Raw genomic sequence first — 285,457 nt, 5'->3', positions numbered from 1 at the left:
GTACATGCATGCCGCTTCCCTTCCCCCCATACCGCTGTAATGTTCCCGGTGCGAGCAGCAACCCCCAACCTGCTGTCATGCTAGCGTTGGCTCTTCCTCTGATGTCACTTCCTGGACCCGCACTTAGGAAGTGACATCAGAGCTGATGCTGGTGTGACAGCAGGTTGGAGGTTGCTTGTGTCATGAATGTTACAGAGGTACAGGGAAAGGAAGTAGCATGCGTGTAGCAGGAGGGGGTGGAGAAGGAGGAGGTGGGGGTGGGGGTGTAGCACCTCTCACCCTCGCTACGCCACTGGCTGTGGGTGAATTTAGGGTGGCACTTGGACAGGCTTAAAATATGTACAGTTCATTCCCTATTGCAGAAAGGGAAGGAGCATTCACTTCACATGTCTGTCTGGAGTTAGACTTGCTACCTGAAATGTCTAGGGGGCACTTTTTGGCAAGAATAGTAAATGTTTGCATGTACCCTTTATTACCAATAAAAGATAACACAGAGTACATGCAAAGTCACACCCACACCTCAGCCAGAGTCCCCAGGCTGGTGCAAGGATCCAAGATGGGCACCTCTGTGTTCTAGTACTCCCAGAAGGCAAAGGTACCATCATGGATCCTGGCATCATGCTCAGCGGTAGCAGCAATATGAATGTCTATGTTAATATTGTACTGCATAGATCTGTAATTCATCAAGTCGCTAGGACTCGAACATGAGTCAATGTCACCTAACACATATGTTCATGTGCTGTGAAATGGATGTCTGTGCCTGCTACTTTATTAGCCATATTTTGGACAGGTATGTTTCTGAACTAGCTGTTCCTGCTGTACATAGTGGAACATAGATATGCATTTCACCATGTAGTGTCGATCAACCTCTATGTTGGCAGATCCTGTTCTAAAATAACAAAGGAACTTCAAACTAAAGAATGACATGGGGACAAAGTTTGTCCCTAACCCCACCCTGTCTCCATAAGCTTTGACCCCCATCTCCATCCCCACAAACTCAAACTCCAATGAAAAAGTTCTATCATTTACGATGAAAGACTATTGTTCACTTTATTGTACAAATGAGATTCTGTACTATTGTGGAAATGGGATTGGGATGGAGTTTGAGTTTGCAGGGAATTATTAGGAAAGGGATAGCAAATAAGACATGGAGGGGCATTTTCGATAGAACATCTAAGCCAGAGTATGGATGTTTTGAGAAAGATGTCCAGAAATTCAGTGGTAAAAATATCCATTCTCAAAACTGCCTCACATCTAACTTTTTTTTTTAACAAACTATCTAGACATTTAACCCTTAGTATATCTTATCTTTTTTTTTTTTTACATTCCCAAATATAAATACATTCACATGAAAAATGCATAAAAGCAACTTGTTTGAATGTGGTACCCAATTGTACTACCCCATCCGAACAGCTTGCCATCAGCTGATTGTGGCAGAGGAATCCCCATCAGCTGAGCCAGTTTTGGGGATTCCTGATGGCTCAGCTGATGGGGATTCCCCCTTCCAGGATCAGCTGAACTGGCATGGAGATTCCGCTCTCCCTTCCTCATAGGCAGTAATCCCCTCCAGTACACCTCCAAAAAGAGCAGCTGAGACCTACACCCCTACCCCTGACATCCCTGGACCCCTTGACATCCCCCAACATTCCAGACCTCCCCCCCATATCCTTTGATACATCCCCCAATATTCATGGACCCCTTCTCCAACATCCCCGACACCCCCGTATCTACTAAGTATCTTGAATGTTTCTATCACGTCCCCTCTCAGTTTTATCTTTTCAAGGGAGAAGAGGCCCAGTTTCTCTAATCTCTCGCTGTATGGCAGCTCCTCCAGCCCCCTAACCATTTTAGTCACTCTTCTCTGGACCCTTTCAAGTAGTACTGTGTCCTTCATGTACAGCGACCAGTACTGGATGCAGTATTCCAGGTGAGGGCATACATTTCCTAGTTAGTTACTGTTTAACAATAAAATATCCATTTCAAAATCTCTGCTGCTTGGAGCTGAGGGGTACTCGGTTGAAGAAGCTGGGAAACACTGATGTAGAACAGGTAAGCATGAATCAATTTTTTATGCTTTTTTAAAAATACCAAGATTAGGGGTCACTCAGTGAAGTTATATAATACAGTACTAATTTTAAAATGAATAGGAGTAATTTTTTTTTCATGCAACAAAATCATTAAGCTTTGGAACTTGTTACTAGAGGATGTGGTAACAAGTTAGTATATCTAGGTTTTAAAAAGTTTTGGATATGTTTCTGGAGGAAAAAAGTCATTGTCTACTATTAAGATAGCCACTGCTAACCCTGAAATTGCAACATGGAATGTTACTACTATTTGGGATTCTGCCAGGTACTTGTGACCTGAATTGATCACTGCTGGAAGAAGGATTTAGTTCCTATGAGTGGGGATGGGAAAGGAAGGGAGATGGGGACAAACTTTATCCCTTATTCACTCAAAACCAAGCCCCACACGGACAAACGATACACACACCCAGCAACACTACAAGGCCTTACTTACAACCCACAACAGTCACACTCCCCAAAGAGAAAGGGAAAAAGGAAAAAGAAAAGAAGTGGAGAAAAAGGCCTCAGTTCAGCTTCATCTGGCCAAAAAAACTCCACTCCTACAAAAGCTGTTTATGTGTAAATGCTGAAAAATAGTCCAAGAAAACAAGGCAACTAAAGTAGCCTGCCAGGTGGTATCAAACGGCACACCTAATACAGATGAAAGTCAGTGGGTGAATGTAACAAAAGGCAGTATAATCCAGCTCATAACATCCTTAGCAAAAGCAAGAAAAAAATAACTTAGCTGCTAATGGCCTCCAAATCCAGGCCAGGCAGTCCTTACACCCAACGGGGAACCCTCCGTTTCGCATCAAATCGCTGCGTCAGGGATGTTCATATCATTGCTTCAGATCCAGATATTCCAGATCCACCATACTCCTCAAACATCCTCACCACTTCATCGATCAAAACTGGCGCTAAAGTTAAGAGTGCCCTCTCGTTCTCTCTACCTTGGAGAGGGTGAACAACCTGTTTTTATCTACTAAGTCCCCTTCATTATCTTGAATGTTTCGATCATGTCCCCTCTCAGTCTCCTCTTTTCAACGGAGAAGAGGCCCAGTTTCTCTAATCTCTCACTGTACGGCAACTCCTCCAGCCCCTTAACTATTTTATTTGCTCTTCTCTGGACCCTTTCGAGTAGTACTATGTCCTTCTTCATGTACAGCGGCCAGTGCTGGACGCAGTATTCCAGGTGGGGGCGTACCATGGCCTGGTACAGCAGCATGATAACCTTCTCCGATCTGTTTGAGATCCCCTTCTTAATCATTCCAAGCATTCTGTTTGCCCTTTTTGCCGCTGCTGTGCATTACGCGGATAGCTTCTTTGACTTGTCTACCAGTACTCCCAATCTCTTTCCTGGGGGTCTCTCCGAGTACTGCACCGGACATCCTGTTTTTACGTTGTCTAACTCACAACGTTTAAGTTTCATCCAGGATGTCTAGCAAAACATTCGATTATCCCTGCAGAATGACCACGTCTAGGTTGGACCCCATCCCACCCACACCACTCCTTCAGATACGCCCATTTTAGCTCTAGACACACAGTGGCATTCAGATGCCTAAAAAGTCCCGTGACATGTCCAGAAAATCAGTTTGATTATCGGCACTTGGACGACCTGTCTTTTAGGTCATCCAAATGCCGACTTGGGCGGGTTTTCAGATGTGCTTAAGTTTTGATTATAAGCCACTTAGTGTGTGGTGATCAGTGGGACTTTGTGGTTGTGAAAGCACTTTTAGTACCACGGTAAGGTAAAATTGCTCCATTTTCCATTATTCCCATTAATGTCCACACACTTGTGTGGCAATTAGCATGTGTGTACTTATTGACACTTATTTTTTAGGCGGTAAAGGTTTGCATGATGATGTAGATGTGCTATCCAAGTAGCATAGGACATTAGTCTCAAACTCGCGGCCCGGGGGCCACCTGCGGCCTGCCAGGTACTATTTTGAGGCCCTCAGTATGTTTATCATAATCACAAAAGTAAAATAAAACATTTTCTTGATCATTTTATTATTAAGACTTAGCCAAAAGGAAAGAATTATAAACTATAAAGAGTTTTACCACATGCAAAATTGACATTTCTTTAATAAGACATTAACTATTTTTTCTGAGACCCTCCAAGTACCTACAAATCCAAAATGTAGCCTTGCAAAGGGTTTATGTTTCATGCCTACACTCCAACCCCTGACGTGCCCCCAGAAATCTATTTTTTTAGTGCATAGGAAGTCCTAGAACTAATGTGGGATGCCTGAGTGTGCCCTGCAGTAGCGTTTTATAACCTGCAGTAAAAGCATACATTATTGGTTTAAAAGGAAATGTATACTGTACTGCCTTTTTGTGGTTACACATTCAAAGTGGTTTACACATATACAGATACTTATTTTGTACCTGGGGCAACGGAGGATTAAGTGACTTGCCCAGGGTCACAAGGAGCAGTGCTGGGATTTGATCTCACACAGGCAGCAGCTCTTCCACTAGGCCACTCCTCACTTCCACAGCTGCCAGCACTGATACAGTTTAACATCATGAAAAGACTGTTTTTCTGAAGCAGCCGCCAATAAGATTTTTAAGCAGTGCAGTTTTACTCTACTATGAAATGGATGTAGTTAGAAAATAGTTGTTTAAACTTCCTTTAACTTCACAACTAATTCCTTTCTTTAAAAAAAACAAAAAAAAAAACATCATCCCGGCATATGAGAAAAGCATAACAAAAATCTGTGAAAATAAATTGGCCAACATGATGCAGATTCCCCCTCAAAACTGAGCATCTACATGAAATATCCTCATCAGATTAGAACCCATTCAGACTGGAGCTAGATTTATATTTTATCAATATTCTGGCCCAACTGTATTATTTATTTAGTTTTCTATACCATTCTCCCAGGGGAGCTCAGAACGGTTTACATGAAGGGGATTAAGTGACTTTCCCAGGGTCACAAGGAGCAGTGTGGGTTTGAACCCACAATCCCAGGGTGCTGAGGCTGTAGCTTTAACCACTGTGCCACACTCTCCCAATGTAAAATTTTTAAAATCTTTTCTTAATCCCCATCCTCTGTCAGCAGGCATTGTGGGGAGAAACAAGAGGGGAATGGTTAGAGCTGACACAGGACTAAGCTGCAGGTAACGTGGAAAGAGAAGGTTATGTCGCCTTGCAGCCTATGGGTTATATTTAATGATCCCAAAATTTAAAATTACTGAAACAACTGTACTTCGATATCTCCTATGCTGAAAATTTTAGGGGTTATTTTAGATCGGTCCTTATCTTTTAAGGTCCATACAGATTCTCTAGTTAAGAGATGTTTTATTGTCCTCTGGAAACTGCGTACTATTAGGAAATATTTTGATTCTATATCATTTAAAATCCTGGTTCAGTCTTCAGTCCTTTCAATATTGGATTATTGTAATGTTATTTATCTAGGATCATATAAAATAACTACTAGTCAACTAAAAATCATACAAAATACAGCTATTCATTTGATTTTTAATCTGAAAAAACACGATCATATCAGTATACAGTATTAAAAGCTTTACTGGCTACCATTTGAGGCTAGAGTGTTATTTCAATTTGGATGCATTTGTTTTAAAGTTTTATTTGGCTTAGCACCAGCTTATCTTGTTTCTCATTTTAGTTTTAGTTTTTTTATTTCTAAGAAAAATAGTCGTAGATCTGGTTGGTTTTATTTTCCTTCAGCAAATGCATGTCGTTACAAAAATTTTATGGATAGGATCTTAGCATTCCAAGCAAGATTAATGAATTCATGTTTGAATCTTCTTGTTTCTCCATTTCTTACTTATTATCAATTAATAAAAGATCTTAAAACCCACTTATTTAAACAATATAATATACATTATTGATTTTTATATTATCATCTAATATAATAAAATGTTAGCCGCGCATGCGCACTCCATCTGCGTGTTCTGTTTTCCATGAGCTGTAGGGCCCTGCAGGTAGGAGTGCGCATGCGCGCGGTGGCATGGAGGCTGTCGGCCGCGGCGGCTCTTGCCGTCTGAACGATAAAGCCAAGAAGCAAAAAAATGCTCCCTCCCTCCCTCACTTCCTGTAAGTTTGCCGCCGCCGCTCCTTGATTTTTTCACACTCGCGCACCAGTGCTCCCTTAAAGTCTTTGCTTTCCGATTGTATTTCCCTCCCTCCCTCCCTTCCTGTAAGCTTGCACCCGCCACCACCGCCACCGCCGTTCCTTCAAGTTTTCACACTCACACACCTCTCTCTCTCTCTGGCCAGCAGAGAATCAGCATCATCTTCGCCCCTCTCCCGGCACACCCATCCCATCCGACTCTCCCTTCGGCTCCCTTAGTCCCTTGTCGCCGCTCCTCTTCTCTTCCTGCGGTCCAGACAAATGTCCTGATTCCAGCAGCGGCTGCAGCACTGTAAACACGCTGCTTCGTGGCCTGCTACTGCCCTGATTTGCTCTGCTTCACAGGGACCTGGAGGGGAAGGGAAAAAGCACTGCTGCTTCTGCAAAGGAAAGTGGGGGGGGGAAGAAGGGAATGGGGAATGGGGGGAAAATGCTGCTACTGCTTCACAGGGACCTGGAGGGGAAGGGAAATAACACTGCTGCTTCTGCAAAGGAAAGTGGCGGGGGGAGAGAAGGGAATGGGGGGTGGTGGGGGAAAATGCTGCTACTGCTTGGGGGGGGGAAGACAGAAGGGGGGCCACGGAGAGACAGTCAGGGAGGAACTGGAGGGGGAGAAAGGGGGCTGCTTTGGGGGAGGGGTGTACTGGGAGGCAGACAGCTTTGCTTGGTGGGGGAAGACAGAAGGGGGGCCACGGAGAGACAGTCAGGGAGGAACTGGAGAGGGAGGGAAAGGAGGCTGCTTTGGGGGGAGGGGTGTGTTGGGAGGCAGACAGCTTTGCTTGGGGGAGGGGAGACAGAAGGGGGCCACAGAGAGACAGTCAGGGAGGAACTGGAGGGGGAGAGGGAAAGGGGGCTGCTTTCTAGCACCCGTTAATGTAACGGGCTTTAACACTAGTATAGTTATAATGTACTTCTAATCTTTATATCTATACTTATTTTAGCTTATATTACATTACATTACATTAGGGATTTCTATTCCGCCATTACCTTGCGGTTCAAGGCGGATTACAAAAGGTTAATTAAAAAAGTAGAGTTACAATGATTAGCTAGAGAGGTAAGTTGTAGATCTTATAAACATTTAACGTGTTGTTGTGGGTGAGGTGGTTTGTAAAAGAATTAATAGGTGGTCACAGTGGAGGTTCTTTTGTTATTATTAGTGCGGTAATGGGTAGATCTAATGTCAGTTTTAGAGTTACTAGGAGGTCGTGATGTTATTGTGTTTTTTTTATTCATTAGTTTTAATGCTTGTATTAGTTACTTAGAATTTTATTATGTATGATGTTATTATTATATTGTATGCTGAGTACCTATTATGTAAACTGCTATGAACTTCTGGTTAGGCACAGTTTATAAAAATAAATTTATTATTGTTATGAAAAGGCAGCCAATTTAGGCCAGTAGGCAGATGATGCTATATTCACAGCAATCTCTTTGGCCAAATGGAGCAAGATGCTAAACTTGCACCAGCAGGAAGAGAAGTTTGTGTTGACTGCTGGGGGTCTTGAAACTTGTCAGCATTGAAAGTAAAACCTTATTTTCATCAGCCTGTCCAGAGGAAGAAAGGAGCAGTGGAACATTGACAGCTGACCACCAGAGTTTCATGTTGCTAGGGTCCAACCAGCTGGAAGGAAAGAAAAGGGAGAACATTAAAGTGGTGGGGGTAGAGGAAGTGAGAGGACATTGGGTTTTTGAGAGGAGAGAAGAGGAGAATACTGGAGTCTAACCTGAAAAGAGGAAGAAAGAGTAATTGTGTGAGGGTAGGGGGAGAAGATGTGGCAATCCACCCCATCCCAATGAATCTCTACCATTGGGAATAGTTGGGTGCATGGTTTGAATCCTTACTACTAATCTGACCTCGGTATCCCTTCCCCCCATAACCATCATCACCACACACACACACACAAGAGTCTTGCTGTTCACAGGTATCACAGTGGAGGGGACAATTGCCTCTCCTCCCAAAAACTAGTTCTCTTCCTTAGAGAATGCACAAGCTTCAAACACTTTTAAATTTAAATGTTTATATTAAAGTATAAAAAGGGAGACAATTCAGAATAACTGTTGCTTATAAATCACAAATTCTGTTTAGATCTGGTTTTGGTAGAACCTTCCCAAAAATTCAGTTGCCTGTGTTTTTACATCATCTGGGTAGATTGGAGGGTGACCAATGTTATGTCCATTTTTTTTTAAAGGGTTCCAGGGGAGATCTGGAAAATTTCAGACTGTTAAGACTGACTTCAGGCCAGGCAAAATAGTGGAAACAATTATAAAAAAAATAAAAGTGTGAAACACATAAACAAGCATAATTTAATGAGACAGAGTCGGAATGAGTTCAGTCAAGGAAGGTCTTGCTCACAAATTTGCTTATCTTCGTTAAAGTTGATCTACTGTATCTAGATTTTCAGACAGCTTTTGACAAAGTTCATCATGAAAGAATCCTGAGAAAATTAAAGATTCATGGAATAGGAGGCAATGGATTGTGGATTAGGAGTTGTGGATTAGGAATTGATTATTGGACAGAAAACAGGATAAGGTTAAATGACCATTTTTCTCAATGAAGACGGGTAAATAATGGAGTGCTGCAGGGATCTGTACTGGGACCAGTGCTATTTAACTTATTTATAAATGATCTGGAAATTGGAACGATGAGTGAGGTGATTAAATCTGCAGATGACACTAAACTGTTCAATGCTGTTAAAACACAAGCGGACTGTGAAAATTTGCAGGCAGATCTTAGGAAATTGGAAGACTGGGCATCCAAATGTCAGATGAAATTTAATGTGGACAAATGCAAAGTGATGCACATTGGGAAGAATAATCCAAATCATAGTTACCCAATGCTAGGGTCCACCTTGAGAGTCAGAGTCAGCGCCCCCCCCAAAAAAAATATCTGGGTGTCATTGTAGACAATATGCTGAAACCTTCCACCCAATGTGCAGTGGCAGCCCAAAAAAGCAAACAGAATTATTAGAAAAGGGATAGTAAACAAGACTAAGGGCTCTTTTTACTAAGGTGCGCAAGCGTTTTTAGCGTGTGCTAGTTTAGCATGTGCAAACCATGCACTAAACGAAAAAATACTAACGCAAGCTCTATGGAGGCGTTAGCGTGTAGTGCACCTTAGTAAAAGAAGCCCTAAGAATGTTATAAAGTCTCTGTATCATTTCATGGTACAACCTCACCTTGAGTATTGCATTCAATTCTGGTCGCCTTATCTCAAAAAAGAAACAGCGGAACTAGAAAAGGTTCATATAAGTGCAACCAAGATGGTAAAAGGAATGGAACTCCTCTCGTATGAGGAAAGACTAAAGAGGTTAGGGCTCTTCAACTTAGAGAGGAGACAGCTGAGGGGGAGATATGATTGAAGTCTATAAAATTCTACGTGGCATAGAATGGTCACAAGTAAATTATTTTTTTTACTCCAAAAATTACAAAGACTAGGGGACACTTGATGAAGTTATAGAGAAATACTTCTAAAACCAATAGAAGGAAATATTTTTTCATTCAGAATAATTAAGCTCTGGAACACATTGCCAGAGGATGTAGTAAGAGCAGTTAACATAGCAGTTTAAAAAAAAAAAAAAAAAAGGTTTAGATGAGTTCCTGGAGGAAAAGTCCTTGGTTTGCTATTGAGACAGACATGGGGGAGGCCATTGTGCTCTGAATCGGTAATATGGAATGTTGCTACTATATGGGTTTTGGCCAGGTACTTGTGACCTGGATTGGCCACCATGAAGACAGGATGCTGGGCGAGATGGACAATTGTTCTGATTCAGTATGGCTATTCTTATGTTCTTATGATTGTTTTTCAGACATGGAGGTAGAAGAGAGCCAACACTGTGTAGTGGATGATCAGGAAAATGTCTATTAAATGTTGAAAATGCTCCTTGATGCCAGCAACAATGGAAGAATCTGTTGCAGGAACATTAAGATTTGAGTAACTGGGCATGTGATGGAAGGACAGGTGGAAGGAGCTTGATCAGTGGACAAGAGTCTTGTTGCCACGTCAAAGGCAGAAAAGACACAAATGGTGTCATTTAACAGTAGTTCATTTAAATCCAAAAGCTGCTTTTGTAGGTCTTTTAAATCACTGAGGCCCAGATTCACTAAAGTTAGCGATTCAATCACCGTTGGCCGATTCCTGGCCAATTTTAAAACAGCGATTGATTCACAATGTTTTTTGCATGCAAATGATTTGCACAGAGGTGCAAATCATTTTCATGCAAACTCCCAACTCAATCACTCAGTGAGCGATTGAGTCAGGAAGAGCCCTGACAGTAGTGACAGGAGAAGCAGCCTCCTGTCACTGCTGTCAGGGCTACTGTCGGGGGGGGGGGGTGTTATTTTTTTAATGGCACAGATATTTTGCGTGTATAACACACACAAAATAGCTGGCCAATAAAAAAAATGAAAAAAAAAGCCTCCCCCCCACGACAAAGCGCTCCCTTCCCAAACCCCAAAAAATGGCAGGAGGGATGCCGACTCCCTCCTTCCCTTCCCTCCCCCCAATAAAAACTAACACAGATGCCCCAGTCCTGGCTCCAGTCCCCTCCTTCTCCCTGTACCTCTAAATGTTGGGAGCAGGAGGGGTGCTCAGTCCCTCCTGCTCCGTAGGCCTCCTTCGATGCCCTGGTGCATCATGTGATGCATGGGGAGTAGCCTAAGGCCCTGATTGGCTGAGGCACCTCAGGATCTTCCCTTGGGAGGGGTCTGAGATGCCTGAGTCAATCAGGGACTTCCTTGGAGAATAGCCTAAGGAAGTCCCTGATTGGCCATTGCTTTGGCACTTTTGACGTGAAGAACTGTAAAAAAAACTGTGACAAGTAAAAGAGCAATCATTACACTGCAACACTGCACTGAGCCGATAGTAAGCCTCTTAACAACTTTAAACAATTCACGCGATGACCCAACGGCCATTCCAATCTTTTGATCAAAATATGCTTTTATAGCATTTGGAATCACACCCTTATATACCTTAAAAGAGTCCTGATATGCCAAAAATGACACACATTGTTAGGAGTCTTCCACCATCTATGCTCCAATCCACGTAGCTTCCGCTTCAAAGTCCTGATTTCCTCTGAAAACCACGGTTCAGACTGTTTATGATGAGAACTGTGCTCCTTCAACAGTGTAATGTCATCCAACGTTGACGACAGAGAATCAAACCAGCAATCAACTGCTTTATCAAACTTGAGTTGTGCAATTGTATCCATATTGGGAAGCCATTTAGACTTTAATTGCATCAAATTAACCTCTTCTCTAACCAGAAAGGAGGAAACAATCCCCCTTCTCAACACTTCTTTCACGACAGGAATACAAAGAGAAAGAACATAATGATCAGACCACGGAACAGCATACTGAATTTCCACAACATCAATTCGCTGACTTACCATCACCAGGAGTGCTCATTTTAATATTAATGACCTCGTACTATATATTCATAGTATTATCAGAGGATGCTACGAAGAATGGTAAAGACCATGCAGAGCCATTAAGTGCATCAGTAGCTAAAATACTTTGACACTAAACTGGTTAGAACTGGTTTAGCGCCAATCGTTAAAGACACGGTAAGTTTAGAACATCGGGATTGTCAGCCAAGGAACTAGGGAAGCCTCCTTCTGTTTATAGATGATGTGGCATTTAAGGAAGGTGTAACGTCATGCGTCCACTTTCTCTTTGAAAATTTTTGAAGAAGTATTAGAGAGCTATTACTTCAAGTAATAATCTCTCGCAATCCCAGGATATCCCTATGAGCAACGCAGATCCATCTGGGGTTGTTTTTGTTTTTTTTGATTCACTGCAATCTAGAAATCATCACTTGCTCCTATCTGCAGTTCATCTCCCCTCTTCCCTCCACTCAACTGGGCCTGTCACTGCAAGCACTGCTGTACTATCATGCTTCCCCGAAAATAAGACAGTGTCATATTAATTTTGGGTCCAAAAAACACATTAGGGCTTAATTTCGGGGGATGTCTTATTTTTTTCATGTACAACAATCATCTCCTTTCCTCTCCCCAACCCCATTTCTTCCTCTTTCCTTTCTCCCCCACCTCCCATGTGCAGCATCTTTCCTCCCCTCTCTCTCACCCATTCCCTTGTACAGCATCTTTCTATCCCTTCCTCCCATCCCCCTGTGCAGCAGAACCTCACTGACCCTCCCACAATGAGACTGACATACCTCCGCTCTGAGGCCTCCTAAAGCAGCAGGAGTGTGGATTGCTGAATCGATGAGTCCAATTTTTTCAGCAAATCAGGCAGCACTAGTGTCATGGATGGAGTCGGGGACTTTCAGGGGGGCTTCGGGGATCGATCTTAACTACAGCTTATTTTTGGGGTAGGGCATATATTAGGAGCATTTTAAAAATTATGCTAGGGCTTATTTTCGGGGAAACAGGGTACTTCTGCAGGAAGGGGGGAGGAGTGAGGGAGCGGACTGCCCTGGGTGCCATGTTGGTGGGGGCTTTGGCACCCTTCCTCCTCTCCACCCCCTCCGTTTATTCCCACTCCTCCCCTCGCCACACATGTGCCCCCTTCCCTTCCCCTGCACCTCTAGTTCACTGCTACGAGCGACAGCGTCATGTTCCTCATGACGCCATCAGCTCTCCTGCTGATGTCACTTCTGGGTGCTGGGCATGGAAGTGACATCAGACGGAGAGCCACCGGTGTCGCAAGGAGCATGTTGAAGTTGTTACTTGCAGCGGAAAACAACTAGAGGTATGGGAAGGGAAGGGGGAATCAAGGAAGAAGTAGGGAATGAGCGGGGGAGGGGCGCCTCTGCCCTCCCTCCACCACTGAGCGGAGTTCCTTCCTATACTGTGTGACTTAAAGCTAACAAGAGCTGAGCTACAAGTAGTACAGTGATGCTCTCTGCATTACTTGCTATGTTGCATCAGCCCTGGTTTGCCTAGTGGTAGGGCAAACTCTGATAAGAATATGACTGAAAAGTATTTGTAATGCCTCTGCTAAACAGACCTGTTCTCATGAGGTACTTCAGTGGGGGAAAGCAAACATATTTTTAAAAAAGAGAAAATAAACCTCAAGACAACAAACTATTACTATGGCCGCACAGCAGATTTGATTTTTCCATACCATACTTGAAGGACAAAGGAATTCTGAATAAGGAGAACTGAACCTGTGCTGAGGGTTCTCAAACCCTGAGAAGAAAGGAGATCTTGGCCTACATGCCTTTGGCATAGCCTAGATTTTCTCTGTGTTCCATTGTTAATCCAAAACTACAGTATCCTCTATAATAAAACCCTAAGCGCGCATACGCACTGCCTGCCTTCTGCCCTGCTATCCGATGCCAGCTGACTTCCTGCGCTGCCGCTGCCGGGACGCCTCTTCGCACCCTCGGACCAGCAAATGCAGCAGCCACGATTTCATCTTACAGCCATGGGGCATTTGCTAGGCCGGCCCACTTTGATAATGCGAGGTGGGCCGGCCTAGCAAAAGCCCCGAGGCTGCCCAAGCTAGCGGATGCTGGACAGGGGGAGCAGGGAAAGGAGAAGGGGTACTACTGGACAGGGGGAGCAGGGAGGGGTGCTGCTGGACAGGGGGGGGAGGTAAAAGGGAGGGAGAAGGCCTACTGCTGGACAGGGTGGAGGTAAAATGAAGGGAGAAAGGCTGCTGTTGGACAGGAGTAGCAGTGAAAGGGGTGCTGCTGGACAGGTATTGATGGACAGGGGGAGCAGGGAAGAAGTGCTGCTGGACAGGGGGGAGGTAAAACAAAGGGAGAAGGGCTGCTGCTGGACAGGGGGAGCAATGAAGGGGTGCTGCTGGACAGGAGGGAGTTAAAAGGAAGGTAGAAGGGCTACTGCTGGACAGGGGGAGCAGGGATGGGTTGCTGCTGTAAACGGCCTATACCTTGAACTGCAAGGTATAGGCGGAATAGAAATCCCTAATGTAATGTAAAAGGCAGGGAGAAGGGCTACTGGTGGACAGGGGGAGCAGGCAAGGGGTGGTGGTGGACAGCCGAGGAAAGAGAGAGACAGAAAGAAAGAAAGACAGACAGACAGCGGCCAAGGAGAGAGAAAGATAGACACACACATCTATTCTAGCACCCGTTAATGTAATGGGCTTAAAGACTAGTGTGGCTATATTTTTGTTTTCCATCCTAATTTTAAAATATTTTCTATAGTTGTATAGATGGTGAACTCATAAGGATGAGTGGTTTCATATATAAAGACATAGCAAAAAGAATCAAATATTTGAAATATTTGTTGTCATGAAGTGGATATGCTGTACCACTCATGTAAATCTGAGGTTTTGTTTCAAGTATGCTTAGTTGGAGACATTTACAAACATAACTGGCCTTTGAGATCTATAAATTTAGGAAAATATACAAGCAATGCTCTCTCTCCTCTGCTATGGAGCAGATTGTTTATATATGCTATTTAGTTATTTGGCATATGTAAATTACCCTGCTGCTGAATCTGGTTGTCTGAGAAAAAAATAATATAATAAAAAATATTTATTTACAAAAGAGGACTTATTTGATTTGCACATGAGGAAAAAAAAAAAGGCAAATTCGGTCTGTCAATGTATTTTCTGTCATTCTCATGACTTGGTTATTTACCAAGGTCTCAAAGTCTAAGATTTAAAAGCAATTTGTAATTCCTATTCCTAGAAACAGCAAAATACCTTTTTTGTTGAAGGAGTCAAATAAACCAATTTCCACCCCACCCAAGCTCTCTAATTACTGATGCTGTGTTGGACAAAATATTAGTTGGACTGTGGCCCATCCCATTCTGCTACCTATGCTTTCTGTTCTTCTTTGAGACATGTCGATACACTTGGGAACTGTGGAATCATCAGACATCCCACCAGGACTATGCTCTTCAAAGGGGAAGACTTGCTTAAAAGTATCCTGGCTGTGTACTCTCAGTACCTTCTGTCCACATTACACATTCACAGATATTTAAGGTTTTTCCAAAACTATTGGGACAGTGTTCAGTCAGTGCAGTTGTTAGGATTAAAATTTTATGTGAATTTTTGGGATAACAGGGAAACAGAAAGACAGATGTTAATACAAGTAAAATAGAGAACAGGAAAAAGTTTATTTTTCTATGACTGACAGGCCTATGTGGCAAGCCTGGTTGCTTTTCAGAATAACAGATTCACCTTTGACTGTTATTTCAATATTTTTGTTTGAATTGGAAAGCAGAAACTAGAGACAGCAAAGAAAGAAAAAAGACATTTTTTGTTTGTTTGTTTCTTTAGCATAAGGTAGTATTGTAGCTGTGTTGATGAACATTTATAAATAGAAAATGGAAATAAGGTGATCTTTATATTAGACTAATTTTAATATATTTTTGATTAACTTTTGGAGACCAAAACCCCCTTTCTCAGGTCAGGGCAGGATATCATAATTGTAGTATACTGTACTGATCTGAAGAAGGTGATTTTGGCATCTGAAAGCTAATTGGAAAATGTACTAGTCTAATAAAATGATATTATCTTATTTCCCATCTTTTGTTTTATTTCTGTTTGTTAATTTGTAAACTGGTGATTACATCTGCTATCTCCCCTCCCCCCTTTTTACAAAACCACAAGAGCAGTTTTTAGCACAGGCTGGCGCGTTAAATGCTCTGCACTGCTCCTGACACTCATACAGTTCCTATGAGCATCAGGAGCAATGCAGAGCATTCAACGCACTGGCCTGTGCTAAAAACCACTTCTGCAGTTTTGTAAAGAGGGGGGGTTATATTTTGCACAGTATTAGGGGGCATGCAGCATTATTTCTGTTTCTGTGGTGTTGCACTGTATGCAGAGTCTGGCTTCTTGGCGGTTCAGTTTAACTTTTGTCTACATATTTCTAATTTTAGTTTGTGATTACTGTATTTTCACTCATATACAGTGCACCTGTGTAAAACGCGCACACGGGTATAACGCGCGGGAAACTGTAATTTATGTAAATAAATTTTTATATACCGCACACACCCGTATACCGCGCATGCCGCCCCGACTCTCCCGTCGCTGCCCGACTCTCCTTTCGGCCGCCCCGACTCTCCTCTCCCCCTTGAAGTCCTGTCCCCACCCTAAAAGCCTGATGCCCCCCCCCGACGTCCGATTTACCCCACCCGCAGGACCGCTCGCACCCCCACCCCGAAGGACCGCTCGCACCCCCACAGCCTCCCGACCCCCCCCCATCATGTAGAAGCTCCTACCGTTGTCCTGCTGCTTCCTCTTCCGGCGGTCCCAGCCCTTCTGTGAGCCCTGCGTCTGCGCTGCTTCCTCTTCCGGCGGTCCCGCCCTTTCTCTGACGTCAGATTGATATGTACTAATCTGGCTTGTTTAGGTTTACAATGGGTGTATTGATGTTCTAGTGCTCATTGCATTGTGTTTAAGATGCTGCCTTTTCCTGGTTACATCCTTGTTGTGTGACTCATGGATTATTACTAAAAATATTTTTTTCATATAAATGAGGGGGTGTTAAAAAATTATTAGCCCCTGGGTGTCAAATGTACTAGGTATGCCACTAATAGTCTTATTGAATTTGAAAAAAATATATACCGTATATACTCAAATATAAACCAAGATTGTAGGGCAAAAAATGGGGGGTCTCAATTTATAAAAAATGTTCATCAACAAGAAAGAATGTCCAAATATATAATATCCCAAGCAACATTCAATATAATTCAGCATTACCTATGGTACCCAATCAAAAAGGAGAAAAGACCTCAATGTCTTAGGGGTTCTAAACAAATTGCCCACATAGACTAGCCAATCTCAAAAACTCAAGTCTGAGACCAGCAGACACATCCTCGGTCAAAAACTCCAAGATAAGTGGTATTATAGTATAAACAAAAAACAGTTTTTATCCAAAATCATCACTTATCTGAAAATATGATATTCCAAAGGTTCCTTGACATAGTACTGAAAGTGGAAGCAGGAAAAAACCAGCACAGTGTAGCATAAAGCAATAGCACAGCAGCTACACAATCATCACCGCTGGCATAAAGAATTCCACAACATCCAACAGGGCCCCCTGTTTCGCAATCAAGCTTCTTCAGGGATTTGCTACAAAAAAGAAAAGAAAAAAGAACAACCGGTTTGTATAAATAATCAAAAAATCAAAAGCAATCAAAATCACAAACCGCAGCACAGCTCACAGCGTCAGTTAACCCGTTTCACATCCTGTTATAAAATGGCCCCCCAGCATTCTATCTGACTTAAGGCTTTCAGCGTCATAACGTGCACATGATGATGTCATCTGTATTCAAATTGAGACCAAACAACATTCAATATAATTCAGCACTACCTATGGTACCCAATCAAAAAGGAGAAAAGACCTCAGTGTCTAATAGGGGTTCTAAACAAACTGCCCACATAGACTAGCCAATCTCAAAAACTCAAGTTTGAGACCAGCAGACACATCCTCGGTCAAAAACTCCAAGATAAGTGGTATTATAGTATAAACAAAAAACAGTTTTTATCCAAAATCATCACTTATTTGAAAATATGATATTCCAAAGGTTCCTTGACATAGTACTGAATGGAGAGCTTGTTTTTGATTTTTGATTTTGTGTTTGGATTTTGATTTTTTGCTTGTCCTTTTAAATAATTTGAATACAGATGACATCATCATGTGCACGTTATGACGCTGAAAGCCAACATGGTTTCTGTAAAGGAAGATCATGCCAAATGAACCTACTGTATTTCTTTGAGGGGATAAGCAAACAATTGGACAAAGGTGACCCTATAGACATTGTATATCTTGATTTCCAAAAAGCTTTTGACAAGGTACCCCACGAGCGCCTACTAAAGAAGCTGTGGAGCCACGGGGTGGAAGGGGATGTGCACAGATGGGTCAAAAATTGGCTGGCGGACAGGAAGCAGAGGGTAGGAATAAAGGGACACTACTCTGACTGGAAAGGGGTCAGGAGTGGTGACCCACAGGGGTCAGTGCTGGGACCGTTGCTGTTCAATATATTCATTAATGACCTGGAAAAAGGGATAAAGTGTGAAGTTATAAAATTCACGGACAACACAAAACTCTCCAGTAGGGTCAGAACTGTTGAGGAATGCAAAGATCTACAAAGTGACCTGAACAAGCTGGGTGAGTGGGCAAAAAGATGGCAGATGAGCTTCAATGTAGAGAAATGTAAAGTCTTGCACATAGGGAAAGGGAACCCGATGCACAGCTATACGATGGGAGGGAGGGTATTGGGGAAAGGCAAACTTGAAAAAGACTTGGGGGTATTGGTAGATACAATGATGAAGCCAGCGGCACAATATGCAGCGGCCTCAAAAAAGGCGAACAGAATGTTGGGCATTATCAAAAAAGGTATCACTATCAGAACAAAGGAAGTTATCCTGCCGCTATATAGAGCAATGGTGCGCCTGCATCTGGAGTACTGCATCCAATACTGGTCGCCGCACCTTAAGAAGGATATGGTGATGCTCGAGAGGGTCCAGAGAAGAGCAACAAAAATGATTAAGGGCATAGAAAACCTTGCATATACCGAAAGGCTAGAGAAGCTGGGGCTCTTTACCCTGGAAAAGCAGAGACTTAGAGGGGACATGATAGAGACCTATAAAATCATGAAAGGTATAGAGAAGGTGGAGAGGGACAGATTCTTCAGGCTAGCGGGGACATCAAAAACAAGAGGGCATTCAGAAAAACTGAAAGGAGACAGATTCAAGACGAATGCTAGGAAGTACTTCTTCACTCAGAGGGTGGTGGACACCTGGAATGCACTTCCAGGAGAGGTGATAGGACAGAGTACAATAATGGGTTTCAAAAAGGGCTTGGATGACTTCTTGAAGGAGAAAGGGATTACAGGGTATAGATAGAGGGTTACTATACAGGGAACTTCAGGATTAGGGCATAAACAATTCAGGTGGTGGGGACTTACAAGTCTAGGACCTGGAGGGCCGCTGCAGGAGCGGGCTGCTGGGTACGATGGACCCCTGGTCTGACCCGGCAGAGGCAATACTTATGTTCTTATGACTTCCCAAGTCTGTTCTCTCCACAGACAGGACACTAAACAATAATCACTTTGAGCTTTACTACAGTTTCTTTCGATCTCTGTCCCTGACAGATTCTATGATTCAGTGCACACTACTTTTCCCTCTTATTTCAGAGTCCCTACAGCAAATCCCAGATGTAGCTTCTACCAGTTCAACACAGTCATTTCTTCTTAATTTTCAAGGTTTCTGTAGTCTCTCCCCAACACAGTTTTACAGGTTTGGTCTATGCTTTATTAACTTATGCTACCTTACTGAAGTCTCTGCATCTAGCAAATACAGGGTAGCAATCTGCAGAGGGCCATTCTTCTTCCTCAGGCTCTTCCTAGATACTGCAGTCAATGGGAGTACCCTGGGAAAATTCCTTCACTTGGGACCTCCCTGATCCACTCTGCTCCAGGGTATTTAACCATCTCCTGGACTGAGCCCAATCCCTCTGACTTAGGGGAAGATTCTCTAATGTTCATGGTAAAATCCAACAGGTCACTATCGAGGCTGCTATTGTAACGATTTAAAAAAGATGAGTCATTCTTTAAAAATGAGGTTCGCAGAGGGTCACTAAATTTTCATGGGATGAGTCGCTGGTGATGATCGGCATAGTCAAACAAACCCCCCCCACCCTCCTCCTCCCGGCAGCGGGAGGGATGCCCACTCCTTGCCACTACTTTTGTGATGCCCCTGACAAACCCCCACCTCACCCCTACCTTCTTCAGGAAGGCCAGCTGGAAGGATGCCTATTCCCTCCAGCCGGCAGGCTCACCTTTTCAAAATGGTGGGCCTTAACCTTCCCGTTTTATCCTGTGATGCACCAGGGAAGGACCTAAGGCTCTGATTGGCCCAGGCACTTAGAACCCCTCCTATGGGAGGTAGGGGTAGGGGTTCATTGGGGGCATGACGGCAGCAGCGGGAGGAAGTGGGCATCCCTCCTGCTGCTGGGGAGTGTGTGTCAGGAGGGTTGTTTGATGGTGGTGGTAGGAGGGAGTAGGCATCCTTCCCGTTTCCAGGGGGGTGTCAGGGGGTTGTTTTGCAGCAAAAGTGGGATGGAGTGTGCTTTCCTCCTGCCGACCTTCGATTTGGAGGTCTCTTTTTTTTGTTTTTTAATTTGCACGGGGGGGGGAGGGGGCGATGGTCTGAGCTGTCAAACCTTACTTTCCTGTCAGTGTCTGAGCCAATCAGCACTCAAGCACTAAGGCTATGACAGCTCAGACCCTGTCCAAAAAATTTGCCCGCAAATGTACTACAACTACTACATATCACTTATATAGTGCTGAAAGGCGTACACAGTGCTGTAGGTTAGGGAATCACCCGGCGATGACAGAGAATTGCCTGGAATGCTCATTTTAATATTAATGACCTTGTACTACATTTGCATGGCAGAGTCAGACTGCTAGAAAGCTCGGAAGAGACTGTGGTGAGTCATTTTGATAATTGGCCCCTAAAATACATGCAAGCTAAACTGGCTGAAATGGGTTTAGCGAACATTGTTAGGGGCACGGTAAGTTTTGAGACGTTTCCCCTCAGTTTCTGACATGGTAGGTTTAGCGCCACCTACCTTAAGGTGGCAAAAGTACAATCTCATTGAAGGAATGTTCATAACCCTTCCATGCATACTTTAAATTATCAACAACTTTACACACTTGGGGTCATTTTGGCCCCATCGCTTATAAGCAGTGAAAGTTGCTTCAGCTTAATAATTTAGCAAATTCTCACTGTCATGGCACTCAAGTCAAACGTTTATGTGTTTATTAACTCTATATTTAGGCCTACAGCACAACTGGTGATGTTCCGGTAATGTTTCTATAATGTTTCTTCTCTTACTCAGCTCACTCACTGCACACAAACTGATAATATTCAGGGTATGCAGCTCTGCCACAGTGTTGGCAGAATTTTGTTGTCTTTGTGCCAATTTATACAGACAAAGTTTATAAAATTGTCTTCTTGTAAACACAGTTTAAAAAGTAGAACATGAACTTACCTGAGCAAAAATGAAGAATTCTGACAATGTTGAATTCATAAACCTGTGGGGCCGATTTGACCCCAGGTGTATATAATTGGTATACTCATGTTAAACTGGTTAAAACAAAAAAAAATTCAAAAGCTGTATTTATAACAGATGACAGGAAATGCATTGTCTGTTAATGTCAAAAAGGTACCTGGAATTAGAAATCAAAATTACAATTTATAAGTAAGCAACTAAACTAAGAAGTCGGGCTAGGGTCAAAATGACCTCAGGTATGTACAGAAGGGTTAAGTACACCTGACTAAAAACACATTGAATAGATTTTGGGGTTAAAATGGATCTCAGAGGAACCCCACAGGTAACAGTATAAGAAGAGGAGAGATGGGAATCAACAATAATAATAATAATAATAATAACTTTATTCTTCTATAATGCCATAGTCGAAAAACTTCTAGGCGGTTCACATTCGAAGAAGGCTGGACAATCAGCGAATTACAGGAAGCAAGAAGTGAGGGTTGCATAAGAAATAGGTAGAGGACAGCAAATTATATTGAGGTAGAGAGAGGGGGAAAATATCCTTAAGAGTGGAGAGGCTTCTGTTTAGGAGATGAATTTGTCAAACAGAACGGTTTTGATTAATTTTTGGAATGCACCATAGGTCAGGATGGCTCTATTTATGTAGTTATCCATCCAGGACTGCTGTCTGCCTGCTTGGAACATGAAGGTCCTGTCCAAAATGGATTTGTATTTGCAGCCTGTGATCTTTGGGTACGTAAAGATGTTTCGGTTTCTGGTTGGTCGTGTGGGGTTGTGTAATATGAAGTGTGGTAGCAGGTAGGAATGCGCTAGACCCAGACCTGCTTGAAACAAATACAGGCAAATTTGAACAGAATACGTGCCTCCATTGGCAACTAATGCAACTTTTTGTAGTAAGGGCTGATGTGGTCTTCTTTCCTCAAACTGAAGATCAAATGAACTGCTGTGTTTTGCACTATTCTTAATTTTTATACTGTTTTTTGGGGGAAACCTACTAGTCCAGTGTTGATAGGATCAGAGACTGCACCAGTAGTCTAAAGGACGTAGCGTCAAAGTATTTTTTAATGGTCCTTAGCTTCCAGAGTGTACGAAAGCATTTCTTCATCACTAAAGTTTGTGTGATCTGCCATAGTTAGGTGTGTGTCCAGTGTTATACCCAGTATTTTTATGGTTTTGGAGATTTGGTAATCGTGGCTGTTTAATTGTAATGATATTCTGGTAATTTTGTCTTTGGGGCTTGCCAAGAAGACTTTTGTCTTTTTTGTGCTTAGTTTCAGTTTGAAGTCGGTTGTCCATTTTTCTATTTCAGTCATTATGTGAGTAAGGTTATCTATTGTTTCGTTTATGTCATTTAAGGGGATTAGGATGGATATATCATCTGCATATATATAATGGTTTAAACTTAACTTTTTTAATAGTTGGCCTAAGGATGAGATGTAGATGATGAATAATGTGGGTGATAGTGGGGAGCCTTGGGGAACCCCTGAGGGGTTTTTCCATGGTTTAGAGTAATTCCCTTCGCTTGCTACTCGGTATGATCTATTGGTTAGAAATTCCTGGAACCATTTCTTTACCTTTCCTGAGTGCCCCATTGCGTCTAGGCATAGTAGCATAATTTCATGGTCTACTAGATCGAACGCACTTCTAAGGTCAAGTTGCAAAATCAATGCACTTTTACCCTTGCTGAAAAGACTGTATAGGTGGTTTAGGATGTAAGCTATAACTGTTTCCGTGCTGTATCCTTTTCTGAATCCTGTTTGGTGTTCACTAAGGATGTTGAATTTGGCTAGGTAGTTCACTAGTTCCAAGTTGATCAATCCTTCCTGAAGCTTAGTGAATAGGGGGATGCTTGCTATAGGCCTTTAATTGGATGTCAAGGCTATTGAGTTTTTCTGATCTTTGGGGATAGGTGTGATCGATATGTGACCAATGTCCTCATTCAGTATTCCGTTAGTAAGAGAAGTTGTAAGCCAAGTGAATAGTTCCTTTTTAAAATCTGGTGGAGCAACTTCCATGATTTTAGATGTTCGTCCAGTAAGCAGTTTGACTCTGTGTATTTATTGAATAAAGTTAGGAATTGATGCTAGTTTGGAAGCTCGAAGTGGTCCCAGAGCATGTCTGCTCTGGATTCCTGATTGTGGGGTCCAAAGTAGAAATCTGTGTTGGTTTTGGGCATGGGCAGTAGCATACCAAGAGAGGTGTGGGGGGGAGGGGGGGAGGTCCGCACTGGGTGCAGCCTTAGGGGGGGGTGCATAGCCGGCCCGGTCCCTATCACGCTCCCACCGTCCCAGCGAGAGCAGCAAACCTCCCTACAGTAGCGTCGGCTGCTTTGCGGCTTTCTCCTTCCTCTGCTGCGTCACTGATGATGTCATCAGTGACGCTTCACCAGCAGGAGAAAGCCGCGAAGCAGCCAACGCTACTGGAGGGAGGTTTGCTGCTCTCGCTGGGAGGGTCGGAAAGGTTCACTTGGGGGGGAGAGATAGGAGGGTCAGCGGGGGTTCGGCTGGGAGGGGGAGAAGCAGTCTGCCTCGGTGCTCCAAGGCCTGGCGCCATTACCATCTTCGGGCAGCAGCAGCTTTTACAATTCACTGCTGTTGCCGGCTTCAGGCCTTCCTCTCTGCCGGGTCCTGCCTACTTCCTGTTTTCATGAAGACAGGACCCGACAGAGAGGAAGGCCTGAAGCCGGCAACAGCAGTGAATTATGAATGCTGCTGCTGCCCGATGAAGTTCAGGACACCAGGCCTTGGGTGACAGAAGGAGGAAAGGGAGCAGAGGGGGAGAGAATTGGGGAGAGTGCAGCTGTACCCAATTGGAGGGAATGAAAGGAGATGCCAGGGCTTGGAGGGAAGAAGAGACGCAAGGGCATGGAGGGAAGGAGGAAGGTATACCAGATCATGGGGAAAGGAAGGAGGAGATGTCAGAGCATGGAGGGGGAGGGAGAGATGGAAGAAAAGGAAAGGAGAGAGATGCCAGGAATCAGGGAAGGGATGATGCCAGACCGTGAGGTGGGAAGGAAAGAAAGGAGAAGAGGGAGATGCTAGAGCATAGGGGAGGGGGTGGTGACAGAGAGAGAAAAACAGAGATGTGACAGTTGAAATCAATCATGTACAAAGGAGAGAAGGGGCACGGAATAGATAGTTTATGGAAGGAGCATAGAAAGAGGGAAGATGCCATATGGAAGAGAGAGAGAAAGGGTGCACACTGGATAGAAAGAGCACAGAGGGCAGTGAATGGAAGGGACAAGATAGAGGGTGAAAAGTAGATGGAAGGGGTAGAGAGAGGGAAACAGACACTGAATGGAAGTGTGGGGGAGAGGAAGGACAGCTGCTGAATGGAAGTGTGAGGGAAAGGGGGAGCAGATGCTGTAAGGAAGTGGGGAGGAGAAAGAAAAAAAGGGCACATGCAGGACTGAGGGAAGAGGATAGAGTTAGTTACTGGAAGGGGTGAGGGAAAGAGGTGGCAAGCTATAGGTAGACACGGTGAAAGAGGGAAATTGAGGACTGAATAGTAAAAAAGAATTTAGACAGAGGCAGAAAATAAATTGAGAAGGAAGACCAGGGAAGAACAGGAGGAAGGGAGCGGAGAGAGAGATGCCAGAGCAGGAGGGAAGGAGAGGAGACAGATACCAGATCAATGGGGGTGAAAGGAGAGATGGAAGGGGGAGGCATACAGTTTCTGGAAGGGGCATAGAAGGAGAGAAGATGCCATATAGGGGAAGAGAGATGGCAGACAGTGGATGGAAGGAACAGAGTAACAAGAAGATGAGGAAAGCAGAAACCAGAGAAGACAAAGGTAGAACAAAAATTTTCTATTTATTTATTGCTTTAGGAGACATGTGTCACTGTTTCTGTGGTATTGCATTGTATGCAGAGTCCAGCTTCTTGCTGATTCAATTTAACCTTTGTCTATGTATTTCTATTTTATCCCCCCTTTTACAAAACTGTGGAGCGTTTTTTAGCACCAGCCGTGGTGGTAGCAGCTCTGATGCTCAGAATTCTATGAGCGTCAGAGCTATTACCACCGTGGTTAAAATCCACACTACAGTTTTGTAAAAGGGGGAGGGGTAAGTTTGTGATGACATTCCATACTAGGCGAAGGTGTTTTCTGTGTTCTGTGTGTTCGAAAGACATGGTTTTCTGTTAGGATTGACTGCAGGATTGATCTGTACTAGTCTGGCTTTAGTTTTACAATGAGTGTATTGCTGTTGTACTTCTCACTGCAGTATGTAAGATGCTGCCTTTTCCTAGGTACTCATGTGTGAAATGTGGCTTGTTACTAAAAATTATGTTTTTCATACAGATGGGGAGGTGCCAAAAAAACGATGGGCCCCGGGTGTCACACATGCTAGGTACGCCACTGGGCATGGGTATTGTTGCTCTTAGGTCAGTGATTTTATTTTTAAAGAAATTGCTAGGGTTTGAGCAGATGGAGAGCTTTCGTTGTCTTTTTTCAGGATTCGAGATGTGTCTGTTATCGTTTTTACTAGTTTGAACAGTTCTTTACTATTTATTTTTGATGTACCTATTTTCTGTGCATAGTGTTTTGTGCGTTTTTCTTTGATCAGAGTTTTGTATATTTTCATTTTTTTGTTTCCAGTTTGTCTTGTCTTTTTCTTTGTTTTTTTCCAGATTCTCTCCAATTTTCTTATTTCCAGTTTGCAGGTTAATAGTTCTGCATCAAACCTTTCATTTAATACTCTTTCTTTCTTTTTGTATGTTTGGTATGGTGCCAATTGGTCTAATAGTTCCTTACTGAACTTTCCCCATCTTGTTGGGAAATCCTGTATTTCCTCGGTTATGGGTAGTAGTTCGTAATGAGTCTAGAATTCTGTTGGGTTGATATTATCGCGACTGGTTATTGTTTTTGTGTTTTCTCTTATGTATTTAGGCTGGAAAGACTTCTTTTGCCAGTGCAGGTCGAATTTGCCATTTTTCCCAGGCCCCTGTATTGTATTTAATCTTTGGGTCAGGGGTTTCCTTTTGAGAAAAGATAACTATGTCTAGTTTATGCCCCTTCTCGTGTGTTATCTCTGTATCTGGCATTGAGAAATTGAGCGACGTTAAGAAGGTGTCGATTTCGGTCACTTCTGGGTTTTTCCTTTTGCTCTAGGTGTATGTTTATATCGCCCAGTAGTAGGTTGTATGATCCTTTTAGGGTGTTTAACGTAAGGAATTCGAAGAATTCTTCTCTAGCGTTAGACCATTTTTTTGGGAGGGATATAAAATAATGTCGTGATTAGTGACTCTTCTAATTGGGCATTTGTGATCTTGCAAGTTAGCATTTCTAGGTTATCTGAAGTTTTAGAGTCTATCTTGTTGTAAACAAAGGATTCTTTTAAGATAGTCACTAGACCACCCCCTTTTTTCCAGATTCTTGATAGTGGAAGTATTTTGTAGCCCTGTGGTAGAATTTCTTCCATGATAATGTCCGTGTCAGAGACTAACCATGTTTCTGTCAGAAACAGGAGGTCCGGATTTGTTTGCACTATCCAATCGTTTATTATATGTGCTTTGTTTCTCACAGACCGGGTATTTAGATAGAGTCCCTTAAAGTTTCCATAGTTGTTTGGGGTGGGAGTTTCAGTAGATATTAGCTTTTTTAGGTTTCTGTGTTTGGCCTTATTTCTGTATGGTTTGAAGGGTTTTCGGGTGTTGTTCATGATTGGGATTAGAAGTGGGCCTTGTTCTAGACAGTTTTGCAAGGATCAGCTCCGATGTTGAGCCGATCTTGCTGCTGCCGACGCTGGGGTTTGAGTGAAGCTCCTTCCCCGCCACTAGATTTAAACTGCTCCCGGCAGGTCTGGGATGGGCGGAGCAGGCTCTCACGCTCAGCGGGGCCGGGGCCAGAACGAGGCTTGGATGCAGAGCGCTGGTCGGTAGGTTTCCCCCCTACAGATCTGGTTCCGATTTTGAGCCGATCTTGCTGCTGCCGACGCTGGGGCTTGAGTGCGGCTCCTTCCCCGCCGCTAGATTTAAACAATATGTTTCTAGTATAAACAATAGGTTTCTAGTATAAACAATCTGATAAATATGATATGAACCAGCAAAGCACATTGCCTTGAATACCAAGGTCCTCAAGCCAGTCAATAAGATTAAAGGCAGATGACAAATGTAGTGAGACTAAGATAACTACTTGACAATGATGTAAAACTGTACATATCTCATTAAGCATTACAATAAAAAGTTTTGGTTCTATGCACTGGGTTATGACTGATCCAAAGCTAACTTCTCTAAGAGTTTGAAAAATAGAGGTAAATTGTGTATTGGTCAAACATTTGAGAGGTCAGTATTTGGTTTTTTGGAACACGAGTAACAATAGCTTGTTTCCACAGAAGAGAAACATGTCCTTGAGAAAGGCTACCCTGTAGAAGTGGGAGAAAGAGAGGATTAATAGGGAAAATAGCTTTAGATTCAAGGAGGCAGAAGAGTATAGAGTAGCAGAGAGCTTGGTAACAGAGAAGAATACCGAACTCTTCCCAACTAGTTACTGGGAGGAGGTCCTTTATTTAGAGAGTCTGGGTGGGTGTAGATGTTAAACTTGAGTTAATAGTATTGTGAAGAAAATCTATTTCACTTGCCAAGCATTAGCCAGGTCATCAGGAGGCAAGGAACACGATACATTGGCTAAGGGCTATAACTTTTTCTTTTTTATCTATTTGTTTAGTTTTCATTTAAATTTCCTCAGAATTCTATTGTTTAACGGTTTCTCTTCATTCTATTCATATTGCTTCCTTTACCTTTTTTTCCTCACTTCTAATGTTTATTTTTCTTTTTACATTTCTATATTTTATTTAATTCTTAAAATTATATTTTTATCTAATTTAGTTGGGGTTTTTTTTCCATTACATTATTATTTTGGATTGTACATTTTGCTTTAAAAGTATGGTATTGGGAGTTCAATGTATTCTTGTTAGGATGCTTCATATCTCATTTTTTTCCTCTATCTTTATTTACCTCTCTATTATTTACTAATTTGTTTGTTCTTAGGTACTTTAGTTAGATTGTGAGCCTTCGGGACAGTAAGGGAATTTCAAAGTACCTATCTTATCTTATTGCATCCTTAATGTATATTTTCTGTAAACCGCTTCGAACCTAACGAATTAGCGGTATATAAGAAATAAAATTACATTACATTACATCAGACATGGGCAACTCCGGTCCTTGAGGGCTGGAATCCAATCGGATTTTCAGGATTTCCCCAATGAATATGCATTGAAAGCAGTGCATGCAAATAAATCTCATGCATATTCATTGGGGAAATCCTGAAAACCCAATTGGATTCCAGCCCTCAAGGACCGGAGTTGCCCATGTCTGGGCTAGATTCACTACAGATAGTGACTCAATCGCTGGCGGATTGTCTGGCCAATTTTCCATCAGCGATTGATTCACTATCAAGTTTGCATGCAAATGATTTGCACAGAGGTGCAAATCATTTGCATGCAAACCCACCGACTCAATCGCTCAGTGAGCGATTGACACATGCGCAGAGCCCTAACATTAGTGACAGGGGAAGCAGTCTCCTGCCACTGCTGTCAGGGCTTCTGCTTTTTTTAAAAAAATGGAATAGATGTTCTGCGTGACTTAAACATGCACCATCTGTTCCATTAAAAAGCCCCCCCCCCCCTTTGCTAGCACCCTTGAACCCCAAAAGGATGGCAGGAGGGAAGCCCACTCCCTCTTGCAGGAAAAAATCCTAGCGTGGTTTTGTAAAAAAGGGGAGATTGAGAGGAGACATGATTGAAACACTGAAGGTACTGAAGGGAATAGACTTGGTAGATAAGGACAGGTTGTTCACCCTCTCCAAGGTAGGGAGAACGAGAGGGCACACTAAAATTAAAAGGGGATAGATTCCGTACGAACGTAAGGAAGTTCTTTTTCACCCAGAGAGTGGTAGGAAACTGGAACGTTCTTCCGGAGTCTGTCATAGGGGAGAACACCCTCCAGGATTCAAGACAAAGTTAGACAAGTTCATGCTGAATCAGAACGTACGCAGGTAGGGCTAGTTTCAGTTAGGGCGCTGGTCTTTGACCAGGGGGCCGCCGAGTGAGCAGACTGTTGGGCACGATGGACCACCAGTCTGACTCATCAGCGGCAATTCTTATGTTCTTACAACCGCTTTAGAGATGGACGCACATCAGCTAAGTAGAAATTTCCCCTTAGGCCACAATATCTAAATATTAATGAAAAAAAAAGTGTCATGACATCCTCCCATAGTCAAATGCCTGTTTGAACAAGTCTTTAACATCTTCTTAAAGGAATTGAAATTCTTTGTACATTTTTAATTAGCAAGCAGAGAATTCCCAAATTTTAGTTCAACAATGCAAAAAAAAAATGGAAGATAGATACTTATCCAATCTAATAGAATGAAAACATAGCACATCCAAAAGGCCATTCTTAGCAGATTGTAAATAAACATAACAAGCTAACTGGTTAACATGGGAATGTTTTATAAAAGGGGTAGAACTATGGGGGAGATATTATCTACTCATAAATTTGTCAATGATGCAATCAAACACTTATTGGATCCTCTTGGGTAGATCCTTGTACTGATAAGATCTATTACTCTTCATCTAATACCTCCTGTTCTAGTACTTTTGTTGTATATCTCATAAAATGTCCCTGTGAACTCATTTATGTAGGGAGGACGAGTAGGAAAATTAATGCACAGAACATAAATCCAGGATTAATACTGGTAATCTAGAAGCCCCGCTGGTACAACACTGGCGTGATAAAAGACATAAAATCTTTGATATTAAATGGAGGGTTATTGATCAGATTAATGCTGGGTGGGAGGGTGGTAATTATATAGAACGTTTGAACTTTAAAGAACAGAATTGGATATATATCCTCAATTCAATTAAACCAAGGGGGCTGAACGCCGAGATTGAGTAGATGACATTGATATAATGAGTCTGTAACTGTCAGCTGATAGGCCGCCCGAGTCTAGGAAACATTAATGATTACATCAGCATGTTTTTATACTATGTATATTAAGAAAAAAGCTGCTGCCGTGTTTTCTGGTCTAAACATAGTGACGTGGGGAACATGGGAATGTTGAACTAAGGTAATTTGTTATATTTTAGTAAAACTAAGGCCCTCTTCTATCAAAATGTGATAGCAGTTTTTAGCACGGGGAGCCGCACTGAATTGCCCGCGCTGCTCCCAACGCTCATAGGAACTCAGTGCTCCCCGCACTAAAAACTGCTATCATAGTTTGATAGAAGAGGGCCTAAGTATAAGACTCAACTATATTAATAGCAAGTGATAGTTGCTAATATTTGCAGGGGGAATTTCCTCAATACAGCCTTTTGGGTGAAACATAGCTCTATGTCAGAATACTACCCCCCTTCTGCGTAGACTAAGATGAGTATTTTTATATACTAAATCTATTTAAAGTATATTTAAAAGTACAGTGGTATCTCGGAATCCGAACGTCCCAGAACTCGAACAACTTGGAATCCAAACTTTTTTTTTTAGTAAATTTTGTCTTGGAATCCAAACGCTGCTTTGGAATCCAAACGTACGCCTCGGACAATGAGGAAAAAAAGATTGGAAAATTTAACGTGCCAAGCTCCCCTCTTCACATGCATTTGGGGGCCAATCCTGTTCCATCCCCTGTTATCCCTGCCATCTCTTCCGCCCTCTCTGGCCCGGTGTTATCTCCCCCCACTTCCGTGATACAGTACCGCTCACTCAAACTCCTTCTTCCGTCCTACCTTCATGCTCTTGTCTGAAGTCAGCCGCCACTGGCGCCCTGCCCCCCTCTGACACGACTTCTTCCTCAGCCGTGTTCACTTCAGGAAATGCGTCAGGTGTGTGCACAAGCAGAAGGAGGCGAGTTTATGAGTGAAAGATGCTGGATGGTGGCTGGAGCTTTGGACTCATTCATTATCAAGGTTCACTTTATCTTTCTTTTACTGTACTGTATTTGAGAGTGTTCTGAATTACAAAAAAAAAATCCAGTGTATTTAGTGTTATAATTATTTGAAAATTTGAGTTTGTGGGACCAAGGAATGGATTAATCCAGTTTCTATTATTTTCAATGGGAAAAATTGTCTTGGAATTTGAACGTTTTGGAACTCGAACGGGGTTCTGGAACGGATTAAGTTCGGATTCCAAGGTATCACTGTATATTTATACTCACAACATTTTGAGACCAGTGATGATTTTGGTGCTGATACTCTGCATGTGAAAGTTTAAATTCATGCAGTTGCACCGCCAAGGTCTGTGAGGTGTTACCTTAAGGTTTATACCAGGGGTAGGCAATTCCGGTCCTCGAGAGCCGGAGCCAGATCAGGTTTTCAGGATATCCACAATGAATATGTACGAGATGGATTTGTATGCACTGCCTTCTTGAGATGTAAATCTATCTCATGCATATTTATTGTGGATATCCTGAAAACCTGACCTGGCTCTGGCTCTCGAGGACCGGAATTGCCTACCCCTGATTTATACAATAACACATTCATGATATTTGCCTTATGTGAAGGTTTAAAGAAAGTTTAATGCCTGGAATATAATTGTATTGTAATTAAGCAGGCAACATTACATTTTTGCAAATCAGAAAAAGTCAGTCTGCCTTGGCCCATAGGCAAAAACAGTTGCTGTAATGTGAGTCATAGTTTCTTATTATTCAACAAAAATGTTCGCAATATTTTATGAAAGGAATTTAAGTCCTTATTTGTTAAATACATTTGAAAAGTTTGTATTATATATGACCATTTGGAGAATAATATCATTTTTAACAATGCTATATGCCCTGTAAATTTTTAAGATAACTAGCTGATGCCCCGGCGTTCCACGGGTATTTAATTATAGCAATAACACTGTAAATGGATTCAAATAAAGATACTTTATAGTGGTGAATGAAATTATTGTTTTACAGCTTAATAAAAAGTACAATATTCAAATTATAATGTGAAATATTTGACAAAATGAATACAATACAACTAATGCAAAACGTGATTATAAATAACATTTTTAGTGTCACCTCCAGGAGCAAGAACATATAAATTGTTGGGTGAACCCACCCTTGAGCAAGCAACATAGAGTTGTGGGCCGAGAGACCCCCAGAACATATCACCCCAGGTAGTGAGGGATCTGCATACCAAGTTTCGTTCAAATCGGTCAAGCAGTTTTTGATTTACTGTGAGAATGGCAGCTGTTTACATTTTTTCCATTGACATGAATGGGTGAAATCTGATTTTCTGTTTGTAGCTCCGCCCACGTGTGCAGGTGGGCCGCGAGACCCCCAGAACATATCACCCCAGGTAGTGAGGGATCTGCATACCGAGTTTCGTTCAAATCGGTCAAGCCGTTTTTGAATTACTGTGAGAATGGCAGCTTTTTACTTTTTTCCCATTGACATGAATGGGTGAAATCTGATGTTCTGTTTGTAGCTCCGCCCACATGTGCAGGTGGGCCGCGAGACCCCCAGAACATATCACCCCAGGTAGTTGGAATTACTGTGAGAATGGCAGCTTTTTACATTTTTTCCACTGACATGAATGGGTGAAATCTGATTTTATGTTTGTAGCTCCGCCCATGTGTGCAGGTGGGCCGCGAGACCCCCAGAACATATCACCCCAGGTAGTGAGGGATCTGCATACCAAGGTTCGTTCAAATCGGTCAAGCCGTTTTTGAATTACTGTGAGAATGGCAGCTTTTTACATTTTTTCTATTGACATGAATGGGTGAAATCTGATGTTCTGTTTGTAGCTCCGCCCACGTGTGCAGGTGGGCTGCGAGACCCCCAGAACATATCACCCCAGGTAGTGAGGGATCTGCATACCAAGTTTCGTTCAAATCGGTCAAGCCGTTTTTGAATTACTGTGAGAATGGCAGCATTTTACTTTTATTCCATTGACATGAATGGGTGAAATCTGATGTTCTGTTTGTAGCTCCGCCCACGTGTGCAGGTGGGCCGCGAGACCCCCAGAACATATCACCCCAGGTAGTTGGAATTACTGTGAGAATGGCAGCTTTATACATTTTTTTCATTGACATGAATGGGTGAAATCTGATTTTATGTTTGTAGCTCCGCCCACATGTGCAGGTGGGCCGCAAGACCCCCAGAACATATCACACCAGGTAGTGAGGGATCTGCATACCAAGGTTCGTTCAAATCGGTCAAGCCGTTTTTGAATTACTGTGAGAATGGCAGCATTTTACTTTTATTCCATTGACATGAATGGGTGAAATCTGATGTTCTGTTTGTAGCTCCGCCCACGTGTGCAGGTGGGCCGCGAGACCCCCAGAACATATCACCCCAGGTAGTTAGAATTACTGTGAGAATGGCAGCTTTATACATTTTTTTCATTGACATGAATGGGTGAAATCTGATTTTATGTTTGTAGCTCCGCCCACATGTGCAGGTGGGCCGCGAGACCCCCAGAACATATCACACCAGGTAGTGAGGGATCTGCATACCAAGGTTCATTCAAATCGGTCAAGCCGTTTTTGAATTACTGTGAGAATGGCAGCTTTTTACATTTTTTCCATTGACATGAATGGGTGAAATCTGATGTTCTGTTTGTAGCTCCGCCCACGTGTGCAGGTGGGCCGCGAGACCCCCAGAACATATCACCCCAGGTAGTGAGGGATCTGCATACCAAGTTTCGTTCAAATCGGTCAAGCCGTTTTTGCGTGATCGCGGCACATACACACACACACACATACATACACACATACATACCTCCGATTTTATATATATAGATTTAGTCCACAAAGTCAAGATATCTTGTGATTTTTTTAAAATAATGTAGTGAAGTTTTCAGTATATGCCAAGGTTACATTTGTTGTTAAATAAACCCCAAGATATTAAAGTTTATTATCGACCTTTTTTTTAGGGGGGAATGTTTCAGTCAAATCCTCATAAGAATAGTCACCCAATGGCATGATCTCCAACTTATCAAGATTCAATGCCTATCCTGACACCCCTTCCCTACTCACCTGCAAGCCTATAAGAACGCCTTCCCTCTCTCAATTGTATAAGTAAAAGATCTAAAAAGAGAACAAGCAATAAAGAAAATAAGGGACACCCCTGATAGGTTCCTCGGCCCAAAGGGAAAAAGTCAGAAACCATGCCATTAACCAACACACAGAACAAAAAGTTCCAATTTATGCAAAGATTTTTGAGCAGTGGTTTCAAACTCGCGGCCCAGGACCCCTATTTTGAGGCCATCGGTATGTTTATCATAATCACAAAAGTAAAATGAAACAGTTTCTTGATCATATGGCTCTTTAGCTATAAATTACAACATTATTATTAAGACTTAGCCAAAAGGAAAGATTTATAAACTATAAAGAGTTTTACCTCATGCAAAATTATCATTTCTTTAATAAGACATTAACTATTTTTTCTGAGGCCCTCCAAGTACCTACAAATCCAAAATGTGGCCCTGCAAAGGGTTTGAGTTTGAGACCACTGATCTAGATTAACCAATAGGGCTGGTATTTTCTGGGTAACACTGTCCCAAAGTTGCCATGACTCTACAAGCAATCCACAACCATTCTAGACACATGCAATCCTTTTTTAAACATAGGAGTTCTGCAGTAAACCAAGGACTGAGAGTCTTTTTAGAAACAGAGCGTTTGGTCAGGAGAGCAATTCCATTTAAATGTGTACCATTTTCCAAGATCAGGAAGAGAGATCAGTAAAATAGGGGCTCAGGTCAGACCAGAATAAGTCAAGAGAGATTTTACCTCTAGATAAGACCAAAGGTATTGGCTTCTTCCTTTTAATTTTTTCAACTGCCAATTAATGGTAAATTCAAGTAAAAATGATAAGTTTAGACCAAAGGGAATCAATGAACTCCTATCATGGAAAGATTTGAATAAGATGAAATAGTAGAAGCAAAGCTGTCAAGTTGATGGCCTATTACATGACTATTGGTAGCTGTGTAGTTAAAAATAAACAACCTCCCCCCCACCAAGTCCTGGCAGAAATAGTTAAAATCTTTTACAGCAGAGTTACCTAAATCATCTAGTAGAGGGAACTTGTGTGTTTATACTCTTACTGCTATATATACATTTATTTTTGACTATTAGTTAGTTGGTTAGGTGCCATCAACTCATGCTCAAGTCCTAGAGACTTAATGAACTACAGATTAGAGAATGACACGGGGGAAAAATCTGTTCATGTCACTGCCCCATCCCCGTACCACCGTCCCTTCACCGCACTGTCCTCGCCATCCCCTTCACCGTCCCCTCCCTGTCCCCACCGTTCTTTTCAACGCCCTGTCCCTGTCCCTGCAGCATCCACCCTTCCCTCTCGCCATCTCACCACCCTTAAGCGGCCCGAGAATCTCCCTCCCTCCCTCCCCCTTACCTTCGCGGCGCATTAGTAAAGAAACTTACTGAAGCCGGCGGAGACTGCCTGCCTGTGCCTGCAGTCGTGTATGTGTGGGCAGAAGCTTCTCCTCTGATGCAACCGGAAGTTGCCTCAGAGGAGAAGCTTCTGCCCACACACAAGCAGCTGCAGGCAGGTAGGCTGCAGTGAATTTCACAGAGTCCCAGGTACACATCTCACCATAACCCCATTACAGTGTATGAGAAGTCCTCCAAAACACATCCAAAATCTACCCCAACAGCCCTTATGCCTGCAGGTCTCAGTTATATATATATATATATTTATTTTTATTTACTCAATTATTTTGCCCGTCCTCCCAAAGGAGCCCAGAATGGGTTACAAAGTACATCTACAATATCGAGACAGGACAGAGATGACATACTTTACAATATAGTATGAATTGGTTTTGTTGAAAATAATATATTAAACTGGGAAAACAGGCAACAACAAGACCTTGAAAGGTTGGTCTATGTAAAGACCCCCTCGTGATATTCCCAATTAGTTTATCTTATTATATAAAGCTGTGCATAGCCGACCCTTAGAAATGCCACCAGCCACTCAAATACATTTCATAGTGGTTGGATTTAAACATTACATCCTAACCGGGTCAATTTAATTATGCTTTTCAGTGTTGTGAATGTAAAACTTTTTATAAATAACTTTTTATAAATATAAAGCTAATACTTAGCTTAGCTTAGGTGGTCCATTCTAAGGGATCCTGTCACCGACATGTTTCACCCACCACGGGTTTCATCAGGGTTGTAATCCCTCAGTTGGAATTGGTTTCCCACGAAGCGACCACACCAGAATTTTTAAAAATATTTGCAATCCTCTCCCAAACTGGACCCCAGAATTTTCTTAAATTCAGGCAAGCAAACAAGCTTGATCCTTTCTCAGATAATTTTGACACCTTAAAAAGGAATCCATAATGCCCTATGCAGCACATAAAATAAGAACTAAGTGATTGATGCTGACAGGTGAAGTTTATAGACTCTCACCCAAAATACCATACACTGCCTCCAGAAATCCTGCTCTCAAATCCTGCTCCCAAACTTTCTCCAAAGCAGTGCTCCTATATGTAGTTATTCCCCTGAGAATGGTCATAGAAGGTGTTGATGAGGTCAGAGGTTATAAACCTAAATGTTGAAGGAAGTTTTCATTGCTTCTTTTCTGGCATACTGACTAGAGAGAGAATATGGCTTCTGAGTCAGGATTCCACTGAATGCTGATCTAGGCCCTGAACACAGGTAAAGTGAGGAGATGGGGGAGGGTTAGATTTTGCCACCTTTTATCTATAATAAAGAACTGGAGGTGGCTGGAAGGTCTGTGATCAGTTTAGAATTTGTTCTGGGAAGAAAACTTACCGCCTACAGTTTGCTGACAGCTAATGACCAGTTGGAGTTTGCATTGGAGAAGAGGCTGTTCATCAGTGAGGCAGAACAAAGTATAGAAATGTAATACTGTAATTATAAATCATAAAAAAAATGACCACATAAATATAAAACAAGTTCTCTAGTAAAGACATCAAGACATAAAACATTAAAATAACCAATATAAAACAATCCTATCTTTATCAAATGTGAGATACATTTCTTTAGTCACCTTTAACACCCACAAAAGTATTTTATGAGATGACAATTTAATCAAAATGTTTAACTTTTTGAAAAATATTTTTACTAGCCCATTTATTAAGGAAGAAACTCACCCCTACCTGCCTGCTGCCTGTCCTCACTAATGAGAGCAATAAGTTATTTTATTAATTTAATTAATTAAAACTCTTATAGCCCGCTTAAACCTAAGTGGGTTCCAAGATACATATAAAGTTAAAATATATCATAAATACAACAAAACACATATAACTCTTCAATATCATTGTCATAGCAGAAAATAATACAAAATTCTCACACAAAATGAATTTGGCCTTAGAGGTGACAGCCACCCTTGGCAGCAAAAGGGTTAAGGTTATCACTCAGGTAGTTCCGATATATTTTCAGTTTGGAACATTTTTTCCAAAATGTTATACTATTAATTGCCAATTTGCATATGTATGCAGCTGCTGTTTTGGCTCTGATTCTGAATCCGATAAGCTTGCTGGAGGTATCACAGAGCACTTGGCAGCTTTCCTATTTGAAAAGAAAGCCTCCCTAACTACAGAACAGCTGATAGACCCTGATGGCGTGAATTACAATTACACTACTTTTCACACTAAATCTGGGTGATAGCTACTTGGAAAGAAGTTTCATCATTTTTTACCACAAACTGGAAAAAGAATTACATGGTCATGCTGTGCTTTTAAAGGCAGTTTGGTTCACTTTTGTCTATTTAACACCTAATTCCAAGAAGTCCATAGGCATCTGGAGATCTCAATGCCATGTAATGAATTCACTGTTTAGATAGAGGATTTTTTTAAATCTACCTCAAATTACATTTATTAACAAGGCGACAAAGAAGTGTTAAAGTTGTCAGACGCTTCATTTATTAAATAATTTGTGGGTATTTTCATTTTTCATATTAAGAGTCATGGGGTTTCCTTTTTTTTAATTAGCAATCCCAAACAATGATACTGCAACTTAACAATTCCTCATATAATTTAGCAGCTCTTTTATGGTGTGCCTTTAAAATAGCATTAAGATGTTTCAATTTATTACAATCTGCTTACCCACTGTTTGGGCTGTATATCTGCAGAGCATGTGGAATGTAATACCTGTTCCTTGAAAGTAATAGAAAAGATGTATTCACAGAATATACCTTTTAAAATGAAAGCAATAATTATTTCCTAGTATCACTATCAACCCTCTGGCCTGTTTAACAAAATTTACCATAAGGAAACAATTAGCCATTAATAAAAAGCAGAGATAATTTCAGAAAATTCACCCTAGTACTTCATGATAAAAAAGGATGCACACAAATAATAGTTATACCACACTTGAAAAGATTATTTTAATATAAAAAAAAATACCCTATCTGAGGATATTTTACTCTGATTTATATCAACGCACACCACAATAAAGAAAACATGATGCATTTTCATTGACCTAGTTCATGTGAGAGAGAATAGATTTTATTGTTATTTATTTTTTAGCTGCCTGTTTTATTAGATTTCTCACTCTCACACATTATCCAAAGACTACCCAGTGATTGATCACCCGCAGAGCTGCATTTGGTGGAGAAAAAAAAAATAAAACTTCTCTGCTTTATTGGATCCCAGGAGACAGAGTGAACAGAACAAGATATTTGGATTAAAGCAAACAATGCTATAAATGAGAAAATCATCACGTTTTAGTAGGATAATAAAAAGGAGGTGCAGACCACATCACAGTAGTGCTAATCACTCCTAGGCTCTGGTTGGTCACCAGATCATCTGCTTGTGCCATTTTATCAATCACTTTTAGCCTAGAGTTCTAATTATGTAATATTGTTTTTAAAAATTTGATATGTGATATCCAACAGATTTTCAAGCACCTACAAAATTAATCTTTAAAAGTGAAGTAAAGTCAATTTCAAAGGTAGAGCAGATGTAAAGGATTATATTTGGAAGCTAAAATTATACTTCCAAAATATAGCATGGGTCCAATAATTTGAATATCGCTGAAAACAAGCGTATGTTTTCAAACTTTAAACATCTGAATATCTATCAAGGCAGAACAAACTGATTGCAGTTTGCTATCCCTGCTCAAAACAGATCAATTTGTTTCTGTGAAGGTTTTTTTTTTCCTAAATAGGTAAATGGAAAGTGCCCAACTGAAATAAGAAATAGCATAATCAGCAGTACAGGGTTCCATAAATCTATGGAAGCTGATTAACACGCATGATCAGAGTTCTTGTTAAAACATACCACTGCTATTACAACTACTACTTATCATTTATAAAGTGCTGAAAGGCGTATGCAGCGTTGTACATTTTGACATTTATAGACAGTCCCTGCTCGGAAGAGCTTACAATCTAACTTGGACAGACAGACAGACATATAGAATTGGGGATGCAGAACCCAAGGGTAGAGGAATTAGCAGTCATAAGCACTCTCAAAAAGGTGGACTTTAAACTGGGCCTTGAATACTGCCAGAGACTGCATGCTCAACGTCCACTAGAGAGTGGGGCCCTGATCAGCCAATCGGGAATGGGTTCTATGGCATGAATGTCCAAGAGTCGTTGCATTGTCACTCGGATTCGGCCGCCTTCTCTAGCCATCAGACTGGAGAGTCAAGGAACAGATCTGGAGGGGGCTGAGAAAACTCAATCTTATACCTCTCCTGAATAATGTCCAGAACCCATCAGTTGAACAAAATATGTTCCCATTCTTTCCAGAAAGCTGACAGCTGCTGCTGATATGAGAAGGGGTGTCCATTGTCCTGATGTCATTGTTGCATCTTGGAGGCTGAGCCACCATGGGAACCCGTGGGCTGCTGGTGCCTGTAACTGACAAATCTCTGTCTGGACTCCTAAAAGGGCGTCTGAGAAGAGTAACCTGAGGGAAATTGGTGGAATCTCCTAGAGGCATGAAAACTGCCTCTGCCATCCCCGGCAGAATGACAGCTCCTGCTGTCTGGGAGAGATTTGGGACAGCAATCTGCCATACTGGCCATGAGGTCATTCAGCCCTTTGCCAAAAAGCATCTGCCCCTAGAAGGGTAATCTGCTGAGAGTGGTCTTGGAGGCTGAGTCGCCCGCCCATGGTTTGATCCAGAGTATTCGGTGGGCAGAAATGGAGTAAGCCGCAACCTTACTCAGGACTCTGATGATGTCATAAAGAGCATCAGCCACATAATTCACTCCTTCCTTAAACATATAAGGACAGGTGTCCCCAAGCTCCAAGGAAGTAGTCTGCAATCTGGTATGACAGGCTCGTGACACAATGGAGGCAGCTGCTGCAGCTTTGATACCCAAAGTCAGTGCTTCAGACTGTCTTTTAAAGATCACATAGATGATTGACATTTAGAAGGGCAGTTATACCGGGATATCAGTTGAGAGTGGCGTCAACAGGAAGTGAAGCAATCATGGGAGAAGAGTAAGGTATCCACCGTCAGTGTTGTGAGTTTGTTTGAAACACTGCGCTTTTTTACATTGTGAATGGTGTTTTCCATCTTTTCTTGTTGGGAAGAAGTTTTACTCATGACCAACATCCAGTGTGAGTGGGTTCTCTGAGGAAACCACTGGCGAAATGCGTCAGAACCTGCTGGAGTGAGACAACTTCTTAACCACCTTGCCTTCATTTCAAGCTAAGTCACTATATTGTTTTGCATCTTAAAAATTGAAGATAGCTCTTATAAAGAATGAACATAAAAATGTTTTTGACACAACTTAAACCTTTCTACCGATTGAAGATGGTACAATGATAGACTACTGAAAATGCTTATAGGGGCTTGTCCCCGATTTGTGATTTTCTTACCAACATACTGGTTCTGAACACCTTTGTCAGTTTAAAGGATTCACATTTATGAGTGTCCCTCTTCTTGGTTTGATGAGTTGATTATCCTTCGGGATATTTTGTGTTTAAAATACTCACCCAGTAGTGTGATTGTAAATCTGATTTTGGACATTTTCCAGTAGAGAAAATGATCATTTTCAAATTAGAAAAAGGTCTATCTTTTTTTTTTTTTTTTTAATGGCTTGTGGTTTCATCAATAAGAAAAAGTATTTCAATCTCAAACAAACCAAGGTGGTTGAGCAAAGTTCTCTTCAGTGAAAGAATCCACCTGATCAGAACTCTAGAAATTATATACAGTATCTCATAATAGAGAATAACTATTCCTCTTGTTGAACCCTACAGTTTGACTAGATGAGAGTCATCATGTGCATTCCAGTTACAGCATTATTCACATTCACATGCAAACAGCTGCTATGAAGCAGGAATGTTTACTTCTTACATGTGCACACATCAGGTTTCTTTGCAATTTTTACAGCTAAAGCTGTCACAAGGTACTTTCCTATAAAACACGAATTAAAGACATTCCAGGCTAGAGCGATGATTTTTTTTTATTTACTAAGATGTTTTGTTTGCAGTAATATTCTTAGCGAGTATACCTCAAATTTGCATCCTAAACCTGTTATTTCTGACTTCTTCTGTGCCACCTACACTTCCTCACTTATTAATCAACATTTTATTACTAATTAAGTATGTATTTAGCTGTAAAAAGGTTACTGTCTGTATACCTTGAGAACATGCAAGCTACAATTAAAAACTTTTTGCTTTGTGGTGTTAACATATACAGACAGGATACGCAGTGTATTTGTGTTCCCATCAGCAAATTTATTTAGCATGAGACTGCACTTCTGAGCAGAAAATGTACAAATTAGAGTAATGCTCTAGAAGGAGTTGGTGTGTTCACCTGTAATAAATATCTAACTATGTATTCTGCATCAACCCTATGAACAAAAATCCACAATTTAATGCTATTTGTATAGGAAGCTAGTTTAATTTGTAACCCTAGCCTGCTATTATAATAATTATCATTACAAATCTAGTTGAAAATGAAAAGCAGGTAAGAACTTATTTGTGTTGAGAATTTCTGTAATTAGTTCCATAGGCTTACATTCCAAGTTTCCCCTCATTTTTTTGCTTGGGAGGTTGGGGAGGGGGGAAGGTCGGGACAGCAGTTTCTATGGGGTTTATTTTTGAAGCATATGGATATCCCAAACTTCTGAAATAGATATCCATGTGCTCGACATGTCCAAATCTAAATTTTGCAAAGGCAGAAAAGGGAAGTCCAACACTGCAGTATATCCAAATAGTAAGGGGGCATGTTGTGGGAGGGATTAGGGAGGGTCTAAAATTAGAACATCCAACAGCGATTACCGAATGGTAAGAAATATTTCAGTATAAAAAGGAGGACATTTCTATTTAGACCTGTTTCAGGAATGTCCAGAGTACAAAAAGGTGCCGAGGGGTTGTCTATTGGAGGGATTAAGATATGATCCCTCCTTAATCCATGAGTGGTTGCTGTCTTCCTCTCCCCTAAAAGTGAAACTGAAAGGGGATACCAGGCTACATGACAGCTTCAGGCACTATGGATGTTCTAAACCAGAGTTTCTCAACACGTGTCGCTTGTTGGGGGTACATGGCACTGCGCTGGTCTCCTCCCCTTCCTTCTTAATGGCTGCCACTTCCAGCAGAGATCCCATGCCCTCCTTCCTGCCCGCCCCTCCGCCGAAGCCGACAATGCCAATGCCAGAGATCCCATGCCCTCCTTCCTGTATACCCCCCTCAGCCAAAGTTGAGGCTTCCCTCCGATGTCAGAGCTGATGTCAGAGGGGAGCCTTCTGGATCAGCAGGGGATCCCAGTTGCCTCATTCAGAGCCATCAAGCTGGAATGCTCCTTCCTGCCTTCAGTCACACTCGGACAGCGGCTCTTACACACTGCACTTGGCTGACCCGGAAGCCTTCTCTCTGATGTCAGAGCTAACATCAGAGGAAAGGCTTGTGGGTCAGCCACATGCCACATGTAATAGCCGCTGCCCACGCATCCCTGCAACAAGTGCCACTGAAGGCAGAAGGAGTAGCCCAGCTGGATGGTCCTAAAAAAAGTGAGTGCGGCCCTGGAGTGACCAAGTAAGGGAGAGAGGGGATATGATTTGGGACCAAGGGAGAAAGGAGTGTGGGAGGGAGCATGTTGGGACATGGGAGGGGCACGATTTTGGGATGAAGACTGGAAGGCAGGGAGGGGGGCAAGAACTCAGCACACAAGGAAGGAAGGAAAGGGGCACTAACTTGGGACTTAGGAGGGAGGGAATAGAAAGGGAGAATTGTTGGGCATGAGTGTGTGAGTGAGAGGGAAAGAGATGGTGCACATGGGGAAAGTAATAAAGGAAAATTGGGAATAGAGAGAGAGAGGAGTGAGGTAGAGATGCATGGGGAAAAGAAGGATGAGATGGAGAAATGTTGAATATGGTGGTGGAGAGGGAACAGAGAGACAGATTGAAGGAGATGCAAGAGGGAGGAATGTCGGATATTGTGATGGAGGGAGAGATGTGGCATAGTGCTGGAGAGGGGTGATAGAAGGAGAAAAGGGCATGGGGCTGGTGGGCAGTAGTGAAAAATGCTGCACATGATCCGGGGAATGAGAGAGGGAGAAATGTTGGATGTGGCAGTAGAGGGGGTGGGAGAGATGCACCCTGGATCTCTCTTTCGCTCTCTCTTTCCCTATTCCCTTTGCAGTAAGGGAGGGAATTAGAGCAAGACAAATGGATAGTGAAAGAGAGAGGGAGACATGTTGCCAATAGGTGTGGAGGAGAGAGGAAGATAAGTTAGACTCAAGGAGGGACAGAGAGAGAAATTGTTTGGGGAAGGGAATGAGTTCCAGAGGAGAGGAAGCGTGCAGAAGACAGAAAGAAAGAAATATTGGATGCACACTCAGAAGGAAGTGCAACTAGATACTCATGAAATCAGCTCACCTGGAAGGAGGTAACTGGGATCCTCCTGCTGACCCAGAAGGCTTCCCTCTTACGTCAGCTCTGACATCGGAGGGAAGCTTTCTGTGTCGGCTTCAGTGGAGGGGAGTTGGCAGGAAGGAGGGCATAGGATCCACATAGAAACATAGAAATAGACGGCAGATAAGGGCCAAGGCCCATCCAGTCTGCCCACCCTAATGTCCCTCCCCTACCATTGCCCTGTGAATAGATCCCTCCTCTTCCTTTGCCCTGTGAATAGATCCCACGTGACGATCCCATCTGGCCTTAAAATCAGGCACGCTGCTGGCCTCGATCACATGTAGTGGAAGACTATTCCAGCGATCAACCACCCTTTCTGTGAAAAAGAATTTCCTGGTGTCAGCTCGTAGTTTCCCTCCCCTAATTTTCCACGGATGCCCTCTTGTTGTCGTGGGACCCTTGAAGAGGAAGATATCTTCCTCCGTCTCTATGCGGCCCAAGAGATACTTGAACGTCTCGATCATGTCCCCCCTCTCTCTGCGCTCCTCGAGTGAGTATAGCTGCAATTTGTTTAACCGTTCCTCGTATGGGAGATCCTTGAGTCCTGAGACCATCCGAGTGGCCATTCTCTGAACCGACTCCAGTCTCAGCACATCCTTGCGATAATGCGGTCTCCAGAATTGCACACAGTATTCCAGGTGGGGCCTCACCATGGATCTATACAATGGCATAATGACTTCCGGCTTTCGGCTGACGAAGCCTCTGCGTATGCAACCCATGACTTGTCTTGCTTTGGATGAAGCTTGCTCCACTTGATTGGCAGCCTTCATGTCCTCACTGACGATCACCCCTAGGTCACGTTCTGCTTCAGTTCTTGTAAGGATCTCGCCATTTAGGGTATAAGTCTTGCATGGATTTTGGCTGCCCAGGTGCATAACTTTGCATTTTTTGGTATTGAAGCTGAGTTGCCAGGACCTAGACCAGCGCTCCAGTAGGAGTAGGTCGTGCATCATGTTGTCGGGCATTGAAACATCATCTATTGTGCATTTGCCCACTACATTACTTAGTTTGGCGTCATCGGCGAATAATGTTATTTTACCCCTAAGCCCTTCTGCCAAGTCCCTTATAAAGATGTTGAATAGGATTGGGCCCAAGACCGAGCCCTGTGGCACTCCACTGATCACCTCCGTCATTTCAGAGGGTGTGCCGTTCACCACCACCCTTTGAAGCCTACCTCCAAGCCAGTTCCCAACCCATTTCGTCAATGTGTCACCTAATCCTATAGAACTCATCTTGTTCAGCAACCTGCGGTGTGGTACGCTATCAAATGCTTTGCTAAAGTCCAGGTACACGATGTCCACGGTGGTGTTAGCGGGTTCAGTGGAGGGGGCGGGCGACCAGGCAGGCAATAAGGAGGGCATGGGATCCTCGGTGATGGCCTTTAAGGAAGAAAAGGGACAGGAGACCCACGCAGTGCTGTGTACCCCAACAAGCAGCTCATGTACCCCTAAGGGTACGCATACCGTGTGTTGAGAAACACTGGCCTAGGAAGTAAATGAATCCGCTGTAGTAAGGAGAAGCAGATGGATTTATCTAATAAGTTACAAGTGCATTGAGGACTTCCAAGAAGCCCAAGGTTGAATATGCGCATATACTGGGGGGGATGGTACTGGGGGAAGGCAACCTAGAAAAGGACTTGGGGGTTTTGGTAGATAGAACAATGAAGCCGGCGGCACAGTGCGCAGCGGCCTCAAAAAAGGCAAACAGAATGTTGGGCATTATCAAAAAAGGTATCACTACCAGAACCAAGGAAGTTATCCTCCCGCTGTATAGGGCGATGGTGCGACCGCATTTGGAGTACTGCGTTCAGTACTGGTCGCCGTACCTTAAGAAGGATATGGCGATTCTCGAGAGGGTCCAGAGGAGAGCGACAAAAATGATAAAGGGCATGGAAAACCTCTCATATGCTGAGAGGCTGGAGAAGCTGGGGCTCTTTTCTCTGGAAAAGCGGAGACTTAGAGGGGATATGATAGAAACTCATAAGATCATGAAGGGTATAGTGAAGGTAGAGAGGGACAGATTCTTCAGACTAGCAGGGGCAGCAAAAACTAGAGGGCACTCAAAAAAATTGAAGGGAGATAGGTTCAGAACAAATGCTAGGAAGTTCTTCTTCACACAGAGGGTGGTGAACACCTGGAATACGCTTCCAGAGGAGGTGGTAGAGCAGAGTATGACTTTAGGGTTCAAAAGGGGATTGGACGAGTTCATGAAGGAAAAGGGGATCCATGGGTATAATTAGAGGGTTACTATACAGTACAGAAGGCTGTAAAGTAATAGAGTAGTAGAGTAATAGATCACTACAGGTCATTGACCTGGGGGGCCACCGCGGGAGCGGACTGCAGGGCGTGATGGACCTATGGTCTGACTCAGCAGAGGCAATGCTTATGTGCTTATGACTCATATTTCTTTTTCACCATGCAATCATACAGATAGATGGTTGAAGAGGAATAAGTCAGTCTAGATACAAAGCTGTGGGCAACTAGATCTCTGCATCCCTATATTCATTACTAAAGAGAGAATAAGAGGGGCTACTTCACACTCCCAAGGTGGATGTTTTGATAACTGCAGACACCAAACTTACCCCAATTCCCTTGGAAAAATGTTCAGTCCTGAAGGAGCCCCTGGATACTAAGAAAAATAAGAAAAACCCCATACTAGTAAATATAGAATTTTCTAAAATATGCTACTAGGAAACCAAAGTTCAAAATGTTGTTTTCAGTTTTATATTTTGTCTTCATATTGTATTGATTCTTCATCATCTAGGCCCTGTTTTGTTTTTATTTAAGATGATATTTTTTATTTTTTTAAACAAAACACTAGTTTGGGCGGCAGACTTGCAAATTAGCTGTGAATGGCAAAATGTAATACAACTGCTTCATTTTTTTTTCTACTGTAGCAGGAAGGTAGTTCAAGTATTAGTCTCTATATAAATGTCAGGTCTTTTTATAGAGTTATGCACCCAAAGACCAGAAAGGGAAAAAAGGAGCAGTAAAAGAAGAAGAAAGTTGAGATAGAAAACAGAAGGAAAGGGGAGGCATACTGATCCACACCAAAGTCTGGAATCCTTTAATCTATGGACAGAGGCATAGCAAGGGTAGGAGGCGCCTCTCCACCCCCACCCCCACCCCCGCTCCTTCTCTGTCCCCTGCTGCACACGTGCCTTTCCTTCTCCCATGCCTCTTTAAATTTTTGCCGGCGCCAGCAGCATCTCCAATCTGCTGCCTGCGTCAACCTCGACCCGTGACCAGGAATTGACTTCAGAGGGACAAGGAGAGCCGAGGACGGCGTGAGCAGCAGGTTGGAGATGCCGCTTTCGCCAGCAAAGAGCTGAAGAGGTACAGAAGGGGGAAGCATAGAGGAGAAGAGGTGCTGGCCCCCTCACCGAGATGGCGCCCAGAGGGGTCTAATCCCCCCCTTACTATGCTATTGACTATGGAGCTTATTTTTGAAGACTACTGACGTCTCAAAATGCCCAAATAGACATCCATATGCTTGAAACGTCCAAATCCCAATTTTGCAAAGACAGAAAAAGGGGGCATCCGATACTGCAGTATCTCCAAACATGGGGGCTTATGGTGGGCATGTTTGGATAGGACCAGAGAGATCATTAAATCAGAAGTCCAACAGCGATAACAGAACAGGAAGAAATGTCTGACTCTAAAAAGGAGGACATCCTAAGTTAAACCTCAGATTGAGCAGATGACGGCTGGAGGCAATGGCATGGTAAGGGGGAGGGCAGAGGGCGGGCAGACTGCCCCAGGAGCCATCTTCGGGGGGAGGGGGGCACCTGCACCTCTTCTCCTCTCCATCCGTCCCCCCCATGTATTTATTTAAATGTCTGATGGCGTGAGCAGCATCTTCCACATGCTGCTTGCACCGCCTTGGCTCCCTTCTCACATCACTTCCTGGTCTCAGGACATGACATCAGAAGGCAGCTGAGGCCGGCGTGAGCAGTAGGTGGAAGGTGCTGCTTGCGCCGGCGAACATTTCAAGAGGCCTTTGGGGGATGAGGGATGCTCAAGCAGCAGGGAAGAATGGGGAGGCACTCAAGTGGTGGGAAAGAATGGGGGCACATGACCTGATGATGCCAGGCGCCACCTCCCCAGACAGCAACCTACCTCACTATGCCACTGGCTGGAGGCATTAATGCATGATACCTTCTTAATCTTCCAGTGGTTGTTCTTTTTCCCCTCTCCTCCCAAGAAATAAAACTGAAAAGGGACATCAGGCTTCAAGACAGGTTCAAGTATTATGAGCATGCTAAACAAAATGGGAACCAAGTCTGAGGAATCGCCTAGTGGTTTGTGCAGTGAACTTTAAACCAAGGGACACAGCTTCAAACTCCTAATCTAATCTAATCTAATCCTTAGGTTTGTATACCGCATCATCTCCACGTTCGTAGAGCTCGACGCGGTTTACAGTAGGAGAAATAGGAAGGAACTACAACAGAGGGTTAGAAGTAGAAGTGTGAAGAAAATTTAGAGGACTTGGGATGCCAAGATATAAGAGTTTCCTTGATTCCTAAGTTGGAGGGAGACTTACATTTTTTGAGAAAAGCCAGGTTTTCAGATGTTTGCGGAAAACTTGGAGAGAGCTCAAGTTCCGAAGAGGGGAGGTAAGGTTGTTCCAGAGCTCAGTGATTTTGAAGTGGAGGGAGGTCCCTAGCTTTCCTGTGTGGGAAATGCCTTTTAGTGAGGGGAAGGATAGTTTTAATTTGTGGGAGGATCTGGTGGTATTAGGGTTTGAGGAATTCCAAGAAAGAGGGATAAAGGGAGGGAGGATACCATATAGGATTTTGAAAGTTAAACAGGCGCATTTATAGTGGACCCTGGCAATTATCGGAAGCCAGTGGAGCTTGGCCAGGAGCGGGGAGACATGGTCAAATTTACTTTTAGCGAAGATGAGCTTGGCCGCGGCATTCTGAATCTGTTGGAGTCTGTGGAGGTTTTTCTTAGTTAGACTTAAGTAGATAGAGTTGCAATAGTCCAATCTGGAGAGGATGATGGATTGGACAAGGAGGGTAAAATGTTTTTGATGGAAGCAGGATCTAACTTTCCTCAGCATGTGAAGGCTGAAAAAACAATTTTTTACCAAGGATTGGAGGTGGTCATTGAAGGACAATGTGGAATCAATGATGATGCCCAAGATCTTGTTCGAGAACTCAAGCTGCAGAGAGGAGCCAGAGGGTAGTGGGATGGAGGTGGGTAGGTGATCTAGTTTTGGACCGAGCCAAAGAAGTCTTGTTTTGGACTCATTCAATTTCATTTACACAGTGTGGGCCCAGGATTGTAGGTTCATTATACAAGAGGATATGTTCTTAGACAGGTCGGCGAGGTTCGAATTGGTCTCGAGGAGGACGAGGATGTCGTCTGCATAAGTGTAAATTGTTTCAAGGAGGGATAGGTGGAGGAGTTTTAGGGAGGACATATAGATGTTGAAAAGGATAGGGGATAGTGGAGAGCCTTGCGGGACTCCACAATTCGGTTTCCAGGGGGAGAATGAGGTGCCATTCATGTTAACAATGTAAGAACGAGAGCGGAGGAATTTAGAGAACCAACCTAGGACTGTGGAGTTGATACCTATCTCAGAGAGTTGGTAAATAAGAATATCATGGTGAACAACGTCGAAAGTAGCAGAAAGGTCAAATTGTAGGAGGACGGCGAACTTGTTTCGAGAGTGAAGTTGTTGAACCCTTGAAATCAGGGAAGACAGTAGGGATTCGGTGCTCCTCTTTAACTCTCTTAATTATGATGAGCCATCCAGAAACAGAAAAATACATACTATGTTCTGCCTCCCATAGTCATGAGATCAGATTGCTTAAGATATGTAAACAGTGTGTGGGTGCAGTAAGCTGGAGCCTCCCCCTCCTCCCCCCACTCTAGTGTGCATTGCTGCAGTTCAGGGGGGCTCAGCGTTTCCCTTTTTTCTTTCTTGTGTGTGAAAAAAGCAGATTCCATGTTAGACAGTACATGGTTATAGAGGAGTACTGTTTCCCTTCTGATATATATATATATATATTTTTTTTTTTTACCTTTGAATCTGTTGATCTATATATATAACTTAAGGAGAGAAGTTGGAGCACAGTATTACCCTACACAAAGAGTGGCCATCCCAGGTCCCAATTATTTAGCCAGATCCCAAGTAAAACAGATTTTATGCTGCTTATCCTAGGAATAAGCAATGGATTTCCCCAAGCCATCTCAATAATGGCCTATATGCTTCGGGAGGTGTACAATAAACCTGACAGATGTAAATTCTCAACACTGATATAACTCAGTCACTAAACTGAAAATAAAATCATTATATCTACCTTTGCTTGGTGATTTATATTTTCTAAACATCTTAGTCTCTGGTTCTACTTCCCTCTTAACTCTGTTTCCAGGGCCTCCTGCTCATTTGCTATTTTTTTTTTCTCACCCTCTTCTTCACTTCCTGCCATACATCTATGTTTAGAACAAAACACAAAATACCCCCTCTCATCAATACTGGGTAAGTTTCTCAAATAATATCATCATATAACATTTAAAGGCTTTTAAATATTTAAATGTGCTCATAAGCTCTTCAGCAAGGCGCCACAACAGCGGTACAATGTCGCTGGAAAGGTGCTTGAATTTTAATCATAACACATTGCATGGAGCAAGGATTCTCTCTTCTACTGGAGTGGCAAATGTTATGGCTCTACAAAAGCTGTTTAACAGTAGACCACTTATCTGAAAAGGTCAGTTCATGACTCCAACATAGTCTGTGTTTTGCTACGCTACATCAGGAAGCCGGAAGGATAAGCTTTTTTTATTGATTTTATTTGCAGTGTGCAGTGCCTGAGCACTTTGGTCTACACACTTGATGTTGAAAAAAAGACGCCCTTCTGAAGACTGCACCTTTAAAAAAAAATATAAAAAGGATGGAGTAAGTCTAAAGGAAGGCTACTAAAATGTTGGTGGTCTTTATCATAAGACTTATGGGGACAGAATTAAAGATCTCAATATGTATACATTGGAGGATAGGCAGGGAGGAGAGATATGACAGAGACATTTAAATACTTGTGTGGCATAAATGCACATGAGGCAAATATCTTTTATTTGAAAGGAAGCTCCAGAATGAGAGGGCATAGGATGAAGTTAAGAGGCTTAGGAGTAATCTAAGGAAATACTTTTTTTTACAGAAAGGATGGTAGATGCATAGAATAGTCTCCCACAAGAGATGGTGGAGACAAAGACTGTGTCTGAGTTCAAGAAAGCATGGGAGAAGCACGTGGGATCTCTTAGGGAGAGAAGGAGAAAGTGGATGCTGTGGGTGGGCAGACTGGATGTGCCATTTGGCCTTTATCAGCCGTCATGTTTAAATGTTACCTTTCCCTTCCCTTCATGTGCAATGTCATTGTAGACAATGCACTAAATCTTCTGCCAAGTATGCGGCAATAGCCAAAAACGCAAATAGGATGGTAGGAATTATTAGGAAAGTGGAGGGTAAATAATACTAGGAATACTATAATGCCTCTGTATTGTTCCATGGTGTGACCTCATCTTGAGTATTGTGTTCAATTCTTGTCACATATATAGTGGAAATAGAAAACGTTCAAAGAAGAGCAAACAAAATGATAAGGGGACGGAACTCCTCTCATATGAGGAAAGACTAAAAGGTTGGAGCTCTTCAGTGGAAAACAGATAGCAGAAGAGAGATAAGATTGTGGTCTACAAAATAGTGTAGAACAGGTAAAAGTGAATCAATTTTCTACTCTTTCAAAAAGTACAAAGACTAGGGGGACACCCAATAAGACACATGGAAATACTTTTAAAACAAATAGGAGGAAATATTTGTTTTCACGCAGTGAATAGTTAAGCTCTAGAACAGGGGTGTCCAACCTGTGGCCCCGTGAAGTATTTTGTGTGGCCCCGGTCAAGGGCGATGCAGTGTTTTCCTCTGCTGCCCCCGGGTGTTTACCGTTTTGCTGGCTCCCTCCTCTGTCTTGCTGTGGCGTTTGCGCATTTGTCTGGCCCCAGAAACATTTTTTCCAGCCAATGCGGCCCAGGGAAGCCAAAAGTTGGAAACCCCTGCTCTAGAACTCATTTCCAGAGGATGTGGTAACAGTGCTTAACATATCTGGGTTTAAAAAAGGTTTGAACAAGTTCCTGGAGGAAAAGTCCTTAGTCCATTATAAAGACAGACATGGGAGAAGCCACTGCTTGCCATGGAATTGGTAGCATGGAATGTTGCTACTATTTGGATTTCACTATATGAATTAATTATTAAATTTCCAAATACCCTATTAGCTTCATCACTATTTGGATTTCTGCCATGAAGCTGTGACCTGGAGTGGTCACTGTTGGAAACAGGATACTGTATAGTTATTCTTATGTTCTAATGCAGTGTATCTAAAACTGTGTGCCAGCGCTGCCCGATTCACCGAAGGCCTGCATGTTCCCCCTTCTCTCTAGCGTCCTCCAGCTTCCCCCCTGGCCTCTAGGTCTCCCCTTTAAAGCTAATTACAGCAGCCTTCAGAGGATCGCCGGTAGGTAAAATAATTTTATTTTCAATATAGTGATTGAAATGTGTCAGTTTTGAGAATTTATATCTGCTGTGTATATTGTGTGTATATGAAAAATGAATGGAAAAAATTGCAGTACAATTAGTAAAGAGGATGGGATCTGGGGCAGAGATTGGGTGGGCCTAGGGAGCTCTGTGGTTGGGATACTCAGTTGATACTTGTTAGACTTAGGGGGTTCTTAGCTTGAAGTAGTTGAGAAACACTGCTGTAGGCAATCAGCTGGCGCCAGTGCCTTTCCTTCTCTCCGGCCCTCTTTCCTGCTTGCACCCCCCTACTGGCGTCTCAGGGCCCATCTGGAGGGCCTCTGCACATGTGTGGATGTCGACGTGATGATGTCACACATATGCATGATTTTATCACGGCGACATCCGTGCACTTCTGGGTGCCTCAAGCCGTGACCACTACCTTTAGTGTGCCCCGGCTCGAGAAAAAGTTTGAGGGATACTGTTCTAATGTCTCCTCTGTTCCCTTTTGCAACATTTCTCCTTTTCCAAGTTTCCGAGTTTATTAAAATTTGATATATCGCTTATAACAGCTGTCTAAGCGATGTACAAGATTAAAATATAAAAATTTTTTAAATGAAAATTTTGGGAAATAATGAAATTTGACATAGCACGACGTACAGGAACAAATGGTAGGGAGGGCTGAACTATAATCTAGAATAGGATAGAAAAACAGCAATGGCTAGAACATTAGGGAGGGGTAGCTATGCTCTTCCTTTGTTGGTTTGGATGGGGATAAGGATATCAGAGGTAGTAAGCATCCTTAAATAGGAAGGTTTTTATTTCCCTTAAATGTCTCAAGATTAGTCTCTTCCCATAAGTATAGTGGAAGTGTGTTCCAAAGCATAGGGGCGGTAAATGAAAATATTCCCCTTCTCTTCTTGTGCAGCGTCTCCCCTCTTCGGTTTATCCTATGGGTGGATTTGTTTGCACATGCATATGTGTGACCTTCCTGAAAAATGCCTTTGCCACAGAGACAGAGACAGTGAACTTTTCAGAGGGTCACTAACGGCCTCTTTTACAAAACCACGTTAGCAGCTGCGCTAATGGCCCCGAAGCCCAAAGAGATTTAAAGGGCTTCAGGGCTGTTGCCGCGCAGCAGCCGCTAGCGCAGTTTTGTAAAAGAGGCCGTAAGACTAAGTTGTAATGAGTAGTAGGAGGAGTGGGGTGGACCTTTTCCAGTGGGAAGGAATTGTGGGATCTATCCGCAAAGATGGATAGTGAGGATCACTGGGGTGGGCAGACTTGATGGGCCTTGGCCCTTATCTGCCGTCTATTTCTATGTTTCTATGTTTCTATGTAGTTCTCTAGCCTACCGGAGCAAGAACTGCCCCACTTAGAAATTATTTTTGTGAAACCTGGTCATGGGTGACCTGACCCTGAAGAGCTGTCCGGGGCCTGTGGGCGGAGCCAGGGTTACAAAAATGGCACCCAATATGGGGTTTAAGTATTACAAATCCTGGAGGGATGTGAAATTGCTGACACAAACGACAAAGGACTACGCATTGCTGATTTGCCTGGAGGAGATTAATTGAGTGGAAAGACCATGACGGACATTTTTGTTAAGGACTGTGAGTACAAGCAGGATGAAGAATGGGTGGGAAGACTTTACAAACATGGTGCCCATTACTGCTGGCAGGAAACGGCAGGGGAAGAGAGGGTGGAGTTGCTCTACTAGATTTTGACATACATGGGAGAGGCGTGATGATGTCACTGGAGTGTGGAGAGAGTTCCGGGAAGAGTAAGAAGAGCATACAGTAGACCGGAACCACACCCAAAATTGCAAGTTGCATGTGGAAGAGGAGAGTGATAGAAGAAGTGCAAACGACACAGTTGAAATAAATCAAGTTATCATGATGCATTGGTTAATTGCCCCGGTGGAGATCTCAGTTGAGAATAGAAGCCTGGCGGGTTGCATCCTATGCAATGGGTGTGGAACCTGGGAAGCCAAGCTGGTGATTCAACTACACTGCCAGAATTGCCAACAAATGTTTTTCCACTGCAAGGAAGTGCTTGGGAGCAGGAACCCCTCTTTGAGAGGAGACAAAACCTCAGGCTTGAAGACCGGGGAGGAAGTTGTTCAAAGTTGTTAAATCACAAGATTGTGAAAAATTGCACGAGGACGTTGTGACATTGGAAGACTGGGCATCAAAATGGCAGATGACATTTAATATGAGTAAGTGCAAAGTGATGCATGTGGAAAAGAGGAACCCAAACTATAGCTATATGAGGAACCCAAACTATAGCTGTGTTCTGTGTTAAGAGTCACTGCCCAGCAAAAAGATCTAGGTGTCATTGCTGAGGATACGTTGAAATCCTCAGCACTGTTGCAGTGGCTCTAAGAAAGCAAAAAGAATGTTAGGAATTATCAGAAAAGGAATGTAAAACAAAGATGAAAATGTTATAATGTCCTTGTATCGCTTTATCTCTGTGTGCAGTTCTGGTCATCATATCTCAAAAAAGATATAGCGGAATTAGAAAAGGTACAGAGAAGGGCGACAAAAATGATAAAAGGGATGGGACAAATTCCCTATGAGGAAATGCTAAAGTGGCTAGGGTTTTTCCAGAATGGAGAAGAGATGGCTTAGGGATGATATAATAAACCTCTATAAAATAATAAGTGGAGTGTAAAGGGTAGATGTAAATGGCTTGTTCACTCTTTACAAAAATACTAGGACTAGAGGATATGCGTTGAAGCTACTAAGTAGTAGATTTAAAACAAACCAGAGAAAATAGTTCTTCACACATTGTGTAATTAAACTCCGGAATTCATTGCTAGAGAATGTGGTGAAATCAGTTAGCTTAGCAGGGTTTAAAAAAGGTCCGGACACCATATTTTTTGCTCCATAAGATACACCTGACCATAAGACGTACCCTAGATTTAGAGGAGGAAAACAAGAAAAAAAAAACATTCTGAACCAAATTGTACACCCAGCCTCCCTCACTCCCTGCAAGGCTCTGTACCCAACCCCACACTCAGATTCTGCACCTTGTCCCCCCCTTCCCTGCCAGGCTCTGCACCCTGTCCCACTGCCCTGAAATGTAACCTGCCCCCCTCACCTCTAGTGGTCTAGTGGTAGGCTGGGACAGGAGGGATCCATCCCAGCAGACTAACAATTTTTTCCTCCTCCCCCCTCCCCCCGGTACCTTTTTAAAATATCCCCGCCCCACAGTACCTTTTTTTTAAATGCAAGATATCAGAGATGTTTATTTCCAAAAGCTAACATTTAAATTAACATATATAAAACACTTTTTTCTACCTTTGTTTATTGAACACTTTTTGGGGGGATAATTGACTCCATGTGTCTCTTTTCCATGTGTTTCTTCTGTTTGTGCAGGGTTTCCTGTCCCTCTGACATTTCTTCTATTCCCAGGTCCACCATCCTTGTTCCTTCTGCACCCCTATTTGCCCTACCCAGCCAAGCAGCAATTTTCCTTTTTGAAGCCAATATTTTTCCCTTTTGTTGGTTAACTGAGGAATACTGCACAGCTTACCTGTTTCTGAATGGGACATTCTGAAGGACCTGTTTAAGACTGTTTCTATTTTAATCTTGCTCATTGCAACTTTTGATTTCTCTTTTTTTTTTTTTTTTTGTTTCCTTTGAGATATACCACAAACTTAAACATTGCTACACTGAGGAGCAGGGCATAGCACAGCTGCAGGACAGAAACTACAGAGACCATCTTAAACCCTACTGCTGCTCTTGTGTTTCTTTGCTACTTGAGAGTGTGTGTTTCCTTGAAATACCATATTTTTCATTTTACTTTATTGCCTGTTTGTGATTCTGCACGTTTTATTTTGTGGAGCTGTTTTTTGTGCCTAACGGCTTGTATAATAAAAGACTGTTTTGGTTTGGTTTTTTTTGTATAACCTTGGAATCTTTATTTATTTATTTATTTTTTTAAGCTTTATTGATTTTTAAACTTTGATAGTGCGATACAAATGATTTTGAAACCAAGCCATCTGCCTCTGACCTTTGTATATAGTGTCTGGGGTGATCTTAAAGTGGTGTGGCTTCCATACTGGGCCAACAAAAGGAAAAAACCCTCCATATATGAGAACCCTGATTGTGAATATCACATTCCATTTACTTCAATAAGGGATCATGTGCTTTGTACATCGCTTCTGCAGTTTTCTTTCTTTTGTTGTTCATTGGTTGACTTTCAACTGCAGACCCATTGGATTGCTCTTGTTCCCTGTAGGGGTGTTTCCGTATTTGCACCTGAAGGTTAGGCCTCTCTGACATCATCAAGCCTGAACCATTGTCTGCAAGAAATCTTTCCAGCATGAACTTTGCAAGAAGAGAAAAAGAAGAACACATCTTTGCTGTTTCTGCCTGATGCATTTTGGCTAAGTACCAGAATGGCATTCTACTCAAGGACATCCATCTGTGTCTTCATAATTAGACTGTGTGATTCTTGGGGGAATTATTCTCCTATCCTGTTCTTATCTGTCTAACGGCGCCTGGGTCTACCAGCCTATATGAGACCTTACACAGAAAGGCTATTCATCTAAGTTCTGTTTCTGGATTGGTCCTAAGAAGTCATCTGACAAGGTCTGAGTGAAAAGGTGATAATAATAATTTAGTCTGTGTTGGGATGCGAGGAAGCTCACATCTTACCACAGGTGTCCTGCACGCATCTTTTTCTTAAATAAGTAAGACCTGAAAAGTTACCTCGTGTGATTCTCTGCCTAAGAGAGAGTGAATCGGACTCTAAACAGCTCTGAATTCCAGCACTACAAGGGAACTTGACTACCAGTGAATTATAGCCTTACCAGTGGTTGACGAACACGTGCCTGTAACAAAGGATTTCTTACGTCTCCTAAAGCTAACAAGAAAGTTTTCCATTTCACCTAATCTTCGGCGGAGGCCTAATCAGATGGTGAGAATACGGAACTTATTATCTTATCAGCTGGGGTTAGATAACTATATCCTATTGTGATATAGGACAAGGTTTGTGAAGCTACCTTGGTGATAACTGTAATCATTTGCTAATCAGGGATTATTATTATTATAAGGAATTGTTTAGTGTGTGTAACAATTAGTTTTACTTAATTATCTAACAAGTGTATTGTGATAATTATGTACTGAGTTTCATTTATGTAATCAGATATTTTGTGAACAATATTTAGATATTGCAGCTGGCTTGTGAATTATATTTTTCTATTTTCATAATAAAAGTATTTATCATTAGCCTGGGTCTTATGTCGTGTAAACAGGCAATAAAGCTGAACCTGGATCAGCGTTTATGGTTGTCCCTAGACAAAACTAACAGACACATAACTTGTTTATGTAACTGATTAGTATACCATAAATCTTGCTACATCCCTACTGGGCCAGCACCCTCTGTAGGGCTTCTACCATTTTGGAAGCGTGCCTAAATTTAGTAGTGTCACCTAGTGGAGGGCTGCTATATTGTTTTTAGTGAGCCCTGTAGGTGACACTAGGTGCTTGCGACCTGGGTTTGTCACTGTTGGAAACAGGATACTGGGCTTGATGGTCCTTCGCTCTGTTCCTGGATGGCAATTCTTATGTTCTTTTAGCTGACAGGGAATCAAAACCTTATGTCTGGGTCTCCCCCAGTTGGAGTCATGACCCAGAGAGGGAGTGAGAGAGAAGCCATCCTGAGAGTGTGGCAGAGGCACATGACATCGGTGTACCCTAGACTGCCATTGCCCGTGGCACCTGGGAGCCTGAGCAGCCCTGGATCGTCTGAGAGTACAATCAGCCTAGATATCAGGGTGAGGAATCCACACCAACGTCTGGGATGTCCGGAGTAGTGATGTGAGGAATTCCTGTAGCAATCCCATTGCACCTAATGGGAAAGTTGACCAGGTCACCATTTGATGGTGCCTCAATATTTTAACAAGATTTAGGGACTTTGAGTTGTATCCTCAAGGATTTGGAGACAGGACTACCATAGCAAGAGATAGTATTCCAGTTCCTGTGCTTGGCACTGGGGGAAGTGGACCCAGCTGTGCCTATAGAGCAGAGCACAGAATGGACAATGAGGAACTCAGATGTGGACCGCCTAATCCGGAACACATTAGCAGGGCCTGGCACATGCCGAAGCCAAGGGTATATCCAACCCAGAGAGAACCAGGGGGGAGTGAAGCAGTTCATGGGCATGCATCTGCTTGGGGAGTACTTATGAGACTCCTGGGTAGAGCCAGGGAGAGCCAGTGAAGACAAGCTACCCAAGTTGAGCAGAGCTGAGTGCTACTTCAGGCACCTGTTATGGGATCTATAGAAGTTATGGTAGATTAAGTTGAAAAGCTTTCTTTTTAAAGATGCCTTCAACTGTTAGCACTTCAGACTGGAATCGTTTCTTAGAATCTGACATACGCACTTCCTCCTTTTCAGTGTCACCCTCCCTTTTGTTTTTTCCCTTTTTGTCTCATTTTCTTAAAAATATTGTATTTCTTTCCCTTCTCCCCCAAGCTGCGTAAATTTTGTCTGTTAGTTATGCATTGTACGCTTTGTTCCCTGAAAGTTGTATGGATTTTAACTATGTGCACCGCTTTGAAATTTGAGTAAGCGATTAATCAAATCTTGTATAAACTTGGAAACTATCTATATGTCCCACTATAGGTGATGAACATGGTAGAGGCCCAATGTGAAACCTGGATCAGGGAGGAAATTTTCCATCAAATAAGACCCAATCCGACTTGCAGGGCCTTCAGCCCAGAAGATCCAAGTTACTGGGGGGCCGTCCAGCAGCAGTGGCTGGACTGGCAGGTTGGTCAATGTATCAGAAAAAAAAAAAAAAAAACAACTTTGTGGAGATGGTGGACAAGTTCCACTTGAAAAAGTCAAAATCAGGAACCCCAGAGATTAGAGACGCCTGTCGCCAAATGCTAAAAAGCTACAAAAACAACCAAAGAGAAGAAAAAAACCTTCTATGCCCACAAAATAGGTAACACTTCCTTAAACAGCAGCAAGCTGTTTAAACTAGTCAATGACCTGTACGATACTCACTCCTACACGAACCCGGTAGATGAACCCACAGTTACAGCAGACGACCTAGCCGATTTTTTCAATTCAAAAATAAAAAAATTAAGACTTGCTTTATCAAGCCCTCAAGACTCCCACTGGGACCTAGAGGCATCTAAAGCTGACATGTGTTGGTGCAACATCAAAAAGATTGACTAGCAAACATTCAATAAGCTCTACAACAAGTACGCCAAATCATACTGCAGACTGGACCCCTGCCCCCCAAATGTGATGAAAGCGGCCCCTATCAACTTCAAAGCCAAACTACTAGACTGGATCAACCTACAACTATCCATTGGCAAGTTTCCAGAGGACTTGGGTCAAATTGTAATAACTCCTATTAAAAAGAAGACCAAAGAAACATCCAATAACATAACCAACTTTAGACCTGTCGCAAACATCCCTCTTGCTGCTAAATTAATGGAAGGCCTGGTAAACGCTGAACTAAATACCTACCTAGACAAATTCAACCTTCTGCAGAACAACCAATTAGGTTTCAGACCCGGCTTCAGCACCGAAACAATTATGGCCTCACTCCTAAACCACCTACACTCCCTTCTCAGTCAAGGCACCAGTGCAATGATTCTACAACTGGACCTAAGTTCTGCCTTCGACCTAGTAGATCACACCATCTTAATGAACTGTTTAGAATCCTTAGGCATCACAGAAAACGCTCACAACTGGTTCCAGGAATTCCTCGAGTTCAGATCCTATCAGGTATTCAAAGAAGACAAATTCTCCATCAGCTGGAAAAACAACTGCGGGTTGCCCCAGGGCTCCCCGTTATCTCCGACCCTATTCAACATCTACTTTATCACATTGGGACACCTGCTACATAGCCAAAAACTCAACTTTTACATTTACGCTGCGACATTACTGTAGTGCTACCACTAACCTGTCTGTCGTCAGACTTTATCAATCTCTTAACCAACACCCTAAGGCAAATAGAGCTGTGGATGACGGCCTTCAAACTAAAACTGAACACAGAAAAAACTAAATTTTTCCTGGCATCTCCCAATGAAAAGATAAAAGACAACACGATTCACGTGAATGGCTGTGATTACGAAATTGACCAAACTATAAAAATACTAGGAGTCACCCTTGACAAACACCTAACCCTGGAAAAGCACACAGATTTATTGTTCAAAAAAAGTATATCAGTCCTATGGAAGCTCTGCCCCGTTAAAAAATACTTCGATGATTCATCCTTTCGATTACTGGTACAATCATCCATCTTGAGTACGCTGGATTACTGCAACATTATATATCTGGGAGCTTATAAGAAGACACTAAACAAGCTGAGATTAATTCATAACACTGCGGTCCGGCTCATCTTTGGCTTAAAAAAATGGGAACATATCACCCCATACTTCCAGATACTCCACTGGTTGCTGGTGGAATCCAGAATACTCTTCAAGTTTGCCTGCATCAGCTACAAAGCTATCTTTGGGATGCTACCAACTTACCTCACCTCTCAATTCATCCTCAACAGCTCTAATAAGAGCTCTCGCAGAATAACTCTCTTTAATTACCCATCCCTGAAATCATGTCTTTACAAGAAGTTCCTAGACAGAATGTTATCATTCCAGGCAGCCAAACTGAACACATGGCTTGTAAAACCCATTCTCGAGGCCACTTCTTACATCGACTTCAGAAAATCACTGAAGACCCGTCTCTTTAACAAATCCTAATCCCAATTCTTGTCCAATCCCCCTCAGCTATCCCCATCCCAATCCCCAATTCTCTTGATTTTAGATTAACTTCCTCTTCCCATTTGTAATGGTATTCCATCCAAATTGTTTTCCCCTGCACCCCAATCTCTGACTAGATTCTTCCTTTTGATTCAAACCATCTTGGCTCTCTTCCATTTGCAATTTTGTTCCCTGAAAGTACTTTTCTGTTCCCCTTACATCTCATACACTCATTGTATGTATCTTGCTGTAAATATCTCTTACTTCTTGTTGTAAACATCTCTTACTTCTTGTTGTAAACAACTCTTCTCTCATTGTATGTATCTTGTTGTAAACCGCTTTGAACTTATGGTATAGCGATATATAAGAAATAAAATTATTATTATTATTATAGTGTGACCAGGTTTCTCCCAGGAAGCCCAACCTCTTATGGTATGGCAAAATGACTAATGCTAACCTGATTAAGGATCAGCTCTGTAGTAGTACAGGGGAAACAGATAAAATTGTATCCTACCTCAGAGAGAAAGTAAGCTGTGTTATGGAAACCATGTTAAGAAAAATATATCCTGAGTTGTTGACAGGATAAATGTTAATGAATCAGTTTAGAGCCAAGTGTTGCAGAAGTTATGAAGAGATCCATGAGTTGAAATAAGGTTAAGTGGTTGAATAATGTGATGGATATTGTATGTTGATGATAAAGTTAGTCCTAAACATTAAGACTAATGTAATTCCCTTACCCCATTATTTGGGATATATATACATAAAAAAGAGAAAAATGGGTAAAACAATATGCTACTAATGGCGTTGAAACCTTGTTATCACATTGAGAAGCAATAAGGGAAACAAAGCTTCATTATCACAGATATGAAAATTTAAGAAGTAAATTCATCATTAGGTCAAAGGAGTAAAATAGTAACATAAAAATGAAGGCAGATAAAGACCTGAACAGTCCATCCAGTCTGCCCATTAGTTACACCCAATAAAAATACATGATTAAATTAACTTGTCTCTTTTTTGATATTTCTGGATCATAGACTGTAAAGTCCACCTGGTATTGTTTTAGGTTCCAAATGCTGAAGTTGCCATCCAAACACACTCCAGCCTATCCAACCATCCTGTTTGCAGGATATCTACCATGAAGTCTGGCCAGTAACATCTTCATGTTCCAAGAGATCTGATAGGGATTGTGTGTTAGGTTAGGGATGCTATTAGGGCCATTTTCAAAACTGTAAAATATCCAATAACCCAAATAAATTGGCACTTGGATGTTTTTCTCACTAAAACATCCCAGGTGCCAATTTTCGGAAAAAAAAAAAAAAAAGTTAGACATTTTGTGGGAAAATAGAAAAGCTTCTAGGAAGCGAAACCCCATCCTTTCCTTGTGTTTTTACCCTCCCCCTCTTCCCTCATTTTATTTTTATTTATACAATGTAATTTACAAATCTTCCCATCCCCTCTTATTCCTCTGTTTCGTATCCTTTGTAATCAAGTCTTTGTCCTGACATCCTTCCCCCCTACTCCTACAGAGATTTTATTTTCTCCCATATTTAGATTTAACTTTCATTTTAAAAAAATTTTTATTTCTAATTTTATCTTCTTCCTATTGATATATGTGATGGTCGGTATATCAAAATACTAATAAACTTGAAACGTTTTCCCTCCAGAACGCCTAACTAGTAAAGCAGCATGTTAAAGGTGTGTGTTGGGTGGGCTTTAGGGCCACCAGGACAGATAGGGAAAATGCTTAAAGTACCTGTATGTAAACGGCTTTGAGTGTGGTTGTATAACTATAAAAAAGGTGGTATACAAGTATATAAATAATTAAGTATATAAATCCCTTTCCCTTTCTCCCCCTTTTGCAAGTTCTGTCCAGAACTTGGATGTTTTAGACTAGACATGTCTTAGCAGCATCTTAATGCCAAAAAGGTACCCAAACTGAAAAGATGGCCACTGGAGGGATTAAGTAATGACTCCCACACTCAAAAATACATATATTAGGACATCCAGTTTGAAAATGGCCAGTTTTTTTGGCTTGGTGTGGGTGCATCATTTATAGATTTGATAAGGTTGTTGCACCCAAAGCTTGGGTGTTTGTTAATGGGTCCTTGTCTGGTGGTGTTCAGCTCTTCCGTGGTACAAAATAGTGGTGTCCTTTATCAGCATTATTGTTTAACTTAGCCTTGGAACCACTGCTAATTGCGGTCAGGGAGAGTGATATGATAGAGATAATGCACAGTGTGCTGGTATACATTGCAGATTTGATATTTTTTAAAAGCATCTTCCTTGAACATCTTATTTTCCTGTTGGAGAAATTTTCTGCTGTGTCGGGTTATAAGGTAAATTGGGGAAAATCATATTGGAGACCTTCCTTTAGTGTGGGCTGCAAATAAGAGACTATTTTAAAAAGGTGCATAGGCATCTAGATGCCTTTTTATAAAATAATAGACTCATAAAATCTTAAACGTGGCTAAAATACAACCACATGCTTTTATGCCTGATTTCAAGCAGGTATAAATGCACACAAGTGAAGTACGAGCATAAGCGTGTATTTTATAAATGACATGCTTAATTTGTGACTCCATCCTCAAACTACTGTACTTATGTAAATTCACAATCTGTTTGCATATGCATTAAGTATGTTAACTTAAAATGATCAGATTGTATGCTAACTTTGACCTGCTGTATATGTCAAACCAAGATGACCTAAAACTACCGTACACATTTAAATTTACAATCTGTTAGTCTACGCTTTATGTATGTTAACTGGTGAGAAAGAGCAAGCAGCTCAAAAAGTGTTAGAGGAAAGTGAAAGTTAATAAGCCCTGAAGAAACGGTTTCTGACCGTGAAACGTTGGCCATTATTCAATCACTTGTTCTTTCACAATTAGAAGCAATAGCTAGTTCAGTCCTGCATCAAGAGTTGAATGTGGTAATGTGCACATTCTCTCTGGAAGTTTTTTGCCGATGATGTTGGCGGAGGTTTGAGCATTTACGCCCTACCCAAAGAAAACCTGAGGCTTTTTCTTCCTTTGAGAGTGGGCTCTCTAATTTAAAGAGTGGAGTATTTACATTACATTAGTGACTTCTATTCCGCCTGTACCTTGCGGTTCTAAGCAGATTACATTGGAAGATAACTGGACATTTCCAGGAAGTTACATTACATTGGAAGATAGCTGGACATTTCCAGGAAGTTACATTACATTGGAAGATTGCTGGACATATCCAGGAAATTACATTACATTGGAAGGTAGCTGGTTTCAGGTTACATAATGAGGTTTCAGGTTATATTTTGTGACATAGAGAAGAAGTTACCAGAGGGATTGGTAGTTCGCGGGAAATTTGCAGAGGGAAGTTTGGACATTTACAGGAAATTACATTACCTTGGAAGGTAGCTGGTTTCAGGTTACATAATGAGGTTTCAGGTTATATTGTGTGACATAGAGAAGAAGTTACCAGAGGGATTGGTAGTTCGCGGGAAATTTGCAGAGGGAAGTTTGGACATTTACAGGAAATTACATTACCTTGGAAGTTAGCTGGTTTCAGGTTACATAATGAGGTTTCAGGTTATATTGTGTGACATAGAGAAGAAGTTACCAGAGGGATTGGTAGTTCGCGGGAAATTTGCAGAGGGAAGTTTGGACATTTACAGGAAATTACATTACCTTGGAAGTTAGCTGGTTTCAGGTTACATAATGAGGTTTTAGGTTATATTTTGTGACATAGAGAAGAAGTTACCAGAGGGGTAGGTAGTTCGCGGGAAATTTGCAGAGTCTAGGAAGGCATTGGTGATGTGATCAAATTTTCCGAGTGAATAGATTAGTCTTGAGAGCTGTGTTCTGAACGGACTGTAGTTGTTTAATTAAGTTTGTTGGACATGGTAGGTAGAGGATATTGCAGTAATCCACTAGTCCTAGTACAAGGGATTGGACTATTGTATTTACATTGAGTATTTATTATTTATTACTCACTTTCACCAAATTTGGATATAGTATTGTTAACTTTGTAGCCCATTCTGAGCTCGTTAGGGAGGATGGGATATAAAATGAACCAAATAAAAATCCTGCTCCGGTGGCATAATTTATGAGTTGCCTAGGAAAGGCTTTGGCAATTTCTTTTTTAGGAGTCAGCTGCCGAGTCCTGCTTCACAATGCCTTCCCTCAAAGGTCTACTGCAGCTCCCTTAGGGCTTGAGTTACTAAAACTGTTTGCCTACTCTGTATCTATGGGGATAACAAGCTTAGGGGTCCTTTTACTAAGGCTCATGTTAAATCAGTTAACGCGCCTTAGTAAAAGGACCCCCTTAATGCAGGGGCAGCAGAATACCTTTTGGGCTGGAGGGACCAAACAAACCAACCTTCATCCCATCCCAAGCTCTCTAGCTACTCATACAGTATTGGAAAAATATTAATGGTGCCTCAGCTGCAGTGCCCCACCCTTTCTGCTGCCTTCGGCTTAATGAACCAGGCCCTTAATGTAACACTCTCTAAACCCTCCATACCCAATGCTGTCAGCAGTATGCTGATGAGACCTGATCGTTCTGCCTGAGATGAATGCCTTTCTCACTTTAAAGTATATATCACTATAGCCCAGGACCAATGTTCTCTCTTAATTTTGATTGACTCTTTATTGGGATTTATTCAGTACCTTTATGGAGAGATTTCTCCACGATGGAATACTACAGGTATAGCTTGGTATAAAACTTATAATTTTGCTTACAACATAATAATATTTAAATGACCAACTATAAGCATAAATACAATCAATGGAGTAAACTTGGAAATTGCGAACTGAATCTTAGTAATGGGAACAACATGATATAGTATCAGAAATATGTTTGTTTATTTGTATTTATAGACCGCTCTTCGCTACAACATCATAGCGGTTTACACAAACTGTAAAACAAAAGGAAAAGAAACTCCATCGTCATAGGAAAGTAAAAAATAAAAGACTTAAAATAAGTATTAAAATGCAGATTATAAAATACAAAATAAAAATGTAAAGACTGCAACTGAAAATCTCCCCCACAAAGTTCAAACCATCATAATGCCAATTATAATTTAGAATGAAATTTGACCTAAGGGAATGCTAAGCCGAAAAGATAAGTTTTTAATACTTCTAAATGTAATTTAAGAAGATTCACTGCGTAACTCTGCAGCAGAGAATGACACGGGGACAAATTTTTCCCTGTCCCCACGGGAACCCATTTTCCTGTCCCACCCCCAGGAGCTCTTTTCCTTTCCCTGCCTCATTCCTGCAAGCTCCATCCTCATCTGCACAAGCCTCAAACATTTTACAATCATAAGTGTTCAAGGTTTGTGCGGTTAAGGCAGAGCATACAGGAATGGGACATGGACAATGATAAAACTAACAGGGATGGGGAAAAATTTGTCCCCTTGTCATTCTCTACTCTGCAGGCAGAGAATTCCATTGATGAGGTACAGAAGCAAAGAAGGCAGAGTTACGTCTAGAGGTTAGTCTTACCAAATGAACTGAAAACAAAGAATGCAGATTTTTGAACTGGCCTGTATGGTACCAAGAGCTTTGCAAAATAATCAGGCTGTCCTGTCCGTAATGCCTTAAAAGTTAAAGTCAGAGTTTTATGCATTAGTCAAAGCCAATAAGAATCTTTCAAAAGTGTGGTCACCTGATCATATCTACAGGCATTGGTTAACATCCTAACAGCAGTATACAAATGATGAGGGCTTTTTTTGAATAGGTACTTCGGGGTACTGAATACCGACATCTTATCCATTGCTTGATAAAAATGGTCTATTCTGTTCTCCCAGGGGCTCAGAACAGGTTACAATTGACATTCACAAAAAAATAGCAGACAAAGGCATTCCTAGAAGAGAGAGGAGTGTGAGAAAAGGAGAGAGAGGAGGGGAGGGGGGAGCACAAAATGGCAGGGAGTCGGAGGAGGGAAGGGACAGGAGGAGGAGGGAGAGAGGAGGAGAGCAGGGAGTAGGCTGATCGTTAGCACTGTTCAGGTGAAGAGATGGGTCTTCAGCCTTTTCCGGAAGGTCATCAGCAAGAGCTCAGGTTCTGTATGCTCAGTGCTGCCTTTTCATGGATTATGTGGCTGGTTGCAGGGACCTTGGCTACTGTGGGGTGGGTCCCTCAGGGATCACCTCACTCCTGCCTGGTGTGGTATTTGAGTAACTCCACTTTTTTTTTTTTTTTTTAGGGGGTGGGGTTTAGAAAAAAATGCACTGCAAACGATACTGTAAGAGACAACATGGAAAAACATTCCTATAACATAATTTGTGTAAAAACTCTTTAGTGCAACTTTTTAACAGCTGACTTCAAATGTGTGTGCTGCTGAATGTCCAGAAAGTTGGTTTTGATTACCGTATCAGCACTTGGACGTCCCTGCTATTAGGATGTTCAGGGGCCAACTTGGGCTGATTTATGGACATTTCAAAGTTGAGCCTCAAAATGTCTAAAGGTTTAGGTATTCTTTTAGACTCTTCTTTTACATTTGAAGATCAAATTTCTAATTTATAGAGGAAGATTTTATATATTATGAGGAAACAGGCTAGTGAAGTTGTGCTTTTTTTGAACATCATTTTGAAGTGTACCTTGGCACGTATAATGCAAATAATCTGGGACTATGGGCTCCTTTTACTAAACTGCATTAGCGTTTTTAGTGCACGCAGCATTTTAGCACGTGCTAAACCCGCGCTACGCGGCTAGAACTAATGCCAGCTCAATGCTAGCATTAGCGTCTAGTGCGTGCGGAAATTTAGCGCACACTATTCCACGTGTTAATGCCCTAACGTGGCTTAGTAAAAGGAGCCCCAAGCTGCGATAGCGTTTTTAGCGCACACAGAATTGCTCTGCACGCTAAACCTGCATTACGCAGCTAGAACTAATGCCAGCTCAATGCTGGTTTAAGCGTCTAGTGCATGTGGCAATTCTGCACGTGCTAAAACCTCTATCGCAGCTTAGTAAAAGGAGCCCTATATATATACAAGTACAGGATCAAATATCTGTTAAAAGATATATTAGTGCTTTAAGTGTAAATTATGGATAATGCCTTTTCATGCATGATATCATGAGAATTTCAAGGAATTCAGATTTATTTTTTACATTGTCATCTTTCTGGTATGTGCATGTGCATTCCAACATGCTCATTAATATCCTGAACAAAAAATAAGAAATTATTCTTTTTAATTGCCATGAAAACACTGTCAATAAACACATTTTATTTTCTGGGTTTGAATGTTTACATTCATGATTAATTTGCTATTTTGCTTTTCAGCTGGCCTTTCAAACATCATGCTACGGAATCTTACACATAAGGAAGGATTTTTGTTTTTGTCTCGTTACACCATCTGTATGAGACTTACTTGTGAGGTGATGCTTTAAGAAATCTAGATTCCATACAATGCCCGATATTTTCCCTGAAGAAATTTTTCCTGGAAATTTGCCATTCTGACAAACTGCTCAGTTGTCTTCGTCACAATGTTCAACATGCATTACGACTGAGATTTTGATTTGTTTCTAATGTCTCATTCAGTCACTATAATTTAAATGAAATCACTGTTCATTTGTGCTTAAGTCCTTTAAACAATTACATTTCAGGATGGCTATTTTATCAAATGACTTTTTAAACATTTACTTTCACTATACAGCTGCTAAACTATATGATTCAACAAGAAGATCTGGAAGATTTTCCACCAGAAAGATTTTGTTTCAGATATTAATTCATACTGACGCCACCTAGTGGATTATTGTTATATCTCACTATTTCCCTACTTTCTTGTTGTCAACTTTAATATTTAGTTGCAATAGAACATAGTTCTTGTGAACTAGCTGTGTTTAGCATGTCTAATTCTGAAACCGATTCAGGGCTGTAGATTGCCTAAATATAACTGACAGCACCGCAATTATTAAATGTTAATAATCTGTGATTAATTTTATAGCGCCACCCTATGGAAGGATCCAGAATAGCCAGCTTGATCATGATTTTTAAGAGAGGTCTAGAGCCCTGAAAGTTTAATTGAGGGGGGATGCAAGACATACAGCACTTGAAATTATGGACAGCAATAAAAAGGATTACTGAAATGGCAGCAAATCATTTCTCAGGCAGAGTAACAAGACAAAAGAGAATTAAAAAAAAATAATATAATTCACCAAAGAAACTTCCTTTCCCTATGTTCCCCCAATGCACTCACCCGCATCGAGAGAAACTCCTACCTCCCCGTAGGGCCCCTCTGGGCCTATCTGATGGATGCCCTGCTGGTTTAGGATAGGTGGGCAACAGCAATCCCCAGTCACTGCTGCCTATGCCAGCTTTGGGTTCAAAATCTTCCCAACTCCACGCCCACCTCTAATGGCAGGAGTGATGCCTAAGTGCTCAAGCTTCCAGCAGTGCCTGAACTCTAGTGCTATTATATGCAACATGGTTTCACCAGGTAATGATCATGTCAAATAAACTTGATTGATTTCTATGATGATCAAAGTAGTAGATCAAAGCTTGCAACTAATTTCAGTAGAGCCTTTGCTATCATTGCACACAGAAGACTGATGCGCAAGCTAGCCAACCTGGGAGCTGAAAGAAAAAAAATATATAAACTGAATAACAGGTTGGTTTAGTAAAAGATAGTGGTAGTCAATTGTATTTACTACAATGAAAGGAAAGTTACTAGCAATATGATACAAAGATCAGTGCTAGACCCAGTGTGTCATTGGTGGTAGGTTAATGAGACCCCACTTTGAGCATTTGGTGCAGTGTTTTTTTGTATGAAAAAAGGTACTGGTACTCATGCAGGGCAACCTTAGGGGTGGGATCACTATCTATGGCTCTGTCTCTACAGTAGCCATACCCCCTCCAGCTCACCCTTCTACTCTCCCTGAGTCTATCCCTTTCCCTCTAGTCCTTCTTCACTCATCCTCCACAATCATTTCTTCTTCTACCCTCTCCCTCAAATCTGTTGCCTCCCCTCCTCTTCCATAATCCCATCCCCTTCAACATGTCTCCTTCCTTTCCTTCTTTCTAGCTCCTCCCTCCAAGTCCAACATCTCTCCCTTCTACCTCCTGCTCTCTCACACACATACTCTCGCTCTCCCCCCCCCTCCCTTCTGAGTCTAATCTTGCTTCTAAACAATTGGTAGTGGTAGTAGTGATTTCCAAATGCTGCCCTGCCACAGGCCCTGGCCTCTTCTCTCCACTGCAGCTTACTTCTCTGATGTGCTTCCTGTTTTCTCAGAGGCGGGCTGCAAGAGGTTAGGGCTGACAGCAGGGTAGCATTTGGGAATTGCTGCCCCCACCAATGTTTGGAAAGCAGAAAGACAGAAGGTAGGAGATGCCAGACCAGGACCATGCCGAGGGGGGGAGGGGAGGAGAGAGATTTGCCCAGGAGGAGGGGGATACAAGAAAGGATGCAGGGAGCAGGGTAAAAAAGGTGCTGGTACACCTTACCAGCATGTATCAGTACAAAAAAAGGTCTCAATTCTGTGACAATTATAGTTACAAGAGGATAATGACAAGGTAGAAACACTTGGAGGACCATTTAGATGATGCATGCCTTACACTTTGAATAACTAACTGAAAATTTTATTTATTTAATTTTTAGGCTTGATATACAGTGTTAGGTTTTTTTTCCATGAATGAGTCAATCCGGTTTATATTTTAAAATATAATATTTTTGAACAGAACACCATTAGAAAATAGGAAAGAACTTCATTTATACAACAAAGTAGAACATTAAAAACTAATTACTATATTAGCTTAAGATGTGCTCTCTAGAAAGAAAAGAGGAAAGGGAAAATATGATTTGAACATTCAGATATCTTCCAGGCTTCAATAAAATAACATTTTCAAATTCTAGGCCTAGGGGAGATGAAGCTAAAGGAATGTGAGAAATGCTTCTCTGAAAGGACAAATAAAATGGGCAATGTTATTTGTAGAATCACTGTACATCACTATTTGTAGGGATGCGAACACAGCAAACGATATGAGTTGGGAAGGAGGCGTTGCCAGTGGCTAGCTCCTAGACCCTTTTATTATGCTTCTAGGCTAATGACATTATAGTAACTCCCCTAGGTACATCTCTAATGATTGGTTGAGACAAAGGTACATGCTTTTACATCGTGTCACCCTCAACTCTACACGTAGGCATATCCTGATTAGCACTTAGACAAAACCTGATTCTCTGTACGTATGCAATGCCTGTCTGATGTCCTTTACAACTAAGAACTAATCAAATTAAGATAAGGGTTAATTTGTGCCAGGTAATGGGAGAGAGGGAAGGAGTCTGCATTCTTTCACAGGGCCTCAGGAAATCAGTGTGCCGATCTCGCCCTGTTTTAGAATGGCATCCCTTCATTTCCCCTTACTTTACTATTTTAAGGGCTTTAGAGAAATAAAGCAAACCTGCTCATGATAATTGGCGATATCTACTATGACAATGACTTATGCATTAAGGTAAACAAAGAAGGCAGGCATTGAACAAAACAACAGAGAGCGATCAAAAGACCTATTCCAATGAGTGAATACTGCATAAGGACCTGAATCCATTGGCCAGATGGGAGCCAGGACCATAAAGCATTCCACCACTTTGGTAAGATAACGCATATGAGAAGCCAATTCATGTAATTTTTGAACTTGTTCTTTTATACTGTTGCTGTTATCGGTTAGATTAAAACAGCACATATTTTTAACAGCTTCGCAACCGTGATGATGTAACAGTAACAGATAATCTATGGCTGCTCGGTTGTCTAACACTGCTGTCCGTAATTCATTTTGTTCTTGATTTAGCAAGCTAAGGGCATGTGAGGTATAATTAATATTTTTAGCTAATGCACATGCCAATCACGCTAAAGTTTTATGATTATATAATGCTAACCCAGCTACTCCAACTAAAGAAACTGCCAAAGAAACATATTCAGCTTTCAAAAGCAAGTTAACATTATTATCACACTGGTTGTCTAATATATAACTGTTAGAGGTTAAAGAGACAGAGCATCTTTCTTTAGTGGTCCTGGGATTAATCAGTTGCTTTTTATTTACCAATGCTGTTACTATTCTACTAAGACAGCACTGGGTGTTGTGTGACATATTAGCAGGGATATAATTCCATGCTCGCTTTCCACATGTCCAAAACCATCCTGATGGAAGGACAAGGTGAGCATTAATATATGAAATATTTACAAAATGTGAACAATTCCACAAAGCTAGTCCAATTTCTAGTACAATTTTGTACCCTAGCACATGACAGATTGTTATGATTTGCTACTAAGGGGGTATAAATGGTCATGGCATTCCAGGGTAAATTTTGTGCTACTTTTCCCCATGACGTAAACATGGTATATGATACTTCATCTTCAGTCATAAAATTGGTTAGTTTGCACACTGGAATTAAACAGGAACCTAACAAAATGTGTGCATCTATGCTCTGCTGTAAGCAGAAGTTGTCATTACCTGAAATCTCTGCTTTTCTTTCCCAAATGTTATATTGCATTCTTTTCTCCCATGATTCCCCAGCAGAAGGTAAAGGAAGTCTAAGAAAAGTTAAAAAGCAAATAACAATCATCAAAGACTTATAGGTTAATTGTGCAAAAATAGCAGCAGTAAAATTTTCAAGTGTCATTTTGTTTTCAATCTGTTTTAAAGTGAGAACTGCCTAGTCACTCAAAATTTTAATGTGTCCCCAAGTTACAGGATCAGTCTTAAAATAACGCTTTCTTTTCTGGTCATCTTGCTGTTGTATGGGAACTTGTTGAGGTCTCTGTAAGATGAAATCGAATTCAGGAATGGAGTTCTGCAGGTGTTGATGCCATTGATGACATTTTCTTCTGTAGTTTTTGCTTTTCTTCTGTAGGGGCAGGAGGGGTGTCTGCAGCTGCTCGATTTTCTTCTGTAATTTCTGTTCATGCAGGCCGGACATGACTGCTTGGCACCCAAACAGGACCTGTAGGAGTTGAGACAGCGGCATAACCCCTTCCCCGGGTTAATAAGGGAGCAGGGCCATGCCAGACAGGATTAGGAGACAGCTTATATTTCACCCAAGGCTGTGGTAGTGGGACTGCCACTCAATGATGCTTATCGTGTGTAGAGAATTCTGAAAAATAGTTCAAATGGTTAATAGTGACTAAAACAAGGGATAAAGACATTTGAACCTGTCTCAAATTAGGAACAGCATATTTCACTGGTTTCTGTTTTAATAAATATGATTTTAATGTACGATTTGCACATTCAACAATGGCTTGTCCTGTAGAATTATAAGGTAAACTGTGAATTAATTGGATATCCCACTGTAAGCAAAACTCAGAAAAAGCATTGGAAGACCTATGAGAAGAGACTGGAAGCCTGTATACCCTAGAGGAAAGGAGAAACAGGGGAGATATGATTCAAACATTCAAATACTTGAAGGGTATTAACGTAGAACAAAATCTTTTCCAGAGAAAGGAAAATGGTAAAACCAGAGGACATAATTTGAGGTTGAGGGGTGGTAGATTCAGGGGCAATGTTAGGAAATTCTACTTTACGGAGAGGGTAGTGGATGCCTGGAATGCGCTCCCGAGAGAGGTGGTGGAGAGTAAAATTGTGACTGAGTTCAAAGAAGCATGGGATGAACACAGAAGATTTAGAATCAGAAAATAATATTAAATATTGAACTAGGCCAGTTACTGGGCAGACTTGCACAGTCTGTGTCTGTGTATGGCCGTTTGGTGGAGGATGGGCAGGGGAGGGCTTCAATGGCTGGGAGGGTGTAGATGGGCTGGAGTAAGTCTTAACAGAGATTTCGGCAGTTGGAACCCAAGCACAGTACCGGGTAAAGCTTTGGATTCTTGCCCAGAAATAGCTAAGAAGAAAAAATAAAAAAAAAATAAATAAATTTTTAATTGAATCAGGTTGGGCAGACTGGATGGACCATTTGGGTCTTTATCTGCCGTCATCTACTATGTTACTATGTAATAAGCAGCACCATTATCTGTTTTTAAAGTTTTTGGCTTTCCCATAACAGCAATGCATTGCAACATATGATTAATTACTTGATTAGTCGTTTCTCTTGTTTGTGGCGTCACCCAAAGATAGCCAGAATAGGTGTCAATAGTAACGTGTAGATATTTCCATTTCCCAAAAGGGGGATACTGTGCGACATCCATTTGCCATACTTAATTTACTGCAAGCCCCTGGGGTTTACCCCATACTTAGCAGCCGAATGAAGCTGTGAGCATTGTGGGCAAGATTGAACTATAGTTGTAGCTTGATTTAATGGAATTTTAAACATTTTTACCAGGGCTTTAGCATTTTGGTGGAAAAATGCATGACTATCAATGAGGGTGGTAAATTGTGCAAACCTTCCTGGTTGCAGCGTCTGCAATATTATTTCCTGCAGAAATGACTCCAGGAAGATTTTGATGGCTACGAATATGAAACATACTGAAAGAGTGTTTACGTGTCGACAATAACGAGCGTAATTCAAGAAACAATGCTAGTAAGTTGTCATCAGTTGATGGGGTGACGTAAGCACCAGGAAGCTAGTAAATTAAATTTTGAACGTACAAACTGTCTGTAATCAGATTCACTGGACAATGGGAAAAGGTTTGCAGTGCAAGAATAACAGCAGCAACTTCTGATCTTTGAGCGGATTATTGCGGGGGAGTGAATAAGACGCGAGAAGAATTGTCTTGGGTCCAATGCACAACTCCACGTGTCTTGCTGCCATCTGTATAGACAGTAAGCGCGTCAATTATAGGTGTTAAGCTTAGTGCAGAATGAAAATCCAAAATGCCTTCTGCAACTAGAATTAATCGCTTATCTTTAGGATAATGATGACAAATATGACCGATGTAATTTGTCAATGCAATTTGCAATTCATCATTATATTTAAAAAGAAATTCCCATTGCTCTTGTGAAATGGGAACAGTGATAGATACCAAGTCTAATCCCATATCTAGGGCTCTATTCCTTGCTTTACTTATTAGTGAACTATACATGTATTGAGTAGAGCTGATATTCTTAGGGGGCATATGTAGTAAATAGATCCATTCCACTATATGTAAATGATTATCGGGTGTTACTTGGCCTAGAACCACAACAGGTTGGCATTTCTGCGGAAGGATTAATAAGGAAAGTGCTACATTGTCCTGAATCCTATCAACCCATTGCGTTAATAAATGCTGGTTAATAATCGCTATCACTTTTTTAATGTCTGGTGTTATATAAATCAAATCTGAAGGACCCAGAAGATAGCGTTCTCAGAGATCCTACCAATACCAAGGGCAGATGTGAAAAGGCAGGAGGAACTACAATCAATAAATGTATGGATGAGGAGATGGTGTGAGGAAGAAGGGTTCCACTTCGTGAGGAACTGGACAACGTTCTGGGACAAGAGCAAGCTCTACAGGAGAGATGGACTGCATCTGAGCGCGTCGGAAACAAGACTTCTAGCAAGCAACGTCAGGAGAGGAACAGAACAGGCTTTAAACCAGGGGTGTCCAACTTGCGGCCCAAGGGCCACATGCGGCCCCGTAAAGTATTTTGAGCGGCCCCAGTCGAGGGCAATGCAGTGTTTTCCTCTGCTGCCCCCGGGTGTTTACCATCTTGCTGGCTCCCTCCTGTGTCTTGCTGCAGTGTTTGAAAGTTTGTGCGGCCCCAGAAACATTTTTTTCAGCCAATGCGGCCCAGTGAAGCCAAAAGGTTGGACATCCCTGCTTTAAACTAAGAAGAAGGGGAAAGCCGACAGTCGACCAAATGTTGACGATTCGGAAGAAGGTATCCCGTGAAGATACCGAGGGGAAAAAAGGCTGGGAAGAAACAATGGACAAATTACAGGAATCGACTAACCCAGAAGAGGTTAGAAGGAATGTAACAAAAGACAAGAAACTAAAGACCGAAGCACTAGGAAAGGAAATGAAAACAAGAAAATACCAGGATCTAAATTGCATATATACCAATGCAAGGAGCCTAAGAAACAAAATGGGGGAATTAGAAGCCATGGTCATTGCAGAGGACATAGACATAATTGGAGTCTCTGAAATGTGGTGGAATGAAGAAAACAAATGGGATACAGCACTACCGGGGTACAAGCTCTATCGCCAGGACAGGTCAGGACAGAAAGAAGGTGGAATAGCCCTATACATAAAAGAAAGCATACAATCGACAAAAATGGACACAGCAGAGACGACCAACAAGCTGGAATCGCTATGGGTTAAAATACTGGGAAGGAAAGGGCCTGAAATAAAGATGGGCCTATACTATCGTCCACACGGGCAAACCGGAGATATCAATGAAGAAATGGAAGCCGAGATGAAGCAAGAATGCAAAAGCGGTAACACGGTTATTATGGGAGACTTCAACTACCCCGGGATAGACTGGAGTCTTGGAAGCTCAAACTGCGCTAGGGAGACAGAATTCCTGGAGGCTATACAAGATTGTTTCATGGAGCAGCTTGTTAGAGAACCAACAAGAGGAAATGCCACTCTGGATCTAATCCTAAATGGGTTAAGGGTACCTGCAAAGGAAGTAGAGGTAGTAGGACCGTTGGGAAACAGCGATCATAACATGATCAAGTTCAAGGTTAAGGTAGGAATACCGAAAGGAAAGAGAACCATAGCGACAACTTTCAACTTCAAGAAAGGAAACTATGAAGCAATGAGGGAAATGGTAAGGAAGAAACTTAGGAACACTTCCAAAAAATGGCAAACGGTAGAACATGCCTGGTCTTTTCTCAAGAACATGGTGAGCGAGGCGCAAAATCTGTATATCCCCAGATTCAGAAAGGGGTGCAAAAAGAGTCAAACAAAAGACCCGGCGTGGATAACTAAAATAGTGAAGAAAGTGATAGGCAATAAGAAAAACTCATTTAGGAAATGGAAAAAGGACAAAACTGAGGGGAACTGGAAAGAGCACAGGAAGTATCAAAAAGAATGTCACCGAGTGGTTCGAAAAGCCAAAAGAGAGTATGAAGAGAGGCTAGCCAGGGAAGCATGAAATTTCAAACCGTTCTTTAGATATGTTAAAGGGAAGCAACCGGCTAGGAGGTGGGACCGCTGGACAACGGAGAAGGAAGGGAGTGGTGAAGGAGGAGAAAGAAGTGGCAGAAAGACTTAACATGTTCTTTTCGTCTGTATTTACAAAAGAAGACACATTCAACATACCGGAACCTGAGCAATTCTTCAATGGAAATCAAGCAGAAAAATTAACATCCATGGAAGTGAGCCTTGAAGATGTACGCAGGTAGATAGAAAAACTAAAAACTGACAAATCCCCAGGTCCGGACGGAATCCATCCAAGGGTTCTGAAGGAATTAAAGGAGGAGATAGCGGAACTACTGCAGCAAATTTGCATGATCCCGGAGGACTGGAAGATAGCCAACGTTACACCCATTTCTAAAAAGGGATCAAGAGGTGACCCGGGAAACTACAGACCGGTGAGTCTGAGCTCGGTTCCGGGGAAAATGGCGGAAGCACTGATAAAAGAAAACATCAATGAACATTTTGAAAGAAACAAACTTCTGATAACCAGCCAACATGGTTTCTGCAAGGGGAGATCCTGCCTAACGAATTTATTGCACTTCGAAGGAATTAACAAACGGATGGACAAAGGAGACCCCCATAGACATCATATATCTAGATTTCCAAAAAGCCTTTGACAAGGTGCCCCATGAACACCTACTCCGGAAACTGAAGAACAATGGGGTGGAAGGAGACGTACACAGATGGATCAGAAACTAGTTGGCGGGTAGGAAACAGAGGGTAGGAGTGAAGGGCCACTACTCGGACTGGAGGAGGGTCATGAGTGGGGTCCCGCAGGGCTCGGTGCTCGGTCCGCTGCTATTTAATATATTCATAAATGATCTAGAAGCAGGGACGAAGTGTGAGATAATAAAATTTGAGGATGACACCAAACTATTTAGTGGAGCTCGGACTACATTAGCTTCTATAGAAATGTTACTGTAAGGAGTTATGAAGTGTTACAATACATGGGCTCTATACTGAAATATACGGAGCTCTGTGGATGATGTGTTATGGATGCTGTTTATATGGAGTCCATTTGGCACACAAGGATATCCTCTTTCATTACAATCAGGAAAGATCTTTGACTGAATTGTAATATCTTCATGAAATGTTGCCGACTTCTACTACTACTATTAATTATTTCTATAGCGCTACCAGACGCACGGAGCGCTGTACAGAGTCACAAAGAGTAAGAAAACAGTCCTTGCTCAAAAGAGCTTACAATCTAAACAGGCAAGGCAGACAAACAAGATGTCATGGATACAGTTAAGGGGAATGGTTAATCAGCTGGCTAAGTTGGAGGGCAGAGGAGTAGGGTTAAGAATTGAAAGCTATTATAAAAAGGTGGGTTTTCAGTCTGCTTTTAAATAAGGGAAGGAGCTTGAGAGACAAATTTATTCCAGGCATAGGGGGCAGCTAGATGAAAAGAACGAAATCTGGAATTGGTAGTGGAGGAGAAGGGTAACTTCTAAAACAGGAAACAAAAATATACTTATAAGCCATTATATATATAAAATGGCTTATAAGTATATTTTTGTATATTTTATACATATATATGTGCCGAAGACATCAAGCAAAAGCAATTTAGGGTCTTAGAATTCTAAATTCAGTCGGTCTTCTAACTGTAATCATTTTACTGTACTGATTAAGGAGAAACCTAAGCATTTGAAGGAGGGTCCTATATGATCACAAAAAGGTCAAATGCTACAACAGTGCTTCTTAACTCTCACTTGAAGGCACACTTAGCTGGTCAGATTTTCAGGACTGCCGCAATAAATATGTATGAGATAGATTTGTATGTAATGAATCACTATTATGTATAAGAAGTATCCTATTACAACATCTTTGCTGGTCAAGCTTTATGTTGAATAAAATATATACGTATTTGCTGAAATATTGCTTGGAAGTCATTGGTATTGATCTCTACTCTGGCTTAGTTTCATTTGACTCACATATGGGGTATCCCTTCTGCCCTTTTGGCTTTGCTTTTTTTTTTTTTGCTGCCCTTTAAAAGGTATAACAGCCTATAAAAGCTTACTTCCCTTAAATTGACCAGTTGTATTTTATTTTCCTAAGCAGTTGTATATCTTGCAAACCAAGATGTGTTCTATATTAACTCTTTACTTGTTCTCCTAGTAGCAGCCCAAGTAAAATTATTTTTCTTGAATAAATTAATGCAAATAGTGCACATTTGACCTAGAAATTTTTAAAGTAATTACCAGCTTGAATTACCTAGAGATGCACTACAAGCAGGTATTTCTATATCTGCATACCTCTAATTAAAATTAATGGTATTTACAACCTGGCATTGAGTCTGAAGCATTTAAAGTGACAAAAAATATATATGACAAAAGACTGCAGAAGCTGAGAGCAAATTAATTGGCTTGAGCTGCCTACTTTATATTAGAGTAAAAACAACTGGAATGCAGTATGTAATTTTGGACAGAACCAGCAATTATCTCCTCCTACCTTATCTAACTCATTTGTAAATAAACTGCACACTAAACAATTAAGTGTAATCTTCAACTGTAATCACTGCTAGTGAACATTGTTTTAGCTCGCTGAGGCCCAGATTCTCAAAACTTTAACGCTGTTGCTAAACTGTTTTCCGATGGTTTAGCCAGTATGCATTTTAACAGCAGATTACCAAAATGGATTATTTCTGTCTTTAGTGAGGTTTCTAGCGGTCTCCGACAATGACATGCAAATGGGCTCTTCAATTTTGAAACGAGCACTCCGGTGGATTCTTAAAAATCGCTGAGGTATTTTCTAAGAGCGGTGTCGGCTTTTAGTGACAAAAAACAGCAACTGGTCTGGGGGTGCCGGTACAGTGCCAGCACTGTGAAAAGTGCATTTTTGTGGCATGTATTTTGACTGTGGGTAATGAAAAAAAAATCATATTTTTTTAGGGGAGTAGTAAAACCATGGTTTTTGAGCATGTGTATGATACCCTTGTCTTATGTGTTTCTGACTGTGGTTTATGATAAAATTTTACATTAAAAAGAAATTACAAGATTTACCTGCATTATAGTAGTTTTGGGGAGAGAAAGGCATGTTTTATGCGCGCTTGTTAAAAGCCGATATTGGTTTTCCCCTCCTCTCCCTTCCTTTCATCCAATAGCTCTTCCATGCCTACGATTGACACACCGCCCCTGAAAAGTGTTTGTAACTCATGTTTTCTATACTGGATGATGCTTTATAGTTTATATGGCGCCACTGATACTTTATGGCATGGAAACCTCACAAAGCATGCCGGGATTTGTGCCATTGTTCAAAATTCAAATGCAAATGGTTTAGAAGTGTTTGTGAGCCGCTCGTGTTTTGTTACAATATGAATGGTAGGCTTGCAATATGAACTGCTTGCACTGGGATTCTATCGGGTTTTGCGACCAACTACTACAGCTACGTGTGTCGCGTTCATATGACAATAAGCTTTCCTGGGACATGCGCACAGTCGTGCCTCTTTCCTTGTATATTCTGCGCATGTGCCAATCACTATCTCCAGCGCCTTGATGCATTTAAATTTAGCAAATCTTCGCTGCTATCCGCCGACCTCTTTTGCATGCGTGATTTTTTGAAAATAACTCGCTTTTTTGAATTCGCTATCAAAACGGCTGCACTAGCAGACCGTCGCTTTTTAATGTGGTTTTTTGAGAATCCTGGCTTGACTGATGAGCTGAAAAGCAACAGTGGGAACTGATGAAGCACATTATAAACAAGATTTTTATGGGGTATACAAAATTTTTAAATAAATAAGGTAAGATCAGGATTTCATTGGGATCAAACTACATGTATCAAAACCCATTTTACTATTAACTTCCATTTAAGTTTCAAGTTTATTAAATTTTTTTATGTACGCAATATCAAAAGCTTCAAAAGTATAACATTTTAAAAATGGGGGGTAGAACAAAACTCTAACATAATTACAATCAAATTCTATCCATTCTAATACATAACTGGTACGGAAGGTGAAAGGGATGAACTACAATCTTTAAAGAGAGAAAGAAAACATTTAGCGGAGAACACATTTGATAGGTAACATAAAAAGGAAAAAAAAGAAAAAAAAAAAGATGAATCTATACAGAAATCTAATTTAGATCTAAGAAGTTTGATTTGTAAAATTGTATTGTCTATTTTTCAAAAGCGTCCTTGAACAAAAAACTTTTTAAGGAACGCTTGAATTTTTCTAAAGGGGGTAATTATATACAATACAGCTGCTTACCTGTAGCAAGTGTTCTTTAAGGCCAATAGGACATAAATCCTCACTCATGGGTGATGTCATCTGATGGAGCCCTGTACAGGAACTTTCCCCAGCTAGATATAGAACTTTTGAGAATATTCAACTACTCTTGCCTGCTGCTGTCATTAAGGACCACTTCAGCCTATTTCAAGCTATTAGAATACAACTCCTTGGGGAGGTGGGAGGATTGCATTGTCCTACTGTCCTCAGAGAGCACCTGCTACAGGTAAGTAACTGTGTTTTCTCCAAGGACCAGCAGGACAGTACAATCCTCCCTCATGGAACTCCTTAGCTACAGGCTGCCTTAAACAGAAAAAAAAGAATGTAAATATTGGCACTGCAAGAGGCAAACACAAAGTTTTGAAAGCAATAAGCCTCATTTTAAGTTTTATCATTACATTTTGGAAGGCAGCTCATAACTGAAAGAAATGGGCCTAGAGGGGATGGAGCTGGATTCTATACAACAAGCAGATTTTGGAGGAATGTCTGGCCAAACTTATTATTGTATTGGGAATCTGCATCATATTTCTCCTCTTCCATCTTTCTTCCAAAGTACACATATTGAGATCTTTGTCTGTCCCCACACATTTCATGTTAAAGGAACTTCAGATGGGTACTCAGAACCACTGTATTGTTGAAAACCTAGTGCGGGTGGATCAGTCACTAGAGTCTGGAGCTCACTAATGCAGTGAGCTGAAGCAAATGCCACACACACACACAATTCTATGTCAAGTACTTCAGATGGCAAGAAACAAGTGGCTCAAAAGAAGCTTTCATTAGCTGGTTAAGAACATTGAGGTCCCAAAACACTGTGGGCGACTTGATGGGAAGCTTCAATAGAAGCAAGCCTTGTATAAAGTGAGCAAGAAATGGCTTTAGAGAGAGAGATTAACCTTCCACATGATGATAATAAGCTCCAATTGTACTAAGGCAGGGGTGCCCAAAAGGTCGATCGCGAAGGCAATGCAAGTCGATCATGGAGTTCATCCCTGGCTCCATGATAGACTCGTGTTGCCTTCGTGCTCTACCTGCATCCTGACGCCATAAACAGGATGCAGAAGCTCTGGGCCGATCGGCCTTCCTCTCCCCAACATCAATTCTGACGTCAGAGAGGAAGTTCAGGGCCAGCCAATCGCTGCCTGGCTGGCCTGGAACTTCCTCTCCGTAAGAATTGATGTCGGGGAGAGGAATGCTGGTCGGCCCGACGCATCTGTGTCGGGGAGCTTGGGGCGTTGATGGCTTGGAGGCCTGTTTCCCGATGGCAGCGGCAGTAGCTTGGGGGAGGGCAGAGAGAAAGAAAGAGGGCAGGCAGGGAGACAGAAAGAAGTGAAACAGAAAGAAAGGGGTGAGAGGTCAAAAGCGCGCAAGACAATCGCGCATGGACAAAAACGCACAGACAACTCAGTGCAATGACAATGGCACTCACAGACAATTGCGCACAACTATATCTCCACGCAAGACAATTAGGAAACAGAAAGAAAGGGGGGACAGGGAGACAGAAAGAAAGGGGGCATGGAGAAAGAAAGGGGAGGGGCAGGGAAAGAGGAAGAAAAAATTGGGGGAGGGAATGAGGTCTGGAGAGGAAGCATACAGTAGGCTGAAAGAAGGGAAGAAATATTGGATGCACAGTCAGAAGAAAGTGCAGAGACTCATGAAATCACCAGACAACAAAGGTAGGAAAAATTATTTTATTTTCAATTTAGTGATCAAAATGTGTCCGTTTTGAGAATCTATATCTGTTGTCTATATTTTGCACTATGGCCCCCTTTCACTAAACCGCAATAGCGGTTTTTAGCGCAGGGAGCCTATGAGCGTCGAGAGCAGTGCGGGGCATTCAGCACAGCTCCCTGCGCTAAAAACTGCTATCGCGGTTTAGTAAAAAGGGAGGGGGTATATTTGTCTATTTTTGTATGGTTGTTACTGAGGTGACATTGCATACAGTCATTTGCCTTGACCTCTTTGAAAAAACCCTGGAATATAAATGATAATTAACATTTTCTCTGCGAACAGTGTGCTTTGTGTTTTTTTAAAATTTTATTGTTGGTAGATCATTTTGACTTGGTCATTTTAAAAGTAGCTCGCAAACCTAAAAAGTGTGGGCACCCCTGTACTAAGGTGTATTTGAGTAGAATTGGTCTTACATTCCTATTTTGAGAGATGCAGAAAGTACTCAAGCAGTTTTTTTGTGGGATAAGAAAAGGGTCTAGGCTTTTCGCCACATTAGAAGGCAAACTTCTTCCATTTAAAACAGTGACCTTCTAACAGAATTTCTTTTGAGAAGCCAGCAATACTCGAGACACAGACAGGCAAATTCATTTTTAACCTTTTAATAACTATAATCAATGCTTTTAAATAAGGGGACCTTTTACTGAAGTGCATTAGTTTGCAGTTACCATGCCTTAACACAAGAAATTAGTATGCGGTAAGTGCAGTGTTAACATGGTACCTATTAGGGGGCATGCTCAGCATGTCCTGTTTAGGCTGCATGTTAAAATGTTCTTTAGCTTACAGTACACTAATCGATTAAATTTGTGTTAGACAAGTTCCTGCTAAACCAGAACATACCCAGGTAAGGGTAGACTTAGTTAGGGCACTGGTATTTGACCTAAGGGCTGCCATGGGAGCGGACTGCTGGGCATGATGGACCACTGGTCTGACCCAGAAGCAATTCTTATGTTCTTATTTTAGAAACATGACTGGTTATGTTCCAAGGCCATCACAGTGATCTGTTAATCTTGCCAATTTAGCAGGCATTAAGGAGGCAACCCTCTTCTAATCCCTCCAGTGGAGCATTGAGCCTGAGGTTCTTTTGCGTAAAAGAGCATGAGGACTCCATTCCTGCCAGTTTTGATGCAAAACAAGGTGATTTGAAGCTTCTATAACTTTAAAAAAAACTTTTTTTATTTTAAAAATTGGGAAATCCAAGATGGCTGCTGCAGCAGTGATTTGGCAACAAAACATGGCTCCAAAACGCTTAAATAGAAAGAAGAAACTAGTGATTTTAGGATTTTAGAGATCAGGGAACCTAAAGGAACAGACAGAAACCTTAAAAAAAAAGATTTACAGACCCCCCTTCAATTTTCCTCATACGCTATAACAGTATTACTCACTGTGACATGTGCTGCAGCCTGCCTCAGATCCAATGGTAGCTGGATCTGGGAGAAGAAATCATTGCCTCAAAACAGAACATTTTTCCAATGCTGAATCTTTGGGCTGCCAATCTGACTGGTGTCTGATTAAGCCTCTAACCCCCATGTATCTGCAAAAGGGGGTGGAGGCAAAACACAGCCAATACCCTGTAAGACCCCACTGAGCAACCTGTGCTCAAGCCCCTGCAATGCAGTAGGCAAACAATGTTAAAAGGGGAACAGACCCCGAGCTACAAAAAGGCTTCTGTAAGCTGCTCAACAGATACCACAAGGGATCGGCCTGTCAGCTGCAGACCTCAGCATACTTCTCCTCCATGCAGGCAGAAGGGAGCTCTTAGCACCAAAATCTAGCAAAAAAAAAAAGAGTGAAAAAATAAAAATAAACAGAGCAGATTAGAAAGACTTCTTTCGGCTTGCGTGCAGCATGAAAAACTGGAGGGGGCAGCAGAGCCCTCTTCTGTATGGCTCGCAAGCACTGGGATAATACCTGTTCATCCAGAATGACATACCTATTGCACTAGAAAAAAATTATTTGGGCTAATTTCTGTTTAACAGAGGAAGAGTGAAAGTTTCTTTTTGTTGGAACAATACTGGAGAGAAACAGCCCTCAAGAAAAGGAAAAGGCTGGGCTAAAAAAACCACAGACAAGGGCTGAGGAATATCAGTTCTGGAATATTAACTATAAAACTTTTTTAGTGATTGATTTTATTTCTGAGCTGAGGATGGCAGTGTCTTAAGAAGGTTCCAGAGAAGCACATTGTGAATCAGTGAAGCTTTTGGCAGCGTATTATGATAAAGATTTCCGACTACTATTAGTTAGATCTATTTCCTACGAACACTTTAGAAAGTTGCTGAAAACTTTTCTTTTTTCTAAATTTTTTATTAATTAGATACCTCTGTATTCTTTATATCTTTTGTTTCTTTTCATTAGTATAATCTTTTGTTAAATGTATCGAACTCACAGTTATGCGGTCTAGAAATCTGCTGTTATGTTATGTTTAATTGAAGAGAAGTTAGTTGCTTATAGAATTTAAAAATCACCTACTAAGCAGCTGACTTGGCTTTCCTGCGTTGAGGATTAAACATGAAGTAGATTGCTATTGTGGAAACCTCTAGTGCTTCAGACTGCAGAGGACAACCTCTAGTGCTTCAGACTGCAGGTCTTATTACAAAAACTAATAATGGTTTATTAATTTTGCCTATAGAAATTTGTCCAAACCCCTTTTAAACACAATTCTACTAGTCACCTTAACCATATTATCCAGCAACAAATACCATAGCTTGATTGTTCATTAAATTTAAAAATAATTTCTCCTGTTTGGTTTTAATTAGCTCTCTCTACAGTAGTATCATAGTGTCCCCTAGGCTGGCTTTCTCCATCAATGGACGTCTCTTCCTCTCTTGTTAGTGCTTTAATACTTTCATTATGCCAAATGATGCCTGCAGGTTGACTCTGTCAAGAAACATGTGGCAAAACTGAAAGGAGATGGTGAGGCTAAGAAGCATCTGTGACTTTGGAATACGTCTGTGATTTAAGCATACAGGAAGCAATCTGTTTTTGAGCCCACCATATGGTATCTGCACATAGTTTCACATTTTAAATTTTATATTTTTTAAATTTTTATTGTTTAATTTTTGCATGCATGCATGCAAATTAATTATTTTCTTGTATTGTTTTATTTCTAAGTACAGACCCATGACTTAGGCACTTTGCCGAAAAAAGGACCACATCAGGTCCTTCAATAAACTTTACTTCCTCCAGTTTACATAAAAATATAATAGTTGCCATACTGGGACAGACTGAAGGTGTATCAAGCCCAGTATTCTGTTATAGTGGCCAACCCAGGTTACAAGTACCTGCAAGATCCCAAGGAATAAAACACATTTTATGCTGCTTATCCTAGGAATAAGTTGTGGATTTCCCCAAACCATCTTAATAATGGCTTAAGGACTTTAGTTTTGGAAAATTATCTAAACTTCTTTTAAATCTTGTTAAGCTAACTGCTTTCACCACATTCTCCAGCAAAGAATTCCAGAATTTAATTATATAGCGAGTGAAGAAATATTTTCTCTTGTTTTAAATCTACTACTTAGTAACTTCATCGCATGCTCCTAGTCCTAGTATTTTTAAAAAGATAAACAAGTGATTCACATCTACTCATTCCACTCCACTCAGTATTTTATAGACCTCTATCATATCTCCCCCGAGCCATATCATCTCCACTGAAGAGCCCTAGCCACTTTAGCCTTTCCTCATAAGGAAGTTGCTCCATCCCTTTTACCATTTTTATTGCCCTTCTTTGTACCTTTTCTAATTCCGCTATAACTTTTTTGAGGCGCAGTTACCAGAATTGCACACAATATTCAAAATGTGGCTGCATTATAGTATTTTCATCTTTGTTTTCCATTCCTTTCCTGATAATTCCTAACATTCTATTTGCTTTCTTAGCTGTTGCCGCACACTGAGCTTAGAGTTTCAACAATGACACCTAGATCCTTTTCCTGGGCAGTAGAAACATAGAAAATGACGGCAGAAAAGGCCCACCAAGTCTGCCCATTCCAAATACCTGCCCCCCCTGAATTCACTCCCTTAGAGATCCCACGTGAGTATTCCATTTCCTCTTAAAATCTGACACGCTGCTGGCCTCAATCACCTGCAGTGGGAGTTTATTCCAATGATCCACCACTCTTTCGATGAAGAAGTACTTTCTGGAATCGCTATGAAACTTCCCTCCCCTGATTTTCAGCGGATGCCCTCTGGTGGTCGAGGGTCCCATGAGGCAGAAGATATCATCTTCCGACTCGATAAGGCCCGTGATGTACTTAAATGTTTCAATCATGTCTCCCCTCTCTCTTCGTTCCTCAAGTGAATACAGCCGCAATTTATTCAGTCTTTCTTCATACGTTTTTAAAAAATCTGCCTCCCGATTCAATGGCCGACCCTTCCCCCATGCCTTCCTAAAGCAAGAGCTGCAGCGCTGCCTCTTGCTTGCCGTCCGCTGCTGCTCCTGCTTGAGGGGGGAGGGTCAGTCAGAAAGGCCTCCCCCAGCTTGCCCGCTCTTGTCTCCCCCAGCTTCCCTGCTCTTACCTCCTGAAGGCTAATAGGGCAGCCTGCAAGCTCGCTGGTATTACAGCGAAACCTGCAGCTGCCCGTGGTCCTCAGTGGCACGTTCATTCTGCTATGTCCTGCCCCTGCTCTGACGTCAAGGGCAGGATCACTGCAGAGAGAACATGCCGCTGAGGACCACAAGCAGCTGCAGGAATCGCTATAACACCAGCGAGCCTGCAGGCTACCCTATTAGCCTTAAGGAGGTAAGAGCGGGGAATGTGCAGACTTGCGGGGGGAGCAGGTGTTTGTTTGTGGTGGAGAAAGAGTGCCTTTGCGGCGGGGGAGAGCAGGCCTTCGCAGCGGGGAGGAGGAGAAAAAGTGCCTTTGCGGTGGGGGGAGCAGGCCTTCGTGGGGGGAACAGGTCTTCGCGGCAGTGAGCAGGCCTTCAGGGCAGGGAGGCAAGCCTGTGCAGAGGGAAGAAGAGTTCCTTTGGCGGTGGGAAGGCAGGCCTCTGCGGAGGGAGGAGGAGGAAGGAGTAAGAGAGGGGAGGAGAGATGCCAGACCTAGGGTGAAGTGAAGGGAAGAGAGAGAATAAACCAAAAAGAGGGGGAGGAAAACAGAGGAGAGGTGCTGGACTAATGGAGAGAGGGGGAGAGAAATGCAAGACCACAAGGGGAAGGGTATAAGAGGGACAGATACTGCTCCAAAGTAGATGGGCAGGGTGCAGGATGGCAGGAGAGATAGTAGAAGAAAGCCTGTATCTGGGGAAGGGGATACAGGAGGTAAGGAAGAAAGAAAGAAGAAGCTGGATATGGGGAGAGATAAGATGCTGGGCATGGAGGGAGCATAGGAACAGGGACACAAGGGGGACAGTACTGGAGAGGAGAATAGGGACACAGAAGAAAGATGCTGCATAAAAGGGTAGATGAGAAAAGGAGAGATGGTAGATCTGTGGATGGTGGGGTCCATCGCTGCAGCTGCGGGGGGATGGAAATGAAAAAAAAGGAAAGATGCCAGACCTCCGGGGGAGGAAAGGGAAACAGAAGGAGAAAGAAGAAAGAAGGAGAGCCTGATCAGAAGACAACCAGACCAACATGGGACCAACAAGATTTGAAAAATGACCAGACAACAAAAGGTAGGAAAAATAATTTTATTTTATGTTTTGTGATCACAATATGTCAGATTTGAAATGTGTATCCTTCTAGAGCTGGTGTTGGACCACAAACGTGAGCTAGGATTTAATAGAGAGAGAAAAAGTATTTTTTGTTTATTTTGTTTATACCACAGGACCCGTGTGGGTAGGAGAGGGCAAAGGGGGTGAAGAGGCTATAAAATAAACCCACCAGGATGTCTGGAAAAAAATCACCCAATTGGGCAGGAAAATCAAATCGAATCAAAATTTTTTTCCTGAATCGGGCAGCACTACTGGGCAGTGTGACTCCTAACATAGCTATAGTTCGAGTTCCTCTTTCCCACATGCATCACTTTGCACTTTCTCACATTAAGGCTCTGATTCTGCAAAGTGCGTTCCGATTTTAGGCAGCTGTAGAATTGTATTTATGTCAATTGCTGTCAACCGCCTCCCTCCTTACATGTATTACTGTATTAGTAGTGAATGTTATGTTTGTCGGTTTTTAATATTTTACTTAATTTTTGAACTTATGTAAATCGCATTGGATTTGGACTATGCGAAGTAATCAAAGAAATTAAATAAACTTGAAACTTGTTAAGGATACAGCAGACAGAGGGGATGACAGTAGGAGAGATGGTGATCAGTAGACGTGTGGTGATGGGAACAAGTGGTAGGTTTGGAGGAGGAAAGGTGTGCAGTTTCCTCTTCAGTGATTTCAGATAAGAAAAGGTGGTAGGGGTCAATGGAGGTTTGGCAGAGAGTGCGGGAGGAGAGGGAGACAGTTCGGTCAAGAATTCAAGGTTAATTTTGTGAACCTTGTCATAGAAGTACTCAGTCATGGTCTGGGGAGAAAGCGAAGGAGGAATCGGAGGTGAGGGCACCTTAAGTACAGAGATGAGCATAGCAAAGAAGCAGTGAGGGTTGGATCCAAGAGAATCAGTCAAGTAGGTGTAGTAGTCTTGTTAGCAAATGAAATGGCAGATTGGAAGATTAGAAGGAATTTGAAGTGCATGAAGTCAGCATGAGCGCAGGATTTCAGCTAGTGGTGTTCCGCAGTTCGGCACAGGAATGTTAGTGGATCTTGGGGGTCAGCAAGGGTTGGGGTTTGGCATGCCTTATAGAATGTGACATGGGAGGAGTGAGAGTATCAAGAGCGGAGGAAAGAATAGTATTATAGGAAGAGACTGCTTCGTTGACAAATTTACAAAATGTGGTGCTTGAGAGGGGCAGACAGTGGCAGAGAGAGCACATGGGTCAATAACCTGAAGATTCCTGAAAGTATTGGTGAGGACCGGTCATTTCTGTGGGGGAGGGTGATAAGTCATGAAGGTTATGAGATGATTGACCAGAGAGGGGAAGAGTTGAGATGGAGAAGTTGGCAATAAAACTATAAACAGAGACAGCTCAACCTATCTGAACAACCACCTCATCCAAACTACTTCAACCAGGCATAGGAAAACTCACACTCCATTCACATACCCTCCAATCAAAGAAGTTAAACAGAGAAAATTATATGATGGCCTCCTAGCCACTCAAACAGCAAAATTAGACAACCAAATCTCCAATCTATTGATAATGACCCCGACTACAAGATATTCAGAAAAGAAATAAAGACTATATACTCTTCAAGAAATCCCTGAAAAAGCCTTAATACCACAAGTTCCTTCCTTCTTCCCACCAACTTCCCAACTCCCTGATCTACTCTTTACCTTCACTGGAAATGACCAGAGATCCTCCTTTGCAACCCTCCTTCTATAATTCTTTTGTAATCCGCCTTGAACTGCAAGGTAATGGCAGACTAGAAATCTATAATGTAATGTAACTGAACAGTTGAAGAGGATAAGATCAAGGCAGATGTCGTGATAAGGAGGAATCTGAATTTGTAAACTCCAAAGCAGCAGCATCAGCAACCATTGTGCCTATGTAATGAAGGGTTATGGTGGTTGGTGTTTTCTTTTGAAAGGCATGGAGGCATCCATCTGTTGAAAAGACATGATTTCCCAGGAGATGTGCTGTCTACTAGCTGTCAAAATCCAAAAAATTACAGAGACATTGCAAGACTCGTCAAGGGTGAAACAGACAGGTACACAGGTGGTGTTCTCCTCAGTCCTCCAATCAAGGATAAAGTCCAAAGTAGGGAAGCTTGCATTCTGGAAATAAATGCATGGTTGCATGTACAGTATGATGAGAGTATTTCAGATTCCTGCATCACAGGATGATTTTCCAAGTAGAGATGGTGCCCATTGAATGAAGAAGTGGCAAAATATCTTCTGGAATAGGCTAGTTAACTTAATGGAAGGTCAAATTTGTTCTTACCTGATAATTTTCATTGCTTGATTCTGGATCCTTCATCTTGTCACCCTCTGAGTCTTGAGGCACCTGTAGGAATGTCCTGCTGCCTAGGGCTTGGCTAGGTCCCTCTCCTTCAGGTGACTAAGGCTCATAGGAAAGTTATAAGTTCCAGCATTTAAGAAAGCAGTCCCACAGAAGAAAAAAGTTGGTGTGCCACTGCTAAGGCTTTATTTTTTTCTCCCCTACTCCCCCCCAAATAAGGTCTGCAAAGGATTTATATATCTGTTTAAAATAAACTAAAGCTCATAGGTCCCCCCCACCCCCCACCAAGCTGATCACATTTGGTCAGAGATGATGTGAGCCCAATCATGACTGTATAGGGAGAGCTGACTTCCCACCTACACCAATGAAGGGCCTGGTTCATTCTCACTGGGGATCTTGGGCAGTCTCTCCACTAAAAGGTCCGGCATCACTAGATTTCCTTGGGCCCCAAAACGAGTTATCTTAGCCCTCCCACAGAGGCCAAGGGGCCTCCCTGTGAGTGCTTGTCCAGCGAAAACCTGGTTCACCCTTTGGGAAGAGTCTTGCCTGCCCCAAAGTGGCTGAACCTTTCTGGTGATTCTCTGGGACCTTAAGAGTTTGGGTCTCATCCAGGTCTCTGACCAGCTTTGGCTGGAAAAGGCACAAAGAGCAATCTAAGTGATTAAGGGGATGGAACAACTCTCATGAGGAAAGGTTAAAGAAGCTAGGGCTCTTCAGCTTGGAGAAATGATAAGTTTATAAAATACCAAGTGGAGTGGAATAAGTAGATACAACTCGCTTGTTTACTAATTCCAAAAATAAAGGACTAGGGGGCACACAACGAAACTACTAAGAAGAAAATTTAAAACAAATTAGAGAAAATATTTCTTCACCCAACGTGCAATTAAACTCCAGAATTTGTTAGAAGAGAATGTGGTAAACGTAGATAGCTTAGCAGAGTTTAAAAAAGGTTTGGATAATGTCCTAAAAGTTCATAAGCCATTATTACAATGGACTTGGGAAAATCCACTGCTTATTGCTAGGATAAGCAGCATATAATTTGTCTTAATCTTGCCAGGTACTTGTGACCTGGATTGGCCACCTTATGAAACAGGATACTGAGCTTGATAGACCTTCATGTCTGTCCCAGTATGGAACTGCTTATATTCTTATTTGTTTTATATATACTACTATGTAGCTTCATGGAGTGTGCCCTAATCTTTGTTCTTGTTGATAAACAATCAATCAATTTGCATTTAACCGTTCCACTCTATTCAGGATTTTATAGTCTCTCATATCTCCCCTCAGCTGTCCCTTCTCCAATCTCTTTAGCCTTACCTCATGAGAGTTGCTCCATCCCCTTATTCATGTTGGTTGCCCTTCTTTGTACCTTTTTCAATTCCACTACATTTTTTTAAAATGCAGTGACCAGAATTGCACACAATAGACAAGATGCAATTTTACTATGGAGCAATACAGAAGCATTGTTCTGTATTATACTATATTCCTTTCCTAATAATTCTTAACATTGCTTGCTTTTATGGCTGCTGCCACATACTAAGCTATTTCAGTCATTTTATGCACCTAAGTGATCTCTAATGTGCCTAAATGAAAGTCTACATGCACTATGGCAAATACTTTCACTGTAGATGATAAATTCCTTAATTTATATCTATATATGAAAAGTACATGCTAATATTCACACCTTTCCTTGAGGGAAAGAGCACTTATTCAGAGCACTGAGAACAATCTGAAAAACAGAAAAGAGAAAATCACTTGGACCATAGGCAAGCAGAGGGTGTCTCACAAGCTAACAGAAAGGAGAAACAAGCAGAGAACTCAGACTCTCTCTCAATCTCGTAAGGTGTGACCTCTTAATTATCATCTAGTTTTTCATAATGGCAACTCACAAAGAACCTCACTCTGAGTGGAGCTATGAAAGTTCTGTAAAGGAATTCAGAACAGCCTTGGTCCTTTCATACCCCTAGTATTTATGCTTTATTTCCACTAAAATGCTAATTTCGAAAGCAAGGAGCAGGCTACAAATACATATGAATTCAGCACCCAAACATGAACATAAATTTTCTACATTAAAAAAAAAAAAACTAACAGTAGAGCACATCCATTATTTCTCTAGACCTTACTGAAGGTCCCTAGTGATCCCCTAAAGCTATTGGATGGGATACCGATACCACCTTTTCTGTGTCGTTCACACAATCAAAGCGGTTTACATATTGTAGACAGGTACTTATTTTGTAACTGGGGCAATGAAGTATAAAACCTAAATATTATAGGCCCAAGTGGTCAAAATACACTATACTCATATATAACACATATATCACTTAATATGAGAGATGCATCAGATATATAGCTTTTTACTTTTTTATACTTTTGCTCTTTCTTATCTTTTTTATCACCAGTTTTTTAAATACGGAATGCCTTAATGTCTCCTGGATATTGGCCCTGAAGCAGTGGACCTAGAACATAGTCCACGAAACGCTGGCCGCGTCGGCCTAGACATTATATAGGCAGTACAGACAGACCACTAAATAATGGGACGTTCAAGTCATAAGGCTACCTGAGATAAGTAACTTTAGTGTTTACTGTTCTTTAATCTTGAGAGTAATGCACTCTGAGGAAAGTTGAAGTTTTATCACATTATTTATGCTTCACTAAAGAAAAAGTTCTAAAAAGTTTTGAAAAAATAATTTTAAAAAACCATCAAGTCCAGGTTTTTCGGCCCATGACTGGAGTATGGAGCTGTAAAATTACGCTGACCGTTCAGTCCATGATAGGACTTCGCGTATGCTCCGAATCTGAGGCCTTTCCATAGCGATGAAGTACTGTATAAGCAATTTGCCCAGAGTCACAAGGAGCTACAGTGGAAACCGAATTCATAACCTCAGGGTACTAAGGCAACTGCTTTAACTTTTAGAGACCGCTTTGATGAGAACGAACAATCAAGCCAACACTATTCCAACCATCCCCAACCCCCTCACACCATGAACTTCCTCTCAGCGCTCTGCCCGTCCTCCCACGGAAGTAGATGTGGCCGTGACACGGAAGTACTTCCGGAGCTACACAGTACCGTGCAAGTCTTTTGAATGAAATCGAGCTGATTCACTGCGCCGCTTCAGAAGCCGGGAGCGTGAGAGATTCAGGTACGGGGAGTACCGAGCTAGCCGGGACGGTGACTGGCTGTGGGAGTGTCTTCGTCGCTGTGGGTTAATGAGTGAGCTGTAGGGGCTTCCCTTCAATATTTCGGGGGTTCGGGTACACGCTCCGCAACGGCTTCCGCTTTGTGTACATGTGAAACCAGTTGTCTGGAATTCCGTCTGGGCAGGTGCGGCTGTGACCCTCTCTCTGTACACATTACGCTGGGTTCTTACAATATGTGGTGTTTGTGTTTACAATACATAGTGGTTGCGCTACGTACACGATGCGTTAGGTGGTATTTGAAAGCATAGGTGTGTAATTGTGAAGTTTCAGGCCGAGGGAGGGAGAGTCGTGCAGCAGACTCCGTGACGTCTGTCTTCCTTGTAAATGTTTTGCACTCACTTTATAAAATACTTGCTTTTCACCTTGGAAAATATATATATATATTTTGGAAGCAATTCGTTATTTCAAGATGTGCAGTTGTTTAGTTTGACATTGAAAATAATTTGTATCCTTTTCATGTAGATAGATTCCCTGTGGACATAGTGTCATGTTTCATACTTGAATGTCACTTGCCATAGAAAAAGGCATGAGCCTAAATGCCTGGATAAATAAGTTAACAATTACTCTGTTTATCCCTACATTCCTAGGTGGGTAGCAGTAGACATCAGCAGTATGCCTAGTTAGATGTTGATGTTAAATACACTTTTTGCTTATAAAAGCTCTGGTTATGTTTGTTTCCAGTCAAAAAAGTACTGGACTATCAACATTTTCCTTAGTCATAGGGCATAAATTGACCCTCCAGTCCTACTTGTTTCTTCTGTACCACTCTCAAAAGAAATTGCACAATGTGATACCTGCCAGTGTGAGCCTTCGCAGGGGTAGTACCCACACTGTGGAAAACATTCCCGAAGGGACTGTGCTAAACTCAAGAATACCTTTACCTTAGAAAGCAGGTGAAAGCCTGGCTGATCTTTCAAAGCATTTAATAAATGTGATGCCTGACTGATCATATGCAAAACAGACAAACCAACCAACCAACCAGAGTCTGAATCCCACATAACAAAAGACAATACCAGTGAAGAGAATGGGAATGTAAATTGGGACAGGCCACTCAAACATCCAATGGAAATAACACTTGATCCAGGGAAATGATAACACTTGATAATGATTGAATTGTAGTTCTGTTCCCTCTTACCTTGTGTGTTAGTCTATTTGTCTAACCCATTATTCTAAATTTTAAATTGTATGTTAATATTTTTATCAATTTTGTACCTCATTTAGTAAAACTAAATAAGCGATTCATCAAACTAAAATAAAACTTGAAACTTAAACTTGACTTGATCTCCCAAGTATTACCTTTATTGACAAATGATGTGCAGACCCAACACGGTCTGTGTTTCGATTTAGATGAGCCTGCTTCAGGGGTCACAACAATATATGATTGGTCAGTCCTTAGAGATCAATTGTGCAAATTATATCCAAACAAATCCCATAAACCGCATATTGTATTAATATAAGATGAGATTTTGGGGCCAAAAAAATGGCCCCAAAATAAGGGGTCTTATTTTATATTCACCGGACTTGTTGCAGGCCTTTGCCGGGCCTGCCATATGACCTGGTGGTCCAGTGGTGGACTGGAACAGGAGGGATCCCTCCCGTCTCCTGTCATGGCCAACTCTGATAATTTTTTTTACCTCCCTCTCTCTCTCCTACCTCCCCCCCAGCGGTGTACCAGGCAGGAGTGAGCTTTCTGCATTCCTGCCCCATGCTGAGCCGCTCTGAATGGCTGCTGCAAGTTCTCACAATCCAGCAGTTTATCAGGCAGGAGCGAGATTTCTGTGCTCCTGCCCTACGTTCTTGCTGTCCTGCGGTGTACTGGTGCAATGCTTACATGACATGTGGAAGAAGTGCCTTTAACCACTGAGCCACAGGGGCTTCCGTTTAGGCAGGGGTTACTATTATTTAGTGACATTCTGCTATCTAGGTGCATATTGATGATATCACAATGATGTGAAGATTGTTTATCAAACATGTCTACTTGCTCTGAACCACAGCTATTCTGAGTAGGGTTTCTCTTCTTATTTTCTTAAACTTTGGGAATGAGGTTTAGTAACATAGTAGATGACAGCAGATAAAAACCCAAATGGTCCATCCAGTCTACCCAACCTGATTCAATTTAAATTTTTTAATTTTTTTTTCTTAGCTATTTCTGGGCAAGAATCCAAAGCTCTACCCGGTACTGTGCTTGGGTTCCAACTGCTGAAATCTCCGTTAAAACCTACTCCAGCCCATCTACATCCTCCCAGCCACTGAAGCCCTTCCCAGCCCATCCCCCACCAAACGGTCATACATAGACACACTTTGCAAGTCTGCCCAGTACTGCCCTTAGTTCAATATTTTATATTATTTTCTGATTCTAGATCTTCTGTGTTCATCCCATGCTTCTTTGAACTCAGCCATAGTTTTACTCTCCATCACCTCTCTCGGTAGCACATTCCAGGCATCCACCACCCTCTCCGTAAAGTAGAACTTCCTAACATTGCCTTTGAATCTACCACCCCTCAACCTCAAGTTATGTCCTCTGGTTTTACCATTTTCCTTTCTCTGGAAAATATTTTGTTCTACATTAATACCCTTCAAGTATTTGAACGTCTGAATCATATCTCCCCTGTCCCTCCTTTCCTCTAGGGTATACATATTCAGGACTTCCAGTCTCATTAAAACTTAACCCTGACAAAACAAATTTCATCCTACTAGAAAACAACAAAACTCCAACATTAACTAATCTTGTAATAAACTCGTTCTCATACCCAATACAACCTATACTAAAATTGCTAGGAGTCACAATTGACAGAGGCTGCACCATGCAACCCCAAATTAACAAAATAATAAAGGCATCGTTCATGACCATGAGAAATCTAAGAAAAATCTGATCATTCTTCGAAAAGAAGCAATTCCTACTATTGGTATAATCTCTTATCCTTGGGATGATAGACTACTGCAACATACTATACCTACCTTTTCCCGCAACCATGATGAAGCAATTGCAGACAATACAGAATACAGCCCTGAGTCTTGTCTATTTCCTAAAAAAATATGACCATATCACAGAGGCATACCATGACTCGCACTGGCTTCCAATAGAAGCGAGAGTGCACTTCAAATTCTACTGCTTACTTTACAAGGCTCTCAACGGAGAAAGCCCAACCTACTGGAATAACCGACTAAATCAATCCTCCACAACCAGACACAGAAGATCCCTCTCACTATTCACTCACCCATCATCCAAACATGTCAAACGAAAAAAACTTTATGACAACCTAATAGCCTTCAAAGCAGCTAAACTGGACAGACAAATCACCACTCTTATCTTCGACTACAGACTACAAAGCCTTCAGGAGAGATATTAAAACCATACTCTTCAAAAAACACATTAATCCTATCCAGCACGACCAATCCCAACCCAATATCCAACACTCTATTTACCCTTAGATCTCTCTATTACTCTTTTATCTACCAAACGTTATCTAAAACCCATAATTTCACCCTATTCTTATCTCCTAAAGACCTTTGGTAACTCTTTACCCAACGTTTATTACCTTAAAAATTCTGTCATCGCTTATTCTATTCCTTCAAATTTTGAATGTAATTCTTGTTTTAGTTTGGATGTAATCCGCCTTGAACCGCAAGGTAATGGCGGAATAGAAATCACTAATGTAATGTAATGTAATTTGTTCATGTGCTTTGCTTGAGTAATGCATTATTAAATATTTTTTAACATTAATATGAAACTGGAGTACTCTTTACCCCCCCAATAAAAACCATTTGAGAATGAGGTTTAGTATGCAGTATATTTTTTCATGTGCTTTGCTTGAGTAATGCATTAATCTTCTCCCTCCAAAATCGCGGATTTAGGACTCGCGACTTCGGTTATTTGTGAGTTTATAAGCCTTGACCCACCCCCACCTCCCAGACCTCTCCATGCCTCCCTCCTGCCTTCTGGATCTCTCCACACCTTACCTGGTTGTCTAGTGATGAAGCAGGGCAGGAACAATCTTCCTACGCTCCTGCCCCGTGCAGAGCCATGAACAAAAATGGCTTTTGAGTTCCTGCTGTAGTCTTGTGAGACAACGGGAACTCATGGCAGCCATTTTTGTTGACAGCTCTGCACGGGGCAGGAGTGTAGGAAGATCGCTCCTGCCCTGCTTCACCGCTAGACCACTAGGTAAGGTGTGGAGAGGTCCAAGAGGGAGGTAGGGTAGGTCAGAGTTGTCCCTAAAAATTGTTTTGTGATTTTTCCATATTCACGGACCAACTCTGCCCCTAACTCCCGCAAATATGGAGGGAGAAGTGTATTAAATCTTTTAACCTTAATATTAAACTGGAGTATTCTTTAACCCCCCCAAAAACTAAACCCATACCACTATATCTGGATATCTCCAGCACGCCTAGATAGCGTCAAACTCGCATCCAAAAGTAGACTTGGTTTTGCAACACCTACATGATAGGCGAGAATGTAGATGCGTTAGAATGCTGAGCGGCATGCGATTCTGTAAATGGATGTCCATATTAAATTTTTGCCCACACCTATCCCGTTAATCGCAGCTTTTTCCGATGGGCATCTATGAAATTCTGGATGCTTATTCTGTGAATCGCACATAGCCTTTGGACATCTAACTTCCAATTAATGTTTGTTAAAGTTGTTAATTGTGCTGATTATTTGGATGCCTAATTTGTTGGATGTCCACATTCTGGACGCCCAACCTTAGGTGTCCTTTACAGAATTTGCCCCCTGATGTTTTCCTGGTATTAAAATTGACCATAGTTTGACTATTGCTAGGTGAGAGCCAGAGCTGGGAAAGTGAGGAAGCACAAAAGCCACTGGAGTCAAGTTGAAACCCAGTTGGAAGACTTAGGCCATGGTCAAAAGGAGGAACATTTGGGATGGGAAGAAGCATTGGTGGCTTCAAGTCAGGAGTAGTGTCTGAAGCCATAAAAAAAAAACTAAACAGGCACTACTACCAAGTGTCTATGCTCTGTGCTCCTTCATGAGAATTAAGGTCTAATCATACTGCATTTCCTGGTGCTGCACAGACTTATTTGACATCTACACTGGGGAGTGCATATTTTTCTTGTATGCCCCATTTTTATGGATCCAACTCTGGGGGATAATTGGGGGGTTGGGGCTGGGAGGGGAAGTATCTTTTAAGTAGATTAAAATGAAATTTAAGATGTCTTTCAGAAATTTTAGGTTAACTGGCCTCTAAATGAGGGATGCATCCAGGGACCTGTAGAAGCTGAAAGTGAAGGTGCTATAAATGTACTTGTGATGACCTTATTTTCTTTGAGGGTTTTAAAAATTATTTTTAATTATAAAAAAAATTATTTTAATTATATATATAAAAAAAGGTGGTATATCAAATGTTTTTAAACTATTAATTATAAAAAGAAAAAAATTCTTCTCTCTTGAACTTTATAGTATTAAGAACCTAAGAATAGCCATATTGAATCAGACCAAGGGTCCATCTGTACCAGTATCCTGTTTCCACAGTGGCCAATCTAGGTTACAAGTACCTGCCAAAACCCCAACTAGCACTCATATATGCTGTTACCACATCCTCTGCCAGTGCATTCCATGGCTTAATTATTCTCTGAGTGAAAAAATATTTCCTCCTATTAGTTTTAAAAGTATTTCCTTGTAGCTTTGAGTGTCCCTTCAGTCTTTGTAATATTTGATGGAGTAAAAAATTGATTCACTTGTACCCATTCTACACCACTCAGCATTTTGTAGACTTCAGTCATATCACCCCTCAGCTGTCTCTCTTCCAAGTTGAAAAGCCCTAACCATTTTAATCTGTCCGCATTTGAGAAGAGTTCCATCCCCTTTATCATCTTGGTCACTCTTTGAACCTTTTCTAATTCCACTATATCTTTTTTGAGATATGGCTACCAGAATTAGATGCAATACTCAAGGTGAGGTTGCACCATGGAACGATACAGAGGCATTATAACCATCCCTTTTCTAATAATTCCTAGCATCTTGTTTGCTTTATTAGCCGCTGCCAAACATCGATAAATGGTGAGTAGCATTAGCTGTATTTGTAAACATTCAAGCTAAGAATCAGGTTCATTTTTATAACCTGACTATCCTCCCTTCATATTCTTGGAGGATACATTCAAAGACGACTTGTGAATACCCAAAATTAAGGAATAACTTTTTTCTATCATATTCGCGGGTCTCCAGGATGATGCCATTTGCAGGGCGTAACCATCTAGACCAGGGGTGCCCACACTTTTTGGGCTTGCGAGCTACTTTTAAAATGACCAAGTCAAAATGATCTACCAACAATAAAATTTTAAAGAAACACAAAGCACACTGTATGCATAGAATTGTTAATTATCATTCCTATTCCGGGGTTTTTTCAAAGAGGTCAAAGCAGATGACTATGCACTGTCACCTTAGTAACAACCGTACAAAAATAGACAAATACCCACCCCCCTCCCTTTTTACTAAACCACAATAGCAGTTTTTAGCGCAGGGAGCTGCGCTGAATGCCCAGCGCTGCTCTCGACGCTCATAGGCTCCCTGCGTTAAAAACCTCTATTGCGGTTTAGTAAAAGGGGACCTTAGTGTAAAATATAGGCAGCAGATATAAATTCAGACACATTTTGATCACTAAATTTAAAATAAAATCATTTTTCCTACCTTGTCTGGTGATTTCATGAGTCTCTGGTTGCACTTTCTTCTTCTGACTGTGCATCCAATCTTTCTTCCCTTCTTTTAGCCTGTATGCTTCCTCTCCTCCAGACCTTTCCCTCTCCCAACTTTTCCTTCCTCTCTCCCTGCCCTTTCTTTCTCTCTGCCTCCCTTTCTTTTTTTTCTGTTTCTCTTCTTTCCTTCTGTCTCCCTGCCTGCCCTTTTTCTTTCTTTCTCCCTGCCCTCCCCCAAGCCACTGCCATTGGGGACCAGGACCCAAACCGCCACCAATAACAGGCCCCAAACCACCACCAATAACAGGCCCGAAAGCCGACGCCACCCCAAGCTCTCCCTGCTTCGGCCGACCAGCACTCCTCTCCCCGATGTCAATTCTGCCGTCGGGGAGAGGAAGGCTGATCGGCCCAAGATCGCGATCGACCTATTGGGGGAAATGCTGCCAGGTCCTGCCTTCGCGGAAACAGAAAGTAGGCAGGACCCGGCAGCAAGAAGAGAAAATGCCTCACTAATCTGTCTCCCGTAGCGAACGCTTGCTTCAGGGCTCTCAACATGTGTGCGCCGGCTTCCCTCCCCCCCCTGGACATAACTTCCGGTTTCGGAGGGACGAGAAGGGAAGCCGACACGCACACGTTAGAGCCCGGAGCATAAGTTCGCTGCGGGCTGAAATCTCCAAGCCGGGTTTTTTTTTGTTTTTTTTTAAATGTTCAGCGGCAGCAGCAGCAGCAGATGACAGCTGGTCGGACCGCCCAGCTAATAGGCCCTAGGGAGAACATTGGAGAGGAAGGCTGATCGGCCCGGTAGATCAGGACGGCAACACGAGTCTATCACGGAGCCGGGATGGGCTTCGCGATCGACTCACGTTTGCCTTCCTGAGCTACCGGTCGATCGCGATCGACGTATTGGGCACCCCTGATCTAGACAAAACCTGTGAATAACTGAAGTCATGAGTGCCAAAGTTGCAAATATGGAGGGAGAAGTTTACTCTGAAAACCACACTTGTATGCACTCAAGAGCAGAACCGAAGCTCTTCATTAGTGAGCTAAGGAATATGTCCAAATCCAGTTGATGATTTTTTGGGGCTTGTGTTGTCAAGTGTATCTTTTACAGTCTTTGAGCATCAGGGAAGCATAAGAAAGAGTCACAGGTGTTGCTAGTCAGACCAGTTTTTGGCAGTTAGATAGTGTTCCCAGAATCATCAGACTATTTAGTTAGCAAGGCCAACTTAAAAAAAAATATTGCTCTTTTAAAATCACTTTAGATTTAGAGAGAAGGATCAATAAACAAGTTCCACGCAAAACTTTTTTTCTTTTTTAATTACTACATTTGTGACTAGCTTAGAGTTTCTCTTCGTCAGGTTGGTATGCAATTCTTTAAAAAGTACTTTGAGAACTTCCCTACTGTGCACTAAAGAGAGCTCAGGCAAGTGATGTACCAATTGAAGTGTCTTTCTCATCTAAATGGTTCCATTTTCATTTTGTTTGAAGAAAAAAGGTGTCGGTTATGTAGTAGGCACACTTTGAAGAAAGCAGACTGCAACATTTCAGAAGCAAATGCAGGGCAATACTTATTAACCACTTACCCCCATATGCACATTCCTCTGGATTTTATAAAGTTGCGCATCCAAATTTCTGACTAGAAGAGGCTAGGGTTTTGCTTTGGAATAACAGGTTGGGAGGGAGGGTTGGTGGTAGGAAGTTGTGAGTTATTTTTCATTGCTGATGTCCCTTATTATATAATGCTTGTTTCTCAGAATAGATTGTAAGTTCTACTGAGTAGGGACTGTCTCTTGAATGTTTAATGTACAGTACTGCGTATGTCTACTGCTCTGTAGAAATAAGTAGCAGTAGTAGTTTAAAACGCTAATAATAAAAAATAAATTCTGATTAATGCATGCCTTTAGGTGTGCAAATTATATGGCATGGTGCCAGTTGTATGCGTAACTTAATTGTTAAATTATGTGCCAATTGGCCTTCTACCAATAATAACCTGAGGCATTAATTGGCAATAATTTCTAATTAAGTATGTAACTGCAATTAGGTTCTATTCTACAAACACCTAATGCTATAGTGTGCACCTATAAAGGGGGCATGTCTTGCAATTGTACACACAGTTGCTAACTTTAGGCATAAGCATTTACACCAGCTTTTGACATTAAGGGCTGGATTCTACAAATGGCGCCTATGTTGGCGGCTGCCTAAAAGATGGCTGCCAATCGTGTGTCAGTTACACAACAGTGGCATTTGTGGAATCGCAGCTACCTCAAACATAGGTGCTGGAAATGTAGGCCAGGGTTTTTAAGGCTTGCATTTCCGGCGCCTATGTTTGACATGAATCTTGTTTACCGTGGAGCATAAGGATGCCTGAGGTAATTTCTGGCATTAGCCATGCCTATTCTGATCTTAGGCGTCGTTAGGTACCACCATAAATGTGATCTAGGCGTCTAGATTTTTTTGTTTTAAACAATTTTAAGGAGGGTTTTGCTGCTTAACCTCTCCTTTTCCAAAACCGCAATAGTGGTTTTTAGCGCAGGCCATCGTGCTGAATGCTCTGCGCTTCTCCTGACGCTCATATGAGCGTCCAGAGCAGCGCAGAGTGTTCAGCGCACCAATCTGCGCTAAAATCCGCTATTACGAATTTGTGAAAGGGGGGGGGGGGCAAGTTAGGCCAGTAGAGCACTTATGGTGCTGTTTATAGAATATGGGCCTAAGATTAGGCGAGTGAAGCCAATTTTCACTGTATTTATAATGGCAATTTCACATGCAAATGCTGTTATACAATTGGTGCTTAGCATCCATTTTTATTGCACATAATATTTGGTGCTTTTTCTTGAATCTATCCCATATTGGGGAAAACCACCTAGTATACCTGGTGTGTAGTAATCTGTTCATTGTGAAAATTCTGAAAGTTAGATGTGTAACAATTTAAGATTGGCACTAACAATTGCTGTCTTCTGTTTGAAAGCAGTTTCAATATTTTACATTTCTAGTGTTTTAATGTAGGAACTCATTTTAAAATGTACTTCCCTAGAAAAAGTATATATCATGCAATGAAAGAGAGGTCAGATACTATGTAGTGCTTCTTTAAATTTAAAAAAATAGCAAAAGATTGCTGGTTGGCTTTTGTGGGTTTAAAAAAAAAATCTTAGGGCTCCTTTTACAAAGCCACGCTAGAGCCTTAATGCGTAGAATAGCGCATGCTAAATTGCCACGTGCGCAAGCCGCTACCACTCCTTTTGAGCAGGCGGTAGATTTTGGGCTAGCACACGCTAATCCGGTGCTTGCATTAAAAACGCTAGCGCACCTTTGTAAAAGATGCCCTTGGTTTCCCTAATGAGATTTAATCTTGAGATTCACAAATTTGCCATGATTCACTTGTATATCATGACCCAGAAGTTGAGAAGTGCTGATAGCAGCTGGCTGTAGGTCAGGACATAAAACTTAGTCCATATTGATTCCTAGTTTATCTTTCCTTTGACTCTGTGACAATTGGCATCATATCATTGCTGTTGTAAGATATCAATGAACTCTGCTGCTTACCATTGTTATATCTGTATAGAAAGCAGAACACGATAGCAATTGTTTCATCACTCACTGTTGTTGAGAAGGATATTGGTACATATTTTACACTTTGGGTGTCTGGTATCTTTAGTTTTGTAATTGTCAGACAATGCTGCATTCTACAAGTCTAGTGGTAGACAAGAATATTGGATGCCATCCATGGGTATTATGATTTTTCTTTCAAGTAAAGAACATATGTGTTCTTTAAGCAAAAGCGTACTTTTGAAATATATAATGAAAGCACATTTGTATTCTGAGATAGCAGATTTTCTTTCTTTTTGTGTGGATTTTTTTCTGTTGAAAGACTAAATCTGGATGGCAGTAGCAAGAAGTGCTCAAAACACATGTATGATTACAAACATCAGACTAATTTAGATTACAATTTATTGAATCTTTGCCTACATATCAAAGGGTTGTTTCAAAGAAATTGGCAAAAAAAGAAGAAATGTCTACCTTTTAAATCATCTACGCTGACTGGATTGTGCAGATAGATGCCTATATTTGTTTTATTTTGAGTTTATTTCTAGATTACTTCCTTTCTCTCCTACTGGCCTTTTTCCAATACAGTCATTTCTTGTTTTTAAATAAAAAGGTTTGTACTTTTTGGTTATGGACTTGTTCTCTTTATGAAATCTTTTGAGTTTAATTATGTTTACTTGTATTTCAAGACCAGGTAGGTTGTGCCACCCAGAACCAGCAGATGGAAGCAGAGAAAGCTGATATCCAGTGACAATATCAGAAAAAGGATTGGCGTAGCCCTGGAGCTTGCCATTATTCTCTGCTTCTGCCTGATGGCTGAAGTGTGGATTGGTGCAACAGTATCTTCTGGCTCCCAGGACTTAAGTTCTGATCTGTGATCAAGGTTGAGCTTGTGGATGATGATGCCGGTTCTTGTTGATAAGTCTGTGGATCTTTGCCCAAATTGAGCTGAAGGGCAGTCCCTTTCTGGACTATAAGATCTATGGTTTCCAGTCCTGGTTGGCCAGGTACTTCTGTGATAGTGTGTGTCCAGAAGGTCCACTGCCAGGTGGACAATGTGTGACATAATAGGTTGGTCTTTTTTGTTATCCCCCACTCTCTTTCTTTTCATTTCCCTCTTGCCCTTAATTCTCCTCACAGCCTCTCCCTTAATAAAGTACATTTAACCACCCATTGCTTGCTTCCCAGAGACAGTAGTCTTGGTTGCTCTGGACTGGCCGCGCCATCCATGGTATGCGGATCTTATGAAGCTAATGATGGACGATTCTCTGCGGATGGAAGATCCCTCCTACTTTGGTCTTACGGCCTGGCTATTGCAAAGTTGCAGCTGAGGTGGAAGGGATATTCTGAGCATGTGATCCAAGCATTGTCCGTGGCTTATGCCAGAGTCTGGAGAGTTTTCTATTCTTGGTGTGGTCAACGGGGCATTTCACCTTTTCAGGCTTCTCTGTTTCGCATTATCTCATTCTTGCAGGATGGCGTGTCCAAAGGGCTGGCGTATAATTCCCTTAGGGTTCAAGTGGCTGCCATTGCTTGTTACAGAGGCAAGGTGTCACACTCTTCATTGGCTTCTCAGCCAAATGTGGTATGGTTCCTGAAAGGGGTACAAAACCTTCTCCCGTCTTTGAAGAAACCCTGTCTAAATTGGAATCTCAAGTTACCCTATTTTTCGCTTCATAAGAGGCACCCTAGATTTAGAGGAGGAAAATAAGGAAAAAAACATTTTGAACCAAATTCTCCCTGCCAGGCTCTGCACCCAACCCCACACTCCTTGCCAGGCTCTGCACCCTGTCCCCCCCACCCTGCCAGGCTCTGTAGCCTGTCTCCCCCTCTGGTGGTCTAGTGGTATGCGGGCACAGGGCAGGCAGGCATAGTGACAGGCAGGCAGGTCCCATACCCCCCACGTACCCCAAATCATCCCCCATACCCCCAAGTACCCCCCAGTACCTTCAATCATCCTCCCGTGCCCCCACATACCTCCTTAGTACCTTAAATCATCCCCCATACCCCCGTACCCTTTTAAACACCCCCTGTACCTTTTAAATCATACCTCCCCTTTTTTAATAATACCCCCCTGTACCTTTTTAATCATAAACCCCCCGCACCTTTTTTTTTTTTTTAAACCCGTACCTTTCTAAATTCTTCCTTCCCTCCCTCGATGGCTCCGTACTATTTCTGGGCAGTAGGCGCACAAGTCAGGGGCGTGGAGGTCAGGTGCGAGCTTTCCGTGTTCCCGCCTGGCCCTGTGCCGTTTTCTGAATGGCTGCCGGCAGTTCTCATGAGAACTGCCGTCAGCCATTCAAAAAGCGGCATGGGCCCAAGCGGGAGCGTGTAAAGCTTGGTCCACACTCGTACATATGCAGAGGGGTTGTGTACACAACCATATACTGTTCTTAATGTGTCCAAGCATTGTTCCTGAATCTGTTGCAAGAGAAGTGTAGGAGTTTATGCCACTGGAAATACAGCTCAGTGAAATCAAATGAAACTGCGACTGCGTTCTTAAGTACGAGTCATACTTAAGTCGGCCATCTGTAACTCTGGGAACTGCCTGTAATATAAATTAAACCAAAATCTCAAGAAAGCACGCCTTGCATGTAGTACAGCACCTATATAGATATATAAATATAGATATATAAATAAAGGAGTAAGAGTCGAAGTGAAGATCCATAAATAAAGGAGTCTGAGTCGAAGGTTTTATGTACCAGCTCTACAGCCCTGCATTTAGTGGTTTTGCTGATTTTGAAAATGACTGTTTCTCCGCTTCCAACTTTAAATAGTAACATAGTAGATGACGGCAGATAAAGACCCGAATGGGTTCATTCATTCAAGCAGGACCGGTCTTCTTTGTGACTCTTTATTGCACTGCGTACATCTGGTAGCTCTAGAAATAATAGTAGAAGTAGTAAAGTCGGACTTATATATCCTATCAAAAATGGCCCTCCATGGATCATAATCATGTACTATCAGTTGAACCTATCATATGCCTTTACAGTGTCAAAACTGACCAAAAGAGACTCTACCTTATGTCATAGTTCACATTTTACCATTGCATATCTGCATTTAAAAAATCTTTATTGGCTTAAGTGCATCAGGCCAGGGACTATGTTTAAGCTAGATGATCAGCTAAAATTTTTGCGAACAACTTCTGATCCACATTAAGCAGTGTAATTGGCTGGTGCAATCTTGGTTTTGTGTACGTGTGTTGGGGGAGGGAGAGAGAGACACGGGTGAGTGCTGGTGCAGAAACAGAGCAGGTGGGTCAGGTTGGGCTATGCTGCCCTGGGCCTGACAAAAAAATTCTGGCAGGAACTATGTATTGGAGGCCATCCTTTCTGTATTGCTATGACATACTTAATGGCCTCATTTGCATATAATGTGTAGCCATGTATACTGCACTCATCCTCGTTACTGCATTACTTGGCCAGTAGCATACATGTATACCTTGCAGTAATTGGCGGAGCTTGCAATAGGTTTCTGCATTGGCCTCTGGAATCTCTTGACCTTAACATACACTTTGCAAGCATCTCTTTTCCCTGCATCTGAAAGTACTGCTGTGGAAGGCTACTTTTCGTCGGACAGAGGGTAATTGACATAGTTTAATGCACCTAGCTTACTTTGAAAATTGTATTCTCTATGTTTACCTTGCAGTATTTTTTTTTAAGTATAATGAGTTCATTAATAAAAGCTTTTGATGCTTTTCCAGAGACCCATATTCTGCTCACAGTATCCTTCACATGCAGTTTTGATGATAACTGACAAGCTGTAAGTTAATTAGCACAGAACTTACTAATGAGGATGTTACAATTTTTTAATTCAGGTGTAAGGCTTTCTATCTGTGCATTTCTGAGCAAACTAAAAAATACATTGCTACATGTGCTAAGTGGTTCAGGAACATTCTTGGTCCAAATATTAATTTAGAGACGAGAACTAGAAAATAATTTTTGAATGCTGGTAAAGTTTTGAGAAGAGAGTTGAGATGGTTTGCCTATAAACCAAGGGATAACCCAAACTAAAGCAGTAAAAGAAGGTCTGTTAATTAGCAGGGAAGACGGCTTCTTGAATTAATATGTGGTGTTAATTAACAGGAAGTCTGATGTTGTGTTGTAATTACCACCAATATTTTTGACATACTGAGTGACTGAAGGTGAATTATATACATGACAATTGAGTAAACACTTCTGTGTTTAAGAGCATTTTCTGTCATTTTCTGTTTTCTAGAAATATGGACAGACTCCTGCGTCTCGGAGGAGGTATGCCTGGGTTGGGCCAGGTTAGTTCACAGTGCAAATCTTCATTCCTGTTTGTGGTTTTTTTGCAATTTAGTGTGTTACTTTACTGGCTGATGCATTGTACCATTAAGAAATACAGGAGCTTTGTAAGAGGAGACATATAAAAAAGCCTGAGCGCTTGCTCTGGCCTCGATACAGTAATTGATGCATTAGAATGGTGCACTAAGATTGATGTACAACCTTATATATACAGTATTATTAACTTTTTTTTACTCCCAATATAGTAAACTAATATGCAAATGATCATGGCACTTAAAAAGCATATGTTGTCAGAAAAAAAAAAAATAAGCAGTGCATACCATCATGAACTCCCCACAGCCATTTCCTATTGGCGATCTACACGGGGCAGGAGCGTAGAAAGATTGCTCCTGCCCCGAAAGCCCGCTAGACCACCAGGTAAGGCCAGGACGCCGGGGGAAAGAAAAAAACTGTTGTTTTTTTTTTCTTTTTTCCCCCTCCCCAAAAATTCACGAATATGTGAAATCGCGATTGCCGAAACCGCGAATGGGGAGGGGGAAGTGTAGTCACAAAATACCTTCCATTATAGAGGAACTGGGGTACAGAAAAACATGCAACTCGAACAAAAACCCAGTTATGCTGTATTATTTTGCCAAAAATATTCACTTTGTATTAGATTAAACAGATAAAAGCAGGATAAGGGAAAAGGCCTCAGAAGCCACAAGGTGCACACTTAACACCAGGGCTATGAGTGAGAGCTAGAAACAAATCTTGGCTCCCCCCATTCTTCTTCAGTCATCAGCCAGAAAAACCCTTACTAATGCTAAGCATTTGTACTGTATATATTTCAGTGTTCTCCCCAGAAAATTTTTCCAGCTGGGTGGCATGAAAAAGTAGCCGGGTGGGGCGGGATGGGGAAATTTGTTGGTGGGGAAAATTAGCCCCCTCTTTTACTAAGGTGCGCCAACATTTTTAGCACGGGCAAAATCCCGCACTACGCGGGAAAACTAATGCCAGCTCAATGCTGGCATTAGTGTCTAGCGCACGTGGTAATTCTGTGTGCGCTAAGCACACGCTAAAACCATTTTCGCAACTTAGTAAAAGGAGCCCTAAATGTGTACTATTTTTATTAGTTAATTATTATTATTTTTCAATGCTCAATATGATTTCCTTTTTTAAGGTTTGACACTTGTGCCAGAATATTTTTACTAAATTTAGGAAGCATCCAATGATAGAAGGGAATAATTAGATATTTGCCCTTTTTCAAATGGTATAGAGGTTTAAAAAAGGGAAAGACATTAATGAAGTCATTAGGTTCAATCTAGCCATTTATTTCTGCATGAATTTAAACAACTAAAAAAAAAAGATACATATAGCTCATCCAGTCATACAAGAATGGCTCTACAGCAGGAGTGCCCATACTTTTGGGGCTTGCGAGCTACTTTTAAAATGACCAAGTCAAAATGATTTACCAACAATAAAATTTTAAAAAACACAAAGCACACTGTACGCAGAGAAAATGTTAATTATCATTTATATTCCGTGGGTTTTCAAAGAGGTCAAGGCAGATGACTTTATGCAATGTCGCCTCAGGAACAACTATACAAAAATAGACAAATATACCCCTCCCTTTTTACTAAACCACAATAGCGTTTTTTAGCGCAGGGAGATGCGCTGAATGCCCTGCGCTGCTCACGATGCTCATAGGCTCCCTGCACTAAAAACCGCTATTGCGGTTTAGTAAAAGGGGGCCATAGTGCAAAATACAGAGAGCAGATATAAATTCTCAAAACGGACACATTTTGATCACTAAATTGAAAATTAAATAATTTTCCCTACCTTTTTGTCTGGTGATTTCATGAGTCTCTGGTTGCACTTCCTTCTTCTGACTGTAAATCCAATATTTCTTTCTTTCTGCCACTTCCCTATTCTTTCTGTCTCTCTTTCTTTCTCTCTTCCCCTGACTGCCTGTTTCTCTCTCTCCCCCTGCCCCCTCTTTATTTCTGCCTTTCTTTCTCTCTCTCTCTCTCTCTCCCCCCCTTGCCTGTCTTACTTTCTCTCTCTCTTCCCCTGCTCCCCCAGCCATTGCGCTGACTTCTCCACTTCCCCGATTTTTTCCCTACCCCCTAAGCCACCACGCCAATTTCTCCTTGCTGCTTCCCTGAGCTAGGCCAGGCACGTACATGCGCCGGACTCACAAGACTTCACCTCCGACGTCGGAGAGGCAGTTCCAGGCCAGCCAGGCAGCGATTGGATGGCCCAGAACTACCTTTCCGACGTCAGTCTTGTGAGTCTGGCACTTGTACGCGCCTGGCTTGGCTTGGGGAGGCAGGAAGAAAAAGATTGCAACGGCAACACAATCGATTCACATTGCCTTTGTGATCTACTGGTCGATCACGATCGACCATTTGGGCACCACTATACTATGGTATCTTGTCCTGACCTGAGGAAAGGGGTTTAGTCCCCAAAAAACTGCCTTATTTCAATTTCCTATTTATAAACTTTAATTAATACAGTTACAATACTACTTGATTCTACGTAAAGCAACAAAAAAAAAAATTTTTCTACCTTTTGTCGTTAATCATCTTCTCTTCACTGTCTTCTTTCTATTCAGCGCTTGTCCTCGCTTCCTTCAATGCGACATCTGTCCTCTCTTTGTCCCTTCTACCCAGCCTCTGCCCTCTCTCTCTTTATCCCTTCCATTTACTGTCCACCATCTCTCCGCCCCTTGCATCCACTGTCCACCCTCTCTGCCCTTTCCATCCAGTGTCCACCCTTTCTCTGTTCCATATGACAGTTCCTGGGTTCTGGCTGTGACTGGATCTTTATTTTCTCCTGTTGAAGTTTCTCTTCAGTGAGACTGCCATTTTGTTTCTCCTGTTGCGATTTCTCTTCAGTGAGACTGCCATTCTGTTTCTCCTGTTGAGGTTTCTCTTCAGTGAGACGGGTGTCCGGCTGAACGGTGCCAGCTTTAGGGGTTACATCTGGGCCCCCACAGGTCCCTGCCTCACCTTCCCTCCATTGCTAGAGGGTCTGATTGGGTGTCGATTTTTTTCTTCTTTCCCTTCTCTGTTTTTTAAAAAAAAAGGAGACCACAGTTGCTACATTCTACCCTGTTATTGCTGCACAACCAGCTCTTACTGGCTTCAACCGGCCCTAACAACAAGCTTGTGAGTATGTATGTGTTTTTTACTGTTGTTTGAACTTCAGGTTCTGTTTGGGAGTCTTAGTACTGTGGGTTCGATCAATGTATGTTTAAGGAATGGATATTTTATTGAGGCTAAGTTTTATGACTAGAAATCCGTTGAGGGAGCCAGGACTTTCCCGCCCTTTGCATGCACGCGCTTGGTTTCCTTGTTGGTTACAGCGCGGCAGTAGCGGTGCGATTTCATGCTCGCACTTGTTCTTCTTGTTGAGTTTCAGTGCAGCAGTAGTCCTGTTTATTCTGAAGCTCTCTTTCATCGGTGTTTGTCACGGTCATGTGCAGCTGATTGTGCAGGTGCCGGTTTATAGCAGCGCGCATGAGATGGGACATGTTTTTTCCGGTGCTGTGGGAAGCACCGCACCGTTCTTCTAGTTATTCCCCGAGTCTGATTTTCTTTCTATGTAGGCCGCGGCAGGGTAAATTTTGCGGAGCTTGAATCCGACTATGTTTCTAGGAGCGTTGGTGCAGCGGCCACGTGTTGGCGAGAATCAGGTGTGCGCTTGGGTCTCCGGCGATGGCGGGAGACCTGCAGCGTTCCAGTAGTTTATTTACAGCTGACTTTGGTCAGGGTATGCCGTGGCTTCTCTCCTTTCCGGTTCAGACAAGTTGTACGTGTTTCACCAGCTTTGGGACAAGCTTGGGCAGATTTATATGTCTGTCTGTGTTCCTGCTGTATTTCTTTGAAGGAAGATGCTAGTTTAATTGGACTCTGGGGTTAGCACTCAAGGGGATTACCAGAGAGACTCTGACCTGTACTAGGTCACCCAGTCTTGGTATCTCCAGACTGGGTCGACATACGGCAACTCACGGCACAGTGAGATCAGCAGTAAGATAGTGCCCTGTATTTCATACGGGTATCTCATTGTCTCTCTTGGGGTCCCTGCAGATTGAGCCTTTGTCTGTTGGTTACTGTCCTTCTTATTTAGGCCTCTGTCCTGCGATGCATGTGTCTAGTAGTGGCATAGGATATATATGCCTAAAGGTAGTACTAACAGTTTCCAAGTTTGTGCCGTCTCTATAGGCATAATGACACTTCGCATCTTCCTGCGGCCAGACTCTCTTTCTCTATTTCTGAGAGAGCCTGGACTTCAGATTTCCATGCTTATCACGCTGGTTTCTCCTGTCACCATCTTCTCGTGGCACATGCTAGACGGACCCCCCGACCAGACAGGAAGGGCTGTGCAGCTCCTTCTAACCAGGAGCCAGTTACCTATTCTATCAAACCCGCGGAGGAGCACGTGCTATGTGGCGGTTAGCCTCATCGCTGAAGCTCTCATTAACGATGTGAGCTTTGTCTGATACCTGTTAGGATGCTGTTGTTTTCCACGGGCGATAGATGCAGCATCTTGATTGCATCTAGTATGTATTCACTTTAAAGGACATACGTATTTCGCTCACATTGCATGGAGTTAGTACTGTTTTCTTGGTTCCGATATACTCCTCTTTATATTTTGAAACTTGATTTTTCATAGGAGAATTTATTTCTTCTTACAGATCCTACAGTTCTCATCCTGCCGTTCCCTGACCTTCTGCACTTCATTCTGAGGGGATCTTGACTTCTTCCAATGACTCTTCAGGCTTTCTCATGAGGGAGAAGATGCTATAATGTCAGGTCAGGGGGCTGTGAACATTTTTCAGGATGCTTGCAATTTTGCATCCTCCTCAGGTTTCCGGTTTGTTCCAGGAGTCTGTATGTTTTGTGTTTCCCTTTTAAGTGTTACTGGTCCTCAGGGCAGTTCTTGTAGTTCTTCAGGAACTAAGGGGCGTTGTTCCACTTACTGCATGATGCCCAAGACAGGGGCATTGGGCAGGCTGGATCCCGTTCTACTGAATTAGTTTCTCAGGATTACACATTTCTGCAGGAAAACTGGGAGAATATTTACATTTTCACTATGGACTCCGAATCTGCACTAGGTTTGCTTGCCTCTCTTGGAGCAGCGCTTTCGGTTTTGGCACATGCCATTTTGCCTACCCAAGGCTTCACGAACATTTTAGAAAATGTAGGCAGTGGTACTGTTTTGGCGCTACCAAGCGATTCACCTACTTTCTTCTTGACTAACTGCTTGATTTGGATGTCTTCCAGGTGGGCCATTTGACTGACACGAAAAGGATGGTTTCTTTTCCTCAGTTCTTTGGACGTGAATCTTCAAATTTGCACAGCGCTCTTTTCTCCTGTACTATTTATAGGTATACCGGGGAGATGTTTTTATTTATATAGGAGAGAAATGTGTTTCTTCCCAGAGACTAGGGCGATGGGTCACAGTCTCAGGTTTGCATTCTTCTTCGGTCACCATGACCAAGAGTATGGGATTCTGTACATGTTCTAGGATCCATGTTGCTGACTCCACTGGGAACTTCGGCTTGCTTTCCCATTATAACGCTACAGCAGTTGCTTTTGTTCCGGTGGTTCCCGGTATCTCAGGGCTCCAATTATTTGGTAGGCTCCTCAAGCATCGCTCTGTATGATTTGATGGCTCAGCAAGATTTCTCTTTTCAAAGGCATGCCTCGGTCTTTGCTGGACTAGCTCATGGCCACTAATAATCCCGGGCTGTCGGGTTGGGGGGCTTGGTGCCTTCCATCCTCAGCTCCAGGAGTCTGGTCTTAAGAAGCGACTCAGTACTTGTTCATTCTTCTACTCTGGAGCATGGTCAGGCTACCATTTCTGGAGCTTCAGACCATTCTTCCGGAATGACGCTGAAGGTCTTTTCAGTCAGTATTATGATGGGGGTATTTCTCTACAGCCTGGGCAGTAGGTGATGTACTCAGTTGGCAGGTAAAGTTGTGGTTCTACTTCAGTGGATGGACCCTCATCTTCCTCTTCTGTTGGCAGATCATTTTATGGATCAGGAAAAGAGTTTGGATAGACTTTCTCTCCGCGAAATCTGTGCATGGCCCATTTATTGTATGTTACAGTGTACAGTGTACGCTCTAGAAAGTGTAAATGTTAGTACTAGTGAAATCTTCTACATCCTGGATATTGAGAATTTTGGCTCAGGTGTTCCAGCTCTTTTTATGGAAGTGAAATCTCCTGGAACTAGACCTCATGGCCTCGTCTCAAAATTCTAAGCTTCCTAGCTTCTTCGGCGGGCACAGGGAGTGGGAGTCAGAGGGGGTAGCAGCGTGGCTTCTTTCTCACCTCTGGTTTCTCTTTTTTCAGTGTTTTCCCCTGACTGATGATGCTTGGATTTGCCATCTCAAGCTCGCTTTCAGAGCACAGTATTTGTAGAATCTCTGGATTGACTGCGCCATCTTTGCTATGCGGATCTGATGAGTCTTTCGACAGCAGGACTGTTGAGTGTCCTGGTATCTCTGGATTTGCTCACCTAGGGTCCGATCAACATGGATATTCGTACTACTTTGGTATTGCGACCTAGCTTTTGAAAAGTCATGTCTGACGTGTAAGGGTTATGCGAAGCAAGTTGTTTCTTCTCTTATCCAGGCAATACAGACGTCTTCACCTGTGGCTTCTGCTTCCTTTTGGAGGGTTTTCCTTTCTTGGGTATTTCTCAACATTTGCACCCTTCCAGAGTTCTTTTTTGGCACAAGTGTATTGCCAAGGGCTAAGAGTTCAATTCCCTTCAGCTTCAATTGCCATTCTTAGCTTGTTACAAGGGCTAGGTATATTGCTCTTCGATTACTTCTCAGCTTCATGTAGTTCAGTTCCTAAACGGAGTACAGTATATTCGTACACCTCTTAGAAAGCCCTGTCCGGAGTACAGTCTTAAGATACTTCTTCGCAGTTTACCGAAGGCTTCATTTCATCCTTGTCTTTTGAGACTTTAAAGAGCTGTGCCGTTGAACACGGGGTTTCTTGTGGCCATGGCTTCAGCTCGGCGGTTTTCTGAGTTGCAGGCCTTGTTTGGCAGGGATTCCTATTTCTGATTTACAAAATCTGTCAGTTCGGACGGTACCACAATTGCTTTCTAAGGAGGTGTCATCCTTTCTTTTATGACACTCTCACTTTTCCTTCCTTCTTTCTGGGAAGAGAAATGGGGAGACGTGCTTTTATTCACTGCATTTTTTGAAAGTGTGTAAGTGTTCTCCGCGAGCTAGGTTTCTAACGACATTTAGTTGTTTAGGTCACCTTTTTGTATTCTTCACGGGACGCCTCAAACGTATGGCGGCGTCCAAAGCCTCCATCGCTCGATGGGTCCAGGAGGACATTCTTTACGCTTGCTTGATGGCAGGGAAGCGGTTGGCGAAAGAACTTAATGATCATTCTGTCAGAACGATGGCTACTTCTTGGACTCGGTCCAGAGGTTTTTTCCTTGGAGGAGTTTTGTCTCGTGGCTACTTGATCTTCCGAGAGTGCTTTCTCTCAGCATTACTGCTTGGATGTGGGGGCGCATGCGGTAGATGCGTTTAGTGCTTTGGTTGTTGCGGAGGCGGCGTTTGCTTCCCACCCAGATTGAGGATTGCTTTGCTACATCCCATTGGTCTCTGGATTCATCTGCTGCTGTTGCTAAGGAAGGAAAAATAATGTTCTTACCTGTTAATTTTCTTTCCTTTAGACGCAGCAGATGAATCCAGAGCCCCATCCTTTCTGGATATTGTCTGTCGTTTTTTTCTTTTCCAACTTTCGAAGTTTGTTACTATTGATGTTTGTATTCTGTATTATTGCCTTTTGAGATTTGTTATGGGAAAGAAGTTTTTTACATGCTATGCCTATTGATGGTTACAGATGCTTGGGCAAGGAGCTATACTGGAGATACAGGAGGAGTGCCAACCAATAGGACCACCTGTTAATCAGTTTCTCTATCTCTGCCTGCTGGTAGATGTGTGTTATCCCATTGGTCTCTGGATTCATCTGCTGCGTCTAAAGGAAAGAAAATTAACAGGTAAGAACATAATTTTTCCTTCCTGAATCACTGCGCTGGTAAGTAAGAAGAGCTGCTGAGAGGGGAGAAAGCCACTGTCGGAGGCTCCCCATGATCTCTCCGGCCCTGCGCGGACTTCAGCTCATTGATCTTGCTGGCCCTGCGCGGACTGGCAGGAAATTGCAGATGTCGATCTCGCCAGCCCTGCGCAGACTGGCAGGAATTTTCTGCGGACCGTCACTGATCCGCGGACCGGCAGTTGAAGAACAGTGGCCTAGAAGGCCTGAGACTGCCCCCTTCTGCTACTGGACTATCTGGTCCAGGGCAGCCCTCAACCCTTCAGTCTCCAATGGTGGATTGGAACCCATGACCCCCAACTACCTCTAAAGTTGGGAGGCAGTAGTGATGCCATCTTCCAAAATGGTAGCGTTTGACCGTTAATGGTATGTTGGGACACACGGTCAGCCTTCTAAATAAGGGAAGCTCCAGGGACTCACCTAAAACCACAAGGGATTCCAGGGATAGGGGTCCAGGAGCTCATTTGAGCCACTGGAGATCTTGGGTAATTTCTGAAATGCCACATTTGGTGGCAAATTACCCTTTGCATGTGCCCTGCTTCTTTGCTCCAGCCTCTTGCTTGGAGATGAGTAATGCTGAATTTGTTATTTAGTGTTTTGCTTGCCCTCTGTGCTACCCTGCAGCATAGCAGCTTTACTGCTGATTTTCCCATACTAAAATGTCTTACTGCTTCAGGAGTAAGCTAGCACAAACAATTTGAGAGTGATCCACTGCAATAAGAATATCACAGCTTACAGCATCGGAAAGCTTAGTGAATGTGACCCATATATATATAAATGTTTGTATAGAAAGTTTTAATTAAATTCTGATGAGTTCTAGAGATGCTTTTTTCAGATGGTAGAGATTGCAAGCTTTTTCAAGATCCTATTAGCTAATGTTACAACAATTTTGCACCGTTTTCTAAGAAAATCTTTTTTGTAAATTGAACACTTTAGGTTTTTGGTGTATAAGTCTGTGAGTACAGGCTTTTCAAGATAAAACTATAGTGAACAAATCAAACAGTTTGAGAGGAAGCACTCAAAGAATGTAATTTTCTTTTGAGAATTAATGCAAATGCCACAAGCCTTATGTTCTCTGGGCCTTGTATTCATCTTTCCCCTAGTGAAGGGTCAAAGTCCCTCCTTGAGGGCCACAATTCAGTCAGGTTTTCCCCAATGAATATGAATGAGATCTATTAGCATACAATGAAAGCAGTGCATGCAAATAGATCTCATGCATATTCATTGAGGAAATCCGGAAAACCCGACTGGATTGCGGCCCTCAAGAAGGGACTTTGACCCCCCTGCCCTAGTGTATGTGGAAAGTAAGTTGCTTACTCTCTCTTTAAATTCCATTGTTAACCACCATGCTATTTTCTTCTAGGAAAATGAAAAATTCTTGTGTTAAATTGTTTTCAAAATGTAGAAAGTGCTTTAAACTAGTTTTCATTGAGAAATCTAACCTATTTTTGGCATCAAGCCCAGCTTAGAAATAAAACCTGGTTATGAACAGTAACTGAAAATGGCTGTAGAGCAAAGCCAGGTAGTTGTCACAATTGAATGTGTGCCAACAAGCACAGCCCCCAGTTTCTTGTGGAAGATTTTTCAAGATTCTATGGCTAAATCCCATATGCATAAATTTGAATTATTTTTCATTAAAAAATTTAATTTCATTTTGAGTAATTAGTTTTGTTTTGAGTAATCAGTTTAGTTTTGTCTGAATAATTTATTTTGGCAGTTTTATGGGGTAGGGAGGCAAGGAAGAGGAGTTCTTAGATACTGGGACAAAAACAGGAGGAAAGATCAAAAATGGGAGAAATACACAAGATCCGGGATGAGTGAGCAAGAAGAGAGGGAGTATTGGAGCAAAGGGGGTGATTTCATGAGTCTCTGGTTGCACTTCCTTCTGACTGTGCATCCAATATTTCTTCCCTTCTTTCTGCCTCTCCTCCATACCTCATTCCTTTCCCCAACAAACAGCTCTCTGTCCCTCTATGAGTCCAACTTTTTCTTCCTTTCTCCATGCCCCCTCCCCTTTTTTCTCTCTTTCTCCCTGCCCCCCTTCTTTCTTTCTATCTATCTGTCTTTCTCTCTCCGTGTCCCCTTTTTTGCTTTCTGTCTGTCTTTCTCCCTCCTCCCCTCCTAGCCACTGCCGCCAATAAATCCTTGCTTCCCCGATGCCGCAAAAGCCAGGCCCATGCAGCCACTGCACAAGTGCCGGACTCACAAGCCTTTCTCCCTCCACCCCCGACATCAATTCTGGCTGATCCGGAACCTCTCAAAATTGACATGGGGGGTGGGAGAAGAAGGTTTGTGGGCCTGGTGCTTGTGCAGTGGCTGCACTTGCCCAGCTTTTGCAGCGTCGGGGAAGCAGGGAGAATGCAAAGGCAACACGAGTTGAACACTGAGCCTGAGATGGGCTCCACTATCGACTCGCTTTGCTCTTGCGATCTACTGGTCGATCGCGATCGACCTTTTGGGCACCCCTGGTCTAGAATATAGTCTTTGCTTATTTAACATAAGATTCCCAGTTTAAATGCCTGTTTGCTTAGTTACCGTCATTAGTTATTTTCTGTCCCCTGGTGATTAAAGGTTTCCCTAGTAATTTTCCAGATATCTGCAAAGTGTACTGTCTCATTTCTTCATCTCTAGTATATTTGACACCTCATTATAATATGTTCTAAAGTCATTGATGCATCATGATCAGGAGCCAAGCATCTTATTTCAGCAATTGCTGTTGGTGGTATTTGTAATAATGGAATTTCATGCATCTCCAAGATACATTATACATTAAAACCTTGATTCTCAGCTTGTTATGAAACAAAAAAATATTATAATAAGAAACACTATTCATGCCTTTTTTATTTTCCCCATGTTCAGTTTTTGCCTCCAGTATCTTTTCCCATTTCTATCTCCATTCACATACACATTAGGCAGACAGCCACTACTACTATTACTACTAATCACTTATATTGCGCTGAAAGGTGTATGTAGCGCTGTACATTTTGAAATTTATAGACGGTCCCTGCTCGGAAAACCTACTGGTCACATAAGAGCATAAGATTTGCCACTGCTGGGTCAGACCAGTGGTCCATTGTGCCCAGCAGTCCACTCACGCGGTAGCCCTTAGGTCAAAGACCAGTGCCCTATTTGAGTCTAGCCTTACCTGCGTATGTTCTGTTCCATTAGGAACTTATCCAACCTTTTCTTGAATCCCTGAATGGTGCTTTCCCCTATAATAGCCTCCGGAAGAGCATTCTAGATTTCTACCACTCTGGGTGAAGAAGAACTTCCTTACGTTTGTACGGAATCTTTTCCCTTCTAACTTTAGTGAGTGCCCTCTCGTTCTCTTCACCTTGGAGAGGGTGAACAATCTCTCTTTCTCTACTAAGTCAATTCCCTTCAATATCTTGAATGTTTCACTTCTCTTTTCAAGGGAGAAGAGGTCCAGTTTCTCTAGCCTCTCATTATACCACCAGGCTATCAAGCCTTAACATGCTTTCATACAAACAAAAAAGGAAGAGCAGTGGCATCCATTATAAAATCAAACATCTTCCCAAAGCTGATAGACACTATCACACCAAATGGTATTGAATGTCTCACCTTTTTCACTGGGCATACCAGAATCCACATATTTGCCCTGATCTACAGAGCCCCAAGCTCCCCCATGAATGCCCTAGGTGACCTCATAACGGTCATACTTTAGAGGAAAGGCGGGAGAGGGGAGATATAATAGAGATGTTTAATTTAAATAGGAGTGGGATCCAGTACAAAAAGGATTAAAGGACTCTATTAAGCTTGTATATACTTTTCGTATGTTATATATGTTTTAGTTTTATATTTTTTCAATAAATTAGTTGTCCTTGAAGTTCATTGATTGTGTCCCTTCCCCACTCCCATTTTATTTATATTGCTACATGTGGGGTTGTTTTTTTCCTTTTTTTGTTGTGAGAGATGTTTAAATACCTATGTGGCGTAAATGTGCATGATTGAGCCTTTTTCATTTGAAAGAAAGCTCTGGAATGAGAGGGCATATGATGAAGTCAAGAGGGATAGGCTCAGCAGTAATCTAAGGAAATACTTTTTTACACAAAGGGTGGTAGATGCATGGAACAGTCTCCCAGAAGAGGTGGTAGAGACCAAGACTTTGTCTGAATGCAAGAAAGCGTAGGATAGGCACATGAGATCTCTTAGAGAGAGGAAGAGATAATGATTACTGCAGATGGGCAGACTAGATGGGCCATTTGGCCTTTATCTGCCATCATGTTTCTATGTAACCTAGTTATTTCCCACCAACAAATCACCATCCCTGGTGACTTCAACTTCACAAACTACCCCAACATAACCGGGGCACCAGCTGACTTCTATAGCAATATCAGACCTAGGCTTCCACCAGATCCATCACCTCAACCACCCACACTGCAGGCCATACTCTTGACCTAGTTTTCACACAAAATAACAAACCCACCAACCCTTGCATCCAGCACTACAACTTCGAGGCAGTACCCTGGTCCTACCACTACCTTATCACAGTCAATATCGCAAACTCAGCTGCAGAACCCCCGACTAAGAACATCACCCCACTGAAAAAGACGCTCAACCAAAACTCGGTCAACATAGAAAAGCTATTTTACAGCATTTTTAAAATAGCCAAAACAACTAGGACTGAACCAACACCCATCAGTGGCAAATCTTATGTTCATATGTGACCAGCAGGTCTTCCGAGCAGGGATCGTCTATAAATGTCAAAATGTACAGCGCTGCATACACCTTTCAGCGTAATATAAGTGATTAGTAGTAGTGGCTGTCTGCCTAATGTGTATGTGAATGGAGTTAGAAATTGGAAAAGATACTGGAGGCAAAAACTGAACATGGTACACAGCATGGCTCTGTACGGGGTAGGAGTGTAGGAAAATCACTTATGCCCCGCGTCACCGCTAGACCACCAGGTAAGGTCCGAGGGTGGGTCAGAGTCGGCCAAAAAGTTATTCACAAATTTTCCTTATTTGCGGGCCGGCTCTGCCCCTAACCCCCGTGAATAAGGAGGGAGAAGTGTACTATCACAATTCCTGGCCTTTATTTACAGACAGAGCGGCTTCTCCCCTTACCAATCTGGATTCAGAAAATTCCATAGCACGGAAACAGTCTTATTGGACATTATTGATAACTGCTGGAACATACTAGACAAAGGAAGCGATGGGCTACTGGTCCTTCTAGAAACCTCAGTACTGCCTTCGATACCATTGACCACCACTGCCTCCTTGCCAGAATAAATGATCGAGCGCTCCAATGGTTCTTGTCATTCCTGAGCCATAGGACCCAAAACAACCTAAACTGATAAAATATAGAGTACTGCAGGGTGCCCTCCTGTCCCCTTTGCTTTTCAACCTCTATATCACACCAGTGATAGACTTTACCAATCTCTTTATGTTTGTAGAGGCATGCACTTTCACATCAACAGTAGCAACAGCCTGCTGTAGGTTCTGTGATGACTTTTTAGGGAGACTTCTTTTAGCATCTTGTGATCTGCTCTGGGGATCCACCTGCTTGGACGGCCAGACCTGAGCATGTTGGTAGTTGTTTGGAAAGTCCTCCACTTGTACACTATTTTCAGGACTGTGGAATAGCTAATGTCAAATTCTTTCGAGATCTTTTTAAATTCCTTACCAGACTTAAAAGCTGCTACAATCTTTTTTTTTTCTGAAGGCCTCAGACAGCTCTTTTGATCTCACCATGGTGTTTACTCTCACTGCAGCAGTCATGAGCACCCCAAACTAAATGTCTGAGGTTTAAGTAGCGCAAAAGTCCTTCAAAATGTTGAGTAACGATGTTCTAATCATGTGTACTTGATGTAATACACCAGTGTGTGATTTGAGCCACTTTAAATAGGAGAGCATGTGTGGGTGTCCTAATTTAGTCCTCAATTAGAATACACTTCTCCCTTCGTATTCGCATTGGTTGCGGGCGGAATATAACTACGAATATGGAAAAACCGCAAATAACTTTTTATATGTTATTTGCAGATCTTTGCAACAGCCAGATGTTTTGTGATTAAAACTGCAAATAACATTTCAAATGTTATTCGCGGTTTTTGGAAACAGCCATTATTATTAATATTGAAATTTGCAATTTTGGTGGAATAACAATGTATTTATTGAACAACAATACAGTGGTGTACAGTAATAATCTCAGGGTTAAAAAAGTTCAATACTGTACTGTTTTCTCAACAAGGCAAAAAAGAAATGTTCAATACTGAGACTTCAATATTGGAATACTTGTACTCAGGCAGTTCTTTATCCTCATCGTCCTGTACAAGTACCAGATATTCTAGGGCTTTTAGCAGGCAAGCAGCGATTCCCAAAGCTTCTAGCAGCTTTTAGCAGGCAAGCAGCGATTCCCAGTGATTTTCTGGGTAATAGCGATTTTCTCCATGCATGCTGGGAAGCAGCGTTTCTCTCGATGGATGATGGGAAGCAGTGTTTTTCTTTGTGCATGCTATGAAGCAGCGATTTTCAGGGTGAAAGATTTGAAGCATCGATTTGGTGGGAGAAAGCATGGAAGCAGCGATTTTCAGAGTGAGTGTTGGTAAACATTAAACTTTTTTCGGTACAGTAAAAGGAAAGGAACTTTTAATCATGATGTAATTTTTTGGGGCTGAGTCAGCAAGTAAAAAATCGCAAATAAGTGAAACCATGAGTGCAGAAACCGCGAATACGGAGGGAGAAGTGTACACATTTTTGTGGATATCTTTTGTTTCATGAGTAAATCAAGGAAAATGTTTGCTTTTTACCTGCAGTTCCAGAGATAAATAAAAAAAAAGATTTGACATTGATATGTGAACATTTCTTCAGAAAGAACTGAATATTTCATGGGGTGTTCTAATTTTTTCACATGACTATATAGCCATCTCTGTCAGCAGCAAATGTAGAAGACTCAGCTTGGCATGCTTCTGCTCAAACTACCTATAGATGCCATTGGAGTTAACAAACTTTGCCCAGCCCTAGTTTCTTAATGATGCTGCAGTGATCAGAAAGACCCTATGGCAGTACCAGACTCGAATGTGGTACTGACATTCTGGAGATACAGTACATAACTTTTAAATCATTATTTAATAATGTTATACATTTCCTTGAAACCATCATCACATTTCGGTCAGATGTATTAAAATGGTCTACTACAGCATATTTTTAAAAATACTTCTAAATTCCAGAGTTTGTGTTATTTATATGACCTTATCGATAAAATAATATTTATAAAGAAGACCGTAAAAGAAATATGTGTACATATAAGTGGTGTATTTAAAATATATATCCTCTGGAAACATTGGCTGCAGGCAGGCATACGTACTTTGGATGATGTGATCTCAAATGGGAAAATGCTAAGTTTATTACAACTGCAACAATCATTTGGCATATCAAAGTCTCAAGCTTATAAATGGTTGCAGTTGAAACAGGCCATTCAGAAAGGGTTCCCTGATTGGCGCAACTTGGAAAATCAGTATAGCCTGCTGGGCCCATGTTTCCAGACAGATTTGCTAGGGCATCAGGCTGCCAAATGATATAAATTAATATCTGATTATTTGAATAAAAAACCTAAAACAAGCCTAAAAGACATTTGAGGCATTGAGTTAAAGCAGCAGATTTCTGCTACTCAATAGCGATGGATTTGGACTTGGAGGATGAGTTGTACAGCGTCAGCATCTATGAGACAAACATGGTTCTTTGTGTTACATAGAGTTTTTTGGACCCCCCAGTTCGTTTGCAAAAGTTGAATAGTTTAAAGTCCTAATAGATGCTGGCACTGTCACCATGATGTAGGGACACTGGATCATTTGTTGTTTTATTGTCCCTTGATATTCAATTTCTGGAAATCAATATGGGGACAAATTAATATGATACTGGAAGCATCGATTCCATTGTCCTACGATGTGGTCATCTGTGGGACATTGTTGTCAACTAAACCTCCATTAGATAGATATAAAAGCAGACTCTTTATCATTATGACAGGGATTGCCATACAAATGATTACCAAAAATTGGAAGTACAGGGACAGGCTTAATTTTTCCTTTTGGTGGGAAACCTTATGTTATAGATATGAAAAAATGAATTCAGAAATATTGGGTCATACTAAACTATTTAAAATAACGAATTTTGTTAACTCTGACTAGTTGTATAATGCCTTTATTTCCTATTTGATTTGCACACACATCCAGGTAGGGAGGGGGAAATAAATTTTGTATCATTCTTTGATCGAATGTAGTGCTGTTCATGATATTAATTGTATGTAAAATTTATTGCACTTTGTACTCGAATTGAAAATCAATAAAGAATAAAATAAAATATATATGGATAGACAGGCAAAATTGCTTCACATTGTTCATTGCAGGTTGTCTTGGCAGACTGCAGAGGATGCGATAACAAGGCATACTTTTATTACAGTAGCATGAGAGGGAGAAGTATACTACATAATTTGGCAAATGTACTAGAAGCTGTTAAAGCTTAGAATAGTAGGGGTATTGCAGGTCAGGATTGATGTGCATTGGCAGAGCTGTTTGGGGAATCTTATAAGGCTCTTGCCCACACAAAGTCTGAGTATAACCAATACTGTTCTTAATTATATGCAACCTTATGAAAGTAAGCAACTGTCTATTAGACATTTATGATCATGGCATCATTTGATAAGATGTCCTTATTAACTTCAGTAACGAACAAAGAAAGGGCCCAAATGTTCCACAGTCTAAAAATGGAAGTCCAAGCACAAAAGAAGAAAAGAGACAAGGCATTTATTAAGACAAGTCAAATAAAAATGATCTCCATTAATGAATGACAGACGTATGATGTTTTACGGACCCAACATGAGATCTGTTTGCATGCACTGCTTGCAATGCATATTTATTGGGGAAATCCTGAAAACCCGATTGGATTCCGGCCCTCGAGGACTGGAGTTGCCCATGTCTGGTCTAGTTAATACTGATGCTTTAAACAGAAAAAATTGTGGTTCATATAGCTGCTCTTATCTACAGAGCATACTTTATCATTAGGCAGACTAAGTTGTTGCCTAGGACAGTGTTTATCAGGCTGGTCCTGGAGTACCTCCTAATCACTCTGATTTTCAGGAGAATATTCATGAGCGAGTTCCATGCATTGGTTCCAGGATTAATCTGACATACACTGATTAAAACACCAGCTTCTGGGTGGAAGCAATGAGAAGATGCATTCTAAGGAAAACAAGATCCTGAGTCACATAAATCTATTATTACTACTATGCTCTCTTTATGTATTTGTGCACTGTATATACTGTATTTTCACGCATATAATGCACGCGTTATACACGATTTTTACAAACCGTGCATAACCTTGCACGTTATACGCGTGAGCGCGTTGTACAAAATTTTTTTTACCACAGGACCGCTCGCACTCCCACCCCAAAGGACCGCTCCACGCACCCGCACCCCGAAGGACCGCTCGCACGCACTCCCACCCGCACCCCCACCCTGAAGGACCCCCCCCCCCCCATCATGTAGAAGCTCCTACCGGTGTCCTGCTGCTTCCTCTTGGCGGTCTCGGCCCTTCTGTGAGCCCTGCGCCTGCGCTGCTTCCTCTTCCGGCGGTCCTGCCCTTTCTCTGACGTCAAGCCCTCTTGCCCCGGACGATTCCCCGACTTCCCGACACAATCGGGGCAAGAGGGAGCTCAAGCCCTCTTGCCCCAGCCAACCACGGCACCCCCGACTCGATCGGGGCAAGAGGGAACTCAAGCCCTCTTGCCCCCCCGACTCCCCGACACGATCGGGGCAAAAGGGAGCCCAAACCCTCTTGCCCCGCCGACTCCCCAACTCCCCAACAATATCGGGCCAGGAGGGAGCCCAAGTCCTCCTGGCCCTGGTGACCCCCCCCCCCGCTAGTTGTTTGGGCCAGGAGGGAGCCCAAACCCTCCTGGCCACGGCGACCCCCTACCCCCACCCCACACTACATTACGGGCAGGAGGGATCCCAGGCCCTCCTGCCCTCGACGCAAACCCCCTCCCCCCAACAACCGCCCCCCCCAAGAACCCCCGACTGCCCCCCCAGCCGACCCGGGACCCCCCTGGCCGACCCCCACGACACCCCCACCCCCCTTCCCCGTACCTTTGTGTAGTTGGCCGGACAGACGGGAGCCAAACCCGCCTGTCCGGCAGGCAGCCAACGATGGAATGAGGCTGGATTGGCTCAAGGGTCTCTCGTACGAAGAGAGACTGAACAAATTGCAGCTCTACACTCTCGAGGAACGTAGGGAGAGGGGAGACATGATCGAAACATTTAAGCACCTCACAGGACGTGTCGAAGTGGAAGATGATATTTTCTTTCTCAAGGGACCCTTGGCCACAAGAGGGCACCCGCTCAAACTCAGGGGCGGAAAATTTCATGGCGACACCAGAAAGTATTTCTTCACAGAGAGAGTGGTTGATCATTGGAACAAGCTTCCAGTGCAGGTGATCGAGGCAGACAGCGTGCCAGACTTTAAGAATAAATGGGATACCCATGTGGGATCCCTACGAGGGTCAAGATAAGGAAATTGGGTCATTAGGGCATAGACAGGGGGTGGGTAAGCAGAGTGGGCAGACTTGATGGGCTGTAGCCCTTTTCTGCTGTCATCTTCTATGTTTCATCCGTCCCAAAGCTCTGCCTACTGGTGGGGCCTAAGGCGCCTGGGCCAATCAGAATAGGCCCGGGAGCCTTAGGTCCCTCCTGGGGGTGGGGCCTTGGGCACATGGTCGGGTTGGGACGGATGGGCCAATCCGGCCTCATTCCGTTGTTGGCTGCCTGCCGGACAGGCGGGTTTGGCTCCCGTCTGTCCGGCCAACTACACAAAGGTACGGGGAAAGGGGGTGGGGGTGTCATGGGGGTCGGCCAGGGGGGTCGCGGGTTGGCTGGGGGGGCGGTCGGAGGTTCTTGGGGGGTGGCGGTCGTTGGGGGGAGGGGGGGGTTTGCGTCGAGGGCAGGAGGGCCTGGGATCCCTCCTGCCCGTAATGTAGTGGGGGTAGGGGGTCGCCGTGGACAGGAGGGTTTGGGCTTTCTCCTGGCCCGAATAACTAGCAGGGGGGGGGGGGTCGCCAGGGCCAGGAGGGCTTGGGCTCCCTCCTTGCCCGATATTGTTGGGGAGTCGGGGGGGCAAGAGGGCTTGAGCTCCCTCTTGCCCCGATCGTGTCGGGGGTGCCGCGGTTGGCTGGGGCAAGAGGGCTTGAGCTCCCTCTTGCCCCGATCGTGTCGGGGAGTCGGCGGGGCAATAGGGCTTGACGTCAGAGAAAGGGCGGGACCACCGGAAGAGGAAGCTGCGCAGGCGCAGGGCTCACAGAACATAAGAACATAAGAACATAAGAACATAAGAACTGCCTTCTCCGGATCAGACCTTCGGTCCATCAAGTCCGGCGATCCGCACACGCGGAGGCCCTGCCAGGTGTACACCTGGCGTAATTTATAGTCCATCAAATCCTTATATGCCTCTCTTAAGGAGATATGCATCTAGTTTGCTCTTGAAGCCTAGGATGGTCGATTCTGTCATAATCTCCTCTGGGAGAGCATTCCAGGTGTCAACCACTCTCTGAGTAAAGCAGAACTTCCTGACATTAGTCCTGAACCTGTCCCCCCTCAGCTTCATTACATGTCCTCTAGTCCGTGTCAAATTGGACAATGTAAATAATCTTCTCTGCTCTATTTTGTCGATTCCTTTCAGTATTTTGAAGGTCTCGATCATATCCCCACGCAGTCTCCTTTTCTCAAGGGAGAACAATCCTAGTGTTATAAGTCTGTCCTCGTATTCCAGTTTCTCCATACCCTTCACCAGTTTTGTTGCTCGTCTCTGCACCCTCTCCAGCAGCTTTATATCCTTCTTTAGGTAGGGGGACCAATGTTGGACACAGTATTCCAAGTGTGGTCTGACCATTGCCCTATAAAGCGGCATTATAACTTTCTCTGATCTACTCGAGATTCCTTTCTTTATCATGCCCAACATTCTATTTGCCTTCTTTGCCGCTGCCGCGCATTGTGCCGACGGCTTCAGGGTCCTATCTATCAGTACACCCAGGTCCTTTTCTTGTTCACTCTTCCCCAGAGTTGCACCTGACATTGTATACTCGTATTCCTTATTTTTATTGCCTAAATGCATTACCTTGCATTTCTCCACATTGAACTTCATCTGCCATTTCTCCGCCCATGTTTCTAACCGACACAAGTCGCTCTGGAGTTTCTCTCGATCCTCCTGCGATCTGATTGCCCGGCATAGTTTTGTATCGTCTGCAAACTTGATGATCTCACTGGATGTTCCTTCCTCCAGGTCATTGATATAAATATTAAAAAGGATCGGCCCAAGTACCGAGCCCTGGGGTACACCACTAGTCACTTTCTCCCAGTCGGAGAACTTCCCATTTATGCCCACTCTCTGCTTTCGGTTTTCCAGCCATTTGCCTATCCATCTTTGTATATCCCCCTCTATGCCATGACTTTGTAGTTTCCTGAGAAGTCTTTCGTGTGGAACTTTGTCGAACGCTTTCTGGAAGTCCAAGTATATTATGTCCACCGGCTTCCCACTATCAATTTGCTCGTTCACGGTCTCGAAAAATTGGAGTAAATTAGTCAAACATGATTTCCCTTTCCTGAATCCATGTTGACTGGGTTTCATCAAGTCGTATGCGTCCAAGTGCCGGACTATGCTATCCTTGATCAGTGCTTCAACCATCTTGCCAGGGACAGACGTAAGACTAACAGGTCTATAGTTGCCCGGTTCCCCTCTCGATCCTTTTTTGAAAATTGGGGGTGACGTTCGCTATCCTCCAGTCGTCCGGTATCTGTCCAGTTCTGATTGTCAGGTTTGCAAGTTTTTGCAATAACTCTCCGATTTCAAACTTCAATTCCTTTAAGACTCTCGGATGAATCCCATCCGGTCCAGGGGATTTGTCACTTTTAAGTTTGTCGATCTGATAGTATATCTGGTCTAAGTCCACTTCAACTGTGGTGAGGCTGTCTTCTATTTCTCCTGCAAACACTTTCTCCGCTTCAGGTATTGTTGAGGTGTCCTCCTTCGTAAAGACGGACGCAAAGAAGGAATTTAGTTTGTCTGCGATTTGTTTATCTTCCTTGATGTACCCTTTTCTTCCCTGGTCGTCCAGGGGTCCCACTGCCTCTTTTGCAGGTTTTTTCCCTTTCACGTATCTAAAGAAGGGCTTGAAGTTTTTGGCCTCCTGGGCTATTTTTTCCTCATATTCCTGTTTTGCATCCCTCACCGCCTTGTGACATTTCTTCTGATCATCTTTATGTTTGTTCCAGGCTTCGGTTGTCTTTATGCATTTCCATTTTTTGAAAGAGTCCTTCTTTTCTTTTATGGCTTCCTTCACCTGTATGGTAAGCCATGCCGGTTCTCTTTTGCTCTTTGTTCTCCGATCTTTGGAAATCCTCGGAATGTAGAGATCTTGTGCTTCTGTGATAGTATTTTTCAGTAGGGTCCATGCCTGATCAACCGTTTCAAGTTTGTCCACCATCTTCTCGAGTCGTTTTTCTACCATGGCTCTCATGCTATCGTATTTACCCTTTTTAAAGTTCAAGGTGGTGGTTAAGGTTTTGGCATGTTTCCCTTTCCCGATGTCAAGTTTAAAGTTGATTACATTGTGATCACTCGTTCCCAGTGGAACTATGACTTCCACTTCTGTTATCGGTCCCGTGAGGCCATTTAGGACCAAGTCCAAGGTGGCGTTGCCTCTTGTCGGCTCTTTTACCATTTGTTCCAGGAAGCAATCCCCTAGCACCTCCAGGAACTTGGCTTCCTTGCCGCAGTTGGAGGTTGCTAGTTTCCAGTCTATCCCTGGGAAATTGAAGTCTCCCAATATAATTACATTGCCTGTCTTGCATTCTTGTTTGATTTCCTCCATCATTTCTGAGTCAGTTTCCTCCGCCTGTCCTGGTGGACGATAGTAAAGGCCAATTTTCGTATCTGCGCCATATTGACCAGGAATTTTGATCCAGAGTGATTCAAGCTTCTCTTTCATTTCTGTTGTAACCATTTCAACAGAATCTATTCCCTCCTTAACATATAGAGCAATACCTCCACCTTTCTGCCCTACTCGATCTCTTCTATACAGTTTGTATCCCTGTAGTACTGTGTCCCATTTGTTTTCTTCGTTCCACCATGTTTCTGTTATGCCAATGATATCCAATATGTCATGTCTTGCTATTGTCTCTAGTTCCCCCATTTTGTTACCCAGACTTCTAGCATTCGTATACATACATCTAAGTTCCCTTCGTGTTACCTTTTTGGACCTTCTACTCTTGGCCTTCCCTGTAGTTTCAATTACGGTATCCTTTACTGCTCCTGTGTTATCACCTTTGTTTGCTGTGTGGTCGTCCCCTCCTGTGTCTGAGTTGTCCCTTCCTGCTTTTTCTCCCTTATTGGCTGTGAGGTCGTCTTCTCTTGTGTAGGTGTAGTTGTCCTTGGCTTCTTCGTCGGGGCATCCTGCTATCCGTACCATCGACCGGTGGTCGACTGTCGGCTTTCCCCTGTCTTTCAGTTTAAAGCCTTCTCGATTGCCTTCTTCATGTTGCCTGCCAAAACTCTTGCTCCTTCCTTGTTGAGGTGTAGTCCGTCCCTTCTGTAGTACTTGCTTTTTCCCCAGAACGCCGTCCAGTTGCGCACGAAGTCGAAGCCTTCTTCTTCGCACCATCGTCTCATCCAGGCGTTGATTACTTGCAATTCCCCTTGTCTCTTTCCATCCGCTCTTGGTACTGGGAGGATCTCAGAGAAGGCCACCTTCACCTCCCTGATCTTCAGTTGTCTTCCGAGAGAGCGGAGCTGGCCCTTCAGCTCTTCCCTGTCATACTTCCGCCCGCTCACATCATTTGTTCCCACGTGGATAAGTACAGCGGTGTCCTCTCCCCCTGCTCCATCTATGATCCTGGAGATCCTGTTGGTCACATCCTTCACTCTTGCTCCAGGCAGACAGGTGACGACTCTGTCCTCTCTTCCTCCTGCGGTGTAGCTGTCCACATGTCGTATGATGGAGTCGCCTACGATGATCCCCATCTTCTTTATTCGGGAGTTCCTTGGGGGGCGTTGGTCCACGTCCTTGGAGTAGGGCCAGTCTTCTTCCTCCAATGATACTCTTGAAATTTTTTCCTGTTCTTTGGGTGGGGCGATGTCTTCCTGTGCTCTCACTATTCCTCCTGGTGTGCGGTTGTCTCCTACCTCGTCTTCGGTCTCTTCTGTGTTTGCATGGGTGTCTTCTCTCCTCACATCGGTTTCCTGAGTACAGTTTTCCAGCCCTGGGATCTCTACGTGGTGCTGATGAGCTTCCTCTATGAACATTTCTAGTTCCTTGACCTCGTCGTTTGGACTGTACTCCACTAGAATCTTCTCCTGTGCTCGGATTCTGTCTTCGAGTTCCATCACTGTTCCTTCCAGTAGTCTTACCTGATATTTCAAGCTATCCATCTCCATGCATCGATTGCAAATGTATGCCTGGGTCCCCGAAGGGAGGTAGTCATACATATTGCAGCCGATACAGAAGACCGGAAAGCTCACCTTCTGACTTCCTTGGGCTTCCATTTCTTGCTTCCCTTGTGTGTGCTTGTGTCCCTTGCCTGCTGCTTCCTTATGTTGCTTGCCTTGCTGTCTCTTTTGTGTGTGCTGTCTCCGCTCTACTTCACCTTGATTGTATGTGTGGATTTGTTCCTTTGGCGTCTGTCTCTTCCTTACCTTCTGTGTTTGTCGCTTCCTTACCGTTCAGTCCTCCTCGGTGTTCTTGATAGTAGATACTCGTCCCTTGCAAGGCCCTTCGCAAAGGCGCTCTCGCTAAGGCGAGCGCCTTTGCCGCTCGCCTTCGCCGCGCGCCGAACGGCCTCGCGCCGTTGACTCCTCCCCTTTTAAGGGGGAGTCTGTCCGATGACGCTGAGGGGGGGCGGAGCTACCTCTCGCCGCTACCCCTAGGCTTGCTGGTCTCCCGGCTGCTAGTCTCCCTTCCGCAGCCCTTCTCCTCCGCTTCCTGCCGGTGCTGGTGTCTCACTCTCCTCTCCTTCCTCTTCCACGAGGCACGCCTGGCTGGTGAGCGATCTCTTGCCTCGCGCCGTTGACTCCTCCCCTTTTAAGGGGGAGTCTGTCCGATGACGCTGAGGGGGGGCGGAGCTACCTCTCGCCGCTACCCCTAGGCTTGCTGGTCTCCCGGCTGCTAGTCTCCCTTCCGCAGCCCTTCTCCTCCGCTTCCTGCCGGTGCTGGTGTCTCACTCTCCTCTCCTTCCTCTTCCACGAGGCACGCCTGGCTGGTGAGCGATCTCTTGCCTCGCGCCGTTGACTCCTCCCCTTTTAAGGGGGAGTCTGTCCGATGACGCTGAGGGGGGGCGGAGCTACCTCTCGCCGCTACCCCTAGGCTTGCTGGTCTCCCGGCTGCTAGTCTCCCTTCCGCAGCCCTTCTCCTCCGCTTCCTGCCGGTGCTGGTGTCTCACTCTCCTCTCCTTCCTCTTCCACGAGGCACGCCTGGCTGGTGAGCGATCTCTTGCCTCGCGCCGTTGACTCCTCCCCTTTTAAGGGGGAGTCTGTCCGATGACGCTGAGGGGGGGCGGAGCTACCTCTCGCCGCTACCCCTAGGCTTGCTGGTCTCCCGGCTGCTAGTCTCCCTTCCGCAGCCCTTCTCCTCCGCTTCCTGCCGGTGCTGGTGTCTCACTCTCCTCTCCTTCCTCTTCCACGAGGCACGCCTGGCTGGTGAGCGATCTCTTGCCTCGCGCCGTTGACTCCTCCCCTTTTAAGGGGGAGTCTGTCCGATGACGCTGAGGGGGGGCGGAGCTACCTCTCGCCGCTACCCCTAGGCTTGCTGGTCTCCCGGCTGCTAGTCTCCCTTCCGCAGCCCTTCTCCTCCGCTTCCTGCCGGTGCTGGTGTCTCACTCTCCTCTCCTTCCTCTTCCACGAGGCACGCCTGGCTGGTGAGCGATCTCTTGCCTCGCGCCGTTGACTCCTCCCCTTTTAAGGGGGAGTCTGTCCGATGACGCTGAGGGGGGGCGGAGCTACCTCTCGCCGCTACCCCTAGGCTTGCTGGTCTCCCGGCTGCTAGTCTCCCTTCCGCAGCCCTTCTCCTCCGCTTCCTGCCGGTGCTGGTGTCTCACTCTCCTCTCCTTCCTCTTCCACGAGGCACCAGAAGGGCCGGGACCGCCAAGAGGAAGCAGCAGGACACCGGTAGGAGCTTCTACATGATGGGGGGGGAGGTCGGGAGGCTATGGGGGTGCGAGCGGTCCTTCAGGGTGGGGGTGTGGGTGCGTGCGAGCGGTCCTTCGGGGTGGGGGTGCGAGCGGTCCTGCGGGGGGGGGTGAATCGGACGTCGGGGGGGGGGGCATCAGGCTTTCAGGGTGGGGACAGGACTTCAAGGGGGAGAGGAGAGTCGGGGCGGGCGAAAGGAGAGTCGGTGTGGCCAGAGGAGAGTCGGGGCGGGTGAAAGGAGAGTCGGACAGCATGCGCGGTATACGGGTGTGTGCGGTATACAAAATTTTTTTTACATATATTTCGGTTTCCCGCGCACTATACCCTTGAGCGCGTTTTACACGGGTGTGCGTTATCTACGTGAAAATACGGTACTTTCCATTCTCTGTCTCTTCAAGACACTACTAGGCTGAAACCACATAATGTTTTTTTATATCTGTTCTATGTAGGTATATAAGTTATATTTGTTTTATATGCATGTCTTTTATGATCTTATTCTATGTTTATTTTTTATGATATACAGTAGATGATATTTTATTTTTAACCTCTTTTGGTATTTAATTGATTTGGTGACTGATTATATTGTGAAAATTTTAAATACAAGCACTTTTTATCAAATCTCTGTTAGGAATTATATCTTTTTCCTTTGATCAAAAGTTAGCATTTAAGTGTTGCATGAGAAGTTTAAGGTTAACAATATGCTGTTAACAACACTCCTGTTTATCTATCTACAAAAGTCCTGTTTCTTTCACCAATGAGCAGATTTCTGCCCTTTTAGCTGGATTTAACAAGATGCTCACTGTACAGAGGCTTCCATCAGGGAATGGGACAGGATTGATCTGTCTCTCATTGCAATCTGTCTGGTTTTATAGAGTATTTCCATTATGCCATGCAGTCTCCTGAACTTCAAAGCTAGGTACATCCAGTTTAGGTCTTTATAGGTAGGTCATTCCTCCTCTGACCCTGCAATAAGCTGCTGAATCACTCTTTGATACTCATGTTAGTCCCAGGGGATAGATCTCCATCGTGCCTATCGTATCTCCTCATAGACATTTGCAGGTGTGGCGTTAATTAGGTAACATTATACTCTCAAAAGAAGAAGCACTGATCTTCAATAATATGGAAGATTTTTTTTAACTTGCTTATGGAATTTGTATTTATTTATTCAACTATTATTGTGACATCAAGCAAACAAAATGAGAAAACCCCCCTCAGAATTTGCAGTCTATACTCGCTGTTATGAATCAATTTAGGACATTGCAATTTAATTATAGGTAAAACTCGTTCCACATAATTCAGTGTAACAGACATGTTTATCTTGTAGAAAAATTACTTAAATCAAGATAGTGGCAATGTGATTCAACAATAAATTATATGCATACTATTCTTTTTTCTGAGATAAAAGGAAAGGCCCTAATGAAGGCCTTCATTTCACATTCACTGCATAAGGGATATCTTTAAACAAATCCTACTTTATTCTTTTCATGTCCATTTGCTTAGAAACACTATTCTGTGTAATAATTAAATTTCTTCTGTTTATAGAGACAGACTTCACTCCTGTTTTTATCTGTATATATTTCAAGTCTCTATAAACAACAGGTCTAGTTGTTAGCCCCTCTCTCAACGTTTTATATTGGTCTTGGTATTTAATGTCTTCATTGATCCTCTGGCCATACTTATGCAAGATCATGGAATTGCATTCTATATACCCTATCAGTCTCTATCTCTCTCACATTCAACATCTGATTGCCCATGACACCAGGTACTGTTCATCTCAACAGCACCTGAGTAACCATCTCTCTGATTCTGTCTCCTGGATAGAGACCCATAAACTGGTTCTTAATCCTGCTAAATCAGAAGCTCCCTGCATCCCTTATCAGGACTCTTGTATCTGTTTTCAGTGCAGTATTGATATAACCCAAGAGATTGTCTTCTATCCTTGATTGTTCTTATTGATTAATTCACATTGTTTCGGTCCTCATGTTTCTCGAATGGTTCAAAAGTATTTTTGGGACCTATAGAAGTTTACATTCCTTAAGCCCTTTTAGGATGATAGAACTTTGAAATCATTGATGCATGCATTCATCTTGCAATGTCTGGATTATTGTAACTCCTTTTAAGCTGGTGTTCCTCTTTACTCATTTAGGCACTTACAATTAATACAAAATACAGCACTGAAATTATTTTATTGTTCAAAAAAATATGATAATGTTACCATTTTTCTGTCTGCAGAAAATGGTTACCAGAAACTAGCAGAATTCAATTTAAAGTTTTGATTCTGGCACATGAGGCTTTCTATACAGGATTACCATTTAATTTATTGGACCAAATTATTCCATATGCTCTATCTCTCTTCCTCTGCTTTTCAAATATTAATCTTTTATTGGTACTTTCCCTGTCAGATCTCATCTTGACACTTCGTGCTTGACAACCTTTTACTTTTTTGCCCATTTTGTTGATCATGCTACTGGTTGATCTTCAACTAGAATGAAAAAAATGCAGGACTGCTCTGGAAGATTGACTTCTTTCAAGAGCATTTATGATTGTCACACAGTCCTAGATTGACTTGTACAGTTCGGAGGACTTTCTTTTCTCGTTTTTGTTAGCTTGATATTGTTGTAATAGGTGAATTAATATATTTATTTTTTTATATTTCACTGGCATGGTATGGTGGTAGATTTATATTTGCATCCTGTATCCAGTTTCTGCTTAGAAAATTACTTTGACCTTATTTGCCTTATTCTTTGATCTTCTGTAAATGCTTTATAAATTATTGAAGTTTATGCATCAAGAAGCATGCTGTGAAACATTTCTTCCAAAGTTTGCATTCCTTTAGAAAGTGGGGATTGTTACATACTAAATCAAGATGATATAAGTCCTTCATTGTATTTATGTTATGCAAACCTCTTAGACTTTATGGCCCAGATTCTGTATAAGACGCCTGGGAGGTGCATCCTATACAGAATCAAGCTTACACTAACCCCGATTCTGTAACTGGCGTCCATGTAGACGCGGCCGCTACACTTATCAAGGCAAGGGATCTCCCTGCCACGAAAGGTATAGCAGCCGCCTGTCCCATCCCCCCCCCCCCCCGATCGCCGGCAAGAAGATATCCAACCCCTCCTGCCAGAACGCCACCCACCCGACACCTCCGATCGCTGGAAGGAGGGTGCCCAACCCATCCTGCCGGAGGACGCCTCCCCTTCTGGATCCCCCCCACGCTAATGCCCCCTCCCGCACTAACAACCCCAGATGACCCCCTCCCAACTAACCTCTAATTGTTGGCTGGCTGGCCGGGTCTTACTGCCGTCTATCCAGCACACCCGCTCCATCTAAATGAGGCCTTAGGCTTAGTGGGGATGGGCCAGAAAGGGGCAGGCCCACCTCATTTCGACGAGGTGGGCCTGCTGGACGGACAGCAACAAGACCTGTCCGTCTGGCCAACAATTAGAGGTTAGTTGGCGGGGGGTAATCAGGGGGTGTTTGTGCGGGAGGGGGGTATTAGCATGGAGAGGTCTGGGGGGGCGTCCTCTGGCAGGAGGGGTTGGGCACCCTCCTGCCGGCGATTGGGGGGGGGAACAGGCAGCTGCGACCGCTATACTTATCGCTGCGATAAGTATAGCGACCGCGTCTACTTACAATGTAGGCCAGCATTTTGCTGACCTACATTGTAAGCGTCTCTCCCTCTACTAGGGAGATGCATAAGGCCCTTAGGCAAGCTTAGGAGGTCTTGCGGGCCTCCCTAGGCTCCTGGAGACACCTTCAATATAAGTGGCCTGCCTGGGGAGCATTTTTTTTTTTTTTAAATGTGCATCCCAATTGGCTGATTAGACAGCTGTAGGAAGCCTATAGCTTCGTAAAATTGGGGCGCACTTATATAAAGCAATTGTGAATCTTATTTATTTTATTTAGCAATGCTTTCTTTTTAGAATTATTTTACTTAAATATGAAAGAGCACCTTGATTTATATTAAGTGTAGACCAAGATAGTAATAGTTATTTTAATAATGGATTTGCCAATTAACCATCAAGTTCTTCCATCTGTGAAAATATTTTATCAGATGGGCTAGCTGGGATGTTTCCAGATTAGGGTATTATTGATGGCACTTGAAACCTTGTCACTTTGATTAGGAAACTTTAAGCACTGTATTGTTTAGTGATATGGAATCCTTTTTTCCTATGCCATTATTCAGTATCTTTGCATTATAATAATAATGTTTATGAAATTGACACTAAAGACATGGGTGATCAGACCCAAACAGGAGCATTTTGACTTACCTATTGCAATTCTTTTTGAATATAACAAGAATATTATATTTAATATTTTCTTGGTTGTCTTATATTTGTCAGTATTTTGGAAAAAAAATTCTGTTTTTGTTTCAGGCAACCAAATTTTTAAACTGGTGAATAAATCTTCTATGCAAGGCCTAGATCTACAGCAGTCTAACAGAGTCAAGCCTTGGCTCTTAAGTGTGAATTAAGCCAAAAATGTCAACGTGAACAATCCCCTCCCCTAGATTCTCCTGCTCGATTGCTGGACCTGCAGTCTATTGTTTTAATTTATTTGGCTGGTAAGCACTAACAGACAAATTGAGCAGAGTGCTCAAGCCTCATGAGTATGCCTCAATAAATCATCCATCTGTGGTAGACCCAAGGCTGTGGAGTTGGTAGATAAATCCTTTGACTCCTTAGTTTCTGGTACCCATGACTCCCACTCCTGTATTTAATATGCTAATGTATTTTCCACGTTGGTTGAAGGAAGGCAACATAAGCGCCATTTAACCACACAGAACTACTGGCTAGGAAGCTGACGCTCTACTGTATTGGCCAGTTTAAACAAAAGACAAAAAAATGAAAACAGTAAGGTTTTATTTATTGTTTTTATCAAGTGGCAATAAAGTAGTAGCATAGCATGCATAAAAATCAGGAACATGAACTTTACCAGTTTAAAAATATGAACTACATTCTTTGGTAGTTTTAAAACAAAGCTTAACTACATGAACATAAACAAAAGCTGGAAAACCTAAAACAGTTTATATATTAAACTTGAAATATAGTTGTAGATAGAATAGCTAACATAAGAATTACCACTGCTGGGTCAGACCAATGGTCCATCGTGCCCAGCAGTCTGCTCACGCGGTGGCCCCTGGTCAAAGACTAGCGCCCTAACTGAGACTAGCCCTACCTGCGTATGTTCCGGTTCAGCAGGAACTTGTCTAACTTTGTCTTGAATCCCTGGAGGATGTTTTCCCCTATGACAGACTCCGGAAAAGCGTTCCAGTTTTCTACCACTCTCTGGGTGAAGAAGAACTTCCTTACGTTTGTACGGAATCTATCCCCTTTCAGTTTTAGAGAGTGCCCTCTTGTTCTCTCTACCTTGGAGAGGGTGAACAACCTGTCCTTATCTACTATTATTATTATTATTATGTTCTTGTATACTGCCATACCCAAGGAGTTCTAGGCGGTTCACATCAATTAATTAAGATCCGATCTGAACACGGATTTACAACATTTTGTCGGAGTTACAAGCAACAAGGAAGGATATGTTGGAACATTTTATCAGAATTTTATCAGAGTTACAAGCAACGACGAAGGTTGGATTGGAAGGTAAGAGTGAGAGAGAGAGAACCAAAGGAGGGGAGGGGGGGAAGGGGAAGAGTAGAAGGAGGGGGGAGAGGGCAGGAGTTAGTTTATTGCAGGGGAATGAGGGTTAAGGGTCCTGTTCGCGGAATAGGTATGTTTTGAGTAGTTTTCTGAAGTTGAGGTAGGTTAGGGCCTCGAGCATCATTTGGGCTAGCCAAGGGTTTCGATCTTATCACCTCTCAATCTCCTCTGTTTGAGGGAGAAGAGGCCCAGTTTCTCCAATCTTTCACTGTACGGCAACTCCTCCAGCCCCTTAACCATTTTAGTCGCTCTTCTCTGGACCCTTTTGAGTAGTACTGTGTCCTTCTTCAAGTACGGCAACCAGTGCTGGATGCAGTACTCCAGGTGAGGGCGCACCATGGCCCGATACAGCAGCATGATAACCTTCTCTGATCTGTTCATGATCCCCTTCTTTAGCATTCCTAGCTGTTAAATGCAAACCAAAATTAACTCAGTGTAGTGTTGTTCTAAGAAACAGAATTGCTTTCATAGAAGCTCTTAAATCTGACGATTATTTTTAGAGCTGAAAATAGTCTTTCAACACTGACTTGGGTGGGTGGCATTGCTGATTACGCTTCTAGCCACATCACTAATAATTTCAGGATAAACAAGGATGGTTTCTTGTACAGTCAGTTTCGATGAGCGATCATACTTTTCTACTTCTTTTAATTCTTTAAAAAAACTCTTATAGGAATCTCTTTATTTGGACGTTTTCTGGTTGTTTATCTATCGCGCATATGTGATGTCTCTTTACTGTTGAAAGTTCCATTTTGTCCGTGTAGGAATGAATTTAATTCTTCATTTGAAGAGGATGATCCTGCGTTACCAGTGCTTATAGCTTCATCCAGTGGTGGCGTTTCAGGTAGTAATCCCCTTCATGCGAACTACACCATCATAGAGGGATTTTTTTGTAGTATCAGTCTGGTCATCGCTCAACAAAATTCGGCTCATTAAATCAACATAAATAGCAGCTAACAAGATTTGATTATCTAGTAAGAGATTCTTTCTTTTCTTCATTGACGATACAATGCCATCAGCTATTAACCTTCCACTTTTGTTTAGGCAATATATCAAGCTCTTCCATTTCAAGAAGAATTTACCAGGTGTTAAATCTTCAGATTGCAAACTCTTGGTGACAGTAAAGGGGTTAGAAAGTAGATTTTCCAGTGCTTTTACTTGTGCCCATTGGCTTTCAGTTAATAAAACATTTTCACTGTCCAGTTCTTCAAGAAAATCTTTTAATTCCAAGCAAACGCTTTATCAACAAATAAGTGCTTCCCCAGCGTGTTGTTTGATCCAAAATGGCTCCTTTTCCTGCCCGTCTTTTCAAAATGACATCTGTTTTAGGGACCATGGCTGCAACTCTCCTCAATTTGCCAATTAGAGTAGCTGCATGACGATCTTTCAATCCATCTCTTATTGCAAGTTGCAGATTATGAACAGCACAATGCAGACAGCCAGGTGCCCGGCTAAAAGACGCTAGGGAGAACACTGCACATCACGGTCTGTGATGCAATATTCACTCCATAAGATGCACAGACATTTCCACCCACTTTTTTTTTTTTTTTTTTGGGGGGTGGGAGTGCGTCTTTTAGAGCAAAAAGTATGGTAGATGAATCGCGGGCAGAGTGGCTCATATGAAACTAGTCTCCACTGAGGCTTCTCATGATTATATCCTGCATGAAGATTGCAGCTGCTCTATTTGTAAAGGTGTAGCTTTGCTGTTCATAATTACACATTGAGTGTTGGGCACATGATGTGCATTTCTTTGATTTAAAGTGTGATTGGCATGAAAAAATAAGAATGCTACTTAAAGTTGTATGATAAAGACTGCCAAAACATGTCTGAGCAGAGTGATAACTTAGAAAGAATGACAAAGTTCTATTGAGAACAAGGCAGTGTTTGCAAAGGAAGAGAGTTGCAAAGGATTATCATGAAGTTTAGATATTTTCAGTTACACATGGAGGCAGAATAAAAAAAAAAAAATCAAGAATGCACAAATCAGGTTTGGAGAAGTTACTAATATAGATTAATTATATAGAATATATGGCAAAAACTAATTGAGTAATGAAAAAGGGATAAAATTGGCAACTAAGTGTGACATTGACTGTGAGCTGCTGTTTGGCATATTTAGAAGTTTTGGAAGGATGGGTATAGGTTACTCCATAGTGCAGATTTTCAAGAAATGTGTTTTAAACTTACATCACCTTTTATATTACAAAAGATGGGGGGTACTGCATGTGGTAAAGGTCTGACGACCTCATGGATTCTGGGCTGGACTATCGCCCTACGACTCTACCTGAGAGCAGCCCTGCCTTTCTGGAATTCTAGTTCTGATTTTGTGGCTCCCAGCGCTACCGACCATGTGCAAGTGCCACGTTGCAGGTTTTTCTCAGGGCTACCAATGGCTACAGGCATTCGTAGCCTCCCTACTCCAGTTCTGCGCCCCTTGCTGAACAGGTACAATGATATCTGGAGAAGCGGCCGCAGGATGTCTGCGGTCAGCTGAACTCTGCCAAGAAGTCACCAAAGAAAGCTTATGAGAAGACTGAGAAAGCTCAGCAAGTAACGGTGTCCCGGCTCAGCAGCAGCTCCTCCTTGAACACTAGCACCAGTTCCAGTTCCAGCAGCTCTGACACTAGTGACTCTGATTCGGGTTAAAACAGGACTTGCGATGGAGGTTATCAGGGTGGGGTGGGGCAGAAAAGGTCCAGATTTGGCTCTGCGGGATCAGGCCATGCATGGACCAGACTGAGACTTTGTCCTCCCTGCAGGAAGGCCTGCATGAGTTAGCCAGAAAGCACGAAGAAAGCAGTATTAGCGAGACTGAGCAACAAGCACTGGATATGATGCTTCTCCCAGGGCATGAACATAGTGGCCATGCTTCTCTGTTGTAGAAAAGCACAGGCTTACTGATCCTTTCCCACCGGAAGCACGAGGAAAGACTTTGGACACTACTGAGATGGCATAATAGAGAGAGGGTTGTTTTTGCTTCAAGAATTCTGTGTTCTAGGAGCTTGAATCCCAGATAACAAAGCCTGCAGAAGCTGCTGAGTCTGGAACAGGATAGTACATGCATTACAAGGTGGGCATCTTCTCCCCCCCCCCCCCACTTCAGCGGCAACTGTCCGTTCTGTTGCAAGCAGTTCTGCTGCTTCACCAAAGCTGTCCTCTGATGTGAACCATCCAGGCGGAAACAGGTAGCTGCGTCAGAGGAGAAGCTTTGGGATGAGCACCACTTGCAACAGAACGGCTACTGCCTATGCCATGGAAAGGGAGGGCGCTGATGCCGGGGAGCTGTGTTGCTGATCTTTCCCAGGGGCCTGTCGCAGTTTGAAAAAAAACAAAGCTGAGTTGTTTTGTTACTTGTTTCTTCAGCGGGGCCCCCTGGCAAGTTCGGGCCCTAGGCACATGCCTCCTGGGCCTACCTGTTAATCCAGCCCTGCATACATGGCTCTTCTAGTGTGTAGCAGTCTTCACTGTCTCTGTTCTTGTTTTTTCCACTCTGGTGAATCGACATAAAAACAAGGTTCTCCTCTTATTTGTATTCTAGCATTTTTCATTTTTAATATGTGTATACTGTACTTTGTTTTATCTGGGAATGATGGGGTTCCAACCCTGCTCTTAGTGTGGTAAAAAGATTCAGAAATTTGATATACACTCCAGGTCTCTTATTTGACAAAGTGCACATTATAACCAGACTGAGTAAGCTCTATGGAAGAATTTTCTGTATGTTCAAAGTATCTCCACAGCCGATGAATCCAATAGATCGTACTCTGCAGATGCTGCCTTTGTAGTGACTTTAGTAGTCCATATCCAAAGAAGAAGCACCAAAATTTACAGGGCTAAAGTACCATCATTTTTAGCACATTCAAATAGGCTCAAGTTCAAAGCCACCCTTTAACACAGTGGAGAACTGCCTCACTGCAATGCAGATGATTGTCAGGGTGTAACCTTTACGCTATTTCACTTCAGGCTTCTCCTGTGCAGTCTGCGCTATCTAAGACCATAATGCTGGCCTACATTTTCTGCTCATCTGCCTCCTAGCAGCAATTAAAACTGCTGCACACCAGTGCAAATTATGACAGTTTGTGCAGCACAGAAAAAATTATGCACCAATCTGTCCAGCACAGATGTTTCTAGTAATAGTGCAGACATCCAAGTTTACATCTCCTGCACAGTGATTATCAGCCCAGCTTACGTTGACATCCTCTTCACCTCTGGTCACAGTGTCTGACAAGTCTTCTCTATCCAAGTTTCAAAGTTTATTTAATCTTTTATATACTGTTTATCAAATATATATACCTAAACGATTAACAATTATCAGAATAAAAGATAAAAATAAAATTAGAAGGGAGAACAATACAAACTGACTGGAACCAATAAGGGAAAGGTGGGAACAGGTAAGTGAATAAATACATCGAGATAAATAAACCCCGTAATAGGGAAGGATGTGAGAGTAGGGTAGGGTTCGCTTCAAAAGACGCATTTTAATTTAGCATTGCCAACTGCATGGAAAAACTGTTAGGATTCTAATTGAAATGGAAGAAATCAGAAGTCATAGGCGTCTTTGAAAAGAAATGTTTTAAGTTTAGAATTGAACTTTTCAAGAGAGGTTTCTAGTCAGTGGTCTGACGGAAGGGCATTCCATAGAATGGGGGCAGTGACCGAAAAGATAGTTTTACGGGTTGTGTCGAGAAATAATTCACGGATAGATGGGATTGTAAGTAGATTTTGAGTGTTAGATCGAAGAGTCCGGGAAGGAGCATAAGGAATTAGAAGTTTCTCGATGAAAGCTGGGGAATTGGACTGTTTGGTTTTAAATGTTAGTAGAAGTGTTTTGTACATGATACAGTGATGATGGGTAGCCAGTGTTCTTTACACAAGGGGGGGGGTGTGACATGGTCAAACTTTTTTGTAAATTAGTTTAATTGCAGTGTTTTGTAGGAGTTGAAGCTGGCAAATTTCCTTTTGTGTAATGCCTTGATACAGGGGGTTGCAGTAGTTGAGGTGGGAGATAACTAAAGACTGAATCAGGATGTTAATGAAGGGGGGGTGGTCTAAGAGAGAAACGATAGAGTGAATGAGTCTTAGTTTTGAAAAACATTTTTGAGTAACCGTGCTGATTTGTTGATGAAAACAGAGATCTTTATCGATGATAACTCCAAGGAGTTTGATTTTGTTGTCAATTTGGATTGGGCACGAGTCAATATTGATAGGTTGGTTCAGAGTTACTTTTGGAGAAGAAGAGAACAGTATACCCTTGGATTTAGAAATGTTCAAAGAAAGTTTGTTTCGTCGAAGCCAGGAGCTAATTTTGCTAAGTTTGTTGTTGATTTCTACTATTTCTTCGGGTGCATTTGAGTTTAGGGGGTGAAGCAGTTGAATGTTGTTGGCGTACGTGAAAATTGTAAAGACTATGGATTGTGCTAAGGTGAGGAGTGGACTCATAAAGATGTTGAAAAGGAGGGGAGCAAAAATGGAACCCTGTGGGACTCTGTAAGTTTGAATTATGGTCAAGGATGTGGCGTTATTAACCTGGCTGCTAAGAGAGCAAATAGAATGATAGGTATAATCAAGAAGGGTATTACAACCAGAACGAAAGAAGTTATCCTGCTGTTGTATCGGGCGATGGTGCTTCTGCATCTGGAGTACTGCGTCCAATATTGGTCGCCGTACTTTAAGAAGGATATGGCGATACTCGAGAGGGTTCAGAGGAGAGCGACACGTTTGATAAAGGGTATGGAAAACCTTTCATACACTGAGAGACTGGAAAAACTGGGGATCTTTTCCCTGGAGAAGAGGAGAATTAAAGGGGATATGATAGAGACTTACAAGATCATAGAGAAAGTAGAGAGGGACAGGTTCTTCAAACTTTCGAAAAATACAAGAAAGAGAGGGCATTCGGAAAAATTGAAAGGGGACAGATTCAAAACCAATGCTAGGAAGTTTTTCTTCACCCAACGTGCTTCCAGAGGGCGTGAAGGGATTGGACAATTTTCTGAAGGAAAAGGGGATAGAGGGGTACAGATAGAGGACTACTACACAGGTCCTGGACCTGTTGGGCCACCGTGCGAGAGGACTGCTGGGCATGATGGACCTCTGGTCTGACCCAGCAGAGGCACTTCTTATGTTTTGTTCTTATGGAATTTGTAATTCTGATTTTGAAAGTAGGAAGTGAATTGTTGCAGAGATGTTCCAGCAATACCTATGGATGTCAATCTTTTAAGCAGTAAGGAGTGGTCATTGGTATCAAGGGCTGACGTAAGGTCAAGAGATATCAGAAGGATTGATTTGCAGTGGTCTTGAAAGTAGCAAATAGTTGTGATCAGGCCAATTAATGATAGTTCTGTGGAATGATGTGCTTAAAATCCTGTTTGGTAGGGGTGAAGAGCTATGGTTTTTTCTATGAAATTGGAAAGTTGGTTAAAAACCAGCTTTTCAGTTAATTTGGCCAGGAATGGTAAATTTAGCAATGGGTCGAAATTTGCTAATTTCCTCTTCGTAAATATTAGATTGTTTAATCCTAGGGAATACTAAAGCTGATTTCCTTAGCTTAGACATAAAGCCTGTAGAAAGGCTTTTGTTGATCATTTCATGAAGAAAAGGTCCAAATATCGAAAAATGTTTTGTCAGTGTGTTAGGCGGGATGGTTTCAGGGGGGATTATTTGAAGTGTTAAGGATTTTGTCAAGTGTTAGTTGATATAAGTCTGTAAGGGAACTGAAAGAGAGAATGTGTTCGGGGGAGGGGGGCTTAACTGGTTCATTACCAGGTGGATTGGAAAATATGTCATGTATAATTCTAATTTTTTTTTCCAAATAATTTGCGAGATCCTGAGTTGCTGGTCGATTTATGTTAAGGGTAGGTTTCTTAGCATAAGGGGAGAGTGAACAAACGATGGAGTATAGTGCTAAAGAATTACGTGCATTAGCAGTATATTTAGCATAGTATTGTTTCTTGACCGCTTATAAGGCGTTTTTGTAGAAGGTGGTTTGATCTTTGTATTTTCATAGAGTGGAGGAAGAGCGCTTATGTTTCCATATACGTTCAGTGGAGCAGAGCTGAAGTCGAAGAATGGTTAATTCATAAGAATACCAAAGTTTTGTTTTTAAGTTGTTAGTTTTAGTACAAATCGTTGGAGGGGCCACCGTGTCCCATCAGGATTTGGGTCTTAGAGGACCAGGTATCAGATTATTCTTCCAGAGCTAGTGAGGAGAATTCATCAAGTTGGAGTTTAAAATTGTCAGTTTTGCTACTCCTATTGGAGCAGCCACATTTATTTCTTCTAAGAATGTTAAGAGCATACTGTAAAGAATGCCTACCATTCATGTACAGTATTGGGAAACGAGCATAGCACAAGATTCTCAATCCACAGTTGTGGTTACTCCTGCACACAGACACACTTTCATTTGAGAACCCAATAGTATTTCTGCTGTCTGATTCTGAGCCACAAGGAGGTAGACCCTTGATTAGATGTGTGTGGCTTCTCGAAATTCGTAGCGATGTCAACAGCCATAATAGTCATTCCAATACATGGTCTCTTACTTGAGCTGCAACTCCATTTGTAGCAAACTCAACAAACAATTTAGCCTGTATCAGAAGCAATGGACTGTACAATGCTTGCATTCAATAAAGCCCAGCTTTTTCTATGATAGGTAGTAGCTGAATTATCCCAACTATTTGATCAATTTTTAACATGAAATGTCAGCTCTAACTGGTAGTGGAAGTCCAAAGGAAATCTTAAGTCACAAACTGGTTGTGGTATTGCGGTATACAAAAATAAAGTTATATTATTATTATTTTTGTTTAAAGAAAATTTAGTTGGCAAGATCATAGTTTCTCCCATTTGTTTATCTGGAGAGAAAAAAGCTATCTAAAATGAGAAGCTTTAAAGCTTTAAATTTTATTACCATCCAAAGATGCTAGTATGCGAACCACATTGAGTTCCATTTCCTGTGCCAATGCACTGTCCAAATGTCACCTACTCTAGTTGGAGATAATTATCAGGATTAAACATCTTTATAAACGATCTGGATATAGGTACGATAAGCGAGGTGATTAAATTTGTTGATGATACGAAGTTATTCAGAATAGTGAAGACGCAGGGGGATTGCAAAAACTGCAACGTGACATAATCAGGCTCGAGGAATGGGCATTGACATGGCAGATGAGGTTCAACATGGATAAGTGTAAAGTGATGCATGTCAGTAACAAAAATCTCATCCACGAATTCAGAATGTCCGGGCTGGTACTTGGAGAGACCTCCCAGGAAAGGGACATGGGAGTACTGATTTACAAGTTGATGAAGCCATCCATGCAATGTGCAGCGGCGGCGAAAAGGGCAAACAGAATGCTAGGAATGATAAAGAAGGGGATCACGAACAGATCGGAAAAGGTTATCATGCCACTGTACCGGGCCATGGTGTGCCCTCACTTGGAGTACTGCGTACAGCACTGGTCGTCGTACATGAAGAAGGACACAGTACTACTCAAAAGGTCCAGAGAAGAGCGACTAAAATGGTTAAGGGGTTGGAGGAGCTGCCTTACAGCGAAAGATTAGAGGAACTGGGCCTCTTCTCCCTTGAACAGAGGAGATTGAGAGGGGACATGATCGAAACATTCAAGATACTGAAGGGAATAGACTTAGTAGATAAGGACAGGTTGTTTACCCTCTCCAAGGTAGGGAAAACGAGAGGGCACGCTCTAAAGTTGAAAGGGGATAGATTCCGTACAAACATAAGGAAGTTCTTCTTCACCCAGAGAGTGGTAGAAAACTGGAACCTGTCATAGGGAAAAACACCCTCCAGCGATTCAAGACAAAGTTAGAAACATAGAAGATGACGGCAGAAAAGGGCTACAGCCCATCAAGTCTGCCCACTCTGCTTACCCACCCCATGGCTATGTCCTAATGACCCAATTTCCTTATCTTGACCCTCATAGGGATCCCACATGGGTATCCCATTTATTCTTAAAGTCTGGCACGCTGTCTGCCTCGATCACCTGCACTGGAAGCTTGTTCCAATGATCAACCACTCTCTCTGTGAAGAAATACTTTCTGGTGTTGCCATGAAATTTTCCGCCCCTGAGTTTGAGTGGGTGCCCTCTTGTGGCCGAGGGTTCCTTGAGAAAGAAAATATCATCTTCCACTTCGACACGTCCTGTGAGGTACTTAAATGTTTCGATCATGTCTCCCCTCTCCCTACATTCCTCGAGAGTGTAGAGCTGCAATTTGTTCAGTCTCTCTTCGTACGAGAGACCCTTGAACCCCGAAATCATCCTGCTGGCCGTCCGCTGAACCGATTCAATTCTGTGCACATCTTTACTGTAATGTGGCCTCCAGAATTGCACACAGTATTCCAGATGAGGTCTCACCATGGCCCTGCTGAACAAGAACGTGCGCTGGTAGAGCTAGTCTCAGTTGGGGTGCTGGTCTTAGACCAGAGCCGCGCGAGCGGACTGCTGGGCACGATGGACCATTGGTCTGACCCAGCAGTGGCAGTTCTTATGATTGTTTTGCTCAAAAGAACTGGTCTTTTGCCAAACTCATGTCGTTTCACTCAGAAAAATCTGGGATCAATATTTGAACCAAAGATACTGAAGTAAAAGGGTTGGGTACCAAAACCCAGACCTGGCCTTTCCTCTTGACCTTTGAACCAACACCCCCAGATGCTACTTCATAAATCTTCCCTAAGAAAGTGATTAACACCTATGTTTAGGGATATTGGTTCTTAGCCTAGTCCTACCAGGGCTGCCTCAAAGTCTTCAGTGCTACTGAGAGCTACTAGAGGGCTCAATACTTTGAATATGTGTTGCTACTGTGGCCATTAAGAAAAATAGGCCTGGCTCAAGTAGATGAATTCACCCAAAGAATTCAGAATTCTGTTCACAAGTGGCAGTCGGTCCTCGAGGGCCACAATCCAGTTGGGTTTTCAAGATTTCCCCAATGAATATGCATGAGATCTATTAGCATACAATGAAAGCAGTTCATGCAAATAGATCCCATGCATATTCATTGGGGAAATCCTGAAAACCCGACTGGATTGCAGCCCTTGAGGAGGGACTTTGACACCCCCGTGAGTCTATACTGCAAGTAATGGGAGGCTAACAGGAATGGCAGCAGGAATGGTATTAGTGAGTTCCTTCTCTCCCTTTAATGGACACAGACTCATCTATAGCACCAGTGTGCGTACTAAGTGTAAAATGATTTCATTACATAGCTCCCTGAAAAGATGTATACTTCTTAGCCTAGAAATTATGAAACTTATAGAAACAATAGGACAAAAATAAAGAAGATGAATGCCAAAAGAACCAACAACCAGGTCAGGCAGTTTTCAAGTTATTGATGATTGGAGATGCTTTTTATTCTTTTTTAAAATTGTATTTTCTTTTTCTTTTTTTTATTAGATGTATATTATAATGGTTTTGTTGTAAATAGTTGGATTTTTTTAAGGCAACAACTATTTTATTTTTCCAGTGCAATAGGAATGGTATGCGGAACCTTAGTGTACTCTGTCCATTCTTGTGAGCAAACTGCAGAATAATGCCAATCATAGCTTTTGAAACCTTTTCCTTCTTCCAGGAATCCGCTGCCCCCTTAAGTTTCTCTTTCTGCAGGCGAACATGAAAGGTGTCTTCTGATCAGATCTACTTGGTTTCTTTCTTTTTTTATTTTGCAATAGTTTTTGCGAGTTTTCACTCTAGTTGCAGTCTCTTTGTGAAATTAGAGATCCATTTTGATAAGGGTCTACTCTGCCTGTGTGAAGAGGAGCAGATTTTAAATCTGCAGCTAGCAGGTATACCCTTCGGGGATCTGTTTTAGCCAGCCTGCTGAAGATTAGTGGAGCTCAGGTTCCGTTCCACTGGTGTTTGCAGTCAAGGGCTGGAGCACAGGCTGTTTAGCACTAGTACCGTTCCTTTACGGCATCATGGTGCTGGCTGTGATTCATCTCCCCCCCTTTTTTTTTTTCATAAGTCTGGGGGTTTGAGGGTCAGTATGCGCAGGTCCGACTGGTAGCCCAAAGATCCCGGAGAAGTGTCTGAGAGACTGGAAGCAGAGGGTCTCTTCTAGAACAGCTACACCTGAGAAGAGCTGAAACAGGCAGCAGTAGCACCATTTCCCAGCACATGGTCTGAGTAAGGCTGTGACACTGTGGGAAAAAATGCAGATATACATTTTCTCCTCTGGAGGTATTGCCCTTGATTCCGCCAAAGAGGAGGCTACTCCTCTGGTCGAATGTGCATTGAACAACACCAGAAGTTGTTTGTCACAGACAATATAGTTAGAGATCACTGTTCAAATCCACTGGGAAATGGTGGCCATGGAGGCTGGCCTGCCTCGGGTTGACTCTTTGGTTAGGACAAAGAGATTGTCTGATAGACAAAACTCATTAGTCACTTCCAGGTAATGCAAGAGGACTTTGCGGACGTCCAGCAGCTTTAAAGCCTTGTCTGTCTTCTTAGAACCTATAGGTTGAAAAACTGGCAACCTGACTTCCTGGTTGATGTGAAATGCTGAAACAACTTTTGGCAAAAAGGAAGGTACTGTATGCAAGGTCACTCATGTTTCTATGATCCTCAGAAATGGTTCCCTGCACAACAAAGTTTGCAATTCTGAGATTCTTCTAGCTGAAGTAATTGTAACTATGAACACTGCTTTGATCGTAAGATCCATGAGAGAAGTTTCCTCCAGAGGTTCATAGGGGACCCTCCAAAGACCTTGTAACACGATGTTGAGAATTGTATGAAGGGAAGAGATCTCAGATTGGTGACCTGAGCCTCAGATCTCCTTTGGAGAATCTAATACTGTCTGGGTGAGAAGCCAGGGAGACTCACTTCTCTCGGCCTCTAAAGTAATCCAGACCTGCCATTTGCATCTCAGGGATGCCACTGTTAATCCCTTGTCCATGTCCTTTTGAAGGAAGGCCAGTACCAGTGATACTGGGGCTTTGTTGGGCTCCAGATTCACCTTATTAAGAGCATAAGAATAGCCTTACTGGGTCAGACCAATGGTCCATCAAGCCCACTAGTCCTTCTTCACAGTGGCCAATCCAAGTCACTAGTACCTGGCAAAAACCCAAAGAGTAGCAACATTCCATGCTACCAATTGCACCAGCGCTGAAAAGTATCCCATTCTTTGGCATATGCCAAAAAAGTGGTTGGTTTTTTGTCCTTCAGTAAAGTGGTAATGACTTCTGAATAGCCTTTCTTGGCTAGCGCCGCACGCTCAAAAGCAATGCCTTTAAGACCGAAGTGACACGTATCTTCTAGAGCAGGGGTGCCCACACTTTTGGCTTGCATGCTACTTTTAAAATGACCAAGTCAAAATAATCTACCAACAATAAATTTTTTAAAAAAATACAAAGCACACTGTATACAGAGAAAATGTTAATTATCATTTATATTCCAGGGTTTTTTCAAAGAGGTCAAGGCAGATGACTTTATACAATGTCACCTAAGTAACAACTATACAAAAATAGACAAATATACCCCCTCCCTTTTTACTAAACCGCGATAGCAGTTTTTAGCGCAGGGAGCTGTGCTGAATGCCCCATGCTGCTCTAGATGCTCATAGGCTCCCTGTGCTAAAATCCACTACTGCAGTTTAGTAAAAGGGGGTCATAGTGCAAAATATAGAGAGCAGATATAAATTCTCAAAACGGACACATTTTGATCACTAAATTGAAAATAAAATCATTTTTCCTACCTTTGTTGCCTGGTGATTTCATGAGTCTCTGGTTGCATTTCCTTCATCTGACAGTGCATCCAATATTTCTTCCCTTCTTTCTGCCTCCTGCATGCTTCCTCTCCTCCAGACTTCATTCCATGCTGCAACTGCTCTTTATCATTCTCAAGAAGGGGCTCTAATGAGCCAATCATCTAGATAAGGATGAACCAGCCAGCCCGCCCTATGGAGCTGAGCTACCACCACCATCACCTTAGTGAACATCTGGGGTGCCATTTCCAGCCCAATTGATAGCATTGAGAATTGATAGTGATTCTCCAACATGTGAAATCTCAGGAACTTTCTGTGTGCTGAGAAAATTGGAATTCGGAGATAAGCCTCTGTCAAATATAGGGCGGCCAGAAACTCTCCCAACTTGACCGCTGCAAACTTGAGGTGGCTCATAGAAAAGGCGAGGGAGTACCAGAAGAAGTTCTACCTGTGCTTCATTGATTATACCAACGCTTTTTGACTTCAGCATGACAAGCTTTGGGAAGCACTGAGTGAGGTAGGAGTGCCAGCACACCTGATCAGGTTAATCAGATCACTCTACTACAATTCAAAAGCTACAGTGCAAACCAGGTATGGAAATACAGAATGGTTCGAGTTCAGAAAGTTTTCTACCTCTATGCTGAAGTAATCATGAGAAAACTGAATTTAGATGATTCGAGTATTGGGGTGAAAATAGGCAGAAGAACCATCAGCAATTTGAGATATGCAGATGATACTATCCTGCTGGCAGAGAGTGAGAAAGACCTCAAGAAATTGATCCTAAAGAAGAAAGTGAGAAGATGGGACTTTACATGAACATCAAGAAGACCAAAATCATAGAAACATGATGGCAGATAAAGGCCAAATGGCTCATCTAGTCTGCCCATCCGCAGTAACCATTATTTCTTTCTCTCTCCGAGAGATCCCACGTGCCTATCCCATGCCCTTTTGAATTCAGAAAGAGTCTTTGTCTCCACCACCTCTTCTGGGAGACTGTTCCATGCATCTACCACCCTTTCTATAAAAAACTATTTCCTTAGATTACTCTGGAGCCTATCACCTCTTATCACTTCTTCCTATGCCCTCTCATTGCCGTTTCCTTTCAAATTAAAGAGACTCGACTCATGCACATTTACACTACGTAGGTATTTAAATGCCTCTATCATATCTCCCCCCCTCCCGCCTTTCATCCAAAGTATACAGATTGAGATCTTTAAGTCTGTCTCCATAAGCCTTATGATGAAGACCACATACCATTTTAGTAGCCTTCCTCTGGACCAACTCCATCATGACTTCCCCCAACAAGAAAGTCCACATAAATGAAGAAATAAAAGTGATTGACGGCTTCGTTTTACTTTGGTCCCTTGTTGTTCCAGTGGTGGTTCGACATCAGAGATCAAGCATCGATTAGCACTGGAACATGCAGCCATGGTGAGCATGAATCAGATTTGAAAGTGGAAGGACGTCTCAGTCACCATCAAATAAAGACTGATCACTGTCATTGTGTTCCCATTTGTGACATATGGCTGCAAGACATGGACACTCAGGAAACAGATAGAAAAAAAATCTATGCCTTCGAACTGTGGTGCTGGAGCAGACTTCTACAAATCCCATGGACAACTAGGATCACCACCAAAGATGTTCTTGATCATATAAGAACATAAGAAGCGCCATCTCCGGATCAGACCTTCGGTCCATCTAGTCCGGTGATCCGCACACGCGGAGGCCCTGCCAGGTATACACCTGGCTTACCCTATAGCCAACCATATCTCTATATGCCTCTCTCAAGGAGATATGCATCTAGTTTGCCCTTGAAGCCTAGGACTGTCGATTCTGCAATAATCTCCCCTGGGAGAGTATTCCAGATGTCAACCACTCTCTGTGTGAAGCAGAACTTCCTGATATTAGTCCTGAACTTGCCCCCCCTTAGCTTCATTTTATGTCCTCTTGTCCGTGTCAAATTGGACAATGTAAATAATCTTCTCTGCTCTATTTTGTCGATTCCTTTCAGTATTTTGAAGGTCTCGATCATATCCCCACGCAGTCTCCTTTTCTCAAGGGAGAACAATCCCAGTGTTTTAAGTCGATCCTCATATTCCAGTTTCTCCATACCCTTCACTAGTTTAGTTGCTCGCCTCTGCACCCTCTCCAGCAGTTTTATATCCTTCTTTAGGTAGGGAGACCAATGTTGGACGCAGTATTCCAAGTGGGGTCTGACCATTGCCCTATAAAGCGGCATTATAACTTTCTCCGATCTACTCGAGATTCCTTTCTTTATCATGCCCAACATTCTATTTGCCTTATTTGCCGCTGCCGCGCATTGTGCCGACGGCTTCAGGGTCCTATCTATCAGTACACCCAGATCCCTTTCTTGTTCACTTTTTCCCAGAGTTGCACCTGACATTCTGTACTCGTATTCCTTATTTTTACTGCCTAAATGCATTACCTTGCATTTCTCCACATTGAACTTCATCTGCCATTTCTCCGCCCAGTTTTCTAACCGACACAAATCGCTCTGGAGTTCCTCACTGTCCTCCTGCGATCTGATTTCCCGGCAGAGTTTTGTGTCGTCTGCAAACTTGATGATCTCACTGGATGTTCCGTTTTCCAGGTCATTGATATAAATAGAGTTATTCCTGGAAGGCAAGATTACCAGACAGAAACTGACCTGTTTTGGACATGTGAGGAGGGCGAATTCACTAGAAAAGGAAGTACTACTCAGAATGATCAGTGGTAAAAGGAAGCAGGGGAGACCAAAGGCCCATTGGCTGGATACCATCAAGAATGACATGGGAATTAACATCAAGCAATTGAAAGAAACTGTGGAAAAAGAGAAGCATGGTGAGGGTTGGTCTACTGAGTCGGAGTATACTGAGTGCACCTCTTCTGTCCTCCAGACCTCGTTCCATTCCCCAACTAACATCTCTCTCTGTCCCTCCAGGAGTCCAGCTTTTCTTTTCTTCCTGTCTCCTCCACCCCTATTGGCAACATATCTCCCTCCTCTGTTATGATCTTGCATCTCTCTGTTCTTTCTCAGGGTCTCTCCCCCTCTGTCCCCCTCTCTTCAGCCTCCCCTTTGTTTCAGGTTTCTCCCTGTCTCTATCTTCCTTACGCTAATATTTTGAGTCCTCCCACCTTTGGTCCAGGTCTTTGTCTCTCTCTCACTCTCTTTGTCTTCCCCCTCCCCAGGGCCTGGCATCTCTCTCTCCTCGGTTCAGGGTGTTTCCCCTCTCTAACCCCTCTAGTAGTTCAGGATCTGCCCTGTTTTTCCCCTGCCTTTTGGTTCAAGGCTGCTTTCCCGCCCCTTCTCAAGGTCCTTTTGTTTCTTCCCCCTCCCCCCCCCCCCCCCCGGATCCAGCTTTTCTAAGGCACCCCCTGTCCTGCTGGAGCCTTCGCGACGGCACAGTCTTACCCCGACATGCGAGGCCTTACTTCTGCTGCTTCCCACACACAGTGATTGTCAGGTCAGTTCTCGCCTCTGGTCTTCCCTCTGGGCCTAACTACCACAGTTTAAAGTTAATTACGGCAGCCTGCAGAGCGAACGTAGCAGGCTGCGTTGGCTTCTGTAGCACGTTCCCTCTGCCATGGTCCTGCACCTCCTCTGATGTCAGGGGTTGGACCGCGGTAGAGGGAACGTGCTACAAAGGCTACGTTCGCTCTGCAGGCTGCCATAATTACACTACTTTAAAGGTGAGACATTGACTGGGGGAATAATAAAGATGCTAGGGAGAACATTGGCTCTACGATCTACCGGTGTTGCCTTTGCAGTCGATCGGTAGATCGCAATTGATATTTTGGGCACCCCTGCTCTAGAGCTTTTGCATGCTTTGAAATGAACTGAAGGGGAGAAGGAAGTTTCAAAAGCTGTGATTGACACCTTTCTGCAGTATGCTCACTAAAATGGACAGAGTACCCTAAAGTTCAACATACCATTCCCATCTACTAGAAAAGATATTGTCTATTTTACTATTGCAGCTGCTTTATAATAGTATGCAAATAATCATTGACTTAAAAGAGACTTCATAGTGTAGCTAAAGAGACATTTAAAAACCAGCTTAAAATATGCAGGCCTAAATCAGTTTAATGATGATTGATCTATTTTTGCATGACACTAAAGTATCAGTATTATGAGAGCCCTCAAAATATGTTTGATTGTTATGTGTTTGTATGATCTTATTCAAAAGACTTTTTTTTCTGTTTATATACAGTATATGTATGTGAGTATGTACTAGAAAACACTCTTGAAACATTTTACAGAACAATATGAATTCTGATGGTTACTTCCAGTCCATCCACAATACTCAATCGTCACGTCTTCTTTCCCTCCGCCAACTGCACAGATCAGTAGAGCCGACTTAGAGGCGTACTCCATCTGGCAGTCTCTTTAGATTATTGTGTAATTCATCTTACTGTGTTTAAGCCACAGGAGCTTGAGCCAGTAGAGTCTTCCATCTCATGTAGCTGCTGAAGTTATACAGGCATGTTAATACATCTCTGGTCTTCTAATAGCTTATGTATATTTTTTAGAGCTATAGATGCATATTGTTTTTGGAATAAAAGGTGTTTTCCTCCCCTGATATTAATATAGTGATCACTGCTTAACAATTTGAATACAAAGAGACAATCACACATCTGTAATGTATATTAGGCACCCCCAAAATATATACTGGAGAAAAAAACTTATCACACAAAGGTGAATCCAAAATTGCAGGACAATCCACTCACATAGAAAAGGTCACCTAACGAATTGCTTCCATAATGCTGACCATATAACTAAAAGTGCTTAGAACCTTGTCGGTGGAAAGACCACAAGTGGATTCATGCCCCTAAATGTCTCTCTTGGTCAATTACAGCACTTAACATTCTCTAGTTAATATTAACATGCAAAACTTGATCTGTCAAATTTCAATCTATATATGTATAATCATGTACTTAACGAGATGGTTCAAAGAAAATCTGCGTGTACCAACTTGATCTGTCAAATTTCAATCTATATATGGAGGCACGTGAGTGTGCAGAACAAGCCAGCGACTCCTCCCTCCCGCTGCCGCTCCTCTTCAAAGCGGCCTGCTGAGGTTCGCCAGCTGCTGTAGCAAACCTCACAGGCCGCTCTTCACCTTCCCGACATGGTGCTGAAGAAGGAGCCGGGGTTGCCGCCGCCGCCACACTCGCGTGTCTTCCTGCAGCCCCGCCCACCGCCATTAAGCAGGAGAACCTGGTAGACGGCGAGCAGTACCGGGGCAGGGCGCAGGGCCTGCTGCACGGGGGGCTCGGCAGTAACGGCAACCACATGGGAGGGGGGGTGGAAACGGAAGAGGGCCACGGAGTAGGCAGGCAGTGCACAACAGGGGACCAGAGGGAGAGGGAAAGGGGGCTGCTTTGGGGGGAGGGAGGCAGACAGCAATCATCAGGGGGGAACAGAAGGGGGCCACGGAGCACGCAGGCATGGCAGAACAGGGGACCAAGGGAGAGGGAAAGGGGGCTGCTTTGGGGGGAGGGGTGTGCTGGGGGCAAATAGCAATCCGGGGGGGGGAACAGAAGAGGGCCACGGAGCACGCAGGCATGGTACAACAAGGGGAGAGGGAAAGGAGGCTGCTGGGTGGAGGGGTGTGCAGGGAGGCACAAAACAATCTTGCTTTGCTCTGGGAGGGGGGGGAGACAGAAGAGGGCCACGGAGAGACAGGCAGGCATGGCACAACAGAGAAATACAGGTAGGCAGGGGGCCAGGGAGAGACACAGACAGAACGAATGACAGACAGCATCCAAGGAGAGAGAGACAAAGAAAAAAACCCAGACAGACAGACATCTGCTCTAGAACCCGTTAATGTAACGGGCTTAAAGACCAGTATACAGTATATATATATATATACTTGCAGGTTTTCTTTACATACATACATATATAGAGAGATTTGACGGATCAAGATTTGTAAGTTATTATTAATTAGACGCTGTTAAGTGCTGTGATTGGCCAAGAGAGGAAAATTTAGGGGTTTGAACCCACTTGTAGTCTTTCTACCGGCAAGGTTCTGAGCACTTTTAGTTATATGGTGAGCATTATGGAAGCAATTTGTTGGGTGACCTTTTCTATGTGAGTGGAATGTGTATTAGGCAGGATTTTTGTAACAAAATCTTTTTAGTATGTGAGATAAAGGGCATGTTTAACTTCGGAGTAAATTGTTAATCATTTTTAAAAAACTGTCCATCCTGCATGGAGGAGCATCTCGCCAGTTGCCTGAGATTTAGCATGGTCAAATTTTAATTATAGCTTATTTTAAAAGCTTTCTCTCATGCTTTTCATAACATGTTTTACAGACACTTTGAAGTTTTCTTTATTTTCACATTTGCTGAACCTACTACTTAGCATTGATTAACTAAGTCTGTCTTTGCTTTCTTAACAGCATCAAGGTAGGCCTTTAGCCCACTCAGTTAAATTTTTTCCTTTTCTCGCAACTCTTCTTTCTGAAGATCATTTTTATTCTTTACAATTCAAAGAAAGAGAGAATTAGAATTATACATAATTGAGATTGTTTATGGACAAAATAGGCCAACTTCCATTCGGGTCTTTATCTGCCGTCATCTGCTATGTTAGATGGGGGTTGGGGCAGTGTAAAGAGACATGTTGTTTTTTTTAAATAAATCTTTATTACTTTTCAATTCACGAACAGTGCAGTAAATATATACATACAATTAACGTCATAGACAGCACTTACAATCGATCAGTGAATGCAACAAAATACATTGGCATGGTTCTTACTATTTAGGGAAAACTAAATTGCAAACCATGAGCTCGTTTAGGCCAGGCAGATGATGTTACTCCTCCACTGCAGTTATTTTCTCACATGAAATTTCTATCCATGCACATTTTTAGAGTGTATTTTGTTTCCTGAAGGACATCACTTCTTTGTCCTATAGCACTATCTATCTTCCAAGTAGATGTACCCTGTCATGGCAATATAATTTGTACCCTAATACTGTATCATAATGCCCCCATTTGTTATCCTATCAGTATTCTGAGATGTATTTTTTTATCTACTTTTATTCTGTGCTGTACATTCAAACTCTCCCATCTTATATTTTAGATTGCATTATGTACATTTGAAAGTAGGGGGGGGGGTTTCTTCCAAGGGCAACAGGATAGAAAGTTCTCACAAAATGGAGTCTTTGGAAAGCTTTTCAAACTCGGAATACTGTATACTCAAAGCATTTGAGTCTTTTCATTGTACATGCATACCCCATCCTGCCTGCTGCTGCTGTTGTATGGGACTACTGAGCTAGCAAATTTCACTGTAGTATGATATGATTTTTGCTGGATTTAGCAATTATAAAAATATTTCCTGAACCAAAGAGTATTACATGAACTCTAAAAACTCTTCATACTGTTGTAAGCCTGAAACAAAAAAGTTAAGTACCCATTCAGTGGATAACAAAGGATGGCAGGGTATAGCAGCAGTATCTCCTCGGACCTTTACTCTGCAAGATATGTACCATAATAGAAAGTGAAGAAGTGTTAAAAAGACCCCTATTCTCCAAGCCATGGCCAGCAAAGGGTGGAGTACAACAAAAGACACTAGAGCCTAAGCCATTCAAAACTGGAATAAGACTAAAAGGATAGTCATCTACCTGGATAGTCCCAGACAATGACCCTATTAAAATTCAATTACGGTACTGCCCAGCTAGAAAGTAAATCAGATGACATCAGCCAGCCAGAACAGAAACAAGTTTGAATTGAATTCCTGATTTGAGATTGAAAAATATTCCTGACTTGGCGATTGGACCTGACTAAGTCCCTATAGTTCATAAAAAAGGGAGAATTTACCTCTTTGGATCACCGCTGGACACCTTGCTGGAATCATTCTTCTGCATCCAAGATGCCAAGTGCTCCCAGCTAATCTGCAACTGAAGAACTCTTCTTTCAACAAAAGCTTTACGCATAGCGAGTTACTTTTAATCCAGCTTAAATTAATCATTCTGTTTTTCTAACAGTATTTTATTTTGTGGCACATTGCCCTTGATTAAAGATCCCTAAATTGTAACTAATATTAAAGCATTCTCTGCCTAGTTATGCGCTGTAAAAATAAAAATCTAGTTCTTCCTTAAAGAGTTTAAAGGGTCCTTTTACGAAGGTGTGTTAGGGCCTTAACGCGCAGAATAGTGCGTGCTAAAATGCCGCACGTGCTGGCCGCTACCGCCTCCTCTTGAGCAGGCGGTAGTTTTTTTTTACTAGCGCGCGCTAATCCGGTGCGTGCGTTAAAAACGCTAGTGCACCTTCATAAAAGGAGCCCTAAGCATCTGTTCTTAAATATTACAAAGAGGTAAGTTATAAGTAGGTAGTGCATTCCCCAAATTAACATCTATTTATAATATATATATTTTTTTATCTCTTTGTGTTAGATCACCAAAGCTCACCTGAAAAATAACTATTCCTACTAAATTTACATTATTGTAATGGAGTGGTACTTCTTTAGCATCTTAAGGATTTTTTTGGTTGTTTTTGTCTATTTATTTGTCCGGTGTAAGTCTTGGTGAAGCAGAGGCATTTTTCCTAGCAGCTTTAAGACATGCACTTGGTGCAAGTCCTGAGAAGTCTGCTCCATGACTTTGGCATCAGAAGCATGGATCTCCATGGGTCCTGGAGTTCTGTTGGATTCTGAGGATGCAAATATCATCCGAGTCCTTCCTAAAGAAGGAATAGTTCTTTCCAATACAACAGAATACAGTGGTACCTTGGATTACGAGCATAATCCGTTCCAGGAGCATGCTTGTAATCCAAAATGCTCGTTTATCAAAGCGAGTTTCCACATAGGAAATAATGGAAACTCGCTTTGATACGTTCCCACCCCCCCAAGGCCAGCGGCGCTGCTCTATCCCCCCCCCAAGAGAATCGGCATTGCTTCCCCCGAAGGCCCCCCTGCGATCCGGCACCCTCCCCCCCCGTGAATCCCACCTCCCCCACCTCCGTGATTCGGCACCCCCCCCCCCCCCCGGCCGCGATTGGGCATCCTCCCCGCCGCTTCTTACTGTCATCTGGGCCTGGGCATCGGCACCGGCATGTCCTGTGTGTTGGTGCCGGTGCCCGAAGATCGGCCTCCTCTTCTTGCTGGGCCTTGAACATCTGCACATGCTCAAGGCCTGCGAGTTCACGTTCTCTCCGAGATCTCGCAGACCTTGATGCACATTGGGAAGAATTATCCAAACCACAGTTTCCAGATGCTAGGGTCCACCTTGGAGGTTAGCACCAAGAAAAGGATCCAAGTGTCATTGTATACAATACGATGAAACTTTCCACCCAATGTGTGGCGGTGGCAGCCAAGAAAGCAAACAGAATGCTAGGAATTATTTAAAAAGAGATAGTTAACAAGACTAAGAATGTTATAATGCTCCTGTATCGCTCCATGGTGCAACCTCATCTGGAATATTGTATTCAATTCTGGTTTCCTTATCTCAAGAAAGGTATAGTGGCACTAGAAAGAATCAAAGAAGAGCAACCAAGATGATAAAGGGGATGGAACTTCTCTCGTATGATGAAAGACTAAAATGGTTAGGGCTCTTCAGCTTGGAAAAGAGTTGGCTGAGGGGAGATATGATTGAAGTCTACAAAATCCTGAGTGGAGTAGAACGTTTACAAGTGGATCGATTTTTTTTTTTTTTTACTCTGTCAAAAATTACAAAGACTAGGGGACACTCGAAGTTGTAGAGAAATACTTTTAAAACCAATAGGAGGAAATATTTTTTTCACACAGAGAAAATTTAAGCTCTGGAATGTATTACCCGAGATTGTGATAAGAGCTGATAGCAAAGCTGGTTTTAAGGAAAGTTTGGACAATTTCCTGGAGGAAAAGTCCATAGTCTGTTATTGAGAAAGACATGGGGGAAGCCACTGCTTGCCCTGGATTGGTAGCATGAAATGTTGCTACTCCTTGGGTTTTGGCCAGGTATTAGGGACCAGGATTGGCCACTGTGAGAACGGGCTACTGGGCTTAATGGACCATTGGTCTGACCCAGTAAGGCTTTTCTTATGTTCTTACATGAACAGGCAGGGGGGGTCACAAGGAGCTCTTTTGGTGGGCAGAAGTCCTCCTTCAGGCCTTTTCCGCAACCCACGTGGCCATAGTGGAAAATGTTCAGGCCGACTTTCTAAGTCAACAGTTCCTAGACTTGGGAGAGTGGTCATTCTCATTCAGGGCATTCAATCTAATTGTGCAACGTTGGGGCAGACCAGTGATGGACTTGATGGCTTTGGCCAAACACTCCTTCAATCAAAGACTGGAACCGGGAAGCTCAGTGTTCAATGCTTTGGTCCAATTCTAACCTTTGGTCAGTCTCCTTTACGTCTTCCCTCCTTGGCCTTGGATTGCCTCTCATCCAGGCCTTGTGATCCTAGTGGATCTAGATTGGCCTTACCGTCCTTGACATATGGGCATGGTAGATCTTTAGTGAACAAAGGCTGCCTCTTCATTATGGTCTTCTCAGTGAAGGGTTTCACTTTTTGTAAATTTCTTAGTAAACAATGAAGGTGATATTTCTTTGTATTTCACAACCGCATCGATCTGGAAGGTATTGCGGTCTAGAGCTAGTTCATAAGGGATATTGATGTGGTTATTGCCATGCTGCCTCAGACAAAGAAGCCCTCTACCCCGGCAGCCTATGCAGAAGCCTGTTGGGCTTTTCAGCAATGGTGTACTAATAACCAGGTGGAACCGCATCAAGCTCCCATTTCAGCCATTCTGAATTTCCTTCAGACCGGACTGGATAAAGGTCTGGCTGTGGCGTATCTTAAGGTTCAGGTCTCTCTTACTTCCTGCCTCACAATCATAGGTCCTCTCTGGCAGCTCAACCTGATGTTACCATATTCCTCTGGGGAGCTCTCTGGTTATGGCTGCCTCTGCAACGTCCCTTTCCAACATGGAACCTTATCATTGTTCTGAAGGGTCTTTCTAAGACTTCGTACAAAGCCCCTCAAGGATGCGTTCGTTTTGGACCTCATAGTTAAGACTGTTTCTGGTGGCAATTGTTTCGACGCAACAAATCTTGGAGCTGCAGATGCTTTCTTGCAGAGAACTTATCCTCAGCATCACAGATGAGGGTGTCGCTCTCCGTGCTGTGCCCACTTTTCTCTCAAAGGTAGTATCGGATTTCCACGTCAACCAGGAGGTTCGTCTGCCTGCTTTTCAGTCCACAGGGTCTGACCAACAAGATACGAGTTTTGGGAAAGCTGGATGTTCGCAGAGCTTCCAGTATTTGGAAAGAACAAATGACTTTCACCTTTCTGACCACCTGTTTATGCTTTCCAAGCCAGGGTCTAAGACCTCTATTGCTAGATAGATTTTCATGGTGATCTCTTCAGTGTACATTGCCTGCAGAAAGCAGCCACCATCTCTCTCAAGGCACACTTGACCAGGAACTTCGCCTCTTCCTGGATGGAGTCTTGGGCAGTTCCTCCTGCCGAGATTTGTTGGGCAGCTACTTGGTCTACTCGTCATACCTTCTCCAGATTTTACAGACTGGATATAGCAGCTTTTGGGTCCTCAGTCTTGCAGGCAGCCTTCTGTTCCTTCCTAGTCGTCAGCCACTGCTTTAGTTCGTCACCACACGTACAGAATCTATAGTAGATGTAACTGAATGAAAGATTAGGTTCTTACCTGGATAAGCTTTTTGTTAATCTTCTACGGCCTGCCCTCTGTCTTTCCTGTATCAACCACTTGGAGCGCTGATCTCCTCCCATGGTTTCCAGTATCACCTATAAGCTGATGGATTCCTGATCTACCTCTCCACATCAGACCTGAGTCTCAGCCTGTCTGCCCGACATTGCCACCTGGATATTTCACTACCGTCTAAAATTGAATATAAAATGGAGCTGCTCATCTTCCTGCCTAAACTCACCCACTCCCTTATTCTCTGTTGACAACACTCTCATCTTCCCTATCTTGTCTGCTCACAATCTCGGGGTCATCTTTGACTCCTCTCTTCTCAGCCCAGATAGAACATATTGCTAAAACTTGCCACTTCTTCCTCTATAATATTACCAAAATCTGACTTTTCCTCACTGAGAACACTACCAAAACCCTTATCCACACCCTCATCACCTCATGCTTAGAGTACTGCAAATCGCTACTCTCAGGTCTTCTACTCTGCCTTCTTTCTCCCCTTCAATCTGTCCAGAATTTGGTTGCATGACTCATATTTCATGAGAGCCGCTATACTCATGTTACCCCTCTCCTAAAGTTACTTCATTGGCTTCCCATCCGTTTCTGAATACAATTCAAACTCCTTACTGTCCTTCAAATGCATTTACTCAGCTGCCCCTCATTATCCCTCTTCACTTCTCTCCCTGATCAACTGGTAAGTCCCTTCTATCTGTGCCCATTTCTTCCTCTGCCAACTCCAGACTCCATCCTTTCTGTCTTGCTGTGCCGTCCATATGCCTGGAACAAACTGCCTGAATCCCTACTTCTGGTTCTGTCTCTGGCAGTGTTCAAGTCCAAGTTAAAAGCCCACATCTTCGAGACTGCTTTCAACTCCTAACTCTTCTCACCTTGGTTTCTGTCTGTCCAAGTTAGATTGTAAGCTCTTCTGATTAGGGACTGTTTATTTAATGTCAAAATGTACAACGCTGTGTACGCCCTTCAGCACTATAGAAGTGTTAAATAGTAGTAGTGTTGATTCTTTACACAATTATGTTTTCCAATAAACATAATTGTGTAAGTCAAGTCAAGTTGTAAGATCTACTTTTTATAGACTTCGTCAGATCCGATCGATATCTAAATTTTTATGTTCAAAATCATTGAATATCTTAATTCATTCACTTGTAGTCTCTAAATTAGATTACTGTAATACACTATTTACAGGCTTGTCACAGAAAGAAATTAAACGATTACAGATAATCCAGAACGCCGCTATTAAATTAATCTATAAGGCAAAAAAATTCGATCATGTCACGCCCCTACTTAAGAAAGCCCACTGGCTCCCAGTAGCACATAGAATAGTATTTAAACAATGTTTACTTATTTTCAAGGCTTTAGAACACAAAACTCCAGCCTTTATATTTAGACTTTTAATACCCTATACTACCTCTAGATCTCTTAGATCTCAAGATCAGCAACTTTTAGCAATTCCCTCTCTAAAAGTTATTAACACAAGGCGTAACACTATCTTTTCCATAACAGCCCCTCAATCTTGGAACAATCTTCCACTGTACCTAAGACAGGAAAAAAATTTAACAAAATTTAAGTCAGAACTTAAAAGTTTCCTATATATTGACGCCTTTAATAACTAATTCTTCTCTTTTTTCTTTCCGCATCCTTAACTTAAAAGGTCAATTGTCTTTGTCCCCCTTCCTATCGTTTTTTCCCCTGAATTTAATTAAATATTTTAAATTCAAATTAATAATTGTATTATTGAATGTAACCATTAAATAATTTTTCCTTATGTTTCACTCTAACCTATTTAAATTACCTTTAAATGTAATGTAATATGTGCTATTTGTATTTTAGATAATTGTTTGTTTAATTTAATAATTGCAAGTGTGTTACCAACTATTTTATTTGTACATCGCCTTGAATTTTGAATAGGCGATAAATCAAAAATACCTAATAAACTTGGAAACTTGGAAACAGATCTGTGGCCTCGTTTATTCCATCAGAAAGTGTCTGTTATCTGATTTACTGTAATCAATATGTTTAAAGGTATGCCTATGTTTTTCGCTATGGCAGGTGCCGAAATAGGTGTGAGAAAGATGGGGGGGGGGATCCAACTGGGCCATTCCAGATCCAGGTGTTAATACAGTATATGATTCTCTTCTCTTCTGAAACTGTCTTCTCTATGCATAATATCTCAGTATTTAATCCCTAGTTCTCAGATTACTGCTAAGTAGATTTAGCATATCTGAGGGAATGTCAATATCCTTTTTCTTGTTCAACACAAAACCTTTTGTTTATCTTCTATACTTGTCAGACCAACTTAAAAAAAAAGGTCTTAATGTAATCACTTTAAAAAAAAAAAAACCCAAAAATCAACCCCTGTAGTTGGTATTTGCCGCCAATTTTATATGGATCCTGATTTCTGCATAGGCTTGTGTCGCCAAATTTATAAGGAATCTCTTCCATTAGTGATCTCTCTTCTCCAGTGTCTATGGCTTTAACTCTTGTCAATAAAAGCCTTCTTTTATGTCTCAAGAACTTGACATAAAAGTTTGTGTCGACCGGTTTGCGATCGTTCCCCAACCTGACCTGATTCGCTCACCTTCTGCCCACTCCGATCCGTGCCCAATCCGATCTGCCCATGCAAATGAAGGGAAATGACATGTAAAGTAGGAAGTGCCTCGATTCACTAAAGAGAAGAAGGAACACCTATTTGGCTGGCCAATCCAAACTGAAGCGACTGCCGAGGACCAGTCGCTCACGTCCTTGCCGACTGTCCTGCTTTCTGCCGCCCTGAAATCCCAGCCCTGCAGCCCTGAAACCATAAAACATCTCCCTTGTGCAAAAAAGCTCTCTGCCTCTCTGTGTGCCCATGTTTTTAACCGCGGGTTAAAAGCAGGGTTGCACTACAGTGTTGTTGTTTTTGTTCCAGTCTTGTCCAAGTCTGGTTTGTTTGCCAGTCTGATTTTTGGCTAAATGGTTTGTGGGGCCAGCGAGTGCAGCCACCCCCCCCTTTTTATTTTGACCTTGAGCTGAGCAAGCTTTGCAAACACATGCACGGATAGCATCTCCATGAAGAGAGGATCGTCTGTGCATGTGTCTGGATCGTTCTACAGTGATCTGTGGGATTGCTTCTATGCGTGTGTCCAATCAGATCATTTGCATAGTTTAGTTAATCGGTTGCCCAGTAAGACTCGGCCACAAATCGCACATGGATCGCCCCAAAAAAGGAGGTTAGTGAATCTAGGCCATAGTGACTTATTCATCTTGCAACTCTCTGTTGATATGAAGTTTAATGTCCATGGTTAAAAATAAAAAAAAATCTGCCTGATATAGTGGTGGGCTTCCATGTTAGTCCTTCCCAAACTACTGCATTAAGTCACTCTACATATACAGTCACATAATGGCCTGAACCATCTGATTATTATTAAATTTGTGTGAGAAACATAAGTTTTAGTTGGTTTTGGTTTTTGTTTTTTTTGCATAATTCCATACAATTCAGATTTTTTTGGTGCATAATTCCCTGGAGTGCAGCCAGAGCAAGTGGAACTTTTTCTCTTAGTACAGAATTTTTTTTTTTTTTCAAATTTCTCTATAAATGTCTAATGATAGCAGTTGGGGAACCAGTTCATATTCTATGATCCTCATTGGTTGAGGCCTTTTTTCTTTAATGACTAGGCAAACTTAGAGAATTTAAAGCTTCATTTATCTCCTGAATTTTCTTGTGAGACATGTAGGGGGATGATGCAACTAAAATTTGCTGGGTTTTTCTAAACTGTGGAAGAGCTTCTTATTGCGGGCTGGCGAGGTAAATGCTCTGATGCTCATAGGAATAAAATGAGTGTTGGAGCATTTACCTCACCAGCCCATGGTAAGAATGTTTGCATTTGGCATTCTTGACAGGATAGTGAGAATTAATGGCTTTGGGATATATTGAATTTGAATTTTTCTGTTTTTTTAAATATTTGTGTGGTATGGCTCTCATTTGTAATGAGAGTTAGAAAAAGCTTTGTACCTCAGAAAAATGTTATCTTTTTCCTAAAATGATCTCTTTGTTCCCAAATGTGGAGTGTAGTTTTTCTGCTTCTTTTTCCTGTCAAGTTATTTTCTATCATAATGTTTTGTAAATTGCATAATTATGTTATTAAAAAAGAAAATAAACAAATATGCATACCACCCCCCAATTTCAACTTCGTTGTTCACAACTTTGATCAATTCCGGTATAGAACCGCCTAGAACTCTTCCGGGTATGGCGGTATACAAAAATAAAGTTATTATTCTTATTCTTATTATTATGTAGGGAAAGAGTAGTAATGGAAGGATATGCATCATCTATGTACAGTAAAAGCCTCATGGTGTGCCCTATGCTCTGAAAAAAATTTGCTACCCATATTTGACTAAATATATTTGAAGTTTTTCAAGCATGCAGCATTTAATAACATATACTGTATATCTATTTGTCTTATAAGAAATTGCATTAGTAAACAGGAAGAGAATACAGGATAAGTATTGTTTCCTGTAGATGGCAGTGGCCAAGTTGGCATTCACCATAACAAACCTGTTTGTGAGGCAGTTTATTCTGATAAGAATTGTGATGGCTGAAAACATTTTCTACCTCTGGACATGTATTTCAAGTGTATAAAGATGTGTTTTCCTAAAACTACAGGGATTTATACAATAACAATATTTTCTAGAAGTCTACACATATGAAAGCACTTCTGAGTGTGTTATAAATTTACGTACACTGACAAGTGCGCTTTTAAGTATATCATCTGTCTTTAGAGAGCGTATGTAAAATTATTTATTTAGCCAGACATTTTTTTTCTGTTCTTTTAGTGAAAATGAAAACTGGTATCATACTGCCACAGACCTTCCTTTGGAAACTACCTGGGGATTTTTCACCCATTTTATATCTTCTCCTACCATGTAGTTCAGTTCAGGGGCAATGCCTCAGTTTTTAAAAATATCCTACAATTATGGACCCTATCTATGATGAGTAAGGACTCCTTCCCTCTGAGTGTCTCTGGCATCATCATCCCTGACCAGGTCAGGAATCCCAGATCTTCTGCAGTGCACAGCTCTGACACTCAGCCACCAAGCTAGCTCTGTTTGTGTGGATATACTGTATATTTATATAGATAGATTATATACACATGCACATATAGAGTTTTTGTCAAAGATTACAATTGGTGTTTTCATTCTATATTGCATGTTCAGTTGTTGACAAACTGATTTCTTTAGAGGGTCTTTCTGCTTCGGCAACAAAGTGTCTCGCTCTTATTTTTCTTTAAAAAAAAACAACCTTACTCTTCTTGAGGCCTGACAGATGAAATTATGTAGCTAAAGGGTTAAGTCAGCAGGAAAGAATTCATTTCCACTTAATGACCTAGCCTTGCTGGGCTAGGACGATGGGGAACATGCTTCTGACTTGTACTCCTATTGCCAATTAACACCTCCTATAACAGGTTGCCTCAGCTAGTCATTGAAGCAGATGCAATAGGAATAGTTTACATGCAGCTTGTTTTTCACACTAGTTGTTTAATACTCACAAAATTAAAGTATTAAAAGGTTGCTTCTTGCCTTGCAGGACAAGCAATAAATAGTTTAAATGGATAGAGACATATTTTTGACATATCCTTAATATATATTTTTTTCTACCTTTTAAAGTTTAAGACTCTTGAGGGTCAAAGATAAATGTGTAGCACCTTTTATATTTTTGATAATAATTTGATCTTCCTGATTGCCAGAAAGTTAACTTCTCAGTTCATAATCTTTGTACATTTTTTTTGACATATGTGTTTTGGAAAGTCTGTTATCTTTGCTAACTAGATTATTAGTATGTGCTGAGTAGGTCCAGACAGACAGTTTTCTAAACAGTAAAAACAGAGGGCATAGTGTTTGTTTTTAACTAAAGCATTACATTTTGATGTCTCTTATCCCCGAATACCAGTCACTGTCATAATTAATCACAGCTTCACATGTAGCCTTTTTAAAAAAAAAAAAAAAAAAACCTGTAACATAAATAGTAGCATTGTGCAGGTGTGCTCTAAAGTGACACTTTACTTCATGTGTAATCAGCAGGTATTTTAATAACATATAATACAATTGACTAAATAACTGATAGAAGTTCACACTAAGAGAAAGATGGAGTAATAGAACTAATAGTGCTTCCAAATATGCTAAAAGGCCTCAGCAGATAACACATTGTTTTCTTTTGCAATTGCTTTTCTTAATACTTTGTCAGCAAAGGATACTAACCTGCTAGAGGAAAAGTGCTCAGTTTTTTTATTTTAATTTGACCTCCTTGGAAGTTCTGAAGATTGCACAATAACTCTTCCTGATTCTTTTCCCCCCCATTTTTTTAAGCAGACTGGTAAGTTTACTAGATTCTGTTGGCATGCTTCAGCCTATATTTTCAGTTTTTACTAAATTCTCATGCTTGTGATTTTGGTTTAATCTAGTCACACAGCTGAATATTTCATCTAGCATGTTCTTTGCAGCCTGACTGAAATTGTTGCCCTCCAGGCAAGTCAGCTACTCGGGTAATGCTTCTTGACAGCCCAAGACAGACTGAAAGCAGTTCTGTGTTTCCAAACTGTAGCAAGCCCCAGCAATTTTTTTTAAATGTTTTATTCTTCAATAGAATGGAAATATATAATTAGAAGTTGAAATAAGTGAAAGATGTGAAATCATATTAGTTATTTTTTTTAAGTTGTAGTTTCCTGAGAAACATTATATATGTATAGAATATGATGGGTGATATGGACAACTGGATTAATAATGTTTAGGAACTTCTGGAACTGATTGTGAACATTTATGTTTTGAAAAACATGCTGTAATGTGCACAGCCCAGGAGACACACAACTTGTATTACAGGCATGTGTACAACCTCACACATAAATCATAAGTCTTTGTATTGTATCTCTTTACTATCTTATTTCATTTCCCCTTTCATTTTATATACTCAGGCATTTTATTTCATTTCTTGAGTCATAATGCCAAATAATTTTCTTCAGTGAAAAATAAGAGAATATTTTTTCCAAATTCCACATTTTTTCCAAATTCCAAATTTCTTTTTTTTTTTTACAATGAAAGGAATCCTAGGCAAAACACATATCTCTTATAATAATATTGCAGTTAACTGTAAATGATCTGTGCCAGAACATGAACCTTTCATTTCTTTTTATTTTTTTAGTGCCTGGGAAATGTGCCATATTTACAACACCAGAAACTGATGCTTTGCATTTCATCCATAGAACACAGAGTTCAGGCAGCAGCATTGCAAGCTGTCTGACATTGTCCCATTAGTGTGCCTTAAACCTCTGCTTGAGGAACAACCTTTTGGGGTATAAAAAGAATTCACACTCCATACCCATTTGGCCCCTGCAGCAACTGTCAATTGGTGTGCTAATTGCTACCCTGAATGATGCTGGTTGAATGTGGACATTTGTGTATAGGGAATTTTCAAGGAGACAGTTTGTAAGTCTAAATGTGGTCAACATTTTAAGCTAGGAAAGCCTTTTTGTATGCCAGGAGAGTTCTCCTTAGAAAATGTTCTTGATGAAGGCAATACATCCGCATTTGCAAAGCACGCTAGGAACAGGGGAACAAGTAGAAATTTGCAGAAATCTGAATTGCAGGATGGTGTTCTAAGTTATCTTCTGAAAGGATATAAAGCTTGCTTAAATTCCCAAAACAATTTTCTATGGCTTCATTTGAAAAATGAAGCCAAAGATGAGAGATCACAGTGAGCAGTTACCAATAATATAACTACCAATTTCAAACTTAGAGTGATGTATGTCTATACAAAGAAGCATAAAAAAAGTAAAGAATAACCAGCATTGTAGCCTGTTTTCCCCTGGAGACCTAATAACAAAAACATTATTCTTTGCATAGATACTGATATATGTGTATCCCATCACTGTAAACCTTTGTCACTTTTATTCTGGCCTTTATTCCATCATAGCAAACACTGGGCTCATTTAATGACTTGTTCTTATTATATTCTTTAGACAAATACTTGTCTGTAGTCATGTAGCAGAACCTTTTACTTTAAATTTTCAGGGAGTAGAGCAAGTCTTTGGGAAAGGAATAGATGCATAGAGTTTGTCTATTTAAATGAAACCATGGCTTTAATTTACATTGTCTTTGTAACAGCACTTTAGCAGTGTTCCCACCTCTCAAGCAGAAATCACGCCAGAGATGGCTCTTTTGAAAAGCTGTGGAATGATTTCCATTCTCCCCCCCCTCCTTTTTTATTTCAAAAGTAGTAGGCTGAACAAGGAAGAGCAAAAAAATGTTGGTTTTAAAAAATTTATTTATAGAAGAGAGTAGTGCTTATAGTGAGAACAGGTGAGTATAACAACAAATATTTGCTTCAAATACTGCATTGTCCCTTAAACAGACTGGTTTTTGTAGTGAGTTGTATCAGATTCAGAGAGGGAAATAAGATATTAAAAAGTTGGAGAGGCCATTTTAGAAGGCTTGCATGGAATTTCAATGTCCTATGCATGGAATTAGTGGTTTTAGAAAGGATTTACTTGTGTAGATAGACAGAATGCAAAGTTAAAAGGGCATTGTTGTGGACCTATTTTGGGAAGGCCTGAAAATTATGCCTGTACATCTGATTTTGCTAAAGAAACACATGCATACTTAGCTTCATCTGCTGTGAAATGCATGTTGGATAGCTGCTCATTTGCACCTGGAGTTTGCAGCAGTGATTAAGGGAGTAATTTTGCTCACCTCTGTGATGGTTAAAACAGTTCTAAAATCCAAAATGTAGAGTTTTACAGCTTGACCCCTTAATTGGTTCCTCTTGGACTTCCAGTTTGGAAAATCTGGCTTGCACTTACACCCATAAATGATTTGAGTATCGCCATTTATGTGCTGCTTTGCCCTCTAAAACTAGGTAGCTCTTTATGCAATTACCCTATGTGTGTAAGTGGATAAATGATCTGTTATAGAAGAGTGGAAATGAATTATGCACCATTTCTTTGCCATGGGTAGAGTGTGCATTACTTTTTCATGTTCATACATCTAAGCTAGGGCTAGACAAATCTCAGGTGCCAGGTCTCTGCCTTAAATATTTTGTTGTCGTGCTGCTATAGAAAACAAATTTCCTCATTTCCCATTGCATTTCAGTTCTCTGGAAGCTGGAGTTGCACGGTGCAGGAAGTTTGGGAAGTCTCAGTTTCAAATATCACGAGATTTGAAACCTCAAGACTAGCCCAAACTTGCTTTATTGCATGGCCTAAGCTTTCAAAGTGCCAAATCACAGCAGGGATTTGGGAAATATTTTGTTTCTTCTGCAACAGCAGTTAGCAAGGTGAGGCGAATAGGTGACCAAGCTCCCAGAGAGAGAGAGAGAGAACTGGGTGAAGGCTATATATATATATTTTTTTTTGGGGGGGGGGAGGTGAAGGCTGGAGGTATATGAGACAGAAAGACTGGGTGATTGCTGAAACAAGAATATAAGAGACTAGATGAAAGCTGGGATGGGGGTGTGGGCTATGAGAGATGGGAATCCATTCCATGGTGATAAGTGAAGCTAAGAGATAATTGTCATTTTGTTTTTCATATCAAGTGAGTGATGTCACACAGCTAACAATATTCTTCAGGAAGAGAGACTGCTGTTTTTTGGTGGTGATGGTGAGATGGTACCTTAAGGGACTGATTTACTAAGTTCTTGTTGGTTACAGACTCAGGATAAGGAACCAAGCCTTAATAAATCAGTTTCTATAGGAGCTGCAACTGACATCAGAGGGGATTCCCCTCACACCCTACCCTCAGCTCTCTGAACTTCACTCTGGACAATGTTGGGTGTAGGGGGGAGGAGAAATGAAAGCAGTTTCAGCTTCTAGCTCCTAGTTTTAGGAGCTGGCTCCTAGATTCAGTAAAACATTTATTGAAGCCTGATCTAAGCACAGGCATTTACATCTTTTGTAGGATGGTAACATAACAGCAGATTCTAGACCGCATAACCATGAGTTCAGTGCGGTTAACAAAAGATTATACTAATTGAAAAAACCAAAAAATGTTATAAAGAATACAAAGGTATCAGTGGTCATGGCTAGATTTACATGCATTCTCTACCATTTATGCTAATATTCTGTAAAATAAAGTAGGTGCCTATTTGTCTGTTTTATCATTCCCTCTGTAAGAAATTCCCAACTCCATATTTGGCCTGTTGTGTGTTTTGATTAGATTGTAAGCTCTATCAAGCAGGAATTATCTCTTACATGTTTCATGTACAGTGCTGTGTGCATTTGGCAGCATTATATAAATGATAAGGGGTAATAGAAGTACAGTCAAACCTCAGTTTGTGAGTAACGCGGTTTGCGAGTGTTTTGCAAGATGAGCAAAACACTCGAGCAAATCGTGCCTCCCAAACCGAGCATTGACTTGATTTGCGAGCACCCCCCCCCCCCGAGAACCGGCTTCAAGGCCCCCCCCCCCGATTCTTGGGGAGAGTGGGAGCCAGAAGGCCTTGAGCATGCGCAGATGCTCAAGGCCCAGCCCAGGCAAGAGGCAGGAGTTTCAGGCACTGGCACGTCCTGTGAGTTGGTGCTGCGTGCCGGTACGAGATTGGGATAAGGGCTTGTTCATGGGCGGGCGGGTGATGCCGGTTTGCGGGGGGGAGGATGCCGGTTCTCGGGGGGGGGGGAAGGGTGGAGGCATGCCAGTGGCCTCGGGGTTGGGGAGGGGGGGTCTTTTTTGGGATGTGGTGGGGTGAGATGGAGCAGCGCTGGTGGCCTTGGGGGAGGGGGAACCAATCAAGCGAGTTTCCCTTACTTCCTATGGGGAAACTCGTTTTAATATACGAGCAATTTGTTTACGAGCATGCTTCTGAAATGAATTATGCTTGTAAACCAAGGTTCTACTGTACTTGTCTTTATATAATACACTTAAAATAGGTGTCCTGTTATAGATTTATCCTCATTGATTGCAAAATTGCTGCTTGTATGTTAGAATAAATTCCTGAGTGATGCTGCTCCCTATTTTTAACATGCTACTTTCTAAAAGGGCTGTACTGCTGCTGTAAGTGCTGCAAACTATACACATATGTAATTTATATGTATCTTGCCAAACCTTCACATTCAGCAAAGCTTTTATAAAATAGTTGAGCAACTAAATGCATACATAGCCTGTGCAAAATTGAGCTTTGATTCTCTTTTTTTTTTTTTTTTTGTAATAATCCATAGATATGTAAACCAGGTTTTGGTATAGAATCATAATTTATTTTATTTTATTTGGATTTATTAACCACCTTTTTATTTATTTGGATTTATTAACCACCTTTTCATGAAGCATTTTACAATTCATTGAATAGTAATCAAGTACTCTTAAGTATTTTCCATTTCTGTCTTGGCAGGCACACAATCTAATTGGGGTACCTGAGGCAATGCTAGGTGACTTGCCAAGAGTCACAAGGAGCAGGCTGAGATCAAACTCACAATCTCAGGGTGCTGAGTCAGCAGCTCTAACCACTAGGCCACACCTATTAGCTCCCAATTTTTTTCCCCAAAATAGCTTCAAAGTTTCCAAATCAATACGTTGGATTTGATGAGTTTATGGCTCATCCAGTCTGCATCTGCAGTAACCACTATCTCTTTCTCTGAGAGATCCCACGTGCCTATCCCAGGCCCTCTTGAATTCAGACATAGTCTCTTGTCTCCACCACCGCTTCCAGGAGACTGTTCCATGCATCTATTTGATTTTATTTATATCCTAAGTGGCTTACATTCATGTACTTTAATATTTCCTTATATGTCCCGGTGGGCTCAAATTCTATCTAGTGTACCTGGTGCAATGAGGGGATTAAGTGACTTGCTCAGGGTCATACTCTTTCCGTAAAAAGTATTTCCTTATTTTACTCCAGAGCCTATCACCTCTTAACTTCATCCTATGCTCTCTCATTGCAGTTTCCTTTCAAATAAAAGAGACTCGACTCATGCGCATTTACATTACATAGGTATTTAAATGTCTCCATCATATCTCCCCTATTCCAAAGTATACAGATTGAGATCTTTGTCTGTCCCCATATGCCTTATGATGAAGACCACATACCATTTTAGTAGCCTTCCTTTGGACCGACTCCATCCTTTTTATATCTTCTTGAAGTTGTGGCCTTCAGAATTGTACATAATATTCTAAATAAAGTCTCACCAAAGTCTTATACAGGGGCATCAATACCTCCTTTTTCTTACTTGACCATACCTCTCCCTATGCAACCTTCTAGCTTTTGCCATTACCTTTTTAACTTGTTTGGCCACCTTAAGATCATCACATATAATCACACCCAAGTTCCGTTCTTCTGTCATGCACATAAGTTCTTCACCCCCTAAATTGTACCGTTCCCTTGGGTTTTTGCAGCCCAAATGCATGACCTTGCATTTCTTAGCGTTAAATTTTATCTGCCAAATTTCAGACCATTCGTCAAGCTTCGCGAGATCTTTCTTCATGTTATTCACACCATCCGGCATGTCTACTCTATTGCAGATTTTGGTATCGTCTGCAAAGAGGCAAATCTTACCCAACAGCCCTTCATCAAAATCATTTATAAAAATGTTAAAAAGAACAGGTCCAAGAACAGAACCTTAAGGCACACCACTTGTAACATCCCTTTCCTCAGAGCAATCTCCACTGATCACTACCCTCCGTCGCCTTCCGCTCAACTAGTTCTTGACCCAGCCTGTCACTTTGGACCCATCCCGAAGGCACTCAGTTTATTTATTAGACATCTGTGTGGAACACTGTCAAAGGCTTTGCTAAAATCTAAATACGCCGTATCTAGCGCACATCCTCTGTCCGATTCTCTGGTCACCCAGTCAAAGACATTGATCAGATTTGTCTGACAAGACCTACCTCTAGTGAATCCATGTTGCCTCCAGTCCTGTAATCCACAGGATTCCAGAAACTTGACCATTCTCTGTTTTAAAAGTGTTTCCATTCATTTGCTTACCACAGAAGTCAGACTTACTGGCCTGTAATTCCTTATTTCTTCCTTACTTCCACTTTTGTGCTTTAACTTGTGAGTACATTGATAATTTGGAAATAAATAGTGCTAATTTTTCAAGACCTACTTCTGTGGCAAAGAGCAGGGTATTTTGTTCACAGCTGTTCCACCTAGAGACTGGAGATCCATTTTCTTTCACCGTACCTGTATGTTTGCAAAGTGCTCCCCTAGCCCTGATCAGCAAGTTATCTTTAGCTGCTGAAGCAGATGGAAATTGCTGTTTGTGTTGGTGCCAGTTAATCATGCTAGCCCAGCAGCATTTACATTCACACCACTGTAAGAAACACATAGGTAATTGGTGCACTGAAGACATTAGAGCAGAGGAATGGTTAGCATTGCTTAAAGAATAACTAAGCCCGCTGCAAACTTGTACTTCCTCCTTGTTTATTGTATAATGTGCATGTTTTTTAAAAATTACTTAATGATTTTAAATTGCATATTGACTTCTTAGAAAAAAATCTCATTAAGTAAGAAAGTGCTTGTTATAGTTTACAAACTGTACTATCTGGTAATAGTTTGAATGTAGAGAATATGAAAATTCAGTGTAAGCATGTATTGTAATTTTGTCATCCTCCAAAATCAAATTCTGGGATATGTGCTGTAGAACTGAAGAAATATAGAAATAATGGTACTAAACTACTTTGTTGGTGTTTTAGGGCCCACCTGCTGATGCACCTGCAGTGGATACTGCTGAACAGGTTTATATCTCTTCCCTTGCACTGCTTAAGGTAAGCCTTTCCAAGCAAACATTTTAGAAGGGACAAAGGGCTGGGATCAATGTACCCACTGTTTCACAAAATTAAATATTTTAAACCCATTTGCTTGGGGGAGGGGGGTTCATGTATGAAAAATGAGCATTTTGCTTTTGGAAATAATATAATGCTACTACAGTGGTGCCTCGCATAAAGAACGCCTCGCACAGCGAACGCTGCACACAACGAACTTCATTTCATGATTCATACAACGAACTTCGTTTCACACACCGAAGTCGCCCGAGCTTCCACGATCGCTGCCGATGTATTGCATCCTTCCGCGCAGGCACTGCAGGCAGTCGTTAGTCACTGCGCTTAACGCGTTTCACATAACGAACTTTTCGCATAACAAACTTGCTCCTGGAACGAATTAAGTTCGTTGTGTGAGGCACCACTGTATATTGCTTTTGCTGTACAAATGTCTTAAATATTAGAATTAAGTAGAAATCAATGGCTTTGTGGCAAGTATTAAATGACAGTCCAAAGCAAACCAGCTATCTTGCCATGTATAACTCCAAATGCAAAGAACTGAACTTTGATATGTAGACACTGGGGATATCTCAGAACACTACTCTGAAAGATATCAGCATAGCAGCACTCCTCACTGAGTTCACCCTGTGTATATCAAACCTAATATTTTTTTCTTTTTATAGTTCAATTCATAACTTGTCATGAAAATTTTCTTTAAACATATTAATTTTATAAATATTTCTTCATCTTTTTTGCTTATAAAAACTTCATCTTATTATTAAAGCATTCCATTTTCAAAAATTCACTAATGGATAATGCACTTATCTTATATATATCAACTGTGTAGCCGCACTGTTCCCCACCAACGCGTTTCGCCTTCTTCTTCAGGACGGGGCTAGTGCTGCAACTGTTGGCTTAACCCATTCCATTCTGCGGCCGTTCTAACATTCAAAAAATTTTCATGACAAGTTATGAATTGAAACTATAAAATATAAAAATAAAAAAATATTAGGTTTGATATACACAGGGTGAACTCAGTGAGGAGTGCTGCTACGCTGATATCTTTCAGAGTAGCGTTCTAAGATATCCCCAGTGTCTATATATCAAAGTTCAGTTCTTTGCATTTGGAGTTAAATATTAGAAACCATTCCAGTAGGAGAGATTCGTTTTATTTGTTAATTTAATATGGTCTTTAATGGCAAGAATTATTCCCAAAATAAACTAAATTTCTGTCTGTGTTTTTTTTCTTCTTCCCAACAGATGTTGAAACATGGTCGTGCTGGTGTTCCTATGGAAGTTATGGGTCTGATGCTTGGAGAATTTGTTGATGACTACACTGTTCGGGTGATTGACGTGTTTGCCATGCCACAGTCTGGAACGGTGAGTATATTCTCATGCTCCATTTGCAGTAAATATTCGTGGAAGCAATTTTAAAAATTGTTATTGTTGACTTTCCACACCCATTTTGGGATATTCTAGGATATGAGCATTAAAAGATGTCTCGGTTAAAGGAAAGCCCTTATATATACCTATTGTTTAGTTGCCTAAGATTTATGTGATAGCTCAGCCTCTTCCAAGGCCTGATCTCTCTCTCTGGTTAATGGAACACAGACCTGTATGCCAGTCTTCTTTACTGTAAATCACTTCGGGTTGTTTGTAAAGGAGGAAACTCATAAGCTTAATAGGTAAAGTAGAGGCTCATCTCAGGTTTTTAATCACCCATTTGTACCACTGATATGCTGGTATTAGTAATTCAACTGTCTGGTTAATTCTTAAAGCATAACAATAAACTTCAATTATACCTGCCATCTGGTAACTGCTTCCAGGTTGCAAGCATATCATCTATGTCTCTCTCTTTATTCTTTCTTTTTTTGTTAAAAATCTAGAAACCTGCTTGTAGCTCTAATAACTTTTAGAAGGATTTTAAGGAAAGTACATAAAAACAATATAAAAAAATTATTAAAACTAAAGGAAGATGGACTGATGAAATAAGTTGAAAAATTTCTTCACTTACACTGAAGGTCCATACGTCTACATAGTTAGTATACGTTATGAGTATAAGGATTATACATTAATAGCTCTGTGATCAGTAGGATAATATAGCTAATCAATATTTCTGTAGCAATAGTAAGAAAATCCACTACTAGTACCTTTTATATTTCAGAGTTAGTAATCTGCTCTGCCAACATCTTACAGATTCAGTGCAAGGAACACTTACACACACACACACTTTTTTTATTTACAAAGCTCGACAACACGGGACATGGTAAATGCTCCGACACCCATAGGAATGAAATGGACGTCAGAGCATTTTCCGTCTAACACTTGCCTACATGGCTTAGTAAAAGGGGTCTTAAATTGTCTTCTGGCACTGCTATGTCGAGCAAGTATGATGCTTTATGTGGATTGACTATAAGTCCATAAAGTTCAAATAGATTTCAGATACCATGAGGGGACAAGAAATATTTTATGAACAATAGTGGATACTATTAAACTATTGATGTTTAGAAATTTAAGGAGAATAAGCTGTTAGTATGAATTACATCTGTCTGCTTTTCCAGAGTGCAGTTATGGCGTTACATGAAACTTGAGTTCAGAGGTTATTTAATGCAGGTTTTGTTCTCATTGTAATACTTCTAGCTGTAGATTGTCAGCTTTGTTTTGTTCTGGGATCAAGATGACTTGTCTTTTCTCTTAATTTAGGGTGTCAGTGTTGAGGCAGTTGATCCAGTGTTTCAAGCTAAAATGCTGGATATGCTGAAGCAGACCGGAAGGTAAGTAACAGATATTAAAGCAACAGCATACAACAGCATTTCTTCAATGAACCCAAAAAGTTGCCTATATTTAAAATTGCACTTGCACATTCATAGTGCTGCTTCAATAGAATCCAGTCTTTGCATATCAAAAAGACTGAGTTCAAAAGTTGTCTTAAATTGCAAAAGTGTAGCACATCATGTTCTTTAGTGCAAATTCTTATCCCACAGTCTGTGCTCCTTACCGCTGGACCAAAAATTAAACAACAAATATTTATTTCCAGTGAAGTTTGCTTTATTCACAGTTTATATAAAGCATTACTATATATGCTTACAATGATATGTTATGTCATAATATTTTATACAAAATTGGCCTTTGGTTGTTCACACTGAAGTGTTGCCTTACAGCAACCTTTCAAGTACCTGAAGAGCTACAAATGTACTATTCTGATGTCCAGGTCATATTTAATACATTGTTGAAAGGCTGTGCAAAGAAAAATAGCTGTAAGTTTGACAAAAATAGCTGTTTCCTAAAAAAATGTTTTACACATAGCCTGAAGTAGAAGAGGAAAACAACTATGTGGCGGCTAGCAGAAACAGCTGCGGTATAAAAAATGAATTATCTGACATAGAGAGGCCATGACTGGCATGGGTCTGCTGTTCCCCTGTCTTGAGCCTGGAAAGGGGTGGGGGAGGGAAGCAGCACAAGCACAGGCTCACAAGTTTTCGTTTCTCATCCTTTAATGTGAAAACTATATATGTGGTTGTTCACGTTAAAGGATCCACTTGCACGTAAACACACATAATGAGACTGTCTCTTTCTCTTTCCAAGAAGTAGACGTGACAACGCTGTGCTGGTTTTTGTGAAGCTCATATAGCGACATTTCTGAACCTGCAGTTGGACTGCCATAATCTTCATTGTTGGGTCGCAATACATTCCGTCATGACAGATGAGGAAGATTTGTCCGTGAGAGTATGCCAAAGATGTGTGATTGAATTTTGTGTTAAACTTGGGAAGAGCAGTAATGAAACTCCTGAAATGTTACGGCAAGCATATAGTGGGGCAACAATTAGCCATGCTGGGTACTGTCGAAGACACGTCTTCCTTATCTGCCTGGACCAAATGTTTGACGTTCTTCCTCTTGCTGTGACCCAACAAAGAAGACTACGGCAATCCAACTTCAGGTTCAGAAACATCAGTGTATGAGCTTCATAAGAACCAGCACTGCGTTGCCACATCTCCTTCTTAGAAAGAAAAAAAGAAGCAGTCTCAATACTTTAAAATCAAGAGCATATGAGCTGAGGTAATAACAAAAAGAATGCAGTAACAAGATTGATAACTTGTATTGGCATGACAGTTTTACATGTGTTACCAAGGTAGAACATTAAGAAAATTGACTGTGATGTAGTAATTTCTAGTTCTGTAGTAAATGCCTTCTCAGTCTTGCCTCTGTTTTCCCATTCTCTAAAATGGCAGCTATTGCAAATGAAAATGTATCTTGTCTCTCCCCCCCCCCCCCATATAATCTGGTAGGCTGAGACACTGAAGCTTGCTACAGGGAGAAATGCCATTGTCAATGTGATCAGGACACAGCTCTTAAATGGAGCATCCCTGGGATTCCCTTTGACTTTCATTTACCGGACTGACTTGCTTGCACTTTCCCTTATCTGCTAAACATTGGGCACCATGCTCGTGTTTTAATTTCAAAACAAATAATTTTCTCATCTGTATTGTATAACTGTCAGTACAGTAAGTTGTTAGGAAAGAGGAGATCTTGCAGTATTACTGTAACTATTTTTACAAGCAAGTGGTTAATTGCTTTATTTGTAAACAGTTTTCTCCAACAAAACATATGTATGGTAGTGTTAAACAAATTTTTATGGTATTTTACTCTCTACCTCTCAACAGTTGTCATCTGCTTGCTCGAATACTTTTACTGTGAAAAAACTTCAAAATTAATGTTAGCAAAAGGCTCAGCAGCTGAGCAGAACAGTGCAAATTGCTTTTTGACTGAGTTCCTAGTTCTACTGCTGGTTTAATTGATATTTAAAGAGTAGATATTTACTCAAGTGCTGAAAGGGTAAAAACTGGCTCAGGGAAGGTGTGGTAACAGGGTGAAAAATTGAAAGCATGATCTACCATTGCTAATGTGCATCCCTTAATGATAGCACTCCTTTTGTCACACTTATTCATTTCCATGTTTTCACAATAGTTTGGTGAATGTTTCTAATGGTACCCTTTTCACACCTGTTTCCCTTCTCTTGTCCTAATTTATACCCTGTTACCTTGGTGTTTCTTTTCATATAGTATGTTGTTGTTGCTGGCATTGTTAGTCACTGAACGTGCCCTCACTGTTTCAGGCCCGAGATGGTGGTTGGGTGGTATCACAGTCACCCTGGCTTTGGCTGTTGGCTGTCTGGAGTCGATATCAATACTCAGCAGAGCTTTGAAGCCCTATCGGAAAGAGCTGTAGCAGTAGTAGTGGATCCTATTCAAAGCGTAAAAGGAAAGGTACAGTTTAAGGTTTTTGTTTTTGTGGGTTTTTTTGGGGGGAGGAAGGGGGGATTCATCTATTAACTATGATTTAAATCAGAAATATAAAAAGGCAATTTTATATCTATCTATATTTTTTTTTTTTTACATATGTGGGAAACAAAAAAAAAATTAAAAATCTTCAAATAACACATTTAAAATTCTTGCAGTTATTAGTGCAGCAAAGATCATCTGCCATATGTGTGCTACTTTTGTTACCCTCTTTAGTCAAATGAAATTCAACTGATTGAATTTGTGAATATTAGCATTTTTGTGCTTTTTTTTTGAGAAGCCAAATTCAGATTTATGTTGGGAGTTATGAATATCAGTTCGCCTGTATGTTATGTATTCATTTCCTCCTTTTGTTAGAGCTGGTTTGCTCAGGTGGAGGTAAATTATATATCACTTTAATAATGTTGTTTTAAACTTAACACAGATAAATTCAAGTTTGTTTTTCTAAAATCCACTGTCTTTATGGAGAGGTTAATATTGTATTAAAGTAGTAAGTTTGGAAGATCTAAAATATCCACATATCTAGTTATAGTGATTGATAACTGCAAACCCTGAGTATGATAGGTTCTGGGGATCTTTTTGACACATTCATTGAGTACATTTTAGACAATTAAAGTTCCCCCAAAGACTGTCTTAGCTATTTGCATTTTCAGTGAGGAGCCAGATGATTAAGTATGTTAAATGATTCTGAAAAGAGATTAACTTGCAAAGCATATTGGGTTATAGTTGTCCTTTGTTGAAATCTCTTTTGTTCTTGTTTAGTTCCTTTTTTATTTCTTTCTAGCCCCATATGCCATTTTCCTATTTCCTGCCTCATGACAGCAGGGAGCAGCTCTATTATCACCTTCACAGAGCTGTCTGCAAATGTGAGAGGCAATTCGATTTTGCTCAACCACAGGGAGAGTGGATTAGAAAAACTATAGAATATACAGAAATTGGCTAGGTGGTTTACTGCTTTAAAATACTGCTGAGGTGTCTTGTTTGAGCATGTATTTCTATTGTAATGTAGAATAATCGTTTGAATAAAATGATCATAATACACGATTATGGAAGCTGTCCTGATAGTAAAATTTGTGCATTACGTTACAATAAGTGTTGGTGTACTGTACCTCATTTGTAATTTATTTATATTTCAATGCCTACTGACTCTAGCAAATTTAATATTACTGTTTTAGATTGCTCATCTGTCAAAGATAACAATCAAACCTTTCCTAACATGAAATCTTTAAATAAGGAAAATTGAGGCCTCATCTTTACTGCCATGGCTTAGTTTTCAAAGCAAAAACTGCCCGTGTAGGCAGTAAAAATGATATGCAAGTGAATTAAAAATGAGCAGATTGTGTTATTCTGGTTAGATACTGTACAAAGGTGTAAATAAAAGAAGCTAGACAAGTTGGTATAAGGTGATTAAAGGAATGGGAGAAGAGTATGCACAATTGTTAGTAATTTTCTGATTCCATGTATTATCTCAGTACACACAATACATGCGATTTCTAGAGTCTTCATTGTATGAGGTGCCTTTTGAAAATAAATACAGACAATACATCAGGAGTTCTTTATATCTTGTGAAAACTTCACATATCATTTGGAGTGGCAACCAATCTTATTTAACATTGAAAAGGTTATGATTTTGGACTGTTCTGAGGCTCCATTTCTTTTCCATTCTGCTCTAATGATTGTGAAAAGGCACCCATTTGTTTCACTATCAGAAGAAAGAGAAAGTGTCTGAGGAAAAGACCTTAATAGTCCTGAAAAATGGCATTGTAATACGATTATTGGCCTATTAAAGGGATTAGATCTACTTAACTTTGTACAGAGCAAGTCTTAAGTGGACACAAAGTAAATATAGTAACATAGTAGATGACGGCAGATAAAGACTTGTATAGGTTTTTTTTTCCTCCTATAGGGTTTTTTTCCCCTCCTACATTCTATTGCTTTTCTGCTTGCTGTGAGGTAAACATTGGAAGTTAATGATCATGCTGACTAATATTTGAGAGTAAGGTGGAATTTAAAGGTAGAGAATGATGTAAAATTATATACTAATGGGGGGGGGGGAGTTATTTAAGGCCGCTATTAAGATGGGTTATTTTACCACAAGTTAGGCTTTTTTAGCACAGGGTTTTATTGTATAAAATAGAACTGTGGTAAAATAATTCATCTTAGTGGTTGTCCACATTTAAAACTATCGGGATAATTACTTTGTATAATAGGATCTCAGTAATTCATTGCTATAGTTTTTAAATCTTGAAGTCTTAATGAACTCTATCAGAAGAAACTTAGCACCTCATCAGCTGAGATGGTGTTAGAGTGAAATTTTTTTTTTTTCATTGTTAAAGAGAACTTGGTCTAAAAAGAGTCTCTAGAAATGTAGGTTTTAATGCATGTTATCAGATTTGTACAAGTAATATATTACTGACTTACATCTTATGGTTTATTGTTTATTATAATGTAATATACTGTCTGTCCTGAGGAGATGATAAAGCAGTGAACAATAGACAATAAATCTAAATTTAAGAGGATAGAATACCAATTGTCAAATGAAAGGAAATAAATTGAGGCAAAGGGTAAGAAAATTAATAATAGCAGTAATATATTACTGGCAACATTTCACTAGTTATGTTATGTTATGTGCAGTCTTATATCCCGCCGGATCCTCAGAGTGGAGTTCTAGGTGGATTGCAAATAGCATAAATGTTACATAGAACTTATATACATATAATAGAATCAGATTACATCCTTAACAAATATTTCTGAAACAGTGTTTACAAGTAGCATTTTCTTAGGTAGTAGGTTGCAGATAATGATTTTATGTGTTGTCTTGTGCTCCATCTAAAAGGTTTGATAGGCAGATTATAAATACTTAAAATAAATTCAAATACCACTGCTGCTCCTTGAGGTCTTTGACAAGTCACTTAATTCTCCATTGCCTCAGGTACAAAACTTTAAATTGTAAGTCTTCCAGGGGTTAGAAAAATAGCTACTGTACCTGAATTTAATTTGCCTTGTGCTATTACTGAGCAATGTGTGATCCAAATCCAAATTTCAGTACCAAACATACTATGAAATAATACAAAACACCATAAATGTCGCTCATTACATTACATAGAAACAGAAAAATGAAGACATACTACATGGTCTGTCCAGTCTGCCCTACCATGCCCTCCACCACCTCCTTCTCTCCCCCAGAGAGCTTATGCACCCGTCCCAAGCTTTCTTGTACTAAGACATACCTTTTTTCTCCACCACCTCCACCATTTCTGAATTTATCCCCTTTCACCTTCATCCTAAGCCCCCTCATTCCAGAGTTTCCTTTCAATTAAAAGAGACTCGCTTCATGCACATTTATGCTACATAGGTAGATCTCTGTCATATATCCCCTCTCCTGCATTTCCTTCAAAGTATACATATTGAGATCTTTAAGTCTGTCCCCATACATTACATTATTCAGTATTTCTATCCCAACCATAGCAGTTGTACTTCAAGGCAGTCTACAGAACAAGAAACTGGATATAACATTCCAGGACTTACAAAACCATTAAACCAAAACTCATTTGCATGGGAACTCGTCCTTAAAATCTGGTGGATCGCTGTGGGGCTGACCAATTTCCTTCTCCTTCCATTATTCTATACATACTCATATCAGATGGTATGTCAGAGTTCATTCAGTGTTACATAAGACCATAAGAATAGCCTTACTGGGTCAGACCAATGATCCATCAAGCTCAGTAGCCCGTTCTCACGGTGGCCAATCCAGGTCACTAGTACCTGGCCAAAACCCAAGGAGTAGCAATATTTCATGCTACTGATACAAGGCAAGCAGTGGTTTCCCCCATCTTTCTCAATAACAGACTATGGACTTTTCCTCCAGGAACTTTTCCAAACCTTTCTTAAAGTCAGCTACACTGTCCGCTCTTATCACATCCTCTGGCAACACGTTCCATAGCTTAACTATTCTCTGAGTGAAAAAAAATTTCTTATTGGTTTTAAAAGTATTTCCCTGTAACTTCATCGAGTGTCCTTTAGTCTTTGTAATTTTTGACGGAGTGAAAAATTGATCCACTTGTACCCATTCTACTCCACTCAGGATTTTGTAGACTTCAATCATATCTCCCCTCAGCCGACTCTTTTCCAAGCCGAAGAGCCCTAACCATTTTAGTCTTTCCTCATACGAGAGGAGTTCCATTCCCTTTACCATCTTGGTCACTCTTCTTTGAACCTGCACCATTTATTCTTTATTTAGAGGCCAAATGTCCCTCCTTCCCTTTCAGTTTTGCAAGGGAGTCCCATTTGTGAGAATATGTTGCCTGCTTGTCCTGGGATAAAGCACAAATACTTACCTGTAACAGGTGTTATCCAGGGACAGCAGACAGATATTCTCACTTGAACATAGAACTGACAACCTTGGGAGCTAGCGTCAGGTGGGAAGCCACTTGCACATGTGCAGTGCGGGCAGTCTTAAAGTGACAGTATACTTTAGCACTGTCTGTACTAGGCTCCATGGATGATGTCGCCCATCTGTGAGAATATCTGCCTGCTGTCCCTGGATAACACCTGTTACAGGAGAAGCAGGCAGCATATTCTCACTGTGGATCTTTTATGGTATGCCTCTTTTGAATTCCAATGTACCACCAACAGGAGCCAACAAATTTCTAGTATTTAGTTGTTGTTTATGTTTGTTCAGTCTAAAGTGTTCATTCAATTTGAGGTTGAGGGGTGGTTGATTCAAGAGCAATGTTAGGAAATTCTACTTTACGGAAAAGGGTGGTGGATGCCTGGAATGCGCTCCCGAAAGAGGTGATGGAGAGGAAAACGGTGACGGAGTTCAAAGAAGCGTGAGATGAACACAGAGGATCTAGAATCAGAAAATAATAGTAAATATTGAACTAAGGCCAGTACTGGGTAAACTTGCACGGTATGTGTCTTTATATTGCCTTTTGGTTGAGGATGGGCTGGGAGGGTGTAGATGGGCTGGAGTGAGATTTGACGGAGACATCGGCAGTTGGAACCTGAGCACAGTACCGGGTAGAGCTTTAGATTCTTGCCCAGAAATAGCTAAGAAGAAAAAAATTTAAATTTAAAAAATTTATATTGAATCAAGTTGGGCAGACTGGATGGACCATTCGGGTCTTTATCTGGCGTCATCTACTATGTTACTATGTGTCTCACAAGACTTAAGTGAAAATGGACATATGATATAAATGAGCAAACCTGTCAATATGTGAACCAAGAACCAACAAAAAGAAGAGGCACAGGAGATGTCTTAGACTAACCTTCAGTTACATATGCTTTATTGATGTCAAAAAATCCAAACTGTAAAAAACATGTCCCTCACATACAATATAGACTAGGTCCTGACAAGGATATGATTTTCGGCGATTCTGCCGCCTTCCTCAAGGGATAACTAAGAACTTATGTGGAAGGCAGTGGAGTCGCCAAAACTCGGATCTTTGTCGGGACTTAATCTATATTGTATGTGAAGGACTTGTGTTTACATTTTGGATTTTTTGACATCAATAAAGCATATGTTATCCCAGGACAAGCAGAGGCAGCATATTCTCACTGATGGGTGATGGCACCGACGGAGCCCCGGTATGGACACTTTAGAGTGAATTGCACTCTAAGAACTTAGAAAGTTCTGGCTAGCCCGCACCGCACATGTGCGAGTGCCTTCACCCGCCCGATGTAAGGCGCATGGTCCCTCAGGTTCTTAGATTCAGCGGAGCTAAGAAGTCGCGTTTCAATGGCTATTGACTTTTTTCTTCGCTGCCTTCCCACCTCGCGTGGCATTTTTTTCTTCACTTTTTTATCTCTTTTTATTTCTTTATTTCTTTATCTATTAGAAAAACAAAAAATAATAATAAAACTTATTTTTTTGTTTTGTGTTTCCGACTGCAGCCCCGGCGGGGCCTGTTGCCACGATTCAAGCCTCGACCTTCGATTTTGCTGGCGGCCGTGTTTCCCTTCATGTCCCGTCCACAATTGGGTTTTCAAAAAGTGCCCAAGGTGTGCTCGCCCTGTATCACTTACGGATCTGCATCGCTGGTGCCTCTAGTGTTTGGGTCCAGACCACAGGGCTGATTCCTGCACCCATTGTTCGTCTCTTCAGAAGCGGACCCTCAAAAACCATCAGCTTCAGCAGTGGTTATTGTTCGGCTCCGGTATGGAGGGTGATTCGACATCGGCGCCGATGTCGCTTCCACGCCGAAATTGGCATCGCATCAGTCTACAAGAATCTTCCTCGGTGTCGCAGCCAGTAGGTAAGCCGGCTAAGAAGCCTTCCCCTACACCATCGGACCCTCAGGTTGCTTCAGCAGTGAGCCAAGTCCTGCAAACCTTGAGACGTGCCAAGAAACGCTCGACTCCTATTGAGGTGAGTGCCTCGTCATCGGCCTCCTCATCTCCGGAGCGCAGAGCGGCACCAAAGGATACCGGCGAAAAACCAAGCGGTATTGGTGCAGCCTCTGGACAACAAAATTGCAGCCATATTGCAAGTCCAGTTAAGGGAGCAGTTACAACATATACTGCCTGCTTTGCTGTCACCGGCTTCCCTGGTGCTGGGTCCGGTCTGAGCCTTTGATATCGGCTTCAACCCTTACGGCACCGGTTCGCTCTGCCTCTTCGGTATCGATGCAGGTCCTTTCGGCTGAGCCTGTTTCCTCGGTATCGACCTTTGCGGAACTGGCGTCTACAGTTTTATTGCCTCAGCAAAGGGTTGTTTCGTACCGCTGAGGCCCGGGGTCGATGTCAGAGCCAGTTTGACATTCTTCCTCTCATACCTCCCCTGACGCGATGTTGATCAGATCGGGGAAATTGGTGCGGAAGACCAGAAATATTGAGACCTCGACTCTGGATTCGCGGGGTCGATTACCACCGGTGCAAGACCCAGATCTCTGGGATGACTCTGAAAAGCCTCTTGTGACAGAGGATAAGGCTTCTTCTGATGAAGAATCCTTCTTCTCAAGAGCCTGTTCCTAAACCAGAACAGACCTCTTTTTCAAAGATTTGAGGGAAATGTCAAAGACATTTTCTATCCCTCTAGAATCTGATTCCAAAAAAATCTAAAGCATTTTTGGATGCATTAGATTTTGATCAGCCTCCTAAAGAGTTCCTCAAGCTCCCCCTTCATGACATTTTACGGGAGACCTTTTATAAAAATCTTGAAACTCCTTTGACAGTGCCTGGTGCCCCTCGTAAGCTTGACGCCCTATATAGAGTGATTCCTATCCCGGGCTTTGACAAGCCTCAGCTTCCTCATGAGTCCCTCCTGCTGGTGTCTACTCTGAAGAAGGTCTGCTTGGGGGCCAGTGTATATGCTTCTGTTCCTCCTGACAGAGAGGGTAAGGCCATGGATCGTTTTGGCAAGCGTTTATATCAAAAATGCCATGCTTGCCAACCAATCTGATAATTATGCTTTCCATTTTTCCTTTTCTCTCAAGCATTTGGTTCAGCAAGTGTCTGTCCTTCAGAAGTATCTTCCTGAATGCAAGGTTCCTCTTCTACAACAGTGACTCCGGAAGTTTTTGGTACGCTCATTTTGTGACACCTTTGAGCTTACATCTCGAGCTACCGCCATGGCTGTGGCTATGAGGCGCTTAGCTTGGCTTCGGGTATCTGAGCTGGATGTTAACCATCAATATCGTCTAGCCAATGCTCCTTGTTTGGGCGATAAACTTTTTGGGGGAATCCTTAGATTAATTATCGGCTCATGAAACCAGTTGGGATTACTTTGATTAATAAACAAGAAAAAGCCTCCACCTGCTCGTCCATTTCAGGCAACAGTCTTCTTACAGAGGCATTTTACTGCTCGACCTCTGCAGACCTCTCAGCCTCAACCTCGTAGACCATGGCAACAACAGTAGCAGCAACCTCGCCGGCAGCAGCAGAATAAGCAAGCTACGCAACCCAAAGCTGCTCAGCATTTTTGACATGTTTCTGTGGGGCGTAGCCAGTCTTCTCATTTCTTACACTTAGCCCATCGGGAGTCATCTTCAGTTATTTATCAACCGTTGGGAACTCATCACCTCAGACCTTTGTGTCCTCAACATCATTTGTCAGGGTTACTCTCTCAATTTTCAGACTTCTTCCACCAGACAGTCCTCCAAATAGAGTTTCCTTTTAACCCTGCACAGTTCTCCCTTCTTCTGCAGGAGGCACAATCTCTTCTTCTGCTGAATGCCATCGAGGAAGTTCCTCTCGATCAGCAGGGAAAGGGATTTTACTCCCGTTATTTCTTGATCCCCAAGAAGACCAGAGGTCTGAGACCCATTTTGGATCTCAGATATCTCAACAAATTTCTGGTGAAGGAGAAGTTCAGAATGTTGTCTCTTGCGCTTCTTTATCCTCTCCTCGATGAAGCTGACTTGCTATGCTCCCTAGATCTCAAGGAAACCTACACACACATACCTATTCATCCGGCTTCCAGGAAATACCTCAAATTTCAAATCAGTCGTTGTCATTACCAATACCCTTTGGCCTGGCATCTTCTCCCAGAGTATTCACGAAGTGCCTGTAAGTAGTGACCTCATCTCTTCATTCTCACGACCTTCAAGTCTTTCCTTATCTAGACGACTGGTTGATCAAAGCTCCTTCAACCCAGGAAGTGGTCCAAGCAACATCTCAGACCATTTATTTCCTTCAGCTTCTGGGATTCGAGGTCAATTTCTCCAAATCGCATCTCATTCCGACTCAGCATCTTCAGTTCATTGGGGCAATCCTGGACACCACTCTCATGAGAGCGTTCCTCCCACCGGATCGTCTTCAGACTCTCATCTGTCTCTGTCAACAAGTGCTTCTACATCAGACCATCTCTGCCAGACACATGATGGTTCTTCTAGGCCATATGGCTTCTACAGTTCATGTCACACCGTTGGCGAGACTCCATCTGCGTACTCCTCAGTGGACTCTGGCTTCCCAGTGATCTCAGGCGGATCATCTTTCACAGCACATATCTGTGACATCGTCTCTTCTGCAGTCGTTTCAATGGTGGTTGACCTCCTCCAATCTTTCCAGAGGTCTTCTTTTTCATCTGCCTCCATATCACAAAATCATCACGACAGACACGTCTCCTTATGCATGGGGGGTGCGCATAGATGATCTGCAGGCTCAGGGTCTTTGGACTGCCAGGGAGCAAAAATTTTCACATTAATTTCCTAGAACTCAGAGCGATGTTTTATGCTCTCAAGGCGTTTCAACATCTTCTCTGTCCTCAAGTCCTCCTCCTTTGCATGGATAATCAAGTAGCAATGTACTATATAAACAAGCAAGGAGGCACGGGTTCTCTCCTGTTGTGTCAGGAGGTCCAGAAAATTTGGTCTTGGGCTATAGCTCACAATCTGTTCTTGAAGGCTATCTACATTCAAGGAGAGAAGAATTCAATAGCAGACAACCTCAGCAGAATCCTTCAATCTCATGAATGGACTCTTGACTCTAACTCTCCAGTCCGTATTTGCTCAATGGGCACTCCACAGGTGAACTTAGTTGCAGCCCCTCACAATCACCAGTTGCCCCAATTTTGCTCCAGACTTTACTCCTCTCCGTCTGGCGGTGGATGCTTTTCTTCTGGATTGGACGGGTCGGTTTCTATATTTCTTCCCTCCTGTTCCTCTCATGTTGAGAACTCTGTTCAAGCTCAAGAGAAAAGCAGCCACCATGATTCTCATTACTCCATGGTGGCCCAAACAACATTGGTTCTCCCTTCTACTTCAATTCAGTTCCAGGGAACCCATACTTCTGCCAATATTTCCTACTCTGCTTACGCAGTGAGTCATAACATTTCGTTGGCTGTTTCCCTTTGGATTACTTATGACCATTAATGGAGCCCACAAGAAAGTGACCATGGTGCAAGAAGCATGGAGCCTGTTAAGGAAGGGATCTCAGATGCTGGGGGTGAGGAGTCTCAGTGGTCTGCCGCCGTGAAGATCGGGGCTGGGGAACAGAAAGCCCAGCAGAATTCGGAGTCGGGTAAGGCCGGAGACGACACTTGATGAGACTTTTGACAGGCTGGGAAGTGTTACTGTTTTCTTCTTGTGTGGTTCATGATGTTTCAGAGAAGTGTATGTGGTGGTTTGTACTGGATGGGATGTTCTGATTGTAGTGGAGTATTGGAAAATGCATGAGGAAGGGCAGGAGAATAATTGGGTGAATTTGAGCAGGGGGGTTTTATGTGTTCTGATTGATGTGTATGTTAGGGTTGGGGAATGTTACTCGAAGTCTAGGTGGTAGAGTTGGGATTGAGGGAGGGGAAGGGGTGGGGGGTTGGTTAGGGAGGAGGGGGGTTGGGTAACAGAGGGGTGGTGGTCTTCATTGGCTGTGTGGTGGGGGCTTATATAGGGTTACGATGGGAGGTATGGATAGAAAGCGATTTTGCAGTTTCAGTGTCAGTGGTTTAAATGTTCCTTGCAAGAGGCAGTTATTATTGAAAGAGTTGAAAAGATTATGTGTAGCTGTGGGTTTTATACAGGAGACACATTTTTTAAAACAAGGGAAAAAATTGTTTTCCGCTAGGGAATATGGGGGGAGGAGTTGGGCCTCAAATAAACGGGAGCGGAAAAAAGCAAGTGTAGGTATTTTGTTTGCTACATATCTGAAGGTCCGTACTGATCAAGAATGGAAGGATGAGGGAGGACGGTGGATTATATTGGTGGGAAGTATAAATGGGGTTGCTTTGACATTAATGAATGTGTATGGCCCTAATGTTAAACAGCAAATTTTTTGAGGATTTACTTCCAAATATTCTGAAGGCTTAGGGAGAGGTCTGGACTGAAGCTGAGAGGGGTTACGGCCATAACAAATGTCAGAAAGTTCTGCTTCGCACAGCGGGTGGTGAACGCATGGAACTCTCTCCCAGAAGATGTGGTGGAGGAAACCACCATTTTAGGATTTAAGGTAAAATTGGAAGCACATCTTCTTGCGGGACACATTGAGGGTTACAAATGATTAAGGTATTCGCCCAGGTATGCCTGGCTGAGCCTCCACGTGTGCAGACCACCAGACTGGATGGACCCCCAGGTCTGATCCGGTGCAGGCATTTCTTATGTTCTTATGGAACTTTAATCTGATGGTAGGAGGGGGAAGGGAGGCAAAAATTGCAAACTTTAATGGAAACTCTTAATGTGGTGGATGGGTGGAGGAGTAAACACTTGTGGGGACAGGGGACTATTCATTTTATTCCTTGGAACACAATATCTATACGAGGATAGATTTATTTTGCTTGGATAGAAGCTGGGGAGTAAACTTGAAACAGCTACTATAGAAAATATCTCATGGTCTTGATCAGGCTCCAGTCTGGGTGAACATAAGAATTGCCTGCGCCCTAACTGAGACTAGCCCTACCAGTGTCCTTGTTCAGCAGGAACTTGTCTAACTTTGTCTTGAATCCCTGGAGGGTGTTTTCCCCTATGACAGACTCCGGAAGAGCGTTCCAGTTTTCTACCATTCTCTGGGTTAAGAAGAACTTCTTTACATTTGTATGGAATCTATCCCCTGTGGGGACTACCGAGACCTGGATCACGATATTGGAGACTTAATGATAGTTTGTTGAGGGTAATGATAGTTTGAGGGATAGTTTAGGGATCCTCTTTTTTTTAATTCTATATTCATTTTCATAACTTCAATTGTGCAGACAAAATTATGTATTTACATAAAATATTAACATTACAGCACAATAAACTTAATATAATAAAGACAAGACTTATTTTCCCCCACCCATTTTCAATTGATCAACATCTTCTTTAAAAAAAAAAATCTATAAACAACCTATCTATACCTCTTAACCAGTACCAAAACATACCCCCTCCCCCCACCCCCACCCCTGGATGTGTATGGTTTCCTCATTCATATAAATAAATCAATCCTTACAATATTTAGTTGATGGTTCCCATACTTCCATAAATTTTTTATAACATCCCTTTTTGAATGGCCATAAACTTTTCCATTTTAAAGACATAACATAGGGATTCCCACCAGAATGAATAATAGTTAAATCTATCCCAATTTTTCCAATTCTTTAAAATAAGCTGCATGGCAATCCCCGTCATTATAAACAAATGTTTATAAACAAAAGTCAATTCTAGACTTTTCAACCTTATGGACAATAAGAGGATCCCTCAACAATCTATCATTAAGTCTCCAATATCGTGATCCAGGTCTCGGTAGTCCCCACAGAGTCAATTCTAGACTTTTTGGAGCACAATAGTATAGATGAGTACTCTCTTGCAGCCATTTGGGAGAGTTTAAAATCAGTTCTCAGGAGAGAGCTTATCTCTCTTGCATCACATAAAAAGAAAAATAGAGAGGCGGAGGAACGCATGCTATTGGAGGAGTTAGCTATATTGGTTAATTTACATAAGGGGGGTACAGGGGATACGATGCTTTGGGTTAAGATTCTTGAATTGCGTTCCACTTTGGGCAAATTGGAGGATGAGGTTATTAAATTTAATATGGAGCGGCTGCACCTTAAATTCTTCGATCTGGAAATTGAGCTGGTAAGATATTGGTACATAGATTGAAAACTAAGCAAACACAATCTAATATCATGTCTCTACGGGATAAGCAAGGGAAATTGCTTACTGCTGATGAACAGATTCAGATGAGGTTTCAAGAATTTTAGCAGGAAATATATATACCCCGGAACATCAGGATATTCATTCTTATCTGGGGCATTTGGATCTTTCTACTCTGAGTCGCTGGCCCAGCCTCTTGATGCAGAGGTTATAGTGGCAGAAGTGTTACAGGCGATTAAGTCCCTTGAGCCTGGAAAGGCACCGGGTTCACAGGACTTTTTAATAAGAAGTTTCAGGTGTTGGTGGCCCCTTTATTGACCCACTTATATAATTCTCTACAGGATGGGGTGCAGTTGCCATTCTTTATGAGGCTGGCAGGAATAACGGTTATCCTGAAGCCGGGGAAGGACATTATGCAGTGTGACAGCTATCAACTTATTTCTCTGCTTGGGATTGATTCTAAGTTGATGATGCGCATTTTGGCAGATAGATTGTTTGTATGCCTTCCCTGGTTCATCCAAATCAGGTGGGATTTATAGGGGGCAGACAGGCTGCGGATGGTATTTAGGCGGGTGCTTAATTTGGTGTGGCGTGTATGCAAAGGTCGACAGCCTTGGATGGTGGTAGCTGTCGACGCAGAGAAGGCATTTGACTGTGTTGATTGGCTGTTTATGACTTGTGTTCTCCATGTTATGGGGTTGGAGGAGCGTTTTATCTCCTGGATTCAGTCCTTGTATAATGTCCCTTTGGCATGTGTCAAGGTTAATGGGATGTATTTCTCTGTGTTTGAGTTGAAGAGGGGGACGAGGCAGGGTTGTCTTCTCTCCCTGCTCATGTTCGCCTTAGTTATTGAGCCCTTAGTGCAAGGGTGTCCAGTGTCGGTCCTCGAGGGCCGCAATCCAGTCGGGTTTTCAGGATTTCCCCAATGAATATGCATGAGATCTATTAGCATACAATGAAAGCAGTGCATGCAAATAGACCTCATGTATATTCATTGGGGAAATCCTGAAAATCCGACTGGACTGCAGCCCTCGAGGACCGACATTGGACACCCCTGCCTTAGTGCAAAGCATTCGTAGCATTCAAGGGATCAGAGTTAATGAGGTGGAACATAAGTTGTCCCTTTTTGCTGACGATATTATTGCTATTATTGAGGGCTCAGATGCTTTGTTGTTGGTATTACAGGGGGCAGATGAGTTTTTATGGCTCTCAGGGTTTAAGGCGAATCTCTCTAAAACGGAAATTCTGAATTTATCTGTCTTGGAGGCTAAAGCTTCTTTTTTGCAGAATAGACTACCTTTTCAGTGGGTGAAGGGTCCTGTTCGATATTTAGGTATCCAGGTAGGGGTGGATTTGTCCGCTTTATTTGCTGCAAACTATATTCCTCTTGTTGCTGCTCTTACTAGAGATCTAGCCCGATGGGATAAGCTTTAATTGTCATGGGGGGGGGGGGCATATGGAGGCCATACGTATACTGGTACTCCCATGATTTCTTTACCTGTTTCAGGCATTACCGGTTTACATTTCTCCAGAGTACTTTCGCAAATGGCACCGTAAAATGTTCCATTTTATTTGGGGGGTAGGCATCCTTATGTGGCTCAAGCTGTCATGTTTCAGAGCAGACTGGAGGGGGGGAGGTCTGGGGGTCCCCCATCTGGAGTTCTATTATAGAGCTGCCCATCACAGGGCTGTGGTGGAGTGCCATGTCAAATCTCCTAAGTTGTGGGTACAGTTAGAACAGGGTGATACCCCTATTTGTAGAGATATTTTGTCTTTACATTATTTACCCTGAGTGGGCTTGACTCGAGGGGAAACTTTGGCTGTAACTAATCCTTGCACACAGCTTACTTTGCGAGTTTGGAGAGAGACACAAGGTGGTTGCTCTGGGATGGGATGGGCATGGCAGAGGGGTTTATTTCCTATCTTTGAGGCATTCCCCGGATTTCCAGCCAGGATGACATGGGGGTCTTTTTCGCAGGTGGAGTAGTCTGGGTTTATAGTATTTTGGGCAGTTTTTGGAGGGGGATAGAATTAGGGAATTCGCTGAGATAATGGAGCAGTTTCATCTGTCTTCTGGTGACATTTTTTCCTACCTCTAAGTTAAGGATTTTTTGAAGCGACATTAGAGGACTGTGTTCCGTTCCTTCCAGAAGGCCCCATTTGAAGAGCTTTTGGAGCACTGGTGGTACGGGGGTATATTCCCAAGTTGTATCAGTGGGTGAATAGTGATACCCTTAGGAAGACGCCCTATATGGTGGCTTGGGAAACAGATTTGACTAGGACCTTTACAGTACAGGAGTGGGTTGGTCTTTTCCATCACTTATATCATATAGCTTGTGTGACTATGATAGTGGAAAATGCTCTTAAATTGTTACTTAAGTGGCATTTATCTCCAGTTTTTCTTAGTAAACTAGTTAGAGGGCAAACAGATGGGTGTTGGCGGGGTTGTGGAGAATGGGATACTTTTTTCCATATTTGGTGGATGTGTCCACTGCTGACTTCCTATTGGGATCAAGTGTTTCAGTATGTCAGTCATTTGCTCCACTTCCTGTTGTCTAAGAGTGCACTGATAGCTCTCTCGGGGGCGAGAGTAGAGGAATTGAATGCTGACCAAGATTAACTTCTTATGCTATCCTTTGTAGCTGCTAGACTGGTAGTTGCACAGCAGTGGAAATTGGCTGTTCCTCCCAGGTTGGATCAGATGCAGAAGCTTGGATGGGCATGTACTCAGTACAGGCTCTCTTCTCTTTTGAATCGTAAATGGCAGCAATATATGATAATGTGGGGCACTTTTCTGGAGGCTGAGAGGGTAGAGGGTTTTCCTTTACATTACATTACATTACATTAATGATTTCTATGCCGCCCGTACCTTGCAGTTCTGGGCGGATTACAAAAGAAACAGCTGGACATTTCCAGGAGTATTACAAGAAGATTGGAGATTACCAGAAGCTTGGAGAATTACAATTAGTGTTTAGGAAGTAGAAAAGATGACTGGGCTATTCCAGTAGATTTACAGTTCGGAGTGCTGTACAAATAGGAGATAGTGCAATTCTAGTGGGTATGGAGTTAGGGAAGTAGTAGTCATGCTTGAGGCTTTGAAGAGAAGGGATAACTGGAGATGAGGTGAGGTTGTGAGGGGGAATACATGGAAGGTAAAACTAGGGTTAGAGTTAAGACGTCTGGATGGATTTTTTGAATAGCAAGGTTTTGATTTCTTTTCGAAAGGATTTGAGGTCGCTCGTAGATATCAGCAAGTTAGAGATGGTATGGTCAAGTTTTGCTGCTTGCGTTGCTAGTAGGCTGTCGAACATCTTGCGCTGGGTGCCTTTGAGTGGGGGGTAGGTAAAAGGGGTCTTTCTTCTTTGTCTAGTAGTGAGGTTTAGGTTCAGGCGGTTGTTTAGGTATATGGGGGGCTGTGCCGTTTATTGCTTTGAATAATAGATAGTATAGTTTGAATTGAATTCGTGCTTGTATTGGTAACCAGTGTGAATCTAGGTAGGCTGTGGTGATGTGGTCAAATTTTTTGAGCGAGTAGATCAGTCTGAGTGCGGTGTTTTGGACTGTCTGTAGTTGTTTTATCATGGTTGCTGGGTATGGTATATAGAGGATGTTGCAGTAGTCCAATAGACCTAGGCCTAGAGATTGGACTATATTGCTCTGTGTCGAAGAATTTTCTAATTTTTTGTAAGTTGCGCATGGTTAGAAATGCTTTCTGGGTGGTCTTGTTGATTTGGACCTGCATTGTGCAGCATCTATCTATCGTTACTCCTAGGAGTTTTAGGGCAGACTGTATAGGATATTTGGTGGTGTTAATTTCTAGTTCTGTGATGGAAGGGTTTTTGTCCTTTTCGAGCAGTAGAAATTTTGTTTTGTCTGTGTTGAGCTTCAATTTGTGGTCTACCATCCATTTTTCCACTACTTGTAGAGTTTTTTCCAATTTTTTCAGTTGAAGTGGGGTCAGGAGGATTGAAGGGTAGGAGTATGGTGATGTCATCTGCATAGCTAAATGAAGTTACATTTATGTTATCTAGGGTAGAACTAAGGGAGGATATAAAGAGATTGAAGAGAGTAGGTGAGAGAGGTGAGCCTTGAGGAACTCCACAGGGGTTAGACCAGGGTTCTGATTTAAGATCATGTGACTTTACTCTATATGTTCTAGATTTGATGAATCCTTGGAACCAGTTGTATACCCTTCCTGAGATCCCTATGGTTTCAAGTATCTGTAGCAGAATGGTGTGGTCAACCATATTGAATGCTGCAGAGAGATCAAGTTGAATTATCAGCATTCTTCTGCCTTTGCTGAGGTGCTGTCTGGCTGTATCTAGTAGGGTTACTAGTAGAGTCTCCGTGCTGTGATTTGATCTGAACCCTGATTGAGAAGGGTGAAGAATATTGTGGGTTTCCAGGTATTAGTGTGAGGTATTGTGCAACTAGTCCTTCTATTAGTTTGATGTAAATTGGTATTGAAGAAATGGGTCTATAGTTGGCGGGGTTATCTATTAGACCTTTGTGATCTTTCACTATAGGGGTGATTATGATTTCTCCTAAGTGCTGTGGGAATTGACCTTCTGTGAGTGTAATTTAGATCCATTGCATGAGGCTAGCTCTGAATTTGGGGGTGGCGTTTGTTATAAGATAGGTGGGACAGTTCCTTTTTTTTCAGCTGCAGAGGGCAGGAGGAGGAAGCCAGAGCAGGCAGGAGGAACCGGGGTCGCAGCGAGAGGTAGCTCCGCCCACCCCCACCGCGTCACAGGTCGCGTCGGCGCCCGGGCTCCCCTTTAAGAAGAAGGGAAGCCAGGGCACGAAGCAGACCTCGGCGGGTTCAGCGTTTTCTTTTTTTCCTTTTTTTTCAGCTGCAGAGGGCAGTAGGAGGAAGCCAGGGGAGGAAGACAGAGCAGGCAGGAGGAACCGGGGTCGCGGCGAGAGGTAGCTCTGCCCACCCCCACCGCGTCACAAGTCGTGTCGGTGCCCGGGCTCCCCTTTAAGGCGAATGCGAGCGGCAAAGGAGCCTTGAGAAGGAGCCTAGGCAGCCCAGCAGCAAATCTAACTTCTAAAAAACTTCAAAAAAAAATTTTTCTTCTCTTCTAATTCTTTTCTCTCTCTCTACTTTTTGAGCTAGCTGCACGCCAGGCTCCACTATCAATCTCCGAGGAACAAGGATAAAGAAATGGAGGCTACAGGAACCCAGGGGAGCTACCCAGTATACTGCATCGAATGTCATATGTATGACTACCTCCCCTCCGGGAGGTAGGCGTACATATACAGTCGATGTCAGGAACTGGATAGCCTGAAGAAGGAGGTCGGGAGACTGCAGGTTCGAGTACAGGAACTGGAGGGACTGTGCACCATAGAGGAACAATGCTGGGAAACTGAGGACGCCGCCAGCGAGGACCACATCACAGAACAAGTTAGAGAGCTCGAGAAATTCATCGAGGAGGATGGTGGAGGATGGTGGAGGCACAGGATCACCAGCACAGCAGGGAAGAACTACCAGTCGGACGACAAAATCCACCAGACACCATAGGAGTAGGACATTGCGGAGAATCTTGATAGGTAGACGAGGACGAGACCCAACAGAACCCGGAGGAAGAACTAGCGGTCTGCGCCACTGACACAGACCTGAGACCAAAGAGACAGTTGAGGAAGGGGAGATCTGCTATCGTAGTGGGAGACTCAATCCTGAGAGGAGTGGACAGTCACATAACTGGAGGGAGAGAGGACCGACTAGTGACATGTCTCCCGGGGGCAAGAACGAAGGACGTCATCGACAGAATTGAGAGGATTCTGGAAGGGTCCGAGACGGAGGGGACAGCTGTAGTAATCCATGTTGGAACCAACGACGTCAGCAGGAGGGACTACAACAGGACTGCACTAACTGATCAGTTCAGGATCCTGGGGAGGAAACTGAGGGCAAGGAAGATAGCCTTCTCGGAGATCCTGCCAGTACCGAGAGCGGACGCAAGGAGGCAGAGTGAACTACAAGCAATAAACGGTTGGCTCAGGAGATGGTGCGAGGAGGAGGGTTTCCATTTTGTTCAGAACTGGGCAACTTTCTTGGGAAAGAATAAGCTCTACAGGAGAGACGGACTACACCTGAGCACGACTGGGACGAGGATGCTGGCACGCAACGTCCAGAGCGTCATAGATTTGGCTTTAAACTGAGGAAGAGGGGACGGGACAGTTGGGACTTGTGCTGTACCTGGGGCCACTATGCAGAACACACGTGTGGCCCACTCTGGTCTGTATTCTTTGTTAAAATGTTAATAAAAAATTATTATAAATAAAAAGAAGCCTCAGTGTAGGCAATACAAGGAGAGCCATGCTCTGCAACACAGAGAGCCAAGCCTCATCCCTCTTCCAAGGTGCAGGGGGCGTGGCTTTGATAGACATTAAGAATCAAGAAAGGAGGTTGGACCATGAAGGGCAAAGTTAGTCACCTGAGCTGTGCCTAGGCAAGGATGTGGAAATGGCAGAGGAAGAACTGTCCCTGCCTCAAGCTATTGAGAGTCCAGAATCCTGTGAGGAGATGGACATAGCAGAGTGGCCAGTGGAGAAAGTAGTACTTCCTGAGTGCATGGAGGTGGGTCCTTAAATTGGAAAAGAATAACAGTATTGTTTGTTGAACTTTATTTTTGATAGCTGTGCTGGAAAGGCAGAAACCTCTGCTGAAGACAGAAAGAAGAGGGTTATTTTTGTGTTTTGGTTTTTCCCTCTAAAAGACTGTGGGATGTTATAAACTGCTAAGCTGTACAGCTGAGAGCCAGTAAAAAGGAAAAGGAACTGTTTTCTTGTTTTTTGCTTTTATTTGCTAGCTGTGGTCTTTTCTTTTCTGCCAATGTGACATAGAAACTCCAACCAGGAGAGAAACACCAAGTAAAGCTGATTTGGGAAAGAACTATAAAACTGGGTAGGACTGTTTGCATTTTTCCTAGATGCTGCTGGAATGTTTTTGTTTCTTTTGTGCCTTTACAATCCTGACCGTACTATTTGTTTATGGACATACTGAGATTGTTTCAATTTAGGAAAAGTTCCTGCATTTTGGTTACCAAGTCAAGCTATCCCAGAGCTTGGGCAAGCTCGTACTCACCTGCGGTGCAGGCAACCATGGTTTCCTGTTTCAAAGTGAAAATGATTTGTTTGTTTGAATGAGAAACTCCCATGGTTTTTTTTTTTTTTGTGTGTGTGAAAAGTCTGGTAAGTGCAAGGTTCCATGAAACATCGCTTTGGTGGATTATACTTACCTGCCTTTTCAAAAAGACCAGGGCACTAAAGCCACAGTATATATTGCATGAACCAAGGAAAAGTATATTTTTGTTTGTACCATTGTTTTCCTAGGAATTTAAACATCTGAACTGAATCCAGTTAAAGGACAGAATAAAAGTTGTTTTTTCTGTTACCTACTGTTTCTTTGTTTGGTAATATTTTGATCAGTGTAATTGGTGACTCTTAGCTGTTGCCTAGCCCAGGTGTACTTGAAGGATTGCCCCATTTCCAGGGGAACGCGCCCAGAGTCTCTCAAGGATCATGGCTAACACCCTCTGCTGGCCTGAACAGAAGCCTAGCTCATGGCAAGATGCAGTTGTAACTAAGGTGGCAATGCTTACTAAAGCATTACCCTAGGCTTCGTCCCCATCTCAAGCATATTGTTATATCTATTGCTTCTGCTGCCTATGGTTTCAAAGTCTTCATTCTTTGTACAGCTAAAAACTCCTTTGATAATAATATACATCAGGGCTGCCCAATTCCGATCCTCAAGATCTACTGGCAGGCCATATTTTCAGGATTTCCACAATGAATATGCTTGAGAGAGATTTGCCTGCACTGTCTTCTTGGTATGCAAATCTCTCTCATGTATGTTCATTGTGGATATCCAGAAAACCTGGCCTGCCAGTAGATCTTGAGGACCGGAATTGGGCAGCCCTGCTAAACATTATCTGAAAAACACGATTGACAAACCTAAGTTACTGGATGATGAGGAACTTTCTCAAATTGAACAAATCAAAGATAAGAATATTATGGTTTGGAGACCATAACTACCTACTAGCACAGAGCTGGAACTGTCCACAGACAAGAAATTAAATATTCCCCCAAAGTACTGGGAGTTATACTAGACTCAAACTTAACCTTCAATCCACATATCACCTCCCTGGTGAAAAAATTCTTCTTTAAAATGCTTCAGTACCTGAATAAATTCATGTAAACCATTCTGAGCTCCCTTAGGAGAAAATTGAATGAATGAAGATGAGACAACTGAGGACAAAAAGACCAATCCTAACCCAGGACAGTTTCAGTCTTAAGAGTAAGATGTGGGAAAGCTGCTGGTGCCAGAAATGATATTCAATTCTGATGAATCAGAGAAACTCAAACAAATCTCTGTAATGATGTAATGGGTAAATTTGACTAATTGAACAGTAGCAAATCACCTGGACTGGATGGTATACATTCCAGAGTGATGATAGAATTGAAAAATGAACTTGCAGAACTATTAGTAATTTGTAATTATTCTTTAAAATACAGCATAGTACCATAAGATTGGAGGATGGCCAATGTGACGCCAATTTTTAAAAAGGGTTCCAGAGGTGATCCAGGAAATTATAGACTGCTGAATGTGATATCAGTGCAGGGCAAAATGGTAGAGGCTATTATAAAGAACAAAATGACAGGACATAAGCTTGGATTAATGAGAGAAAGCCAACATGGATTTATTCAAGGGAAATCTTGCCTCACCAATCTACTGCATTTCTTTGAAAGGTCCGTGAATGAACATGTGGATAAAGGTGAGCTGGTTGATATTGTATATTTGGATTTTCAAAAGGCATTTGACAAAGTACCTCATAAAAAACTTCTGAGGAAATTAGAAAGTCATGGGATAGGAGGTAATGTCCTATTATGGATTAAGAACTGGTTGAAAGACAGAAAACAGAGAGTAAGTTTAAATGGTCAATATTCTGAATGGAGAAGGATAAATAGTGGGGTTCCCCAGAGGTCTGTGCTGGGTCCATTGCTTTTTAACATATTTACCAATGATCTAGAGATGGGAATAGCTAGTGAAATAATTAAATTTGCTTATGATACAAAGTTGTTAAATTGCAAGAGGATTGTGACAAATTGCAAAAGGATCTTGAGACAGGGCATCAAAATGGCAGATGACGTTTAATGTGAGCAAGTGCAAAGTAATGCATGTGGGAAAGAGGAACCCAAACTATAGCTACATGATGCTGGATTCTATGTTATGAGGATCTAGGAAAAGAATCTAGGTGTCATTGTTGAGGATATGTTGAGTGAAAAGGTGTGGTGGCTGTGTTAGCCCACTCTTCAAGGTAATATGTAGAAATAAAAAATATATATATAAAGGAAAAAATATTATAATACCTTTTTATTGGACTAGTTTAATGTAGTTTATGATTAGCTATCGAAGGTAACCCTTAGATCCCAGTATGCACCGGGGAGGTTAAGGCCCGCCATTTTAAAGAGGCAGGCCTGCCAGCCGGAGGGAGTAGGCATCCCTCCAGCTGGCCTTGGACTGAGAGATACGGGGAGCATAGGATGGAAGAATGGAGAAAGTGAGGGAAAGAGATCCTGAGGTGGGAATTAGAAAGGGAGACTTGTTGGGCATGAGTGTCTGAGTGAGATGAGAGGGAGAAACGTTGGATGTGGTGCTGGAGAGGGAACAGTGGGACTGATGAAGAACAAAAATAAGTGTAAACCTCCTATCTTTTATTTCTATTTAATCTACAGTACTTTATTTTGAGAACTGTTTCTTTAATGTTTTTATAGACTGTGTACTGTACAGGATCCAAGTTATATACAAATTCAACTTAAGAACGGTTTAAAAAATGGAACTCGTTCTTAACCCTGGGACTGCCTGTACTGTATGTTCCAATTTATTAGGGAGTAATTTCTGAGCTCCCTTGAAGCCTATATTGGCTGTTAATGGTACAGTTTAGTTACTGTTTGAACCTGTTGCTACAGGTGCTTCTATTTCACTTGTATTGGGTGCTAACTGAGGGTTGAGCTAGAAAGCCCAGTGAAATACAACAGAGACAGAGTGAAAAATCCGGAGTGAATTCCTTCTGCAGCAAGCAGCTAAAGGGAAATAACCCTACTGTCTAGTACAGGGGTCTCAAAGTCCCTCCTTGAGGCCCGCAATCCAGTCGGGTTTTCAGGATTTCCCCAATGAATATGCATGAGATCTATGTCCATGCACTGCTTTCAATGCATATTCATTGGGGAAATCCTGAAAACCCGACTGGATTGCGGCCCTCAAGGAGGGACTTTGAGATCCCTGGTCTAGTATGTCTCACCTATCTACTGGAAAAGAGCTTACCAGGCTAAATACATAATCTCTTTTTCTATTACAAATACATATTTACACTTTTTTCAAACTTTTAACCATCAAATTTTCTTCGTTATTGACCAGGATTGAAAGATGCACGCAAGTGAGTGGCATCATCTGACAATGTTGTGATGGACAATTCTCCCAGAGCTCAAAACATGTGTAAAAGTCTGAGCATGCATGGCCCCTCCTGAATGCAGTCCACAACCCCCTACCCCCAGTTCCTTTTTCCAGCTCTAACAAATAGATATGAAAAGAGAGCTTTCCCTCTTAAATTTTGAAGGGAATTCTCTTTATTACTGATACTGTTTTCAACATTTTTGTTTACTTATCTTTAGTCATTACCAAATTGATTTTTATGTCAAGATAGATTTTGGTTTTATTTTCTTATAAAATGTAAAACTGTGGTGCAGACTAAATAGAGCTCCAAGCAATCCTTTCACAGGTGGTGCAAGCAAACAACGATAACCACGAAATCTGTCATCCTCCTGGGGCTCACTCACCAGCAAGGCAACTACTCTGAGTGGAAGGATGCCAGGATCAGAAAACAGTGCCTATTTGGCTCTATGAACAGTATAAGCAAGAGGAGCACATTCTACATGCATAGCATTGCTCCTGCGAGAATTTGTATAAAACCAGTCTGCTGTTGAAGACACTTCCCTTCTTTGATAGATGTACCCCAGCTCTGCTCAGCAGTCCTTGGCAAATCATCTCATTCAAGAGTGTCTTAGACATTTTGGAGTAAGATATTGTCAAGAGATACTGACCAAATGCAAAAATTGGTATATTTTGATAGAGGTGGTGATAGAGAAATTTATTTTATTAAAAAATTTTTTATTACTCTCAAACATCTAACAATTCTGTGTGAGTTACAATATAAAACATACATAATTAAAAATCAACAAACTAAAACAAACATGCTACATAAAAAAATAAAGATTTACAATTAACTCATCAGATCAAAAACAAAATTACCTTGATTGCACGTCTCAAAATTGAATCTTTCAAGAAACACATTTCTGAAATAACATGGTTATGACTTTGCCACTGGCATCGCCACAGACCCCTTGTTGCAAGGAGTTGAGCTATAGTTTAGGACAAAAAGTCCTCCCACCCCTGGCACTGGAGAGGAAGAGAAGGGACAACAGACTGACGAAACATGCACCCTCGGCAGTCCGTGCCTTTTACCACGGACTGCAGAGGGTGCTTTTGGACTTTAAACTTCAGTTGTTGCAGTGTTGTGTTCCTGAGGAAAGGGGTCATTGCCTTTGAAACAGAGCCCCATTGGACTGCTTTATTTATTACACGCAGCTCCATGGAATTTCAGCCTGGTTCTCAATGTCCAGCGTTTTTTCTTCCACTGTACTTCAGCAGATAAGTACCATGTTTTTTGCCTTATTGGCTCAGGCATTCTTTTGAACTTTGGTTTGCTGCTGTCCCTGCTTTGAGGAGCGGGACAACAGACTGATTTGATTGATACATGTTAGCACGTTTTGTTGTGCACCTTTACACACTATCACAGGGCAAGGTCCAGGGATGTGGCACAGTTGATAGCCTTTTGGGTTCTCTTCACTTTTAATTTTTAATGCCCTTCATGTTTAATTTTCTTCACATTTAATGCCCTTCACATTTAATTTTTAAATTTAATTATAATATTATTTGTATATTTCGTCAGTCTGTTGCCCCTTCTCTTCCCCTCCAGTGCTAGGGGTGGAAAGATTTTTTTGTCTTAACTTACCGTTTCATCTTCCCCTTTTTGGGTTTTTCTAAGTAGATTGCAAGGAGTTGAATAGCACCACGGGTTTTATCCTGACTATATCAAGAAGACATTGAATGCTTGAGTGTTTGGAACGCCATTGGTAGATAACTACACCGAAGTGTACATGTTTAGCTATTAGCGAAGTATGTTAAATTTCTGTTATTTTCCACAATGAAGTGCAGATATTGAAGGCTCATTTAATAAAATACTGCTAGATTTGTTTTTTTATCAATGTATCATTGCTGAGTGCAAAACCATAAAAAATTATAGCTATAATACCAAGAAATTTGTTCCATTAAGCAAAAATAATAGCAAATTTTAAGAAAAACTGACCTTTATGTAATCAGTGGCTTTGAGCGACCCCAGGATAGGCTCAAAAAAATTTTTTTTAAATTATTTTCTGATCAAGCACAATCAGATTCATAGGAAAAACTTCAATTTGCACATTTTTTCAACTGCCTCAGCAGTGTGATGCAAGAGTTTTGTTCTTTACTTTAACAATCTTCTGAGGGGCTGGGACTGTTCTCTTGCATTACACTGCATTATCAGCAATTTTGCCATTAATTGTTCCACCATTATTTCATTTAAAATAAGTGATTTTTGCACTTTAATTAAGCACACACTCGTGCCCTATGATGGTGTGTAGTAGTAGTAGTAGTTAGCTTTGTGATTATGCTCATGCTACTTTGATTTAAGCCTGTTAGGGGCTTTCGTTTGCCTGCTCCGTTAGCTTAGTTATCCACACTGAGAGCACATAACACAAAAAAATGTATTATTATTTTCATTGTTTATTTAAAATTGTGAAACAGTTTTTGGCCAAAGTGTGTGTGCTTGGGGACATGTCTATTGTGTCACAATCCTAGCCCTAAAGCTCGGCTTGTGCCAGGCATGGCTGTGGCTAAACCTTGCCCAGCCATTTAAAGAGCTAATCATGGGGATAGGGTTGTGACTAAAGACAAGGAAAAACCTGTATTTCCCTTTAATCCTCATGTGGCTGATTTCTGGGGAGGAGAACACCAGGAAGACAGCAGCCTGGAACAGCCATTGAGGCATTCTACTCCCCCTGCTAGCTCCCAGCTGCAGGAGATAATTAAAGGTACTAGGAAAGCTAGGCAGAAGATGCAGGCTGCCCCTCCCCCTCAGAGAACAGGGCGTGTCCGCCTCAACGTTTTAGAGGCTGCTCTGAGGAGGAGACAGTCAGTTTACCCTGGGCTAGCCCAGGAAGGGGACCTACAGGACTGCTCTCCTGAGTCTCAGGCTTATTCAGACATTGAGATGTTGGATACAGCCATTGACCCTGCCAACTAGCCAGCACTGTCAGAACCGATGGACTGCTTTGAGACTGCCAGCATGCCTGAAGATTTGCCTATGGAGGAAAGCTAAGTGGCAGGGCTGTGTAGTTTGTTTGAATGCCTAGGATAGTTTCCTTTGATGTTTGGGTCTCGGATGATGTTTTCCCCTGAGGAAAGAATGAGATTAGTGCTGCACTGCTGTGTTGATGCATAAAAAAAAAACACGTTTTTTTTTCTGGAACTTAAATGCTCTGGATTATTTAAGTTTATATTTTGAGTTCTGAGATATTGTGTGTGTGTGTGTGTGGGAGTAGTGCATACTTGGGGAGAATCCACTTTCCATTCTGGTTGGGATTGTGGGGCCATTAGTGGCATTCTGTTAAACAGAAATAAAGTTGTGGATTCAGCTACTCCCCTCCCCCACCAACTCCTATTAAGTTGGTTGGGGCCAAGCCTGCCTTTGGCTGTGCTTGGACACCACACTATATGAAAGCTTTAGAGGCAGTACAATATTGAACAACTGTCTGTTTTCAAGGGCAGCAGCATTCAAGACTGTTGGCTTTCATTGACTTTGATGACCTGCATGAAGATGAGAGCTGTCTCAGATTAGTTTCCAGCTCTGGTTTTTATTTTATTTACCTGTTTACTTATGGTTTGGCAAAAGATTGACTTGAAGTCTACTCCAAGCTTATCTCCACAATAAAAGGGGACTTGAATGAACTTTGAATTGACTTGCTTTGAATGTTTTGTCCTTATATATTGGACGGTGACCAGCAGGACTTCCATCTTTTATGGGAAGCACGTCGGAGTTGCGCTATCGTGAGCATTGACCGGAGCCAAACCCATACATGAGCACCGGCAACGCCACAATTGGCACAGCTGCTTTTTTGGTGTCTTTCAAGTATCTTGTGGCAGCATTTTTGTAATCAATAACTGTAATACATTACATATTTAGTAATGAGCACTATAAATGTCTACACTTTATGCAGTTACTTTTTAAGTGACACCCATCCAATTTTCTCGTTGCGCCACTAAGCCCATTATTGGGCTGCTTCCAGTTTCTGGAAAACTTCCTTTTGAATGAAATTGTTCAAGCATACAGCACAAGATGATAAATATGGCTGGGAATTTGACATGCAAGCACTCTGTCAAATTTTTTGATTTGGTTAATAACAATATTTATATTAAGTGCAAGTTTGTGTGGTAAACCATAAACCTAAGAGTGATGAAATGGTGGCAGTGCTAGCAAAGAAATAAAATCTTGTTCAATCAACTGTTGTTTTTAACAAGACAGCATAAAATAATTTTCCTGTGTGAGTCCACTGGCAGCTGCTCTGGACATCCTACAGAGTGAATCCAAATGTTACATGGACTTTTGCTTCCCATTTTGGCCATGTTGAAAATGAAGATGACTAAAGTTGGAATAGACCTTAAATATGCCCATCTCTGGTTTGTGCTCTTCAACATGAGCTCGATGAGTGTTTTCGTCATTATCTTAAATGCAAAAATTTGATTCTGCTGCAGTTATACTGCTACAATTTCATCTTCATTGTGTTAAAGGTGGCAAAATGAAGAAGAAATATAAAGAACTTCTTTTTGAAGTAATGAAGACAGTGAACCTGTCATCAGAAGAAACTGCACCAGATCCATCCAGTTGTGATTGTGGTGATGAAAATGACTACTGCGTCTGTTTTCATAATTTTGATGGCAGTGACAGAAATGTTGTTGCTTCTGAATTGGACCAATTTATAAATGACAATTTTCTGGCAGTAATCGGTATTGCAGTTTCCTTGTACCAAGGCACTTTTTTTTTTAACATATAATGGGTTTGCCTTCAAGTAGTGCTCTTGTTGAAAGGCTTTTCAGCATGGGTGGACAAATTATGACTCCAAGATGCAGAATGACAGACAAATATTTTGAAATGTAATTGCTTCTTTGTTGTACTGGGAGCTGTTTAGTTAACCATTATCAGTAAGGTGATTAAATTTGCAGACGGTACAAAGTTATTCAGAGTAGTGAAGACACAGGAGGATTGCGAAGATCTGCAACATAAACACGTTTGAGAAATGGGCTGCGACATGACAAATGAGGTTTAACATGGATAAGTGTAAGCTGATGCATGTCGGTAACAAAAATCTTATACACGAATACAGGTACTCAGAGAGACCCCCCCAGGAAAGAGACTTGGGAGTACTGGTCGACAAGTCAATGAAGCCATCTGCGCAAGCGGTGGCGAAAAGGGCAAACAAAATGCTAGGAATTATTATGGAAGGGATCACGAACAGATCGGAGAAAGTTACCATGCTACTGTACCGGGCCATGGTATGCCTTCACCTGGAATACTGCATCCAGCACTGGTTGCCGTACATGAAGAAGGACAGAGAAGAGCGACAAATGGTTAAGGGGCTGGAGGAGTTGCCGTACAGTGAGAGATTAGAGAAACTGGGCCTCTTCTCCCTTGAAAAGAGGAGACTGAGAGGGGATATGATCGAAACATTCAAGATAATGATGAGAATAGACTTAGTAGATAAAGACAGGTTGTTTACCCTCTCCAAGGTAGAGAGAACAAGAGGGCACTCTCTAAAGATAAAAGGATAGATTCCGTACAAACGTAAGGAAGTTCTTCACCCAGAGAGAGGTAGAAAACTGGAACACTCTTCCGGAGGCTGTTATAGGGGAAAACACCCTCCAGGGATTCAAGACAAAGTTAGACAAGTTCCTGCTGAACTAGAACTTACGCAGGTAAGGCTAGTCTCAGGGCACTCGTTTTTGACCTAAGGGCTGCCACGTGAGCAGACTGATGAGAACGATGGACCACTGGTCTAACCCAGCAGTGGCAATTCTTATGTTCTTATGTAGGTGTTATATGATGTAACTGTCCTTGGATGTGTTTCTAAATGATATATGTCAGACCTGGAACCCTTGGATCAACCATTCTGATTGAACAATATTTTTATTTCTTTGCTGGCACTGATGCAAGAAGGTTCTGCCATACCAACAACTGCTGAATATAGATAATGTTTGACTGATTTCTGCACTTCTCATATGCTAGCAATTTTCATGGGGGGGTTTTACCCTTATTTCCAAGTTTATTGTGGAATTTACTATCCCATTTATCAAGCATAGCTGTCTAAGCAGCTTAATCTAAATATTTGGGTTGGGGTGAGTGAAACAGAGACAGGACAGTGAGGAAAGAAGGGAGGACTACATAATTTGGATAGAAAAAAAGGGGTGGAGGATAATACATACAGGTGGGCTCTGCTTCTCGACTCTCAGGGAGTGCCTGCGAGGTGAAGATTGTAAAATAACTAAGTGTAGGCATCGGAGAAGAGCTATGTCTTAAGTTCAGGTCTAAATTTAGGTAGAGAGGTCTGGCTTCTGAAGGTGAGTGGGAGTATGTTTCACAGCTTAGGGCCTTGGATAGAAAAAATGGGGCTAAAAGAAGTGTCAAGAATTAGCTCCCAAAAAGAAAGGACAATTAGACAGTTCTGGTGTGAAGAGTGAGTAATCTGGCAAGATATGGTGGAGAGTTAACAGAATGGATTTTGAAGACAAGAAGTAGAATCTTATATACAGTACGATGCAAATCAGGAAGCCATTGAGCTGATTTAGTAGAATCTTATATACAGTATGGTACAAAACAGGAAGCCAGTGAGCTGATTAAGTAAGGGGGTGACATGGTCAAATTTGTGGTGCCCAATAATTAATGTGTCAAACAAACCAGGAGAAAGATCTCCACAATCCAAGTAGACATGGACAAACCACATGGAGATACTTAGTAATGTTGGTATGCAGTTTATTCATGAAATGTAAAAGTCTGTGCGGTGGTTCGACACACATGTGTTTCAGCCAATATGGCCTGCCTCAGGAGCCTTTCTTAAAAGGATCAATTACTTGGGTAAATCACCTCATCCAAGTATTCTAAGTTCGTTTGAAGATACCATAAGGGTTTCTGCACACACAAACAACTAAATGTTTAGGCTCAGACCATATGCTTTCCCTCTCATCAGGACATTACTAAAATGTTAACAGACCATTGGGAAGTCTATGAAGGGCCCCTTCAGGTGGCCAGAGCCATGGTGAAACTTCATCCAATGGATGCAGCCTTTAACCAGCTATTAAAGGGACGTAAGAGGCAAATGATCTACAATGATTCAGGTATCACATGTGCCTGATGTGGCAACGTTTCGCCCAAGGGCTGCATCAGAGGCAAAACTGCAAATAAGAACATAACTAAAATCAAATCAGCATTTTTAAACAATTAAATCATATAAATCATATATTTAAATAGTTTAAAACATTTTAATGTTTACATAAAACAGAATGGGCAGTAAATAAAAACAAACTATTCATGAATAAGGGGAATCATTCATATTTAGAACCATGCATATAAAACAAGGCTATACTTAAAGGAAAGGTAAGCCAAATATATCAAGTGTAAGCAAAGTGCAGGTGGACAAAAGTGTTAAACAGCACAAGAAGGCTAGTGTAGTAATCTGCCCTTGTGGGCTCGTTTTGTATATGTTGGAAAAATTAAAAGACAGTTTAAACAAAGAATTGAACTATTTAACTAGCTATTTAATCCACCAAAGGTGGCACAGGTTACCAAAGCGTACCTCTCTCCCGAGTGAAGACAGAGTAATATTGAAAGATACCTAGAATCGCAGGCTGAATTTTATTCTCAGGAGACCATTCGAAGCAATGGCATCGGGTTTAAAGACAGTGGCAGTGGCATCCTATGTCGCATGTGCTTACTGCTTCAAGTTGTGCCAGGATCCGGGGCAGCTGCTGGAAGGGATCACCAATTTCTAATGTTTGATGTGGACTATGTAGCAGATGCTATTTATGATCTATCTAAAGTATTGAGCAAGGTTTCTGCATACACAATTTTCACCTGTAGGATGGTATGGGTCAGACAGTGGGCGGGAGACTCATCCTCCAAGGCAACGTTGAGTAAACTGCCATTTAAGGGCAATTGCATTTTGGGAAAGGTCTGGACAATCTCATGGCCAGCGTGCAGGATCCTAAACCAAAGTATTTGCCCAACAGCAGGCCTAGAGACCCCAGGGGGTCTGATTGAGATAATTTTCATAGCTCCAGGCATTTTTCCCAGTACTTGGAATGTGGGTGTGGGGGGGGGGGACGACGACATTGGTCCACAGATCATTTCAAGGCTGTAGATAGCAATTGGGGGGGGGGAGAACAGGCACCTCCAGTCTTCAGGTTCCCGCTCTGCAACTGCTCCCAATAAGAAGTTATGATGCCAAGACCACCAAGAATTAATTGGAGAGAGGTTAACGGCTTATTGCGAGGCATGGGTGGAAATTACTCCCAACCATTGAGTACTAGAGATTATTCAGGAGGGGTACAAGCTCGAGTTCTTTCCCCTTTGAAACTTTTTGTGCTTTCTCCATCAGGAAGACCAGAGAAAGTGGTCAGAGAGACTGCAGAGGCTACTAGATGTAGTGGCTCTAAAAGCTGTACCTTACAAAGAATCGAGCTCAGGAAGATACTCCATATACTTCATAGTCCCCAAACGAGGCTCAGAAGACTGGAGGCTGATTCTGGACCTCAAAGTGGTCAACTTGGTACTCAAGATGCCCCGTTTCCACATGGAGACAGTGTGATCGGTCATTGCTTTAGTAATGCCAGGGGAATCTTAGGCCTCTGTCAAGTCTAACGAAGCAAATCTGCATGTTCCCATATTTCCAGAGCACTTGAAATACTTGCGTTTCCATGTTCTAGAGCAGCACTTCCAGTTCATGGCCTTGCCGTTTGGGCTGAAAATGGGTGAGGGCTGTAATCGGCATCTGCTTGAGTTCTCACCTTATTGTGCCTATAATTCTTCAGATTGCATTGTCTTATGTATATGTAAAATGTGGCCTCAGCACACCCTTAAATGGAGTTTTTCCTATGCACTAAGGCCATTTTTACTGCAAACGGAATATGGCTGATTTTCTGTTAATGGCCATGCGCTAATGTTGCCATTAGTGTGCATCTGTTAAACAGAATTACACATGAGTACTTAACGACACCTATTTTGTAGGCGATAAAGGCTCCCACGCTAGTCTTGCATTACCCAGTTAGCACACAGTAATAGACATGCTGATTAGCACAAGAATGCTTACTATCTGCCCCTAATTTTTTATTTTTTTTTTGGGGGGGGGGGCGTGATTAGCGCATGCTGATTTGAAACTTACTGCAGGATGCCTGATCAACTTAGTAAAATGACCCTTAATATTTTTAAAATAATCTTTATCTTTAAAATTATTTTTTTCATGGTATTGTATCTTGACTGCTTTGCTTTCTCCTACAATGCAAAGAATTTATATAACATAACATAAAACTTTGGGCTCATTTTACTAAGGTGCGCTAGCGTTTTTAGCACATGCATGAAATTACCACGCGGTACTCTTCTAGAATGACGCCAGCTCAATGCTGGCGTTAAAGGTCTAGTGCGCTATTCCGCGCGTTAAGGTCCTAACGCATCTTAGTAAAAGGAACCCTTTATAGCCTTACAGTTCACATCAGCTTACGAAAGAGTCAAGCTGTACAAAAACAGTAAAAATATACATTTAACATCATTAAGTATAGTACTACATCAATATACAATCACTGATTGCCCCAAAATTTAATAAATATACTCTTTCTTGCTGGTCATACCCCACCGCTAGATATGCTTTTCTCCTTTTATCGTTTACTCTTATATTGATTTTTTCCTTCATTAGGAGCTCTGTGCTAGTGATTCCTGTACAGCAAATGTGATAAAGCCCATTCAATTCCTATAGGCTTTATTACATTTGCTGCTTGGGAATCGTTAGCACAGCTTTGTATTTGCAGAAAGTTGTGGGGTTTGTTTTGTTTTTTAAATTAAACTTGATTTTCTTCTCTGTTTTGGCTTTTACTTGACTTACTACTTTACCTGTTTTGCTTTTTCTTGATATTTTTCTTTGTTGTCATCCTCATTAGCTTTTGTGTAATTTTTGAATGCTGTTTGTTTATACCTAGTGTTTATTATCTCCTTAGAAAACTGTAATGTACTATTTTTTTTTCCTCTTTGCTTTGTTAATCTGCCTTTCTCAGAGCATTCTTGCCTTCTCAGTGCTCCCTTTTGCTGCTGCTCAGAATTCCCCTCTACCCTTAATTCTTCCGTATTGCTAGAGCTTCCTCACTGTAATAATTCATAGCTTCATTGAATTTAGATTTGTATATTTTCTGTTATAAACAATGCTTCTACTACTTTCCAGTGCTGGGATTCAAGAGATGATTTGTATGTAAAAAGAGTTGCCTTTTTTAAAGCATCTGCTTCAGAGCGCTTGGATCTAATCAAGGGTGCCTACACATGCTACACAGAAAAAATATTTAAAACACAGAAGCAATCAAATTATCCTCTGGTTAGGAGTACCCAGATAATGCATATTGTTTAAGGAAATGCAACTCTCTCTTAAGAATTGAATAATTAAACTCTTAATGCTGCTTGTTTTAATAAAGAAAGATTTTCAAGCTTTTCAAAGTTCTATACAGTATCCACTATGTAAATACTGATGTAGTTAATCTTGAACTTACAGGATATAACGCATGAATATTGGTTCTTGGCGCTGGTAAATTTCTTATCTTCCTTTTTTTTTACAAAAATGATCAAATTTTAAAAGTTTAATTAGCTGTATAAAAAATTCATCATTTTTTAAAATTATTTATTGTAGACATTCTTTAAATCATGTAAAATATCCAAATAGTCAGATATGTTATGCATCACTGACCGTGGATTATTTAGAAATCACTAGTAAGAAAACATGGCACAGTACCTAGCACTTAACACATTTCTGTGAAAGAAGCCAAGAAATGATGAATTCTACTAATCTTCAGGATAGTCTTGCTTTTGCTTGTTTTTAGATAATATGTAATTAATAACAGAATTTATGGGTGGATGACCTGACATCTTTGTATAGCATAAATATGGAACTCAATCATTGTTTTTCAAACGATTCTGTTCTTTCACGCTATCACAGATGTACAAAAAGATGCAGTTTTTATTTTGTATTGGCAGCTTCCAAATATTTAGTATCTATTTCCAAGAATTGCAATTAGTAAAGCATCCATGATTCTAAAATCCACACATCCCACAAGCTAATTATATTTGCAGGGTCAGAGTGAATACATATTTCATAAAAATAAAGGGTTATATAAATATGTGTCTTCTACTTGGCTGTTATAATCACAGTTTGTTGATCTGGAGTATAATGTGTACAATTCACAAATTTGTCTGATAACAGAAAGTGGTGTGTGATTGTGTTTATTTTACTAACCAGTATATTCACAGCAATCACTTCCAAATATCTCTCCAGTAAAGATGTGTTAATTACAAAACAGACAAGGTCTTCTATTATATTAAAGCTACTAACAAGAAGACAGCAGGAATCACACATGTAAATAGCATCATCAACCCCTATTTTAGTCCTCTGTTTTGATCTGTGAGTTGCGCATAGACCAAAGGTGCTATTAAAGACTGAGTGTATGAAATAGGCAGCATTATATGAACAAAATTATTCAACAAGAAAACAGACCTTTAACATGAATTTAACAAGCCTGAGAAATTATAAACTATCATATGCTGCAGATTCATGCAGTGATAATAAACAGAAAAGGAAAGTAAGAGGTTTCCTTAAGCTAGCCAAACTGCTAATGGTTTTGTTATAAGCTGTCTACTATTGCAGTGACCTCCTGAAAAGTCTCAAGACACTAGTACCAGGAAGTAAGTGGCCAGATACACTGCGGGAAAGCCATAATAATAATAGTACCCTATCATAATGTTCTGGAAGGTGGCACATACTTCATAGTTTATATGTTTAGCCTGATGTAAAGCAGATTTATACAGGTATTCTGACTGTTGAGCGTGAATAGGTTTTCTAATTGCAGTAGTAAGATACAAATAGTTTTCAAATTTAATTTAGGCAGTAGACTAAGAACAGTTTCAAGAATTTCTAGAAACTTAGCAAAGATGAGATTTTTTTGGTGGTTGTGCATTAATTAATCCTTAGGGTATGCAGCTTTCTTATACTTTGTCTAAAGTTTCCATTCTTCATTGGGAGACAACCACTTTACTATCATCTGCTTGTACCATACTATCCTTCTAAATAAATAAACAAAAGGAAAGAGCTTTCTGCTTATACAGTACACACACCTCCTATTACCCACCAGGGCATATTCTTGAATCTTACTGTGGTATAATTAACACCTACTTCCCCCATTACTCATTAGTGTGCTGGACATTAATGAGGCTATTATGATATGAGGCGCTAAAGGAGTATGTGTGGGGGGGAGTTCATAATTTAAAAAAATACTGCAGGATTTTGTAGAACTTAGAATGTGCAGTGCATTAGTGATTTGATATCTTTTATTGTTTTCAATATCAAGTTGTTAACTGCAGGTTGTATATACTAGTTTCCTTAAGGCAGTTGCTATAGTGATGGCCATGAATTCCTTTAAATTATGTGGTTTTACTCTGTAATGGAACATATTCTATTTTTATTGGTTATCAAAATTGTTAAAATAAAACCAGTTAAGAATTACACACTGAAATTTACTAATCCATTTACAAACCAGTTAACTTGCCATATGCATAACTGTTTTTTTTCTTATTTATTGAACAGGTTGATATTGGACATTTGGTTATAAGCTAATTATGCAGTTTATAATGGTTTGATTTTAGGTTCTTCGTGTAAACTATATTGACGGGGATCATGTTTTATAGTATTTTGATAAAAGTTGCACATATATTTAGAACCAATGACTATAATGCAACACATACATGCCAGCTCTCTCTTTCATTACTTGTACTCATACAGCACAGCAAAATCCAGGTTTAATACTACAGCCATTATGAAATATACCAAACGTGATTATTGTAATATGCCAAATTATTGTTCCTTTGGGTAATTTTTTTGTTCTATTTCCTATATGGCCCTCCAGAGACTGTTAGGATGCCTTGTTTTGTTTTGCCTGCTTTTTCAATTTTATTTAGCATCCACATCTGTTTGTTAGGTTCTTCATGGGTATTTACAGATGTTTACCTTTGAGAAATTACTTTAAACTCAAATTTCAACAGTTAGATAACCATTAAAAGTGCAACATGTTTTATGCAAGAGTGATTTACAAGATTGTTTAGTGCTAAGAGAGCAACCTTTAGAGATGGGACTACTGTAAGAAAAGATATTCACTTACACTTATGAAGGAGGAAAACATATGGATATACAGAAACTGTCAGTTTCAAGCAGAACTTGTTTTGTAGAGGAGTGAAATTATACTTTAATGTTTTTAAAATCCTTTAATGATGTAATTATTCTGGCTGGCCGGAAATTAGATTACTTTCTAGAAATGCAGTTTCAGATGAAAGCTTTGCATACCCATGATTTGCAGAGTTTAATTTTAGGAAGATAGGTTATGGCTTAAACTTGATAATCACAATCGTTAAATCAAGAATCATGTCAGAGATTGTGGCATATGGGGGTAAGATTGATAGAACTGTCTAAATTTAAAATGTGCACTTAGCACTGATGTTTTACAGTCTGTTTAGTTCTTCATTTTTCATACTGATTATCTCCCTGGCAGTATCTGAACATCACTGAAATTGAAGATACAATACTACACATTTAGCCAATTATACAGTGGCTAAAATACAGGATTATGTGCAGGATATTTTCCATGAATACTACTCTTAAACATGCATGCTGTTCTTTGACAAACCTTCATTTAGTTTATTTTAAAACCCTCCAAATAATAATCTTTGCATAACTTGTTAAATAATGTAGGCTAATTATCTTATATCCTGTTAATCAAATCAAATGATGCAAAAGAAATCTTGAAAAATGTTTACTCCTGTATAGTTTATATTTACCCAAGACTAAGCAATAAAAAATATAGTGAACTGTTAGTCTGATTGCAAGGTTGGTTTGCCAAGACAACAACAACAGGAACATGTCCAAAATTTTTGCATAAGGTTTTCAAATCTGTGGGAGACAAATCAAGCGTATGAAGATGACGACAAGCTATTAGATTCCAAAAACGTAGAGTAGTCTTGGCAAAAGAAATAGCTCTAGATCATAACATGATTTTGGATGAAAGCGATAAGACACTGATTTAGGTACATGATAGCAGTATGATCTTTAAACATTCCTCTTAGTTGGCCTACAATTTGAAAACAAACACACATTGATTTCTAGCAGGGCAATTTATGAATCACACATGACCTTGGTTTTCTTATTCTGGTTTTACTCTGACAGAACATTTTTAATTCATCTGATGGAGCAGATACTACTTTTAGTCAAAGGGAACAGAAAGAATCTCACTAGAAGGGAATACAAGGGCCAGGTTCCTTGCTGACTATGATTTTGCTGTCATTCCAAGTATTGTGATATTATAATTGATATCACAGGACTGGGACTGAAACATAGTCTCTTAGCTTGTGCTCACTTTCCATTCTGGTCTCTCCTGGTCATTCATATTGAATAGATGTAAAAGTTGTACATAAGATTACTAATTACATTAAGATATATTAAATTACATTCTGACTTACATTTTGCCAAAACCATTACGAGTTCATGGTGGATAACGATATATTTCTGTTACTGGGAACAAACCCAGTTAAACATAACATAATGACAAATATTCAAATGGATCGTTAACAGTAGAAGATGATAAATTTCAAGATAAAATTTTTTTAAACAAGAATGTCTTTAAAACTTTTCTAAAAACTTACTGATCTTATTAAAACAGAGAGATCATTCCAAACTAAAGAAGCCTGATAAAAAAAAAGATGCCTTCCATTAAACAAATGATCTAATTGGCTTTGATGAGAGAAATTGAAGATAGAATTGCTTCTATACAGTATGACCTGGTCTTCCTGCTAGTAATGAAATAAATTCCACTAAATAGTATCGCACTTGGGCCATATAGAATATTAAAAATCATAATACAGAACTTAAAATAAATTCTTGCATTTACTGGCAACCAATCTAATTTAATGAAATATGATATAATTCTATCATATTTAGAGATGGAGAAAAATTACCCTCACAGCATTATTTTGCAGTTTGTAATCTTTTCAGCAATCCTTTAGCACATCCTAAATTAGTATTACAATAGTATATCTGGGAAATAATAAGTGATTGAACCACAAGTGCAAAAACTGACTTATCAAAATATTTCTGAACTACCTGTAATTTCCTTAAAAGAAAAAATTATTTTTTACTAACCAGATTAACTCGATGCTCCAAGTTCAATAAATTATCTAACTGAATGCCCAAAACTCCAGTTTGCATATCAAAACTAAGATTACTTGGCCAAAGTGTAATAAAGGATCCAGTCTAACTTGATCCAGTCAAAGAAATTTTGTCTATATTTATCTTCAATGTACGGGTCGTAACCCATTTCTGTACAGTATCAAGCACTAACTTTAAAGCAGACCAATCTGAATCCTTACTATTAAAAGGCAAGAGAATTTTGATATCATTTGCTCAAATGTAACTGAATACATTAAGGTTTTCAAGTGTCTTACCCAAAGATTGCATCATAACATTAAACAATATTGGGGACAAGGGGGAACCTTGTGGCACCCTACAACCCATTTTCCAACTAGTAGATAATAGGCCATTTATTTTCACTTTATATGATTGTTGGGATAAGAACCCATCTATCCAGTTCAAAACTTTGCCCTGTGCTCCCCAGTTTTGTAATACTTGTATTGGAAGTTCATGGCTGACAAGGTTGAATGCACTTGAAAGGTCAAATTGTATAAGTATGGCATTCTGATCAAACTCTAAACGGATCTACCTTTAGCTACTAAAGAACAGATTAGGGTTTCGTACTGTAACCTGCTCTAAACTTGGTTGAATTGGGTGTAATAAAGCAAACTAGTCCAGAACTGTCAATTTATTTGTAACCTATTATTCCATTGTTTTAGTAAATAGTAGAATGGATTTTACTGGTCTATAATTTCATAATTCTATAATTCTTGAATCCTCATCTTTTGATTTTGACTATTAGAGTCAGTATAGTATGACCATGTGATGCATCAAATATACCTGCTTGCAATTCCTCATTTAACCACTCTGTTATAGCAAGTAAAAAGGAATGGACAGTCAGCTGATTAGGGCAAGAATCTAATCTATATAATAAAACCGTAGGCGGCGCATGCGCATTCTTATCGGCTTGCTTCCATGATCCGTATGTCCGTGGCCGCCAAGAGTGCAGCATGCCGCGCGCTTACTACAGCCCCACGCGCAGCTGAGTTAGGCACGGCGGTTTCCCCAGATAGGGGAAGTCGAACATCTCACTCCCGATGCGCAGCTGAGTTCGGCACGGCGGTTTCCCCAAATAGGGGAAGTTGAAAAACTCACTCCCGGCTCTCCTCGGCACGGCGGTTTCACCAGATAGGGGAAGCCGAACAGCTCACTCCCGCCTCATGGTCCTGCCGCCGCTCCTGTTCACAGCGGCCTGCATGTCAACGACTCCCCCCCCATCCTCCCGCAACAGCCGCTACCGCTCATGTTCAAAGCGGCCTGCTGAGGTTCGCGGCCGGCTGTAGCGAACCTCTCAGGCCGCTCTCCACATGGTAGCACGTTCCCTCTGACGCGATCGCGTCAGAGGGAACATGCTACTGAGGTGGACAGCGGCCTGCGAGGTTCGCTACAGCCGGCCGCGAACCTCAGCAGGTCGCTTTAAATAGGAGTGGCAGCGGTGGCAGAAACCATGGATGCACAGGCACAAGTAAGTGCCAGCTCCTCCCGAACTCGCCCGAACTCACACACATACCTAATTGTCAGCTCATTTGAAGAGCCCGAACTCACAGCCACACCTAAACATGCAGACCAGGATCGTGGGAGGATGTGCCCTGGCAAGTGGTGCACAGGGACTTGAGAGGGAGGGAAATTGGCTGGGGAGAAATATAGGCAGACAGCTTTGTGATGTTCCCAGAACAAATGTGGCAGCTCAACCCAACCTGAATGCAAGTAAAGAGGTATATATGTTCTTCTTTGCTTCCAGAGTTGTCAAAACAAATTTCAGACACTCACAGAAGGACAGGAACACTGGACAAGGAGAGAGAGACACACAGACACTCACAGAAGGACAGGGGGCTAAAGAGACAGATTAAAAAAACAAACAAAAAAAAAAACACCACAGAGGACAAGGACAGAGAGACACACAGACACTCACAGAAGGACAGGGGGCTAAAGAGACAGATTGGAAAAAAAAAAAAAAAAAAATACAGTGGACAAGGAGAGAGAGACAAAGACACTCAGACTTATACAGATTTGCAGAAAAAATGGACAAAAAACAATTTATTAAGCACAAAGTATGCAACAAATAGAAAAAATATAAAAACTTTAAATAAATCAACCATATGATGGATATTAAAGCTCTCACATTAAGTTTTCAGTAATTTTCACATATATTCTAGCACCCGTTAATCTAACGGGCTTAAACACTAGTATACAATAAGACTTAATATATTTCTTAAACAATTTTTCTACCTTTTGATTTGTGGCTTCTTGAAAAGAGTACCAAACTCTATTCACTGGAATTAATGACTCCTTTATATCTTCACTAGCTGATGCCCCGGCGTTGCACGGGTATTTAATTATAGCAATAACACTGTAAATGGATTCAAATAAAGATACTTTATAGTGGTGAATGAAATTATTTTTTACAGCTTAATAAAAAGTACAATATTCAAATTATAATGTGAAATATTTGACAAAATGAATACAATACAACTAACACAAAACGTGATTATAAACAACATTTTTAGTTTCACCTCCTGGAGCAAGAACATATAAATTCTTGGGTGAACCCAGCCCTGAGCAAGCAACATAGAATTGTGGGCCGCGAGACCCCCAGAACATATCACCCCAGGTAGTGAGGGATCTGCATACCAAGTTTCGTTCAAATCGGTCAAGCCGTTTTTGAATTACTGTGAGAATGGCAGCTTTTTACATTTTTTCCATTGACATGAATGGGTGAAATCTGATTGTCTGTTTGTAGCTCCGCCCACGTGTGCAGGTGGGCCGCGAGACCCCCAGAACATATCACCCCAGGTAGTGAGGGATCTGCATACCAAGTTTCGTTCAAATCGGTCAAGCCGTTTTTGAATTACTGTGAGAATGGCAGCTTTTTACATTTTTTCCATTGACATGAATGGGTGAAATCTGATTTTATGTTTGTAGCTCCGCCCACGTGTGCAGGTGGGCCGCGAGACCCCCAGAACATATCACCCCAGGTAGTGAGGGATCTGCATACCAAGTTTCGTTCAAATCGGTCAAGCCGTTTTTGAATTACTGTGAGAATGGCAGCTTTTTACATTTTTTCCATTGACATGAATGGGTGAAATCTGATTTTATGTTTGTAGCTCCGCCCACGTGTGCAGGTGGGCCGCGAGACCCCCAGAACATATCATCCCAGGTAGTGAGGGATCTGCATACCAAGTTTCGTTCAAATCGGTCAAGCCGTTTTTGCGTGATCGCGGCACATACACACACACACACACACACACACACACATACATACATACATACATGCATGCATACATACCTCCGATTTTATATATATATAGATTAATAATTATGAAGTGATTTTAATAAAATTCCTTGTTCTCAAAGTTTCTACCTTTGGTTTAAAATAGTTAGCTAACTCATTTGATAATGGAATATTTGATTTATCACCAGGTGTAATATCATAAACCTTTGTTAAGAAATTAATGATTGAAAACAATTTATTATCTATATGCTTCACTCCTTTAAGGTTGGAGTAGTAATCTCTTCTAGTAACTGTTATTATCCCAGGACAAGCAGGCAGCATATTTTCACATGTGGGAGAAGCCTCGGTAGGACAGTATTAAAAAATGTATTGTCCTTTAAGTTTTAAGAAACTTTACGACTGCCCACACCTACGCATGTTCGAGTGCCTGCCTTCCCGCTTGATGTAGGCTCACGGTACCTCAGTTCGTTTTCCGTGGAGTGAAAAAGTACTTTTTTGACTGAACTCTGTTCAGTCTGCATTGCTTTCCCACTCTCACATCTTTTTTCTATACATTTTTCTTATCAGTATTCTTTCTTTTTACTAAAAAAAAAAAAAAAGAAATGGAAATTTTAATTTTAAAAATATGTATATATTTTCATCTTTTTTCTTCAAACTCGGGCTTCAGCCTCAGATTTTTTCCTCAGCGGGTCTCTTTCTGTTTTACATTGAGTATAATCTCGCTGATGAAATTCTTTTCCCTCTATGTTGAAACCATCAACGGGTTTTGAGAAGTGCTCTAGGTGCAGCGGCCTTTTTCTATCACCGCCGACTCTCATAGTTGGTGTCTACTGTGTTTGGGTCCTAAACACCGAGCTGAGTCTTCTGCTCGATGTTACACCTTACAACAGCGCTCCTTCAAGGCCCGTCACATTCAACAAGACAAGCTCTTCAGTTCAGGAATGTTTTGCCAAATCTTTGGAACCGTCGACATCGAAAACTCCTGCATTGCATCGACATCGGAAGAACAAATAGTATCAGGGAAGCCAGCTCAGAAGCCATCCACTTCCAGCAAATGTCGAGAGTCTCAACAGTATTGAGTCTCTTGATGCAGACCAAAGATCTACACCAACATTCTCAAGCTTCGCAAGTTGTCTCTTCTTCATGGTGTGCATCCTCATCGAAATTGCACGCTTTGAGACAACCTGCTGCACCAAGGGTACTGGCTATTGAGCCATCTGTACTGGTGCGTTCTCAGTAAACGTTCCAGGTCTCTATAGCATCGAGTCTCTTGATGTAGATCAAACACTGACGCCACAGTTCTCTAGCTTTACAGGTTGTCTCTTTCATGGTGTGTATCCTTGGAGACAACCTGCTGCACTGATGGTACCAGCAATTGAGCTATCAGTACTGGTGCATTACGACATACATCCTTGTCGAGGTTACCTCTTTTGATTAAACCTGCTGCACCACGGGTACCAGCTATTGAGTCATTTGTACCGGTGCATATTTTCAGGAGGGAGATTAGTACAATGTTTAAATTGCACTGCATACAGGTACCAGCCCAGTCTGAGCATAGCAGTAAGAGGCCTCCAGGTACTGATGTCGGCTCTCCATTGAAGCATCAGGCTACTTCTCATGGATCTTCTTAGAGGCATTGTCATCCCCATCTAGACAACAATCTACCTCCAGGCATTGTTCTTCACATCGAGGTTTTAGCTCATAGCATCAAAGTCTTCCATTGAGTTATCGAGCCACTATCTCGAAGCATCAACATTCTTTTGTCACGACAGTCCTCATCGCATCAATCTCATGTTTTCAAGCGTAAAAGGGATACTCGTTGATCCTTGTCATCAGCTTCACCGAATCGGTACCAAAGACGATGTAAACTTTCCCAAAGAATCTGAAGCACTAGCTTTATCTGGCTCTGAGTTTTCTGGAATACCTTCAGAACTGTCACAACAGAAAACGCCTCCTAGAAGATCTTCTCCAAAGAACTTGTCTTTACCAAATATATTAGACAAGTTGGGCAAAGCCCTACATATCTCATTGAAAGCTGACACTGGACCGAGTGTTGAATACTTGGACGCTTTGGACTATACTGAGCCTCCCAAAGAGCTTCTCAAGTTACCCTTCCATGGCATTTTTTAAAGAGACACTTCTTGCAAAATGCCTTTATCATGGTGGCTCCAAGACAAGTAGATTCCATTTACAGAATCTGTTCTCCTCCAGGATTTGATAGACCATAGCTTCAGCATCAATCATTCCTTGTGGTGTCAGCCCTAAAAAATATTTCAGTGCAAGTGTTTCTGCCTCAGCACTTACAAGGCATGAAGGCTTTACTATGAATTTTGCTGACAAGCAGGATCCTTACTTACAGTTTTACATGTCTTTGTATTTCAAGCAACTGGTAGTGAAATTGCCTGACTTGAGCAATATATTCTGTCTGAGTATCTTGCAGAATATCAGCAAAATATTCAACCTTTTTTACAGACCAGAAAGTATGTATCAAGTTCAGCCTATGATGCTTTTGAATTGTCATCTAGAGCATCTCCTATGTCAGTAGCTATGAGAGAGAGCCTCTGATATAGACATCCATCTCCAAAATACATTAGCCAAAATCCCATGTTTAAGGGAAGAGCTTTTTGGCGATTATATAGAGATGGCCACACAGAGATGGACAATGAACTTTGAAAGGCCAAGGCCTACTCCTCATATATCGAAGCATTCTGCTAAGCATTTTTATTCACATTAGCAGCTATATGTTTCTGCATTCTTCTGCTTCTGGACTGCCACTGCACAAGAAGCAAAAATAACACTCAGAAAGCTCAGGCCTCAATTCTTCTGTGTGTTAGGTCAAGCATACCTTCTGTTTTCTCCTTCTTAGCGACTTCCTTACCAATGGGAAGTCCTCTTCATTTTTACCACAGCATTGGCCTTGATAACAACCAACCTGTGAGTTCTCTCAGTCATCAAGGATGGTTACTGTTTTTACAGTGACCCGTCATTCCCGCACTGGACAAAAACTCGCCAACAATCTCGCGCAAGACGTATGCACGCTGTATTAAAACAGTAACTCTGTTTAGTGCTCTGAGGGTGTGTGGGGGGGGGGGGGAACCCACCATCCCACTTAACTTACAAGTGTTCATGCTTCCGTTGGGAGGGGGAACCCACTACGCTAAAAACTGCCGAATACCCCCCGAAATTAGCAAAACAGCAGTTTTTAGCGTAGTGGGGGGTATTCCCCCCTACACACTCCCTAACGAGAGCGCGAACACTTCTAAGTTTAGTGGAGGGTTCCCCCCAAACCCCTCCTCACAGCGCTAACAGTTACTGTTTTAATCCGGTACGCATATGTCCTGTGCACAATTGTTGGAGCTTTTTTGTCAAGCGCAATTCTGTTACGGTGCTGTTTTTACATGTTGTCGACATATAGCCAAATTATCCAGGAGAGTCCACTTTTAGCTCTCAGGACTTCCCTTCTTCGGGACATAAAGGCTCTGCTTCAGCTTTATCTCCAGGAGGTAGTACCCCCTTCTCATAAAAATTAGAGGTTCTACTTCAGGTATTTCTCATTCCAAAGATGACAGAATATACACATCATTTCTAGTTCAAGAAAAGTTAAACTTTTATCTCTGGGATCTTAAAGCTACTTTTAGATCAAAATGATTAACTATGCTCTCTAGATAGCACAGATACCCACATATCAGTTATTTCTGTGGCTGGACTGCTTCTGTGGTTTTGATTAGCCCATCAACATTTTTACTTCATAGTTCTGCCCTTCGGCCTGGCATCTTCACTTAGACTGTTTACCAAGTGCCTGATAGTTTTGGCATCAACATTGAGCCCAAGGGTTCCACAGTCCAGTGCTATTTTATTCAACATAGAGTTCAAAGTCAGTTTTCCAAAATCCTAATTTCAACCCTCTCAAGCTCTAAACTTCATAGGATCGCCCTGAGGAGGTCGAGCAGGGCCCCTAACTCAGAAACGACAAGTTAATTTGCTTCCTTTTTGTAATCAAGTCTATTATCTTCTGTCCATATAAGCCAGTAGGTTCAATCAAGCCTTAAAGAGTGGCTTAGCAGTTAGTACAGTGGACATTGGATCAAGGGACACAGGTTCAAGTCCCACTTTAAACATGGTGTCTACAATCCATTTTTCCTCTTCACAAGTCTTCCTTGTAGAGCACCTCAGTGGCTCCTGGTGTCTCACTAGTCTCCAGTTCATCAACTTGTAAGTGGAAGCTATACTCTTCGTACTTTTCTATAGGGTGGCTGTTGCAAATTCTTTCAAATCTGAAAGTTCTAACCTTAATCTATAAAGTCAAAACACCACCTTTTAAAAGATCTCATCATCAAAAAAATGTAGACCTACTCTGCATCACAGAAACATGGTTATCTGACGGAGAGGAAGCATAACTTGCGTATAGAAACCCACTGAGGTATTCATATAAACACAGCAATCGTGTAGGAAAAAAAAAGGCGGAGGCCTAGCAGTAATCTATTGGACATATCTGCCCATCAACCTGAAACAGTTCTCCAACAAATCACCCCTAGAATTCTTGCAAATTAAACTAGCTTCCAATCCTCCAGTTGACTTTCTACTACTCTACTTTGCCCTCCCCCCCAGTCTGTAGTGATAATCCTTAATATTTTACTTTTGCACAATTACAAATAATCCAGTTATCCTTTGTGACTTCAATGTCCACTTCGATGATACAAATAATTCCTTTACAAAAGAACTTACCATGCTTTTTGGTGATCTTCAACTAATCCCTCAAATAACAAAACCAACCTATGAAGGCAGGTGCATATTGGACATGGTCCTCTCCTCTGATTCCAATGGCCAGGTCATCTCTCCAACTGCAAATACATATGTCCCCTGGTCAGATCACTCTCTCATTACATTCACAATCACTTTAAAAAATATAAAAGAACCTCTCACTTACAAAACAATAACTTTCCATGATCTCCGTAAAATAGATACAACATCCATTACTTCCACCTTTCAATATAACGCCGAGGATCATACAAACTGTTCCATGGACGCTCAAATTGAACACTGGAATAATTGTCTCCAGACTCTCCCCGATGAACTTGTTCCCCTCACTACATGTATTCTAACCCCTGGTACACAGAAGAACTTACCACACTCAAAAAAACAATTAAGATTGCAGGAAAGAAAATGGCGAGGGAACAAAAACATAACCACACTTCACAATTATTCAGAGCTTGCTAAGTTCTATAAACATAAGATCAATTTAGCAAAAAAAGAAATTACTCAGAAAAAATCAGTAAAACTAAAAACTCATCAACACTATTTTCCATTATCAGAGCACTAACTAATTACAATAAACAACTAAGACCGACAGGCAGCCAACCTTCCGCAAAAGTACTTGCGGACTATTTTATAAACAAAGTCAAAGAAATCAGGGCACACATACCATCAACAGGATTAACTAACAGCACTATCATCTCACACAACATGACTGAGGTACCTATCTCAAAATGCTCATGTTTCTCTCTCCCGAAACTAGTGGATATTCATCGTGTCATTCAATCCCTAAATTTAAAAGGTAATAGTTCCAACATATTTCCACCTTTACTGCTAAAAAGACATTTCTCGATCTTTGGAGAACACATCCACAAACTTGTCTTTAACAGCCTATCTGCAGGAATTCACAATACATCTGATTATCAAAGATCATAAGGGGAAAATGTCAGAACCATCCAACTACTGGCCAATTGCAAACATCCCATTTCTCGTAAAAATATCAGAAAAAATAGTCTTTACACAACTTTCAGATTTTGTAGAAAAAACACGCGCTACACCCTAATCAGACTGGCTTTAGACAACACCGTTCCACCGAACTCTCTCTAATAGGATTAACAACTAAAATACTATACCACATAGACCATCACAAATCTGGTCTACTCATTTCCTTAGATCTCTCAGCTGCCTTTGACACAATTGACCATACCCTATTATTGCAAAGACTAGAATCCATTGGAGTCACTGACCAAGTACTGGAATGGTTTAAATCTTATTGTGCAGAAAAGACCTTCAGAGTAAACTATAATAATTCAAACTCAGAAAGTCATAGTTCCAATTACGGAATCCCCCAAGGCTCTATCCTGTCACCCCCTACTATTCAATATCTTTTTGACCCCCTTACTTACATTATGTCAATCTCCAATACAAGTGAATTTTTCACTCCATGCTTACCTTCCTAGGAGTGAAAACTTGGAATGACCACTGAAACGATCAGAACAGAACCCAGCTACACTACATTTCGGAAAAAACTGAAAACCAACCTCTTTGACACTTGAACTTCTCAGATCTTCCCCTGCCCAAATATTCCCCCTTTTTTTCTCCTCCCCTCCCTCTCTTCCCCCCCCCACACACACACTCTCTCTCTTCTCTTTGTAAGTCACCTTGAGCCTGCCTAGGTATGTGCGACATAGAAATAGAAGATTAGATTAGATTACATTTACCCCATTTGCGTATGCCGATGATCTCCAGTTACTTCACCCATTGGAAACAAACAACCTAAGTGAAATTATGGACATCAACCAAAAAATGGAAAAAAAATAAATCACTGGCTTCAAACAAACATGTTAGTGCTCTATATCTCAAAATAATCAACAATATTATTCCCTTGCAAAGAAGGATTGCAACTACAATCACCCATCAGTCTTAACTCCCCTTTGCGCATAGTGTCATGTATAAAGCTCCTGGGAGTTATCCTGGACAGTAAATTAACATTTCACCAGCAAATCAGTACTGTCATTCAAAAATGCTTTTATAGGCTTTGATTAATATGTTCTCTGCATTGAACATATTAGTACATTACTGCAACTCACTATATAAAGGCATCATGCAGAAAGAAATCAGACGCTTGCAAGTTATACAAAACATGGCAATAAAACTTATTGAAAATGCAAAAAAATTTGACCAAGAGAGGACACATCCAACGTGGCGGAACCTGAAAAAATCTTCAAAGGAGATCAAGCAAAAAAATTAACATCCTTGGAGGTAAGCCTCGAAGACGTACTCAAGCAGATAGATAGATTAAAAACTGACAAATCTCCGGGCCCGGACGGAATCCACCCTAAAGAACTAAAGGAAGAAGTAGCGAAATTACGACAGCAGGTTTGTAATCTATCCCTTAAAACAGGGGTGATCCCGGAGGATTGGAAGATAGCAAATGTTAACACCCATCTTTGAAAAAGAATCGAGAGGAGACCCGGGGAACTACAGACCGGTAAGTCTGACTTCGGTCCCGGGGAAGATGGCGGAAGCGCTGATAAAAGACAGCATTGATGAGCATCTAGAAAGGAACAAACTGATGAAAACAAGCCAACATGGCTTCTGCAGAGGGAAGATCGTGCCTAACGAACTTACTGCACTTCTTCGAAGGAATTAACAAACAAATGGTCGAAGGGGCCCCCATAGACATCGTATACTTGGATTTTCAGAAAGCCTTCGACAAGGTACCCCATGAACGCCTACTACGGAAACTGAAGAACCATGGGGTGGAAGGAGACGTACATAGATGGATCAAACATTGGCTGTCGGGCAGGAAGCAAAGAGTTGGAGTGAAGGGCCACTACTCGGACTGGAGAAGGGTCACGAGTGGTGTTCCGCAGTGGTCAGTACTCGGACCGCTGCTGTTCAATATATTTATTAATGACCTAGACACAGGGACGAAGTGCGAAGTTATAAAATTTGCAGATGACACAAAACTTTTTAGTGGGGTTAGGACTAAAGAGGATTGTGAAGATTTACAAAGGGACCTAAACAAACTGGGAGAGTGGGCAAATAAATGGCAGATGAAGTTTAATGTAGAGAAATGTAAAGTCTTACATGTAGGAAACAGAAACCCGATGTACAGCTATACGATGGGAGGGCTGGTAATGGGTTAAAGTAGCCAAGAAAAGGACTTAGGGGTACTGGTGGACAAAACAATGAAGCCATCGGCACAGTGCGCAGCGGCCTCTAAGAAGGCGAACAGAATGCTAGGTATTATCAAGAAAGGTATTACAACCAGAACGAAGGACGTTATCCTGCCGTAGTATCGGACGATGGTGCGCCCGCATCTGGTGTACTGCGTCCAATATTGGTCGCCGTACCTTAAGAAGGATATGGTGATGCTCAAGAGGGTTCAGAAAAGAGCAACGCGCTTGATAAAAGGTATGGAAAACCTTTTATACGCTGAAAGATTGGAGAAACTAGGGCTCTTTTCCCTAGAAAAACGGAGACTTAGAGAGGACATGATAGAGACTTACAAGATCATGAAGGGCATGGAGAGGGTGGAGAGGGACAGATTCTTCAAACTTTTGAAAACTACAAGAACGAGAGGGCATTCGGAAAAATTGAGAGGGGACAGATTCAGAACCAATGCTAGGAAGTTCTTCTTCACCCAAAGGTGATGGACACCTGGAATGCACTTCCAGAGGATGTGATAGGACAGAGTACGCTACTGGGTTTCAAGAAGAGATTAGATGATTTCCTGAAGGAAAAGGGAATAGAAGGGTATAACTAGAGAATTATCATACAGTTCCTGGACCTGATGGGCCGCCGCATGAGCGGACTGCTGGGCGCGATGGACCTCTGGTCTGGCCCATCAGAGGCACTGCTTATGTCCTTATGGCTCCCTATTCCACACAGAATAACCTATAAAACCATACTTTTAACATTAAAACACTCCATAACAACCAGCCAGAATTCTTAAACAATTTTCTGATTCCCTACACCCCAGCCAGAACACTGAGATCGCAATCACAAAATCTTTTAACAGTTCCATCTCTCCATATTATTAGCACTACACGAACAACAAACTTCTCCGTCACAGCCCCATCTCTTTGGAACTTATTACCCCTGGAACTATGGGATGAACCCATGCTAGATCGTTTCAAAGGAAAACTAAAAACGTTTCTTTTTAAAGATGCATTCAACCTCTAATGCACTTACCTTTTGAAACATTATCTTTATTTCTGCTTTGGTTATCAGATGGAATCCCCCTCCCTTTTGTATTTTCCCTATATGGCTCTCTTTCCCATTTTATAATGTACTTCTTTACCTTAATCCTATCGATCCAGTAGGTCCTGTATGTTTTAATGTAGGTTACCCTATTTTACTATTTTTATTATGTACAAACCACTTAGAAGACTGATAGGTGGCATATCAAATTTTTTATTAAACTTGAAACTTGATGAACTTACCAATTATACTTGTGAAGCTCACCTGGGTAATCTTCGCACACAAGGTCACAGCTCTACTTAGATGCAGAAGTTCCACTTGCACCCCTTGGAACTCAAAGCGATGTTCAATATGCTGCAGATTTTTCACTACAGTATCTTCCTTTCAAATCCCTCTAGTATACATCAAGGAGAAAGTATGGGGTCTCTGATTCCTTTGCAAGAGACCGAAAGGATTGGAATGAGCAGATGCTCCAAACATATTTCAAAAGCTCTCTATGTCCAAGAGCGCAGAATATTCTGGCGACATGCTCAGAGATTTCTTCACCCACATCAGTGGACGCTTTATTTTCCCAGCATGATGTCAGGTGTTCTCTCTTCTGGGGAACTCAGATAAACTTATTTCTGTTCCCCCACAATTACACACTGCCTCACTTCAGTTCCAGACAATTCTCTCTTCATCATCTAACGGTAGATGCAATTCTACTGAATTTTTCCCAATCTGCAGTCTTTGTACTTGGCAGCTTGGTGCCTCCCGGGTTAGCCTCAGCATTTGCTGATTTTCAAATCCTGTCAGAATCATGTTGGATATATCCGGAAAACCATCTACATCACTGTTCTTCAATCTTTTTACACCTATGGACCGGCGGGGAAAAAAAAATTATTTTGTGGACCGGCAAACTACTAGGACTGAAATTTTAAAACCCCACCCGTCTCTGCGAGCTCGGTCCTCGCAAACCATCTGATCCCATCCGCACAAGCCTCAGTTATGATTGTATACTGAATATATTTTATTAAAGTATAAAAAGAAACAATATTCTGTACAATTGTCATTTTATAAATACAAATAATACAGAGCAAAGATCAACAAAACCCCTGTCTCCCCTCCCCTTCACATATATCCCCTCTACTATCAAGAAAACTGAATAAGCCAAATTATTACAGAATGCTAACAGAATACCGCAGTCACACATAGCAAGGATAGGGTTAGGGGAATGCAACTAGGGCAACTGCCCCCCGGTCAGAGAGAGCCCTAAGCCACTGCCTGGACTTTGCAGCCCCCAGTTATGTCTAACATCAGCTCTAGCAGGATATATATTTCAAATCTGATATATTCTAATCACAAAATAGAAATAAAATTATTTGTTTCTACCTTTTATTGTCTCTGGTTTCTGCTTTCATCTTCTTTTCACTCTCTTCCTTCCAGCGTCTGCCCTCTCTGTCTCTTCAATCCAGCATCTGCCCCTTCCATCTACTGTCTGACCTCTCCCCCTTCCATATGGTATTTGTCTTCTTTCTATGCCCCCCTCCCCTTTCCATCCAGCCTATGCCCCTCTCTCCTTTTTACACGATTCATTCCAGCTTCACTGCTCTCTTCATTTTTATCTCTCCTACACCAGATCTAGCATATTTATCCCTCTCAATTTCTCTGCTGACCCCCCTTCCCATCTCATTCCTGTCTCTCCCCTTCCCCTCCTCTAATCTCCCTGCAAGCTATTTCCTTCCTTTTTTCTTCTCCCTTCCCTCCTCCCCTGTCCAGCAGTAACTCTCTTCCCTTTTTTTTCCCTCTTCCCCTCTCAGCAGCATCTCTCCTTCTCCCTCCCTCCAGGTCCAGTAGCAGCTGTCCCTTTTTTCCCCTTGCCCAGCAGCTTCCCAGACTCCTTTCCCTCCTCCCCTCCCAGCAACATCTCTTCTTCTCCCTCTCCAGGTCCAGTAGCAGCTATCCCTTTTTTTTCACCATGCCCAGCAGCTTCCCAGACTCCTTTCCCTCCTCCCCTCCCAGCAACATCTCTCCTTCTCCCTCTCCAGGTCCAGTAGCAGCTGTCCCTTTTTCAACTTATCCAGCAGCTTCCCAGACACCTTTCCCTCCTCCCCTCCCAGCAGCATCTCTCCTTCTCCCTCTCCAGGTCCAGTAGCAGCTGTCCCTTTTTCCACTTATCCAGCAGCTTCCCAGACTCCTTTCCCTCCTCCCCTCCCAGCAGCATCTCACCTCCCTCTCCAGGTCCAGTAACAGCTGTCCCTTTTTTTTTCATCATGCCCAGCAGCTTTCTCCCCTCCCAGCAACTCTCCTTACTTGCCAGCGCTGCGATTCAGTAAGGCAGCCTCGGGTCCTTTGTTGGGTCGCACCGCCTCTGAGGAAAGAGGAAGTTGTATCATCAGAGGCGGCCCGACTCAGCAAAAGCTCCAAGGCTTCCTTCCTGAATCGCTACGCTTGTAAGGAGAGCTGCTGGAAGGGAAGAAAGCACAGTCTGAGGCTCCCCATTATCTCTCCGGCCCTGTGCTCCTCGATCTTGCCGGTCCTGCGCGGACCGGCAGGAAATTGAACATGTTGATCTTGCCGGTCCTGCGCGGACCGGCAGGAATTTTCTGAGGACCGGCACCAGTCTGCGGACTGGCGGTTGAAGAACTGTGATCTACATAGCAGTGCTACTCTCAGAAGTGTACACAGTTTTCATCGTGGTGTACTCTTTATCATCAGGATGCTTCATCCATCTCCATATATTCAGTGTTGGATTTTCTTCTCCACTTATCCAAGTCGGATCTTAAACCCACTTCAGTCACAGTTCACCTTAGTTCCATCAGTGCTTTCCACATGCCAGTCAACAAAAATTCTCTAACTGCTCATCCTTGTATTCCCAGGGTTATGAAGGGATTTTCAATATCTAACCACCTTTCAAACTGTTTCCACTGGTTTGGGGTCTTATTGTTGTTCTCGCCAAACTGATGAAACCTCCATTTCAGCCAATGTCTTCTACTCATCTTGTCTATCTCACTTTCACAGTGGTATTTCTTAATCCCCATCACTCGTGCCGTTGAGTGAGTGAGCTTCAAGCTTTGGTGTTTGACCCACCTTTTAAGCTTTCTACCAGAATACAATAGTTCTCTGCTCCCATCCTGAATTCCTACTGAATGTAGTCACGGGATTACATTGGACTCGATCATTTGTGCTTCCATTTTCTTCCCAAGCCTGATTCTCACCCTGGAAAAACAGCTCTTCATGTCTCGCACTGTAAACGAGCCTTGGCTTATCACTTTCAACAAGCTAATCCACATACAACATCTCAACTGTTCCTCTTCTTTGATCCTCATAGTTTGGGTCGGCCTGTAACCAAGAGAACTTGTTCCATATGGTTGGCAGCCTGTGTTGCCTTCTACTGTGCTCAGGCTGAGCTTCAGCTCGGGAGTTATGTAACAGCCTATAGTCCCAGCTATGGCAGCTTTAGTTGCTTTCTTACATTCCACTCCTATAGATGAAATCTGTAAAGCAGCTACTTGGTCCTCAGTTCACACATTCACATCTCACTACTGTCTGCAATCCTTTCCAAACAGGATGTTCACTTCGGCCAAGCAGTATTCCAAAATTTATTCTCTTAATGACCAATACTCTCTCCATCCCATTGTAGTAAGCTAAGGAGTCCCACATGTGAGAATATGCTGCCTGTTTGTCCTGGGATAAAGCACAGTTACTTACCATAACAAGTGTTATCCAGAGACAGCAGGCAGATATTCTCACAACCCACCCACCTCCCCTGGTTGGCTTCTTAGCTTGCTTATGGAACTGAGGTACTGTGAGCCTACATCAGGCGGGAAGGCACTCGCACAAGCGAGGTGCAGGCAGTCGCAAAGTTTCTTAAAACTTAAAGTGACAGTATACTTTTATTACTGTCCGTACCGGGTCTCCGTGGATGATGTCACCCACATATGAGAATATCTGCCTGCAGTCCATGGGTAACACCTGTTACTGTAAGTAACTGTGCTGTTTAGCTTTATACTTTAGAATCGTAATTCTCCAATTAATCCTTGCTTCCTCAGTACCTACTTTCTTCCAATATCTTTCCAATTTCCTACGTTATTTTTAATATAATAAAATTTTCTGAAAATCAGGAACAGGATTTTCTTCTAAAACGCCATTTAATCTAAAATAGATGTATTCACTGGATTCCACATTCTAATTATATGAACACTTGAATTTTCAACTTTATAAAAATCCATAACTTTCTGTCAGAATAAAATTTGATCCATTTTACCTCTTGACCACTTTTCTTGTTTCACTTTGTTATTGTATGTTAAACCCCTTTCTTTCCAATTAATTATAAAATTTAACATATAATTTTCTGACTATATGACCTTATCCCAACCATTAGAAAACAAAGATATGTTGAAGATTTGCTTTTAAAGATAAATATATCAAAGAAATAACAAGTTTTGATGATATATTATTAGATGATGGTATGCTGATGATTCACTCAGCAGTTGTTTTTTTTTAATTAATTGTAATTAAATGGTTTTCTGGACACCCCCCCCCAAAAAAAAAAAAAAAAAATGAGCAGATTACATCTTGTCCATTGTCTTGGACTATTGCTTGCATTTTCAACATTAAAAAAAGAAACTGACAACACCTTTTCTCTACAGGTTGTTATAGATGCCTTTAGATTGATCAATGCTAATATGATGGTGTTGGGGCATGAACCAAGACAGACAACTTCCAATCTGGGTCACTTAAACAAGCCATCTATCCAGGTAAGGTTATAATAAAATGTTAAATCATTGTGATGTAATAGAGCGTGATAGGATCCATTTTGGAACACTTCACATGCATATCTTTCCACAGTCGTACCTCTATTATTTAGCAGACCCCCATCCGCAGCCAGAAAAACACTGTCTAAGAAAGAAATGAGGAAGTATCCTGAAGTCTAGACTTGTGAAAGGGCATTTTTGACAATGTGTCTGAGTCTGACTTTGGATGTATCCTGCAAGGCTTCTAAATATTGGGGTGGAGAAACAGCCATTTTCGAAACTGCTAGATGTCTAAATTATTTTTTTTAATGACCTATTTGGATGTTTTGTCCTTTAGGACGCCTAACCTTTTTGGCCATTTTTTAATACAAAAATGTCCTAATCCAGGTGATTTGGATGTGGGAGGGACCAGCATTATAATGGATTTGCCACATAGACATCCTATCAGAGCAGTGGGGTACCTTAGAGGGCACTGATGTGGACTTCACATAAAGGGTGTCAGATGTAAGTCTCATCATAACCCCTTTATAATTTATACCTACCTGTGTACCACCCCAATAGTCCTTATGGCTACAGGAGGCACCTGTATGGCAGTATTGTAGAGTTTGGGTGGGTTTTGATGAACTCATACTTAATACCATAGATGTTGTGGTTAGAGTGCCTTATGGGCCTGTGTCCTCCTCTCTATGGTTCACTAGCCCACCCACCAAGTAACTCTACACCTAGATGTCCAGAAAGGCGGTTTCGATTATCGACACTTGGACATCCTGGGAATTAGGGCCTCATCTATCTTCCAGAAGCATGCAAGCAGAAACTGTGTGCCCATATTTCTTCTCTTCTGGAACAGCCAGCTCCTTTGGCCTTCAGGGCTGGGGAGCCCACTGCATTCATTGTCCCATCCAGGGGTGTTGGGCACTCTGCCAGAGGAAATGATCAATCAACCTGTTGGATCTGTGAGCCATTCAGTTGAGTCTGATGCTAATGTAGAAGACTCCGGATGGCCAAATGGTCAGGGTCTTCTCAGACAATGCGACAGAAGTAGCCTATGTCAATTCACCAGGGAGGGATCAAAAGCATGCCTCTGGCTCAGAAAGTCCGCCTTCTTTATGTGGGTGGAATGCCACCTCCAGGTGCTAACAGCAGCACATGTGGCAGGAGTCAACAATGTTCAAGCCAACTTCCTCAGCAGATAGGTTTTGGATCCTGGCGAGTGGGCCTTGTCCTCAGTGGCATTCCAGACCTTTGTGAGGCACTGGGGTCAGCCCCATTTCAATCTCAATACCACAGCAAAGAACAAGAAAGCGTCTCGTTTCTTCAGTCGAAGAGCCGAGCCTGGAAGTGAGGGACTTGATGCTTTAGTGTAGCCATGGCCTCAGGAGCTTCTCCTGTATGTCTTTTGTCCCTGGTCCATGATCGTCTGGGTCATCCGGACCGCGTCACTCTGGTGGCTCCAGATTGGCCTTGCAGACCGTGGTATGCAGATCTGATACATTTTTGCACAGGTTGCAGCCTTCAATTGTACGCCCATCCAGACCTTCTTGCGCAGGGTCCAATCTGCATGTATAAAACTTGTACTGAAAACTTTGTACTGTTAAGGATAACTATGGCAAATTGTAACCAGTAAACTATGTATTATGTTTATTAATATTAGACCATGGTATATATCAGTTAGGATAAAAACTTGTATCATAAACTTGTACTGAGATTATTTATGTTTAACCTGTAACCCGTTCTGAACTCTTTGGGGACAATGGGATAGAAAACAAATTAAATAAATAACTTTGCTCTTGCTCTTGAGCATGCAGCCTTAGAACATAGGCTATTCTGATGTAATTTTGGGCACTCTTCTCAAGTCTTAGAAGTCATCCACAGTTTCTGCTTATGCTAAAGCGTGATAGGCATCTGTCCCCTTCCCTTCCCCATGCCCTTGGCTTTTCTCTCTTCTCCTTCCCTTCCTTCTCTTCCTCTTCCCATCACCCACCACGCTCTGACATCTCCTCTCCTTCCCTCCCTCTTTTCTTCCTTGTCTGGCATCTCTGTCTCCTTCCCTTCTTTCCCCATGCCCTGGCATCTCTCCCCCTCCATGCTATGGCATTTCTCCCTCCCGCTCTATGGTCTGGCATATCTTTTTTTTCCTTCCTTTCCCCATGACCTGGCATCTCCTCTCCTCTCCCCTGGTCTTCAGGCTCCTTCCCTGCCTCTCCCCTAGTGGGTGCAGCATTTCTCTCCTCCTCCACTCTCTCTGTGTCAACAGCACAGCATTTACAACTTGCTACTCTGTCAGCTTTGGGCTTTCCTCATCAAAGGCTTCTGAGGAATTTAGAAAATCATAGGATAGGAGATAATGTACTATTATGGTCAATATTCTCAATGGAAAAGGGTAAATTGGAGTTCCCCAGAGATCTGTGCTGGGACCGCTGTTTTTTAACATATTTATCAATGATCTAGAGATGGGAATAACTAGTGAGATAATTAAATTTACTGATGACACACTGTTCAAAGTTGTTAAATCCCAAGAGGATTGTGAAAAAATTGCAAGAGGACTTTGGGAGGCTGGGCATCAGAATGACAGATGACGTTTAATGTGAGCAAGTGCAAAGTGGTGCATATGGGAAAGAGGAACCGAAACTATAGCTACATGATGCAAGGTTCTATATTAGCAGTCACTGATCATGAAAAGGATCTTGGTGTCATTCTTGAGAATACGTTGAAACCCTCGGCTCAGTGTGCATTGGCGGCTAAGAAAGCAAATAGAATGTTAGGAATTATCAGGAAAGGAATGAAAACAAAGATGAAAATGTTATAATGCCCTTGTTATCGCTCTATGGTATGGCCGCACATCAAATATTGTGTGCAATTCTGGTCACCGTATCTCAAAAAAGATATAGAAGAATTAGAAAAGTTACATAGAAGGGAGACTAAAATGATATAAGGAATGGGACGACTTTCCTATGAGAAAAGGCTAAAGCAGCTAGGGCTCTACAGCTTGGATAAGAGACAGCTCAGGGGTGATATGATAAGAGGTCTATACAATACTGAGTTGTGCAGAAAGGGTAGATGTGAATCGCTTGTTTACTCTTTCCAAACAAAATACTACAACTAGGGGGCATGCGATGAAGCTACTAAGTAGTAGATTTAAAACAAACTGGAGAAATTTTTTCTTCATACAAGGTGTAATTAAACTCTGGAATTTGTTGCTGGAGAATATGGTGAAATCAGTTAGCTTAGCGGGTTTAAGGAAGGTATGGATAATTTCCTAAAAAAAAGTCCATAGGCCATGGTGAAATTACAGACTAGTAAGCCTGGGGGGGGGGGGAGACAAATGGGACAAAGCACAAATTTTCAGCTTCCACCAAAAATGCAGTTTCAGCTAAAACTGAACATGGCTGTAGCCTTTTAGCCAAAACCTAAACTAGGCAGAAAATGGATTTTGGGCCAGTTTTGGCACTGAAACCACAATTTGGTCAGCTTCTAAATAATTAATACATTAATCGCAGAATTACCATATGTACTCTAATATAAGCCAAGATTATTGGGCCAAAAAATGGCTCAAAAATGGGAGTTTATAATCAGGTCCTCGCCTCCCACAGGTCTGCCTGAAGCCCTGGTGGTCTAGCAGTGAGCTAGGACTGGAGCGATCATTCTTGCATCCTGTCCCAGCAGATTCTAAACCACCCCACCTCCCTTACCCCTGGGGACCTTACCTTTAATGCCCTGGTGGTCTAGCAGTGAAGTAGGGCAGGAGTGATCTTCCTGCGTTCCTGCCATGTGAGAACCGTGATCAAAAATGCCTGCCGCAAGTTCCTGTTGCAGTCTCATGAGACCACAGGAACCCAGCGCAGCTCCTTGTGACCTGGGCAAGTCACTTAACATCATTGCCCCAGGTACATTAGTCAGATTGTGAGCCCACCAAGACAGATAAGGAGAAATATTTGGGTTATAAGTGGTCTATAAATACTAAATAAATAAATATATCAGATACGATACATATTTATCCTATTTATTATTAATTGGACGTTTCCTGTCTTTCTCAGAAACCTGACAGATTCAATAGTCTTGAGTCCTTATTCTTGAAACTAAAAGCATTATTATGAAAAATATGATATTACATGTTCTGTAATGTCTTTTCCTCATGCCTTGCACCTCTGTTATTGGGTAATTGTTTTATCCCACTACAAAATATATTTGAAATGCTGCTAATTGCAATTTGGTTCAGCTTAATTATTTCTAAGTTGATTAATTACAAAAAATGTAGCACTCGTATTGCTAAATACAGGTTATTCAGTATAAAGCAAAATAGTAACCAGCATAGAACTGAAATAGGAAACTGCACTTATTTTAGTCTCAGTTAAATGCCTTGGGAATTGTGGTTTTGAAAGCCAGCTATGGTTAGACCATTGCCTATCAGACCAAACAACCAAAGTAATGTTCAGTTTTCTGCAGATTAGAATTTTGTTAACATAATTGTCGGTTTGTAAAATATTCGAATAGAAAAGATTTGCTGCTTCAAAGATTGCAATGTAGTGCTTATCATTTTTGGATAAAAAATTGGTGAAAGCTGCAAATTATAATGAGTATGAAATAACTACCCTTGTTTTTGTTGGGTATAGACAAGCCCATACTTGCATGTTTCAAGAGAATATATTACTGGACCTTTTTAGCCTATATGTAATGACCTCTCTTCTAAACCCCATAGCATCATACTGCTTCATTATTTTTGCAAAAGGTTAAGTAGCATCTCTGTCTCCTGTCATAGTGAGTATAATGCAGTATTTCTGCCAGAAGTTAATGCTAATTGGAAGTCAACAATAAGATGGATGTTTTTTTGGGGTTTTTTTTAAAAAAATATTTGCCACACCACAAAAGAACCGGAAAAGTGTATCCACGATGATAACAGCTACCAAGTCAATGACATTAGAATAAAGAACTGCTTTCACCAAGAATGATCCAACTAAAAGTCTTTATTCATAAATTTGGACATGACTGACTTCATTGACTTGTTTTTAAAATATTTGACAGGTATACCAGCTCTTAAAAAGTTGAAGTGATTTGTAGCATTTTAAACTGAGTAACTTAACAGAACACTCCTGGGATATTTTTTTTTTTTCTTTTCTTTTTTTTTTCTTAAACCATAATTTGAATCTCTTCAATCTGCAGGGTTGGTATTGTCTTTTAAGCTGAGTAAGCTGTCAGTTCAAGTGGAGGACTTCAGTATATTCCATTCTATAATACTAGTTTTAGGAATCATTGGTCCTGGACACAACTGGACTCTTCAAATTATATAATCTAATTTTGCGCCAGCATTCAGATAATACATTATTAAAATGAGCTTTTGAGATGTGTACTTTATCATGCACATGTATTCCAAGGGCTGATAAGCAAGGATGGTATGCATCTATCGAAGAAGTGTCTTTGGAGCAGGCTGGCTAATCTACTGAAGAGGACTTTAAACTAGAAGCGATGGGGCATGATCATCAAAACCCCTGGGTGAGTATAAGCCCTCAGGTAAGTAAATCACTGAATACCTCTGTAAGGATGATAAAAGAGGGCAATGTCTGGAAAAAGTATATACTAATGCTTGAAGTATGGGAAACAAAATTCTGGATCTAGAAGCTGTGATGGAAGAAGCCGAGTTGGATATACTGGCGATCACGGAGACGTGGTTCACGGAGAATCATGACTGGGATGTAGTTATACTGAGCTATAATCTGTTCAGGAAAGACAGGGTAGGAAGAAAGCCACACAATTGCAAGATGTGCAGGGCAAGGAAGAGTTACTGTGGATCAATTTGGAAAGAAGGAATGGTAAATATATTTACATTGGTGTGATATACAAGCCTCCTTCACAGATGGAAGAAGTGGACTGAGATTTAATAGTAGCCATTCAGAATATATCTAAAAAAGGAGAAGTTTTACTAATAGGTGATTTTAACATTCCAGATGTTGATTGGGGTATCCCTAGTAACGGAAACATGATGGCAGATAAAGGCCAAATGGCCCATCCAGTCTTCCCATCCACAATACCGTATGAATACCGTGTGAATAAATATGTGGATAAAGGTGAGCCTGTTGATATAGTGCTTCTAGATTTTCAGAAGGCTTTTGATAGAGATCCTCATGAGAGGCTCCTGAGAAAATTAAAGTGTGGATTAGGAATTGGTTATTGGATGGAAAACAGAGGGTAGGGTTATATGGTAATTTTTCTCAATGGAGGAGAGTAAACAGTGGAGTGCTACAGTGGTCTGTAATAGGACTGGTGCTATTTAACTTATTTATAAATGATCTGGAAATTGGAACGACGAATGAGGTGATTAAATTTGCATACGACACTAAACTGTTCAAAGTTGTTAAAACGCGTGCGGATTGTGAAAAATTGCAGGCGGACCTTAGGAAATTGGAAGACTGGGCGTCCAAATGGCAGATGAAATTTAATGTGGACAAATGCAAAGTGATGCACATTGGGAAGAATAACCTGAATCATAGTTACCAGATGCTAAGGTCTACCTTGGGGATTAGCGCCCAAGAAAAGGATCTGGGTGCCATCATAGACAATATGATGAAATCTTCCCCCAATGTGTGGTGGCGGCCAAAAAAGCAATAGGATGCTTGGAATTATTAAAAAAGGGATGGTTAACAAGACTAAGAATGTTATAATTCCCCTATTTTGCTCCTTGGTGCGACCTCATCTGGAGTATTACATTCAATTCTGGTCTCCTTATCTCAAGAAAGATATAGTGGCACTAGAAAAGGTTCAAAGAAGAGCGAACAAGATGGTAAAGCGGATGGAACACCTCTCGTATGAGGAAAGACTAAAACGGTTAGGGCTCTTCAGCTTGGAAAAAAGATTGCTAAGGTGAGATATGATTAAGTCTACAAAACCCTGAGTGGAGTAGAACGGGTACATGTGGATCGATTTTTCACTTTGTCATAAATTACAAAGACTAGGGGACACTCGATGAAGTTACAGGGAAATACTTTTAAAACGAATAGGAGGAAAAATTTTTTCACTCAGAGAATAGTTAAGCTCTGGAACGCGTTGCCAGAGGATGTGGTAAGAGAGGATAGTGTAGCTGGTTTTAAGAAAGGTTTGGACAATTTCCTGGAGGAAAAGTCCATAGTCTGTTATTGAGAAAGGCACAGGGAAAGCTCTGTATCGGTAGCATGGAATATTGCTATACCTTGGGTTTTGGCCAGGTACTAGTAACCTGGATTGGCCACAATGAGAACGGGCTACTGGGCTTGATGAACCATTGGTCTGATTCAGTAAGGCTATTCTTATATTCTTATCTGAATTCAATAAAGTGTGGGGTAGGCACGTGGGATCTCTTAGAGAGATCTGCCATCACGTTTCTGTTTTTGATAGGTCAAATAAAGATGAGCATAACCTGCAAAGAATTCAGTTTTCACCAGAGGCAATTTGTTCCAAGAACACACCCCTACCATAACAGCTATATGTATAGTTTTAAAATACAAAAATTGTTTTGTGATGAAGCTCAGTAATCAATATGAGTAATGTTTTGTTGAGAATCCTGTCTGTTTTTGGTTTTGGATTTTGGATTTAGTTGTTTTTGCAGACTCAACTTCAATTTGTTACAATTTAGGTAGAGTACATATTTCGCTGCCACAAAGAACTTGGGCCCAAATTCTCTCAATGGTGCTGTTGGTGGCCGCCTTAAAAGCGGCCACCGATCACGTGTCAAGCACGCAATGGTGCCATTTAGAGACTTGCGCTTCTAGCGAAGGTAGGCGCCAGAAATGTAGGCCAGGTTTTTCAAGGCCTACATTTCTGGCGCATAACTTTGACATGAATTGTGCCAATGTAGGCGCTTTATGGTGCCTAATGCCACTTCTGGCATTAGCCACACCGATAGTGGCATTAGGCACTGTAAAGCGCCTCAGGAGGCGTTATTCTGTCACTGTTTTTATGGGCACCAGTGCCTTGAATAAGTCAGCTTTTAAACAGCATTTTGGAATTAACTTAGCTGCTGGTAGGGTTCCTACTAGTGCCTAAGTTAAGGCTCTATTTTAGAATATGGTCCTTACTGACTAAGGGCTAGATTTACTAAAGGGTGTTATCTCATATTAACATGCATTGTTTAGTATAGATCTTTTTTAATGCACGCCTTAGTAGCAAGTGTCGCATGGCAAATGTACTGAAGCCCATTCAGTCCCTATGGGTTTTGGTACATTTACTGCGCTGGCCCACTCTATTTGGCTTGTTAAAAGAGGCCCTAAATCTAGCCCTTACTTTGTACCTAAGTAATAGAGGGTGAAATATCTTGCCAAAATCCATAAGGAGCATCTATAAGAGAAGTTGGATTTTAGCCTCACTTTCCTAGGCTTTTTTTTTCTGATTCTTTGAACAAGCTCCAAAATATTCATTAAATTTTCAACATCTGAAATCTTTGTGTATAAGTAAACAGAGAACTTTCATTGAATATTTTAAAGCAGGCAGTTTAAAAGCAAAACTGAACCCAAAGAAATATATTTGTTTCTTACTCCATAACTCTGCTCTACACATGTTATATAAAGTAGGTGGCAGTGCCGATTTAAAGATTCTTTTCTCCCTGAGCTTATCAAAAGGATTGTAAATATAACAATAAATTATAATAATAACTTTATTTTTATATACCGCAATACCACAAACAGTTCAAAGCGGTTTACAGAGGAAGAGACTAAATACAGACAGCGATATTACAGAAAACTTTCAAAATTACATTAGCATGTTACGGTTAGTCAAATTTATCTGAAGGTGTTTTGGAGATACATCAAGGTTGAAGTGGGGTCAGAGAAATTTGTCAAAGAGATGTTTTGATTGACTTCCTAAAAGTTTGGTAAGAAAGTGCATTTGAGATAAAGTTGGTTAGACATTTGTTCCATTTGCCTACTTGGAAAGATAATGTTCTATCAAGGAATCTCTTATAGGTACAGCCCTTTAAGGATGGAAAAGTGAACAAGCAGACACTATGGCCCAGATTCTCTAAAAGTGCGTCCCGATTTTAAGCAGCTGTAGGCGTCCTACAGCTGTCTAATCAGCCAATCGGGATGCACGTTTTTTTAAAAAAAATGCTCCCCAGGCAGGCCTGAAGGCGCCTCCGGGAGCCTAGGGAGACCCGCAAGATGCCTAAGCTCATCTAAGGGCCTTAGGCGGGCCTTAGGCTGAACCTAGGCGGCCCTACGCGTCTCCCTAGTAGATGAGAAGCTTAAAAATGTAGGCCAGCAAAATGCTGGTCTACATTGTAAGTAAACGCGGCCGCTATACTTATCGCGGCAAGGGATCTCTCTGCCGCTATAAGTATAGCGGGCCGTGGCCCCTGACCGATCACTGGCAGGAGGGTGCCCAAACCCTCCTGCCCGAAGACGCACCCCCCCCCCGACACTACCGACCGCCCCCCCCCCCCCCGACATTACCGATCCCCCCCCCCCCCGACAATATCGGTCGCTGGCAGGAGGGTGCCCAATCCCTCCTGCCCGAAGACGCACCCCCCCCGGCGCTAACAACCCCCACTCTACCAAACCTGTTCTTACAGATGGGTCTTGCACGTCGAGCAAGCAGGCACGCCTCGTCGAAATGAGGCGGGCCCGCCCCTTCCCGGCCCATCCCGCCGAAGCCTAAGGTCTGATTGGCCCAGGCTCTAGAAGCCTGGACCAATCAGGCCTTAGGAATAGCGGGTCCGCCCATCCCTACTAAGTCTAAGGTCTGATTGGCCAATCAGACCTTAGACTTAGTAGGGATGGTCTGATTGGCCAATCAGACCTTAGACTTAGTAGGGATGGTCTGATTGGCCAATCAGACCTTAGACTTAGTAGGGATGGGCGGACCCGCTATTCCTAAGGCCTGATTGGTCCAGGCTTCTAGAGCCTGGGCCAATCAGACCTTAGGCTTCGGCGGGATGGGCCGGGAAGGGGCGGGCCCGCCTCATTTCGACGAGGCGTGCCTGCTTGCTCGACGTGCAAGACCCATCTGTAAGAACAGGTTTGGTGGAGTGGGGGTTGTTAGCGCCGGGGGGGGGTGCGTCTTCGGGCAGGAGGGATTGGGCACCCTCCTGCCAGCGACCGATATTGTCGGGGGGGGATCGATAATGTCGGGGGGGGCGGTAGTGTCGGGGGGGGGTGCGTCTTCGGGCAGGAGGGTTTGGGCACCCTCCTGCCAGTGATCGGTCAGGGGCCACGGCCCGCTATACTTATAGCGGCAGAGAGATCCCTTGCCGCGATAAGTGTAGCGGGCCGTGTCTAATCTAACCCGATTCTCTAACCCGCGTCTGTAACATGGACGCCGGTTACAGAATCGGGGTTTAGTTTAGGCCGATTCTGAATAGGACGCCTCTCCCGGGCGTCCTATACAGAATCAGGGCCTAGGTGTCTTGCGGGCCCTCGCCTTCAATATAGGCGGCCTGCCTGGGGAGCATTTTTTTTTTTTTAAACGTGCATCCCGATTGGCTGATTAGACAGCTGTAGGACGCCTACAGCTGCCTAAAATCGGGACGCACTTTTAGAGAATCTGGGCCTATGTGTATTAGTTGTGCCTGGGAATTCAAAATGATGAGACAGGCTGGGGATGAACCTGTCATGTTTTTGAAGCAAAGGCAAGCAAACCTAAAGATGACTCTTGCTTCCACAGGTAGCCAGTGTAGTTTTTTGTAATACGGGCTTACATGGTCTGATTCTTGAAGCCATAAATGAGATGGACTACAGCGTTCTGGACAATTCTCAGTCATTTGATGGTTTTCTTAAAAGATCTCAAGTATATAATATTGCAATAGTCTAAGGTACATAAGATCAAAGATTGAACCAGCAGAAACTAGGAGAAGAAATCAAAATAATGTCTAATGGTACGGAGTTTCCATAAAGTGAGAAAACATTTTTTGACTTGAGCGTTAGTGTGGTCTTCAAAAGTCAGGCTTTGGTCCAAGGTGACACCAAGGATTTTGATTGTAGGATTAATTGGGTAGTCTGACCCATTTAATCTCAAGGAGGTGTTCATGATCTTGTTATTAGGACTTGCCAAGAAAATCTTGTTTTTTTTCCAAATTCAGTCTACTGCTTAGGTGTACTAGTTCTGAATTGACCCTTAACGTCTTAGTATTTTTTAAAGTTTTTTATTTATAAATTTGAAAATATTTCATATCAAAATGAGATGAAAGGAAACAAAAGATTTAAAAAACAAACAAACCCCCAGGAACCAAAATAATCATTTCATCTACAAAATGGGGGAGCAAAATGGAGGGATCAGCCTTGACACAGTTTCTACTATCAACCCCTGAAGATGCTGGTTGCAAAACGGGGTACTCCCTCCCATTGGGACTTTGGTGTTCATGGACTTATAACCAAAGTAGATTGTGCTCCTGTTCAAAAGCGTTGAGAGCCACTAGAAGGCGCTGAACTGTCTCGACTCAAAAGCAAAGTAACATTCTGTAGCTGTTTAAGTTACACAGTATGAAGTGGCAAAACCACAGTGGAACTTTATAAATAAGTATTTTTTCTATAGTTTTTCTGCTTTTGAATTGTTTGTTATGTTGTATATTTTTGATGGTTTTTTTTCATGGTCTTCCTTCTGTGGTGCTTTCAGGTGGCTGTCTCACAAAACAAAAAAGAGTGAAGTCCCTTTTGAGCTGCTTAAAGTGTGTAGTCCACTGAAATGTTACTGCAAGCTTTACTATGCTTTATTGACCTATTATTGGAGGGAATCATTCATTTTCAGTTTGTGCATTTTTAGTGGAGTTTTTTTAATGACCAATGATGATTAAGTGAACTTACTGTTTTCCAGCATATGCTGTTGTGTTAAGTTCCACAGTACTTATATGAGGTCTTTTTTTCAACTTTTTATGTGTGTGTAATAGAAGAGGATAGAATTGTGCAGAGTATGTTGGTGTTATACCACATCAGTCAAAAGAAATAAAATTGAACAATCCCTGAGGTTAACCTGTAACCAATTTTAACAGCATTCAACCCAATAGAAACATACCTAGAAATTTCAAATCTTCCTTAATCTTCAAAAAGTCTGAGTTGTGTATGCTTAAAAAATAAGATTTAGCCTCCCACAAAACTGAAAAATTACAAGATTTTAACTAGAAGCTCACACCTAGAGCAAGTATCCTTGATGTAAGAACCAAAATGCCTGTCTCCTCCTTTATGGTACTTTGGGGGGGGGACTTAATTTGGTGTATTAATTGTTAGTTATATGTTTGACTGAAATATATTTAACTTTAGTAGACCTAAACAGGAGGACAAAGACATGGAATTAATCGAGGACATAGAAAACATCACACTGCGCAGGGACACAGTAATGCTAGGAGACTTCAACATGCCTGATGCAGATTGGAATACACTCTCCGCGACTACGGGTAGCAGCAAAAGAATATTAACCTCCATAAAGGGTGCACGTCTCAAGCAATTGGTATTGGAGCCCACCAGGGATCAGGCGATACTAGACCTAGTTCTCACCAACGGAGATAGCGTCACGGAAGTCTCAGTAGGAGATACACTGGCCTCCAGCGACCATAATATGGTATGGCTCAACCTCAAGACAGGTTTCCCTAAGACAAACACAGCAACAAGGGTTCTCAACTTTAGAGGCACAGACTTCAACCGCATGGGAGATTTTGTCCATCAGGAGCTGCATAAACAAGCAAAACCCGACAATGTGGAGGATATGTGGTCGTCTCTGAAGTCCATCTTACACAAAGCAACAGACAGATACATAAAGACAGTAAGTAAACGCAGGAGAAACAAAAGACCCCAATGGTTCAGTAAAGAAATTTCAAACCTAATTAAACAGAAAAAAGAAGCATTTATCACCTACAAACATTTAGGAAAACAGAGGGCGAAAGAGGATTATCTAGACAGATCTAAAGCTGTCAAAAAAGCAGTCAGAGAGACCAAACTCCAAATGGAGGAGGAGCTAGCACGGAAAATTAAGAAAGGGGATAAATCTTTTTTCAGCTATATTAGTGACAGGAAAAGAAACAAAGATGGGATAGTACGCCTGAAGCAATCGGACGGTAACTTTGCGGAATCAGATTCTGAGAAGGCAGAACTACTAAACAAATACTTCTGTTCAGTGTTCACCCGCGAAGTGCCGGGAGCTGGTCCACAGCTGCAGACGGAAGATAACCAGAAAGACCCGTTTCAAGATTTCGAATTTACACCCAGTAGCATCTACGAGGAACTATCAAGACTCAAAGTAAACAAAGCCATGGGACCGGATAACCTACACCCCAGAATGCTCAGGGAATTAAGAGAAGTCCTGGCAGAACCATTATCTGTTCTTTTCAATCTTTCCCTACGCAAAGGAAGGGTCCCCTTGGACTGGAAAACCGCCAACGTAATCCCACTCCACAAAAAGGGCTGCAGGACAGAGGCAGCAAACTACAGACCAGTGAGTCTCACGTCTATAGTGGGTAAACTTATGGAAACACTGATCAAACAGAATCTTGACACAATCCTAGACGAAGAAAAACTGCGTGATCCACACCAACACGGGTTCACCCAGGGTAGATCCTGCCAATCTAATCTGATTAGCTTTTTTGACTGGGTTACTAGACAACTGGACGCCAGAGAGTCATTGGACGTGGTATATTTGGACTTCAGTAAAGCATTTGATAGCGTCCCTCATCGAAGACTACTGAACAAACTGAGATCAATAGGATTAGGAGACACCCTAACTACATGGGTTGGGGATTGGCTGAGCGGTAGACTTCAAAGGGTGGTGGTGAACGGTATCCCATCCGAAGCATCAGATGTTATCAGCGGAGTGCCACAAGGCTCTGTCCTGGGCCCGATTCTATTTAACTTGTTCATAAGAGATATGACGCAAGGACTTAAAGGAAGGGTATCACTGTTCGCCAACGACGCCAAACTTTGCAACATAGTAGGCAAAAGCTTATTACCTGATAATATGACACACGACCTACTGCTGCTGGAGCAATGGTCAACTTCTTGGCAGCTAGGCTTCAATGCCAAAAAATGCAAGATAATGCTCCTGGGTAAGAGAAACCCGCGTAGAACTTATGTACTAAATGGTGAGACCTTGGTTAAGACCACGGCGGAACGCGATCTAGGGGTGATCATTAGTGAGGACATGAAAGTCGCCAATCAAGTGGAGAAGGCTTCCTCCAGGGCAAGACAAATGATGGGGTGTATTCGCAGAGGTTTTGTCAGCAGGAGACCCGAAGTCATGATGCCGCTGTACAGATTCATGGTGATGCCTCACTTGGAGTACTGTGTTCAGTTTTGGAGACCACACTATCGAAAGGATGTGCTGAGGATCGAGTCGGTTCAGCGAACGGCCACCAGGATGGTCTTGGGGCTCAAGGATCTCACGTATGAAGAAAGACTAAAGAAATTGCAGCTGTACTCACTCGAGGAAAGAAGAGAACGGGGAGACATGATTGAAATGTATAAGTACATCACGGGACGTGTCGAGTCAGAAGATGATATCTTCTGGCTCATGGGACCCTCGACCACCAGAGGGCATCCGCTGAAAATCAGGGAAGGGAAGTTTCATGGCGACTCCAGGAAGTACTTCTTCACCGAAAGAGTAGTAGATCATTGGAACAGACTCCCACTCCAGGTGATAGAGGCCAGCAGCGTAACGGATTTTAAGAGAAAATGGGATACTCACGTGGGATCTTTTAGAGAGTAAATTCAGGGGTGGGGATATTTGGAATGGGCAGACTTGGTGAGCTATAGCCCTTTTCTGCCGCTTTTTCTATGTTTCTATATTATGTGCTATTTCCTGCAGTCAAGTGATGCTTGAAGAATGGTCTGAATTTTGGCAGCTTAAGATTTAATGGTAAGAAATGGCAAGGTACATTTGGGCTACAAAAACCAGGGGTGAAGAACTTTTGTGCACAAAAGAGGAGCAGGGCTTGGGTATGATAGTATGTGATCATCTTAAGGTGGCCAAACAGATTGAAAAGGTGATGGTGAAAGCTAGGATGCTTGGATGTAGAGGGAGAGGTATGGCCAGTAAAAAAAGATGATGCCCCTCTTTAAGACTCAGGTGAGACATTATTTAGAATATTGTGTACAATTCTGGAAACCGCACCTTCAAAAAGATGGAGTCAGTCCAGAGGAAGGCTACTAAAAAGGTTGGTGGTCTTCATCATAAGGTGTAAGGGGACTGACTTAAAGTTTTCAGTATGTATACTTTGGAGGAAAGGCAGACTTTTTCCATGATAGAGATGTTTAAATACCTATGTACATAAATAAGCATTCGAGCCAGTCTCTTTCAATTGAAAGGAAGCTCCAGAATGAGAGGGCATAGGATGAAGTTAATGCAATACAAACTTTATTTGTATAAGCAAATACCTATGACAAGTTCAAAGCAGTTCGCAAAAGAAATAAAAACAATTTACAGGAATAACAATAATTATAGGAAAGTTATGCAATTTTACCCTAAGACATATTTTTTAAATAAATGTCTTTAAAGTCTTCCTAAAACATTTAAAATTACTCTCTGAGATAACTGAAGGTGGCAGACTTTTTCCATGATTTTGCAACTTGATAAGCAAAAATGGATAAAAACACTCTAGAATATTTCATTCTGCATGCATAAAGTCATAAAGAACAACCTTACTAAAATAAGGTAAATTAATCATATATTTTGGTGCTTTTCCATAATAAATTTTAAACAATAAACAGAAAAATTTAAACCAAATTCTGTCTTCTATTAGAGCTAATGCAGCTTTATAATATAAGGTGAAATTTTATCCCCTTTCTGTACACCAAAAATCAGTCAAATTGAAGTGTTTTGTAAAGTTTTCAATTCACAAAATAACAATCTGGAACCATTTAAATAGATTATATTACAATAACCTATTATTGACAAAAATAAAAATTGAGCCAATAACCGTAAATGTTGATGTTCGAAAAACATTCTTATATGTCTAAGCTTTCAAAACAGAGCAAAATATTTTTTTATCACTAAATTTATATGCATCTCTAGGGACAAGTCACAAGCTAAGTAAACTCCCAAAATCCTAATAACAGAAGATACTTCATAATTGATATTATTAATAGATACTGATGAATTATTTTAGGTAGATTGATAATAATTTTGTTTTTTTCTTATTCAATTTCAATTGAAATTTGGACATCCAACCATCAATTAGATTCATACAACTTACTGTTCTACCCATATCATTCTCAATAATCGTACAAAATGGAATAACCATAATATCAGCATAAATGAGCAAAACTGAGCTTTTTCTAAAGTGTACCCTAATAAATGTAAAAATGTATTCAAAAATGTCTGACATATTGGTGACCCTTGAGGTACTCCATATGTTGTGGTCTGGACTCTGAACCAGCAGGAGAGAATGATACTGAGGTGGAGTAAAAAGAAAGCTGAAAAGCTGTCTATGCTGTTGGCAGAGGCAAAGGCTTTAAAATAGCCGAAAAGCCTGTTCACCAAAACTTATTTTGTTATAAAGAAAAGAAAATAAAAATAACGGACAAGTAAAATATGAAGAAAATTGAAAAGGACATTCATTCAAGGGGGGGAAAAAATGTAAGATTAAGCAGTCCAAGTAAGCTGTTCCAATGTACACCATGTTCAGCCACCTTGCTTCAAGCTGCCATCTTGGCTAATCCTCTCATGTGTCAGAAATTTGAGTCATATGATCAATGTTTTAGAAACCACTAAACAAGACACTGCAATCATCATCATCAACTTGAAAATGTCACCGATAACCTCCTGAAGAACTCCTTTAGTTGAACTCAGAAAAAGTGCACCGGTACCATTGGCTCATCCATTGGTACCGTTGATGCTATCAAGGCTAACTCAGTGCATCATATAGTTGTCTTCCAGTATCATGTGGATTCTCGGCTAAAACTAAGCACAAAATTATATTTCCTACTCTGGATTCTTCTCTTAGGCCTGCTCCTCATGATGACTCACTGCCTGTCCCTGTACATCCACAAAATTGACTTGCTTCTGTGGAACATAAGAACATAAGCATCGCCTCTACTGAGTCAGACCACAGGTCCATCATGCCCAGCAGTCCGCTCCTGCGGCGGCCCCCCAGGTCAATGACCTATAAGTTATCTATTACTCTAAAGCATTTTGTATTGCATAGTACCCCTCTATTTGTACCCCTCAATCCCCTTTTCCTTCAGGAACTTGTCCAGTCCCATTTTGAATCCCACAATCACACTTTGTTCTACCACTTCCTCTGGAAGCGCATTCCAGGTGTCCACCACCCTCTGAGTGAAGAAGAACTTCCTGGCATTTGTTCTGAATCTGTCTCCCTTCAACTTTTCCGAGTGCCCTCTAGTTTTCGTTTCCTCGGCCAGTCTGAAGAATCTGTCCCTCTCTACTTTCTCTATACCCTTCATGATCTTGTAAGTTTCTATCATATCCCCTCTAAGTCTCCGCTTTTCTAGGGAGAAGAGCCCCAGCTTCTCTAATCTCTCAGCATACGAAAGGTTCTCCATGCCCTTTATCATTTTTGTTGCTCTTTGGACCCTCTCAAGTACCGCCATATCCTTCTTAAGATATGGCGACCAGTATTGAATGCAGTACTTCAGATGCGGTCTCACCATTGCCCTATACAGCGGGAAGATAACTTTCTTGCTTCTGGTAGTGATACCTTTTTTGATAATGCCCAACATTCTGTTTGCCTTTTTCGAGGCCGCGGCGCATTGTGCCGCTGGTTTCATTGTTCTATCTACAATAACCCCCAAGTCCCTTTCTAGGTTGCCTTCCCCCAATAATATCCCCCCCCATCATGTAATTGTACATCAGGTTTTCTTTTCCCATGTGCATGACTTTACATTTCTCCACATTGAAGCTCATCTGCCATTTATTTGCCCACTCACTCAGTTTGTTCAGGTCCCTTTGAAGTTCTCTACATTCCTCAACAGTTCTAACCTTACCGGAGAGTTTTGTGTCGTCCACAAATTTTATAATTTCGCTTCCAGGTCATTAATAAATATATTGAACATCAGCGGTCCCAGCACTGACCCCTGCAGGATGCCACTCGTGACCCCTTTCCAGTCAGAATAGTGACCTTTCACTCCTACTCTCTGCATCCTGTTCGCCAGCCAGTTTCTGATCCATCTGTGTATGTCCCCTTCCACTCCGTGGTTCCACAGTTTCCTTAGTAGGCGCTCGTGGGGGCACCTTGTCAAAGGCTTTCTGGAAATCCAGGTACACTACGTCTATGGGTTCGCCTTTGTCTAGTTGTTCGCTTATCCCCTCAAAGAAGTGCTGTAGGTTCGTTTGGCATGATCTACCATTGCAGAAACCATGCTGGCTAGTTCTCATCAGCTTATTTTTTTCTATATGCTCATTGATGCTGTCCTTGATTAGCGATTCGGCCATCTTCCCTGAAACTGAGGTTAAGCTGACCGGCCTATAATTCCCTGTGATGATGATGATAATGATGCAGCAGCTGGTCACAATCCAGAATTATCTGATCTTGAGTATGTGAATGATGAAGATTCAGAACCAGAGACCTTTACACAAGCTGAGCTCAATGATTTTATTCGTGATCTAAATCTTTCAAAAGAAAAAGCAGAACTTCTTGCTTCAAGGCTTAAGCAAAAGTACTTGCTTGCAAAAGATGCTAATATAACTCATTACAAAAAAAGGAATCATAACTTAACAACATTCTTCACTGTAAATGGCTCATTGTGCTTTTGGCATGACATTAACAGTTTGTCACAAGTGCATTGTCTAGATCAGGGGTCTCAAAGTCCCTCCTTGAGGGCCACAATCCAGTCGGGTTTTCAGGATTTCCCCAACGAATATGCATGAGATCTATGTGCATGCGCTGCTTTCAATGCATATTCATTGGGGAAATCCTGAAAACCCAACTGGATTGCGGCCCTCAAGGGAGGGACTTTGAGATCCCTGGTCTAGATAAATGGCGTCTCTTCATTGATTCTTCACAGAGAAGCTTGAAGGCAGTGTGACTGCACAATGGAAATTCCAAACCAAGTATACCAATTGCGCATTCTGCTCATCTAAAGGAGTCTTATGAGAATATGAAGAAGTTACTAGAAGCAATCAGTTATAAAACACACCAATGGAATGTGTTGCCAGAGGATCTGGTAAGAGCGGATAGTGTAGCTGGTTTTAAGAAAGGTTTGGACAACTTCCTGGAGGAAAAGTCCATAGTCTGTTATTGAGAAAGGCATGGGGGAAGCCACTGCTTGCCCTGTATCAGTAGCATGGAATATTGCTATACCTTGGGTTTTGGCCAGGTACTAGTGTCCTGGATTGGCCACCATGAGAATGGGCTACTAGGCTTGATGGGACCATTGGTCTGATCCAGTAAGGCTGTTCTTATGATCTGAAGGTCATTGGCATGCTTATGGGAATGCAAGGAGGATTCACTAAATACTGCTGTTTCCTGTGTGCTTGTGGGATAGCAGAACATTATGTGCTTGTGGGATAGCTGAACATTATGTGCTTGTGGGATAGCTGAACATTATGTCAAGCATGTCTGGCAGCTGAGGGATACCTATAACCCAGGGACAAGCAGTGTGAAATTTATGCTATTGGTGGATCCTCATAAAATATTTCTTCCACCTCTTCATATCAAGCTGGGGTTGATGAAGAACCTAGTAAAGACCATAGGTAAAACAAACTCGCCAGGTTTTCAATATCTTGTTAAGAAATTTCCAAAAATCAGCACTGCAAAACTGAAGGAAGGGATATTTATAGGCCCACAGATCAAGTCTGTTATGCAGGATGAAGATTTTAAGCAATCACTCTCAGCAGCTGAGCTTGAAGCTTGGGAGGCATTCAAATGGTTAGTGGAAAACTTTCTGGACTACCATAAGTCTCCTTCATACAAGGAAGGAGTTCAGAATCTCTTTTACTCATATCAGAAACTTGGCTGTCGCATGTCATTAAAAATACACTTTTTGCACTCACATCTTGACTTTTTTCCGGAAAATCTAGGTATGGTGTGTAAGGAGCATGGAAAACATTTTCACCAGGACATTCAGTTAATGGAGCATCGCTACCAAGGTTTCTGGAATGAGAGTATGGTGACCGACTACTGCTGAATATTGTGCCGTGACAATCCAGACACAACTCACAAAAATAAATCATACTCTAAAGATTTTTGAAGAAATATTGGTTGCTAAGTGACACAGTCCAGTATAATTATGCTATGCTCTGTGCTCATTTGACTTTGGACCAAGATACTGCAACATTTCTTTAAATTGATGCTGCATTTCTTAAAACCCTATATACTAAAACCCTATAAACTAATATTAGTCATAACTTTAAAAGGTTATGTGACTGAAAAAACTAATAACAGATCTGAAATCAGCATGAAAAACTGATTTAGAAAAATGTGCTGTGTTGTCAGATGATTCTGAAAAAAAGTTTTTGCTGCCTTGTGTAATTTGAGATTACTCCTTACTCATGATGTATTACTGTTTGATTTAATATAAGCAGCACAGTAGTTAAAAGCTACAGCCTCAGCACCTTGAGGTTGTAGGTTAAAACCCATACTGCTCCTTGTGACCCTGGGCAAGTCACTTACTCCCCCCATTGCCCCAGGTACATTAGACAGATTATGAGCCCACTGGAACAGACAGGGAAAAATGCTGAATAAATTCATGTAAACTGTTCTGAACTTCCCTGGGAGAATGGTATAGAAAATTAAATAAAATATAGGTATATATAGATACATTTTTTAAAGAAATTTTATTTCCCCCCCCCCCCCTTTATCAAGCTGCACTAGAAAACTAGATATTTTTAGTTGGAGCTGGTGAGATAAGTACTCCGACACTCATAGGAATTTTATGAACATCAGAGCATTTATCGCGCCAGCTCTTGCTAAAAACCTCTAGCACAGCTTGATAAAAGGGGCCCAATATATTTGTAAAATAGCTATTTTTGTATGACTTTCTTAGTTTTGGTTATATGCTGTTTTTTTTCTGCCTGTTACTATATATCTGAGTAATATGCTAGATTTGTATTCTCTGGTAGATGGATCCATGCAGAAGCTGCTTTAGAAGCTATATTTTAATTAAAGAAAACATTTCTCTTTTTTTTTTTGTAGGCTTTGATTCATGGATTAAATCGTCATTATTACTCCATTACTATCAATTACAGGAAGAATGAATTGGAGCAAAAGGTACTTTTAAACTAATGCTCGACTCACTCTAGCCGACTTAGAGGATGTAGTATACCTAGATTTTCAGAAAACGTTTGACTTAGCCCCTCATGAGAGACTCCTGAAGAAATTAAAAAAGCCAGGAGGTAATGTTCTGCTGTGGATTTGTAACTGATTACAGGATTGAAAACAGGGAATAGGGTTAAATGGCCATTTCTCTCAGTGAAGGAGTACCCCATGGATCTTTACTAGGATTGGTACTATTTAACTTATTTATAAATGACCTAGGAGTGGGAACAACGAATGAGATGATTAAATTTGCAGTAACACAAAATTATCCAAAGTTGTTAAAAAACATGCAGACTGAAAAATTGCAAGAAGACCTTAGGAATCTGGAAAACTGGGCATCCAAATGGCAGATGAAATGTATTGTGAACAAATGCAAAATGGTACACAGGAAAAATAATCCAAATCATAATTACCTGATATTAGGTTCCACATAAAAGGAGTCAGTACCCAAGTAAAATATATGGGTGCCATCATGGGCAATACACTGAAATACTCTGTCTAGTGTGCCGCAGTAGTCAAAAAAGCAAACAAAATGCTAGAAATTATTAGGAAAGGGGTAGAAAATAAGTCAAAGAATACTTTAATACCTCTGTATCGCTCCATGGTGCGACCTTTCCTTGGGTATTGTGTGCAATTCTGGTTGTCATATCACAAAAAAGATATATGGGAATTAGGAAAGGTTCAAAAAAAGGGTGACAAAATGATTAAGGGGATGAAACTCCTCTCATATGAAGAAACACTAAAGAAGAAGAGACAGCTGAAGAGGGGATATGACTGAGGTCTACAAAATTTTAATGGAGTAGAATGGGAGGTTGTGAATCGATTATTTGTTCTTTCAAAAAGTACTAAGATCAGAGGATGGTCAATGAAATTACATGGTAATACTTTTAAAATGAATAGGAAGAATCTTTTTTTTCCAGTCAACAAATAGTTAAGCTTTTGGAACTTCTTACCAGAGAATGCTAATAGAGGTTAGCTTTTCCGAGTTTAAGTTTGGACAAGTTCCTGGAGGAAAACCTCATAATTTGCTATTGAATTAGAAATGGAGAAAGTCACTGCTGTTCCTGGTTATTTGAGATTCTGTCAGAAACTTGTGACCTGGTTTGGCCACTGTTGGATGCTTGATACTGGGCTGGATGGACCATTGATCTGCCCTAGTATACAGTCATGTGAAAAAATTAGGATGCCCTATGAAATATTCAGTTCTTGCTTAAGAAATGGTCACATATCGATGTCAAATCTTTTTTTATCTATCTCTGGAAAAGAAAGTGATGTAATTGCAGATAAACAACAAAATTTTTCTTTGATTTACTCATGAAACAAAAGATATCCATAAAAATGTGTATTCTAACAGGAATAAATTAAGACACCCCACATATCCTCCCACTTAAAGTAGCTCAAATTACACACAGGTGTATCACATCTGGTGCACATGATTAGAACATCGTTACTCAGCATTTTGAAGGAGGTTTGCCCTACTTAAACCTCAGACATTTAGTTTGGTGTGCTCTTGTCTGTTGCAGTGAGAGTGAGGTCAAAAGAGCTCTCTGAGGCCTTTAGAAAGAAGATTGTAGCAGCTTATAAGTCTGGTAAGGGATTTTAAAAGATCTTGAAAGAATTTGACATTAGCCATTCCATGGTCCGGAAAATAGTGTTCAAGTGGAGGACTTTCCAAACAACTGCCAACTTGCCCAGATCTGGCCATCCAAGCAAGTTGACCTCCCAGAGCAGGCCGCAAGATGCTAAAAGAAGTCTCCAAAAACCCTACAGCAGGCTTTTGCTACTGTTGATGTGAAAGTGCATGTCTCTACAATCAGAAAGAGACTGCACAAATTTAACTTGCATTGGAGGTGTGCAAGGAGGAAACCTTTGCTCTCTAAGACAAACATTAAGGGCAGACTGAAGTTTGCCAGAGAAAAGATAGACAAAGACCAGGACTTCTGGAATAGTTTTGTAGGACCAGATGAGTCTAAAACTTAATTACTTGGACACCAGAAAAGAGGACATGTTTGGCGTACACCAAATACAGCATTCCAAGAAAAGAACTTCATATCATCTGTGAAGCATGGAGGTGGAAGAGTCATGATTTGGGGATGCTTTGCTGCACCAGGACCTGGCTAGCTCACCATCATAGAATTCACCAAGAATTCTACCATGTATCAGAGGGTGCTTGAGGAAAATGTGAGACCATCTGTAAGAAAATTAAAGCTAACGCGGAACTGGACCCTGCCACATAACAGTGACCCAAAATATACCAGTAAATCCACCAAGGACTGGCTGAAAACTAAGAAATGGAGAGTCCTGGAGTGGAGAGTCCTGATCTTAATCCCATTGAGATGCTGTGGGGTGATTTGAAATGGGCTGTACATTCAAGAAACATCTCACAGCTGAAAGAATTCTGCATTGAAGAGTGGGCCAAACTTTCCTCAGACCGATATCAGAGACTGGTAGATGACTACAAGAAGCATCTCACTGCAGTTATTTCAGCCAAAGGAGGTAATACTAGCTATTAGGGGTAGGGTGTCCATATTTTTGTTTCATGAGTAAATTAAGAAAAAATTTTGTTGGTTACTTGCAATTAGAAACATGATGGCAGATAAAGGCCAAATGGCCAATCTAGTCTGCCCATCACTTTCTTTTCCAGTGATAGATTAAAAAAAAAAAAGATTTGACAGCGATATGTGAACATTTCTTAAGAAAGAACTGAATATTTCATGAGGTGTCCTAATTTTTTTACATGACTGTAGCTATTCTTATGTACAATGTACTTTTATATTTTAAAATTAAGCAATTTTGTCTTTGTATAGCTTGGACTTAACATACATGTTTTACAGATGCTGCTAAACTTACATAAAAAGAGTTGGATGGAAGGTTTGACACTTCAGGACTATAGTGAACACTGCAAACTCAATGAAACAGTCGTAAAAGAGATGTTGGAACTGGCTAAGAATTATAATAAGGTATTTCAGTTGGCTTAAAATAGCAGCATTCTTAGGGTTTGCCTCAAGCTTCCAAAACAGATATAAATTTTTTTTTTAAAATAAATTTATTGGTTTGTTACAACATATAACAACTTCAGGTTTCTCCCCAGAAATTTTTTCCAGTGGGTGGCATGAAAAAGTAGCCGGGTGGGGCGGGATGGGGAAATTTGGTAGTGGGGAAAATTAACCCCCCTCTTTTATTAAGGTGCGCTAACATTTTTAGCACACACAAACTCCCGCGCTATGCGGGAAAACTAACGCCAGCTCAATGCTGGCATTAGCGTCTAGCGCGCATGGTAATTCTGCGCATGCTAAGCACATGCTAAAACCATTTTTGCAACTTAGTAAAAGGAGCCCTAAATGTGTACTATTTTTATTAGTTTATTATTATTATTTTCCAATGCTCAATATGACTTCCTTTTTTAAGGTTTGACACTTGTGCCAGAATATTTTTACTAAATTTAAGAAGCATCCAATGCTAGAAGGGAATAATTAGATATTTGCCCTCTTTCAAATGGTATAGAGGTTTAAAAAAGGGAAAGGCGTTAATGAAGTCATTAGGTTCAATCTAGCCATTTATTTCTGCATGAATTTAAACAACTAAAAAAAAAAAGATAAATATAGCTCATCCAGTCATACAAGAATGGCTCTACAGCAGGAGTGCCCACACTTTTTGGATTTGCGAGCTACTTTTAAAATGACCAAGTCAAAATGATTTACCAACAATAAAATTTTAAAAAACACAAAGCACACTGTACACAGAGAAAATGTTAATTATCATTTATATTCCGCGGGTTTTCAAAGAGGTCAATGCAGATGACTTTATGCAATGTCTCCTCAGGAACAACTATACAAAAATAGACAAATATACCCCCATCCCTTTTTACTAAACCACAATAGCGTTTTTTAGCACAGGGAGATGCGCTGAATGCCCTGCGTTGTTCTCGATGCTCATAGGCTCCCTGTGCTAAAAACCGCTATTGTGGTTTAGTAAAAAGGGGCCATAGTGCAAAATATAGACAGCAGATATAAATTCTAAAAACGGACACATTTTGATAACTAAATTGAAAATAAAATAATTTTTCCTACCTTTTTGTCTGGTGATTTCATTAGTCTCTGGTTGCACTTCCTTCTTCTGACTGTAAATCCAATATTTCTTTCTTTCTGCCACTTCCCTTTTCTTTCTGTCTCTTATTCTTTCTCTCTCCCCCTGACTGCCTGTTTCTCTCTTCGCCTACCGCCTCTATTTCTGCCTTTCTTTCTCTCTCTCTCTCTCTCCCTGCCTGTCTTTCTTTCTCTCTCCCCCTGCCCCCCAAGCCATCGCGCCAATTTCTCCACTTCCCTGATTCTTTCCCTACCCCTTAAGCCACCATGCCGATTTCTCCTTGCTGCTTCCCTGAGCAAGGCCAGGCATGTACAAGCGCCGGACTCACAAGACTTCACCTCTGACATCAATTCTAATGTCGGAGAGGAAGTTCCAGGCCTGCCAGGCAGCGATTGGTATCCTTAGATATCATTAGGCACCAGTATATTTGGCCTGATTTTAACTTTCCTAAGTTACCAGCACCCATATCGCACACCTAGCAACACCTAAGTTTATCACGCCTATTCTCCATCCCATGCCACACTTAATTTTCAGGTAGGCATCGTTAGGCATCGGAGGGCACCTGCACTTAGGTGCCACATGGATATCCATGCATAACTGTAATTATCAATTAAAATAAATTTTAATTGATTTTTAATGGCGTTGTCAATTAATGTGCAAATTAGCCAATTAAGAAAATTAAGTTGCATGCGGATTTAGGTTAGGCATTGCTAGGCATCCACGATTAGGGCACCTAGCAGCCCCTAACCTAGGCCCCATTTATAGAATCAGGCCCATAGTGCTCAAAGGGTAGTCACCGTGCTGCTCTTGGCCTGCATGCATTTTTATTTAAAGCAGCTCCAGCTTAGGTAAAACAGTGGCAGAGGGAGGGGAAGAAAATGTGGGGGAGCAAAGGAAGGTAAAAGATGCTGGATACCTTTAGAGCACCGAAGGGAAGCTTACAACTTACTGCTTTTACTTGCTTCGGGCCTTCCTCGCTGCCAGGTCCTGCCTTCGCGGAAATAGAAAGTAGTCAGGACCCGGCAATGAGGAAGGCCCAAAGCAAGTAAAAGGATGCTGGCAAAAAAAAAAAAAGGCAGGCATCAAACAAACTTTTCGGCGGATAGTCAGCCCGGGAAGTCGCATCGGTGGCAGCAGAAGGATTCGCCGGGCGGTCATATAAATTAGCCGGGCGGTGCGCCCAACTAAAAACCCTGGGGAGAGCACTGTAAATAGATGTAAAGAAAATAAATCAAACTAAGAAAAAATAATTTTATCAAGTCCACATTATATGAAGGCTAGCTATCCTGTAGAAGTCTCTAACAAGACAAAGAAAGAAATAAAAACAAAAAGCATACTAATACACTCTAGAGTCAGGCAAATGATTATTCATTTTCATTCTATCTCAACCTCTGCATTAGTTACAGGTAATATATCCAAATTAGGTTTATCTTGAAGAAAAATTTAAACAGATGTAAATTTTAATAGTCCTATGGCCTACCTAACTGCGACAGAACTTGAATAATTTTTGAAAACTTCAACATGTTTCTCTTGTCCAGGTGTGTAATAATGCTATGCTGTAATATATTCTAGAGAATGACACGGTGGTGGTTACCCGCGGCTAGCCGCGTTTTGCCGCGGGTAACCCGCCGAAACGGGGAAAGAAAAATAGCAGTCGCTGCGGGGACGGGGACAAGGCCATTCACCGCCCCGTGGAGCGGTGAATGGTCTTGTCTCCGCAGTGAGGCATCAAGGATCGTGCGGTCCCCACAGCCCCTGCCCGACCGATCAATCTTAGCCAGCTTCCTCCCTTCACCTCACCTTAGTTTGCAGGCTTTCTTTTTCAGCGACCCGCACGCTAACAAAGAGCCGCGCACGCGGGGCTGCTCAGTGTTCAATTTTCTGTTCTGACGCAACCGGAAACGGGAAGTTGCAGCAGAGCAGAAGATTGAACACTGAGCAGCCGCGCGTGCGCGGCTCTTTGGAAAAGCGTGCAGGTCGTCGAAAAAGAAAACCTACAAACTAAGGTGAGGTGAAGGGAGGGAGCTGGCTAAACGCTACCATCGATCAGGCGGGCGGTTGGGGGCTGCGGGGCCGCGCGATCGCGCGTGTTCCCGGCTCACATTTTTTCTTTATGTTTCACTGTGATCACAGGAAGTGCTTGCAATTTTAAAAAGCAGAATGGGAGGTAATAGCTCTGTGTATATGTACGAAGAAAACAAAAGTCCTAGCACACATCTGCACTTGAAGCACAATGTTGTTCTGTGCATAAAAATTAGCTTCACAAAAATTTTATGTGTGAAAAAAATTTTGTGAGGCTAATATTTACACACAGAACAGCATTCTAGTTCATGTGTAGGTATGTGCTGGCACTTTTATTATTATTCTGATTTTTTGGACATGAACACAGTGCAGCTGCAATTACTGCAGAACTACTCATCCGTAGTTGCTAAAAGATTTGGGGCATTAAGACAGCTTAGAGCAGGGGTTTCAAAGTCCCTCCTTGAGGGCTGCAATCCAGTCGGGTTTTCAGGATATCCCCAATGAATATGCATGAAATCTATGTGCATGCACTACTTCAATGCATATTCATTGAGGAACTCCTGAAAACCCGACTGGATTGCGGCCCTCAAAGAGGGACTTTGAGATCCCTGGCATAAAGTTATTCAAAATGGGAGTGAAAGGGAAAAGGATTCTGGGCCAAGGGGATGAAGACGGAAAGAAAAACCCACAGCAGGAAAGAAAGGGGAGGACAGGCAGGTGAGCCAGATGCTGGAAGCAGGGGGGGGGGAAGAAAGAGGGAAAGAAGCTAGATGGGGTTGAAAAGAAGAGACACACTGGTAAGGAAGAGGAAGATAGGGGAAATCTGGACACAGGAAGGTAACAGAAAGAGGGGAAATTATGTGCATGGGGCATAGGGACAGAGACATAAAGGGGACGGTATATGGACACAGGGGGAGGGCAATGGCAGATACATAGGGGAGATATTAGAAATGGGGAAAATAGGAGCACAGAAGCGAGATGGTTTGTGGGGATGGGACAGGGACCGAGCTCGCAGGCTCCAGTGGCTTGCACAAATTACATTGTAACGTGCCACGAAAATAAGAGGGAGGAAGGTAGATAGGCCACGCGAGAGGAGCTGAAGGGTGGTAGAAAGGAACAGATGGTAAAGGAGAGGAGGGAAGGGTGGTGGTGGAAAGGAATAGAACAGACATTGAAGGAGGGTGGAGAGGAACAGACCCTGAAGGGAAATGTGGAAAACAGAGTGGGGAGAAGATGCTGGAAGGGAAGAAGACAGATGCCAGACTATGGGGGAGCGGAGGGAAGAAGATGGATGCTAGGCCAGTTGAAGGGGGGGGGGTGAAGGGAGAGGCACAGTAACAGCAAATGGAAGACGCAGAGAGAAGACACACAGTGGATGGAAGGAATTGAATGAGAAAATGTGGAAAGCAGAAACCAGACAACAAAAGTAGAAAAAAAAATTCTATTTATTTATTTATTTTTTGCTTTAGGATAAAGTAGTATATTAATTGTGTTGATAAAAATTTATAAACAAAGCCCTGCCAGCTGAACATCTCTTTCAGCAGCAGGAACTTTGATTTATAAGAAAGGAATAAGCTAAATATTACAGTACTAAGGCTTATATGGATGCTGAGGGGACGGTGACGGGGTGATGAATGGGATGGCAGTGGCGGTGATGGGGCGGTGAAAGGGATGGCGGTGACGAGGCGGTGCAGGGGATGGTGGGCCGGGGCAGGCAGTGACGGGGACAGATTTTTTCCCTATGTCATTCTCTAATATATTCCCATGCTGAAATGGATTCCTAAGATTCCTTTTACCGCCCCTTTCAGTTCACCCTTTCCATTTTGTAAGTTGCCTTGAACCTATGTAGGTATAGCATGACCCATAAAATCCCTGATTAGATTAGTTTTCTTTAGTTTTATTGCTTAGTATACTCCTCCTCCTATTGAGCATAACAAAGCAATATACAGTTTTAAAAAATCTTAACAATAAGAGAAAATAAATTACAGTATTTTGCAAAATGAGGAATAGATTAAAATCAGAGAAGTGAGATCACTTGGCAAGAAATTCAGCCACCGTTCATAGAACCCCAGACAATTATAATAATATAAAAATAGGTCTCATAAGCATTCTTTTTGGTAGATTCAATATACCCATAGGCCAAGGTCCCCCATAGCTCTGGCAGAAGGCGTTTCCAGTAATGTGGGCCCAGATAAAAAAAATAAGATTGACTCATAACTGTTTAAATTGAGTAAAAACTAATAGTATCCCTAACTGGTCCATTTAACTTGAATGCATAGCACATGAAGGTGATGATGGAATAAGGGAATAGGGTTTTTATATACCACTTTTATATAACCCCGCTCAATTGATGTAAATCACTTGTAACTCTGTTTTAATTAATGTGAACCGCCTAGAATTCTTCTGGGTATGGCGGTATACAAAAAATAAAGTTATGTTATGTTATGTTACTTAGACAAGGTGTATTAAGCGTTTTACAGTCAGGAAACTAAACTAAACCTTAAGTTTGTATAACTCAAACATTTTTCCCTATCTGTCCTGGCGGGCTCACAGTCTGTCTGATGTACCTGGAGAGCGGACTTCTCATCCGTGCAGAGTTTCGCCTATGATTGTTTTAGCCTCTGAGCCATGAGTTTATGTATCAGGACCTTTAGGGACCCCCTGAAGAAGACAGGTTTGTAGAAACATAGACCATTTTGGGTCCATAGTCCCTAATGCTCTGGATCTTAGACATTTCTTCATGTGGATTATTGGATTGTATTTTTAAATAAAAGCCTGCATCTTGAACATCATCCTTTCCACAGTGTTTTTGTCATTTTCTATTTAAAAGCATTTAATAATACAGCTACAATAAAGCAACAACAAAAAAAAAAATTCTACCTTTTGTCATGTCTACTTTAATCATCCTCTTCATTCTCTTCTTTCCATCCAGCGTCTGTCCTCTCTCTCCCCTCCCCCTCTCTCTCTGCTCCTTCCATCTACTGTGTCCCAATCCCTCCCTCTTTGGCCCTGCCTCTCTTTCTGTCTAGCTTCCCCCCCCCCGTTCCCTTTCTCCTCCTACCCCACTCATCGCCATCCTAGGGCAAGCATTTCTCTCTCTTTTTCTCTCCATTTGTGGATTTAGAATCTTTACCACTCTTCTGTCCTTATTTCTTTTCTCTCTCTCTCTCTCTGCTCTTCCAGATCCCCTGTCCTAGCTTCTCTCTTTTCCTCCCTCCTTGACTTCAGCCTCTCCCACACTTTCCTACTGCTTATCTAACCTCTCTTTTCTCCAGGCTTTCTCCTTCCCTGCCTGCCCTGTAGTAAAAGTTAAATATAAGCAAAAATCAAAATCAATATCAAAATAACAAAACAATATACTTCCAGTGAATGTGAAAAATCCCGATGTGGGGTGTCAGATATGACCAATAAAAGCAAGACGCTTCAACGGTCTGTCAATTCTTCATTCATCCCCAATAGTTATGACATCGTGATATATTTATATATTTTTAAAAAACTTTTCTTTTTGCTTTTTATGCTCTTTATACGTTTTTCAGTGCATCTATCTTAGAAATAAGTTAAATATTAAGAACTTATCTTCGTTCCATTGTGGGTGATAATTATAGTTATCTTATGTTCCAGCGTTCAAATCAACGCTCCCCTCTGCCAACGCGTTTCGCTGATCTTTATCAAGGCTGGGGGCACTGCATAGTTATAAATTCCTAGTTGAGGAATTTATAACTATGCAGTGCCCCCAGCCTTGATAAAGATCAGCGAAACGCGTTGGCAGAGGGGAGCGTTGATTTGAACGCTGGAACATAAGATAACTATAATTATCACCCACAATGGAACGAAGATAAGTTCTTAATATTTAACTTATTTCTAAGATAGATGCACTGAAAAACGTATAAAAAGCATAAAGAAAAGTTTTTTATAAATATATCACGATGTCATAACTATTGGGGATGAATGAAGAATTGACAGACCGTTGAAGCGTCTTGCTTTTATTGGTCATATCTGACACCCCACATTGGGATTTTTCACATTCACTGGAAGTATATTGTTTTGTTATTTTGATATTGCCCTGTAGTAAGACATCTTTTTTCCTCCATCCCCTGAGATTCTTCAGCTTCCATCCATGCCCTCCCCCCCCCAAGATTTGATAGCTCTCCTTATTTCCCTCCCCTCCCTACTTGCTCTCTTTCTTTGTCACCCACCACCACACACACATACTGTTGGCAACCAGCCTTCACAACACGCTGCTCTTACCGGCATCAGACCTTTCTCTCTGCTGGGTCCAGCTGACTTCCTGTTTCCGCAAAGGCAGAACCCACAGAGACTGGAAGGCCCGACGCTGGCAAGATCAGCATGTTGTGAAGGCTGCCACTGATGAAAAGTTCCTGGACCATGACAACGCTGGGCCTGCACTGAATCAGTGAGGCTGGTTTTTTTTCACAGATCAAATCGATTTGAATCGATTTCAACTGAAGTGAATCGATGAATCAGTTTGAATCAGGCAGCTCTACTGCAGACACAGTCTTTACAGGCATTAACAGCTTCCATGCCGGCTTTAGCCCAGCCCAAGGATGCATCGAAGCGTCATTCGAAGACAAGGTCATGCGCTCCTGCTTGACATCAAGGATCAGAGTCAGCACAGACCCACTCGACGCATGCATCGTCATCAGTGGAGGACTTATCTCTTGCCTCATCTCAACTTACCTTGATGAGCAGTCGACATTCTTCTTGAAGCACACTCCCTGATTCACCTAATAGGAAGTACTTTGAGAAGTATGACTCGGATATCTCCAACTATTCAGATAAGGAGTTGCCAGAATACTCAGCAAAAGAAACCTTCCTATCCTTCCCTCCTCAATGACACACATCTCCACCAGAAATTATATCTTTTCCTATTTTTTTTAAGGCAGTAGAACAGACTTTGCCCATCAAAATGGAAACAGAGAAGGAACCTCATTCTGAACTTTTTGAACTCCTTGATTTTGAAGCACCACCAAATGAATGCATTAAGGTACTCTTTTGTCGGGAGCCTGCTCCAACGAGGCATGCTAGTGCCGTTTTGCCCCTCCCCCGAGCCAGCGGGAGAAAGATTTGAGCAGCAGCGGCCCGAGCTCCATTTTATCGGGAGCCTGCTCCAACGAGGCACGCAAGTGCCGTTTTGCCCCTCCCCCGAGCCAGCGAGAGAAAGATTTGAGCAGCAGCGGCCCGAGCTCCATTTTGCCCCTCTCCCGAGCCAGCAGGAGAAAGATTTGAGCAACAGCGGCCCGAGCTCCATTTTGTCGGGAGCCTGCTCCAACGAGGAACGCGAGTGCCGTTTTGCCCCTCCCCCGAGCCAGTGGGAGAAAGATTTGAGCAGCAGAGGCCAGAGCTCCATTTTGTCGGGAGCCTGCTCCAACGAGGAACGCGAGTGCCGTATTGCCCCTCCCCCGAGCCAGCGGGAGAAAAATTTGAGCATCAGCCGCCTGAGCTCCATTTTGTCGGGAGCCTGCTCCAACGAGGAACGCGAGTGCCGTTTTGCCCCTCCCCCGAGCCAGTGGGAGAAAGATTTGAGCAGCAGCGGCCAGAGCTCCATTTTGTCGGGAGCCTGCTCCAACGAGGAACGCGAGTGCCGTATTGCCCCTTCCCCGAGCCAGCGGGAGAAAAATTTGAGCATCAGCCGCCTGAGCTCCATTTTGTCGGGAGCCTGCTCCAACGAGGCACGTGAGTGCCGTTTTGCCACTCCCCCGAGCCAGCGGGAGAAAGATTTGAGCAGCAGCGGCCCGAGCTCCATTTTGTCGGGAGCCTGCTCCAACTAGGCACGCGAGTGCCGTTTTGCCCCTCCCCGAGCCAGCGGGAGAAAGATTTGAGCAGCAGTGGCCCGAGCTCCATTTTGTCGGGAGCCTGCTCCAACGAGGCACGCAAGTGCCGTATTGCCCCTCCCCCGAGCCAGCGGGAGAAAGATTTGAGCAGCAGTGGCCCGAGCTCCATTTTGTCGGGAGCCTGCTCCAACGAGGCACGCGAGTGCCGTTTTGCCCCTCCCCCAAGCCAGCGGGAGAAAGATTTGAGCAGCAGCGATAACGGCGCGCCGCCGTTCAGCGCGCGGCTAAGGCGCACGGAAAAGGCCAACATGTCCAGCCTCACTCACAAGCTCATTGCCTTTCTCCTAACTCCAACTGCCTATTAGACAATTGCCCACCCACCATCATGAAATCCCCCCCCCATTCAAAGCCAAACTCTTCAATTGGGTCTCACTATGCCTATCCACTGGTCACTTCCTGACTGAACTTGGCCACATTCTCATATCTCCTATCCTTAAAAACAACAAGGAACCCATCTCCTCCACCGCCAACTACAGACCCATCGCCAACATACCACTCTTCCAAAAACTCATGGAAGGCCTAATTAACCATGACCTCATGAATTACCTAGAAAAGTTCAACATCCTTCATGACTCCCAATCCGGCTTCCGCACAAACCACAGCACAGAAACTGTCTTAGCTGCCCTGACCAATTACCTTCTCAACCTGTTCTCACTGGGCAAAAGCGCCCTAGTCCTCCAATTCGACCTGAGCAGCACCTTCGACCTGGTCGACCACGATATTCTGCTCAGCTGCCTTGACTCCATCGGCATCACCGGCCAAGTACTAAACTGGTTCTCAAGCTTCCTAACTAACCGTACTTACCAGGTCCACAGCAACGGAACCTTCTCCCATTACTGGCGCAATCCCTGTTTAGTCCCACAAGGCTCCCCCCTATCCCCCTCCCTTTTCAACATTTACTTGGCCCCTCTGGCACGGACACTAGCTGACTTAAACCTAAAATCACTCATATACGCAGACGACATCACCATTATCATTCCCCTAACTTCATTCACACAGCAGACAGAACAACTCACCTCTTCTGCCCTCACCAAGCTAGAACTATGGACCTCACAATTCAAATTAAAATTGAACACCGAAAAAAACAAAATTTTTCTGGCAAGTCCTACCCATAAACTAACAAACACAACCGCCTAGAAGTCGCAAGATTATGGCGGTATAGAAAAAATAAAGTTATTATAAAGTTATTTTTCCCTGAAATTGAACGGCCTAGACTACCCAATCAACCCCACCATAAAAATCCTTGGAGTCCTCCTAGACAGATGCTTGACCTTCGAAGATCATACCAGTGCCCAGGTCAAAAAATGCTTCTGCTCCCTCTGGAAACTTCGCACCATTAAACGCCACTTCGACCACCTTTCCTTTCGTCTTCTGGTCCAATCACTAATCTTAAGTATACTGGACTATTGTAACATCATATATCTGGGATCCTATAAAAACACCATCAAACGTTTAAGAATAGTCCAAAACGCTGCCGTCCGCCTCATCTTCGACCTCAAAAAATATGACCACGTTAGCCCCTATTACACTAAACTCCACTGGCTGCCGGTGGAGGCAATGATCATCTTTAAATTTGCCTGCCTCTGCTTCAAAACCCTAGCAGGCTCTTCACCAATCTACCTATCTGAGCATCTTGAAATTGCAGGCCCCTCTCGTACACGAAACACTTACCTGTTTTCCTTTCCTTTCCTTCCCTGAAAGGCTGCCTCTACAAGAAATTCCTCGATAGATCCCTAGCATTCCAAGTGGGCAAATGGAACAAATGCCTTACAGCCCTCATCTCCAATTCCCCCACCTATCAAATATTCAGAAAGTCAATCAAAACTTACCTTTTTGACAAATTCCTCTAACTTCTCCCCCCCCCCCCTCTTCCCTGCCTCCTCCTCTGACCTCGACTCACCTCCAGTCTCTCCGACTCCCCAATCCTGTTAGCCACTAAATGGCTTAGCAAAATGGATCACTCAATCCAACTAACTTTCCCGTCTTCGTTACTCCTCATACTAAATGCCTCTGCTCTACCATATCGAACATCACTGTATGTAACATTGCCGTATGTAACACTGCTGTATGTAACTCACAGCTAATGTAACTTCATTGCAAATGTAACTTTGCTGTAAAAATAACTTCACTGTAAATGTAGCATCGCTGAAAATGTAACTTCACTGTAAATGTACAGTCTCTTCATCTGTTAACCGCATAGAATTTCCATGGTAATGGTAAGAATAAAGTTATTATTATTATTATTATTACTCTTACACAAAGTAATGAAAGATACTTTATTTAAAAACTGGGAAACTCCCCTTTCAGTCCAGGTAGCTTCTAGAAAGATAGGCATAATGTACAAAATTCAAATGTGTCCAGGATTTGTCAGAACTCAACTTCAACACCATTCATTAGTTATGGAATCTGCCTCAAGTGTTCACGCAGCTCCACAGTCTTACCCTTCTGCTCCTCCAGGAAGAGTATCCAGAACATTGGACTCTCGGCAAATGCATTGTCCAGTAATCTATGCTCCTCAATAGAATTCTGGACTACCAATTTTACATGTTTCTTTGCTTCAAGTCTTTATTAAAGCAATTCTCAGAATTTGAGGAATTTCTCCCCTCAGACAAAGCAGTGGCAACAATTATCTAAGAACTTGTTTACTACTTGAAAGCTCATTGTTAGAGCAGCTTTCGATGACTTTTGATGTTTCTTCCCAAACATCTACAGTGTAATAAACCATTTTGCCTGTCTTCGCCACATAAAACCCTTGAACTGCTTTAAAAACTGATGTAGAAAAACCAAATGTTTTCAGATAGCCTTAAGACAGGGGTGTCCAATGTCGGTCCTCGAGGGCCGCAATCCAGTCGGGTTTTCAGGATTTCCCCAATGAATATGCATGAGATCTATGTGCATGCACTGCTTTCAATGCATATTCATTGGGGAAATCCTGAAAACCCGACTGGATTGCGGCCCTCGAGGACCGACATTGGACACCCCTGCCTTAAGACAATCGAAAAAATGGGTCTAAAGCACACAGATATGTCAGCAATTAAGAGGAATAAAATTTGAAAAATAAGCATCAAACTAGATACTGCATCTTTAAATTCCAGTGACTTTTATGTTTAGATGATACAGCACAAATCAATTACCTTAATGTTAAAATTACCAAGAGAATATCCAGAATTATACTTAAGCAAAATTGCTCAAAAATGCAAATTTCAATGCAACAGGTGTAGAGGCCCTGAACAGTTGGGTAGCCACCCCTGAGCACCATATTCCTTGCAATCATTTTTTCAGCTCCACCTCCTTCCTCAGGTGCTGTAGCTCCTCAGTTTTTTCCTTCTGCAAACATTCAGAAGGTATCTAGTCTGCTCTGACTTTTTTGTAACAAAGCTTGCCCCAGACTTTATCTGGGTCTACACAATCAAATGGAATGGCAACCTGACATGAGAATATCACAAAAATCTGTATATACTGTATAGCCAAGCCAAGGTGGTCATGTGTTCCTTCTATTTTATTATGGCGTTTATTTTTGAAACAGATGGACATCTCAAAATGGCCAAAAAGTCCATATGCTGAAAATGCCCAAATCACGATTTTCAAAAGGCAGAATTTGGGCTTTTACACTGCAGTTCATCTAAATAACAAGGAGGCATGCTGGAGGTGTGTTATGAGTGGGACTAGGGAGGGCCCAAAATTAGAATGTGTTTCAGCATTAATGGAATGGGAAGAAACGTTCATGGCAAAAAAAAACATTTTTATCTAGACCTGTTTGTCACATCCAGGATATAAAAAGGTGTCTCCTAGTGGTTACTGACCCCCTTCCTTCTCCCCTAATAAGTGAAAGTGATAGTGGATACCAGGCTTTATTACAGCTTCAGGTATTATGGCCATTCCTTTTTTTTTTTTAATTTCTTTATTCATTTTTAAACTTACATCAAGTGTACAGTAAATATCAACCAAATATAATACAACATCACTTGAAAAATTTTCAATATCATACACCAAGAAGATTTAACCCCCACGCCCCTCCCAAATTCATATACAACTAATATATACCACATGAAAATAATATCTTATGACAATCATCTCTATATTCTTAATGGAAAAACAAGAAATCCCCCCCCCCCAAATCCACATGTGTATTAAGATTGGGAAAAGTGTAGCTTATTCATTACTATAATTATGGCCATTCCTAATAAAGCAGTAAGCAAGTGTAAGGAGTAACTTGTTGGTCAGTGCAATGGACTTTGAACAACAGGACCAAGGTGTAACACCCACTTTAACTCTTATTTCTGTACAAATATTTGTCAGCCCTCCTGGAAAATGGAAATACCTACTGTTGAATTTATAAGACACCTGCAAACATGATGGCTATTGTAGTGGTATACCTTTAAGTACGTACAGTAGGTTTTATCTGTTTCTGGAAGGCTCACAATAACATTCAAAGAAATTAAGGTGGGATTTCAACCTGGGTCCTGTTATTTAAAGTCAACTGTACTGACCACTAGACTGTTCTGAAGGGATGTCTGGCCATTTTTGTACAAATCATGCTAGACAGTTTTGTGCCTACTTTTTTTGGTGATATGTTTTGGACTTTTTTATTTTAATAAATTTGTATTGAATTTTTAACTTAGAAACATCCACTAACACAGCACAAAGCTAAATGAGCCACTCATGTTTGTTCTTCACAGTGGCCCCAAATTAGTAAACAAATGCACAAATATAGCATACAGTCAACCCCCTTCCACCCATCCACCCACATCACATGTTAATGCACAAATACAGTAACTAAATATTGTCACTAACCAATTAAGTTCTTTCTGCTCACAAGCTTCACCTCCAGACCACCCTGGCACCAACTGGACAGTGCTGCGGCAGTCAGAGACAATATTCAATGTCAGGCTTAAATTAGCTGAATATTGCTTGATGGGTATCTCAGTCAACTTTGTGCCTTTTCCACTTACACTGTGTCTTTTATTGAGATGTGGTGACCAGAATTTCCTTCATATAGGATTAATATTGACCCCCAATAGAAGTAGTTACTCTATTATACTGTTTTTAGATTTAGAACAAAAAACAATTGAAACATGCTTGTCATTTGGTACGCAAACATGTTTTAATTTGTATTTAAAACAAATTCTTCTGAGTCATTTTTAAGTTTTAGCATAAGTCTTAAAAACAATCTTTGTTAAATTTTTGTTTTGCCCAACTCAATGATATATATAGGCACATAATGATAAATAAAATAGACATAACACGTGACCATCTTGGCTCTGATATATACCGTATTTGATACAGGGGATAGATTTCTGAGTACTTAAATACCATCAAAACTGACCAAACTCCTCTACCATGTCTGGGATTTTTCATTATTTTTTATGACCCTCAGTCGTTTTGAAATGTTGACTGCTATACTATCCAGTCTTGTTTGCATTGAACCTTAACTGTAAAAGTGCTCAACCATTCCTCAAAATTTCTTCCTTAGAAATAAAGGTTAAATAAAAATAAAACTATGTAAGCTGATATCTTTTCCATTGGACTTAGTTCCCAAAAGTTAGTCATAAAACTTATTAGCACTCTTCCTCAGGTCAGAACAGAATGAGCAAGATGGCATTTTACCAAAAAAGATAAATGAATCATAAAAAGTATTCAAATGATAGTATTTCTTCTTAATTCTACACCCTCTGTTCTGCTACAGATTTTAGTGTCATCGACTGAAAGATAAACATTCCCTGCTAAGCGTTTTCTAAACATTCTCTTAATTTGACTCGAATTTCTTGTTCTCTAGTTACAGTACTTTTCATTAAAACAGTGGTAGCAGTTTGGCTCTCTTGTATAGTAAGAATTTTTATCATCAGGGCAGTTTTAAATCTGTCATTTGTAGGAGTTGTTGCTTTGATGTAATAGTGAGAACTATAATGCCTGATTATTTTGGATTTCATTACAAAGCTGTTGTGAAAATGGCATTCAAACACTTCTAACCCAGACAATAGATAATTTATCAGTTGTACTAGTATGGAACATTTTTAAGCACCCAGAGAATCGTTAATCCTGGTAGCTTGATAACTCACTGCGGTAGCAAATCATCTAATGAGAGATCTGTTTTGACTTTGAAAAATGGTTTAGCCATAAGAATGTAGAATTTTTAAATCTGGAAGCTGGTGAAGAGTTACAGCTATGAGCTTAATGCTTGTAAAGAAATGGCAGATGATAGTCAAAATCAGTTACACTTTCTCTTTGTTGTTATTACATATTGTGTAAAGTCTGTATTTCATTATTTGGGATTTACATGATATTCAGTTGTTCGTTATCCTTATTTCAGTGTTTGAGAATTGCCCACTCCCATACCCTGTGGTTAGCAAATATGGCTCTAATTCCTGTATCACTCATTGACTGGAAATGAATCCACCAATTATACTCCTCACCAACACCGTGAGGATTACCTCAGTAGCTGCGTTTCTCTCTCTGAAGATAGATTATATCTCTCCTGCAACATGCAGTGCAGGCAGTTAACTGAAACTGAAAATTAAGGACTATAATTTGAGTTTGTACCATACATTTTGGTGTTCTACTATATTTTTTGATATGACGAAGTCTGTAATAATTTCTTTCTTGCCCTACTATACTAAATCTAGTTGCATAGCCTATAGAAAAATAGTTGGAGAGATCCCACTGCCATGTTCTTAACTTTCCATAGTGTAAAAATAAATGAGATGGCAGATCCAAAATATTAACTCTGTAAAAGGTTAGCATGGTTGTGAATTAAACACAAAGCAAAATAAATTACTATAATCCTGTACAGTAATCCTCTTTCTAATTTAAATTTATAAGTTTAAATGCTTATTCAGAATTGATTGTTGTTTACTGGATATGTTACTTTACACCTGGGATTAAGACCAATAAAGAATAGTTACAGTAAGCTAACACTGATGTTAATTCAACCAAACTGGAACTTGCATGTTTTTATTTTCCTTGTTCTGCCACTTTTTCCCCATGTGAGGGAGGATCCATGACAAGCTGTTGTCATGTTGCCCTCTGGATACTGTATTTATGAGTAGGAACATGATATTTAAAGTGACAATACCTACTACACCTGACAATTTCATTTTTCTTTTTAATTTTTACTGTAAGTAGAAGGCTGCAATGAGAATGAAAAATGAAGACCTATCCTGATCTACATTGGTAAAAAAATAGGATGATAAACTACAAACGGAGCTCCAGTTAATGTATTAGCTTTGCTTGAGAAAATGCTGGCAGCTAACTCTGGCATCTCTAGCTCCTTTTCAGCACCACCTCTGTGGATTATTGGAGGCAACGCCACAAGGAGAGTGAGTACCAAAGCAGCTCCCAGTTGGTAGCTTTCCTCTGACAAACCATAGAGGTGAAGAGATGGAGGAAAGAAGAGTTAATTTTGAATTTCAAGCAGTTTAGACAGCCTATTTGATCACTCTAACATCGTCATCAGTTTTTAAGGAAAACTTGCATTTCAAAATACTTTTGGTCTGGAAAAAGTAATTATAGATATTAAATGTCATTTTCTCTAAGGCTGTCGAAGAAGAAGATAAAATGACACCAGAACAGCTGGCAATAAAGAACGTTGGTAAACAGGTAAGATGGTTTTTTTTATGTGGATGAAGTAAATGTGTACTTTATATTTTCAATTTCAGACCAGTAATAGGGGGTACATGTACTTTGCTGTGGGGTCATGCTGTCAATTGTTTGTTTGCATAAAATGTTCCAGCAGAAATTTTGAAGTCCTTCAAATCCTTGTCACAAAAAAGGCTTGACAAAATCTAGTTCATTTCAGGTCAAGTGAATAAGCAGCAATTAAATGTGCACTGGAGCATGCTGCATTGGCACATGGGGACAAGATACTCAGCCAACCTGCTGAGGATTTGAGACTTTATCATCTGAGTTTTATCTTCCCACTCTTCTGATTTTGCTCCAGATAGGTTAAAATGAAAAAGGGTTGTGTGGAGCACCAATAGAGAACCGAATATTAAACTATCTTTTTTGTACCATGTAGTGTTTTGAAGTTACCTCATGAGTGGTACATCTCATGCTTTATAGTTCAGTTTGCATTACTAAGGCACTACCTTTCAGTTGGCCATCTGAACAAGTCACAAAGTACATCATTCAGTGAATGTGATTGGTTTGTATTTGGCTTTTGTTGCACATGTCATTTGAGCCCACTTGGATCTTCTTACATTTGAAGAAATATAGGCATAATAACCAATTTTTAGTGGCATAGAGACTGCATAAATGTAAATGGACAACTTATGCATTTACCTTTTATATAGATTTTCAGAAATCCTATCCACTATTTGTGTAGTTTAACTTGGATGTTAAGTTATTTGGCAAGTAGCGGAATATCCCATGCGATAATTAGTTTTCAGCCTCTCCCCTGTGTGACCCCCAAATCACAGAAAAATACATTATGGATAACTGGTTGCTTAGCAACTTAAACAGCAAAAGTTATGTTTAAGCCCCCAAACCTGGTTTTTTTTAGGGGGGGTATAGAAAAGCATTTATGTGAATGGTATCAAGCCAGCCAAATAAGTTCTTTCTAATATCAACATCTGTCTTTTGCAAAGTAAATATTTTATGAACACTGACAGAAACCACTAGATAGCAGATTGTTGCTTGGATATGAGGCATTTGTGCAGGCTTCTTAGACCTGTCCTGGTTGACACTACAGCCACAGCAAGTATGCAGAGAGATGCAGTTGTATATACTGGAAAGCCAGTATATGCAACTTTATTTCTTGCATATCCATTGATAATCCTGAAAATCTGTTTCAGAAATAGATTTGTCCTAAGAATATTCTTCATTGCTGAGTTAATGTGGCTTGATACAGGATTTTACTGCGCATTAACCACAAATCTAACATGGCATTTGTACTATCGTTTTATTCCAATCATTTCTTAATGTTCCCATTATTGTGCTATACCTGCACACAGTTAATGCAGGAGCACTTAGTTCCTATTGAGGAAGCATTAACCGTTGGCACACAGTAAGTATAATGCACTAACTGGATGACGTTTCCATGCCCATTCCCTGCCTTGTCACACCCCCTGAGAGAGAAATTCTGAGAAATTCATTAACGCATGTTTTTCCACAAAATGCCTTAACGCAGTTGTGTGATAGGAAGTGCTTAATGCACTTTAGTAAAGGGATTTTATTTTATTTCTGTTTATTACCTTGACAAGAACACATACTCCCTAATCCCCACCTTCTGGATCAGTGGACACCAGATGCCCTACCCCTTTTTCCCCCAGAGCTCTCTGTTCTTTTGGTCTGGAGAACCTACATGCTATTAGTCCCCCCTCCCCCGCCCCACTCCCACTCCGACCAATAATACTTACCTAGGCCAGGAAGGCATACAGCGGCATTCTTCTCACCTCATTATCAGTGACAGCCACTGTTTTGTGCTACATTGAGATGCACCAGGGAAATAATTTTAAATCCAATAGGGGAAAATATTTTTTTTACTCGGAGATTAGTTAAGCTCTGGAATGCATTGCCAGAGGATTTGGTAAAAGCAGTTAACGTAGCTGGTTTGAAAAAAGGTTTGGACAAGTTCCTGGAGGAAAAGTCCATAATATGCTGTTGAGACAGACATGGGAAAAGCTATGGATCAGTAGCATGAAATGTTGCTACTATTTAAGTTTTGCCAGGTACTTTGTGACCTGGATTGGCCACTGTGGAAAAAGGATACTAGGCTAGAAAGGCCATTGGTCTGACCCAGTATGGCTATTTTTATGTTCTTATGAATGCACTATTCAAATTGTAAGCTCTGGCAAGATATCCCTAATAGTCCTGGTTTTATATTATTTTAATTGCAGAACATCCATTCTTGTATAGTTCAAGAAGAAATCTCCCTGCCTTCAGTAAAATATTACACATAAGATACACAGAGATATTAAGCAGAGCAGTTGTTTTAAGCTTCAATCAATCATCATTTATAAGTAATTTGTGTTAAAATGGTGTCTAAGCTCCGAGCATAGCAGCTGAAACAAATATTTAAGTGTTTGGGAACATCCGCTGACTGACCTTTTCAATGAGTCTTTGGAGTCGGGAGTGGAACTGGAGAATGGCAGATGTGGTCCCTCTCCACAAAAGTGGAAGTAAGGAAGAAGTAGGGAATTATAGGCCGGTAAGTCTGACTTCTGTGGTAAGCAAATTAATGGAAATGCTTTTAAAACAGAGAATGGTCAAGTTTCCAGAATCCTGTGGATTACAGGATTGGAGGAACTCCGGTCCTCAAGAGCTGTATTCCAGTCGGGTTTTCAGGATTTCCCCAATGAATATGCATGAGATCTATTTGCATGCACTGCTTTCAATGCATATTCATTGGGGAAATCCTGAAAACCCGACTGGAATACGGCTCTCGAGGACCGGAGTTCCCTACCCCTGCACTAGAGGTAGGTCTTGTCAGACAAATCTGATCAATTTCTTTGACTGGGTAACCAGAGAATTGGATAGAGGATGTGCGTTAGATGTGGTGTATTTAGATTTTAGCAAAACCTTTGACAGTGTTCCACACAGACATCTAATAAATAAACTGAGTGCCCTTGGGATGGGTCCCAAAGTGATGGGCTGAGTCAGAAAATGGTTGAGTGGAAGGCGACAGAGAGAGTGGAGATCGCTCTGAGGAAAGAGATGTTACCAGTGGTGTGCCTCAAGGTTCTGTTTTTGGGCCTGTTCTTTTTAACATTTTTATAAATGATATTGCTGAAGGGTTGTCGGGTAAGATTTGCCTCTTTGCAGATGATACCAAAATTTGCAATAGAGTAGACACGCCGGATGGTGTGAATAACATGAAGAAAGACCTGACAAAGCTTGAATGGTCTGAAATTTGGCAGCTAAAATTTAATGCTAAGAAATTTGGGCTGCGAAAACCAGAAGGAACGGTACAGTTTAGGGGGTGAAGAACTTATGTGCACGACGGAAGAGCAGGACTTGGGTGTGATTGTATGTGATGATCTTAAGGTGGCCAAACAGGTTGAAAAGGTGACGGCGAAAGCTAGAAGGATGTTACATTGCATAGGGAGAGGTATGGCCAGTAGGGAAAAGGAGGTATTGATGCCTCTGTATAAGACTTTGGTGAGACCTCATTTAGAATATTGTGTACAATTCTGGAGGCCGCACCTTCAAAAAGATAAAAAAAGTGTGGAGTTGCTCCAGAGGAAGGCTACTAAAATGGTGTGTGGTCTTTGTGATAAGTTGTATGAGGACAGACTTAAAGATCTCAATCTGTATACTTTGGAGGAAAGACGGGAGAGGGGCGATATGATAGTCATTTAAATACCTACGTAACGGACGGCCACCAGGATGATCTCGGGGCTCAAGGGTCTCTCGTACGAAGAGAGACTGAACAAATTGCAGCTCTACACTCTTGAGGAACGTAGGAAGAGGGGAGACATGATCGAAACATTTAAGTACCTCACGGGATGTGTCGAAGTGGAAGATGATATTTTCTTTCTCAAGGGACCCTCGGCCACAAGAGGGCACCCACTCAAACTTAGGGGCGTAAAATTTCATGGCGACACCAGAAAGTATTTCTTCACAGAGAGAGTGGTTGATCATTGGAACAAGCTTCCAGTGCAGGTGATCGAGGCAGACAGCGTGCCAGACTTTAAGAATAAATGGGATACCCATGTGGGATCCCTACAAGGGTCAAGATAAGGAAATTGGGTCATTAGGGCATAGACAGGGGGTGGGTAAGCAGAGTGAGCAGACTTGATGGGCTGTAGCCCTTTTCTGCCGTCATCTTCTATGTTTCTATGTTCTATGTTTCTATGTAATATAAATGTACATGAGTCGAGTCTCTTTCATTTGAAAGAAACTCTGCAATGAGAGGGCAGAGGATGAAGTTAAGAGGTGATAGGCTCCGTAGTGATCTGAGGAAATACTTTTTTATGGAAAGGGTGGTAGATGTGTGGAACAATCTCCTGGAAGAGGTGGTGGAAACAGAGACTGTATCTGAATTCAAGAGGGCCTGGGATGGGCACGTGGGATCTCATGGAGAGAGAAGGAGATAATGGTTGCTGTGGATGGGCAGACTAGATGTGCCATTTGGCCTTTATCTGCCGTCATGTTTCTATGTTCTATGTGAAATATATACTATACAAATGAACTGAAAATTAGAATGAATGAAGGCCATAGTTTATAACTTGTAATTCCTGTGAGTCAATAATACATCTAGTCCCTAAGGCCCGGACTCTGTAACCATTGCTGTTGTTGGCAGCTGCCTTAAAAGCAGCCACCAATCATGCCTTTAATGTGAATTGCACCTCCGTAGGCGCTTTAGGCTGCCTAACACCACTTCTGGCATTAGCCAAACCCACAGTGGCATTAGACAGCCTAAAGTACCTACGGAGGCACAATTCCGGCGCTAACTTTTTAGGCAACTTGAAACTCAGTTAAAAACATTGTTTCAATGGCATTTTTTTTTCTGAGTATAGGTGCCTACCAGTGCCTTTTAGAGAATTTAGGCCTAAAAGCTTAACTCGTATTTGAAATTTCAAATAAATATATTTTCCATTGATATTTACAGTCAGCAATACATTTGTTCACTTCTATTTCAAAAAAGTAACATCATTCTGTTTTTGTTCGCAGGACCCAAAACGTCATTTGGAAGAACATGTGGATGTTCTTATGACATCAAATATTGTTCAGTGTTTAGCAGCTATGTTGGATACAGTTGTTTTTAAGTAGCAAACTGAATGGGATGGCTGTAACATACTTTTTGTGTATATTCATTTGTTTTCTCTAACTCTTAAAACCAAGGACTACTGTTGGTTTATTTGGTTAAACCTATGAATCGCAAACTGTGTGCCGCGGCAAGATTGAAGGTGTACCATGAGTCGGCTGCTGACTGCCTACAGAATGTGCCTCTTGTGGAGAGAAGCACATCCTATAGACCACAGGTGTCAAAGTCGGTCCTCAAGGGCTGCAATCCAGTCGGGTATTCATGATTTCCCCAATGAATATGCATGAGATCTATTAGCATACAATGAAAGCAGTGCATGCGAATAGATCTCATACTTATTCATTGGGGAAATCCTGAAAACCCAACTGGATTGCGGCCCTCGAAGACCGACTTTGACATCTCTGCTAGACAGTCAGCCGACGCCTTTCCTCCTCTCTGCACCTCTCCAGTTGAGCACACACACATACCTCCCTCCCACTTGTGGCTCAGGGCCTGTCTTTAGGGCCTTTGGGCATGCGTAGATATCGGTGTGATGATGTCATGCATGCGTGTGATGTCATCACATCGATGTCCGCACACTTCCGGATGTCCTCCAGCCTTGGCCCCCTATTTAGTGTGCCGTGGCTCCGGATAGTTTGCGAGACATTGGGTTAAACAGAAGACATTTGGCTTACTTTGCAATCTAGGCGCAGCACTGTAACACCTTTTAGCATCTGCTGTGCAGTTACCTATGTTCCTTTACCACAGGCTTTTTACAGATAACCTCAACAGTTAAAGAATATGTCATATTGGAAAAGTTCCCTTTTAATATTTGAAAAAAAAAAATAAGTATAGTAGTGCATATATATTTTGATTGTTGTTACCTAATAAAAACATATTTACACCTATCTACGGTAGTTTATTGCTTAGGAAGTTTATGCCATTGGTACTAAGTATAACATTTTGTCAACACTTTTTTTCTGAGAAGGATGTAAACACAAACAGATCATCTTTTACATATAATCTTATTAACAAGTAAAAGATCAATGTAATTATTTTAAAGAAAACAATAGCTCACACTCTGGCACAATTCTTCAGCACTTTTGTGTTGCGTTGCCATTTTGCTTCAATTGGTGTTTTGCCAGAAAAGGTCTACTTTTAATTAATTTTGGCAGATGGGGTTGGAGACCCAATCCATGTCTGTCTGCCAAATTTCAGGAAAAACACAATTCAGTATTTTAATGTAGATCAAGGACAAAATATTGCAAATTATTAAACTTAAAAAATTGTAAAATCTTTATTTTTCTTGTTCTCATTCCTAGAGTTCAACCCAAAGCAGATATCTTTTGTTTTAGGAAATAAATTGAAGACCTTGTTTTTGTAACATTTTATTTAGAAGGGTGCACAAACAACAATTTGAATATAGTTTAAAAGAAATCAAAACAGTCCCCTTAGATTTCATTTCTGCACCAGTTTTATTAAGTGTGGAGAATATAAGGTTTTAGGTGCTTAGATCATCTTTTCCAGCAAAATACTTTTGACTACTTTGATTGTCCAGAACTCGGGCCGTGGCAAAATCTACCAGCAGAACATGAAAATTTGATTTT

At 41.7% G+C, this 285,457-nt stretch overlaps 1 protein-coding gene across 2 annotated transcripts; it reads left to right on the top strand.

The window, feature by feature from the left end:
- The first annotated feature begins 93,971 nt into the window (after positions 1–93,971).
- Positions 93,972–284,789, top strand: PSMD14 (proteasome 26S subunit, non-ATPase 14). Of its 2 annotated transcripts, none has more exons than XM_033946246.1 (11): positions 93,972–94,136; positions 108,604–108,655; positions 177,579–177,650; positions 178,905–179,024; positions 180,348–180,418; positions 182,759–182,909; positions 237,953–238,060; positions 259,086–259,160; positions 262,043–262,168; positions 278,702–278,764; positions 283,778–284,789. In XM_033946246.1, the coding sequence occupies exons 2-11, from the start codon at positions 108,608–108,610 to the stop codon at positions 283,874–283,876; spliced, it is 933 nt and encodes a 310-aa protein (XP_033802137.1). In that variant the 5' UTR covers positions 93,972–94,136; positions 108,604–108,607; the 3' UTR covers positions 283,877–284,789. The 2 variants fall into 2 exon arrangements, with proteins under 2 accessions (XP_033802137.1, XP_033802138.1); XM_033946247.1 differs by lacking the exon at positions 93,972–94,136 and adding an exon at positions 94,229–94,318.
- Positions 284,790–285,457: the final 668 nt, after the last annotated feature.

Source organism: Geotrypetes seraphini, chromosome 5 (assembly GCF_902459505.1).
Source record: "Geotrypetes seraphini chromosome 5, aGeoSer1.1, whole genome shotgun sequence".
In the NCBI taxonomy this organism is placed as follows: domain Eukaryota; kingdom Metazoa; phylum Chordata; class Amphibia; order Gymnophiona; family Dermophiidae; genus Geotrypetes; species Geotrypetes seraphini.
Note: the sequence above shows the minus strand (reverse complement) of the source record. Positions and strands in the feature narration are given on the sequence as shown.

What these genes read in the sequence shown, in the direction of transcription:
- PSMD14 (XM_033946246.1), top strand. Translation starts at nt 108,608, where the DNA reads ATGGACAGACTCCTGCGTCTCGGAGGAGGTATGCCTGGGTTGGGCCAG. An exon ending in TTCAAAGCGTAAAAGGAAAG is followed by an intron (nt 182,910 to 237,952) that starts GTACAGTTTAAG and finishes TTTTCTCTACAG; the next exon opens with GTTGTTATAGATGCCTTTAG. An exon ending in AGAATGAATTGGAGCAAAAG is followed by an intron (nt 259,161 to 262,042) that starts GTACTTTTAAAC and finishes CATGTTTTACAG; the next exon opens with ATGCTGCTAAACTTACATAA.